Below are 288358 nucleotides of genomic sequence, written 5' to 3'. Positions count from 1 at the left end.
TCAAATAAAAGTAAAATTTTCTCATCTGTTGATGTTCCTATTACAACCTTCAGGTTATAGAATAAGAATATAGTTCCTTGTCAAATTATATTCCCAAAAAAGCTGTCCCCAAAATAAATAATAATAATAATAAATTTTAAGTCTCTCTCACGTAAGTAATTCACGGGGAGTCACTGAGACCCTGCGTACTACAGAAAACACCACACCAAGAGCTCTCACTGGGACTGACCCCCTCTGTGCAAAGTCATTTGGGCAAAATAGTTGCCTTCTCACAAGTTCAATGTCCAGATTCCAAAATGAGTGTGGGCTTTTAATGACTTTCAAATGCGCATACAAAAGATGCACTTTATGGAGGCAATCCTGGGAATTAGAAATGGAACAACTGTAATGACTGTCAAACTAAGCCCAAAGCTCATGAAATTATAATACCCTGTACTTAATATTTTTCTCTCTGAGGAGCTTAGAGCACTTAACAAGCATGAAAATGTTTCCCTTTTTAGTAAAAAAGTCTATTCCTGAATGTTGAGCAAGATAAATTACACTCATTTCAGCACGCAATTGTGTAATTCTCAATATACTATTCATTGGGCATAAAACTGTTGATCCAAGAGCTTTTTTGTTTTTTCAAATGAGATGATGTGAGAACATTTGCCTGTTTTTCTTTCCGGTTATCTTAATTCATCACTGGATTCCTATATTTAATTAAAATATCCTTTTTTTTAAGTTTTACATTTATTCAACAAGCCAGCTTAGGAAGTATACACTACAGCTGAATTTTAATATATGAGCAGAAATTATAAAGCTTTACATGCATATGGGTTTTCTGCCCTTATATATTTAAGAATCTGTATTTTCTTGAGAAAGATTACATTTGGGAGGTGGGTCAGTCTGTTCCTTAAACCATGTACTGTGTATGCATTGGGGGGTGGGGGGTGGGAAGGGAGTTTAAATCAAGTTTATTAAGGTATAATTTATGCACAAGAAAATACGCCCTTTAAAGGGTACAATTCAAGAAGTTTTTACAAATATATATCTACATATATATATATATCTACATATATATATAGTTCTAGTTATGTAACCACTACCGCAACCAAGCAATGCCACCTTTTGTGTCATCCCCAAAAGTTCCCTAGTCCCTTTGTAATTACCTCTCCTATCCCTTGTTGTTGTATGTTGCTGTGAAGTTGATTCTGACTCATGGTGACCCCATGTGTATCAGAGTAGAACTGCACCATAGGATTTTCAAGGCGTGACTTTTCAGAAGCAGATCCCCAAGCCTGGCCTCTGAGAGGCTTCTAGGTGGCTTCGACCACCAATCTTTCTGCTAAGTAGTCCAGTGCTTAACCGTTAGTGCCACCTAGGGACTCCCCCCCACCCATCCCTAGCCCCTGGCAACCATCGATCTGCTTTGCATCACTGTAGTTTTGCCTTTCCTAGAGTGTCACACGGAATCATACAGTATGTGGTAATTTGTATCTAGCTTCATTCACTTTAGCATGTTTTTGAGAGGCATCCATATTGTTACAAGTATCTGTAGTTCATTCCATTTTATGCCTGAGTGTTATTCCATTGTATGAATGTACCACAACTTGTTAATCAATTCACCAGTTGGTAAGTTGTTTTCAGTATGGGTGATTATAAATAAAACCATTGTAAACGTTTATATCCAGATCTTTGTGTGAACATATATATTTATTTATTTTGGTAAACGTCTAGGTGCAGCATTGCTGGGTCATGTGGTAAGTGTATGTTTAGCTGTATAAGAAACTTCCAAACTGTATTCCAGAGTGGTTATGCTATCTTACATCCCCACCAGCAATGTATGAAAATACCAGTTGCTCCACATCCTTGCGTGCACTTGGTATTATCGATCTTTTTCATTTTAGCCATTCTAGTGTGTATGAAGTGGTATCCCATTGTGGTTTTAACTTGCATTTTCCTAGTGAATAATAATGTTGAGCATCTTTTCATGTGCTCATTGGCTATTCATATACCTTCTTTGGTGAAGTATCTCTTCAAAATTTATTCCTTTTTTAAATTATATTCTTTGCCTTATTGATTTGGATGAGTTTTTAAACTGGACACAGGTCATTTATGAAATGTATGTGTGTAATATTTTCTCCCAGTCTGTAGCTTCTTTTTTTATTAATAGTTTCTTTTGAAGAACAGAAGTTTCTAATTTGATGAAATTCAATTTACCAGTATTTTCTCTTATGACTTGTACTTTCAGTGCTCATTTCTTTTTTTCACATGCTTTCAGTATTTAAAGACACTCTCCTGAATATTACCTAAAATATAACATCCCATTTTAATTATTTTCATGTTAGAAAAATTCTGTCAATGCATTATTTTCCTATTGCCGCTATAACAAACTACCATGAACTTGTTGGCTTAAAACAACTCAGATTTATTATCCTATAATTATCATCCTATCGTTCTGGAGGTCAAAGAGTCCTGGTGGTACACTGGTTAAGCACTCAGCTGCTAACTGAAAAGTCGGTGGTACGAACCCACCAGCAACTCTGGGAGAAAGATGTGGCAGTCAGCTTCTGTTAAGATTATAGCCTTACAAACCCTATGAGGCAGTTCTACCCTGTTCTACAGGGTCATTATGAGTAGGAAGGGACCTGATGACAACGGGTTTGGTTTTTGTTGAGTCTGGTTTAGTTCTGGAGGTCAGAAGTCCAAAATGGGTCTCACTGGGCTAACATTAAGGTGTTGGCAGGGCTGGTTCTTTCTGGAGGCTCTAGGGAAGAATCCATTTCCTTATATTTCCCAGCTTCTAGAGGCTGCCCACATCCCGTGGCTCAGGGTCCCGTTCCTCCATCTTCAAAGCCAGCAAATGCAGGTCAAATTCTTCTCACATCATACCACTTTGAACTTCTTTTCTGCCTCCCTTTTCCACTTTTAAGGACTTTTGTGATTACATTAGACCCACCAGAAAATCTTGAAGAATCTTCCTCTTTTACAGTCAGCCGATTAGCAACTTTAACTCCATCTGCATTCTAATTTCCTCTTGTCATGAAGCATAATATATTCGCAGACCCCAGGAATTAGATATGAACATCTTTGGGGCACCACTAGCCTGCCTACCGTATGCAACACGGTAAGAAATCAGACTGAAAGCCCATGTGCTATCATAACCCTAGTATCTATCTTTTTATAGTACTTAAGAAATGCACTGCAGTGTACTCATCCATTTCCTTGTCTGCCCCTACTCTTAAACCGTGAGCTTTTGGGCCTAGGTTTTTATCTCTACAGCCCCACACAGAGCCCACGGAGTCCTGCCACATAAAAAAGCACTCAATAAATATTTTGTCGTTGAATAAAGTGATGACTAGATGGATAAATGAAAATGAACACATAAAATTTCTTCAACTCGACCAACTTGTCTTGCTCTCATCTATTTTTTATCACAATACTTTATACTGAATGGGTTAAGTCCTAGATCTATTGTTACTGTCTCTGTATTAGTTTTCTATTGCTCTCGTTGTGTATTATAAAAAACCCAGCAGCTTAAAAGAACACTTATTTGTTATCTACAGCTCTGTAAAATAGAATTCTGGCATGGCTCAACAGGGTTCTCTGCTTAAAATAAAAAAAAATAATAAATAAAAAAACTGCTTAAGGTCTCACAAATCCAAGGCATTGGCTGGGTAGGGCTCTTATCGGAAGGGTCTAGGGACAAGAATAATTCATTTCCTTGTGGTTGTAAGACTGAGATCTTCATTTACTTGCTTGCCAGGGTCTCCTCTCTACTTTTAGAGGCCCATATGACTTCAAACCCACATGACTCCCTCCATCTTCAAAGCAGCAAGAGCCTGTCGTCTTCCCTATACTTCAGAACAATCTGACTTCCTCTTTTGCCTTTTAAAGGGCTCCTGTGATTAAAAAAAAAAAAACAAAAATTAGGCTTTTTTGGATAATCTCCATGTCTTAAGGTCAACTGACTTGGAATTCTAAATACAACTGTGAAATACCTTCAGAGCACTGCCTACATTAGTTTTTGATCGAATAACCAGGGGACTGGAATCTTGGGTAGGGGGGAAACTTTAGACTTCTGCCTACCACAGCTTCTAACTTTATTTAGCTGTATCTTATCTCCTGTTCATAGAAAATGGGGGTGGGAATGATCCCTACTCATTTACCACTATGAGAATTAAATGCCATTATCCACGTAACATGCCTAGCACAGATCTCAGGCCATAGTTGGAGTTTTTAATATATTAGTGTTCTTTCTTTTGACACAAAAGTCCATGTTATTTTCCTGTTATTCTAGGATACCGCTTACTGCAAACTGTGTCCAAGAATGAACTTGTCTCTTTTTAACAATCGAAGTTGAGTTTACTCCCTGAAAAACCCGTATTTTACATAAAAAAAGAAGAATTTTCCTATGCAAAAGGTGTCTTGAGGTAACATTTTTGACACATTTTCCAACTTAGGATTGTGTCCTAGGCATAATCTAAAAAATAAATAATAGTCTTATATGCTTTACCACCTGTAACAGATTTCTAGGAAGCTTTATTGCTCCAAATAATTTTAATATTTCCTATTTTCATTATAGGGAAACTACTGTTGAGGGATATATTTTCTTTCTACCAGGAACTAATTTAATCTCCTTAGTACCTCCCTGATTTACCAAGGAATATTCCTGGGTCCTTGATGTTGAAAGACTAATGACAAACAGCTGTTCTCAACAGGAAGCTCCCCACCACCCCCAACCTCTTACATGGGCTGAGTGAGTTAATTTATAAAATGGTTGACCTTCCATGGCCAGGTTGGGGGTTTTAATGGGTAAAACACTTACAAAAGAATGAATTGGGTATTTCTGTCTCCAGAAATTACCTCATTTTCTCATCAGGCCTATTGTTCACTAATTATTCTGTCTGCCTTATATGTATAATGAAAAGACAGACTTTTCTAACAAGGTAACTATGGTTTTCAGTAATTCCCAGTGCCTTTCTTATGTTCCATGTTATGAAAGGAGTTTTGCGAGTCATGAACAACTCAAATATTTATATCTCAACAGTCCCAAATTTGTTAATTCTATGTTCATGTAAAAGATATTCAAGTTGATTCAAAACAAAAATACAAATAATTCCCCTCGGGCCTTTTTTTTTTTTTTTTTAGGAAAGGATTGGGTATGTTTACATTTTTACAGTATTTCAAAGAATTTTCCATTATTTCATTTGGTCCTCACTACAACCCCTGTGAGAGGTTAGATGGCTATTACTAGCCCCTTTTTACCAGTGAAGTAATGGGTTTAGATGGTTTTAGAGAGGATAATTGGTTATTTTCATGTGCGCGGGTAAGAACAAGGCCCATGTCCACTGATTCCCATCCTATGCTCTTTCTCTCTAAATTGATAGACTTGCCTGTAAGTGTGATTTATTTAGCCACATGTTAAGATACATTAATTGTTTTAATTCACTCTGTTTTGGGAAAAAAAAAGGCAGGACTTGTACAACAGAAAATCTAAGGTTTTGTATATAAATACGAAATCTAAAAATTCTATTTGTGATGTATGTTATAATTTAAAATGCACTCATTGTTACTATCTTTTAATGGTAAATTGCAATTGCTATTCTTTAAACCTCCTACTATGTTTTAATACTAATTTCGACAGTTTAATTTTTCTCCCAAAGTCCACAAGGCTAAAGGTATATCTTAACTACAATAAGCAACATCATGTTATTTGTTGTTGTTGTTACTGTTAGGTGCCGTCGAGTCGGTTCTGACTCATAACAACCCTATGCACAACAGGACGAAACACTGCCCGGTCCTGAGCCATCCTCACAATCGTTATTATGCTTAAGCTCATTGTTGCAGCCACTGTGTCAATTCACCTCGTTAAGGGTCTTCCTCTTTTCCTCTGACCCTGTACTCTGCCAAGCATGATGTCCTTCTCCAGGGACTCATCTCTCCTGACAACATGTCCAAAGTATGTAAGAGGCAGTCTCGCCATCCTTGCCTCTAAGGAGCATTCTGGCCGCACTTCTTCCAAGACAGATTTGTTTGGTCTTTCGGCAGTCCATGGTATATTCAATATTCTTTGCCAACACCTCAATTCAAAGGCGTCAACTCTTCTTCGGTCTTCCTTATTCATTGTCCAGCTTTCACATGCATATGATGTGATTGAAAATACCATGGCTTGGGTCAGGCACACCTTAGTCTTCAGGGTGACATCTTTGCTCTTCAACACTTTGAAGAAGTCCTTTGCAGCAGATTTGCCCAATGCAATGCGTCTTTTGATTTCTTGACTGCTGCTTCCACGGCTGTTGATTGTGAATCCAAGTAAGATGAAATCCTTGACAACTTCAATCTTTTCTCCATTTATCATGATATTGCTCATTGGTCCACTTGTAAGGATTTTTGTTTTCTTTATGTTGAGGTGTAATCCATACTGAAGGCTGTGGTCTTTGATCTTCATTAGTAAGTGTTTCAAGTCCTCTTCACTTTCAGCAAGCAAGGTTGTGTCATCTGCATAATGCAGGTTGCTAATGAGTCTTCCTCCAATCCTAATGCCCCGTTCTTCTTCATATAGTCCAGCTTCTCGTATTATTTGTTCAGCATAGAGATTAAATAGGTATGGTGAAAGAATACAACCCTGACGCACACCTTTCCTCACTTTAAACCAATCAATATCCTCTTGTTCTGTCTGAACAACTGCCTCTTGAACTATGTAAAGGTTCCTCTTGAGCACAATTAAGTGTTCTGGAATTCCCATTCTTCGCAGTGTTATCCATAGTTTGTTATGCTATTTGTAGAGGTTAATAAAAACCAGAGTGACCATGTAATTTATCATCCAAACAAGAACATTTCTGAGAGGGAAAGAAATTCTATTAATAGTTATGCTGGAGCAGCAGGCATAACCCAGGGCTACCCCAAAGAAACCAGGATATATGATCACTTTAATCATAACCTACATAGCCCTCAAAGTTTTTAGATTCTTCAATGATCATCTTTATCTTCATACTCTACTCCTTAAGCTCCCTAAATTTAAGATTGTGCCTTGGACCTTGTCATCACCCAGAACTGCTTCATCTCTAAAATTTTGAGTTCCAAAACTTTTCTTTCCCCCCTTTCCTGCCTACTGCCTCACTCTTATGGATTCTACCCTTTGCCATCCAGTTCCTAGGTCTCTTCCATTCTCATAACACATCAGCCATACTGAAAAACATTTGTCTGCTACATAGGCTACTCCCAATGGTTAGCCATTTCAGTAAAGCTTTCACTAGGTGCCTTGGTCTTTTCTATACCTTGTCCTTCTAATAGACCCACATTTTCACCGTTAGTATTTCATATTATCTCTTTCCTTTCTATCATGAAGCTGTTGGGCATCATTAAATAAAGAAACAAAACCAAATTTGTTTGTTGTGTTTTTCTTTTTCAGATTCATTCTTTCTGTTAGCAACTGATCCCCTCCTCTGTTTAGTAGTCTTAATTCATCATTACCTAATGCCCTTTCTTCTGCGTTCCTCAATAACTCAGATATCTTCTCCACCTTCAAGGAGAATACAAATAGTCGTTCAGATAGGCTTCAGTACAAAAAGTGCAATTAAGAATTATAGAATTAAATATAGCAGCATGTTTTTGATATAGTGGGGACATAACTAAAAAAGGAGATGGTTTGCGAAGGATGGAAGTAGTTAGGAAAGGCTTCATAGAGAGTTCCGTTTGAACTAAGTCTTGAAAGATGAATAGGCATTTTCAAGTGGTAAGGGAGGGAGATGAAAGAATATTCCAGGCAGAAGTACCATCATGATCAAAAGCATAGAGTATGAAGTAGCCTGATGTATTTGGAGGACTGCAAGCAATTATGAATGACTGGATTGTGGGCTTCAGATGAGGCTACAGAAATTTCATGTCATGATAAGAGAGAAAATGGGGAGCCATTGACTAAGCAGCAGATTGATGTGGCTAATTTTCCATTCTAGCAATATTACTTTGGAGATAAAGTGGAGGATCGATAGGAACCATGCAACACATGAGCCTGGGGTAGCAATTAAGAGATGATTGTATATGTTTAGGTGCATCTGCATTGGCCCCCTAATAGCAGGGTGGGATAGGAAGGAAAGGATAGATGAAATTCTAAGGACAGAGGATGGAGAGACTTGGCTATTGGATTAGCTGTTGGTGAGGACTAAGTGAAGAGACTGAATGACCCCTATCTGCTATAGGTTACTAGATAGGAGAACAATTCAGCAAATGTAGAAATGTAAGAGAAGGAACATGTTTATGGGGTAAAAAATAGTGGATGCAGTTATAAACATGTTAGGTATGATATGTTAGGACTGAAAGACTAATTCTACCAGCTGTTGAGAGTGATCTGGCTGACAGCACTGTCCAGAATTGCCCTCTGTTTAAAAGAGCCTCCTCACCCAAGTCAAACCCCCTTCCAGTCTGCCTCCAATGCTCATCAGTGCAGGAACATAAAGATCCAACCCCTTTGCCCTAACTAAGGACAATACTGAGGACCCTCCTAGCTTTAGAGTTCCTCATGAAGCTAGCAAAGGCCTTGTAGCTGCACTGCTGCCTCTCCCTCCTCCAGAAATGCTTCCTTCTCTTCCCTTCCCTTCTACAGATGTTATTCCCAAGGGCACTTCCCGATAAATGTCTTCATGTGAATTAGCCTGCTTTTCAGAGAATGTGACCTACCACAGTGTTTTAGGTTGATTGAGATAAAAATTTCAAAAGAGCTTGAGCTCAGAATAAATGACTGGGTTTGGGTGAAGATGTTAACTGAGTCCATTGGACTGAATGCGATCACTCAGAAAGGACATTCGGAGAGAGTAACTAGGAGGTTCAGAGAATCTTGAGGCATATCAACATTTAAATAGCTTATCATAAGAGAAGCTAACAAAGAAGTTTGAGAAGGAATATTCAGAAGGGTAATATAATCAAGAGAAGGTGTTATTTCTGAAACCAAAGGAGGAAAGAAGTGGTCAACAGTGTCAGAAGTAAGCGAGACAGGTCAAATGAAATCAGGACTTGAAAAAAACCCAATGCTAGTAACAATAAGGGATCATTTGTTACTTGGATGGAGCCGTCCCTATACAGTGGTAAAGGTAAGCCAGTCAGTGTTGGTGGCAGGAAGTTCATGAGTAAACACAGCTTGGTTATGGGGGGGAGAGCATTAGGACAGTAAGAAAAAAATGAATGCAATGTTGTGATTTGTGTGCCTTTGTGTATGTGCGTTTGGTTTCTATTGTAGGAGAAAACTGGCCTTCGCCTTGATCAGAAAACTGTCCATAATCCCTGTTATGAATTGAATTGTCCCCAAACAAATTATTATCTTTTGTAGACAGGTAACATTGAGAGGCAGGCAGGCTTGAGAAGATAGCTTCTAAAGGAAACTCTTTTGTTCAGATACAACACATCTAACTAAAGATACCAATTGATTTCCTTAACGTACCAATGGATGCAAAGAGATGGCATATACTGAAGTATTTCATAGCTTGAGATCCAATAATATTCAGGGTTTTGAAGATGTTTGTTTGTATTAGTAAATTTATTTCTTACTGAAGTAACAGCTGGAAAACATCTGAGAACTAATCCAAATGGGTTCAACTTACTTCTTACACTTTTCCTAAACCATACCAATACTCTAGTATAGTTTTTTTTGACCAAAAAAAAAATAAAAATTGTAGAGTAGAACTCAGGAAATAATTACAACTTTAGCATTCAGCACAGCGTCTTACTTTTTTGTTTTAAAAGCAAGTTCCAAATGACTGCAGAAGGAAGTAGATGAAAGAGAAAACCTATACATTGTATTCAGTTTCTAAAATCTTTGAGTGTATGAAACTAGAGCAGGGTTGGATCAGCAGTACCTCTGTAGCTTTACTAAAGAGTCTTTTCAATTGCTTCATATCCAAAAACTACACTCTTCAGGGAAATAAAAATTTCTATAGGTAGATTTTCTTATTCATTTTCCTGATAATGAGGATAAACTCACGAGGATCTTGCAAAATTTGAAGTATTTCACACGGAGTTATTTTATTAGTCTTCAAGTTCCCTTCCAGGCTTGGTCATTTTGAGAGAAACCGCAACTGATGAACCTAATTAACTGTAAATATCTCCCAGCCAAAGTGGAAAAAAGGAAAAATCATTTTTTTTAATTTTGTGATTTTCTTATTTCTGTCTTTTCCTGGAGGGGGTTGTTGGCTTCAGAATCAAAACGTGCATTTCCGGTTGCTGAAACAAGAGTGATATTTGAAGTAATCAGTTGTGACAAGCCACAAGTGATAAATTAGGCACTTAGGATGTGAAAACAATCAGGTAGATAAAACAGAATAGTTGGAGATATAAAAGTGGATATGCAGTTTTCAGATAAAAAGAATTATTTTTCCAGATACTTTCAGAAAATTTGAAAAGTTCTTTGAATATAAACTCTAGTCCTTTAAAAAAAAAAAAAAAAAACTTAAAGCAAGATTTATAATCTTAATTTTGTTTGCGATATTTAGGGAACACTAATAAAATCAGAAATTAATAGTTATATTTTTGGTCTTGGAAAAACATCCTGAAATTTACTTTATTTAAATTAAAATATTTATGAAGAATATGAAGCTTGGAATACATAAAACTGGCTGTAAGATATAGCTGCATATCATAAAACATGAACTGTGTGAAAGCATTTAGTAAAATTTTAGAAAGAAAATACATTTTAGAGATTTTACTTTATTTATGAGAAGATTTTATTATCATAAACTAGAGGAGGTATAGTTATTACGAAGACATGTTATCAGCCTATCTATCAAGTCATCCATTTGTGTAGGTTGGGTTCAGATTTAGAAAGGAACCCATCACCCTTTATCTTCCCACTCTGTGGATGCCAAACACCTTAGACATGAACTACGTGGCCATCAGTGACCAGTGATGCTCATTAGCCAAAGAACCCTCTAAAGTTCAAGACAAAGCTGATTTGGGAACATGTGTGTGTCCTCAGTGTAGGAAAACACACAACCTGTTAACACGCCTTACAATGGTACTTCTGTGGTACTAGGAGTGGGCATGTTACCGGGGGTTGGTGGAGGAATATGGGTATGGAAGGGAACAAGGGATTCTTCCAAGAGAGGCAGTCTGGTGGTGGATGTCTTCTGAGCCTAAGAACTTCTATGTTACCATATAGAATGAAAATCAAGAAAGAGCTCCTGTTCCAAATAAGTTAGATACACAGCAGCTGGTCCCTGGAACCCCTCAGTGGGGTGTATCTCACTTCTACACAAGTAACTTCGTTCCCTCTGACTCCCACCACACAGTAGACATGTTTCTGCCACTTCTGAAAAATGAAATCTGTTATAGCCTTTTAAAGAGTAAAAGAGACAGAATAAATGAGAAGCAGAGATGTAGCTGATCATGAGAGATAAAAGAGTTCTAGATTGGTGTTCTCAGAGGGCCAAAGCCACTTGTCTATCCTGAAGAACAATGAGCAACAACTTAGATCTTCGTGAGGCCTTCTGAGACTATTCCCTTTTTTTCTTAACTATGTCTTATCTTTATTTTCTATCAGCTGAGATAACCCAAAACCTGGAGAAGTCTAACTAGCACAAGCATATTTAAATTAACAGGTTATAAAAAATTTTCCTTTCCGTATTGTCATTTATGCACCAACCGCTAAGGCCAAATATGAAGAAACTGAAGTTTTTACCAACTTCTGCAGTCTGTAGTTGATCGAACAACCAATCAGGATGCGTTGATAATTACTAGTGATTGGTATTTGGAAACAAAGAAGAAGGATTGGTATTTGGAAAATATGATTGTGGTGATAGAGATGATGCTGGAGGTCACAAGAGAGAATTTTGCAAGACCAATGACTTCTTCATTGCAAACACCTTTTTTCAACAACATAAGTGGCAACTATACATGTGGACCTCACTGAATGGAATACACAAGAATAAAATCGACTACATCCAGTCAGAACAAGGCTAGGGGCTGTCTGTGGAACAGGCCATCAATTGCTCATATGCAAGTTCAAGTTGAAGCTGAAGAAAATTAGAACAAATCCACAAGAGCCAAAATACCACCTTGAGCATACTGAAAAACCAAACCCAGTGCCGTTGAGTTGATTCCGACTTATAGAGACCGTATAGGACAGTGTAGAACTGCCCCATAGAGTTTCTAAGGAGCGCCTGGCAGATTTGAACTGCCCATCCTTTGGTTAGCAGCTGTAGCACTTAACCACTACGCCACCAGGGTTTCCACCTTGAGTATATCCCACCTGAATTTAGAGACCATCTCAAGAATAGATTTGACACAATGAATGCTAATGACTGAAGACCAGACAAGTTGTGGAATGACATCAAGGACATCATACATGAAGAAAGCAAGAGGCCGTTAAAAAAGATGGGAAAGAAAGAAAGGACCAAAATAGATGTCAGAGGAGACTCTGAAACTTGCTCTTGAACTTTGAGTAGCTAAAGCAAGCAGAAGAAATGATCAAGCCTTGAGTTGCAATATCAAAGGATTCTACTGGGAAAATGTTAAATAATGCAGGAAACATCAAAAGAAGATGGAAGAAATACACAGTCACTTTACCAGAAAGCCTTGGTCAACATTCAACCATTTTAGGAGGTAGCATAAGATCAAGAATAATGGTACTGAAAGAATAGCTTCAGGCTGCACTGAAGGCATTGGCAAAAAACAAGGCTCCGGGAATTGACAATATACCAACTGAGATGTTTCAATAAATGGCTGCAGTGCTGGAAGTGCTCAATTGTGTATGTCAAGAAATTTTAAAGACAGCTACCTGGCTAACCAACTGGAAGAGATCCATATTTAAGCCTATTTCAAAGAAAGGTGATCTAACAGAATCCAAAAATTATTGAAGAATATTATTAATATCACACGCAAGTAAAATTTTGCTGAAAATCATTCAAAAGCAGTTACAGTAGTACATCGACAGAGAACTGCCAGACATTGAAGCCAGATTCGGATGAGGATGTGGAAAGAGGGATATCGTTGCTGATGTCAGATGGATCATGGCTGAAAGCAGAGAATACCAGAAACATGTTTACCTGTGTTTTATTGACTATGCAAAGGCATTCAACTGTGTGGATCATAACAAATTATGGACAACATTGCGAAGAATGTGAACTCCAAACCAAAACCCGTTGCCATCCAGAATACTTAATTGTACTCATGAGGAACGTGTGCATAGATCAAGAGACAGTTGTTTGAACAGAACAAAGAGATACTGCATGGTTTAAAGTCAGGAAAGGTGTGTGTCAGGGTTGTATCCTTTCATCATACTTATTCAATCTCTATGCTGAGTAAATAATCCAAGAAGCTGGACTCTGTGAAGAAGAACAGGACATCAGGATTGGAGGAAGACTCTATTAACAACCTGAGATATACAGATGACAAAACCTTGCTTGCTGAAAGTGAAGAGAACTTGAAGCACTTACTGATGAAAATCAAAGACCACAGCCTTCAGTATGGATTACACCTCAACAGAAAGAAAACGAATATCCTCACAACTGGACTGATAAGTAACATCATGATAAACAGAGAAGAGATCGAAGTTGTCAAGGATTTCATTTTACTTAGATCCACAATCAAAAGCCATGGAAGCAGCAGTCAAGAAATGCTGCATCACACTGGGCAAACTGCTGCAAAAGAGCTCTTTAAAGTGTTGAAGAGCAAAGATGCCACCTTGAAGACTAAGGTGCACCTGACCCAATCTGTGGTGTTTTCAGTCGTCTCATATGCATGTGAAAGCTGGGCAATGAATAAGGAAGACGAAAGAAAAACTGACACCTTTGAATTGAGGTGTTGGCGAAGAATAGTGAATATACCACGGACCGCCAAAAGAACGAACAAATCTGTGTTGGAAAAAGTACAACCAGAATGCTCCCTAGAAGCAAGTATGTCATGTTATCAGGAGGGATCAGTTCCTGGAGAAGGACACCATGCTTGGTCGAGGGTCATCAGAAAAGAGGAAGACCCTCAACGAGATGGACTGATCCAGTGGCTGCAGCAATGGGCTCAAGCATAACAATGATTGTGAGGATAGTAGAGGATCAGAAGTGCTTCCATTCTGTTGTATATAGGGTCACTGTGAGTTGTAATCAGCTCAATGGCGCCAAACAACAACATTGTCATTTCAAAGTTTTCTTGGGTTTTCTTTTTTTTATTTGAGAATGTATTATTTTGAAATAACAGTCCTAGTCAAATTCAAATCAATGTTTTAATCCATTCATATTACTTCCTATCCTCATCTGTGAAATTTTTACAATGAGAACCAATAACATAGATTACATTTTATATTCTCCAAATCATATAATTTTCCAGTGTACTCTGGACTCTTTTTGAAACCTCACTTCCCACCCTGCATCCCTGTGTCTCCCTACCCCTGAAACATAAGCACTGACAACCCATTAATGTCCTTCCTTCCCTGCCTCCATGCTCCCACAACCATATGGAAGGATCTATATACCCACACTCTCATATATAGGGATTTTTTTCTTAAACCAACTTTTTTTTTTTTAATCAACTTTTGTCCTACAAAATGTAAGAATTTCTCTGCATCTTAATTTTCTCACTGAATAATGGGAATTTAGCTCAGTGAGTATAGTTTTAACCTTTTTCTCATGGTTACACAAAAATCCATGCTCAGATGTATCATTATGTATTCAATTATTTTGCTATTAATTATTTTCCTATTGGTAGGAAATCACTTTCTAACCAGCTTTTTTTTTGTTGTTATTTTTTTGTTTTGTTTTTTTGGTCTTCTACAAGCAGTCCTACAGGAAAACATTATTTGAGCATATGTTCTAATATACCAAATTTTTTGTTTCTATACAAAAATTCACAGGAATAGATTTGTGGGGTCAAAGGGTAATATCAGGTAATAGTACCAAATAGCTCCTTCTAAAAAATGGTGCTACAATTCACATTTCTGTAAGAACTTCATGAGACAACCAGTTTGCCCAAATCCTTTCATGAGAGGCTATTGCATCTATCAAAATTTTACTAATATAATGGATAAGAATTAGCATTTCATTGGTAAAATTGATCATATTTACACATGTATGGTCAGATCACTTGGATTTCTCTTCCTGTGAATTGTCCATTTATAACCTTTACTTTGCATTTTTTACATAATCTGATTACATGCCTTTTCTTATTAAAGAATTAATTTATTCATTTATAAGAAAAGACACATAAATTCTTACAAATGAATTATTGTAAATATTAACCCTTTATCAATAATGTACATTGTAAATATTATTTTCCCATAACTTTCGTATTTGTTTTTTAAAGATATAATTTGCCACACAACATTGGAAGAATTTTTTTGTGTAATCAAAATATTTTAATCCTATTCATCTCTCTCTCTCCCCCCCCCCCCGGGCTCCTGGCAACTACTGATCTTTTTATTCATTATCAACACCTAGAATAAAATCTTCTATCAATTATCATCCCCCACGTGTCTGTCAGTTTGTCATACTGTGGGGGCTTGTGTGTTGCTGTGATGCTGGAAGCTATGCCACCGGTATTCAGACACCAGCAGGATCACCCATGGAGGACAGGTTTCAGCTGAGCTTCCAGACTAAAACAGACTAGGAAGAAGGACCCAGCAGTCTACTTCTGAAAAGCATTAGTCAGTGAAAACCTTATGAATAGCAGCGGAGCATTGTCTGATATAGTGCTGGAAGATGAGCCCCCCAGGTTGGAAGGCACTCAAAAGATGACTGGGGAAGAGCTGCCTCCTCAAAGTAGAGTCGACCTTAATGATGTGGATGGAGTAAAGCTTTCGGGACCTTCATTTGCTGATGTGGCACGACTCAAAATGAGAAGAAGCAGCTTCAAACATCCATTAATAATCAGAACCTGGAATGTACGAAGTATGAATCTAGGAAAATTGGAAATCATCAAAAATGAACTGGAACACATAAACATCGATATCCTAGGCATTAGTGAGCTGAAATGGACTGGTATTGGCCATTTTGAATTGGACAATCGTATAGTCTACTATGCTGGGAATGACAACTCAAAGAGGAATGGTGTTGCATTCATCGTCAAAAAGAACATTTCAAGATCTATTCTGAAGTACAAAGCTGTCAGTGATAGGATAATGACCATACACCTACAAGGAAGACCAGTTAATGCGACCATTATTCAAATTTACGCACCAACCACTAGGGCCAAAGACGAAGAAATAGAAGATTTTTATCAGCTGCTACAGTCTGAAATTGATCGAACATGCAATCAAGATACTGGTGATTGGAATACGAAAGTTGGAAACAAAAAAGAAGGATCAGTAGTTGGAAAATATGGCCTTGGTGATAGAAACAATCCCTGGAGATCAAATGATAGAATTTTGCAAGACCAACGACTTCTTCACTGCAAATACCTTCTTTCACCAACATAAATGGTGACTATACACATGGACCTTGCCAGATGGAACACACAGAAATCAAATTGACTACATCTGTGGAAAGAGATGATGGAAAAGCTCAATATCATCAGTCAGAACAAGGCCAGGGGCCGACTGTGGAACAGACCATCAAATGCTCATATGCAAGTTCAAGCTGAAACTGAAGAAAATCAGAGCAAGTCCACGAGAGCCAAAATATGACCTTGAGTATATCCCACCTGAATTTAGAGACTATCTCAAGAACAGATTTGACCCATTGAGCACTAGTGACCGAAGACCAGACGAGTTGTGGAATGACGTCAAGGACATCATCCATGAAGAAAGCAAGAGGTCACTGAAAAGACAGAAAAGAAAGAAAAGACCAACGTGGATGTCAGAGGAGACTCTGAAACTTGCTCTTGAGCGTCGAGCAGCTAAAGCAAAAGGAAGAATTCATGAAGTAAAAGAATTGAACAGAAGATTTCAAAGGGCCTCTCGAGAAGACAAAATAAAGTATTATAATAACATGTGCAAAGAGCTGGAGATGGAAAACCAAAAGGGAAGAACACACTGGGTGTTTCTCAAGCTGAAAGAACTGAAGAAAAAATTCAAGCCTCAAGTTGCAACAGTGAAGGATTCCACGGGGAAAATATTAAATGATGCAGGAAGCATCAAAAGAAGATGGAAGAAATACACAGAGTCATTATACCAAAAAGAATTAGTCGATATTCAACCATTTCAAGAGGTGGCATATGATCAGGAACCGATGGTACTGAAAGAAGAAGTCCAAGCTGCTCTGAAGGCATTGGCAAAAAACAAGGCTCCAGGAATTGATGGAATATCAGTTGAGATGTTTCAACAAACAGATGCAGCGCTGGAGGTGCTCACTCGTCTATGCCAAGAAATATAGAAGACAGCTTCCTGGCCAACTGACTAGAAGAGATCCATATTTATGCCTATTCCCAAGAAAGGTGATCCAACCAAATGTGGAAATTATAGAAGAATATCATTAATATCACACGCAAGCAAAATTCTGCTGAAGATCATTCAAAAACGGCTGCAGCAGTATATCGACAGGGAACTGCCAGAAATTCAGGCTGGTTTCAGAAGAGGACGTGGAACCAGGGATATCATTGCTAATGTCAGATGGATCCTGGCTGAAAGCAGAGAATACCAGAAGGATGTTTACCTGTATTTTATTAATTATGCAAAGGCATTTGACTGTGTGGATCATAACAAACTATGGATAATGTTGGGAATAATGGGAATTCCAGAACACTTAACTGTGCTCATGAGGAACCTTTACATAGATCAAGAGGCAGTTGTTTGGACTGAACAAGGGGATACTGATTGGTTTAAAGTCAGGAAAGGTGTGTGTCAGGGTTGTATTCTTTCACCATACCTATTCAATCTGTATGCTGAAGAAACAATACGAGAAGCTGGACTACATGAAGAAGAACAGGGCATCAGGATTGGAAGAAAACTCATTAACAACCTGCGTTATTCAGATGACAAAACCTTGTTTGCTGAAAGTGAAGAGGACTTGAAGCACTTACTAATGAAGATCAAAGACCACAGCCTTCAGTATGGATTACACCTCAACATAAAGAAAACAAAAATCCTCACAAGTAGACCAGTGAGCAACATCATGATAAATGGAGAAAAGATTGAAGTTGTCAAGGATTTCGTTTTACTTGGATCCACAATCAACAGCCATGGAAGCAGCAGTCAAGAAATCAAAAGACGATTGCATTGCAATCTGCTGCAAAGGACCTCTTCAAAGTGTTGAAGAGCAAAGATGTCACCCTGAAGACTAAGGTGAGCCTGACCCAAGCCTTGATATTTTCAATCGCATCATATGCATGTGCAAGCTGGACAATGAATAAGGAAGACCGAAAAAGAGTTGACACCTTTGAATTGTGCTGCTGGTGAAGAATATTGAATATATACCATGGACTGCCAAAAGAATGAACAAATCTGTCTTAGAAGAAGTACAACCAGAATGCTCCTTAGAAGCAAAGGATGGCGAGACCGCGTCTTACATACTTTGGACATGTTGTCAGGAGGGATCAGTCCCTGGAGAAGGACATCATGCTTGGCAGAGTACAGGGTCAGTGGAAAAGAGGAAGACCCTCAGCGAGGTGGATTGACACAGTGGGTTCAACAATGAGCTCAAGCATAACAACAATTGTAAGGATGGCGCAGGACTGGGCAGTGTTTCGTTCTTTTGTGCATAGAGTTGCTATGAGTCGGAACCAACTTGATGGCACCTAACAACATCAACTATCATGTTTACCTTCTTTCTTTTCTACTTCTCTCTCCCCATATTTGAAATTGTAATATGTGATTCTAGACCAGTTTCTTCTTACAATTAGTTATTATATATTATTCATCTTCCACTTCAATAATTTTTTACTGTTTCATACTTCCATACTTCTTTTGCTTTGCTTAGGTGGGAACTTTTCATGGTAAATTGCTCCCAAGAAGAAAATCTACAGCCAATAACAAGGAAGCTGAAGCATGCTTCTGGAGTTTTAGAAATTCAGAGCAATATTAGAGAATGGAGCTTAGACTTGGTTGAAACACACCTACCCAGTTGCCCAGACAGTTTGTACCAGGGAATGGAAGGAGGAAGAGGCTGGAACACCTAGTAGTTGTGGCAAAGGAAGTTTAGGAATTGATCATACAAATGTCAACCAGCTTTACCTCTCCAAGTGAAGAAGTGTGAGCAAAGAGCTACTTCCTCAGTCACAAGTGTCGAAAGACTCATCAGTGGGGTGTTCACTCTGAGGGCATAAAAAATATGTGTAGAGATTCCAGTTAGGAATGTAGTCTACATTACATGCCAAGAATCAACATGTTGTTAACATGTCAAGGAAAGCTGCTCAACTCCTTCCTGTCTCAGGCTACACAAGGCTCAACAGAAAAGTATATACACTCAGATAAAGTTCCACCAATGCTGAGCCCCATGTAGAGGAGGACAGAAATAGTCCAAAAAGAATAACCAAATTTCTCTGTACCCAGGCTCACACTTCCTGCCCTGTAGGAAGTAGTTCTTTGTATGGGGGAAGATTCACTGTGCTGGGGAGCCTACCTGCATACAAAGACTTAGTTATCTGAGTTTAAGACTATGTCTCATCAACATACAGTGAGGGGAAATTTGGCAGCAAATTTTCTTTCCTGGATCACAAAGATTTCCTAGGGGCAGAATGGGGTAGGGTAATTTATAGATATATTAATTTATAAAGTTAATACACTTCATTTTTAACATTAGAAATGTTATGCTCACCTTATTAAATTTATGTTATGACCAGGCGATAATTTGTGATTAAACCTAAAGACCCTAGCCCAGACCCAGCACACAGAAAGCACTCAACAGATTTTGTTAACTAATTTTCTAGAATCTTTCTAAGGCTGCTTTTTAGAGAATTAATTAATAAAAGTTTGGCATCGATCTCACATTTTGTGAAACTGAATTATCTCAAGGATTCATAATCCAGCAAGACTGTAGTCTGACTCCATAGGGATATGATTAACTATCAGGCTCTATTAGAAGCTTGCACCAAATCAGACTATTAGATCCAAATGGAGGCCTGATAAGGCATTTCCATACCCTGTGCAACTCTTCACCTGACATCATGTCAATACAAGTCCTCCTTCATTCTTTCCTTAACTCAGTTAAGGGTTGACATTAGCATAATTGACCTAGAAATTATAGATAATAGTAGCAAGAAGAGGTTTTACCAGGCTGGACAGTATTGTTTAGTTTTTTTCTATAATGCCCTTTTTATTACTATTTCTTCACCTTATTCTATTTATTGCCCACTGTCGAAGCACTGAGGCATGTGAGATTGCTAAGCACCTTTTGCCCCAAAAGACAAGCCTCCTTAAAATGTAATTTGTCCTTACAATAGCCTTCAAAGTCAGTTACTTAATGATTTTTATGTTCTAAGGGGGAAATGGAAGACTCTGAGTAAGTGCCTTTCCAAGACAAATTGGGAGCATAGATGGGGTCAGAATTCCTGCACTTTTGGCTTCTAGTTCATTCATTTGGAAAACAGTGCACCCCTCTGGCTCTGAATGCTGCCAGGACACTTCAGAAAGTATAATGTAGTGTTCTGGTTGTGAGCCTGTATTATAAATAGGCATGTTTATCATTTTTGGATGAGCGATCATTGGGCTTTAGTCTTTTGACTTAGCCACACACTATGGCTTACATCAGGAAAGAGTCCAGGGCACTACATGGGGTTACTAATTAAGCATCTTTTTGTCTGGAAGCTTTCATTCAGTATTGATGTGGAAAACTCAAAAAACACACTTCTTGCCATATGTGGAGCAGAATAACCTGGTTAATGAACGTGGAACAAGTCCTACTGGTTTATAAGCACCTTTGGTCATAGCCTCAACAAATCTTAGCAACTATCCAAGGTCAGGTTTTGTCAACAATTGGATGGAAGTCATCCAGAGAAAACCCTAGGTGTGGCAAGAGCTATACTGATGATTTGGTAGTTGGAACTCTCCCTTCTGAGTCAATAATTTACCCCAGTATTCTATTATCAGCATTTTAGCATTCCAAAGACTTCTATAATTTGCATAGTATAAAAATAAGACTCAGTCTAAACTATTGGACATAAAGGTAGCCAATGAATCTGGTTGTGATCACAATTCCGAATAATTTAACTACATAATTTCTAACAAAGTCTTCAGAATTTTCTATAGAGAACTTTTTTTTTTTTTTTTTGCCTTAATTTCTCCATGAAATTATGGTTTCATCAGTGTGGACATCACAGCTGTGAAGCAGTGTATTAGCAGCGTTGTGGGTATAGTTTTTCATGCTGGAGAATTGCTTGAGTTCCCCCAAAAAAGAAGACCACATGGGAGTTGTTTGTAGTGGGGCAATGAGGCTCAAATACCTCAGTCTCTGAAGGGTTACAGAGACCACTATCTTCATGAAAAGTTACATTTCTGAAGAAACAGCAGCTACAAATAAGTGTGTATTCTTACTCTGACGTTTTCAGCTTTTATTATGTTGATGATTAAATTTCTTAATTATACCTTCCTTTTATTCAACCATAAATTCTTGCTGTTTAGGCCCACTGTTCTCACCACTCAGCCTGGTGAATTTGGTAGCCATATTAAGTAACTGTCCTATAGGATCACTATGAGTCGGAATTGACTTGAAGGCAATGGGTTTTTATTAAGTAACAGCTATAGCCTTGATTTTTTCATTGTTCATCATCCAAACAATACAGTCTGGGTTAACATGCTCATGGTGGTAAGATTTTCAGCAAGCTGAAGAAAATCATTTTTAGTAAAGATTTCTGCGAAAAAGAGGCCACTAGATTAATCTAAAGAAGATCTGAGGGAGCATAACTGATGCTACCACCCGTCCGTCAGCTTGCTGTACTATGGTGGCTTGTGTTTGGCTGTGATGCTGGAAGCTATGCCACCAGTATTTCAAATACCAGCAAGGTCACCTATGGTGTACAGATTTCAATGGAGCTTCCAGACTAAGACAGACTAGAAGAAAAGCCTGGCGATATACTTCCGAAAATTAGTCAATGAAAACCTTATGGATTACAGAATATTGTCTGAGATTCCAGCTCACTTACTTCGGATGTGTCATTGGGAAGGAGTGATCACCAGAGATTTTGGTAAAGTGGTGGACCAGTGAAGGCAAGGGACACCCTCTGTGGGATAGATTGATAGAATGGCCACAAAAATGGATTCAAACATTCCAAAGATCATGAAGACGGCACAGGACTGGGCAATGTTTTGTTCTTTTATACATGAGGTCGTCATGAGTCAGAGCCAGCTCAACAGAAACTACCAACAACGAGTACAGACAGATTGGCCCTACTAAGTGATATCTTTTGATGGAAGGTCACTGTAATTTGACAGATATGGGAAACTGCTAAATTAAGAGACCACTTAGAAGCCAAAATGGTAAATATATAAATATCTAAACAACTATTATAAACTTTATATTTAAAAAAAATTAATATCAGAGCTGGAAAGGGCCTTAAAGATTATCAAGCTCACACTTGAAAGAAAAGGTAAGAAAATCTGAGCTAATGTGATTGTCCTCTCTGCATAGACATTCCCTAGGAAACCATGAAGTGGAAGTGAGGACCGGGTATATCTCTAACTACTCTAAGCAAAATGGGGCGGTGAAGATTTGCTCTCAGGCCATAGCTAGGCACTTTGGAGTTAGGCTCTTCAGATTCTAAGCCTTGCTGTTAAGATTTTGCGCTGCGGTGTCTTTCCCAGATCATGTTCATCTGAGTATTTCATAATCCACCGTCCTTGAAATGTGCCTGTTCAACTCCCCTTTCCCTGGGTAGTACTGGGTAGTAGACTAGTTAAACTAATAAACTCCCTTTGAGAAAATGTTTTAGTGGTTAATAGTAACCTAATATGTTATCTCCTTTAACATTACATTTTAACTATTGCTATCAATGCTTCAACCCAATGATTTTTTAATTATTAAAAAAAAAAATATACACACACCAAAAAAACTTTACCAGACTCATCTCCTCTTTCCCTCAGTACTGGGAGCAGACAAGAAAAAGTTTTGGCAGAGAGCTATTACTTACATTAAAAATAAATCTAGGGAAAAATAAATCTGGCTTACTGGTTTTCTTTTTTAACTGGAGACTTTTTTGTAATTCTCTAAATAATATTAATCATTTTCCATGTTATGCATAGCACTCCGTTGCTGTTCTGATTTTTTTTTTAAGTACCTGTGGTTCAATTTTAGTTCTTATTCATAATGCTATTTCCCTGTGTTGGGTGTCCATTTTTTCTTGATTTGATTTACCATAAATCTTTCGAGTACCTATTTTAGCCTACGTGATCAAGTCTACAGTGTATCTAGTGCCTTTACCTTTATTAATTCTCTTTTCTGCTTTCCTTGAACTTTGTTTTTTTTAATTGATTTATTTTGTTGTAGATTGCTTTGTTTGATTGTGAGTCCTTTTACTCTTTAATTAAAATGGTTGGTTGATATATTTCCTCTTTTTTTTAAAGAGTAATAGCATTTAATGTTATAATTTTATCTCAGAATCCAGCAGCATCCTATACGTTTAAACGTAGATTTGACATGTTGGTCCATTGTTCTATACTGTACATTCCCCTTTTCAGACAGCGGGCCACATAGCCCCTACTGAACAGGGACATGGAACGCTACCTTCCTAGTCCTACCTGATTGGACAGTGATGAGCATCTGATTGGATAAGATTTTCTGAACCAATCAGGCTTTCTCTCCTAGAAGATCAGCATAGAAACACAGTGGCTCCAGTCTTTATCTCTGCACTCCAATTGCGATACAAGAGAAAGTCAGAATTGGAATGGCCATGTTTATCCCATGAGAAAATGGAACAAAAAAAAGCTAGGCTGCAGACAAGCCTGTGCACGAAGAGAGAAAGAACAGGGAGACTATGCACAGTGAGATAGAAAAGGCAGCTACTTTGATTCTTGCAAGATTTCCTGTTACTCCTGCAGTCTGGCTTCTCTTCTAGCTTCTAGTCTGCATTTTACTTAAGCTAGGCAGAGTTAGCCTCCTTGCAACCAAATGATTCCTAACACAGTAGTTTCTTCATTTTATTTTTAAATTCTCTTATCATATTTTTGACATTATTTAAAACTTAAATCTTTAAAAACTTGTAAGCGAATTTAGTTCATATGCTAGCCTGTGGGGAAACAAGCCATTTAGTTCACATACCTACAGTTTATCTGATAATAAACCCATTGCCGTCAAGTAGGACAGAGTAGAACTGATTCATAATCTTTATGGAAGCGGGCTGTCACATCTTTCTCCAACGGAATGGCTGGTAGGTTCAAACTGCTGACCTTTCACAGAGCACTTAACCACCAGGCCTCCTTATCTGATAATAGAGACCTGAATTTTAGTATAATGCCTGGGTGTCTCTGTTTCTTAAAGCAACACCTGTGATTCTATTAAGGAAAGGGAAGTGCTTAAATAAAAGGAACATATATTTGTTTCCTTTTGCTGCTGTATCAAATTATTATAAACTTGGCTGAAAACAACACAAATTTATTATCTTATAGTTCTAGAAGTTAAAAGGCTGAAATGGAACTTGCAGAGAAAATCAAGGTGTTGTCAGGGCTTCGATCCTTCTGGAGGCTCTAGGGAAGAATCTGCTTCCTTGCCTTTTCCAGCTTCTTGAGGCCACATACATTACTTGGCTCGTGGCCCCTTCCTTCATTTTTAAAGCAACTCCAATCTCTGCTTCAATTGTCACCAACTCCTTTCTGCTTCTGACTCAGCCGCCCGTTTTACAAGGACCGTTGTAATTCTATTGGGCCCACCTAAATTATTCAGGATACCCTCCCCATCTCAAGATACTTAATTTAATCATAACCCAACCCAGTGCCGTCGAGTTGATCCCGACTCATATCTGAAAAAAAGTTCCTTTTACCTTGTAAAGCACTGTACTCGCAGATTCTAGAGATTAGGATGTGGACATTTTTCAGCCTACCACTGAACATTAGGTTGTTGTTGTCGTTAGGTGCCATCGAGTCGGTTTCCACTCATAGCGACCCTATGTACAACAGAACAAAATGCTGCCGGGTCCTGTGCCAACCTCACAATCCTTGTTATGCTTGAGCCCATTGTTGCAGCCACCGTGTCAATCCACCTCGTTGGGAGTCTTCCTCTTTTTTCCTGACCCTCTGCTTTACCAAGGATGATGTGGTAAGGCTGCATCCTGTCAAAGGCAGAAAACTTTCGAGACCCAGAGTAAAAAGACAGTCCCGTCAAGTACTGGCTCTCACAGGTTTCACTGTTTTATTTTTCCCAGTTTATAGATGAGGTCAAGGGGTTAAAGAACTTGCCCAAAATCCTATAGCCAGTAAGTCTTGGAGCTGGATTTCAACTCCAAGCAAGATTACCCCAGAGCCTCCCTTTCTAAGTAATCACTTAATGTTAGAAGTTATTACTACTATTATTACTACTGTTGAACTGAGATTGGAAATCATTAGTTTTTATTGATAAAGCATTACTGGTCATGTGATATCTGTTCCCTATTAGTACTCAGTGTAAAGGAATAGAAGATAGACATTCGGATTGATCTGGGATTAGTCATTTCTTAGGCTGATATGTTGCTGTTAGGTGCCGTCAAGTTGGTTCCAACTCACAGCAACCCTATGTACAACAGAATGAAACACTGCCTGGCCTTGCATCATCCTCACATTGTTATGCTTGAGCCCATTGTTGCAGCCACTGTATCAATCCATCCCATTGAGGGGTGTCCTCTTTTTCTATGACCTTCTACTTTACCAAGCATGCTGTCCTTCGCCAGGAACTGGTCCCTCCTGATAATATGTCCAAAGTACGTGAGACAAAGTGTTGCCATCCTTGCTTCTAAGGAGCATTCTGCTTGTACTTCTTCCAAGACAGATGTGTTTGTTCTTCTGGCGGTCCGTAGTATATTCAATATTCATTGCCAACACCATAACTCAAAGGCATCAATTCTTCTTCGGTCTTCCTTATTAGCTGTCCAGCTTTTGTGTGCAAATGAGGAGATTGAAAACACCATGGCTTAGGTAAGGCGCACCTTAGTTCTTAAAGTGACACCTTTGCTTTTTAACATTTTAAAGAGGTCTTTTGCAGCAGATTTGCCTAATGCAATGTGTCATTTGATTTCTTGACTGCTGCTTCCATGGGTCTTGATTGCCGATCCAAGTAAAATGAAATCCTTGAAAACTTCAATATTTTCTCCATTTATCATGATGTTGCTTATTGGTCTAGTTGTGAGGATTTTTGTTTTCTTTATATTGAGGTGTAATCCATACCGAAGGCTGTGGTCTTTGGTCTTCATCAGTAAGTGCTTCAAGTCCTCTTCACTTTCAGCAAGCAGGGTCGTATCATTTGCACACCACAGACGGTTAAAGAGTCTTCGTCCAATCCTTCTTCATGTAGTCCAGCTTCTTGGATTATTTGCTCAGCATACAGATTGAATAAATATGTTGAAAGGATACAACCCTGACTGCACACCTTTTCTAACTTTAAACCATGCAATATTTCCTTGTTCTGTTGGAACAACTGCTTCTTGATCTATGTACAGGGTCCTCATGAGCACAATTAAGTGTTCTGGAATTCCCATTCTTCCTAATGTTATCCATAGTTTGTTAGATTCACACAGTTGAATGTCTTTGCATAGTCAATAAAACACAGATAAACATCTTTCTGGTAATCTCTGCTTTCAGCCAAGATCCATTTGACATGAGCAATGATGTCCCTCATAGCATGTCCTCTTCTCAATCTGGCTTGAATTTCTGGCAGTTCCCTGTCAACCTACTGCTGTAGCTGCTTTTGAATGATTTTCCACAAAATTTTGCTCGTGTGTGATGTTAATGATATTGTTCAATAATTTCTGCTTTCCGTTGGATCACCTTTCTTTGGAAGGGCCACAAATATGGATCTTTTCTAGTCGGTTGGCCAGAAATCTGTCTTCCAAATTTCTTGATACACACAAGTGAGCAATTGTAGCACTGCACTCCTTTGTTGAAACATCTCAGTTAGTAGTCTGTCAATTCCTGGAGCCTTGGGTTTGGGTTTTGATTTTTTGCCAATGCCTCCAGTGCAATTTGTACTTCTTCCTTCATTGGTTCTTGAACATATGCCACTCCTGAAATGGTTGCATATTGACCAATTCTTTCTGGTACAAGGACTCTCTGTACTCCTTCCATTTTCTTCTTTGTTTTTATTGTACTTTAGGTGGAGGTTTACAGAACAAACAAGTTTCTCGTTAAACAATTAATACACATGTTGTTTTGTGACATTGGTTGCCAACCCCATGACAGGTCAACATTCTCTCCTTCTCAACCTTGGATTCCCCATTACCAGTTTTCCTGCCCCCTCCTGCCTTGTCCCTGGGCTGGTGTGCCCCTTTAGTCTCATTTTGTTTTATAGGCCTGTCTAATCTTTGGTTGAAGGCTGAACCTCAGGAATGACTTCATTACTGAGCTATAAGGCTGTCTGGGGGCCATACTTTCCAGGTTTCTCCAGTCTCTGTCAGACCAGTAAGTCTGATCATTTTGTTGTTGTTGTTGAGTTAGAGTTTTGTTCTACATTTTTTTTCCAGCTCTGTTCGGGGCCCTCTATTGTAATCTCTGTCAGGGGAGTCAGTGGTGGTAACCAGGCACCATCTAGTTGTGCTAGACTTGATATGGTGGAGGCTGTAGTAGTTGTGGTCCATTAGTCCTTTGGACTAACCTTTCCTTTGTGTCTTTAGTTTTCTTCTTTATCCCTTGCTCCAGATGGGGTGAGACCAGTGTAGTAGCTTAGATGGCCGCTCACAAGGTTTTAAGACCGCAGACACTATTCACCAAAGTAGAGTATACAACATTTTCTTTAGAAACTGTTATGCCAATTGAGCTAAATATTCCCCAAGACTACCTTCTATCTTCTTTTGATGCTTCCTGCAGTGTTTAATATTTTCCTCGTAGAATCCTTCAATATTGCAACTCAAGCTTGAATTTTTTCTTCAGTTCTTTCATCTTGAGAAAGGCTGAGCATATTTTTCCTTTTTGGTTTTCTAACTCCAGTCACCTTTTTAAATCTCTTCAGCTCTTTTACTTCATCATTTCTTCATTTTGCTTTAGCTATTCTACATTCAAAAGCAAGTTTCAGAGTCTCCTCTGACATCTGTTTTGGACTTTTATTCCTGTCTTTTTAATGACTTCTTGCTTTCTTTATGCATGATGTCCTTGATGTCATCCCACAACTCATCTGGTCTTCAGTCATTAGTGTTCGGTGCATCAAATCTATTCTTGATATGGTCTTTAAATTTTGGTGGGATATACTCAAGATCATACTTTGGCTCTCATAAATTTGCTCTAATTTTCTTCAGCTTCAACTTGAACTTACATATGAGCAATTGATGGCCTGTTCTGCAGTCAGCCTCTAGCCTTGTTCTGACTGATGGTATTGAGCTTTTCCATCATCTCTTTCCACAGATGTAGTCGATTTGATTCCTGTGTATTCCATCTGGTGAGGTCACCACTTATGTTGTTGAAAAAAGGTATTTGCAATGAAGAAGTCATTGGTCTTGCAAAATTCTATCATGTGATCTCCAGTACCTTTTCTATAACCAAGGTGATATTATCTATTCTTTCTTCCTCTTTGTTTCCAACTTTAGCAGTCCAATCAACAGTAAATATCAATGTATTTTGATTGCATGTTTGATCAATTTCAGACTGCAGAAGTTAGTAAAAATCTTCAATTTCTTCATTTTTGGCCTTAGTGGTTGGTGTGTAAATTTGAATAATAGTAGAATTAACTGGTCATCCTTTTTCAGTGTTGTACTTCAGGATAGATCTTGAAATGTTCTTTGGACTAATATAACGGAAGGTTATAAAGATCGTGAACTGCCAAAAGATTGTTAAAATAAACACCATGTATGGGCTTAAGCTGGATATTGAAGGAAATTAGGCCAATGAAAAGGTGATGTATTTGGAGAAAATTAAGGGATGAAGGGAATAAAAGCTCAACTAGGACAGGGACACTCATGGTGGGAGTATGAAAATGAACAAACAGGAGAGACAGTAGGTTACAGTGCATAAGTGGATTACCTGAGTTAATGTGCCATGGGTGCAACCACACTGGCAGAGGACACAGTCTACTGTCTATGCCAACATAGTACTCATTTAATAAAAATGTGAGCTTGACAACTGGACTGGACCAAAAGCAAAGAAGTTTCTGGGATAAACTGAATGCTTCAAAGGTTTTTTTTTAGGTTTTGAAGGTCAGCAGAGCAAGGGTGGGGGTTTGGAGACTATGGCTTAAGGGGACTTCTAAGTCAATTGGCATAATAAACTCTATTATGAAAACATTCTGCATCCCACTTTGAAGTGTGGCGTCTGGGGTCTTAAATGCTAACAAGCGGCCATCTAAGATGCATCAATTGGTCTCAACCCATCTGGATCAAAGGAGAATGAAGAACACCAAGGTTACACGATAACTATGAGCCCGAGACAGAAGGGGCCACATGAACCAGAGACTTACATCATCCTGAGACCAGAAGAACTAGATGGTGCCTGGCCACAACTGATGACTGCCCTAACAGGGAACACAACAGAGAATTCCTGAGGGAGCAGGAGAACAGTGGGATGCAGACCCCAAATTCTCATAAAAAGACCAGACTTAATGGTCTGACTGAGACTAGAAGAATCCCTGCGGTCACGGTCCCCAAACCTTCTGTTGGCCCAGGACAGGAACCATTCCCAAAGACAACTCATCAGACATGGAAGGGACTGGACAATGGGCTGGAGAGAGATGCTGATGAAGAGTGAGCTACTTGTATCAGGTGGACACTTGAGATTGTATTGGCATCTCCTGTCTAGAGGGGAGATGGGAGGGTAGAGAGGGTTAGAAACTGGCAAAACGGTCATGAAAGGAGAGACTGGAAGAAGGGGGCGGGCTGACTCATCAGGGGGAGAGTAAATGGGAGTATGTAGTAAGGTGTAAAAAAAAAAGGTGTATATAAGCTTATATGTGACAGACTGACTTGATTTGTAAACTTTCACTTAAAGCACAATAAAAATTATTTAAAAAAATAATAATAACATACAAACTCCATACCATAAAAAAAAAAAAAAAATGTGAGCTTGAAATTGTGCCTTAGTGGAGCCTTGGTAAGGAAACTCTTTTGGTACCTGTACAAAGCCTATTTCTGTTTGGGTAGGATCAAACTTTTGTTAACTGAAGTAATGAAGGAATTTGGTGTTATTTATACAGGAACTTAGGATTTTACTTAGAACATAATGATATTAAGTCAGTATTTTCCTATTCTTGTCTTGAAAATTATAAAAAAAAGTGTGATAAGAAGTATGAGGGGAAGGTAAACAAAATACTTCAAATTGTATTTTTGGGGGGCTACTTTTTTTTTATGTTGTGAAGCTAGAAGACAGCTAAGACTCTAGACCCCATAGAGGTGGAAGGAACATCAAAAGCGGTAGATATCAGGGGAAGAAGCAGACATCGAATACTCAGTAGCAGTAGATCTCAGAAGCAGCAAGAGGAATAAATCTCCTGAAGGCGGGGGGAACACATGAGGTACACATGAGGTACAAAACTTAACCCTTTGTTGTAATGAGAAGGGGAGTGACCTGATAGCAGCATGAGGTTCCTGGAGAAGGTAGGATTAAATGAGGAATCATATATGACTAATCAACGAGATGGCAAAGTAACAGAAAGGGATAAGCAGTGCATTTCTTTGGCAGTGGCAGAGATGTAAAAGCCCCTATGGCTGATTATCTCTACAAGTTGAGGAGAAATTAGGACTCATTGCATTCACTCACAAGAAAAATTCAAGCTAGCCTGATATGCACTCTTGGCTCATCCCCAACATAACTGTAAATATAAATCCCCAACTTTCCTGCAAATAACTGACCTGAGAGAAATGTGTATAGTTCATTGATGAGAAATTAGAAAGGCACTAGTACAGGGTCTAGACAAAAATCTACAAAAGAAAAAAAAAAAAAATGAGAAAAGGACCAGAAAAACAAATGGAAGATGAAAAACCATCAGCAACAAGTTGTCCTGGAGCAGAAAAAACAACGTGACCAAATATTTTGCAATGAATTAAAGAGCAGGTAGGAAAGACCTCTAATGAAGCAATCACCGCTATGAAACGAGAGCATAAAACAGAAATATAATAACTTAGGAAAGAGATGGCAAGATAACAGGAAGTGATCAAATATGAGCTGGTAGCTTAGACATAAAGTAGAAGAAAAATATCTTATCATCACAGAAGTAAGTGTAAAATTGGGAGGGGCTCAAGGGAAGTAAAAACTATTGAAAATCCTGCAGTGGACACAGAAGAAAGAAAATTTAAAAGTAAACAAAGTGAAATAAAATAATTTTTCAAGAAATAACTATTTTTTGAAATAAAGGATTTTTTTATACATATTGAAAGTTTACCCTTTTCCAGTCTAGACTGACCCAGAATGATTCATACTGAGAAATACGCTAATAGAGTTAATAAACTCTGGCTAGTCAGGAAAAAATTTCACGTTGGCCTCAGACTTTTCCACAGCTTTCAACAACATAGCACAATGGAGGAACAGCTACAAAATTGTCTAGGAAAAATTGTACCATGGACTTTATACCAGTCAAACTGTTCTTCAGCTGCGAAAACAACAGAGGAGTTGCTTCGAACATTCAAGAATTCAGGGAGCACTATTTCCATAAACCCTTAAACTACATGAAAACCTTCAGCCAGCCATTGTCAGTGCACATTGCATCTAAATAAGACTCAGACTAAAATAAATATAAGAAATAGAGTGACAAACTGGAAACATTATAAGCTCTGACAAATTATAAATGACATATCAAAATATAATTTGGAAGAGGGAAGGGGAGAGATGTTAAAGGTAGAATAAGTAACTTAGACTAGCTTCTTTAGAAAGCTAGGCCTGAGACAAAGACTTGCTATCCAAGAAATTATATAGCTTTCCATTTATTTATCTTCTTTTGTGTTTTTTAGTAGCATTTTAAAAATAACATTATAAAAATTTTATGTAGATCTTGCCATCTCTTATACTATTCCTAAGTATTTTGTCTTTCTAGCTGAATTGTGAATATAGTTTGTTCTTGTCTTTTATTAGCCTCTGAGATGTATCATGGAATCTGACCTGTATCTATACTGAATCTTATTTTTGATAGATTTAATATGCCTTGAAGTCAAGAGCTACAATAATCCTTTGCATTTGATAAATGACGCTATTTGAACCGAGATCACATCTTTTATAAACTGATTATTCCATTGGAGTTTAGGAATATGAAATAATGTTATGGTTGCTATTGATGTGTTTGCTTTTCTTTGATATTAAAAACATTATTCAGCTGTTATTTTTTTTATGAAGTAGTCTTTGGGTTTCCTTGGGGAATATTTCTATGTCCAAAAAAAAAAAACCAAACTTGTTGCCATCGAGTTGATTCCAACTCATAGTGACCCGATAGGACAGAGTAGAACTGCCCCATAGGATTTCCAAGAAGTGGCTGGTGGATATGAACCACTGACTTTTTGGTTAGCAGCCAGCTCTTAACCACTGTACCACCAGAGCTCCACTACATCTTCTATGTAGGACTTTATTTAAAAAAAGGTAATATGTGGCTTCCGTCTTTGAAGAATTTCAATTATTCTGGGATATGTCTTCTCTCTTACCACAAAACATCTACTTAGTCAACTGCTTACTTGCCGTGTGCTTCACACTATAGCTTCTTGAGCAGCATAGGCCCATAAGTATCAGCTATTGGGAGCCAGCAGCCCTGAAGGCACTGGTGGTGATGAGCTTGGCTGTTAACCAAAGGAATATTTTCTATGTCCAAAAAAATCCAAACCAGTTGCCATCGAGTTGATTCCAACTCACAGCGGCCCTATAGGACAGAGTAGAACTGCTCCCCAGGGTTTCCAAGGAGTGGCTGGTGGATTCGAACTGCTGGCCTTTTGGTTAGCAATCGAGCTCTTAACCACTCTACCCACCAGGGCTCCTGAGACAATAATAAAATTATTTAATAGAGGATAGGAGACCTGGTTGTGCAGTGGTTAGCGCTCAGCTGCTACCCTTAAAAGGTGGGCAGTTCGAACCCACCAGCCACTCTGCAGGAGAAAGATGTGGCAGTCTGCTTCTGTAAAGATATACAGCTTTGGAAACCTTATGGAGCAGAGCAGTTCTATTCTGTCTCACAGGGTTGCTTTGGCTCAGAATCAACTCAATAGCAGTGGGTTTTAGGATTATTTAAAAAAGGATAAGAAAATTAGTAGCAGAAAGACTAGGCACAAACATTATAAATAACTCATGAAAGTATGGAAATGGTCAAATTGTGCAACAAAAAAGGAAAAAAATCTATTAGTAAATATGCTGGGTTATTATGTAGCTGTTAAAATGGCAACTCTGATAATTAGGTAGAAATATTGAAAAACATTGACTCCAACTGAATAAAATACATTACAATAACAACATATTCAGTATTATTATTTTTAATAAAATACCAACTTATATGTAGACAACATTTATAAGAGAATATGAAGAAATAAATATTATTAGCAGTGGGTTATATTAAGTTTTAAGAAAATAAACTTTGTGTTGACTTAATTTTTAAATTGTACTGTCAAGATATGAGCTTAAGAGAATGGGTAAAGTAATGGCAATAAAAAAATAAATAAATAAGATCATGTAAATAAGGTAGGTATTTGCTTCAATAAAAAAAGTTATATTACGTCTGTTATTATCATTAATAAGAACTCATATTTATTTATCATTTCCTGTATGCTGAGTCTTAAAGCAAAAATCCGTCAAAACTGTGGTTAGTCTCAGTTTTGCATAGATCTTTGCTTGCACTCCAGTCAGAAATGGATAAAATAAGAACACACGTTACAAACGTGAGACAGAGATATCAAAATGAAGGCAGTTTCTGCTCTTCGTTACGGGAAATGCAAAAAGGAATCTATGAGATGGCACCTGCCCTTAAGACACTTAGAATTTAGCTGGGGTGGGGATGAGGGATCATACCTGAAAAAATGGGCAGTTAAATACTCTGGTTTCTATTTCCTCAAAGTGCAATAAAAGATTTCTTAAAAAAAGAGGGGCGAGAAGAAGAAGAAATAGAGATGAAGGAAGGAAGGAGAGACAAAAGGAAGGAAGAAAAGGGAAAAAGGAAGAAAGAAAAGAAGGAGAAAAGGAAGAAAGGAAGAAAAAAGAAAAGCAGCTCCATTAGTGTTATTCTACAGGCACGTAACTGGAATTTGTGACAGGACAATTCAGTTGTGCAGGACGATCCCACATGTTGCAGGATGGCATGGTTTACATCCCTGACTCCTGTCCCTTAAATCCCACTTCTCCCAGTCATTGTGGCAAGCAGAAAAAATAAAATTTTTAATCAATCAAAATCGATTTTAAAACACCTCACCTGCCACACTTGCTGTTTTTCCAGTATGCCAGGTACCCTCTCTCCTCAGGGCTTTTGCACAACCTGTCCCATATCTGCAGAGCTCTTTCCCCACTTGCTCCATCTCTCATGCAGCTCTTGACACTAATGTCCCCAGCCACCTTATCTCAAGTGTCAACACCCTTCCTCAACACACACACACACACACACAACCACTTCCTATCTCCTCTCCTTAACTTGTTTTTCTTCTTATCAATTACCATTTTTTAAACATTTTTTAAAAATACATTTTAATTCTTTATCTTGTTTGTTTGTAGTCTGTCCCTCTCCCCCATCAGAATAAATGCCCCATGAAGACGGGCATTTCCTTTTCCATGTTGTTCACCGCTGTCTACTCAGTACCTAGACGAATCTTTCTCAATTTTTTTTTTCATTATTGCTCCCCTAGGAAGCCCTTTTCATATTTTTTTTTCTAACCACCCCCCCCAACCAATGAAATTTTTATACCACAGATATACTGTATATCTGTTTATGTTCTGTGACCCTTTGGAGGGACAAAAACCACTATAATATCTAAGGAGTTTTGTTTGCCCCCAAGAACCAGTATTTGCCCATTGGGGCAATATTACTTGACTGAGAATGAATGATCTAGAATAAGGCCCTGCCTGAAGTACATAATAACAATATGTCAAATAAATGAATGATTTAATTAATACGCACCAAATTTTATCACATTAAATACCATCAACATGTTAACTTATGCCATGTGAAAACGTTTTAAAGCAAACATCAAAAAGCGCTTTCTGTCATTTCTGTTCAGTATAAACATATCCTGAGATTACAAGGTGAGCTGCTAAAATTTTTTTCACGTTTAACTGTATAAACCAGATTTCTCTTACTATGAAACCAGATTTCTCTTACTATGTAATCAGAATAAAATGCAGGTATAAATTACACTTTGAGGCTATGTATAAAACCACATCACTCATCTATAAACTCTGATTTCAAATTTTGCGCTAGTTGAAACAGCCTCCTTAGCTTGAGATGCTATAAATTTGAAAATATAAAACCTATAAGATTTTGCATAAAAAGTTTACTTAAAACCTGAAAATCATTGCATTCAACTGCACGCTCCTAGACATAAGAGGGGCTGTGATTAATCTGCCTTTATAGCTCCCTTGTTGAGTACCTGGCACACAGTGTACACCTAATAAAGACTGTTTGAATGAATACAGTCTGGATCTATTTAAGAAGAGTTTATGGAGACCCTAGAACTTGGACAGAAACTGAAAGCTTAAATTGAATTTGGGTAAGGGAAACATTTCTCAGTTGATAGAACATCAAAAAATATATATATATATATAGTGACAACTATATGTTGGGGAACACAAGGAAATCATATGGAGAGTGTTAAAAGAGTCTGATTATGAAAAGCCTTGAAAACTAGCCTTGGGAGTTTGGACTAAAAGATGAAAGCAAAAAGAAACCATTAAAGGAATTTATGAAGTGGAGTGACATAATTAAAATAGTCTTTTAAGAAAAATCATCTGGCAACAGCGTCGCTATGAGTCCGAATCGAGTCAATGGCAACAGGTTTGGGGTTTTTTGTACAAGTGTAAGCAACCAGGAGCCCTGGTGATACAGTGGTTAAGAGCTTGGCTGCTAATCAAAAGGTTGGCAGTTTGAATCCACCTTGGAAACCCTATGGGGCAGGTCTACTCTGTCATATAGGGTTGCTATGAGTCAGAATTGACTCGACAGCAATAGTTTTTTTGGTAGGTGACTGAGACTCTTCAGACATTCAGAGGAACTGTGTAGAATACCTCAGAATTGCCCCATCAAAGAACAGGGAGGTTAAGCAATGGTCAAGGGTTGCTCTTTAGGTGTGAACACCTCCACAATCCCTCGCTGCTCCTGTACAGGTGTTTCAGAAAAAGCCTTAAGGCAGGAAAGCAAAAAGCCACCACATGTACATCTCATTGCCCACCCAGCTGCCCACCTCAGCTGTGCTGAAATCCGCAGCCTGAGGAGCTGTGACATGGGCACCACAAGCCGCTGCTACCCCAGGGTTCCTCACCCACAGCACTATTGACATTTTGACCAGATAACTCTTTGTTGTAGGGGCTCTCCTGTGCATTGTAGGGTGTTTATCAGCATCCCAGGCCTTTTTTCACTAGATTTTAGCTGCCCCTTGCCCAGTTGTAGCAATGAAAACTGTCTGCAGACATTGTCAAATGTCCCCAGGGAGGCAAAATACCCCCGCCGTGGTTGAGAACCACTGTGCAACACTGAACATGGACAAGTTGCTTCAGTTCTCTTAATCTCGGTTTCTTCATCTGTAAAATGAGGAAAATAATAGGTCTGACCTCATCGGTTTTGGGAGAGTTAAATGGGATGGTGAACATTAAGCATTTAGCAAAATACCTGGCACATGTATGTGTTTAATAATAATGGTAACAATAATGATAATAATGGCAGTGCCGTACAAGATCTCTAACTTTAGAGTGGTGCATTTTTACGGCTAGAATTCAAGGTTTAATTTCCTCTTTTGTGATTAAAAAATAATAAGGTGCTTATTCCTAATATCTAGTGCAGTAAATGGATCAGAGGCTGAATCTCAATGTGAATAAATCAAAGTGGAAAGGCCGACATCAATCACTTTCATCTCCTTCCATTACCAAACACCAATTAATGCTCTGGAGTTAAACAGGACCACGTGTCATTTTGTTGTCACTAAGTGAATGTGAGGTGTGAAGGAGATAAAAAGAACTCTGCTTTCAAAGTGAATAACAGATTAGAATGTTGTCTTTGAGAATAATCTTGAAGAATTTACACTTCAGTATTTTACAAAATGCAGATTTAAAATGTGCATTTTACTAAAACAATTTTTTTGAACGGAGTCTGCAATCTCAGGCTTAAAGGCATGAATATTTTAGGCTTATTAGCATAAACTGAATACCAGCGTGCAAACACTGAAATGAATTTAAAGAAAATTGTAAATGATGCATTACATAGAGTAATTAGATTTCTGTATGATCGGCGCAAATGCATTAGCAAAAACAATTATGCACTGATACAATGAAAAACCACTCTCAGGGAAAAAGTCATTAGTGTAATAAAAAGGACAGTTTGCAGGGGCTCCTCCTGGACTTTCTTAGACTCAATCACAAACAGCTGTTACCATCTGCCCGCGAGAGCCCTTGGCAGAGATACGTGATAAACCTCTGCCAAACCCCCCACTATTGCAAATGTCTACCCCAGAACTCTCAGAGACTAAATCTCTTTGAGAGACTTGAGCAAATGAATCTACAGTGAGACTGGTTTAAATCATTCTTAAGAGACTTTAGGGGAGTACTAAAACAAGATAAACAGGGAAATTGTATTCATGGGAAATCGCTTTTATGGCTTCTACTTCTTCTGTCTCTGAAACTTTTAGAGGGTGTGCACTTTTGCCAAGGAGCCCCAGTGGTACAGTGGTTAAGCGCTCAGCTGCTAATAGAAAGGTCGGTGATTTGAACCCACCAGCCGCTCCAAGGGAGAAAGATGTGGCAGTCTGCTTCTGTAATGATGTATAGCCTTGGAAACATCATGGGGCAGTTCTACCCTGTCTTATAGGATCACTATGAGTCGGAATCGACTCAAAGGAAGTGGGTTTAGTTTTGGTTTAGAACTTATGTTCACAGTGAAATCATTGCTTAAATTTATTGCATTGTACTGTAACTACTTTTTTTGTGGCAAATATATACCTAACAAAACATTCAACATTCTTCACATTTACAATTCAGTGACATGTTCACTGTGTTGTACATCACCATTATCTGTTCGCATGTTTTTCCATCATTCTGAACAGAAGCTCAGTGTCTCCTAAGCAAGGACTCCCCCTTCCCCCTGTAATTACTTTTTAATGTATCTTTTGGAACTCTTCAAGTGCTGGTGACAAGGCTTTGTCTTCTTCATACCCCCAGGACCTAGCACAATGCAGGCATTCAATAAATGATGAAAGAATGAACAAAAGAGGGTTGGCCCAGCTCACCATGACTGATGCACAAGGCCCCAAGAACAGTTAAGAACTTAAAATATCAATCTGAGTGTTCACAGGGATGTCTTAACAAGTACCGCACCTCAAAACCACTGAGCCTTCCTCTCTCGTCTTTGCCTTCCTAGAATAGATACAGTCTGAAGCAGCAGGAAGTGAGGCAATCATGTATAGATTCTGAATGTTCACAGAGCCATGTGACATGGGTCAGATCTACATCCCCAAAGAAAAGACGTTAGGCAATCTTCCAGATCATTGAAACAGAGAAGTGTTTGCCAGAAATTTCCAGTAACTTGGCAACGTGTTGTTGTTACTGTTTTTCTGCTTGGATTAATATTATAATTGCCTCAATTCTCCATTTGTCCATTCATGTTCAGACATAGCTTAAGATAAAATAATTTGAAGCAGAGTGTCCTAGGGGGATATAAAGGAAGGAGCCCAGAGACAAAGGAGGAGCCCTCAAAACTAGCTCAACTGTGTCTTCGAACAGCCTGAATGCATCCAGGTGGCAGCCTAAAAATTATGACGCAAAACTGGATGCCCTCAAACACGTAGGAAATGCTTATTTGTATTTTACAGATAAGGATGTTCACTATTTTCACCATGTGAGGCATTTGATTTTACCTTAATTTATCAAAATGTCAAAAGCAAAGCCACGTAGCTCAACTGTTTCTATTTAATTTCTATGGATGTTTCTACTAGGAGGCTTTTCTGTAAGGATTCAATCGGGAAAGTTTAAATGAAACAATGGTGAAGATCAAATGGTTTTAAAAACTGAACTTAAATAATAAAACCATCTCCCAGGAAATGACTTTGAATAATTAAAAAAAAAAAAAAATCACATGAAGTGCACTAGAGTCTCACATTGATGTTATTTCTGAAGTCCTGGCTCCACGACTGTGCTAAAGATGAAATAGTGTATAAACCAGTGCCTCCTGGGCCTTCCATTATCAGTCTCTGTTATATTTCATCCAAGACAACCCACCCTCTATTGCCCTAGTCCTGTTTATAGGCAGCCACGAGCTTCAATTTATGACTGATCACGGCAGATTTCTAAAATTTGACAGCAATATAAGCAAGCACCGTATAAACTAAAATGAAATCATCTGTGAGAAAGCTTTGTAAACTGCAACACACCATGCGAATCTGAGTTAATATGGCACAGAAAGCTCATTGGAGCCTTCTTTTTTTTTTTTAACAAAATAATCTGACTAATTGCAAGGATAAAATTTCATTAAAGCCTTTAACCTGATTTTCCTTTTTAATTATCCAAAGCTTATTTATTTTCTGAGAGTAGATTTGTTTTCTTAAACCACATCTCTTCCCCTGCTTGCTCTGGCTGAATTTCCTAGAGACCACTGTGATGTATCACCTCTGGACCCATTTGATTCAAGGCGAGATAGGATTATTCTACCTGCTTTGCAGGAACTCACCATGGAAACCACACAACAGAGAAAAATGAGTGAGAGAAAAGCGAATCAAAATCACTGTGGAGACTGGAAAACAGGTAGTTAAAATTAAAGCCAGAGTTCCCCCTGCTTACTAGAAATTTTATTCCTGGGCCTTAAACAGAATGCACAGACCTACTTTAAGTCAGATTGTTCTTGTTAGTTGCCTTGAAGTCGATTCAGACTCATGGAAACGACTTTGTTAAATGGCCTACAAAACAATCTCCTCACCCCCAACTTAATTTTTTTTTTTCCCCAGACCTAACCATTTAACTATTTGTAAGAATGATACAAATAAAAAATAAGATACAGTAATGATCCTGCATTTTAAAAAAAGGCTCCAGTTATGTCAATAAAAACATTGTGAATGACATTAAAAACCAAATTGTCCATGATGTGCTCTGCTCTGTTTCTTTTTTCATTCTTTAGGATTTTTTTTTTTTTCCTTCAAATTTTGCTGCTCTGAGGGAAGGAAAAGGTGTACTTTCAGATGCCTCATCATACTAAAAAGAAATCCAATGTTAATTTCTTTCTTACAAAGGGTCTCAAAATTTTTCTTAATGTCTTCAGGTTTACTGAAAATATTACAGCATTGCAGAAATACACAAATGGCTCCACGTGATGTTTTGAAATTCATCCCAACTGAAGACTGAGTTCCAACCTCTGTGTTGGACAGACTGCCAAAATCCAAAAGCTTCAGCATTATTTCCTTATTATGAGGATCGACTTCAATGGTCTCCTGACCCAGTACTGAAACCTCAGGAATATCGTTCTCTCTCTGTTTCCCTCCTCCTCCTGAAGTTTGAGAAGCCTCTCTGAGTCTGCTTAATCAGATGCATGGCTTAGCCCGCCCTCTTGCTGTGGAGCTTCTCGCTGGGGATGATGGAGATTTTCTCCCACGTGCGCTTGTCGATGTGGAAGTAGTTGGCCAGATGCACACAGTATTTCTCAGTGATGATCCTGACCGCCTTCTTCGCAGTTCTGGTGTGAGCTGGGCCCATGCTGGCCAGTTCCTGGAAAAAGAGCCAAGCTTTTTGTGTCCCCTCAGTTAAAAAAAAAAATGTTTGAGCATATCCCCAATAGATTTATTTTAAAACATATATAAAAATAGATATTTTTAAGATGTCTTAATAAAAATATTTCTCCCCAAGAAGAGATCATTGATTAAATACCTAAGATATTCTCATAATTACCTTGTCATGGAATTAAGACTAAGGTTTACTCTAGAGCCTTTACCTTCTTACTTTTGTTTTCTTTTCCTTTGCCGTGCCCTCGGGTTTCATTATATCTTAACCTGCTCCTAGGTGCCTGTGTTGCTACTCTGAATCCTATGTGGGACATTCTGACACTTTTACACATTGTGAAGCAGCTCGTGGCAATTTCATCTCAGTAGAGACTGGTTGTTCTGAGTAGGACCTAGTCAGATTCCATCTGAGTGGAATTCAGTGGGCTGCTCAAAGTCACTTGTGCTAAAATTTTATAGAGTTCAATATTTCATGAAATAAGTGGTCTGTTATCATAGACTTAAATTTGTTTATTCCTAAATGTGGGTCATCGTATTGTTCTAGCAAGGTATATTGGGTAATATCTATTTTCATTCTTACCAGTTTTTTTTTTTTTTTTTAACATTAGCAGGCTTAAAGGACTCACCATTGTATTGATACTAGTGTTACAGTTCCCAGAATATTCTTTAAGATGGGAATTAAGGAGGATCAGGATGAAAACCTATTATCATTTTGCTTAATTTTTTAAAACACTTTAAATCATACTTGATAAAATAAAATCATTCAAAAATACTCAAGAATATATATTATGTTACTACAATAGGAAATAGCATAGAAAAATTATATTTCAAAATAACTGTAAGTGATCACACATGCACGCACACACGCACACACACACACACACACACTGTCCATGACTTATTTCCCAGGGCCTAGCTAAGAGCCAGCAGTAAGCTAGTGGTTCTACAGTTAACAGTTATCTTCTTAAGGGCAAAGGACTGGAATGACATCTTCCAGTCGCATCTGATTTAACCACACACATGGTCAGACAATGTACTCTCTAGTCCTTCTGTGAATATTTATATAATGCATTTAAAAACCAAATAAAAATTACTTTTAGAGTTACGTAGGCACTATGATGTTATCCACATCTCACATCCCTTTCCTTCGTGTGGATAAGCAAAAGGGGGAGATGTATTACATTTATTTTTTTAATTAAGTTTATTTGGTCTCAAAAGAGGACAATTCAATTAATGTTTTTCCATACATAATCCGTTTTCTTTACTGAATTATTTTCCCTTTAAAGTTTTAGTACCAGCTGAATAGGGAGAGGGGCTTAGATGCTACTGTCCTGGTGAGGGTAAAAAAATGCATTCCTTCAAATGTTCATGTACTATTCTTAGCTTTCATTCTAACTAATTTAATAACCTATTCTTAGCTTTTATTCTAACTAATTTAGTAACATTAAAAATTAATCTTTGCTACTCTTTAGGAAAGGGAAAATTTTAGCCAAGAGAATGGAGAGAAGATTTGTGTACATACTTAATTATTTAAATATTTCTGTCTGTCCCTGCCACTGAAGGTGTAAATTGGGGGGAGGGGGAAGAGAGTTTGGTGCTTTTTGACAGTGACAGGGCATTTGTAAATGTGTAATGGGTTGCTGTAAAGCATAGGCATTGCCCAACATCTTTATAGTAAGCAATTTCCCAGGGCAAAGGGAAATCGTCTAAGGGTAGATGGTGTATTGCATAGGCCTTTTACTAAAGCCAGGTTTCCTAATTTATCATACTAGTTGTGTTCCTAGTATACCAAATATTTCCCTCCCTCATTGCTAACCAACCTCCATTGGCATAAGGAGAAATATCTCCCTTTTCCCATTCATCTGCCCCTCTTCTTCCTCCTACCTCAGCTCACCCCTTTTTTTGAAAACCCCGCTGACACTTCTGGCATCCTCAGCAGAACCTCAGAAAGCTGCAACGGCAAAGTCTAATGCATTTGATGTGTAGCTAAGAAACAGACCGGGATGTGACCTTCTCCTAACCCATTGCCGTTGAGTGGATTCCGATTCCTAGTGACCCTATAGGACAGAGTAGTACTGACCTATAGGGTTTCCAAGGCTGTAAATCTTTATGGAAGCAGACAGCCACATTTTTCTCCTGAGGAGAAGCTGATGGGTTCAAACAGCTGATCTTTCTGTTAGCAGTCCACCGCTTAACCACTGCACCACCAGGGCTCCTACCCAGGTTCAAAACACCCTTATACATACAGTGGTCACAGCTTTGATACCAAAATGATGATAACATGTTCCCCCAGGCAAAGCTTTCTAAGACTTAACGTAAATTTCTTAATGGCAAGCAAAGAAATCAAGATTGTAGTAAACAACCAGGGCTTAGAAGAAGAGGATCTGGATTAGGAAAACTGTAGCTGCTGACCACAGTGAAACTTTGAGTTCTCAATTGTTCTCAAGTAAGACAGTTCATAAAGGTCAAGTTGGTGCTGTCTTTATCAGCAGTCCAGACATTTATATAGTTCTTTCCTCCATACTCCTGTGCAAGAGTGAAAACATCAGAGGAAAAGAAGATAGCGCGGGAGGGGGCAGAGGATGACACTCAGTAAGAAAATGTTCTAGTTTCACATTCTCATATCTTCCCCGAAAGGCTTTGCAAATTTTACTGTAAGGCTGAATGAGCTGGAACATTCTCTGAGGGATTTTATCCATCGCACAGGATCTTTCTCTTAATAGCAAACTACTTCATCGTCATAAAAAATCATAACAAAATCTAAAGGTAAAATGATTACATTATACACTCTTAAACTTTATCAGTTTCAGAGGCTTTGTAACACCTCCTCCAGTTGCCTTCCCAGATTTCATCTGATACTTGTAGTAGTTGCTCATCAAAGCAGAGAAAAATCATTCTCCATATTCATTATCCAGAGAAAAAATAATTGGGCCGCCTATGAATAGCTCAGAATTGTCCCCCTGTAGGAGAATGGTGGGGATGGGGTGGGGTGGGTGTCATCTTCTGCCAAGGCCTTGTATGGAAGCAGGAGATGATGGCGTCCAGTTGCCAGTAATTCCAAGGACTACAAGATCGGCTGTATCATTCTATCTCTAATTATCCTGATTCATTGGCCGTTAATGCTGTCAGGAATTTGTGACAGAAAACCAGCACATTAAAAACAAAACTGAATGCATGAATTCTGGCCCTTTAAGCCTAAAATACTAACATAGCAACCAATCTGATGGAGGGGATGGGGTGGAGGGGGAGGGGATGATATCACAGCTGCACAATTGCACGTTGTAATCACTGCCGTTATCTTCTGCTTTTTATATTCAATAGTTCTCTGGTAGTTCTCTGTGCTGAGCACTGCATACTGATTTGGAGAAAAGTAAATGAGTTTCTGAACACATAAAGTCTTCCTGGTATACTTAGAACAATTCACTTCCCTTTTTTCCTTTTCGGATTTATTTTCTAACTTCGAAGGCCATGTGACAGCAGTCACTTATTTTTAACTTTTTTCTTTTAACTAATTTATTAGGCAGGGTGTGTACCTGATGGGGTGAGCATGCAAAAAAGAAATCATAAACAAATTTCTTCTTAATAAGAGCCAGATTGAAACACTCACATTTAGATGTTCTGACATGGTATAGGGGATATTTCTGTAGATTTTCCTGCTTAGAAATCTAGAAAGTACAAGGAGCCAGTGATTGTGTTCAAAAGGCAGCGCTCAGATTCAAAGACGAGGCTCTTCAGTTTCCAGAAACTTCAGCATTCTCTGACGAGACCTCAGGTTGTGGATACGCCTTGGGAAAATGAGTGTCACTGCTGACTGCTGCTCCTGTCCCCAGACGGACGTTTCTGCCCCAGTGCCAGATGTGAGGCTGGGTGGTGGGAAGTGCATGCTTTAAAGAAGGCGATGGGCACACTCACTCTCCATGAAGAGGGCTGGAGAGCAGGGAGCAGCTGTTGTGGGGACCCATATATTACAGCCCCCACCTGTGGCCAGCTAGCCCAGCTTGCATTCCATTCCCTCCTATCTGGGAGGATATAATGAGCTAATGGATATGTATGACCCAGCTTAAAAAGAACAACTGAAGGACTAGGTGCTCTCCTCTGAGACGACAGCTGGTTGTGAAGCCAATTCTGACTTCACGGCAACCCCATGTGTATCAGAGAAGATCTGTGCTCCAGAGATTTTTGGTGGATGATTTTTCAGAAGTAGCCGACCAGGCCTTTCTTCTGTGGGACCTCTGAGTGGCTTGAACCTCTAAACTTTCAGTCAGCAGCCAAGAGCATTAATTGTTTGCACCACCTGTGTATGATGCCGGATACTTTATGTAATAATTCATTTAATCCTTAAACCACCATGTGATGTAGGTTTTTTTTTTATTATTCCCATTTTATAGGTCAGGAGACTAGGGCTTAGAAAGGTAAAGTTCCTGGCCCAAGGTCACACTGCTTGAAAGTATTGCTGATATTCTGACTCGTGCAGTTAACCAGGTGTGGCTACCACTCCCCTTGTCTACTCACCAGACTGCCTCTCAATGTGCTGTCGTCATGCCTGAGAAGGCAGTGGCATCTCATGAGATGACCCCAGGATTTGTGGTCAGGAGACCCAGGTCACACCGCTGCTCTGCCTGTTTCTAATATGTGACCACTGTCAGCCTGTTTTGTCACCCCTTGCCAAAAAAATGGGGGAAAATCAGACTTACCTCAAAGGACCACTGTAGGAATTGCATCCACTTTCCAAGCAGAGTACTTGAGATATAATAGGCGCTCAATTAATGTTTGTTAAGTCTTTTTTTTTTAAGTCTGATTTCTGGGTGACTAAATTCTGTAATTAAAATATATATGTATATTTTCACATTTAATAGCAGTTTGATAACACCTCAGTTTGTCTTTGAGAACTTAATTCTTCACTTTACCCTCTTTCTGTACATAGATACCCATGCATTTGCTTCCACATTTAGAGCTCAAATTCTCAGCCAAACACGCATACGTACATTGAAGACGATGTGGGCACCTCGCAGCAGGAACTTGGTGACAGAGTGTTAAATTAGATCACATGCTTGGCAGTGAACTATACTCAAGCTTACATTTATTCACACAAACATTTCCTGATCCGAGCGCCTCACCCACTCAGGATTCCTACTCTTGGCTGTTTGGGGTGCCTCCCAGCTTACAGCCCACAGCGCTGTGCCCACCCCAAGAAGGAAAAGGCTGCTGGCCATGTAGCTGGGGTAGGAGGATCAGTTGCACAAATGACAGAAAAAGAGGAAGAGTTGAGAAATAAGAGTAAGTGCAGCAGGAACCAGGGACAGCTTGGGCTTCCCAGAGGTGGTGGTCTGCCTCTAGGCGAGGTAGTCCAGAAGCTTTTCTGGACACAACGGAGTGAGGTGGGAGAGAAGGACCATGAAACTATCCCCAGCCTCTGCGACACTAGCAAAAGATGCACAGAAACATCAGGTCTCAGGGCCTTTGCACGTGCTCTGCCCAAAATGCTCTTGCTCCCACCCTTTGCCCAGCTGGTATCTTCTCCTCAAGCTCCTTTCTTGACTTTTCCTTTTTAAAGCAGTCATCATCACCCCCATTTCCTCAAGCCATTGTGATATTGCATCATCTGCATAGTACCTATCATTATCTGAAATTAAATTGTTCATTAAGTTGCTTGTTTTCTGGTTTGTCTTCCCCTTCTACAAAGCAAGCTACTTACTACTGTAGCCTCAATGCCCAGAATAATGACTCAATGCATACTTATCAAATGACTATTGCCAGTGACATTTCACCCTTTCTATCTAGGCTGTTACTTTCCTCCGTATTCTAGATCTCCAATTGGATGTTCCATTTTTACTCAAAACCACGCCTCACAAACTAAGCTGCAGGTCCTCCTGCCAATCCCCAAAACAGGCAAGATCTTTCCCGTCTGAGGAATTTTGCGTGCTGTTCCCTCCACCTGGAAGGAACATGGACTACCTCAACTGGCTTCCCTCTCCCACCAAATTCTCTCCTCTTAGGACAGCTGGCCGCTTCTCATCTAAATTCGGTGTCATCTCATTATTTTCTATCAGAACAATCTGGGTTTCTTTTTTTTTTTTTTTTTCCATTTATTTACCTATTTCTTTGTTTCTTCTCTATCTCCTCCACTAGACCATAACCTTACTAGAGCAGAGACCATGTACATTTTATTTTCCAATGTATGCTTAGGATACAGCACAAGGCAGAGACCACAGTGGTACTAAATGAATTGCCGAATAAACGATAAATGAATGAGTGGTTTTAAGACAGTCTGTTCACAGTTGGACTAGGAGGCAAATCTTACTTGCAAATTTATTAATGGTTATAATTCCTTACCTCTTTTAATTTCTATATAAACTATCTCTTTGTTAAAAGACAAGTTAAAATTCTACATTGTCTGTAAGGCTTCACTAAACATTCCAGCCATAGTCACCTTATTCATTTAATTCACAAATGTGTCCTCAGCATTTACTGGTGCCAAGTGCTGTAAGGGATAGAAAGATGCATTAGGTATGGTCGCTGACCTCAATGAGCTTTGAATATTTATCACATGCATTTGGACTGGATTGAAATTTTTATGTGTCAAATGAATAAATGAATCTGCTTAATTATAGCTTTGTTGACATCTCAGCTCCTTTTCCTTATTCTTCAGCATATTAAACACAAACACGTAGCTTATTCCCATAATCTTCCTGGGACGGGTCAAGAAAAGCCTTTGTTCCAGAAGAATCAAGAGTTTGTCTATTCCGTACAGAGCTGATACTGGAAAATGGAGTAGCTTCGCAGCAACTCCTGTGTCTGTTTTACACCCTATTAATTTGTTATATTTCAATGAACTTCCTGAAAACCACACCCTCTGGTATCTAAATGGAAACATGGAAACATTTTCTAAACCAGAAGTAAAACCATTTGAATTCCTACCATTTGAAGGGGCTTTCTTTCACTATTTCAAATATCTCTTAGTCTCGTTTTCTTTTTCTCTCCAGGCTTCTCATGACCATTTTGTGATTTTGGCCTCTTAAGTTTAAAAAATCGACTTTGAAATTAAATTCAGTTGTTTTTCATTGCTGCATCCGTTATGTCCAATCCTTGAAAAACTTTTATGCATGTAACACAAAAACAAGTCGCTAAAATGTGGGAAATTCAGTCACTTGGCTGTTTCATTTATCTGATACTCCACAACAGGTTTAGGTGATATTTACTGCATTAGATAAACGGAGCAGCTGCTGGGGCAGCGTCTCAGCATAGTCAGTGTGCTACCAATTTTCTGTAACCTATCTGAGCTTTATTCTTTCTAGCCCTATTTTCTATCCCCCTCAACTGCAGGTTGCTAGAACTGCCTTCTCCTTCTAGATGCTTCACCTCCTTTCTGCCCTGCCTACCTCAGCCACAATGATGGAGTTCCAGTATCCTTTATATTTGTAAACTCCCTATCAGTCCACTGCACTAACTCACTGTACTGACCAAGTCCAACTTCACTGATTCAGACTTCAAAATAACAGACTTTAGGAGCCTCACCACCTGCCCTCATTGCCTGTAATGTTCTGGTTATATTTTCTACTCAGCCACAGCAAATCTGTTTGTCATTTTCCAACATTCATTCACTGAGTTGTTGAATCTCCTCAGCTCTCTCATTAAATCTGCTGTCATGGCATGTCAGTTCTACCTCCAAAATGTATCCTAACTCCAAGCACTTCTTGTCATCCCCACCGCTACAACCTTAGTCCAAGTTTTCCTAGACATTCCCTGAGAGACTCCACTGAGAGGTCTCCCTGACTCCCCTCCATAAATCATCTCCTGCACAGTAATTGGAAACAACCCTGCAAACATCCTTTCTAAAACGTAAATTGGGTCATGTCATTCCTCTGCTTCGAAAGTTCTAGTGGCTTCCCTTTAGAACCACAGTAAACTCCAAACTTCCTACCTTGCCCCTTAGGTCTTGTGTGATCTGACACCTCAAGCCCTTCACTGCCCACTCTGTTCATTCACTCTATAAGCATGGCCCTCTCTTTCTTGTAGAAAAACACCAAGCTCATTCCCTTCTCAGGCCCGTGACTTACTTTTTCTTCCACTTGAACCCTCTTCCCCTGCATCTTCGCCTGGCTTCCTTCTCATCATGTGGGCTTCAATTCAAATGTCATCTTCTCGAAAATGCCTTTCCTGACCTCTGTAGTTAAGCAACACCCCTTCTCAGTCTCTGTGACATATCCGCTTTTGTATGTTCTTAGCACACAGCAGTTATTGAGACTATCACATTAATTTGTTTACTTGTGTATTGTTCACCTCTCTCCCCTTAGAATGTAAGTTGCTTAAGGCCAGGCTCAGCGTAAGTGTTGTTCTCCATCATATATCCAGTAGCTAACACAGAATCTGTCACACAGTGGGCATTCCTTTCATTCATTCAACAAATACTTATTTAGTAACTACTGCGTGTCTGCCGTGGAGTCCTGGATGGCACAAACAGTTAAGTCCTCAACTACTAACCCAAAGGTTGGCAGTTTGAACTCACCCAGAGGCATCTCAGAAGAAAGGCCTGGCAATCTGCTTCTGAAAGTTCACAGCCTTGAAAACCCTATGGAGCAGCTCTGCTCTGTACATGTGGGGTTGCCATGAGTCAAAATTGACTCAACAGCAACTGGGGTGTGTCCACCACTGCCCTGGGCACTAGAATATGAGCTGTGAATAAAACTGAAAAGTTCTCGCCCTCAAAAAATTTATATTATTTCAAGCATGGAGGAGGCACACTATAAATAAACTTAATAAACAAGTAAATGTATACTCTATCAAGTGATAATAAGTATTTTTAAAAAACAATGCAGGAAAGGGGAATAGGAGATACCAGAGAGAACCTTTGCGCCCCCATTAAAAAAAAAAAAAAGTGTGAATTACTCCTGCCATTGCTTCCATAGCACTTTGGATACACTTTTTTCCCATACATAGCATATTTTATAATAGTTAGGTTTACATGACTTCGGTCTTTATTTCGCTTTGAGTTCTAGGTTAGTAATGATATTATGTATATCTTTATTTGCCTAGTGCCAGGCATGTAGCAAAAACAGGATAAATGCAATTGAATTAATGAATTGATGAATGATCATATTTCTGTTATTACCTCTGGGGTTTCTTATGTGTAAAACTTTATGAAACAGCTTTATTGTGCTATCTGGAAAACATTTTTATCATTTATTCCTTCAAATACAGACTCAGTGCAATGCTCCATGTGGTATCTCCAAGCATGAACATATGGAAGGAACAGACCGTAGCGGCTTTGTATTTTTAATCTGTTAAATCTTTTTCTGAATCTGGTCAGATTCAAGTCTGCCCTTATTTTTTTCAGGCTGCAGCTATAGGCATTATGTTCATTTACCCCTTATATGACAAACACATTTTGCGTACGCATAAAGAGATACGTATCACATATTATGCACTAACTTGTGTTCTTTTGTTAAAAAGAGAACAATTAGTGAGTAGAAATTGTGTGTTTTAAACTTGTAACCTGGATCCTTGGCACCCAGCCACATATCAGGGACAAATCCTATTTTCCTGCAGAAATACTGTGATACATTTGATGTCTTTCTCTGCAATGACACTACACTACCTCCCTAGATAGGCAAACCAAAAAAAAAAAAACCCATTGCCATTGAGTCAATTCTGACTCATTGTAACCCTATATGAGGGAGTAGAACTGACTCATAGGGTTTCCAAGGAGTGGCTGTTGGCTTTGAACTGCTGACCTTCTGGTTAGTGGCCAAGCTCTTAACCACTGTACCACCAGGTCTCCAGATAGACCAAAGCAAAGGCTTTTCTTTTTCAGTGTTTCTAGTGTATTTCAACATTAGAAGCAATTAAAGGCTTTAAGCCTTTTTTATTTTTAAAGAATTGGTTCCTGGGCTGCATCTATGCTACAGCTAAGGAAACTATAGAAGGAGAAAATAATGAAGTCTGACTCCATATCCACATGAGGGATATTAAGAGGGAAATGAAACTTTTCTCAAAGAATTGGAAAGGTGGGAAAGTACATCAGGAGACTAAATACTTTAATACTGGCTACGCAGAACACTTCCTTATAAAAGATATCTCATGTACCCCTACAAACAAGAGAAAAAACAAAGGGCCCATTTCTCTATTAAAAGAATATAATGGCTATTACTAAAAAAAACTAGAGGATAGAAAAGAAGAAGAGATGATTGTGCTGCCCATTACACCAGGTTTCAAAATGCGTGTGATTTCCTGCTTGAAACTTAATTTCTAGACTCTCCCTCAGAACGGTTTAGACTGGGCTGTCATAGACTTCCTGCATCCCTTTTTAATGGTCTGCATATAAAAATAGAAAGCATGAGAAAAACACTTCTTAGCCAAAATATATTACATTGTGTTTCAGTGTCAGGTAAGAGAAAAAAAGGCAACATCTTCCCTTACATCCCCACTACCCAGTCAGCTTTTATGTCCTTCGGGGTGTGTCCCCTGTAACAGCTATTGCTGTGAAGTGCCAAAGACTCTTTGGATTGGGCACCAATTTGGCAAGTGTGATCCAAGCACCTAGAAAGGATCTATGTCTTGCAAAACAGCCAGGGAAAAATCAACACAAGTATGAAATCTGCTTGGGAAGTGGTATAGAACAAGTTTTATTTCAGGCAATGAAGGACTACCATTTCATACGGCCTGGGAAGGTGGTCTTTCATGCCTGTCTGCCATGGGTATGGGAATCACAAAGGGATCCAACGAATCATGCTTTAGCTGGCTAATAGATGGAATCTTTTAGAATGCTCAGTGAATAAAGCTTCCATTATTTATCCAGCTTTGGCTAGCCATTGTACACAGTCCGTGTCTTGTTTACTACGCCTATGAAAAGGAGTTCTTAATGAGGAACACTACTGTCAAGAATTTTCCAAGTGTTGGGGGTGTTTAATTACTACAGGTGTTAGGAGAAAAAAACTTCTCATATGTAGTCAATTATTTCTGCTATTCTGTAGGTCAGATAGGGCTGCACACACGTAGAATACAAATGCACCAAAATGAATTGGAATGTTTTGACAGCAAGATATAGCAAAAGGTTATGCTGGAACCATAGAGCAGGAGAGCATAACAAGTGATTTATGAATGGCAGCAGAGGCACAACCTTGAATTACAATGAATAGAGCAAGCTGGCTATCAAAAATGTAGAGCGATTAATAAAATTGCATTTGATCAGATGAGGATTTGGGGGAATCATTTCTAATGTATATTAGATAATGTTTCTAATACAGTCAAGCAGATATTTTATTTTGATTTATAATAGCCACTCTTTGACAGACCCCCTCAGGCACAGGTATAGTAGTAGCCCAATGGAATTTAAATAGGTGAAATTATCAAGAGAGCCAGTGTCCATTTATAGCAGGAAAATCCTGACTTCACAGATGTGCTTTGTATAATGCCCTGAGGAGACAACAGCTTTAGATTTTTCTGAATCAAAAGAAAGCAAAATTGCAGATCCTTGCGTTTCTTTATAAAGCTCTCCTGCTCTCAGTCCTTAACTAAAAAACAATTTAGATAATTTTCAGTCTTGACTTTAGAGTAAAACAACCTTCCTTAACTCTAAAAGACAACTGAATTGCAATCTGAGAGAATGTGCTATTTTTATTTTTAAAATAATGATAAGTTCTTATAAGGCGGATAAGTGTGGGTGGATGTGAAATCGGGTGGAGCAGACCTGAGAGGATATCACTGATAAAACAAAAGTCATTATCAAAATATGGAATAATTTTTTTAAGAGTTTTTGTATCTTTTATGTTCAGGTAGCCTTTTAAAAGGAAATGAAATTTTATCCTCACTTTAGAAATTGGATACCTAGAAGTGAAAAGAAATTTCATAATAAGGGAATCTAAGTGAATACACAGGAATTAAATGGACTACATCTGTAGAAGGAGGCTATGGAAATGCTCACTATCATCAGTCAGAACAAGGCCAGAGGCCGACTGCAGAACAGACTATCAATTACGCATATGCAAGTTCAAGTCGAAACTGAAGAAAATTAGAACAAGGTCACAAAAGCCAAAGTACAAACTTGAGCATATCCCACCTGAATTTGGAGGCCATCTCAAGGATAGATTTAATACGTTGAACACTAACGACCGAAGACCAGAAAAGTTGTGGAATGACATCAAGGATGTCATACATGAAGAAAGCAAGAGGTCATTAAAAAGACAGGAAAGAAAGAAAAGACCAAAATGAATGTCAGAAGAGACTCTGAAACTTGCTCTTAAATGTCAAGCATCTAAAGCAAAAGGAAAAAATAATGACATAAAACAGCCGAAGAGAAGATTTCAAAGGGTGGCCTGAGAAGACAAAGTATTATGATGACGTGTACAAAGACCTGGAGATGGAAAACCAAAAGAGAAGAGTATGCTCGGCATTTCTCAAGCTGAAATAAGTGAAGAAAAAATTCAAGCCTCAAGTTCCAATGTTGAAGGATTCTATGGGGAAAATATTAAACAACGCAGGAAGCACCAAAAGAAGATGGAAGAAATACACAGAGTTGCTAGACCAAAAAGAATTGGTCAACATTCAACCATTTCAGGAGGTAACATATGATCAGGAACCAATAGTACTAAAGGAAGAAGTCCAAGCTGCACTGAAGGCATTGGCAATGAAGAAGGCTCCAAGAATTGATGGAATAACAATTGAGATGTTTCAACAAATAGAGGCAGCACTGTAAGTGCTCACTTGTCTATGTCAAGAAATTTGGAAGACAGCTACCTGGCCAACTGACTGGAAGAGATCCATATTTATGCCTATTCCCAAGAAAGGTGATCCAACCAAATGCGGAAATTATAGAACAATATCATTAATATCACATGCAAGCAAAATTCTGCTGAAGATCATTCAAAAGCGACTGTAGCACTACATTGACAGGGAACTACCAGAAATCAAGCTGAATTCAGAAAAGGATGTGGAACCAGTGATATCACTGCTGATGTTAGATGGCTCCTGGCTGAAAGCAGAGAATACCAGAAGGATGTTTACCTGTGGTTTATTAACTATGCTAGGGCATTCAACTGTGTGGATCATAACAAATTATGGATAATATTGTGGAGAATGGGAATTCTGGAACACTGAATTATGCTCATACGGAATCTGTACATGGATCAAGAGGCAGTCATTTAAAGAGAATAAGGGAATACTGCATGATTTAAAGTCAGAAAAGGTGTGAGTCAGGGTTGTGTTCTTTCACCATGCCTATTCAATCTGTATGCTGAGCAAATAATCCCAGAAGCTGGACTACATGAAGAAGAACGGAGCATCAGGATTGGAGGAAGACTTATTAACAGCCTGCGTTATGCAGATGATACAATCTTGCTTGCAGAACTTGAAGAGGACTTGAAGCACTTACTAAGATCAAAGGCCACAGCCTTCAGTATGGATTACACCTCAACATAATCAAAACAAAAATCCTCACAACTGGACCAATAAGCAACATCATGATAAATGGAGAAAAGATTGAGGTTGTCAAGGATTTCTCTTTACTTGGATTCACAATCAACACCTATGGAAGCAGCAACCAAGAAATCAAAAGATACATTGCATTGGGCAAATTGGCTGCAAGAGATCTCTTTAAAGTGTTAAAAGCAAGGATGTCACCTTGAAGACTAAGTTACCTGACCCAAGCCATGGTTTTAAATCACCTCATATGCATGTGAAAGCTAGACAATGAATAAGGAAGACAGAAGAATTGACACCCTTGAATTGTGGTGTTGGCGAAGAATGTTGAATATACCATGGACTGCCAAAAGATTGAAGAAGTCTGTCTTGGAAGATGTACAACCAGAGTGCTCCTTGGACTTACATTTCTCACATACTTTGGACATTACGTCAGGAGGGATCAGTCCCTGGAGAAGGACATCATGCTTCGTAAAGTAGAGGGTCAGCAAAAAAGAGGAAGACCCTCAATGAGACGGATTGACATAGTGGCTGCAACAATGGGGGCTCAAGCATAGCAACAATTATGAGGATGGCACAGGACCAGGTAGTGTTTCGTTCTCTTGTGCGTAGTGTCAGAACCGACTCCACGGGACCTAACAACAACAAGTGATCAAAGATTAGAAACAGTGATTTCTAGTCTTATAGAAAGAAAAGCTTCTGTTTTGAAACATCCGTTACTATTCAAAGGTTAACATTTCCATCCAATAACCTTGGTCCCAATGCCCCCTTCTCACTTTCCAGACCCCTACCTCTTACCACATTCGTCACATCCCATAGTGCATCTTATCTACAAATAGACAGAACACAGTACAGAATAAAGAATACACTATAGTGGTTAAGAGAAGAAGCATATCATGTTACATATTTAAGAAAGATTTATGTTGAGACCAATAAATATATGAAAATTTTTGATCTTTAATAATAAGTCAAAAAGTACAAAATAAATGAGATAACTTTTCCCTATTATCACAGTCACTAAAATTTAAAAAGTTCGTAACAACTATTTTTTGCAAAAATGTGAGTAAAGAAGAGCTCTCATAGCATATACTGGTAAAATTATAAACTGGTATCTCTTATTGACAGTATTATAATTTATGTGTGTAACTTCTAGAGCTCTTTCCTTCAGAAGAAAAAAAAGCACAAATATGAAACAATATTGCCTTCTCGAAAGATTGTTATAATACATATTTAATTTTAAAAGTTGCAAAATATGTACCTTAAACAAACATATACAGCTATAGATACAGACATAGATAGTTGGAGAACTATATAAACTAAACAGTTAACAATGGTTATCTTTAGGAATGGAGGTTGTCTGAAAGACTATGTGATATTATTTTTACATGGTAGAGTTTAATTTAATTTAAACTTCTGTATATGTGTTTTTCTATATTTTTAAATTAAATATATGAAAAACAAACTGTATTATAGCTTTGGGAAATACATACATCATGGATTTTGGAATCAGACAGGCATAGTCTGGGACCTGGCTCCACCACTTGAGTGTCTTAGATTTCCTAAGCCTTTGTTCCCTCAACTATAAAGTAAGGATACAAGTAGCTTTTATCTTATAAGACTGTAAGGATTAATGAAATAATGCAGGATAATTTGTGAAAATACTTAGTGTCGTAACTGGTACATAAAACCAAAAAACTAAACCAGTTGCCCCTGAGTAGATTCTGACTCATGGTAACCCCAAGTGTTGCAAAGTAAGCTTGCGTGTGTGTGTGTGTGTGTGGTGTGTGTGTGTGTGTGCTTTAGGTGAAAGTTTACAGAACAAATTAGTTCCTCCTTCAAAGCTTTATATACAAATTGTCTCATGACATTGGTTGCAATCTCCGCAACGTGTCAGCACTCTCCCCCTTTCCACCCCAGGTTCCCTGTTTCTAATCTTCCAAAAGTTTTCCTGTCCATACCTGCCTTCTTGGCTTTGTTTTGGGGTAAGTCTTGCCCATTTGGTCTCATATACTTGATTGAACTAACAAGCACATTCTTCACATGTGTTATTGTTTTTTTTCCAGGCCTGTCTAACCTTTGGCTAAAAGGTGGACTTGGGGAGTAGCTACCACTCTGAGTTAAAACGGTGTCCAGAGGCCATAGTCTTGGGAGCACCTCCATTCTCTGTCAGACCAGTTAAGTCGGGTCTTTTTTGTGAATTTCAATTTTGTCCTACATTTTTCTTCCATTCTGTCCAGGACACTCTATTCTGATCCCTGTCAGAGTGGCCAGTGACGATAGTTGGGCACCATCTAGATCTGCTGGGCTTAGGCTGGTGGAGGCTGTGTTTCATGTGGCCCATTAGTCCTTTGGACTAATATTTTCCTTGTGTCTTTGGTTTTCTTCATCCTTCTTTGCTCTGCACAGGATGGAACTCCATAGAGTTTTCAAGGCTGTGACCTTTTGAAATCCATCTCTAGGCCTTTCTTCTATGGTGCCTCTCAGTGGGTTTAGACCTCCAACCTTTGGGTAGTAGTCCAGTGCTTACCCATTTTAGCCACCCAGGAACTATACTGGGGCGTACAAAACTCAATAAATATTAGAGATGCTGCTGAGGATGATTAGGGTGAAGAAGATGACGTTCAAAGTTCAGGTTTATCTGGCCTATCAGATAGGTTTTAATTCCTCCCCATTTCTTAAACGGGCCAGATTCGCGGCCTCCCTTGTTCTCTTAGAAGTTTACATTTGCTGTTACATTCCATATATTTCTCTGTCCAAAAGCTGAGTTTTCCTGTGCCTTGCCTCTTCCCTGAAAACTCCTTTCTGAATTCCCATTTTTCTATACTTACTCAGATAGAGCTGCCCCCACACCACCTGACCACCTGCTTTAGCTCATTTCTTGGAAATTCCATCCAGGCCATAACTGAAAACCATTTCATTCTTCATTATCTCAATCCGTCCTTTGCCTCCTAAGTGGATGCTGGGTCTTGCTTTGCACAGCAGGTGGGCCCAGGAACCCCAGTAACTGCTAGAAGAACTTAGTTCTCCTTATGATGTCTAGAAGACATATGGGAAATGTGTTACTTTCAAAAAAAATCACAGAAAGCATCAATGTGATCCCAGACACATTATGCTCAGGTACCGGGACTGACAGAGGTGTTAATTGAGGACTGAGGGAGAGATGGACCATATCTGGGAAAATATCTTCGTATTTTGAGTATATTCCTTAAAACCCTGAATGGGGCAGTTTCACTGTAAATTGTTGTTATTGTTGTTTGTTAGGTGCTGTGGAGTCAGTTCTGACTCATAGTGACCGTACGTACAACAGAATGAAATGCTGCCCAGTCCTGCACCACCCTCATAATCATTGCTGTGTTTGAGCCCATTGTTGCAGCCACCGTGTCAATCCATCTCACTGAGGGTCTTCCTCTTTTTACTGACCCCCTACTTTACCAAATATGATGTCCTTCTCCAGGGACTGGACCCTCCTGATAACATGTTGAAAGTATGTAAGATGAAGTATCACTGTCCTTACTTCTAAGGGACATTCTAGTTGTACTTCTCCTAGGACAGATTTGTTTGTTCTTCTGGCAGTCCAGGGTATATTTAATATCCATTGCCAATACCATAATTCAAAGGCATCGATTCTTCTTTGGTCTTCCTTATTCATTGTCCAGCTTTTGCAATGCATATGAGCAATTAAAAATACCACTGCTTGGGTCAGGCACACCTTAGTCCTCAAAGTGACATCTTTGCCTTTCAACACTTTAAAGAGGTCTTTTGCAGCAGATTTGTCCAGTGCAATATGTCCTCTGATTTCTTGACTGCTGCTTCAATGGGCGTTGATCACTGTAACTTAGGACACAAAATTAAATTTCCAAATATCTACTCCCACCATTGCAGCTTACGTGCTCACGAAAATTGCTGCTTTCCTGACTCTGTGGAGACATTCTGTGCTAACGAGAGGACAGCCAATCAGAGATATAAGGAATAAGTGCTCTTTTAAATCTTTAGAACTTTAATTATTTGTTCTTCTGAACAAAGAATATGCTATACAACTGATTGTTTATCCAAGATCTCGGTCAGAAACAGATGGGTTTTGTTAATTTTCTTGGAGTCAGCAATGGGGCAATGTACAGACAGACATGTTTGTATCCTGACTGCACCAGAGAATAATTTTCAAATGCAGTGAAATAGTCCATCTCATTGCAATAAAAAGCAAGGAAACCAGGGAAGTGAGACTTGATGCTTTCAGTAGTTTGTTGCCTAAGACCTTTAAAGGTAATAATCATTCTCCCTTCCATTTCGGCAGCACTGGATGGTTTGCAAAGTACTTTCACATATATTATCTTATTCAAAGAAAAGAAATGCGTATTCTATAAGGGCCATTCCTAAGAGAAAACAAAATGTCAAGTAAATGAAAACTATTCCCAGATGAAATAATCCAGGTAGCTGCTCTATCAAAATAGTGAACCACTTCATGAGTAACAGAGGAACCAAAAAAATAAAATAAAATCACCATCACCGGTATAAATATGAAATACATGGGGCTTACTAAATTTTTTTCATTATGTTTATGACTCAGGAAATGTAATTTGTTACATATTTGTTCAAATTGGAAATTAGATGACAAATAGATACTCTAGCTCTCAGGTGCCCTGTGTAATTTCACTGCTTTGCCACCTGAGGCAAAATGCATATATAGTATTTAGCAGTATAATGAGTTTCATTTGCTCTCAGATTCCAGCCAAGCTCTACTGTCTGACCTGATTCCTGTCCCACTTTTACCTACCTGTACCTTCTTTGGTAGTCCCCATGTGGGTTAACGGTTTACATGCTCGGCTGCTGACTGGAAAAACTGGCAGTTTAAATCCACCCAGAGGAGCCTGGGAAGAAATCAAATATAACCACATAACGTGTTGTTGGAGTCAATTTCAACTCATAGCGACCCTATAAGACAGCATAGAGCTGCCCCACAGAGTTTCCAAGGCTGTAAATCTTTACTCAAGCAGACTAGACTGCCACATCTTTTTCCCATGGAGCAGCTGGGAGGTTCAAACCACTAACCTTTTAGCAGCCAAGCACTTAACCACTGCACTGCACCACGAGGGCTCCCTTGGAAGAAAGGCCTGGTGATTTATTTCTGAAAAATTAGCCATTGAAAACTCTATGGAGCACAGGTCTACTCTGAAAAACATAGGACTGCAAATGTTTTTATTGTTTTGTTTTGTTTTTTACCTTCTACTCCAGGCAGGCCGGTGTCCTCTCTGATAGAAATGAGCCTCTAAGCCTTTGCTCTCCAAGCCATTCTTTACAACTAATCTTTATTCCTCCAAGAATTTTCTCCAACTACTCTAAACTACAGTCTCCTTTCTTTATCTCCCAATATCTTGTATTTTCTGTTTATTCATTAACAACCATATAACGAGAACCAACTATGTATCAGGCAACATGGCAGCCACTGAGAATAAACCAAAAAACCAAACCTATTGCAGCTGAGTTGATTCTGACTCATAATAACCCTATAGCACATAGTGTTTCCAAGGCTGTAAATCTTTACATAAGCAGACTGCCACATCTTTCTCCTGCAGAACGGTTGGTGATCAACCTTTTGGTTAGCAGTTGAGTGTTTTAACCACTGAGCCACCAGGGCTCCTGGCACTGGGAATAGAGCAGAGAAAAAGACAAACAAGTGGTCTCTTCTCGAGGCACTCACATTCTAGGAAGGAAGGACAGACAGTAAAAGTCTATGAATGTGTATGTGGAAGTGTCTTGAGGTTCCTTGGATGATACCCAATAAAGTTTATTTTCGGTGCTGACAAGCGCTATAAAGATCTATAGCAGCTGCCATTGAGTTTACCCCATGGCAGAGTAGAACTGTGTCAGAATAGAACTATGCTCCATAGAATTTTCAATGCCTGATTTTTCAGAAGTATATTGCCAGGCCTTTCTTCTATGGCACCTCTAGGTGAACTCCATCCTCTAACCTTTCAATTATCAGCCCAGCACATTAATCAGCTGCACCACTCAGGGACTCCTATGAAAATCTATAACACAGTGATAAGAGAAAGTGGCTGGAGGGGGGATTGAGAACTTAGATTCGGGGACCAGGGGAGGTTTCACTGAGGAGATGACAACTGAGCAGAGACCTGAATGAAAAGAAAAAGCCAGCCCTGCAAAGATGGAGCTATGTTCCAGGCAAAAAGAGCAACATCAACAAGTGGTGTGCAACAAAGGGGGGCTAAATCTGACATTTTCCAGGAACAAAAAGAAGGAAGGATGGCCAGAAGGTAGTGAGAAAAGGGAAGCATGGTAGAGATGGAGCTGAGTGGTCAGCAAGTGCTAGGTCATGGAAGAACTTTGGCTTTTACTCCGAATGCACCTGGAAATCATCGGAGGGTTTGAGGCAAGAGAGTGATTTGTATTTTTTTTTTAAAAAAGATCTGTCTGGCTATTGGGCAAAGAATAAATCATGTGGGTACAAAATTACAATGCAGGAGACCAGCAGATCCTGGGTAGAGACAAGCAAGAATTGGACTAAGTGGGATGGATAAAAGTCCACAGATTTAGGATGTATTTTGAGATTATGCCATCAGGACCCATGAGTAAATTAAATGCAGAAGGTGAAAGAATGTCAAATTCATATCTTACCATGTCATAATTAACTATTTAATGTATATTTGTACATGTATTCCCAACTAGATTATAATTATTTTGCACATGGAACTCAGTTCTTTTTTTTTTTTTTTTTTTGGTCTTAACTACAAAAGTGACAGTAGCTCTTTGTAAAAATAAGCACATGATGAAGACTTGCTAACTTTAATCCAATTGATATTTCTACTCCTATTGTGGGCCCCCAAATAGCCCAATCCAACTGACCACTGCCAAAGTAAAATGTCTCACCTTTGCTTTCTTTTCTGCATACTGCCACCTGTCCCTTCACCTCCTGCCACTTTTTCTTTTTTTTTGGTTTCTGTAGTTCTCTCTGTGATTTCTTGTTAACCACCCTTCTGCTGATAGGATCTCTACCTTTGTAAGAGTGCCCATTTCCTCACTCACTGCAAACCGCACTTGACTCTGTGCAGCTCAGCTCAGACATTTTCTGTACATCCACTGTCTGCCAGGCCCTCTACTGGGTGATAGGACCAAAGATACACATAAGCCAGAGTGAAAACCTCAGTCTAATCTTTTTTATTATTGTTCTTGTAAATATATATATAAAACAACATTCTACAAGTCAACATTTTTCAGGTGTGCAATTTAGTGATATCAATTTCACAGTCTATTCTTCACATAAGAACTAGGTGGGAGAGTGTTGGCCTACATGGCTACATATAAGAAAAAAGGGAACGACTACACAGGAAAACACAGATTTCATTCTCTCCTTTAGGGCTGGAAACACTGGTGGTACAGTGATTAAGAGCTACCGCTGCTAACCAAAAAGGCTGGCAGTTTGAATCTACCAGGCTGTCCTTGGAAACCCCATGAGACCATTCTACTCTGTACTATAGGGTCACTGTGAGTCAAAATCGACTTGACAGCAATGGGTTTGGTTTTTTGGGGTTTTTTTTAGAGCTGAGAAAATGCTACATGCTCCCTAGTGGCTTCATGAAAAGGAAGAGTCACCTGTTTTCTTGCCTCTAATTGCTCAACTTTTCTGGCCACTATGATTTCCAAGTTCCAGGAAGCAGAATCTTTAGTCTCTTGGAGAAACAATGAGGATTAAGTTAATAAGTATGCAGAAATGTCTTTGAGGTTCTTTATATGACTCCATCTTTATTCCTCTGCCCCCTGTCTACATAAGCGAATGTCCTTTCCTGCATCCGGATTAATTTATTTTCCATAAAATTTATCAAATGACCACACACAAGATCCTGGAAGGGTCCTAGAATTAGAGATCCCGCTGTTTAGAAATTTGAAACATGCTGGGATAAAAAGGCAGAAAACAAAATGAAATCCATGACAAGTAGGCATTGCACAATCTGGAGTTTGAGCACAAAGACACGTTTAGTAGATAGCTCAAGAAAGATATCTCAAAGAAGGGAGTCTACCTGGATATGGCAAAGCAAATAGTATTTTGAGAGGTTCAAAAGGGGAATATAAATGTACAGGAACAGCTTGAGTGAAAGCTTAGAGGCATCACACTGCTTTGGAGCTCCAGGGAATGGTGCAAAGTTGTCCGTGGCTAGAGGACAGGAATCAAGGAGAGATATCCTAAAAGTTGTTGTTGTGTGCCATTGAATCAACTCTGGTTCATAGCAACCCTATATGACAGAGTAGAATTGCCCTCATAGGGTTTCCTAGGCTGTAATCTTTATGGGATCAGATCACCAAGTCTTTTCTCCCACAGAGCCTCTGGTGGGTTTGAACCACTGAGTTTTTGGTTAGCAGTCAAGTGCTTAAAAATTGCTCCACCAGGACTCTTTATTCTAAAAGTAGACAGTGTAAATTAAGCCTAGGTCAAGGTTTTAGAAGGCTTCAATGCATATTGGAATTTATTCTGTAGCCAATAGGGAGTTATCGATGGGTGCAGATAGGGAACAGACATGATCTGATCCAGAATAAAGAAGATAATGCTGGTGTAGTGGCCACGGAAATGTCCCCTCAGAACTTCCTTCAAGAGAATCTGCTGTAAGAGGAAAGTAAGGTGAACTGAAAAAAAATTTCAGCACCACAAAAAAAAGCGCAATAAACTCATACCTATCAATAATCACACTAAGTGTAAAAAGCTTAAATGCGCCTCTAAAGAGACAGAGAGTGGCAGAATGGATTTAAAAAATGGCCCGTCAATATGCTGTCTACAAGAGACACACCTTAGACACAAAGGCATAAATACATTAAAATCCAAAGGACAGAAAAAAATTATATCAAGCAAACGGTAACCAAAAAAGGGCAGGGGTAGCAATACTAATCTCAGATAAAATAGACTTTAAGGCAAAATCAACCATGAAAGACAAGGAAGGATATTATATAATGTTTAAAGGGGTTATCCACCAAGAAGACATAGCCTTAATGTATATCTACACACCCAATGGCAGGGCCCCAATATAAGAAACACTAACAGCACTGAAAAGAGAAATAGAATAGAGAGTTTCACAATAATAGTAGAAAACTTTAACAGACCACTCTCGGTAATGGACAGAATATCTAGAAAGAAACAACAAAAATACAGATGATCTAAAGGCCAAAATCAACCAACTTGACCTCATAGATATGTATAGAATACTCCACTCAACAGCACCAAAGTGTACTTTCTTTTCCAATGCACATGGAACATTTTCCAGAATAGACCACATTCTAGGCCACAAGAACCCTGAATAAAATCCAAAACATTGCATCTTCTCTGATCACAATTCCATAAAAGTAGAAACCAACAACATGAAGAACGAGGGAAAGAAATCAAATACATGGAAACTGAATAATACTTTGCTTAAAAACAACTGGGTAATAAAAAACAAAACCTGTTGCTGTCGAGTTAATTCTGACTCATGGTGACCCTATGGGACAGAGCAGAACTGCCTCATAGAGTTTCCAAGGAGCGCCTAGTGGATTTGAACTGCCAACTTTTTGGTTAGCAGACATAGCACTTAACCACTATGTCACTCCAGTTTCCAACTGGGTAATAAAAGAAATCAAAGAAGAAATTTAAAAAATTCTTAGAATCAAATAAGAATAAAAATACATCATACCAAAACCTTTGGGACACAGCAAAGGCAGTGCTCAGAGGTCAATGTATAGCAAGGGATGCACGCATCACAAAAAAAGAATGGGGCAAAATCAAAAGATTAGCTCTACAACTCAAAGGAATTGAAAGAGAACAGCAAAGGAATCCCACTGCCACCAGAAGAAAGGAAATAATAATGATTTGAGCAGAAATAAATGAAATAGAGAACAGAAAAACAATATTAAGAATCTATAAGACCAGAACTTGGTTCTTTGAAAAGATCAGCAAAACCAACAAACTATTAGCCAAACTGACAAAAGAAAACCAGGAGAGGAAGAAAATAACCCAAATAAGAAATGAGATGGGGACATTACAACAGACTCAACTGTAATAAAAAGGACGATAACAGAATACTATAAAAAATTATACTCCAGTGTTGTATGAAAGGAGAGAAGGTTAGCACACCCCTTGACAAGGATGGAAGAGGCCCTCGGGCCTTACAACACGCATACGGTTAAGGCATTGCCACCTACTTAGTGGCATCTAACCACTGTTTTTTGTGTGAGAGACTGACTTGATTCGTAAACTTTCACTTAAAGCAAAAAAAAAATTATTAAAAAAAAAAATTATACTCCAAAAAAAATTGGAAAACCTAGAGGAAATGGACAAATTTCTAGAAAAACACCACCTACCTAAACTAACACAAACTGAGATAGAAAATCTGAACAGATTCAAAACAAGAGAAGAGACTGAAGAGGTAATAAAAAATAATAATAATAAAATTAAAACTCCCAACAACAACAAAAAAAGCCCTAGCCCAGATGGCTTTACTGGAGAATTCTAACAAACATTCAGAGAAAAGCTCATGCCAGTACTACTTAAACTTTTTCAGAGCATAGAAAAGGAAAGAATACTCGTTAATTCATCCTATGAAGCCAGCATAACTCTGATACCAAAGCCAGGCAAAGACACCACTAAAAAAGAAAATTACAGACCAATATCTCTCATGAATACAGGTGCAAAAATTCTCAACAAAATTCTAGCCAATAGAATTCAGCATCATATATAAAAAAATATATACCATAACCAAGTGGGAATCAAACCAGGTATGCAAAGATGGTTCAACATTAGAAAATCAGTCAATGTAATCTACCACATAAAGAAACCAATCATACAATCATCTCAGTCGACACAGAAGGATTTGATAAAGTCCAACAGCCATTTCTGATAAAAGCTTTCAATAAAATAGGAATAGAAGGGAAATTCCTCTGCATAATAAAGGGCATCTATACAAAGCCAACAGCCAACACCATTTTCAGTGGCAAGACTGAAAGCATTAGAATGGGAACAAGACAAGGATGCCCTTTATCACCACTCCTATTTAACACTGTGCTGGAAGTCCTAGCTAGAGCAATAAGGCAAGAAAGGGAAATAAAGGCTATCCAAATTGGAAAGGAAGAAGTAAAACTATCCCTATTCTCAGATAATATGATCCTATACAGCTGCTAACCAAGAGGTCAGCAGTTCAAATCCACCAGGCGCTCCTTGGAAACTCTATGGGGCACTTCTACTATGTCCTATAGGGTCGCTATGAGTCGGAATCGACTCTACGGCAGTGGGGTTTTTTTTTATACATAAAAAACAAAGATTCCATAAGAAAACTGCTAGAAGTAATAGAAAGTTTCAGCCAATGCCAGGATATAAGATCAACATACAAAAATCAGTTAGATTCCTATACACTAACATAGAGAACTTCAAAAAGGAAATCAGGAAAACAGTATCATTTATAAAAGCCCCTAAAAACCAAACTAAACCTGTTGCCGTTAAGTTGATTCCAACTTACAGTGACCCTACAGGACAGAGTAGAACTTCCCCATAGGGTTTCCAAGGAGCAGCTGGTGGATTCAAACGGCTGAATTTTTGGTTAGCAGCCAAGCTCTTAACCACTACAGCACCCAGGGCTCCCTAAAAAGATAAAATACTTAAGAATAAATTTAACCAGTGATGTAAAAGACCTATACAAAGAAAACTACAAAACACTATTGCAGGAAACCAAAAGAAACCTACATAAGTGGAGAAACATACCATCTTCATGGATAGGAAGACTCAACATTGTGAAAATGTCAATCCTACCCAAAGCAATCTACAGATATAACACAATCCCGATCCAAATATCAACAGTATTCTTTATCAAGATGGAAAAACTAATAACCATTTTACAGAAAGAAAAGAGGACCCAGATAAGCGAAGAATTATTAAAGAAAAAGAACAAAGTAGGAGGCTTCACACTACCTGATCTCAGAACCTCCTATACAGCCACAGTAGTCAAAACATCCTGGTACTAGTACAACAACAGACACATAGACCAATGGCAGAGAATTGAGAACCCAGATGTAAATCCATCCACCTATGGTCAGCAGATCTTTGACAAATGACCAATGTCCACTAAATAGGGAAAAGATAGTCTTTTTAACAAATGGTGATTGCAAAAACTGAAACAGGATTCATACCTCATACTGTACACAAAAACTAACTTAAAATGGATCAAAGACTTAAATATAAAACTTAAAATGATAAAAAGATCATGGAAGAAAAATTAGGGTCAAGTCTGTGGGCCCTAATTCATGGCATAAATTCAGTACAAACCATAACTAACAATGCACAAACACCAGAAGATAAACTAAAAACTGGGAGCTCTTGAAAATTAATCACTTATGCTCATCACAAGAATTTACCAAAAGAGTAAAAAGAGAACCTACAGACTGGGAAAAAATCTTTGGCTGTGACATATCTGACAAGGATTTAAGCTCTAAAATCTATACAATATTTCAACACCTCAATAACAAAAATACAAAAAATCCAACTAAAAAATGGGCAAAGGATATGAACAGACACTTCACCAAGGAAGACATTCAGGCAGCTAACAGACACATGAGGAAATGCTTGTGACCATTAGCCACTGGAGAAATACAAATCGAAACTACCATGAGATATCATCTCACCCCAACATTATTGGTGCAAATCAACAACAAAAACAAACAACAGAAAATAACAAGTGTTGGACAGATTGCAGGTAGATTGGAACTCTTATGCACTTTTTGTGGGAATGTAAAATGATACAGCTGCTATGGAAAATAACATGGCGCCTCCGTAAAAAGCTAGAAGTAGAAATACCATACTATCCAGCAATCCCACTCCTAGAAACGTGTCCTAGAGAAATAAGAGCCATCACACGAATAGACATATGCACACCCATGTTCATTGCAGCATTATTCACAATTTAAAAAAAGATGGAAACAACCTAAGTTCCAATCAACAGATAAATGAATAAACAAATTATGGTACACACACACAGTGTAATACTATGAAACAATAAAGAACAATGAGGAATTCACAAAACATCTCACAACATGGATGAGTCTCAAGGGCATTATGCAGAGTGAAATAAGTCAATCACAAAAGAACAAATATTGTATGAGACCATTATTTCAAAAACTCAAAAGGTTTACATGCAGAAAAAAATAATCTTTGATAGTTACAAGGGAGGGGAGGGCTGAGGAGGGGAAATCACTAACTAGATAGTGGACAAATGTTAACTTTGGTGAAAAGAAAGACAACACAGAAGATAGGGAAAGTCAGCACAACCTGACCAAGGCAAAGCCATAGACGCTTCCTAGACGCTTCCTACATATATCTAAATACCTTGAGGGACTGAGTTCCTGGGGCTGGAGTCAGGGGACCAAGGTCTCGGGGGACATCTAGGTCAATTGGCATAACATAGTTGACAAAGGAAACGTTCTTCATCCTAGAACATTTGGGTGAGTAGCATCTGGGGTCTTAAAAGCTTGTGAGCAGCCATCTAAAATACAACTATTGGTCCCATCAACATTTGGACTCCCAAGACTATGGCCCCCAGACACCCTGCTAACACAAAACAGAAGCCACTCCCGAAGCCCACCTTTTAGCCAAATATTAGACAGGCCTATAAAACAAACAGCAGCATATGAGGAATGTGCTTCTTAGTTCAATCAAATATAGGAGACCTAATAGGTAACACCTGCCCAAAAGCAAAGATGAGAAGACAGGAAGGGACAGGTAACTGGACAAATGGACACAGGGAACCTGGGGTGTAAAGGGAAAGGGGGAGAGTGCTGACACATTGCAGGGATTGCAACCAACGTCACCAAACAATTTGTGCATAAATTTTTGAATGAGAAACTAATTTGTGCTATAAACTTTCACCTAAAACACAATTGAAAAAAAGAGAGAGAACCTGCTGTAGGAGGCAGAGCTGATTTACAGTCTCCTGCTGTCACTCCCTTGGGCCCACTATGGCATTCACTCCAAGGGCACTCTTCCTGACCAATGGGATTCCTTTAACAGGTAACTTTTTCGTAGGGTCTTCCCATAGGCCTGGCTGAGATTTTCTCAAAACTATGCTGCGGTCTGTGTCTGTGTTGTCCTGATCCTTCTTTTCTTCCTCCTTTCACAGATGTCAGGTCAACACGGCAATCTGAAGGCTCTCTTGTCTATTCCTGGAGTGAGACGTCCGGTGAAAGCAGGAAGAAAGAGCAGTCCTGATCCACCTTATGAGTAACCTGAGGGTAGCCCAGACTGCAACACAGACTGGTCAGTAGCAACAAGGAGGAAGGGGGGAGTATAAGGGAAGGGAAAAGGAAAGGAACACTTTTTATAACTAAAAAAGGTTTATTTTATCATCTTCCTTATTCCTGTGGGAGAGAGAATTGTGCTTAAGACTTTAAAATCATTCAGTCTTTAACATAAGTTTCATGCATGGTGGGGAGGGGTTGTAGGTCAATATTGGTGCTTTTGTCACTGCTGGGTCTTTAACTGTGTTTTGCTCTTCTAGTGTCTTTATAATTGTGTTTACAGTAATTTAATGTGGGATTGACCTAGTAACTCATGCCAAGTATATGTTTGTTATTCAAGTTTAGAAGGTCCCTAGGTGTCGCAAACAGTTTGTGCTTAACTGCTAACCTAAAAATTACTGATTTGAACCCACCTAGTTTGGCACCCTGGAAGAAAGGCTTGGTGATCTGTTTCCATAAATATTATAGCCAAGAAAACCCTACGGAGCAGTTCTACTTTATAACACATGGGCTCGCCGTGAGTTGGAATCAACTTGACGGCAACTAATAACTTTTAAAGTTTGAAACATGGATACCTGTCTTGGTTATCTATCACTGCTACAAGAGAAATACCACAAGTGGATGGCTTTAACAAAGAGAAATTTGTTTTCTCACAGTCTAGTAGGCTACAAGTCCAAATTCAAGGTGTCAGCTCCAGGGGAAGGCTTTCTCTCTCTTTTGGCTCTTGAGGAATGTCCTTGTCATCAATCTTCCCCTGGTCGAGGAGCTTCTCAGAGCAGGAACCCTGGGTCCAAAGGACACGCTGTTCTCCTCGCTCTTGTTTCTTGAGAGTGTGAGGTCCCCCTGTCTCTCTGCTCGCTTATCTCTTTTATATGTCAAAAGCGATTGCCTTAAGAGACAATCTAATCTTGTAGATCTCATTAGCAAAACTGCTGCTGATCCATCTCATTAACACCGTAGTGATAGGATTTACAACACATAGGAAAATCACATCAGATCACAAAATGGTGGACAACCACACAATACTGGGAATCATGGCTTAGTCAAATTGATACATGTATTTGGGGGGAAACACAATTGAATCCATGACAATACCCTTTTATTGCTATCAGTAACAACAACAATATTTCTTATAAACAAAATTTTTTAATTAAAAAAACATACTAAAGCCACTTGTTCATATGCAATGGGATATAACCCTAAAGAGTGTCTATGGAGAATAGAGTTAGACTTGAAATCTTCCTACTGATATTTCCATATAAGAAACAATAGCTTTATCAAGTGGTTAAGAAATTAATCATCCTCTCTTGTTTCAAAATACTTTTTAATGTTTAACAGGAGAATAGTAATTGTAATACATAAGGCCAATTCATAATTTCCAAGTGTTCTTTTAAAGTTTTTAACAGGTTACTTATAACATTTATTAATGCAGGATTCATATTGGAGCTTCTATTCTTAGTTTCTATGTTCTTACTTGTTTCTCTTCTAAACATAAACACATCAACGTATCAGAATAAAACAACATGAGTTTATAGATCTTCTAAATATGGAATGTTTACTAGGAGTTCTCATGCTATTCTGACTGATGAGAACAAAAATTATTTTATATGTAAGAAAAACTACGTGTAACCATAAAAACTCTGGCACAGTTGAGCTAACATATGACCACCTAAGTTAAGATATTTCAAAGTCCATAGTAACGTGGTAGGAATCACACACTTCCGTATAAATACGGATTTTTAAAAAAACAAAAAAAGGTTTGTTCATTCCTTATGATTATTTATAAATGGTGGCATGTAAACTGGTTTTATAACTTGTTTTCATCTCCACATCCTGTGAAATGCTTTTGTTTAGAGTATTCTTTTTGAAGTCAAGGACAGCTTTGCAGATGAAAGAGATAGCATAATCTTGTCCTTTCATATTATGAAGTAAATAAGGAAAGTTGTCCATTTGATCAATAGTAGTCCCTTTGAAATAATTCTCCACTAAGTCCAGAACCTTGAAATTATTTGGGAAAGAACAATCTCCACTAGTAACTTTTAGAAACGCTATGGCAAGTTGAGGGTTACCTTTGGCACACCAAGAAGGAATTCATACTTCTTAGCATAGTGTACAACCCAAAAAAAATGTACAAGGCCCTTCAAAATCTAAGCCATAAGGAGGTAGCTTTAGTTATCTCGTAATACCTATATCTCTCTCTTCGTCCTGGCTATAAGAGACTTAATTAATTCCCAGCAATGACCATAGTTGGACTAAGCCAATTATGACATTCTGTGAAGTCTCTAGTTGGTACAAACAGTCATGTGCTCAGCTACTAACCAAAAGGTTAGGAGTTTGAACCCATCCAGAGATGCCTTGGAAGAAAGACCTGGCAATCTGCTTCTTTAGAGGTTACAGCCAAGAAAACCTTGTGGAGTACAGTTTTACTCTGTAACACATGAGGTCACCATGAATTGGAATTGACTTGATGGCAAGTGTTTTTTTTGGTTCTCCACACTTTAAGCTTCCCTCTCACCTAGCGGTGGCCAGTAAGAGACTAACAGAAATCTGCGGTAGAGGCTTCTGAAAACGCTCTTCCTTTCCTGGGGCAGTTGTGGTGGCACCACCTCTTCCTTCTTCCTCTTGGTTTGAGTGTAGATGTGATACCAGAAACTGAGGCAGCCATCTTGTCACCCATGAGAGAAAAAAAAATGAGAGAAAGTCCAAGAAAATTACAGAGATACTAACCCTGAAACAGTTTACCCACTGAGCCAGCTCCCTCAGCCTCTTACTTTTAGAATTCTAATTTAAAAAAATTAACTCTTACTTGTCCAAGCCACTGCTTTTCCCTTCTCTCTCACTTGCAGGAGAAATCACTCTTAATTGAACCAGACGTAGATCACATGCTTTCCCAGCCTTGTTCCCTGTATCCTATTTCTCCAGCCACAAAAATCTACTGGCCATCCTGCAACCCCCCTGGGCTCTTCAATGATGAATACAACCCAGTCACCCTTTTCCCCTAAAATCCTATTTATCCTATTGAAAAAGACTTAAATGAGAAATATTCCCCATCTCCAGACAGAGCTAATATCTTCTCCCTTGTGCTTCCTTAACATTTTGCGCCAGCCTACTGTTGGCTGAGAAGTCCCTGGTTGGTGCAACGGGTTAATGCATTCAGCTGCTAACTGCAAGGTTGGAGGTTTGAGTCCACCCAGAGGTGCCTAGGAAGAAAGGCCTGGCAATCTACTTCCCAAAAATCAGCCACTGAAAACCCTACGGAACATACTTCTACTCTGACACACACGGGTCAGTGTTGACTCAACTGGAACTGGAACTAGCTTTGTGGACTGACTGGGCTCAGGGATCCTTGAGTTCCTACTCTTTGAATCACCTCAACATCATCACAGTATTCCCAGTACCTCGCACAGCACCAGCAGTACAGTATTGACAAATGTGTTATCTTTGTTAAATCTTACTTTTTCTAGAAAAAGAGATAACACTTGGCCTTAGCTTTTTCACTGAGAGGGTTTCCTTTTGTTCTAAGTGAAACCATGCTCTCCCCACACTCCCGCCCCCGCACTCCTGGATTAAGTGAAAGAAACACACTGCAACAGTGTTTTTGAAGGACAATTTAGTAATAACACATAAAATGTTAATGGGTCTAATTTTTGACCCAGCAATTCCAATTCTAGGTTGTTATCCCTGAGATATATCACACAAGCTGGCAGAGATGTCTACACCTAGATGCGGATTCCAGCCTTGTTTATAGTAGCAAAACTTGAAAGCAGGCTATGTGTCCATTAATAAGGGACAGGTTAAATAATTTATGGCACATCTATTTAATAGAATAGTGTGCCACAGTTAAAAAGAACCAGATAAATCTATATGTGGTGACATGGGAGAATTGCCAAGATACATCACTGAGGAAAATAAACCATTATATTGTTAGCCCTTTTCTGAAAAAGTTATTTACATATATTGAAAAAATCCAGATGAATAAACTCTAAGTTATAAACAGTGGTTAGTTCTGAGGTGGAAAATTTTATTCTCTTGGATTTAGACATCTATAATGTATGGATTCTTATAATCCATACATGCATAATATGTATAATTATAAACAAACTAATAAACGGATTTGCGGTGGTTTCCAATAATGGTAGGAGGCCAGTGGCTTCTGCAGGGGTACTGCCTTCTTGCAGAAATGAAGGGATGCATAGATAGAAAGAAATACAGGTTGAAAGCAGACGTGGTGCAGTAAAATCAAAAGATCAGAGAAGAAGAATAAATGATGAGAACCACCCCAAAATGGAAATGTTGAACTGTGAGATAAAGAGCTCCCCATTCATCCAGCTGTGTAAGACAGAGCCGTGGAGTCTTCCTTTACACCTTTCTCTCCCTCATTCGCCAAGATTCCTCTAATGCATTCAGTTTTTTCCATTTCAACCAACACCATTCTAGTCCAGGTAACCAAGCTGTCCTGCTTGTACTATTAGAATAACTTTCTAACTGGTATCCCTATGTCAACTGTGGCAGTCAGAATAACGGCCCCCATAACCTTTCCCCCTGGTGTCACACCCATGAATAAACTATATTACATGGCAAAAGGGACCTTTCAGATGTAACTAAGGTTACTAATGTTTGATGTTAAAATAGGGAGAGGAGCCTGGGTTATCCAGGTGAGCCCAATGTAACCACATGAACTCACAGAAGCAGAACTTTCTCCCCATGGAAGAAAAGGAAGTAAGAGAAATATGCCAGAAGGGGAAGTCGAAGAGATTTGAAGCGTGGGAAAGATCTGACCTGCCTTCACAGGCTTGAAAGTGGAAGGGGCTGCATGGACAGCAGGAGAAGGAAATGATTTCTGCCAACAACCAATGGGTTGGTAGAGGAGCAGAGCACTGAATGAGAACTGCAGCCCCAGCTGGTTTCTTGATTTCTATCTTGTGACAGCCCGAGCAGAAAACCCAGTTGAGCCATATTGTACCCAGACTTCTGATCCACAGAAACTACACTGTTTTAAGCCGCTAAGTTTGGGGTAGTTTAGTACAGCAGCAACAGAAAATTAATACATCAAACTCTGCCCATCTCTGGTCTATTTTACCAACCATGACAAGAGTGATATATTTGTTTCCAAAATACAAATCTGGTCACGACACGCCTGTTTACAATTCTCTGTAGCTTCCTGATGTTCTTTGGAAACACTCCAAACTCCTTAACAAAGCCTTCAAGGCCTTACCTGGTCTTCAGGATCCACCAACCTCTCTAACTTCATCTTCCTCTATAACCCCTCATCCTGTGACTCAGCTACTCTGGCCGTCTTTCATTTACTCATACTGCCCTGCTTCATCTTGCCTCAGGACCTGTCATGGATTGAACTGTGTTTCCCAAAAATGTGTGTCAACTTGGCTAGGCCATGATTCCCAGTATTGTGTGGCTGTCCACTATTTTGTGATTTGATGTGATTTTCCTCTGTGTTATAAATCCTACCTCCAGGATGTTAATGAGGCTTGATTAGAGACAGGTATGTTAATGAGGCAGGACTCAATCTACAAGATTAGGTTGTGTTTTAAGTCAATCTCTTTAGAGATATAAAAGAGAGAAGTGAGCAGAAAGACATGGGGACTTCAGACCACCAAGAAAGCAGTGCCAGGAGCAGAGCATGTCCTTTGGAGCTGGGGTCCCTGTACCTGAGAAGCTCCTAGAGCAGGGGAAGATTGATGACAAGGACCTTTCTCTAGAGCCAACACACAGAGAAAGCCTTCCTCTGGAGCTGGTACCCTGAATTCAGACTTCTAGCCTCCTAGACTGTGAAAGAATTAATTTATTTTTGCTAAAGCCATCCATTGGTGCTATTTCTGTTATACCAGCCCTAGATGACTAAGACAAAATTTGGTACCGAGAGTCGGGGTCAAGAGGACAAGGAACCAGGAAGCAGAAGCTGAAGAGACAAGAAACACAGGAAGCAAAGCTGCCTCAGTCTCAAAGGGTGGAGTTGCCACTCAGAAGACTAGGAGAATGGGGCCACCCAAATGCGAGGGAAGGGTGTTGCCATTCAGCGGACCTGGAAGGTAGAGCTGAAGGCCAGGGCCTCCACCCAGAATCAGGTGAGTGTGGCCAACACCCAAAGTCTGGAGGGCAGGGCTATTGCCTAAATTGTCTCAGAGAACAGGATTATTTTCAAGCCTTGAGAGCTAATGTAATGTGTTCTGCTGATTTGCTTGGTGCTATTGTCCCTTCTTTCCCTTTAATTTCTCCCATTTGTAATGGAAATGTCTCTTCTTTCCTTCTAATTTCTCCCATTTGTAATGGAAATGTCTACCTTGTACCTGTCCCACCGTTGTACTTTGGAAGCAGATAATTTGTATTCTAGATTTCACAGATGAAGAGGAATTTTGCAGAAGATTTTGGGCTTGGAGTTGATTTAAGACTTTTGCTATGGTATGATGGAGTGAATGTGTTTTCCATATGACAAAGATATAAATTATTGGGGGCCAAAAGGTGGAATGTCATGGATTGAATTGTGTCCTCCAAAAATGTGTGTCACCTTGGCTAGGCCACGATTCCCAGTATTGTGTGGTTGTCTACCATTTTGTGATCGGATGTGATTTTCCTGTGTGTTGTAAATCCTACCTCTATGCTGTTAACGAGGCAGTTATGTTAATGAAGCAGGACTCTACAAGATACAGTATGTCTTAAGTCAATCTCTTTTGAGATGTAAAAGAGAGAAGCAAGCCTAGAGATATGGGGCCTTCATACCACCAAGAAACAGTATCAGGAGCAGAGCATGTCCTTTGGACCCAGGGTCCTCGTGCCTGAGAAACTCCTAGACCAGGAGAAGATTGTTGACAAGGACCTTCCTCCAGAGCCGACAGAAAGAGAGTCTTCCCCTGGAGCTGACACCCTGAATTCAGACTTCTAGCCTCCTAGACTATGAGAATAAATTTCTGTTTGTTGACTAAAGGGGTGTACCAGCCCTGGGGCGGGAACTGGAAAGTAGGAGGAAACAGGAAAGCTGGTAATAGGGAAGCCAGGGTAGAGAAGGGAGAGTGCTGACATGCCGTGGGGTTGTTAACCAATGCCATACAACAATGTGTGTACTAACAGTTTGATTAGAAACTAGTTTGTTCTGTAAACTTTCATCTAAAGTTCAATTAAAAAAATATATTAAGAAAATTTTAAGCCATTCACTGGCTGCATTTCTTTTATACCAGTCCTAGATGACTAAGACAGAACCTTTACACAAGTTGCTCGCCTTCATGGAATATTCTTCTTTCCCCTCCTCACCTTCTTCCCACTACAGCTCGTCTTTCAGATTAAAATTCATGTGTCTTACTCTTTGAGAAGTCTTCCCTCACTTCTCTGACAATATCAAACATGGAAATCATCAGCTTCTGTGGCATTATGTACCTCTCTTTCCAACCAGTTGTTATGGTTTGTGTGATTACATGAAAACTATCTGTCTCCTACTCTATGCTATACTTTCCTCAAGGACAGGGGCTATGTATGTTTTTCCTCACTATTATATCAACATCTTTTAGTAATGACTGAAATATAGTCAGTTTTCATTGGCTAGATTTAGTGGCTGAATAATTGAATCAATCAGCCACTGCACGTAGTCTAGGAAAAAGTGGATGAGAAAATGCCAACCACTAGTGAAAGGCTGGTGCAAGTGACCACACATTACCCTACCAATCCTAAGACTGCCCAATGCTAAGTTTTCTGTGCCTGTTCAAAATTTAATAATTCTTTTAATTTTACAGTACCCAGGAAACTTTGATTTTTCTAATGAAAATAGCTGTCAGAACATCACTTTACTACCAATATATGCCTCGTTTCTCAAATCAAATAAATCTTTGATTAGTAGAGACCAAGCAGAAGTCACGGTAGTATGTGCCCGTCATGGATTGAATTGTGTCCCCCCAAAACGTGTGTCAACTCGGTTAGGCCATGATTCCTAGTATTGTGTGGTTGTCCTCCATTTTGTGATTGTAATTTTATACTAAAGGGGATTAGGGTGGCATTGTAATACCACCTTTACTCAGGTCACCTCCCTGATCCAATGTAAAGGGAATTTCCCTGGGGCTTGGCCTGCACCACCTTTTATTTCTCAAGAGACAAAAAGGAAAGGGAAACAAGCAGAGACTTGGGGACCTCATACCAACAAGAAAGCAGTGCAGGGAGCAGAGTGCATCCATTGGACCTGAGGTTCCTACACTGAGATGCTCCCAGACCAAGAGAAGACTGATGACAAGGACCTTCCTCCGGAGCCAAAAGAGAAAGAAAGCCTTCCCCTGGAGCTGACGACCTGAATTTGGACTTGTAGCCTAGTACCCAATAAGAATAATTTTCTCTTTGTTAAAGCCATCCACTTAACTAATACAGTGCCCAAGGAATATTAACATAGCCAATTAATCTATTGGACTTTATACTTTATAAATATATATTTGTATATATTATCTCTTTTGATCCTCACAGTAACTTTGTAAAGTACTTTTACTAACCAAAGGTTGGCAGTTCAAATCCAACAGGCGCTCCTTGGAAACCCTATGGGGCAGTTCTATTCTGACCTTTACAGTTGCTATGAGTCAAAATCGACTTGATGGCAATGGGTTATGGTTTATGGGTTTATTTACATATTTTTGTAAGTTTTTTCAGCCCAGCACAGGTTAAATCAAAGATTCACTGCTCAGAGGGTAACAGATTTGGTCAAATTCAAAACACTTCAAAGTGACAGAACTCCACTTCAGGCCTTCTTACTCCAAGTCCAGAGTGTTTTAGCTGTGTAGGTTTTCCGGGTAGGAACTAAAGCCTCAGACTTCTCTGTGTGCTTTATTTCATTTTCTCTCTACTGCATGATGTCTAGCCCCAGTGCCTTGGCAATTGTCTGGGTAACTGTCAACCACACCTAGTATAATTTCTATTTATGAACGGCACTGCATTTTCCAAAGATGAGATGATGACGAGATGGCAGGCAATCAATAAGTGTTTGTCACACTGATTGTCTATGCTCACATTTCATATATACACACAGTTATTCAAACTTTAAGTTCCTCAAGTTTGAGAATATAAATTTCTACGTAAGAAGTGTTCTATTTATTATTTGTGGATTTGCTTGAGCATATTACCTCTTTTTAAATAGTTCCTAGCTTGAAGAGAAAGCCTTGTGGAATTCCTGCCAGATGTGCATTTTTCTACCAATTCGCATCATGATATCACAGATTGATGTGGAGAGGGCCTTACCCAGAATGCCTGGAACATGCTTAGCATGTAGAAGTCAGCTCAAAGGTCAACTTCTGCTCAAAGGTCAACTTCTGCTTTATTAGAGTGGATATAATAGTCCAAAGATTTTTCTGAATATGCTTTAAAAATTCCAAAGAATTTTCAAAACTGTTTTAAATAATCTTTACTGGAAGAAGAGCATAGTCTCTCCCTATGATTACTTTAAAAGAACTTACTCTTGTTTGGAATTCTTTTATGTTTTATTTCAAAAAAAGAAGCTTAGGAGTGGAATTATTAAATCAATGGGCACAAACTTCTTCCTCATAAATATTGTTTTTTCCCTGATTTTCATATTAATGGATGCCCATATGGAAAAATGAAGCCCTGATGGCAAAGCGGTTAAAGCACTTGGCTGCTAGCTGAAAGATCGATGGTTCAAACCCATCAGCTACCCCACGGGAGAAAGATGTGGCAGTGTACTTCCATAAAGATTTATAGCCTTGGAAATCCTACGGGGCAATTGTACTTTGTCCTGTAGGATCGCCATGAGTAGGAATCAACTTGACAGCAACAGTCATATAGAACATACAAAAAGTACATAAAAGTGTCCAGAAGGAGAGAAAAATTTACTCATTCATAATTATACTATCTTGAGGCAAATATTGTTAATGTCTTAACACTTTCACTTCCAGCATTTTTCCTGTTTATTTTTCTTAGTTGAGATGTAGTCTATTTTTTTCCACTTAACATTATGTATTTTTTTTCACCAGTAGAACATTTGTTTCAATCTTTTTAACTAAAAAATGTTTCATCCTCTCTATCCTTCAACCTGGCCCTGTTGATGCCCTATTGATGTAATTGCCCGTAATCATTTGGTATGCACCTTCCTTATTTGTTCTTTGCTAAGCCAACATATACAGTATACATACAAATAGGATTGCTACTATTGTTGTTTTTACCAAAAACAAATCATACCCATAACTTCTTTCTTCTTAACAATGCATCATTACCTTTTTCTAAGACCCTACATATATATTTATTTCAGTCTATTAATGGAAACCCTGGTGGCATAGTGGTTAAGTGCTATGGCTGCTAACCAAAGGGTCGGCAGTTCGAATCCGCCAGGCACTCCTTGGAAACTCTATGGGGCAATTCCACTCCGTCCTATAGGGTCGCTATGAGTTGGAATCGACTCCACGGCACTGGGTTTATTAAGTAACTGCATAAAATCCCATAGCGTGAAAGTACGATAATTTATGAAACCATTTCCTATTTATGAACATTCAGGGATTTATTTTCTTCTAATTTTTCCCACTCTAAGAAACATAGCAATAAAAATCATAGTACACATACTTAAATAATAACACTTTTATTTCTAGAAATATTTCTTCACTAACAAGTATGAACTTAACTAACGAACGGGGTTCTTTCCCGTGGAGATACGGTCTGTATTTGTTGGGTTCATCGCTCTTTCGCCAGAACAGAACATAGAACATGACATGTAGAAGGGTTGGGTCAAATAAATATTGCAGAATTCATCTGAACGGACAACACTATTATGGGAGCCCTGTATTAAAGATCGTAAACGTGTAAGTTATGCAGCATGATATTTAGGTAAGATACCAAGTCAGGTGCTAACCTAGGGCATTCACAAATCCATCATCTGCCTCCAATGCAGCCAGTAATGGGCAATTTCATCTCCTTCTACTTTATTTTTTCTTCATTTATAAATCAGTTAAATGGCATGCTTCACATGTGCCATAGACGCGACCTATTTTAATACGCATTTTGTTCTATCAGGCATCTGGTAGTAATTAACATATAAAGTGATACACGTAGTGATAAACAAGCAGTCCCCAGGTTACAAATGTCCAACTTATGGACAAATCGTGCTTGCCCCTTCATGTTATTTAAATTTACCCTGACTTTGAAATAATTGAACTAACCCCTAAAACGAAAAACACCAAACCCGTTGCGGTCAAGTTGATTCCGACTCCTAGCGACCCATAACTAACCTCTACTCACAACAAATTCTTCATCATAATTACCTTCACTTGCTGCACGTACAGCTTTCACATCACGGAAAAGGCTTTGAGCCTTTTCTTGCACTAAAAGTAAGGCTAAATAAGAACCTTATGCACCTGCTCTGACTTAGCTACAAATTCAACTTAAAGACACAGTTAGGAACGGATCTCGTTCATAACCTGAGGACTGCCTGTATTAAAATTATATGTTTGTAATCACGAGAGTATTCATTGCCATCTCTTTATAGCATATTTCACATGTAGAGAATGAAATTATTATTAAATTAAATTCTTCTCACTCACTGACTCAGGCTTATTCAAGGTCTGTGTGGGAATAAGTTTCATTCGTCCACAGTCACCCCGAAAAAGACATGGCACCATCACAGATGTGATGAAAGAAGACAATCAGATGAATCAGTATAAAACCATCTGTTCAAACCAGAAAACCAGAGGCCCCCTGGGCTGGAGTCAACAGCTTCTTCTCCAATGTCGGAGATTTAGGGTACTCAGTAATTAACACCTTCTTATCCTTATTTTTTTTTTTTATCCTTACTTTTATTCCATAAATTTAAGGCATAAGATAGTAGAGTAAGGTAGATAGAGGCCATGGCATAGCATTAATTACCAATAAAGCTGTTATTGGAGGACGTGACTTACTATCTCCATGACCAAGCTGGCATCCTAGCACGGCACTGCAGGATTAGACAGGCTTTCCTCTCTCTGTGGCAGCTGGTACTGGAGTGAGGCACGTCTACCCCTTCAAGAGCCACCTCTGTAATACAAACCACAATGAAGTTCAGAGCAGAGCACTCATTTCCTGCTGGCAGCTAGCAAAGCACCCAAGAGGAAGAGAAGGGGGCTTGCAGAACTTGCCCTGTTTGTCCTTTCAGCCTTACTACTCAGATTAAGTTGCTGTCCTTCCCTTGGTGGAAATCTGCAAGGGAGAGAAGAAAGTCCAGACATTTTATGCTAGTGGAACCACTTTTGCATGGAAAGAAAAATCAGGTATGAGAAAGAGAGCTTCTCCCCGCCACCCACTGTTCTCGAGTGAAAAACACATTTATTTGCTTGTACACGTGTCGCTGCCTTTTACAGGGATTTGGGTTTTGAGATAGCAGACAGTCTGTTCATCCCCTGGCCACCTCCACAAAACACATCGCACGCACATATGGTGAAGGCATTCTGGAGATTGTGAGCTAGGAGAGGATCTAATTGTAAAATTTTGTTTGGGGTCTAGGCTTGAAAATCTTAACCAGTGCACTTTGGAATATAACCAAGTTTAAGTTATGTTGAAAATGAAGCAAGGAAATTAATGTAGTCCATGATTCCACATACACATTTAATTCTCCCAGTATTAGTACAGTGAAAAGTAGGTAAGTAATTCCAGGCATTTTCACCCAGGACATGTGGCTCCAGAGTCTGTCCTCTTGGCCATTCTTTTCTGCCGCTTCTCTGATAAGTAAATGTGAGCTATTATTATTATTGTTTGAAAGCTGTGAGAGCCAGAATTCAACAGGACTGCCTTGTTTTACTGGGAATTGCAAGTTTTCCACCTTTGACAGGGTATGGTCTTATCATTTCTTTATTGCTCTTTTTAGTGGAAAATATTTGAGTTTTCCATCTCTGACAGGTTTCTGCCTTGTACAGGTTCCGAATTTTGCAGGTTTTACTGTATACATTTTTTTCTGCTGACATCCCTATAGTCTTCTTTTTTAATAATGCATCAATTCAAAGCGTCTGTTGAATACTTTTAATAACATTTATGAGTGCCAGCAATGATCCAGATCTTATGAGGACAGTATTACCAAGTCCATTTTACAAAAGAGAAAACTAAAGTTCAGACAGATAGAATCATTTATTTAAAGTGACACACAGTTAGGAAACAGAAAACTGTATTTGAACCCAGGTCTGACCAACTCACACAAGTCGCTGTATTTTGGTTACTTGTAGCTGTCTGTCCATTATCTCAGATAGAAACTCCTTGTAATTGGAATCATGGCTTCTATTTATTCATTTTCCTATCCTCCACAGTATAGAATGCAACGCTCTATGCTTAGTAAACAAAAACCCAATCAGTTGCTGTCTAGTCAATTCTGACTCATATGACAACCCCATCATGTGTGTCCATAGGGTTTTCATGGCTGCGATCTTTGGGGAAGCAGACTGTCCAGCCTTTCTTCCGAGGCACCTCTGGATAAGTTTAAACCACCGACCTTTCAGTAGCCAAGCGCTTAATTATTTGTGCCACCCTGTACCTCTGCAGTTAGTAGGCATTCAATAACTGTGTGTAAAGTTTAAATAGACAATCTATTGTGAAGTTCTATATATATGGGATAAGCCTTGAGATAGCCTAGCCTGAGTCTGCTATTTTATAATTTAGGAAATGAAAGCCCAGAGAAGATCTTCAAATTTATATAGCTAAACAGTGTCAAAATCTAAACAAAAATATGACTCATCATACGTGGCATCTCAGTCCCTCCTGCTACCATTTCCCCTTCACCATGGGAACCATGCAAGGGGCTTGGCATGGATTAAAGTGATTTGGCAATAGGAGGAATCAGCTGCTGCTTCTCCTGGGACACAAGACATGGGGGAGCAGAGGTCACGGCTGTGTCATGGACTTGGAAACACTTACAGGAAAGAAAACAACAATAATAGATTAACTTACCCACCATTGCTATTGAGTCTTTTCCAACTCATAGTGATACTATAGGACAAAGTACAAGTGCCCCCCATAGAGTTTTCAGGGCTGTAAGCTTTATGAAAGCAGACTGCCACATCTTTCTTCCATGGAGCAGCTAGCCAGTGGGTTTTGAAGCACCAAACTTTAGGTTAGCAGCTGAGTGCTTAACCACTGCGCCACCATGGCTCCTAATAATACATTACATTTATTTGTTAGAGAAGCAGCAGAAAAGAGTGGCCAAGAACACAGGCTCTGGAGCCACATGTCCTAGGTGAAAATGCCTGGAATTACTTACTTCTCACTAGCCCAGGTGGCATAATGGTTAAGAGCTATGGCTACTAACCAAATGGTTGACAGTTCAAGTCCACCAGCTGCTCCTTGGAAACTCTATGGGGCAGTTCTACTCTGTTCTATAGGGTTGCTATGAGTCGGAATTGACTCGACGGCACTGGGTTTGTTTTTTTTTGTTTTTTATTAGCTATGTGATTTCAGGCAAGTTACTTAACCTGTGTGTGCCTTTGTTTCCTCATCTGTAAAATGGGAATATAATAGCTCATACTGGTTTTGTGGTGACTAAATGAGTTATATATATGAGACACCCAGGACAGCACTTGCCACAGAGTAAGCACTATATGGGTGGGGGGGTTATTCTTTGAGCAATTTCTAGATTTGGAAGACTGTGCCACATGTTTCAAAAACCACTAGGTTATTTATCATATTTTAAATAAGATGTCATACCATTATTTACTGTATTTTACAAACAAGGAATCTTCAGACATAGAGAGGATAAACAATTGAACTAAGATTCTAATACCTGTCAGAGGAGCCATGTAAACCAATGTTATCTTCCCCTAGAGCCTAAGCTGTTAAGCCACTGTGCTGGCAACTGTATCTCATCATTGGCTCTCCTATAAAAAGAGAAATTGCTTTGGGGGTCCCTATTGAAGCAGATATAGAACTTTCAAGCCAAAACCACTTGTTTTCTAACAAAAGCTCCTTCAATTCTGATGTGGCCCCAGGAGCGGGGGAGGGTGCTGCAGTAGGGCCGTATCACCCCAAAGCCAATCCAGTTTAGCTCAGAAATTACTCTGAAGTTTCAGATTACCACAGATGAATTCCAAAGGAGAACTGACCTGAACTCCCCTGGAATTAAACACTCTTGAAATAGCCAAGATTAGGCCAATCTCTGAAAAGTCAAATCTACCCATGTGTCTCCCAACCGAGAGCACACACATAGGAGAGCCTGTATGGAAAAGACTTCCAGGAGTCAGCAGCATCTACCGTTTATCCAGGCACCTTCTGGGAATAAGATCTCATTCAGAAGAAGGGACGAACCATGAACTTTACCCCTAACTTTAAAATGGCCACTAAAACACCTGCTTTCTCTCAGAGAAAGTGCCGCAAGTAGTGTCTAAACTTAAGACTCCAGGAAGCAGCCGTTTCTGCCAGTATTTGTCAGTTAGCTAAAGTCCTAAGGGAATGTGTTGGAGAATCAGTCTATCAACACATGTTTATTACCAAGCTTGTTATGTACTCAAAACTGGGTTAAACAAACTTTGATGTTTCCTACCACATGGTAGAGAGAGAATTTAAAGCTCTTAATGGACATGATTGTATGTTGTGAAATAGAATGTTACGGCGATGACAGTCCCTTAACTCCAGTTGCTGTCATTTTCAGAAATTCTGGTAGTCATAAAGTAAAAGTTTTGTGTGTCAGAAAATCAAGTAATTATCTCTAAAGAGTAACATGAAATCAAATAAAATAAAATGAGATTTCTCTCTGTTCTCCAATCTGAAATAAAGCATTGGCTGGTATCCCCCATCAGAAAAAAAACACTGCCAATCCCGCAGAGTCATTAAAAACTCCTCTGGCCGCAAAATTACTGTTTCGATTCTTATTTATAACATGAAGAAGACTCAGAGATAGTCCAGCTACAACTCAATAAGGATAATTAAATTTTAACCTGCCAGATAAGCAATACAGCTATTTTTATACTCTTGAGATTTTTTTTTCTTTAGAGTTCTTGTTTATGTTTTTGTCAATGCTTGAAGTCTATTTCTTTTTAAAAGTGTGTCCTAAATTAAGTTAGATTCCTGACGTTTCCTATCAGTATAAGTAATGATTCACTGACTTAATTTGGCAAGAAGACACTGAGTTTATCTACTAGCATAAACATGAGGCTTCCCTATCCTTTCTGTTCCTGTAGCTGATCACCTTTCCCCTAGCTATAGTCTCAATCCCTCTCCAGGCTTGGGACTTAATTTTGTCCATTGTCAATGGGGGAAAAGGGAGAGAGTGGACGGGCACTGAAATATCCTTAACACAGAACTCAGCATCAAGTACATCTTGTTAGTCTGGCTCAGTTAGGCTTCAGTTTTTGTTCTTTTGAAAAGTCCTCACCGTATACGTGGATGCAATGACCATATGATTAGAGAAACCTTAATAACCTGCTCAGTTCTTCAATCTGAGTAATATTAGATATCGAATTGCTCTTGGCATTATTTCTCTATTTTCCTCACAAACCTGCACCTTCCCTTCACCAAATATGTTCACCATGACCACCAATAGCATCTTGTGACTGCATAAAATAAACTAGATAGTTAAGGGGTGGGAGGAAGAGAGGAAATACAAAGAAGTATGAAACATAGCTGCCTCAGGAGCTTACTGTTTTACTGAGCATTTAAGATACGTACACCAATGTCTATAACACAAGGCACTTTAGGAGAAGTACCATGTGGATGACACAGACAGTAGGTGGTAGAGCAGCTCACAGGAAGGGATACTTCTCTAGCAAGGGAGCTAGAATGATCAAGGTCAACTTCATGAATGTGGTGAGGTATGAGTTAGGCATTAGAATATAGCTAAGAGTCCCTGAGAGGTGCAAATGGTTAATGTGCTTGGCCGTTAACTGAAAGGCTGGAGGTTCAAGTCTGCCCATAGGCATCTCAGAAGGAAGGCCTGGGAATCTAATTCCAAAAAATCAGTCATTGAAAACCCTACGGAGCACAGTTCTACTAGGACACACTTTGGATCTCCATGAGTTGGAGTCACCTGGACAGCAACTAGAATAGTATTTGAAGATCAGGGATGGGAGAGAAAAGCTTGAGTGGAAAAACCAAACAAACAAAAAAACGCAAAAGCAAGGAAGTTCAAAGGTTAGTGAAGCAATGAAGAACCAAGCAGTTTGACAAAAGTAGAATTTCAGGGTGGGGTATAATGAGAGAGAAAGTAGACTGTCACTGCCTCTGGGTATCCAAAATCTCTTTTATCAAGAAGTCCATATATTTTCAGGAAAAAAAACTAATTGTTAATATGGACAAAGCAAACTACTATGAAATTGCCTATAATTGGTTTCCAAATAGAATATTTACTTATGGAAAAAAAAAAACTTTAGAATGAGACAGTACTTGTCTGGTTAATGAACATTGCTTAAATGTGATTTGGACAACATGTGTCAGAGGAATATCAATGATATTTTAAATTGCTGTTTCTGGCTCTACAAACCAAAATAATGTCTCTTGGGCTCAGCTGTCCCCTTGTACATGTAAACAAAACAGATCCTACATTTTGTTTCTTTTCTAGCCAAGAGAAATTACGCTCCCATGGCTTCAGACAGCTGTCATGCATTTTTCCCTGACTGCTGCCACATGGGTATCAGGTTCTGCAGATCATTACCAACACCAACATCTGGCTCTGCTTGCTTTTTTTCAAACAGAGCTTAATTTCCCTCTAAGTTTCCAGAAACAGGAAATACCGTGGAGTTCGGGGATTAACTATTTCTAAAAGCAACTGCTGTTTTTACAGGACATCTTGGAGTGATGGTTTATTTTATGGCTTTTGCCTCTGGGAATTCTCTCTGTCTGAACTGCTGTGAAATCTCCAAGGATCCTTGCCTTTCCGTCATGCTGTTTGGTTGTGCTTTTATTCATCTCTTAAAGAACACTTCTTAGTGAATCCTCTGAGGGTAAGGCCACCAACCACGCAAGTAGCATCTCGAATACCAGAAGTTTTTGTTACCTATTCAGGACTATGGGTTTGACCACTGCCAGCGTGTTGAAACTTTGTGACTCCTGACTCTCATTAGCCCTCACTAGTATTGAACATCATCTCTTTCTGGAAGTTCCTTCTCTAGAAGGCAGCCTTTTCTTTGAAAGTAGGGAAGGAAAAGGGGGAGTTCAAAAGAAATTTAATTTTCCTTCTTAATAGGGAAGTTGTTGTTAGTAACCACATAGTTGGGTCTGACTCATGGCAACCTTATGTATAACACAACAAAAGGTTACCTGATCCTGCACCATTTTCATGATCATTTGTATGTTTTGATTCCATCGTTATTGTTGTTAGGTGCCCTCGAGTCAATTCTGGCTCATAGCAACCCTATTAACAGAGTAAAAAAACTACCCCATAGGGTTTCCAAGGAGTGACTGGTGGATTTGAACTGCCGACCTTTTGGTTTGCAGCCGAGCTCTTAACCACTATGCCACCAGGGCTCCTCCATTGTTGTGGGAGTGGGTAAGTGCCTGACTTTCTCAGAGAATAATAGTTATAACTCTTATCCCCACTTTTCAGATGAGGAACTGACTTCATACAGACTGGTGAAGAAAGCCACATAAACAGTGCATATTCCTCCACTTGTAAATGAGATTATGGCTCAAAGAGAGAGCCACAGTAAGCCTCACTTCCTCTCCGGTAATTGTCTGTCTTTCTATAATGAGAGACAGCCACCGTTCCGATGAGGTACAGGACTGAGAACAGAAAAGTCTATTTGCAAGGAAAGTGTTGAGAAGGTGGGAATGGGAAGAAGGTATATAATAGGGAAAGAAATGATAGAAATGCATTTGCCATCATGAGTCTTTCATACGTTTCTAACCTTAGAGACTACTCTTGGAGTTTAATCTCCTTTTTTTTTTAACTATATAAATCTCCCTTTCTTAATCCTGATATATTGTTTGTCTGCTAGTGAGGCCCCCAAATGGTTTATGACTAATGAAACACATCATTTTTCTCTGATGCCTATTTAAAATATAAGTTTATAAAATTGTATTATATTGAAGTAATAAAGACGAAGAAATAAAAGTGAATCTGCCAACATTTGGAATACCCACATCAGTTTTACAACCACAAATCTTGAGCGATGATGTCCAGGTACAAATTTACGGAATGTGTAAGGTCAGGATGTCAAAGAACATTGGGAACGTCCAGTCTTTAATCTGTAATGTAAAGACATTTTCTTAAGGCACTTTTTGTTTTCACTTTTATAAGTCCTGTTTTCTTGCTATCATAATTTCTTTCTCCCAGTAGAAAGATCTGGAAGTGTCAAGTCCTTAAGCCCTGCCTTTTCCTCTGCAGTACAGTGTGTGGCCACAGAGGAACATTAGTAGGCTTTGCCTTGATCTCCCCTGAAAGCTTTTTCTAGGTACTACCCCACCGCCCATTCTCAGAGGAGCCCTAATGTCACTTTGAAGTCCTCTGTCAGAAAAGGAAAGAATTTCCTTAAAAACTACAGTCAATCATGGCTACATTAAAATGATGAAATGTACATTAGAAGGCATCTAGCCACAAAATTTTAACTCTAGAAAAGGAAAAAAGCCCACTCACTAATAGCTGGTATTTATAGAAGCCTACTGTGTGTCCAAAGCTGTTGTCATTAAGGCTTTACACACGTCGCGTTTGGTAATCAAAGGCAGCAGCTATCTATTTACAGCTGATAAATGGAGATGCTGGGAGTCAGAGTCAGACAAGTCTGTGGTTCCTATTTTGCTGAAAGGCCTCCCCAAAGGTCACTTACTTCCCCTCTTAAGGGGCAACTTAGTTGTGGGGACAGGGAAGGTAATTGTTAAGGGGTTGAAGTTAAATGAATGTTTCTGTAGTATTCTTCTTTTAAAATTGTGCTTTAGGTGAAAGTTTACAGAGCAAATTAGTTTCTCATTAAACAAGTGATACACATATTGTTTTCTGACGTTGGTTGCCAACCCCGTGATATGTCAACACTCTCCCCTTCTTGACCTTGGGTTCCCCATTTTCATTCATCCAGCTTTCCTGTCCCCTCCTGCCTTCTCGTCCTCACCCCTAGGCTGGTGTGTCCGTTTAGTCTTGTATTCGTGGTAGAACTACACGTGTTATTGTTTGTTTTATAGACCTGTCTAATCTTTGGCTGAAGGGTGAACCTTAGGAGTGACTTCAGTACTGAGTTTAAATGGTATCCAGAGGCCATAGTCTTGAAGTTTCTCCAGTCTCTGTCAGACTAGTAAGTCTGGTCTTTTTTTGTGTGAGTTAGAATTTTATTCTACGTTTTTCTTCAGTTGTGTCCAGGACCCACTAGTGTAATCCCTGCCAGAGCAGTAGGTGGTGGTAGCTGGGCACCATCTAGTTGTGCTGGACTCAGTCTGGTGGAGGCAATGCTAGTTGTGCTCCATTAGTCCTTTGGACTAATCTTTCCCTTTTGTCTTTCGTTTTCTTCATTCTCCCTTGCTGGAGACATGGTAGGACCAGTAGACATAACTTAGATGGCCACTCACAAGCTTTTAAGACTCCTTCTCTAGGATTCTCTAGTGTTCATAAACTATCATGTATCTTAAAACTAGTTTTAAGAGACTTGCGATTTATTTATTAATCTCCAATCATACTATTCTATTAAAAAAAAAGTTATTGTCAAATCAGTTATGAATCATGGCGGCCCCAAATGTGTCAGCGTAGACCTGTGCTCCATATAATTTTCAGTGGCTGACTTTTTGGAAGTAGATCATCAGACCTTTCTTTAAGGTACCTCTGGGTGGACTCAAACCTCCAAGCTTTCAGTAGTTTAGCAGTCTAGTACGTTAACTGTTGGTACCACCCAGGGACTCCTTTTTTCTATGGACTAAGTTAAATGTGGAACCCTTCGCACTTTAAATACAGGGGAGTCGTCCTAAATTACAAGTACAAGCCCCAACTATTATTTCACCTCTTGTGACTAAGTCACAGGCCCATCTCCCATCCTTATCTTAGAAGCTGCTGATATCTAGTCTTTGCAAACTTCTGCTCCTCAGCAAGGAGGAGGAGACTTTGTCTCATGTATTTAGGGCCAGATTAAGACAAGTGAGGGTCCTAAGCATTGATAATCTCTGGTGCCTCCTCCTCTGCTTACTCACACATTCAAATGGGATATGTGCATTATATATATATGTGGTACGATTGATTACTTTTGTATGGTCTTTCTAGCCATGGTCTTGTAACTCCCACCCAGGTGATTGGGCAGGAATGTGTGATTAGGCAATTGTGACCCACCAAGGGGATTGGTCAGTTTTGCCTTAAAAGAGAGCCAATTCCAGAGCAGAGAGGAGAATCCCAGCACCACCAAGGAAGAACAGTTAGGAGCCAGCATGTCCTTTGCACCTGGGATCCCTGTGCTGAGAAGCCCCTAGAACTAAGAGACAGAGAGCGAGCTGTAACTTTGAAGATGGTGAGAAGCAGTGGCAGGAGAGACCTGAAAGCAGAGCCCCAGCAGCAGGAGATGGTGCCTTTGTGGTGGGCTTCCCTGCCCATGGAGAGAAAAAGCTGAGTCCCTTTGAGAAAAGGCCTAGGGCCAGAGAGAGGCATGACTGTGAGCTTGACTGGGAACAGGCTATCCTGATGGAAAAACTGTATCGTTGAGTGTTCCTGAGTCAGAACTGCAACCTGTTACTTCCCTAAATTGTGAGTATGGTCTGTGACTTCTGTGAATTATTGAACCCAGCAGAGAAGTAGAGAGTGCTGTGGGAAGGAGAGTTGGTGTCAGAATTGGTAAAGATGGCAGAGAGAGGAGGCTTGTCTGGCCTCCATCTCATGGAAGTCAGCCTTGCCCTGTTGACCTAGGTTTTCCTTCCTCCTTGTGGGGCTGGAGGGGGTCAGACACCTTCTCCATGCCGTTCTTATGTACACACACACAGAGCCATATATGTGTGTGTCTGTGTCTTGGCTATCCTTAATGTAACTTCTTTATAAATGTAACTATAATATTAGCAATTGAAAGAAAAAGTGGTATATGCCATTTTAGCAGAATGAGATGAACTGGATTATAAAATTTTTGGTAGATGTGAGGTGCTAAGGTTTTTACTATATACCATATTTTTCTAGAAAAAAAAAATGCCAATATTCTACGACAAAGAAAATGAGTCAGTCAATTTAGTTTTTCAACAATGTAAAATTCTGCTAATCTCCCACAAAGAAAAATTGACTTTCATCAATTTTTCTTTAAGTGACTCATACTTCAGTTTTGCTTGTTTTGTAAAAAACGCTGTAATTATAAATGAACAAATGAAAAGATGGCGTAAAAGAAAGTTTAATGATCAGAAAAAATATTAAAACAAATTACTGTATTTCATTTTTAGATAGATCTTTCATCTCTAACACACGTTATAATTAAAAATAGTTCTTTCTATTTTTTGCTCTTACAAATTCTTCAGTGATTTCATCACAATTAAGCTGCTGAACAGTATCTACTTCCATACATAATAAGGATAATGAATCAAGTCTTTCTCGAATAATTGTTGTAGCTGAGGGTTTTTGGGTCTCTTTAGGGACGAAAATGAGTGCTCTGTTGTGACGTTTATGATCATTGAATTTAGGAACATGCATAAAGCAATTTCAGCATTGGGGACTACGCATTGTATTTTGTCTTCTAGCATGGAACCATACATGCTGACATGAGTAAAATTTGTCTTTCCTGAATCTGTATACTTAGTTCTCGTATAAGAATGAAATTGTCTCATTTTCCAGAAAGATTTGTATTTAAGTCATTGGAATTAGCCTGCACTAGTTTCTTGGGTGCCTTCATGAATTCTTCATCAGGTATGTCCACATAGTTTAAGAAGGAAAATCCATTTGAAACAACTTCATACGCTTTCACCCTTCTTTTCATGCAAGATTCTAGTGTGTCAATGCTGGTGTGGTATGTGGTTACATAAAATTGATTTCTCGCACTCAACGATACTTCTGGAACATTTCCATCATGTACTTGTTTCTTTCTAATGCTTCTGTGATGGTGAACTGCTTGATAATCAGTATTTGGCAGTATTTGTTTTGTCATGTTGTAAAAATTTTCAAAATCTTCTCTTAAATTATATAAATACCCTGTTAATGACTGGTAGAGCTCTGTGCATGTCTTTAACCTTACCTCTGAATCTTGGAAAGCTTGACTCATTTGATGAAAATACTGCAATATATTATTCCACCTAAGCAACATAAATACATACTCTAGTGTTTGCCTTTTGTTGGGGATGTTTTTAGCTTCTCTTTCAGTATCTCCTTTTTGTGCCTGGTCTTCAACAATATTCTCTAAGGCATCTAGAATCTGAGTGTAAACTTCCAGGATTGTATTCATTGCCACAGCGTGTGGTGCCCAACATGTATTAAAAAAGACACTTTAATACTCAGTCATTGCCTTTAATAGTTAATAACTGCCCATTGGTGAGTAGAGGTGGCAAAAATGTGTAGAATAACTGAACAGTAGAAAAGAAAAATCAGCTGCTTCTGGACAATAATCTTCTGTACTAAAGCCTGCAGGATTAAGTGAATGTACAGCACGTGGTATGCAAATGACGTATTCATTATGTTCTAAAATTTTCTGTTGTGTGCCTTTATAGCACCCTGACACATTGGCAGCATTGTCATAGGACTGGTCTCTACACTTAGAAAAATCAATTTGGCGAACTTTACATAAATAATGAAGTATTTCGTTTGCAATTTCTCCACTGGTATGACTTTTGAAGCTAGTAAATGTGATAAATTATGTTGATTGAATTCATCGCAATGATCAACTTATTTGAGCTCCCTTGCTTTTGCATGTCATCTGGATTGTTCACCATTGGTTGTTTACAAGGACCTGTGCAAGAGCATACTTTGTGTTTATATCATGACAAAAAGCATTGCTGGCACTCCTGGCTGGAGCTCTGGATCAGTAGATGTGGATGTACAAGACGGTTCTCTCAAAATGGATCAGAGAACTGTTATCTATTAATATAATCCATTCTTGCCCAGTAACTGCTCATGTTGGATTCAGTTGCATGTTGGGTGAATGTAGCAAGAATTAGACTTGACAGCCCACCACCAGTTCTTATTTATTAGAAAGAAGTAGTATACTCCCAAAAGATCTGCTGAGATAGAGTTTAGATTATACGGGAGGGGACTATAGAAGGCAGATGTCAATGAAGGTGTCAAAGTGGTAGGGGCCTCATAGTTTAAACAACCTTATACGTGGTCACCGTTGTAACCCTGCATGAACGTTGTTTCCCGCCGGCACGTTCTTACTCACTAGAACTGGTATCAGTTTCATTCAGTGCCCTTCCACTTCCCTTCTACTGTGGTGCTCTCTTTTCCTTGTGTCCTGTGGGCTTGGTATCTATGGATTTTTGCTTTGAACAACTGATGCTCCTGTTTTGTTGATGCCCTAAGTATGTGTTTACCTTGCTTATTGGGTAATCTGTTCCTGCATGTACTTTGGAAATGTTATCAGGAGGGACCGGTCCCTGGAGAAGGACATCATGCTTCGTCAAGTAGAGGGTCAGTGAAAAAGAGACCCTCAACAAGATGCACTGACACAGTGGCTGCAACAACGGGCTCAACATGGCAACGATTGTGAGGATGGCACAGGTTGGGCAATGTTTCATTCTGTTGTACATGGGGTTGCTGTGAGTTGGAGCCGACTTGACAGCACCTAACAACAACAGCAAGCTCCTCAGCCACTGCTAGAGTCTTCCTCTTTGGTTCCTAAATTTTATACTCCACAGCCTCTAACCCTACTCCTATCATCGAGCCAGAATCCTTACCCACCACCTGTTTTATTTCAGGCTTGGAGTTACAATTCATACTATATTAAATTATTTATGGATTCAAAAATTTTTTGAAACTAGTCTGGAGTCCAGATTATTGATAATATTGATTGCTGTAATTTCTAAGCAACTAATTTAGAAGTGAACATTTGAAATGCAGGTAATTCATAAGTATTCTGTGTTAGGACAAGAATAATTGAGATTTTCTCTAATTTTTAAATATTTCCCGGGGGGGAAAAAAAAAAAAACACACAGAATGCTAATCTCCAGATCTAGGAATTCAGCTATGGTTTCCAGTGAAGTTACTAGCAGCTGCGTACACTCAAACAAGGCAAACTTTGTAATAAACCGTGTCCAAAAATCAAGCACAACTTGCATTAACTTTTATGGTAAACTGACTTTTCACCCAGTGAAAAATTCCCTAATGCTCTACTCTCATTCTGTGCTCCCTCAGCCTGCAGTCACCTTGGAATCCTCACAGTTCACTAACCTGGACTGTGTCTGTGAAATAAGTCGAGGGCGGAGATTTCCATGCCAAAGAATCCCTCTGAGTAAAACAGGAAGAAATGTAATAAACAAATCTGGAGAATTTTGGGACCAAAACTTCTCAGCTCATTGATAAGCCTGTGATTCTTAGCAGGAAGAGTTTAATAAAAAACCTATTCTAGGTACAGCTTTTGACCTAGGGAGAATGGGTTCAACGGAGTCTCTAGCATCTATATAATTGAAAAGCTCACTATTCGTACTTTTAAAGGCATTGAATAAAGAATTCTCCGCCAAAGAGTGAACTTTGCTGACCCACAAGCAACACAGGCCTCAGAGAATGAAAAAATGTAACAGCTATTCCTGCCAGACAACAATGACAGCTATTGAGAAACAAATTCTAGATGCATCCTTTCTCAGACACAATCAATATTAAGCCAATATTATACATTTCATGTATTTAATGCCAATAATAATGGCTGAAAATGGTATGGCAATGTGACATACTAATTAACTTTTTATATAATTAAATCCTGAATCTTTTGAAGTCAATATGCAAACGATTCAAATACCATATAGACAAATATTTTTTATTGGAATTTCTAGCTTCAAAGAAAATGGGGTGACCACATTGGATTCTCTTCTAAAAGTCTCAACTTGACTCTTCTGCTACTTTTGTATTTTTTTTTTCACTTAAGACATTTACTTATTAAAAAATAAACTAACAAAATTCAGCAACCAATGATGTACCAGCTCCCTCACAGATAATTCTTTTTTTCTTAGGCATTCGCTTATTTTCATTGCATAATTGCGTGGAAGAATAACTCCAATGGTGAGTTACCTGAGAAGTAGAGATAAAGATGAATAGGACATCATTGGCGATACAGCATTTCGAGACCAGCCTCTGGGCTGGGAGATTGTATGTAAATACCACAGACTATCTAAACTTTACTGCCCATAGCATTTACCACCAGCACCAGCATTGTTTCTGACACTTGTTTCTAGATGGAGGAATCAATCTGAAATACATTTGGGTTCTCATTTACTGATGGCAAATCTTGATATGAGAACCTTGAAAATGAAAAACAATCTTCCGCATGTCATTTGGTAAAAGGAGAGTAGAGAAAAAGGACAGAGGCTTGAGACTGGCTCCTGCTTGGATTAGTGGTTTTGTCTAAATCACTTAGCTTCTCTGGGCCTGGGTAAAATGAGGATGGTGATTAGACTTGTCACCAGAAAATGTGAATGTTGCTCTTTGAGCTGCAATGTCCTAGGATGAGTGTGTTTTCAGTAGCACATCTGGCAATCCCAGTTTGTAGAGCTGCAAAACTGGGGTGAATTTCCTCCCTACACAAATGAAAGCCTAATTCAAAATGTAGGCTCACCTTTTAAAGGATGTGAATAGTAAGCACAGAAACCATTTCCTCTGTAAGACCTGAATCGTTGTTCTCGTCGGTGTTATAGAAGCCACATCCAGCGCTCAGAAGTTCTGTGTGTTTACTGGTCCCACCATTTGTGCACATCACTTAACATCCAGAGTTTCCTTTTTTTAATCTGTAAAATGAGTGTAGTATACTTTTTATCCAGTTTAAGAGGCCACTGTGAGATTTCAGTGAGATAATGCATGTGAGGGTGGGCGAAACTAAGCCAAACCCATTGCCATCCAGTTAGCTCCAACTTATGGCGACCCTATGGGACAAAGTAGAACTGCCCCATAGGGTTTCTTAGGAAAGGCTGGTGGATTTGAACTGCTGACCTTTGTTTAGCAGCCAAGCTCTTAACCACTGCGCGCCACCAGGGCTGCGCCACCAGGGCTGCGCCACCAGGGCTGCGCCACCAGGGCTGCGCCACCAGGGCTCCAATGTATGCGAAGTGTCATCCATTTACAAGTTCTTGAACAACTGAGTTCATGCCCTGCACTGAGTTAGGGGACCAATCCTGGTCTCTGTTTTCTTCCCCAACGTGCCTTGCCATGTTCTAGGTTGAGCATGAGGTTTGCTTCCTCCTACATACCTTTTCTTCTGCCATGCACTGGTTGCTGACCATCTAAAATCCTTTATTCCATCACTCAGCTCCCTATACCCACTCTTCTCCTCAGAATGAACCCCTCTTTCCAACTTCATTGTTGTTAGATGCCATTAAGTTCCCCCCCTCCCCAAACACACACACTCGTGGCAACCCCATGCATAATGGGATCAGACCATTGTGACCCATAGAGTTTTCACTGGCTGATTTTTAGAAGTAGATCACCAGGCCTCTCTTCTTGTCTGTCAGTATGGAAACCCCACTGAAACCTGTTTAGCATCACAGCAACACTCAAGCCTCCTCTGACAGACGTGCACCATGGCTGTACATAGGTGCATTGGCCAGGAACACAACCAAGTTCCCACATGGAAGGTAAGAATTGTACCACTGAACTACCATTGCCCTCTCCTCCCAACTTTAAACCCTCTTTAACAGTAATGTGTAAAGGGTCCTCAGTACAGGGTCTGCATGGGTTTAACAGGAGTGCTGGTGGTCCAGTGGTTAAGCACTTGGCTGCTCGGCAGTTTGAACCCACCAGCTGCTCCTCAGTAGAAAAATGTGGGAGTCTGCTTCCTAAAGATTTATGGCCTTGGAAACCCTATGGGGGCAGTTCTACTCTGTCTTTACGGAGCTGCTATGAATTGGAATGGACTGAATGGCAATAGGTGTGCGTTGTGTGTGGGGTTTTAATGCCACATATATTGTTTCTGCTAAGTAATGCATAGTAATTATAGAATGATTGGACTTGTCAGATAAAGCACCAATTGATTTTGGAATTAACACTACAGCAAGGGGGTTGGTTAGATTTTGTGCTTAAGAGTCAGATATCCTGAGTTCTAGACCTGGCTTGACTGTCATCTCAAGTCTCTTCCCAAATCCCGGTTGCCAGTCTAAGTCTTCAAGACTGGTCTAAACATTATTCATATCAGACTCATAGGGAGTGCTTGTTACAAATGGAATTCCAGAGCCCCACCTTTCGCCCAGCGGCTGAACAGGAACTACTATGGGTCCATACCCGTTCCCCTGGAGAGGATTCGTAGATTCCAACTCACAGCGACCTTGTATGGTAAAACCTAAAAAAACCCAAACCTGTTGCGGTAAAGTCGATTTCAACTCATAGTGACCCAATACGGGTAGGGCCTGGGAATTTGCTCTGCAATTTTAAAAAGCTCGTCCTGTGATTCTCACGCAGACCCGAGTTTCAGAAGCTCCCTCCAGGGTCTAGACCATACTTAAGTGGCAAGGATGGGGTAGTCTGGACCTGCAGCTTTGGCATTGTCTGAGAACCTAATGCAAATGGCGAAACTCAGCACTCCCTAGCCCCCTGCATTTTATATATGTTAGCCACTAAGACATGCTATTATACAGTAAATGTTTGAGAAACACTGCTGTACCTTGGAATCATCTGGGAAGCTTTACAACCTACTGATATCTGGGCCCCACCCCAGGAATTCTCATGTACTTATTCTGCGGTACGGTTTAAAATCTCGAGTGATTTTAATGCACAGCCAAGGTTGAGGACCACTGTTCCCCAAATCGGAGCTCTTTACAGCTAAGGTGTGGGCTCGCCCGGGACCCTAAGGATCACTTAGAATAAATAGCGCTCTTTAAGGTACAATGCACTCTGGGGACAAACAAGTTAAACTCTACAGCTTTGGGTTCTGAAAATCCCAGGTGGGAGACTTCCTGTGCCTTCCGGCGGGCTAGCAGGGGCAGCGTCGGTCGTCGCCCGGGCGCCCCATCCCGGCCCCGCCCATCTCGCCCCCTCCCCGCCCCTCCCTCCCCCGTGACGTGCCGCAGCGGGCGGGGATCATGCGCACTCGCGCCCCGCGCCCGGCACGGTGCTCCGCCTCAGCGCCTGTCATTCTCCGCGGCGCGGCGGGGAGTGCGGATTGCGGTGCTCGCAGGTTCGGTCGCCCGCCTGCGCGCCCGCGAGGTGACGGACCGACCGGGGGCGGGCTGGCCACTCTCCTGGCAGCAGCGCCTTGGGTCTTCGGTCGCTGTGTTTCTCGTTAAGCTGCGATTCTCCAAGAGCCAGAGACACGCACCAGGAGCTGTGAGCGCCGCATTCCGGGGCCAGTGGCAGCTGCGGTGCTGGGGTCCGCGCAGCCGGTGCTGCCTCGGTCGCTCTACCCCCGCCGCCGCCGGGCAGTGCGCCCTAGCGAGTGCCTGGCGCAAGGCACTGCTGAGCCAAGAAGGCTGGTGCAGAGCGGTAGCGCCTCGCCCTGCACCGTCCCCTGCCGCCACCCGGGCAGCACCCGACCAGTGGCGCTGCGCGGAGCCGGAGTTTGCGGGTCTTGCCTCGGAGCGTGATCCCCAAGAAGACTCCCTGCTCCCTGTGTCCCAGTAAGTTGATTGTAGTTTCTAAAGTTGGAGGGAGCAGTGGGAAGGAGGGGTCCGTTTTTACCATCTTCATGTTGTGGAAGCCAGGAGTGGGTGCTGGGTGCCTAAGCGAAGAGCACTCCTCTTCTCTCTTGTTAGCTGGGCTCCAGCAGGGTGTGAAGAAGCGGGGCACGGCACGCGAGGAGGGAGTCCAAGGCGAATTGCCTTCAGCGCCTGGACGAATGTGTCAGTTGGAAATATGCTGGGAGAGGACAGGTGCTCTGAGGGCATTTCGCCTGCTACTAATTGCAGATTACGAGCTCCTTGACTAGTGTGTGTGTGTCTGTGTGTCTGTGTGTCTGTGTGTGTGGCGCGCCAGGGTCTTGTCATCTCTCTTCCAAGCCCTGGGGGAGTGACTCCGGTGATACGCTGAATGACCAGGACTGAGATGCGTCTTAGCAGGTGGGAGCTAAACCATTCCATCTCAGGCCTCCAGGCTTTCCAGGCGTCCTGGTTTACTCTCTCCTAGGCAGTTTTTTTTTTTTTTTTTTTTTTAAGGCAGTGGTTGCCACTGTTTCCATAATTGGAGACCAGTCCTTTAGGGAAAAACAACAACAACAAAAAAAACCCAGAACTTATATGTCAACCCAGCGTTTTGTGCTGTAAGGCAAATAAAAGCAAAAAACTGCTCTGTGCTTGTGGTTTCATCAACTTTAAGAATGTGGACAAGTCTTAAAGGAAGAGGATTCAGATGATGACATTTGTATTTCACCCGATTGTCCTGCGCCTCTTACGTAAGAAACCTCCAGGCTGGATAACTTTGTCTCTCTGCAGTGGCTGCAGCTGTGGCTCTCCATTCCATTTGTTTAAAGTCCAGCTTGAACGGTATTTAATGAAAATGCTGACTATGATATAAGCAGCTTGTAGCTTGAAACAGAGTGCGCTCTTCAAATTGGAGTGTCTTCTCCTAATAGGGAGCATGCAAGGCAGAACCCAGTATATTTTTCAAGGCAGCTCCAGGAATTAGACACATAAATCATGTTTTAAAATAGCATGCATTGTGCAGAGAGCTTGCAGAGGACCCTTTTTGAACACATCGCCTTTGTTTTAGAAAAAGTAGAAATGGTTTGTGCCAGATAATTGTTGAGTCTGAAAGTTAAGTGTACTGGTAGACTTAATTATCTTAATAAACAAAGAGCATGATTTATAGGTAGCTGGACTGTCCTGCTTTGAAGGACAGACTTCTTTAACCTTTCTTTCTCATCTGTTCCCTAGAGATTCTTTTTAAGCAAAGCAATAGATTATCATCATTGATGTTTAATACTTGAGTTGATTAAATTTGCAAAAGGAGCACTTTGAAATACCACACAGTACTGCTGTGTGACTCTCTTAGGCAGTGGTTAGTAAACATAAGGGGAATATTTGGAATATTTGATGTAGGAGTTATTAGCTAAATAAAACAGATCATATTAAAACTGAGCTACTATTTTTCTTGATTTGGACTTGAAATTGCTGTTTGATCCAAAACTTCGGGGCGTAATGTTTTAAAGTAAAATTTATTTAGGTAATCTTTGGAGAGAGAACTGCGTTTGTTTATAGTATCTCAGCATATAGTTACAATAACTTGTTTAAAAATGTGTCATCATTGTTTTAAAAAAAATTCTAAAACAAAAGCAAAATGTTATTTCAGAAGTGACTCTTGGCTTGTTTAGTCAAATCTACATATTGTAGTTTGTGAGTGCATCCAGTGCTCATGTCTAGGAAATATTACATCTAAACATGGAATCTCCTTTTTGTGAGAAAAAACAAATGAAACAAAAGATCCAGATTAACCAGAAAGCTGTATTACATCATGTTTAGGAAGATAGACTCTGGAGCTGGCTGCCATCACTGTCACTTATCATCTGTTTGAATATGGGCAAGTTATCTAAACTCTCTGTGCCTCAATGCTTCAGTGTGGCCATCTATAAAATAGGGGTAACAGTAGTACCTGCCTCGCAGGGTTGTTGTGAAGACTGAATGAGTTCATGGACAGAAAGCTGGTGAATCAGTGTCTGGCATATTACTAAGCTCACTCTGGCGAAAATGATCATTGCTATTAAGGGAAATGTGTCTTTGGATATTATGGACATTGAATGGCTATGGCAGAGGTTAAGAGAGCAGCTCACATGTATGATAGGAAAGGAGCATAAACATTTACTGGGCATCTCCTAGCCAGGCAGATACCAGCTTAATTCTCACTGCAGCCCTTTGAGATACATGGTTGCATCTCCTCTTCAGAGATGAGGAACTGAACCTTAGGAGATCAATTAGTAGAAATAGGAGCTGATATTTTAACACGTCTTTCTGTTTCACAGCCCTGCTCTTTTTGAGTCTGCGGTCTCAACTTGCAAGGTGTTTTTTTTTTTTCCCCCATATATTCTCCTTTCATCCTCATAATAACTCAGTGAAATAGGTGGTATTATTATCTTCAATTGACAGATGAAGAAATTTAAGTTAAACACTAAGGTATGCAAAATGCTTACCAGCCCCCACACCATAGGCCTCTCTGAGTAGGAGCTACTAATATTGTTATAATAACATGGGATCACCATGAGACGGGGGCAACTCAACAGCAGCTAACAGCAACAACAATGTTGTTAAATAACTTACTTATGGTTACACAGAGCCCTGATGGCACAGTGGTTAAGAGCTCAGCCACTAACCAAAAGGTCAGCAGTTGGAATCTACTCCTTGGAAACCCTATGGGGCAGTTCTACTCTGTCCTGTAGAGTCTCTGTGAGTCGGAATTGATTCAGTGGGTATGGTCACATACTTCCTAGGTCATGGTAGAGGTGCCTACAGATGAAGTGAATTTTCTCCAAGTCTTAAGTGGATTCTGTTGCTCAGCTATCATGTATTCAGAGACTCAAGAAGGAAAAAGTGATACTGTGTTACAATTCACACTGGAGGACAGCCCTCCCCATTTTATTTCCTGCTTGCTGATGTCGCTGCAGCCATCCACACACAGCCAAGTAAACCACCACCTACTGCCACAAGCAGCCGCAGCAGCAGCAGCAATCAACGGCAAACAGCCTTATCCCTGCCTGTGAATTCTGTCCTAGCCAGGGAACTCCCCTCGGGCAGAGAGAGAGCCTTTGTACTTTGCGTTATCTTATATTCTGTATACTCATCTTTCTGTTTATTTAGCAACGGGAATAACTTGTACTTCACATCAAATACGCATGCTTTCTTTAGGCCTTAGTCCTAGTGTGATGGAAGTTGCCAAAGCCACCTAAACTTCTCATCAGACTTCCAGAGGTTGGGTATGATTAAGTGGCCACTATTTGTGTGTGTGTGTGTGTGTGTGTGTGTGTGTGTGTGTGGCTTTTTTAGGTTATCATCCAGATACTACATGGTGTTCTGGCCCTTGGTAAATATTTATTTTCCTTGATATTAAAATCTAGTTGCTATATAAGGAACATTGGAAACCCTGATGGTGTAGTGGTTAAGTGCTACAGCTACAAACCAACTGGTCGGCAATTGAAATCCGCCAGGCGCTCCTTGGAAACTCTATAGGGCAGTTCTACTCTGTCCTGTAGGGTCGCTATGAGTCGGAATTGACTCGACGGCACTGGGTTTGGTTTTTTTTTTTTTTAATATATATAATGAGCATAGGCAACAGGCTGTGCACAGACTGATTTAATGTTTAGCCTCTTAGCTAATGTATCTTATCACTGAAAGATACTTTCAGACAAGTGTCCTATGTTGACTTTACTTTTTTTAAGTCCAAACTCTGAGTAAAGAGCTTCCAGGAGGTGTCTCAGTGTGCCTGGGGAAACGTACCAGAGTTGCAGTGTGCCAAAGGGAGTGCTTGTCATCCCCTGAGTCTTCGCTCCTCTCTGAAACTTCTGCTTCAATTTCAGCCATCCTCTTCAGAGAACAGATATTCCCTTTTACTCCGTCAAAAGTTACATTTCAAACATTCCTCTATTCTGGGTTATTCTATAGTAAAAGTCTCTCCTGCTCTTTTTTTGTGACTTGAGCTAGGTCTACAAGTTACTTTTAACTAATTCTTCAGAATTTACATATAGTTCTGTTTTATTTCCTGTCCATGTTATTTTTTTTAGTGGCTTCAAATTGATTTTCCTCTGACATCCAGCATTCTCTTGTTGTCAGAAGATGCGTGTGCAAGAATTTTAACATGGATATAAGGGAATGAAGATCATTTACTTTCCCCAGCCATATCGACTATTTTGAATTTTTTTTTTTTTCCACTTTGGGCTTGGGGAGTTGGGAGCTGATTATATTTCTAGAGCTCGTGCCTCATGTATCTGTGAGTTGCTATTGAGGGGATGGAGGACACCAGTCTCTGGCTATATAAGCAAGTAGGTAATATGCAACATCGCAGAGGCATCCCCACAAGGTTAGGAGATTGCTGACTGCAGGGGGCATGGGGTGGGTATGGAGGCAGACAGCTCTGAGTATGATTTATCTGGCCACATTTCTAATCGTTGTTGTTAGTTGCCATCAAGTTGATTCCAACTCATGACAACCCCATGTGTGCGAAGTAGAACTGCTCCATAGTATCCCCCCCACCACGTTTACTTTTTTGTTATTTTACTGTGCTTTTTTTAGGTGAAAGTTCACGGCGCAAATTAGTTTCTCATTCAAAAATTTATCCACCAGATTGTTTTGTGACATTGATTGTAATCCCCACAATGTGACAGCAGCCTCCTCATTTCTATCCTGGGTTCCCTTTGTCTGTTCATTCAGTTTTCCTATTTATAGGCTTTTCAAGGCTGTGACCATTCAGAAACAGATCACCAGGCCTGTATTCTGAGGTGTCTCTGTGTGGATTCCAACCACCAATTTATTACCTAGTAGTCGTGTGCCACACAGGGCCTCCTAGTCCTTACTGGTCATCTTTTTAGGTAACAATTGGAATAGCTATCATGAGCACTTATCGTGTGCTGCCTGCCATGCTAAGAACTCTACATAAAGTATTTGTTTTAATCCTCAAAATGTCTTGACTACTTGTCCAAGGTCACATTTGAGTTTCGGGGCAAGGTGGAAAGCCCAGGGCTGTCTGACTCAGCCTGTGCTCCTAACAACACTCTGCTGCCTCCAGCTTTGGAGCCTTCATGATAGTTAAGCCATATTGCATCGGTGCACTATATTGTGTTTTTCAAAGTAGTCTAATCCTGCCTTATCCCACAGCAGTCCTGGGATAGAACTGGAAGGGATGGTGGGAAGGCACATGCTCACCTTCTTGCCCATGGCCAGCAACTGGCATTGACTGCATAGGAAGTGGTATCTCCATATCTTCAAGGAAGAAGAACTTAAGTTTAGTTCCTTCAGCCAGCCCAGAAAAGAAAACCACTTGTTGACTTTGTGAAATAGGAAGCATAAAGCCTTCAGCTGATAATAGAGCACGGTGGAGAGGCATGCCAGCTGCATTTGGGGTCATCTGCTTGCATCATTTTCATAAAAGAAAGAAGTGTGGAGACCTCAGATTTTTTTTTTTTTTTGAGTGATTTTTTTTAAAAAGAGAAGTTTATTTAAATCTAAAAAGATATCAGTGATGACTTGTCATGGAAGTACCACATTATGACAGTGTCATCTGACATTTACAATGACACCACAGTTTTTAAAGGAAACAAATGCGTATGTCTGAAAAGTAAGGTTCAAGTGTGTTGTTTCAGTTAGGAATATTGCGTTGAATCCTCCATATTTGACTTGTAACCCATCTAACACCAGTCTAGGTGTAGAGTAAAAAGGTGGGATTTAAACCATCGTGTAATATTTTCAAAACCCTAGTCTTCCTCTAAGCAACACCACTATTTTTTCTTGATTTCACACTGGAGTCAACATTTGTTCAATAACTTCTTCATATTCCCTGGAGGTTTCAATTATAAAAAAAGTGTATTATTAAAATATTTTGGCATATCTTGTTGACATCACTACTTTGTTCTTAATTTTTTATAGGACTGTGTAATTTTCAAACCTGTGAGTGATTAAAAAGTAATAAAAAAAATCAATTTTCTAAACATAGACTACTGCAGAGGTTAGGGAAATTTGGCCCTAACAGGGGCCTTTGGTGATACCATGTCACCATGAGTTGGAATGGACTCGATGACAAGTGGTTTTTTAGAGGACTTTACTTAAAATCGAAACCCTGGTGGCGTAGTGGTTAAGTGCCACAGCTACTAACCAAAGGGTCGGCAGTTCAAATCCGCCAGGCGCTCCTTGGAAACTCTGTGGGGCAATTCTCTGTCCTATAGGGTCGCTATGAGTTGGAATTGACGCAACGGCAGTGGTTTTGGGTTTGGTTTTTACTTAAAATACAGAGCTCCTGAAACCCTGTGAACCTTATGGAGTGGGCAAGTTAAAAAAAAAAAAAAAGTTTTTAATTGGTCACCAGCATCTTTGCAGCTCCCTCTCCAATTTTATAGTTAGTCCCCGTTCCCACCCTCACCCCCCGACCCCCGCCAAGCTGGCCCAGTCTCTGTATACCTTATCATGTATTCATCTGCAAGTGGTCACCTTCATGTGATTTTCTAAAATTCCCAAAGGTGTGACTAAATCCACATTGCTGCCATCTGCCATTTTAGTCTTTAGAGAGTCCTGAGTCACATATGAAAGCTTCTGTGTGGGTTTATTCTCTTGGGAATGAAGGGTGATCCGATGAAGGGCATCCGATCTCCCAGTAGTTCTGTCCTAACTGTTAATGGTGCTTCTGCTCACTGACCCTACCCATTCCTCCATCACCCCTATTGTGGATAAACATGCTGAAGCTGTTGGGAAGCTTTAATATTGAGACAGTTCGTGTTACAAGTCAGAGGCAATAAAACCACAAAGCACAATGATTTTTCTTTTTTTATTTGTTAAAAAAAAAGCCCATCTTTCACATAGCTATACACAGCTGTAACATACCCTCTGCATTCAGCAGTTGGGAATCGCAACCAGAATGGCCTTATTATTTTCTCCCTGATACCTTAGAAGGAGAGCTGTGAACTTCTCCGTCACATATAATCTGTCACTAGCAGCTTGGTAGCGTTTGAGTCAAATTTAGTTGGAGTGATATTTATTCGTGTATACATTCCCCATATACATATCGATATAGGAGGCACGTTGTGAAGTGATGAATCCTCAAGACATAAGAAAATTGCTGTCGCTGCCCTCAACGATCTCAGTCTCATAAGAGAAAAAGATACTGACAAGCATATGTAAACAGTGGGTTAGAGAAGCTATACTGAAGGGGTACCTGACACCAAGGGATGACTTTCTCTTAGGAAGCAGGGCTCGATCTGAGTCTGGAAGAGTGAGTAGGGGAATACCAGGCAACCAAGAATGGGAGTGAGCTGGGAGAAATAATTCTGAACAAAGGGAACAGGGAGTACAGTTGGAATAGCTCATCTTTTTTTTTTTGGCAACCATCACAAATTTTTTTTTTCAAAACTCTTTTATCACCCCAAACAGAAACTCTGTACCCATAATAAGCAGTAACCCCTTTTCCCCACCCTCCCCCCACCCCGCCCCTGGTAACCACTAGTCTATTTTCTGTCTCTATGCATTAAGCACTTGGCTGCTAACTGAAAGATTGGCGTGTTAAGCCTACTCAGCAGCTATGTGGGATAAAGACCTGGCAATCATCTCTCATGAAGATTGCGGCCTAGAAAACCCTATGAGGGCAGTTCTGCGCTGTCACATGGGGTTGCTATGAGTTGAGGGTACCTAACAACACAATGCATTTGTCTATTCTATATATAAGCAAGATCATACAATAATTGTCCTTTTGTGTCTGTATTATTTCACTCAACAAAATATTTTTGAGCTTCACCTGTGTCATAGCATGTATCAGAACTTCATTTCTTTATGGCTGAATAATACTTCATTGTATGGATATGTTATGTTTTGTTTATCCATTCATCTGTTAATGGATCTTTGGGTTGTTTCTACCTTTTGGGTATTGTGAACAATGCTGCAGTTAGCATTGGTATACAAGTATCTCTTTGAGTCTCTGCTTTTAATTCTTTTGAGTATATACCTAGGAGTGAAATTTCTGGGTTATACGGTAATTCTGTGTGGAACAGCTAGTCTTTTGATGTGGCTGGGGCACAGGAGAGGACTATCCATGAGTCTGGAGAGAGAGAGGCTGGAACCACTTTAGGAAGGGCCTTGTGAGCCATATTTGGTCTTGTTGAATTTGAGCATTTGTCTACTAATCTAAAGGCTGGCAGTTTGAACCCACCCAGCAATAAGAAAAAGACCTGGTGGTCTGTTTCCATAAAGATTGTGGCCAAGAAAACCCCACGAACCAGTTCTGTTCAGTAACACATGGGGTGGCTATGAGTCAGAATCAATTTGATGGCAGCAGGTAGGTTGTCCTTTTAGAATAGTCACTCTGGGTGTATGGTAGTGAATGGATGGGGGGTGTGGGAAATGGAGAATGGAAGCCATGTAAAAGTGCAATTAAATCCTAGTGCCGATTTAAGGTCTGACCTAAGACTGATAAGAGTGGGAATAGCAGAGGGAGGGGGAAAAGCAGGGAGGAATGGGTGAATTTCAGGTTGATTCCCAGGTTCTGGCTTGGGAAGAAGAATGGACAGAGGTGCCATTGATGATGTAATGAATATAGAGGCTGGAACAGCTTTGCAGGGGAAGATGATGAGTTCAGTTGTGGGTTTATCTAATGTGACTATCAGAGGGACATGCAGGGCTTGATGTTCAGTTGGTGGTTGTACGAGCCTGGGGTTCTGGAATTCAATACAGGCTGGGCTGGAAATCAAGGTTTGCGAGTTGTCTGTGGATCTGAAATCAGTACGGTTGCAAACTGTCTGGGAGAATGTGTAGAATAATAATAATAATAAAAAGATGAAGGCCAAGGTGGCAGATGGAAGAAAAGAAGATGGGATAGTAGATTAAGTGAGAGAAGTTTCTGACAAGTGTGTGGACACAAAGTGGCAGAAGCCAGAGGCAAAGCAGAATGAGGTACTTGATCGAATGGGAGTAGAGTGAAGAAAGAAACAGAATAGAAAGAAAGGCAGACAGCAAAGGGACAGGTCTGCCTTGTCACTTACTTGTACCTACCTAGATGATAGTGGCTGTTTGCCATAGAGCTGTCAGTTCCTGTCAAACGTGTGGAAGGTGGGTGGGGTTGGGAGGGAAGGAGGAAGGAATAAAATCTCAGATAAAGCATGATCCTTGCCCATAAGCTGTTTACAGGATGGAATTGTCATTTCTTGTTTTTCTTCTCCATTCATTTTTCTCCTTCACTGACAGCAGAGCTCAGGCACTTGGGAAAGTGGGAAAAAAATGATGGAATCACTTTCCTGGTGCATAAATTGCTTGGTCTCCATAGAGAGCGTATCTGATTGTATCCGTCAATGAGCACACTAAAATGATGCAGGATAAATTTAAACGGGTTTATTTTAGTTTTACAACTTACACTTTGGCTCCTAATATTCTGAAATTATGATTTTACCTAATTTTGCTACTTTTAAAGGAGATATTAGCTCTTCATGTACAGTAATGTCAAAACTATGAAATGGACATAGAATTTTATTACTGTTTGAAAACAAAGTTTATAATGTTACTTTTTTTAATCTCACAGAAAATATCTAAGAGCCTTGCTAAATGGCCATTTCCAGATGAAAGCAATTTCTAGCAAGTAGCGAAACACCAGCGCCAATACTTATCCCCGAGTCTCAATTTCAGGCTTCATGGTGCAAAGTTTACGTTTTAGCTCGGTAGGAAGAGTTGAATCCAAAGGGGCGTATACATTTGTGACATTTGGTGGGTTGTTCTTTTGTTGCCGTTGCTGATTTTATTTTTAATAATATATTTATACATTTTTAAAAGTTTCATAAAAATGTTAGGCAACTGTCTTAGTTCTGGTAATTATCACTACACATGGAGTATTATAGTACTTCAGTCCAATCTAGCTAAAAAATTAGAATACAGGCACATGAGAATTTAAATAGCAATATAAAGTAATAGAATATTTTATATATAATTTTATTGCATTTAGGAGCCCTGGTGGCGCAGTGGTTAAAGCACTCTGCTGCTAACTGAAAGGTTGGTGGTTCGAACCCACCAGGTGCTCCTTGGGAGAAAGATGTGGCCGTCTGCTTCTGTAAAGATTTACAGCCTTGGAAACCCTGTGGAGCAATTCTGCTCTGTGTTATAGGGCTGCTAGGAGTCCAAATCCACTCGTTGATGGGATTTGTGGGCTTTTTTTAGTTTATTGTATTTACGATATGTGAGAAAAGTCAGATAAAGTAAAATGAAGATTAATTTGGCCATTTCATGCCTCATGTGTCCCAGTTTCATCCAAATGCAAATATGATAATCCAGAGCATAGAGACCGTATTCTCGTGAGGTGAGGTGAGTTGACACTACTGTATTTATTACTCACTACCAAGATGAATAATTAAGCCACATTTCCTACTAATCCTTCCCTGAGTATACATTTTAATATTATGTACTGGTTTTCATATTCTCAAGAGAGTAATTAAATTTTCTTTACCTCTTTTTTTATTCCCCCTGAATTTTATTCAGACACTTTTATGTTAGTGTACTTGATAGAACAAGTCTAAATTAGTAATCTAATTTGAATACCATAATTATGTGTACCTTTAGAACTTGATTGAATAGAGTACTTTTGCATATTGTGTCTGTTCTTTCTCCTAGTGGATTTAAGAATTACATGCTTAATATTTCAGAGTCCTAAACATGCTTATATTTACCAATAGGCACACGGAGAAAAATATAAATATTTTCATGAACAGAACTTACGGAGATATACTTCCTTTTCAGGTGTTAGGAACTAATACTTAACTGTCTACTGTAAATTTTTCTTATATGTAACATATTGATAAGAAATACAGAAACCAAACCAAATTGAGTCTATTCCGACTCATAGCAACCCCATAGGGTTTCTGAGGCTGTAAATCTCTAGGAAAGCTGACTGCCACATCTTTCTCCTGTGGAGGGTGGTTTTGAACTGCTGACCTTTTGGTAAGCAGTTGATTGCTTTAACCACTTAACCACCAGAGCTGGAGATTGAGGTGGGCAAGCTCCTGGACATAGAGAGTGACGATACCCGGGCTGCCAGGGTCAAGGAGCTGCTGGTTGACTGTTACAAACCCACTGAGGCCTTCATCCCTGGCCTGCTGGACAAGATCCAGGGCACGCAGAAGCTGAGCACACCCTAGAAGAAGTGAAGGTCTCCAACTCAGATGAGTGGTGGCTCCTACAGGACAATCGCTGTCCCCTGACCTTGTAGCAACAGCAATACCTGGGGGGCCCTGCGGCCAGGCCTGGTACCATGAGCAGGGCTCTCCATGCCACTGGCCCAAGGGCCTCTTCCCCTCCTCCCTCAATTTTCCATTTTTGAGGTTTTTTGTTGTTATTAAACTGATGGGACTTTTTGTGTTTTTATATTGACTCTGCTGCGTGGGCCCTTAATTAAAGCTAGGATAGGCCTTTAATGCAAAAAAAAAAAAAAAAAAATGCGGAGGCCAGCCAAGATACCTGTCATGGTGGAACGCATCATGAAGCTGCTCTGCTCTAAGAAGTATAGAAATGGTTGAAAATTAGAACAGTGTCATTTGGAGAACCCAGCATTGAGGTTGGTGATGTTGAGGTTTTCATTAATAAAAAAAAAAAAAAACATAATTGAAGAAAAGGCCTATCATGAATCTTGATAAGTAGCTATATATTATCAGATAATGTTAGGATATTTTTCCTTTGCTTTATTTTAATGGCCACCTTGCTCAAAATGTACGTTTTAGACTTTAACATCAACCTAAAATGCTCAACATCTTCAAAGTAAAATTGAAATAAAGTTTGGAGCCTCATGAAAAGGGTACAATACGGATAACAGCTTTTCAGGCATTGTACTGGGATGCTTGGAACACGATTGTTAAATCCTACGGTTGCTGAGAAAAATAAAACACTGAGCTATTAAACTTAACACTTAATTTAATGGTTTCTGCCAGCACAGTTCTTAACCTTTCCAACTGGCTGAGTTATTTGCTAATAGTAGCATGTCAGGGCCTGAGTTATTGTAGAACTTTTCTTTTAATAAATATTCAACAGCATTTTCAAAATTGTTCTCCTTGTTACAATTCATAATAAACAGCCCACCGCTGACAGTGAACATACTTCTTTCATACCGTTTTATAACCACAGGCCGTTTGGCATTTGGACCCTTATGTATCTTCACAGCCCCACATATCCTGAAAACGGCCAAGCTTGGATTAGCCTCAGTCGTTTGCATCTCCACAGTTGTGAGAAGAATACAAAGAATTTTTCTCCTTCTGCCCATAACATGGCAAGGCCTGTGGTCAGAGAATCATCATACGCTAGTCATATGCTTTTTCTTTCTTGACGGTCTTGTTAGCTCCAGCAAGTAATAGGGTGAAAGCCATTTTTGAAATGTTCCCACATCAATTTGGCTTATTCTGCTTTGCACTGTTTCTATCTAGAGCAGCAGTTTTCAACTGGGGGGACTTTTGCCCCTCTCTCAGGAAACATTTGGCAATGTCTGGAGACATTTTTGGCTGTCACAACTGGGAGAGTGGCGTGTGTCCTGGCATGTAGTGGGGAGAAGCCAGGGATGCTGCTAAACATTCCGTGGTGCACAGAACAGCCTCCCACAGCAAGGAATTATTTGGCCCAAAGTGTTAATAGTGATGAGGTTAAGAAAGTTTGGGAGTGTCTGTTTTAATTTGCTTTATATTCTTCACACAAGCAGAGATGTGATAGGCGAGTCTGGTGAATAAATCGTTATATTAGGTATAATCATTTATTGAACACCTACTCGGTCCTGAGAATACAGTGAAGAATATGACATAGTCCCTGCCCTTAAGGAGTTTGCACTCTTTTTGCAAGGATGACTGGCAAATAAAATACTACTCTTTGATGGGAGAGCTGGTGGTGCGGTGGTTAAGAGCTTGGCTGCTAACCAAAAGGTCAGCAGTTTAAATCCACTAACTAGCCACTCCTTGGAAACTCCATGGGACAGTTCTACCCTGTCCTGTAGGGTCCCTATGAGTCATAATCGACTCGATGGCAACAGGTTTGGGTATTTTTTTTGTTTTTTATTTTGATGTGCTGTATGCTGTAATTAGAGGCATGCATGGCATGTTAAAATAAAAATAATTTAGATCTCATATGCAAAATATAGGAGAATATGTGGAAGGGACCATGTTCTCTGTCTAGGTATAGAATTAGTCATTTGTCGGTGAAATTTCTCATTTTCACCTGATAGTTGGTTTTGGAATGAGCAATAAGTCTCATTCATTGCCCTCCTTTCCCACATTTCAACTGGTGTACTAGGATCTGCATTGCTGTTATTTATTGTTTTGTTTTTTAAGTTTTTTAATTGCTTTACGTGTGCCAGGAAAAAATTCCATTTGAAGGTAAACCAGCAATATGAAAAGATGGAGAATCGTTGCCTTGTGGTAGTGGAAGTACCTACCCACCCCTTCCACCAGCTGACTTCATTCCTGGCTGCCACCCATCTCCTACTCCTCAGCAGGCAGTTTCCTCACATGTCTTCCACCTCTTTGCAAATCTCTTTTCCTCTCCCACCTCCAAACTTTAAAAAGCTAAACAAGCCCTGCCTTGGTATCGCACCTGTCTTCTCTTGCCAAGAACCATTTGTGAGTTTGCAAACGTTTCTTGTTGTTACCACATTTCCTGTTGTTAAAAGCTGGCAGCCCACAGGAGCCTCACCTTGTCTCTGCCGCACTCCCTTCCTTATTTAGAGAACACACACCCACACCATACATGCTCTGGTGAGCCTTTCCCCCATCTGCTGGGGCAGACTCTGGCTCCTCCCAGATTCGTATCTTCACCTCTTTTCCTCCAGTCACCTTTAGTGCATCGATCTTCCACCCTGACTGCACAGTACAATCACCTGGGGCGGTTTAGCACCCAGCCCTGCCCTCAGCAATTCTGTTTAAAGTGGCCTGGGGTGGGGCCTTGACATTGGTGGGTTCTAAAGCTCCCCCGTGATGCAGCCAAAGCTGAGCACCAGAGATTTAGAGGACGAAATACCTATCCGTTGTAGGTAATAAGAGCTACTGCCAGGGGTAGCCTGAAAGCTTGAAAAAAGGATTGGAGAAGATTTAAAAAACAACAAAATCTCAGTTTAGGAGAACGGGTTCCGTTCTATAAGTGGCGCCTACACTTGGTGTGTATTGGAGTGACTTTTCCTCCCTCGGAGTTGTGTTCTTATCAGTAAATCCTGGGCATGTGTATGCCCAGAAAGCCAGAAACCATTTTGGAGGAAGAATGTATTTCTGTCTTCAGGAGGCCAGCCACCAGGGGCCTGATTTTCCTTACATAACTTAGGCCTCCTACCCGGCAGCCTAGAATTTGGATTTTTCATTTTTGTAATGCTCTGTAAGCCAAAGCTTTGTGCCCTCCTAAAAAAAAAATACCTCCCCTAAACTCACTAGCCACGATGACAAAGGAGAAGCCAAGCTCCGAAGTGGAGGTTTTCTCTTTTCACTTGAGAGAAAGATGGAAGGCAGAGCCTTTGCTGGGAAGCTGTTGTGTAGAATCTATCTAGATCATAGGAAGAGGGGGCCACTACCAAAACTGCTATGTTATAGTTTTCTTTTATTTTTAACACATCTACGGATCTCTGAAATCTTTCCTTACACATTAAAGAATCTAGGAGTTGGGCAGAGATTCATTCCGATGTTGTTTCTGTTATATGTGGACAAGTCAATTCTGACTCAGCAACCCTATATGATAGGGCAGAGCTGCCCCATAGGGTTTCCTAGGTAAGGAGACCTGGTAGCACAGTGGTTGAACACTTGGCTGCTAAACGAAAGGTCAGTAGTTTGAACCTACAAGCGTGCTTCATAGGAGGAAGATGAGGCAGTCTGCTTCCTTAAAGATCACAGCCTTGGAAACCCTATGGGACAGTTCTACTCTCTCCTATAGGGTGGCTATGAGTCAGAACCAACTCGAAGGCAACAGGTTTGGCCTTTTTTTTTTTTTTTAACTTTAATTGAGCTTCAAGTGAACGTTTACAAATCAAGTCAAACTGTCACATATAAGTTTATATACACCTTACTCCATACTCCCACTTGCTCTCCCCCTAATGAGTCAGCCCTCCCAGTCTCTCCTTTCGTGACAATTTTTGGCATGGTTTTTAATCTTTACAGGAGGAGATCGCCAGGTCTTTTCTCCCACAGAGAGGCTGGCGGGTCCGAACTGCATACCTTTTGGTTAGCAGCTGAGCGCTTAAATGTTGTGACACCAGTGCTGCACAATAGAATGCTCATTTTCATCCCTAAAGAGACTCAGAAACCCTCAACATATGAGAACGATTCAAGAAAGACTTGATTTATCATCCTTATTACGGACGGAAGTAGATACTGTTTGGCACCTTAATTGTGATGAAATTATTGAAGAATTTATAAGAGCGAAGAATAGAAAAATGTTTTTAGTTATAACATGTTAGAAATGAAAGATCTAAAAATAAAATATAATTATTTTCTGATCATGAAATTTTCTTTTATGACATCTTTTCATTTGTTCATCTATAATTATAGCATTTACTGTAAAATGAGCATAAAAACTGAAGTATGAGCTGTTTAAAGCAAAATTGGTGAAAGTGAATTTTTTGTTGTGGGAGACCAACAGAATTTTACACTGATTGTTGAAACAAGTAAATTGACTCATTTTCTTTGTTGTAGAATATGTGGGATATTCTTTTTGTAGAAAATGTGGTATATGGGCATCCACTAAAAATTTTGTAATCCAGTTCACCCCTTTTCACTAAAATGGCATACACTGCTTTTGCGTTCAGTCATTAATATTAGAGTCACACTTACAAGAAGTTACATCATAGATCACTAAGACACACACACACACACACACGTGTATATATATAACTCACATATCTAGTTTGAATGCGTGAGTAAGCAGAAGAGCGGGTACCACAGGTTATCAAGTATTAGGGCCCTCACATACCTTAATCTGGCCTTGCTTGACAGCCCTATTGGGTAGTTCTACTGTGTCCTATAGGGTCGCTGTTAGTTGGAATTGACTTGATGGCAGCGGGTTAGTGTGAGAACTTTGTCGAGGCTTCCAATGGTATAGACCAATAACTAATGGTCATCCATTCAGCATGCATTTATTGAGTGCCTACTATGTGCCAGGCACTGTGAAAGGCAGAGAAAGAACAATAAGCAAGCTGTCTACCTTTAGTTTCTAACGGGAGGAGACAAACACACAAATAAGGGAACATCGGCAGCTGTGAAGTTTTAGACAGAAAAGTAAAATAGGTTTGTCATTAGGGGTGACTGGGTAGTTAGGAAGGGCCTCTTTGAGGAGGTGACATTGAAGCTGAAATCTGAATGAAACAACCAGACTGGCTGGAATCTAGAGACCCCATCTGATGAGAGCAGACCCAGGCAGACAGAGGAGGCCAGAAGGGCAGACACCTGAGGTCGGAAGCTTGTGCCCTTGATCAGGGAGCAGCATTGCCAGGTTTGGCCAGGTCTGTATTTTAGGAAGATCACTCTGGTAGCAGCCCTAAAGGAGAATTACAACCAGAGACAGGAATGAATGCTGGGGCCTCAGACGGAAGCCCAGCTCCCGGAAGCAGGGCACTTGGCGAGAGCAGAACAGGCAGTGTGGCTGCTGTGATGCTAAAATGCTGGCCTTGGGTTCTTCCTCTGTCCTCTGCTCAGACCCTATTTGGGCCACACAGCCTGGTGAAGGCACCAGCCTTAATACACTTGTCAAAGTACTTGTTAAAAATGCCAGTTTCCTATACCTAAGGACTGCTCTGTTCCTTTAATATCCCATTTAATTTTCACAGCAGTACTGCAAGGGAAGCATATTTTCTTAGTTTACAGATTACCAAACAGTCTCAGAGTGACTGCCCTCCATTGCACTGCGCCACCTGCCGTGGCTAACAAAGTAGTCAGCCCCTTTTTATAGATGTTGTGTTGTTGTTAGGTACCCTCAAGTTGGTTCCAACTCATAGTGACCCTATAGGACAGAGTAGAACTGCCCCATAGGGTTTCCAAGGAGCAGCTGGTGAATTTGAACTGCCAACCTTTTGGGAGGCAGCTGAGCTTTTAACCACTACACCACTGGTGCTCCTTTTTGTAGATAAGCCTGCCTGTGAGAAAATGGTAAGAATAAAAAAACTAAATCTGTTGCCATCGAGTTGGTTGTGACTCATGGTGATGCCATGTGTTACAAAGTAGAAATGAAGTCCCTAGGGTTTTCTTGGCTGTAATCTTTATGGAAGCAGATGACCAGGCCTTTCTCCCATGGCACCTCACAGTGGGGTTGAACCACAAACCCTTCAGTTAGTGGTGTTGTTGTTAGTTACCATTGAGTCAGTTCTGACTCATGGCAACCTCATGTGTGCAGAGTAGAATGCTCCTTAGGGTTTTCAAGGCTGGGACCTTTTGGAAACAGATCACCAAGCCTTTCCTCTGAGGCGCCTCTGGGTGGGTTTGAACTCCTAACCTTGCAGTTAGTAGTCTGGCACTTAACCATTTGCACTACCTGGGAACATCAAGGTAAGAATACAAAAAAAAAAAAAACCAAGCCTTTTTCTGTCGAGTCAATTCTGACTCATAGCGACTCTGTAGGACAGAGTAGAATTGCCCCATAGGGTTTCCAAGGCTGTAATCTTTAAGGAAGCAGACTGCCACATCTTTCTCCCTCAGTGTGGTTGGTGGGTTTGAACCACATACCTTACAGTTAGCAGCCGAGCGCTTAACCACCGCACCACCAGGACTCCTAGGGTAAGAATAAACCAAAACCAAATCAGACCTGTTGCCATAGAGTCAGTTCTGACTGAGTAACCCTATAGGACAGGGTAGAGCTTTCCCATAGGGTTTCCAACGAGTGATTGGTGAATTCAAACTGCCAACCTTTTGGTTCGTGGCCAAGCTTTTAACCACTGCACCACCAGGCTAAGGATACACCCAAACCAAACCCAGTGCCGTCAAGTCATAGCGAACCTACAGGAAGAGTAGAACTGCCCCATAGAGTTTCTGAGGAGCGCCTGGCAGATTCGAACTGCTGACCCTTTGGTTAGCAGCCGTAGCACTTAGCCACTACGCCACCAGGGTTTCCCAGGGTAAGGATAAAAAAAAAAAAAAAAAAAAAAAAGGATAGCCCTGCAAAATTCAGAAAACCTTTGAGGATTAATGTATCTTATGATTGAACATCACCTTCTTGTTCATTTTTGCTAGCTTTTTGTTTCTGAAGGACAAGTTTAATTGTGTTTCTCAAAGCTAGAATTTTAAGTCCTGGGGGAAATATTTATTGCTAAAGAAAGATTTGATCTTTATAGGCTTTTCTGGGTCTCTTTTTTGCCTTTTTTTTTTTTTTTCATAGAAGCAGTTGAGAGGGTTAAGGGGTAGCGTATTTTTTATCACCCGTAGACCTAGAAACTGAAGCATTGTGCCTCACAGAAAATTCCGCTTTCAGCTGCCGTGAAGCATTTATTTCTGAAGTGGCTCTTGAGCCAAGAGTTGTAAAATGATGTTGAGGAGGTAGAGGAGGGTTGCTGAGTGAAAAGCATACTGATAATTAGAAATCTTGTTTAAAAGCAGGCTTTTAAACTCATTTGTTTAAATTACCTACCTGCCCCCATCTGAATGTAATTGCAAGGAAGCTTCCATCTTTATTTTCTTCTATTCATGGAGTGTTAAACATGTTTATCTGGAAGATTTAATTTCGTGAGAAGGTTTAGGTTGGCCTGAGTTTTACGAAGGCAGCCTTTCCTGGTCCCTAAAGGGAAATATATAGAGAAAAACAGCAGGGAAAGAAGGCAAGAAAATTCTCCCAGAGCGACCCCAGCCCTGCCCTGCACCGCCATGCCCCTCAGTCAGGCCCCCTGCCTCTGGGACAGTGGCAGAGAGCTGTCTTGGATATCAGCCACCACTCTGCACTAGACTTCAGGTTGTGAAACGTGTATCTCTTCTTGGGCAGGGAAGTCCCTGGAGGTTGCAAAGGGTTAAAGCACCCACAACTAACCTTAAGATTGGAGGCTGGAGTCTACCCAGAGGCGCCTCAGAAGAAAGGTTTGGTGATCTACTTCTGAAAAATCAGCCATTGAAAAAACCCTGTGGAGCACAGTTCTGCTCTGACACACATGAGGCTGTAATAAGTCAGAGTCGACTTACGGTTTTGGTTTCTTGGGCAGGAACCCAGTATAAATGTGCTTCTTGGAAGTGATGAAGGGGCTGCTGCTCCCTCTGAAGCTCGGGCATTATCTCGTGCAGAATTAGAAGGGAAGAGGCAGGCCTTTTTGTTCACAGACCACACAATGACTGTCAGGGTATAGATTGCTGCTTTGATTATTTCATAACATTAGAGGAACACTCCTTCCTGAGGTTATTTTCATCAGGAGCTCTCAAATTCGATTGCGACTGTGTCGGGCTGATTGTCCGGAGAGGCTGATTTCTGTGTACTGGTTTTCCCAGTGGAACATTTTGTTGCTGGTGGCGAGCCTATTTTTTCGTAATTGACGGTGTAATGTGGGCTCAGGGCTACCTTTGGGGGTGTAGTATAGCAAGACAAGGCAGATCACATTGTGAAAAAAATGTTCCCCCATCTATGCCTGCATTCGTGTAGAAGTGAAAGAGGAACTTCAGTGACAATCTTAAAGGGAAAAGAAAACAGAAAACATTTAGCTGTAGTTTTTTTTAATGATAAAAGATAGCATTTATTATGATAACTAAAATTTACTGAATTTTAGTTGAATGTGCCAGGCAGCATTCTGGCACTTTATGCCTTAATTCATTTAATCTTCACAATAACCATGTAAGGTAGGTACCAATATTATCCCTATTTTGTAAATGAAAATTCCTATCAACTATGAGAAAAGTGTAACTATGCATAAAGAAACTGTAGGCGTTTAGAAGACTGTCTGCTCCTGAAGATAAGGGAAATAAAAAAAATCACTCATATAAACACAGTACCAGACATTTTTACTGTGAGGCAAGTTGACTTCCTGGTAGTTACAAGTACTGACCCTTCTCCAAAACTGCTCTACAGCAATTAAAAAAAAAGAAAACTCTGCTTATTGAACCAAAAACCAAAAGTCAACCCCATTCCCGTCAAGTCGATTCCAACTCATAGCGACCCTATAGGGTAGGGTAGAACTGCCCCATAGAGTTTCCGAGGAGCACCTGGTGGATTTGAACTGCTGACTTTTTGGTCAGCCGCGGTAGAACTTAACCACTACACCACCAGGGTTTACTTATTGAAAGAATGGAAAAATCATTCAGACAGAGATCCACGTCAAAGTAACAAGTTTTTAAGAACAGTGAATTTGTAAAGGGGAGAGAGGCTTCAGCTTCTTGATTGTGGTAGAAGCATTTATGGGTTAAATTTACAGATTGTCCGTAAAGTTCAGAAACAGATATATCATTTGCCCTAGAACATACTGTGTTTTGTAAAGTAATATCAGTACACATATGTAATGTGTATTCACCTGTTTCTGGACTCTGACTGCCCTCAGGCCTTTTTTTAAGGTTAATTGTGCCAGGATCTCTTCTCAACTTGCATCCTTGATTTCTGATTTACCCACCTCAAGGTAGGATGGCTTACCTGGGGCAGCTTCAGTTCTGGCTTACAGTCAGTTCTCTTTTCATGCAGCTGATTTCGATGGTGCCAAAATGGCTATGCACTGTTAGCATATTATTTTCCCTGTTTTTTATTTTGTTTTGTTCGGCATAAGTCTTTGAGGCCTCTTTCATTAAGTATTTATTGAGAACCAAGTAGCTTCCAGATGCGTTAACGTGTAACATTAAAACCCATTGCCATCAAGTCGATCCTGACTAATGGTGACCCTGTGTGTTACAGAGTAGAATTGAGCTCCTTAGGGTTTTCTTGGTAGTAATCTTTATGGAAGTAAATTGCCAGGCCTTTCTTCCATGGCGTCGTTGGGTAATTCAGACTACCAACCTTTTGATGAGTAGTCAAGTACAAAGTGTTTGCTCTACCTGGAGACCTTTTACGTGTATCATTAAGACCTCACAATTCACATTTTATAAGGGAAGAAATCTAGTTGGAGACACAGTATGGCTTGCCTGAGTCATGTAACTAGGGAACCATTGAGTTGGGATGTAAAGAAAGAGCTGATGACAGTCTGTGCTCTTTCCATTGTGCTTCACTCCTTGGACCTTTTTGTTATTTCTCCCATTGAAGCTCGGCACCACAATAAATCAGCAGTAGTTTTGCAGATCATTTAGAGGTTCAAGAGCTCAATAAGTGAATTATCAAATTAGATCACAGGTCCATCTAATAGGTAAAATGGTATAATTGTACCTTTTAAAGTATTAACTTGATAAACAATTTTCTTCATTGTGTTCTCCTTGTGATGTTGGAGAAATCATGCTGCTAAATGAGGAACTTAACTTACAAAGATCTAATACTGTTTTATCTGTCAAATCAGTTTTATGACAAAGCATAAATTTGGGACCAAGCTAATATTTCTGAGTCTGTAGAGGGACATTGACACTGGATTGAGAGGTTCAATATAGCAAAGATGCGGTTCGTCCCCAAATTAATCCGTAACTGCAAAGCAGTTTCAATCAAAGTGTTCACAGGTTTTTAAATTTTTTATGGAACTAGACAATCCTGAATTTAAAATTTACATGGAAAATCAAGGGCTAAGAGTAGGCTAGATAATTTTGAGGAAGAAGGAGGTCAGGGGACATGCTCAACCAGGTATAAAACCTTACTATAAAGCTATAGTAAATAAGATAATGTGCTGTTTGAACAGATACATACAGAGAGATGAATGGAAAAGATGGAAGGACCTAGAAACATACCTAGCAAAGTAGTATTACAAATCCGTAAGGAAAGAGACTGTTCAATAAATGGGGCGGGAGCAAATAGCTCTCTACAACTGGGGCAAAAAGAAATTCAGGAGATTGAAGAATTAATTTTATACTTTAGAACATTTAGAAAAAAAAGGAGACATAAAACAAGACATAAACAACACAATTCATAATGAAAAGATTGATAAATGAGTATATTAAAATAAAAAAAATCTTACCTCCTTCTTGACACTTGTTCCTCCATCCCACGTGTCTGCCATGTTCATGCTGGTAGTCTTTTTTATAAAATTAAATAAATACTTAGGTGTTGTCATAACTAAAAATGAAATCATAGTATATGTATATATGTGTATATATTAAAATGTATATGAAGTTGTTGTTAGTTACCATTGAGTCATTTCCAACTCATGGTGACCTCATGTGTGCAGAGTAGAACAATCTTCCGAGGTCACTCTGAGTAGATTGGGACTGCCAACCTTTTGGCTAATACCCATTGCCGTTGAGTAGTGACCCTGTAGAATGGAGTAGACCTGCCCCATAGGATTTCCAAGGAGTGGCTGTGGGTTTGAACTGCCGACCCTTTGCTCAGCAGCCAAGCTAATAGTTGAGTGCTTAATCATTTGTGCCACTCAGGGACTCCTATGTGTCTGATATGCCTGTGTTGTTTTATCTATAAGAAATCTACATTAAACAGTCAGTTGTAGCTTTTGTTTTTATTATTATTTTTAGTTTTCTTTAATTACACAGATAAGCTGAAAAAAAGAAGCTAGAGAGAAAAAAAAACATAGACACTCCTTGAGGTACTTGTATTACTTGTAAATTATTTGACAGATTGTATGTCAAGTATAGTGGAATTATATGATTTGGTTCAAGGGTTACTCTCACTCTTATGTTTTCTCTTCACTTTACTGTTTCTTTTTCATCATCTTTGATAACTAAAACATTAATTCATTTGTTCTTTTTTCTTATAGATGATCATAAACTGATGTTAAGCTGAACTGTGATATAATTTCATCTCTATTTTCGTATTCTAGCTCTGTAATTGTATGTTTCATTTAAATTATGACCAAGCTAGGTGCTATTTTCTTTATGATTCATTACTTATAAAAATATATGACTTATAAGGATTTAAATAAGAAATCAAATTGTAAAAAGATTAAGCTTAAGTAGTAAATTAAATAATATTTTAAGTTGTACCTAAAGATTCTAGAAAATATGATATATGGGCATCGTATTAGGATTACCCAAAACAGTTCTTTAATTAAATTGAGATAAATTTACAAATGATGTGTATTTTAGACGGAATGTCATTATTACTATTATTCAGACTTAAAGTAGCACATCTTAAATGAAAAAAGGGATTATATTTACTAATATCGATAAAATATGTACTTTACAAATGCTTGTTTTTAAATGAGAGTGTTGAGAGACCATTCTCCATGGGTCTTTCGCATTTTGTATGTCTTGTAAGCGAAACTCTACTGTTCTTGTTTAAAATTGTCTTTTCAAAAATGTTTCCAGTGTGAACAGTGTTAGAAGATAGAGGTAGTGTCTTCCTCCAGGGCAAAGGTCAGCCTTCATGATGAATAAGTTCCGTAGTGAACATTGTGAACAATCAGGTTCCCTAAGCCCAGGGATCTTCAGCTGTGACACAAACCCACTGCATGTACCGCCTTCACCTGAGCACCTCCACATAGCCCCTGGCACTTGGCTAGCAAGGGGAAGTGACTAAACAGGAAACTCTTGCTGTTTGCTATTCTGTGAGTAATAAAGTCCTTTGTCTTTGACCCAGAAGTCTTGTGTCTTCTTTCAGCATTCATGAAAATATGGCAAGCTAACTTGTTAGCTTACGAATTGGATAAAATCTCAGACCTTTCATAGTTCTTGGCACAGAGTTGTGATAAATTTTCACTTTAAAAATCATTTAGCATATTGAATTACAAGAATGAACCATAAGAATCTGGTACAATACTTTCTTAAGCAAAAAATAAATAGACCAGTTATTGCCGCCAAGAAAGAGACTGTTCTTTGCTGATTTGACACTTTTTTCTCAAAGGATGACAAATGAACCTCTTTAATTTGTCTAGAGTCTTTCGTTTGGACGTTTTTGGTAAGAACTTTACCTTGCTCTTCTTAGAGCACAGCATCTCTGATTTTTCTACTGTCGTGTTAAACTAGGTTCTTTTTTTTTTTTTTTCCTGAATGCGTGTGTGGTTGATTTTTTTTTTTTTTAATATTTGTATTAAATAGGCAAGGCAGATTAATGTATTTGGACTCTTTTTTTAGGCTTAGCACTTTACAACTATTTTTCCAGGTCTCCTCACCCAACTCTCTCTGATTACACCTGAAGAAATCATACTCATTTTGCTATTTGCCCATTAATAAAAACAAACACATTATAAGTTATACACATTAGAGGAAAAATAGAGATATGAAAAAATCCCCAATTAATAATGATTATGTAATGTTTATTTTCATGCAAGGAGCTACTCTTTTGGAGAGTAACCAACTCTGGGGGGTTTAGATGATAAGAATAGCAATGATAAAAACCAAACCAAACCAGTTGCCATCAAGTCAATTCTGACTCATAGCGACCCTATAGGGCAAAGTAGAACTGCCCCATATGGTTTCCAAGGAGTGCCTGGTGGGTTTGAACTGCCAACCTTTTGGTTAACAGCCATAGCTCTTAACCACTACGCTGCCAGGATTTCCGTAACAATGATACCCGCTTGTAATTTTAGTAAACTACTGTTGCAACACAATACTGCATTTGTATCTAGTACATTTTTCATAAATTTATTAATTACTCAGCTGCTTCAAATCCTTTTAGAAGGAGTTGGTATGTAAATAATACACAACCAAAGAAGGACATCCAGACCTGAGACTCTCTTAAAATAATAGATGTTGAAGAGTTATTTTTGATAAATGATGAGGTAATTAGACAACATAAAGAACCAGTTGCCATAGAATTGATTGACTCATGGTGACCCCGTGTGTGTTGGAGTAGAACTGTGCTCCACGAAATTTTCAATGGCTGATTTTTCAGAAGTAGGCCTTTTCTTCCAAGGTGCCTCTGGGTAGACTCAACCTTCAGCCTCTTGGTTAGCAGACGAGCATGTTAACCATTTATGAGCACGTTAACCATTTGCATTATCAAACCTTTAGATCAGAGTAAATGTTTGGTACGAAAGAACTCTAAGCTTTCATTGAGTGTTTTTTCACTGGTTCTTGATATATTTTGAGGAGAGCCTAGTGGCTCCTAAAATGTCCCCTGTTTCCTATAATGGTCAACATTCTTAAAATCATGGTGGACAACACAGAGTCACATCTTCAGCACTAGTGCTGGCTGCCCTGGCCAGCTCAGCTGGCTGACTGCAGTGTGGCTCTCCAGGCTGCGGGTTGGCTCCTATCTCCACAGAACCACAGTGCTGGTCCTACAAAGGACTAATCGTTTCACTATCTGTGTACACATCCCCAAAACAGTAGTTGGGCTTGTTTTTTAACCTTATGTATGTAGCTTATGACTGGCTTCTTTTACTTAGTTTTTTTAGAGTAAAATACGTTGCATTTAGTTGTAGTTTATTTTCACTGCTGAATAGTATTGTTGTATGAATAGTCCCCAATTGATTTACCCCATTTCACGTTGACGGACATTTGTGTTTTTCTCAGTCCGTTCTATTATAACCACAGTGCTAAGTATGTGTAAGAATTTTCTCTGAAACAGGTCAGCAGACATTTTCTTTAAATAGCCAGGTAATATTCTTTGTTTTCTTTCTTTCTTTTTTTTTTTTTTTTACAACTCTTTAGATATGTAAAAACCATTCCTGTCTGGTAGGATTTGGATTGAGGGCGGTGGTTTGCTGACCCCTGCCTTAAGATATATATCTAGGAGTGAGATTGCTTATCATCAGTTATAGTCATGCTCATTTTAACAGGCAGTGGGAAACTTTTTTTTAACATGGAGGTATCAATTGCCCCTCCCACAAGTAGTATATGAGAGTTCATGATGTTCTTCATTCACATCAATGCCTGACTTTATCATGTTTTTTGAATTTGCTCATCTCATGAGTATAAAATCGTACCTTCTTATGGATCTTAATTTGCGTTTTCCTTGATTACCAGTGAAGTAGAGCATCTTTGCCTACATTCATCAGCAATTTGTGTTTCATTTTCTGTGAAATGCGTGTTTGTATCTTTTGCCCATTTTTTTTTTCTTGTTGCTATGTTGAAGTTTTTTTTAATATCCAGGTACTATTCCATTGTTTCAAATATTTTCACCTCCTTTTATGGCTTGTTTTTGCATATTTTCATAGAGTGTCTTTTTTTTTTAATAACGGCTTTGTTGCAATGTAATTCACACACCATCAAGTTCACCCTTTTAAAGTGTGCAATTCAGTGGTATTTAGTATATTCACAAAGATCATTTTTACTTTAATGTGGTTGAATTTAGCAGTCTCTGCAGGAAACCCTGGTGGTGTAATGGTTAAGTGCTACAGCTGCTAACCGAAAGGTTGGCAGTTCAAATCCACCAGATGCTCCTTGGAAACTCTACGGGGCAGTTCTGTTCTGTCCTATAGGGTCGCTAGAAGTTGGAATTGGTTTGACAGCAGTGGGTTTGGTTTTTGGGTTTGGGTTTTTAAACAATATATTCTTTTGTGTCTTAAGAAATTGCTTCTTACTGTGAGGTCATAAGTCTTCTATATTGTCTTCTTAAAGTTTTATGGTTTTGCATTTTACATTTAAGTGTTTAATCCACGTGAAATTTTTGTTTGTGTATGGTGTGAGATGGATGTCATGGATTGAATTGTGTCGTCCCCCTCCCCCCCAAATCTGTGTCAGTTTTGCTGAGCCATGATTCCCCATATTGTGTGGTTATCCTTTGTTTTGTGACCCGGCATAATTACCCTATACGTTGTAATTCCTAATCTCTGCCTGTGGTTAATAAAGCAAGATTAGATTACATTTAAAGAGGGTTAGGGTGGGCGCAACGCCCTTACTCAGGCCACATCCCTGATCCAATGAAAGGAGAGTTTCCCTGGAGTGTGTGGCCTGCAACACCTTTTATCTTACAAAAGATAAAAGGAGAAAGAAGCAAGCAGATAGAGCCATACCTCAGTTCTGTAGGGATGTTTGAGTTTACTAATCACATAAACGGAGCCCTGGTTGCACAGTGGTTAAGTGATTCGGCTGCTAACCAAAAGATTGGCAGCTCAAATCCACCAGCTGCTCCTTGGAAACCCTATGGGGCAGTTCTACTCTGTCCTATAGGGTCACTATGGGTCAGAATTGACTTGATGGCAACGGGTTTGGTTTTTTTGAGTCACCTAAAGGAAAAATAAATCTTCACACCATTCTAGGTCTTTTTCTGTGTTAGTAAATTCTGTTCTATGGGAATAAATAGAGTGGTTTACTATTTTTCCTAAGCAGATTTCAGAGTGAGCCAGTGGGGCTGTTTTGGACTTGTATAGTGAGTACAGAATGGACTGTTGTTATTCTAGTAATGGGCTTGGTTGATTACAGAACACAATGCACCTTTTCATGATTTTAATGGTTCTGTGAGTTATTTAATTTTCTGTGGCACTTGTCTTCACTTTCAGTTTTCTTTCTAGGATGTTTCTTGCTGCATTAGCAGTGAGTCAAGCTGGTTGATGAAGCTTAATTTTGCTAAATTTCCAGAATGGCTTGTTAGTCCTTATTTTACATTTCACTGAGTACTGTACCATGCAGTTTCCTTCTCTTCACCCGAGGAAGAGAAAATGGCTACATGAAACAATTTGATGAGTTTTGAGTCTAGCCTGAGGAATCACCATTTGCTTCTTATTGGCAAGTAATGCATACAGTCAGAACCCTGATTTTCCCAGCACTATTCTAAGTAAATGCCAATGATCTTAACTTAGAGCTACGCTCAGAATGAGAGTTATTCTCATTTGAGAGTTATTCTAATTTATACATTTTTTGCTACTCACTGTGTACATTTGACTTGGACAGTTACATTCTCTTAACTAAATTTGTTCTTGAAAGTAAACATCTACATTGAACTATGAAAAGGAATTTCAGTTGAAAACACGCTACATCTCAATGTTTTTTAGATAGATTTTTTTTTTTTTTAATTTTTAGCTTTGGTTTTGCCACTCTATCCATTTCATTTAAATTAGAGAGGTAATTAAAGGAAAATAAATGTACTTTTAAGACCCTGTCTGCTCTTGAGTAATGACTGACATCTTTTAACGTGCAAGTCTTTAAAATCCTATAAGGAGATCATTTGAGAAAAGAACCTTCTGATGATGTAAATATTTTCATACACAAGACCTGTGCTACTTTTTACAGACAGTTTAGGAAAGAAATATGCCTGTAAATACTACCAAAGTAAGAAAACAAAACGAAACAAAACAAAAAACCCTCTGTATGAGAGAGAATTGCAAAATATCACCCACAAAGAAAAAAGTCTCTTATTTTCTTTTTCTTGAAATGTCTTGAAACAGAATATTAACTAATATTTGGATTTTTGGGGGAACATTTAAAGTGTATTTTTTGTAACTTGGTTTTCTCATGGGTTAAATGCCATGGTATTATTTTTAAAGTTATTCTTAAGGCTCTTTGATAAGTATTTGAAATTGATTTCCTGTAAACTTTTGCTACTCCCTTAATGTAGCTATTCAGCGTAGTAAATGCAATATTCTTGCCTGATGAGCTTTGAAATTTTAACAGGAAAATGAAAGGAAGAACTACTTCTGCTTCCAGAGAGATGGAGTAGAAATACTTTTCCCTTTTCACTCCACCAAGTACAACTAAAAACCCTGGACACTATACGGAAAACAAATGTAAGAAAACTCTGAAAGATGAAGAGAAGGCTGCATAGTGGCTAGGGAACTCAAGACCCAAAGACCCAGTGGTGGATTCCCTGGGTCTTCTTTTTGTCTAACATATCTCAGATTTGAAGTTGAAGAATTCGGCAACCAGAACCACCAATGGGTGTGGACCAAAAAACAAAAGCCACCAACAAAAGCCTATTCTCTCTAGCCAAAGGACTAGTCGGGATATTGATTCTCCCCAAGTTAATATACTTGCTTAATGTTGGCAAAATCTCAGCAAAATTTTCTTGTAGGCATAGGCAAGATTATCCTAAAATTTATGTAGAAAAGCAAAGGAGCTAGAATAGCTAAAATGATTTTGAAAAAGAATAAAGTGGGAGGAATTAGTGTACCAAATTTCAAGACTTATTGTATAACTACAGTAATCGAGACAGTGTAGTCTGATGGAAGACTAAAAACAGATCAATGGAACAGAATGAAGAACCCATAAATAGATCCACATGAATTCGCCCAACTGATTTTTTTTTAAATAAATATTGAGTTTTTGGTGAAAGTTTACAGAGAAAACTAGGTTTCCATTTAAGAATTTCTATACATATTGTTCAGTGACATTGGTTACATTTTCCATATTTTGTCAACTCTCTCCATATTTCTGTTTTGGTTGTTCCATTAATCTAGCTTCCCTGCCCCACCGCATCCCTACCTTCTCATGCTTTAGGTAAATGTTGACTATTTGGTCTTGTATAGATTTTTTTTTTAAGGACCACAGAATTCTCAGGTGATAGTGTTTATAGGGTCGCTATGAGTCGGAATCAAATCGATGACACTGGGCACTGGGTTTAGTGTTTATTTTATGAGCCAATTTGTTATTTAGCTGAAAGGTAACCTCTGGGTAGTTTCAGTTTAAAGGGTACCTCAGGGTGATAGTCTTGGGGGTTCCTCTAGTAGAGGCTGGTTCAGTAAGTCTGACCTTTTTTTAAAAAAACAAGAATTAGAGTTTCGTTCTACAATTTTCTCCCATTCTGTCTGGGACCATCTGTTGTGTCCCTGGTTAGAACTGTTGCTAGCGGCAGCCTGTACCATCTAGTTCTTCTGGTCTCTGAATAGTTGGGTCTGTGGTTTGTATAGGCAGTTAGTCCTGTAGACCATACTCTTCTTTGAGTCTTTGGTTTCCTTCTTTCTCTTTTGCTCCAGATGAGTAGGACCAATAGTTGTATCACAGATGGCTGCTTGCAAGCTTTTAAGACCCCAGACGCTACTTACCATACTAGGATATAGAACATAAACTCTATAGATTATGTTGTGCCAGTTGACTGAGTTGTCCCATGAGACTATGATCCTAAGCCTTCAAACCCAGTAAACCAATCCTTAGAGGTGTTTGGTTATGTCTTGGAGGTAATCATGACTGTGCCCCTTTTGTGTTCTATTATATATATGAATATATATGCAACACACACAAACATGTATATATCTATGCCTACAGATACACCTATATACACACATATACCTTATACATATATATGCATATGTGTCTACTCATGTATTTTTTGGTCATTACTGCTGTTGTTGCCAAATTATATATGTTACAGCATTCATTAATAAGGTCCCTTAATCTCGTATATTTCTTATTGTCATCATTTACCTTTGTTAAGTTGTGTACACTTCACCCACATTCAGTATTGCCTTTCATGTCACCAAAAATACCAACTGTCTGCTATCTAGAGAGTGATTCCCCCTCCCTCCTGTCCTCATCCCTGGTAACCACCAAAGACCATTGATTTCTGTATGCATACCTATTTTTGTCTTTTTATAGAAGTGGTCTCATACAATATGTGTCCCTTTCTGCTTATTTCACTCAGCATAATGTCCTCCAGATTCATCCATGTTATAAGATGTTTTGTGGACTCATCATCTTTCTTTATAGTTGTGTAGCATTCCATTATATGTATGTACCACAACTTGTTTATCCATTCATCCTTTGATGGGCTCATAGGTTGTTTCTAACTCTTTGCTGTTGTGAATAACACTGTGATGAACGTAAGTGTGCCTATGCCCAACTGATTTTTGACAAAGGTGCAAAAGCAATTCAGTGGAGGAAAGATAGCTTTTTCAACAAATGGTGCTGAAACAATCGGACATCCATAGGTTAAAAAACAAAACCTTGACCTAAGTCTCTCATTTTACACAAAAATTAACTCAAAATGGACTTAATGTAAAATGTTAAACTAAAAAACTTTTGGAAAAAAATATAGTAGCAAACCTTTGAGATCTATGGCCAGGCAAAGACTTCTTAGACTTGGCATCAAAAGCATGTCTAAAAAGGGAAAATTTGATGAATTTGACTTCATTAAAACATTTGTTCTGCAAAAGACTCTTTTAAGAGGATGAAAAACAAACTACAGAGTGGGAGAAAATATTTGCAAACCACATGTCCAATAAAGGACTAGTATCTAGAATGTAAAAAGGAGTCCTAGTGGCACAGTGGTTACATGCTCAGCTGCTAACCGAAAGATTGGTGGTTTGAACCCACCAGCCACTCTGTGGGAGAAAGATGTAGCAGTCTGCTTCCATAAAGCTTTACAGCTTGGGAAACCCTGTGAAGCAGTTTTACTCTGTCCTATAATGTCACTACGAGTCGGGTGGTACATAAGCTCAAGAAAAAAGATATTCAACATCATTAGCTATTGTTGTTCTTAGGTGCTGTCAAGTCAGTTCTGACTCATAGTGACCCCAAGTGACAGAGTAGAACTTCCCCCTAGGATTTTCTAAGCTGTAAACTTTACAGGAGCAGATCACCAGGTCTTTCCCCCGCAGAGTTAGAGTCGCTGGGTAGGTTCAAACCAACAACCTTTTGGTTAGCAGTCAAGCACTTAGCCATTTGCCCCACCCAGGCTCCTTATTAACCATTAGGGAAATGTGAATTAAAACCACAATGAGATACCACTATAGACCTATCAGAATGACAAAAATAAAATTAAAAAAATAGTGACACCACCAAATGCTGGCAAAGATGAAGAGAAGGTAGATCACTTATACCTTGCTGGTGGAAATGTAAAATGGTACAGTCACCCTGGAAAACTCTTTGGCAGTTTCTTAAAAGCTATACATGCAACTCCCATATAACCCAGCTGTTGTACTCTTAGACATTTACCTCAGAGAAGTGAAGACTTTGCTCCCCCAGAGATCCAAACATAAATGCTTATAGCAGCTTTATGTGTAATAACCAAAACTGGAAACAACCCAGATGACCTTCACTGAATTAATGGTCAAACAAGCTGCCACCATACCATAAAATACTAATCAGCAATAAAAAGGAACAAATTACTGATACATGAAATGACTTGGATGAGTCTTAAGGAAATTATGCTGAGTCAATAAAGCCAATCCCAATTACATACTGTATGATTCTACTTACATAATATTCTTGAAATGACAAAATTATACAACCAGAGACCAAATTAGTGATTAGCAGACATTAAGGATGGAGTGACGGTTTCTGCTTGACTACTAACCTAAAGTTTGGCGGTTGAAACCCACCCAGTGACACTGAGGAAGGAACGCTTAATGACCTGCTTCCATAAAGATGACGGCCAAGAAAACTCTTATGAAATAGTTCTATGCTATAACACATGAGGTCGCTAAGATTTGAAATCAACTTCACTGCAACTTTTTTGTTGTTTTTTTAAGGTGGGGTGGGGGGACGGAAGGGAAGTGGTTTGGCTATAAAATGACAATCCTTAGGATGATGGAAATATCCTGCATTTGACTGCATGGGCGTTAGTATCCTAATTGTGATACTCTACTGCAGTGTTGCAGGATGTTACCATTGGGGAAATTAGGCAATGAGTATTTGGGAGCTGTCTGTATTATTTCTTAAAACTGCATGTGAATCTACAATTATCTAAAATAAATGTTTAATTTTAAAAAAGAAAAGAACTTTCTATTTCTTGTGTCCAGTTCTCTTTGAAAACATGATTTCAAAGTCACACCATATAGAACTTCCCATACCCAAATTCAGAAGCATGTTAGTATGAAATTGTCTTTTTGTAGTGTAATTTAAGGAACCCTGGTGGAGTAGTGCATAAAGAGCTTGACTGCTAACCAAAAGGTCGGCGGTTCGAACCCACCGGCGGCTCAGTGGGAAAAAGATGTGGCAGTCTACTTCCACAAAGATTACAGCCTTGGAAACCCTATGGGACAGTTCTGCCCTGTCCTACAGGGTTGCTGTGCGTCAGAATTAACTCACCAGCAGTGGGTTTATATTAGTTTAAAAAAAAAAAAAATCTTATTAGTTTAGTCTCCAGGTATTTTTCTGGAGCAAGGTACTGACCTCAGGAAGTTTCAGAAATTTTTGTAGGGCACAGAGTAGTAAATCTGAGATTTAAATTTTGATCTCTTCCTATCCAAATCCCATCCTGTTTCCACCCCAGCGAAGGCGTATACCAAATGGTCTTCAAGCCTGATCCTCAAGCATATTTTGTTGGCCTCCTTGGTGCTGGGCTATAAGATATTGTTTTTTTAGTTTATGTTACCTACCAGTTGTCACTGAGTTGATTCCAACTCGTGGCAACGCTGTGTCTGTCAAAGTAGAACTGTGCTTCCGAGGGTTTCAATGGCTGCTTTAAGAAGTAGATCGTCAGGCCTCTCTTCCTGTGTGCTTTTGGCTGGACTCGAACCTCTAGCCTTTTGGTTAGCAGCTGAGTGCATTAATCGTTTGCATACCCCCAAAATTCCTAGTTTACAGTAGTTGCCAGTATTTAAAAATTGGGTGATTGCATGTAAAAATCCAGGTTTCTAGCTTCTCTAAGGAAAAAAACAGAAAATCTGCCAACAATGTGTTCACATCCTCAAGTTACCTCAAAGCAGTTGAATACAGATGTTTAACGGCTGCCCCTTTTAAATACTGAATGTTTGCCACAGTCCACACCACTCCCTTTTGTCTCCCACATACCACAACCAAGCATACCTAAAGCCAAACCCGTAGCCATTGAGTGGATTCCAACTCACAGTGACCCTATAGAACAGAGTAGAACTGCTCCATAGGAATGGCTGGTGGATTCAAACTGTGGTTCTTCTGGTTAGCATCTGAGCTCTTGACCACTGCGCTATCAGGGCATAACCCACCCACTGCCATCGAGTCGACTCCGACTCATAGCGACCCCATAGAACAGAGTAGAACTGCCCCATGGAGTTCCCAAGGCCTTATATTACTGCATAGCTTTGTAGTTTTTCTTAAAGCAGAGTTAGAGGAAAGATGTCTATCAAATCAGAGATCTCCTGGGAGGGCTTTGTGTTCCTCTGGCACACTTCCCTAATTTATGGTACTCACCTGACCCTGGTGGACATTGGAATTTGTGACTTTTCCCTTGGTTAATACTGCCAAAGCTGTTACCTCTGTTGGTACCATATTCTCCATCCCATCCCCGTCTGTCCAAACTGGACTCATTCTTCAGAGCTTATGCAGCCTTAATGATCTTTTAGTCAGAATCTATTGCTTAACCTTTTTTTTTTTTTTTTCACATCCAAGCCATACTTCTTTCTCCTGGCTTCTGTGTTCTACAGGTTGTCATAGCAATTTGTATAGTTGTGTCCTCTCTAATTATAAACTGCTTATATTCCTGAAAACCTCCATGATTAAGGAATTTGCAGTTGTTGAACTTAAGCTCCCCCATTTAATTGAAGGAGCTAAAATCACTAGTCAATGAAAGCTCATTACTAAAATGAGATAGGCAATACATGAAATACCTGCATCTCTTTAATTAGTAATAATGAGTATTGCACGGCTACTTTATTGTTACAGTTACTTTAACATTCCTTGCTAAAGACTTTTTGGTAACTCTATCTGGAGTTTCAATGAGGTGCCTATAAATTGATTTTGTTTCGTGGCACATAATATACATACTGAGAGAAAATATTTCTTCTGTGTCTGGTTTTCTAATCAAGTGTTCAAGGTGTTTTCAATTTTACAACCCAAAGTGTGCCCTAGCCCCTCACCTAAGGGGCCAGTGTCTCTTCTGATTCTTGTGTATTCTAAGTGTCTCTCCTGATTCTCATATACTCAATCTGAAATAGTTGGCCTTATAGGAAATGGAAGAATTTCATAGAAGAGGAATTTACCATGAGGTAAGGGTTACTACCCATTATTCATATTGATAGACTTTGTAGTACTTAGCACATTTTCTTCACAGAGTAGACATTCAAGAGTGAACTGATTGTGTTCGCTGTTGAACTCCTAAGTAATTCAGTGTCGTTCTGAGGATAATGGGATTGCAAACTGTATTACAATTAGCAGTTTTTCGCTTTTGTTTTTCTGATCAAGAAGTAGATGGCTGAAGGCTGCCTTGCTTGCAGGAGATGTGTTGAGGTGAAGGGATGACTGAAAATTCTATGACTGGGATGACCATCCAGGCTGGGCCTGTGACTAGTGAAGTGGTTATTTGATTGGCTTCCATCTTAATGGCAGAAATTAACATTTGAGCTGATAGAAGATGATGGGGGAAAAAAAAATCAAGGAATGGAAAGACTGCTTGGAATCTAATCTGTAGACTTTTCCTGCTCTACCTCCCACTGCTAATCCATGTTATCTTTATTAAAAGGGAAGGCTGAGACCTAGCTAGGATCTTGGCAGTTCAAGGATCAGCGGCCTCTCAGTTGATAGTGCTGCTCTTCTGGGCACGACTCCAGCATTTGCAGAAGAGAAAGAAGATAATGGAGAAGTGAGTGAAAGGGTGTAAAACAGAGTAAAGGTTGAGAGGGTAAGAGTTTGTACTCTAGAGCCAGACTATTTGTATTCAATTTTTGTCCCTTCTCCTTACAATCTGGGTGGCCTTGGGCAAATAAGTCACCTCCCTATTCTTCAGTTTCCTCCTATATAAAATGAGGATTTAATAGCGTTTACCTCATAAGGTTGTTATAATATGAAAAGTGCAAAGAAGAATGCCTGGTATGTTGTAAGCCTGAAATCAGTGCTTGTTGCTATAGGAAGGAAAAGCTCAAAGGGCAAGGACAGAAGACAGGCTTGCTCTCTCCTGCCCCAAACAGTCAACGTTGCCTTTCGTAAGTAACAACATCTCTGTACGGTATATTTTTTTTTCTTCTTTTGTCAATTGCTCTTTTTATTTTGTATCTACAAGGTCATCTGAAATAGCCTGCCTTTTACTGTAAGGAGTCAGGAGCTTGGAAAGTAATTTAGATAAAATAAGGAAGGATAAAGAATGGCCGTCAGACTATACATACGCTTGTAGTTAGTTCCTTGTCACTGCGGGAGTGTTTTCAGATGTCTCTTTGGAGAACATATTTCTAAACTTAGATGCATTTTCAGGTACAGTCTGTGCAGTAAACTCAAATGTTTGCTTACTTCCAGAATGTATCCATTCGTGACTTACAAGGTGTTAGGAAGAGCTCTGGCTTCTGTGGAAAAGGCCTTAGCTCTTATCTCCACTTGTCTAAGGGTTGTTTGTGGTTGTTATCTGCTGTCTACTCTGCTTCCGACTCTTGGTGACCCCACATATTTCTGAGTAACTGCTCCATAGGGTTTTCTTAGCTGTAATCTTTATGGAAGCAGATCACCAGGGCTTTTCTTCCGTGGTACCACTGGTTGGCTTCTAATTGACAACCTTTAGGTTAATAGATGATCGCAAACTGCTTGTGCCACCCAGGCTCCTTTTTCTAAGGGCCAGAGGAGAAAAAAGTCTTAAAGTTGTATTGAAATTCATTGACCTCAATTTTTTTTCCAGATATTTGTTTTTGAAGTATCATTAGTAATAGATTTAAATATTTTTGAAGTTGATTTTATTAAACAGATTAAAAGTTTAAGCCACCATGGCTCCATACAGAAGTATGTGAGAAATAACATGAAGCTGAGTAATTTGAACCCAGAAACTCAGGCTCTGAAACAAACTAGCAGGTATCTTCTGTATTTTTCCAACTTCTGAATGTCTAGAGGTTCTTTTTTTTTTTTTTTTTAACTATATTTATAATGATGATCCTGCAAGGAAAATATTTTTGAGTTCAGCATTGGCTTCCAAGGGATTTCTTTGATCCATTCACTTGGCTTGATCCTGTGGACCAGGCAACGTGGTAGGCATGCAATACAAAAATTCAACAAGATGGGAGATCCGTCTTTCAAGGAGTTGCTCTTCCAGCCCTCAGAGAGGCTCCTTTGAATGGATTTAGGGAGAGAGGAGAAGGAGCAGAATGAATTATGGGAAGAGGGATTGATGTGGCCAAGGGGAGGTTTGGGACTGAGAACAGGCCATAAGAGTGAGAGATTAAAAGCTTTTGAGATGGTGGCGAAGGGTGCTGTGAGGAGGTTTTCCAGCCCCTTCTCCTTCATGGAGTCCCTGGGTGGTACAAAAGGTTAAGCACTAACTACTAGGCAAAAGGTTGGCGGTTTGAGGCACTTCAGGAGACAGGCCTGGTGATCTGCTTCTGAAAGGTCACAGCCTTGAAAACCCCAGGGAACATTTCTACTCTGCACACATGGGGATGCCTTGAGTTGAAATTGACTCAATGGCAACTAACAACAACAACATTCTCCTTTATCTTCTCTCTTTCCCATTCTGTCAGCAACTGCAGACTATCTCTAAAGTGCGGGATTATGCAAAGCTGAGTTAGGAGGTTCTGAGGAGCAAGGATGAGCTGTTTCTCTCTTCTGTCTCTTGCCGCCTCCTCACACCTGCTGTTACCCTGTCATCATAGACCTGAGTTCCCCACTAGATAGCAGAGGGGAAGCTGTGGAGGGGAGTTCCCGAAGTCCTTGAAAAACATGAGACAACGTTTTTTTCCTTTATCTTTTCTGATTTTTCTTACTCACTCCGTTTCTTTGTACTAGATCTTGTGGGATGGGGGATCTAAGTGAGAAAGACATAGGTACTCTGCTTTCATCCTTTCCACGCTCCCTTCTCCATTTCCACCATAGCATCCCCCACTGCCGACCTCACTTCAAGTCCATGCTGAGGGGTGTGTGTTGGGGGAGGGTAGTAATTAGGGCTGCAATAGAAAGGAAGTTGAGAAGCTGTAGCTGGATGTTGTGAGTAATAGAAGGCCTAAAATTATGAGGAGAAAGACCAAAAGATTCAACCATTGGCTTACAATGGCCACTAGTCTAGAGAACTAGTTCTTTAAAATTTTAGGACATCTGATGATAAACCAGTAAATTCTGACTGAAGAGGTCAGAAAGGCTGCCATAAGCCTTGAAGAATGAATTCTTATTGGGCAATTGGGAAAAGGAAGGAGAACAGGATCCCAGCAGAGGTAACAGCTTTGGTAGCGTTATTTAAGGCAAGAGTCCCAAACTCAAATGTCTACCAGGGTCAGGCCAATACCATAAATGAGTGAAGCGAGCCAGAGAAACTCAAAGCCCTCTCTGGAGGTCTATAATTTGATGATAGAGTGATAGGTAAAAACGTATCATTCATCTCTAAGTCCAAGAAGAACTGCGCCATCCAATTATAAGAGACAGCTGAGGCTTGGCTGTAGTATCTGGGGAACAACAGGGAGCGGTAAGGACTGTGGCAAACAGAGAGCACATGCCTCATCTAAACGGGCAGCAGTTAAACAGCTGCATTCAGTTGCGGCTTTTGGGGAATTTGGGAAAGTAAGCCCAGTGCTCACAGATTTTATATTCTACTGCAGTGAAAGTAAGAGCTCTAACTCAATGGGACTACCTTGATTTTCCAGGTCTTACACGTATTTCACCTTTGACAGAGTGCAAGCTTACCACTTTTTGTCTTTATTAATGGAAAATATTTGTGTTTACCTCCTCTGGCAGGTTCCTGCCTTATACAGGTTCTGGCTTTCACAGGTTTTACTGTACTATATATTTGGCTGTGTTCTAAGTGCTTAATATACTGATTTAATGCAACCCCAATGACCCACTGAAAGTTTCCTAAAACCTGATACTTCAACCAATTCCTGATGGGCTCCTTGGAATATGTATGCAGTCCAACAGTATCTTCACATTTGGCCCCAAAGAAGGAATGATGTCTCTTATAAAGGATGTTGCCTTGTGGAAGAGGAGAATGTTTTTAAAGCAGGCCTGTCTCCTTTTGGCCCTCTATGCATGGTAGTCCTTCTCAAGGTTTACTTATGAAGTCGTACCCATGACATAGGTCAGTCCGTCCTGGTCTCCAACTCATCTAAATCTTTCCTTTCAGCAGAATTTTCACCTTCTTTCCAAACCTTTTCTCCAAACCTGAAATTACTGAGTCAATTAACTTTTTGTGTTTTTAAAACATGCCTTTTCAATGCAATGTTTTTGTTTCTTTATATTCAACAAGTTCATTCCTACTTTCTAAAATGTGTAGAAAAAACTTAGAATTATGGACAGAAGTACAACCAGTCTTTTTATACCTGGAGAAATTAAGATTTTTTTCCAGAAAAGTCACCATATGTTGAGAAGGTACCAAACCCGTTGCTGTTGAGTCAATTCTAACTCAGCGACCCTATAGGACAGAGTAGAACTGCCCCATGGAGTTTCCAAGGGGCACCTGGTAGATTTGAACTGCTGACCTCTTGGTTAGCAGCTGTAGCACTTAACCACTATGCCACCAGGGTTTCCTAGAATGTACCTGTTGGTATTAAAATATGAGTGAAGAAGATGTCTGCCATATGCAGATTCTGATCAAAGTACATGCCAATCCTTTTCATCTTTTTTAAAAATATTAGTGGCGCAACAGTGATGGAGTTTGAATATTATTGAATATTCTTTATTAGTTGCTTTTCATGACTGAAGTTTAAGAGAAAATTCATAATAAAATTTCCCTAATGGGAAGTTAATAGCTCCTAATCTGTTATAGGAAACCCTAGTGGCATAGTGGTTAAGTGCTACGGCTGCTAACCAAGAGATCAGCAGTTCGAATCTACCAGGTGCTCCTTGAAAACTCCATGGGGCAATTTTACTCTGTTCTGTAGGGTCCCTGTGAGTGAGAATCGACTGGACAGCAATGGATTTGGTTTTTTTTCACTCTGTTATAAGGAAACCCTGGTGGGGTAGTGGTGAAGAGCTGTGGCTGCTAACCAAAAAGTTGGCAGTTCGAATCCACCAGCTGCTCCTTGGAAACCCTATGGGACAGTTCTACTCTGTTGTATAGGGTCACTTGATAGAATTGACTTGATGGCAATGGGTTTGGATTTTTTTTTTTAACTTTTTTTTTGTTATAGGAAAGGGGCCCTGGTTGCACAGTGGTTTAAGCTCTCAGCTGCTAACCAAAAAGTTGGCGGTTTGAAGCCACCAGCTGCTCCATGGGAGAAAAGATTTGGCAGTCTGCTTCCATAAAGGTTTACGGCCTTGGAAAACCTATGGAGCAGTTCTACACTGTCCTATAGAGTTGCTGTGAGTCAGAATCAACTCGACGGCAACGGGTTTGGTAATGCTGTTATAAAAAAAAAAATAGGAAGTATTTAATGTGGCTGGATGGGGGAAGATGTAGAAGAAACTCTTTAAAATGATGCAGCAAAAAACCAGTGTATCAATAGGAACTCAAAGACGTTTTTAAGGGTTTTCTAATGATTCCCGGTGTGTGTGTTTTTTTATGGAATACATCCTTGGACATTGGAATAATATTTATTTCAATGGACTCTAGAATGCCAAAGTAGATTCAGGTGTGAGCGAAGACTTAAGAGTGTTTAGGGAAGGAGGGAAATAGAGATCAGAGGTGAAAGCAGACTGGGCTGCATCACTGGACCTGAAACATGCAAACATGTGGGGAGTCAAGTTCTCAACCAAAAAGTGTGGTGTCCAGCTCCACACACCATCACAACGTGGCCTCTCATCCCTGGCACCATGTAGTAGGTGAGCCCGCTGCTGTTAAATGGTTTTCTAAATTTTTTTGTTTCCAGCATCTTCTAGGTGTATTTAAAACGTTAAAACAATATAAAGACTTTGACTACAAACAAAAACAACTAGTTGTCTCTGCAGGCTGTATGTAGATTGTTGTTTAAATATTACTGTAGACTCATAATCATTTAAGGAGGAGCGCTTCTGAAGGAGCAAAGTGCCGTAGTGCACCGGAGTCAGGAGGTACAAGTCCCAGTTCAGGATCTGTAACCCGTAACAAGTCACTCAGTCTTCGCGGGTGTTACATTTCCTCATCTGTACAATGAAGCATTTCAGCTAGGTGGTCTCTAATCTGTGCTTTTCACGCCTCAGTGTGCAAACAGATTACCTGGACATCCTGTTAACGTGTAGATTTTGATTCAGTAGGTTTGGGGTGGGACCTGAAGTTTGTCTTTCTAACAAGCTCCCAGGTAATGCTGACGCTTCTGGTCCCCAGACCGCCCATCGCCCATCATTTAGCAAGCTCTGCATGGTCTCTAAGTGCAAGCTTCCATTAACTCTACAGCTCTATGGAAGTGTGATCATCTGACATTTCAGAAAAGATAGGGAGGTTTTATGAAACATGCCTGCCATGGTATTAACTGTTTTCATTCTTCATAATCATTTTCATCAAAAACCCTTTAAATGCCTAATTACACATAACAGTTTCACATGCTTTACAAAAAGAACTAAACAGATTTGGTCCCTGCCTTTTAGGACTTGACAATCTAAGACAAAGAACCATGCATATATTCAGTAATAAATATTGAAATAATAATAAATATTAAGTGATAAATGTTCATCGAAATATAGAGTACATTAAAATAAAATAGGGTATTACTTGGTATGGCTTTGGGATACTTTCTGACAGCTTTTGTTCCTTTTAAGATTTGGGAAATGGAAAAGGTTGTCTTTAATTTCACTTAAAAAAAAAAAGAGGCTTCTGTTTCTGTTTTACAGATGGGGTTTGAGGAGTGGGTAGGTCAGCTTCTGAGGCTTCTTTTTGTTATTTCCTGGTTTATTTTGGCCTCACCCACTTCAGAAGAAATATCTTATCAGTTGCACACACCTAACCCTGATTACCATGTCCAGGTGCCCCAGCCTGATTCTGTGTTGCTCAGCAGTCAGCACTGAGTGTGCGTCACAGGTTAGCCTCAGCACTTCCCACTCACGGGCCTTAGGTTTATCAAGTCATCATCGCGCCATCCTTGGGAAGCGGAAGAGGTAAGGCTGGCCATTGTTATCTCTGAATCGTGGGCGGTTAAGTGATGCATGGAAGGAAACTGATGTGTCCGAAGTCTCATGGTTATTAACTCACACAGGACGGGTTGGCACGTGCATTTGCTGAACTAACCCAAGGATTGGGCTGCCTTGGTGGAAGAAGGGGTCAATGAGTGGGCATTACCAGCAATTTCTTCTAACAATGGAACAGGCTCTGTTCCTAGAGGCCAGGTGATCCTCCCTCTAGAGATTGCGTTCAGCGACTCATGGCGATCAGCTCGTTTGCTGTAACCGTATCATGGTTTAGCAGAGCTTGCCAGGTTGGCTCGGTTCACTGATTTATTGTAGCTTAGAAACAGCTCAAAGAATTATCATCACAGATTTGCAAAATGGTCACATGTAACCAAGGAAATCTGTTTCAAATATTTGCCAGTAACGGGGTTAGAGACACTGGTTTGCACCTTCTTGATATAAGTAGGCACATACAGTATTTAACAGTGACTGTGTATGTGGCTCCAGGGGAGAAAGATGTGGCAATCTGCTTCCTTAGAGATTTATAGCCTTGTAAACCCTATAAAAATTCAAACTGCCCACCTTTTGGTTAGCAGATGTAGCTCTTAACCACTATGCCACCAGGGTAGAAACCCTATAGGATAGCTAAAAGTCGGAACCGACTCGAAGACAGTGGGTTTGGTTTGGTGTATGCTTAGAGATGCAAAGATGCAAAGAAAATGAGATATGATCACATTCTCAGGCTACAGCTCTGTGTTGCCTAAAATGATGTGTGAGAATGAGGTACCGTCTTGGAATCAGATACACTTGGCTTTGAAACTAGGCTACCAACTTGGCTGTGTTGTTTAACCTCCCTAAGCCTCAGTTTCCCCATCTGTAGAATCAACATAATGATAGTACAGAGCCTATGCAATTATTGTAAGAAGTACATGAGATGTGGATATAAGGCATGTGTAACACCATGTCTGCAAATAGTAAGGACTCATAGCTGATAATTATAATAAGGCTATTACAAGTGTTAACATCTAAAATAATTTGGGTCTTGAAAGAGAAGAGGGGGAGAATCTAAATTTGGTGTTTTTATATTATTTCATGAGTATGTGTATGGGAGTTTGTGTCTGGGATAATAAAAATGTCACACTGTTTATTAAAAATAAAGCTGTTACTGAGGCAAAGTCTGCACTAATTAGGCTCAACTTCATCTTTCCTTCTGTAATGTGGCATACAGCTATTTTTGTTTTATAAAATTAACTGTAAAGAGTGAAGAAGCCTACTCTTAAAGAAGATACAAAACTGAGTAATTATTATAGTAGAAAGTTAAACTTTTAAACTCATAAATGGCAATACTATGTATTTTGCGTTAGTGCCTTGTACTCGATCTATGTGAACATATGGAATTACGCAGGATTGAGGGAACTCTGAGTATCTGGTTGCTCCCTCCTAGGCAAAGGAGAGTGGAGTTGCTGGCCCCTGCCAGGTGTGGGGTGTCTGGAATTTGGTCCCAGGAGAGGAAAGGAAGGCGGTATTTTCCTGCAGACAGTGTGGGAAAGTGAGCCAGGAATGTGGAGGGCAGTGTTCTTTGGTAAATGGAATCTAAAGCCTGCCAACTATATCATAAGGCTGCAAGCCAAGACAGAGCAAGGGTATGAGGCAGCTGGATAGAAACCCAAGAAACCGAAATGACCCATTTAAGGTGGAGGATGGTAAGTAGACCCCAGGGAAGTCCCTAACCTCAGGAACCTATACAAGGATCTTTTTATAGTGTCTGTGGCTTCTGGTCGAGTGGAGATTGAGCCAGCCTGGCTCAGACGTAATAGTGGTTGAAGCCATTTCTTCCCCAAATTTGGTGTGCTCATAAACCACCTGGGGATCTTGTCAAAAATGCAAATTCTGATTCAGAAGGTTTGGAGTGGGCACAAGATTCTGCAGTTCTAACAAGCTCACAGGTGTTGGTGATGCTGGTGGTCTGAGTACCAAGGGTCTAACCCACTATTCATTATTTTCTGATCACCACCTCCTGTCTTTTTATTCACCTCACGTGGTACCTTAATTCCAACTATTCTTGCTCTACACCAATAAAAAAAAAAATTTTTTTTTTTTTAATAGATCCTACTAATTTTCACTGTTTTTCACCTCTTCCCTTGTTAACCAGCTTAGAGTCCATGATCTATCTTTATTATCACTCCTTTGCATACACACTCAATTTCTTTGCCTTTTTCTCTCTTTCCTCATTATACTCATCTGGCGAAACCCTAAGCTTGCTCAACCCAGCTCTGCCTTCGCCTGTGCTGGTGAATGTGGTTGAAGGAACATACCACTACACCAGTCGGTCACACTGCAATCTCATGGGCCCTTGAGGCCACTGGTTCCTCTGCGCCTTCACTCTCTCTGTCTCTCCCAGAGGACTTGTTCATACTGTATGGTCTGTCCTCAAACCTCCAATTCCTCTTTCTCCATCCTCATTTTCAACTGAAAACTTTGGTCCTATTTTCTTATGTGATATCATGATCTACAAAGGAACTTCCTGTTCCCTCTACTGTGTCTGCCCACCTGTCTGCATCTGTACCCACAGCCTGGGGCTTCCCTGCAGCTGCGATGGAAGCACAGAACATCCTTCTCTGAGTGGGGCCATCTTGATGCTCACCTAGAGGAGCCCGCCTGGTGGGCCCCTGCCTGACCTAGGCTCTCACCGCTCTCCATTGTTTGCCAACTCCCAGACTTTAAAACTTCCCCTTACTGCCACATAGCTCCCTCTCCACCACCTTCAAATCTCTGATCAACTAATATTTTCTCAGTCTTTTCCTGACTCTGCCACTTAAAATGGTGCCTATCACCAAAAAAAGAAAAACAAGGCACTCCCTAAACTGGCTTCAGTTTTTTTTTTTTTTTAGCAATTGTCACAACTACCTATTTTGCTTGTTACCACCCTCCCACCTCCACTAGAAAACTTCTGGAGGGCAGAGTTTTGTCTGTTTTGGTCAGTATTGAAACCCCACCTAAAATAATGGCCAACACAAGGAGACTCCTTAGAAAAAGTACTTGAATACTGTAGTTATTAGAGTGAAATATGTGAATATGTTGGAACAGAATCATAAAAAGCCAATTAGGGAAAAATAGATATCAACATATGTATTTAAAAAGCCATTCAACTTCAAAAAGTTGAATAGACAGGGCTAATATAGATCCTGCTTGGACCTAAATGTGCTATATTTAAAATAAATCCTTGAGCCCACCGTGCCCTTCAGAGATCAGGAGGGAAAATTGTTAACATCAAATTCTGTCTGAGAATTTCTGTCCGCTCTTTCCTTAAACACTCAGGGAGATCTGTAGCTTAAATCAGGATTTACAAACCCACAGTGCACTGGGCCACCACAAAGCTTTGTTGTTTTCACTTAAAAACGTTGGAAAAGCCTGTAACCAGTTAACATCTAACGACAATTCTGCAGACTAAACATGGCTAATTCACTGGGATTTTAGGAAAGGGGTTATTTTTACCATGCGTCTGACTTCATTTGACCTTATGTTAGAAAAATGACCACGTGCCTTTCAATGAGTGGAGGAATTCTAAGAAGTCCCAAAATGAAAGTGTTCGCCATGAGAATGTATAGAGCAGCTCATTTTCAAGGCTGAGAGGTTAGGCTTTTAATCCACTGAAGGTGAAGGAAAGACACATCAATGTCTATGTAAAATTACAGCAATCTTTATCTGTCCTGATTTTTTTCTGAAGACTTTCGGTTTTTAAACATTGTCAGTACGCTCTGAATCACTGCCTCCCCAGGTGTTGAGCAAGCTGTGATTTAGGGAGGAAAGCAGATTGTTCGTGAGTATTAAATAGGATAATGTACTACTGACTTCACACAGAGCTGAGGACACAGCAGGTGCTTAATACTTGCCCTTGCTTCCTCTCTCCTCCCCAATCTAAGCACTTTCTGATGATCTCATCCACCCTGCTGTCTTTCTACATAATAAAGAAGTTAGATAAATATTATCATGTTTGAATAAGTTGTCATTCATTTTAGAAGAGTAGTTCTCAATTGGGGGGGGGGCGGGGGACAGTTTTGCCCCTTAACGATATTTGGCAAAGGCTGGAGACATTTTTGGTGGTCAAAACTTTAACCAGCCCAAAATGCCAACAGTGCCAAGAGTGAGAAACTCTGTTGTAGAGCATATACTTGATGCTGGTGTATACAGTTTGTTTCTTCACTGGACTCTGTCTTAGTTATCTAGAGCTGCTATAACAGAAATACCACAAGTTGGTGGTTTTAGCAAAGAGAAATCTGTTTCTTCACAGTAAAGCAGGCTAAAAGTCCAAATTCAAGGTGTCAGCACCAAGGCGAAGTCTTTCTCTCTCTGTCAGCCTTCTCATCAATCTTCCCCCAGACTAGGAACTTCTTTGCACAGGAACACGGGTCCAAATGACACGCTCTGCTCCTGATGCTGCTTTCTGGATGGTATGAGGTCCTCCTGTCTCTCTGCTCACTTCTGTCTTTTATATCTCAAGAGATTGCCTCAAGACACAATCCAATTTTGCAGTTTGAGTCCTGCCTCACTAATACAACTGCCGCCCATCCTCCCTCATTAACATCATAGAGGCAGGATTGCAGTGGGTTTTGTTCAGGAGAATCACACAATAGTGGGAATCCTGGCCCAGCCCAATTGATACACACATTTTTGGGGGAACATAATTCAATCCGTGATGGACTCTAAATAAAAGAAGATGATTGAGGAGGATGTGACAAACCAGTAGGTGTACAAGAGGTTGTCACAAGTTAGAAGACCCATCTACCAGGTACCAGGACCAATAAAATCTTGGAAACCTAAAAACAAGTGGTTAACCCAGATTTTTGTTTCTACATGGGTTGTTTGGACCCTAAAGAAAGCAATGTAGTAGAAGCAGGGAGAGCCCAGGATGGGGGGAGGGGAGAGAATGATGAGAGGTGATGTTGGACTAACAGGCAGGGGATGTGTCAGGAAGAGTGTCAGATCAGGCCCTGTGCTATGGTGAACTGTAAGTACCAGACCCTCCACGAGTGATTACCATGTTTTCAGTACTGTGTCACTGCTTGTCTGTACTTCTGTCATCACTTGTGTCTCTCTGTGTTGTATTTATTGGTAATCTTGGTTTCCTGAACTGGACCTTGCTGCTTCACCTTTGTGTCCCCCACCAATAGCACAGTGGTTTATCGACAAATATTTATCAAACATAATTAACAGTGTTTTTAACACCATTGGAGGCAACTCAAAAAATAGTTATTTCTCCACTTCTGAGCAGATGCTATTCGCAATACTTGTTTTTGATTCAGTTGTTTAGTGCTTGAAATACATCTTCCCGGTTTTATAAATGACAGGTTTTCAGACTGGTGTGGAAACAGCCATCAGACTGAACCCACAGAGTTTCTGAGCTGTAATGCTTGGTGGGGGTGTGGGTGCGGGGAGGGGGTTCCTAAAAAGGCAGACCAGAGGCATAGAGGGGAGAATTTCCATTGCCTTTCTTTGTTGAAAGTGGACTTTTGCCAAATGTGATCTTTGCTGTCTTCCAACCTGACGTATAACTCTCTCTCACCTTCTACAGCACTTATCTCTCAGAGCTCATATCCAGGAGGCTCTTAGTTCAACTTGGGCAGGGGCTCCATGGAGGTGGGATGGCGGGTGGGGGTGTCTGACACTGCCAGGTCATGACGTGACCATCACCTTTCTTGTTGTTGACTTTACTATTTGCCTTTGGTCTTTTTAGCATTGCTTTGCTTTTCATTTCTTTCTAAGAAGTAGTTCTCTCTTTTATCTTTTAAACATAAAATAAAAAAAAAAACTAAAAAGCATTGGTTAACATCCCTGGATATTTTTCTTAAGAAAATTCCATCTAGTCTATTGGGTCATTCTTTCATTACCACTGTTTTTTACTTCCATTTAGCATATTAGAAAATGCCTTCTTAGATCCATCATTCTACAAAAACAGAATTTGAGATTTGAGATTACGTTTCTCAAACTTCAGTTACACTTCCTCTTGGAGAAAGTGATCTTTATAGGAGATGTAGCTTTATTATAAGCTAAGTCAGTAAACCATGTGTAATAGTTGTCTATGGCTTGCGTAACAAAGTACCACAAAGTGGGTGGCTTACAAAAACGGAAATGTATTGTCTTACGGTTCTGGAGGCTGGGAGCCTGAAGTCAGGATGTTGCCATATTAATTCTTTCTGAGAGAGAATCTGTTGGACACCTGTCTTCTGGTTTCTGGTGACAGCCAGTGATCCTTGGCATTCCTTGTCACTTCAGTCTCTGCCTGCATAGTTACATGGCCATCTTCTTTCTGTGTCCCTTTTCCTTTTTTATGGGGGCATCACTCATATTGGACTAGGATCCAGCCTACTACAGTTATGACTTAGTGTTAACTTATAACACTTTCAAAAACTCTGTTTCCAAACAGGGTCACGTTCACAGGTACCAGACATTAGGTCTTCTCCATATCTTTTTTTGGAGGACAGAATTCAATCCATAATAGCATGTTAACAAAAGTATAGCCTATTTCAAGATGAAGACATAGTTCAGCTAAGTCTATTATAATTATCACATGGTTCTATACAATTTTGTTTCAGCCATTTTTTTTTTTTTGGCAAGACTGTCATCTTCTTGAGGCATGCAACTGGTTTTGTCTTAATCCATGGTACCTTGTACAGCTTGAAGGGCGCCGTTCCTATCTGAGTGTGTGGTTGCAGTGCCGGTGCTAACCGTAGTTGTACCCGTAAGTGTCAGTGAGAAAGAGATGGGTTGAGGCAACAAGGAAAAACAGAGCATGGGTGTAATGAAGTATTAATCACTGGGAGCAAATGTGACCAAAGCATCATGTTTATTTTCCTACACATGTAAAATTTGGTCTGTGAATATTTTAAGAGCAAGTTTTAATTTTTGCTTTTTAATGTTCTTCTTTTTTATAGTAGTGAAGTACTAAATGTCAATTAAACAATTTTCAGTGGCTTTCTTTATTGACCAAAGCATTAGTAAGTAAATGAATAAGTAATAATTTTACCCTCAGTGATTGTCATTATAATCCAATACATAAGTCCGGAATTTTGAAATTGCTTCCTCTTGTGCTTTCTTTCCAGAAAACGCCAGGTCATTCTCTTATTTCACCAGTTGACTCAACTTCAGAGCTGGGAAAGAGTGATTTCAAGGTATTCATTTATCTGGTTTATTCTACAGTATGGCTTATTCAACCTTGCTTTTAACTTAGCTTTGTGAACAAGCATCAACAGTTCATTTGGGGAGTCTGTTTGAGTCATAGGACTGCAGATACACAGCTTCCAAGCTGACAACTCTGAAGGAAATTAGCTGGTGTGACTTTGAATGTAGCTCTGTGAATGTTTTGCCTTAAAGACTGAGATACCAACACCCATGCTTCCTGCAACATGGTGTTTCCCTCTGGTCTGTGATGGCCACAACCCAGTCCTTGCCTGGTAGTGCCTATGTGAAACTGGGCAAATGGCTGCCCTTTGTAATCTCTTTCCTCATCTTTGAGATGGGGATAATAATTGGATAGCCTCAAAGGGGAGATGGAAAGACTAGTAGGACAGTGCATGTAAAGGCCTTGGACAGTGCTCACCACTCAATAACAACAACAATATATATGAGGCTGCCTTTACTGTTATCATGATTAGTGTTATTAGTAATCCCATTAGTGCTGATAGTAATGTTATTGTCTCTGATGCTGGAAGCTATGCCACTGGTTTTTCAAATACCAGCAGGGTCACCCGTGGTGGACAGTTTTCAGCAGAGCTTCTAGACTAGGACAGACTAGGAAGAAAGGTCTGGTGATCTACTTTCAAAAATTAGCCAATGAAAACTCTATAGATCACAGCAGGATACTGTCCAATATAGTGCTACAGTCATGACGATGGTGCAAGACCACTCTGTCACGCATGAGGTTGCCATGAGTCGGAACCAATTTGGCAGCAACTAACACAACAACAACAAAGTAATATAAAAAATTGGTTAATGACCTTGGGTCATCTGTGAACGGAGCCAAATCCACAAAAATCTCCAGCCTAAGCAAAAGACAATTTGACTCAAAGATATTCTGTTTGACTTCAACAGTTTACTGCATCGTTATCAATTTTTATAATGAATTCTTGGACTTTGAAGCACTATGGCCACCCATTTGAAAGATTTACAAACCTCAAGTGGTGTGACCCGAATGACCCATTTCCATTATACGTCATTATCTAATTCCTCCACGACCGGAAAGGAAGGAGTCCATCTGGCCTGAATTTTCACAATGTCTTCACAGAAGGAATCTTGTAAAATAGGGCACTGTCTTTTAATTACATCTTTCCTTCAGCTTGTTGAGAAATTCTTCCTAACCCTTTCCTCTTAGGAGAGCAGGGAGCGATTTCAGGGTCATTTTAATTCCCCTCTGAGGACACGGTCTTTCTAAATATAACTGCAGATCCTGGAAAACAGCCCGCCTTTTGTAGTTAACTTAGGCTGAAGGATCAGTGCATTAAGAGCTTTGCTTGTCTACACTAAACGTTTCTCCTTCTGATCGCCTAACATTTGACTGGAATCTTGACTCAGGGATTAAATATTGTTTTCTCTTATGCATTTCCAGTTTAGCAGAGCTGCTTGCCTTAGACATTCTATTTGTGGACCTGAAATGTAGTACATTTTCTAGTTAAATGGGGCAATTAAGATTTAATTCCAGAATTGTTTTAGAATAAGTATCAGATGTTTCTGAAGTGGAATCACAGTCCTCCCAAGTTTCTGGAAGGCTCTGTATGGTGCGGCTACTTTTTTGTACATGGCTGATTGCTTAAGTTTTACTAGATGAAGATTTTTTTTTCTGTCATTTTTTATTTAACCTGGAATTTCCAGCCTATCCTCTGTCACACTCTTGCTCCCAACATCTTGGTTATCTTCATTTGTATGTCCCAAGGACCTCTCAAAATTCTACCCTCCTGCCCCTCACTCGTTCTCTACTTACAGTGGATTTCTTCTCCTATAATCAATATTTCAGTCAACGGCATCATTTTCCTCCCCATAACGCAAGCCAGAAATCTTCATCTTGGCATTGCCTCACCCTCCGTATCCAGTCCACACCAGATTCTGGATTTAAGAAAATATATGAAAGTTCTAAGAACAGTGTCTGGAGGTTGCTGAGGTCTTCAATATTAACTGACAGCTGTCACAAATCTGTCTCCCACGGCCACTGCTTTAGTCCAGCCCTCATCAACCCTTCACTGGTCTGTTGCTTGAGCTAACAGAGGTCTCATTTGAGAGATGTTCCCACTCTCGGTACTCTGCTCCCCAGTGTACGACGTGATTTCCCACTTCACGATTTCTGTGGGCCCCTGTAACTTTGAGAATAAATCCAGACCACCCCAGTGTGGACCTCCACGATCTGACCTGCCTTCCTTGGCTTTGCCATCTGTGCTTCATTTGGATTCAGTCTCTCTGGGCGTTCCCAACATAGCATGCCCTTCCAGGCACAGATGTGCTTGCACACGCTGTTCCCGTTTCTGAGAAAGCCCCTGCCTCTTTTGTCTTAATAAAGTCCAGTGCATCCTTCAAGATCCACCTCAATTTCCATCTTCTCTGAGAAGCCCTCTGTGATTCCCCCAGACACAGCCAGGCTCCCACAGTTCCCCAATTGTGTCACTCATCACATTGTAATATAACTATCCACTTTTATGTCTGACCCTCTTGTAGGTACTACACTTGAGGACAAGGATCAGATCTTACTATTTTTGTATCTAAAACATCTAATAGATGCCCGGCACATAGTAAAACACAGTAGATGTTCTGATTTTCCATAAATCTATCTCTGAACCTGTAATAATGGAAAAGATAGTATTCATGGAAAGTAATTAATCTCAAGCTGTGCTTTTTAAATGACTACAGGTAGAACATTTTTCTCCGCAATGATGTTTAGCTTTTGCTGTTGCTCTAAGCATCCACACGTTAAAGAAGAGCTGCCAAAACTGACTCACAGCCCCTTTCCCTGTTCTGCTGATAATCAGCATTCTCGTGGCTAGATATTCTCGGAATTTGTGATTATGTAGCATTTCCACCTTGGAAGTAGAGTCAGCCAGAATCCTCACCAGCTTTGGTGATGATAGTAGTTACTTTTGTTATGTTTTAATTTGGGATTCAAAATTTTAATTACCCCAGCCCATTTTCTTGCTTCTAATATGGCTATCTTGGAAATGTGTTTCAAATTTCCAGAGTTGGGCTTTCCAGTTATCAGAAAGACAAGCAATAAGAACTCAGGCAGAATCAGTAATTGTCCAGGGAGACAGTCTGTCATTGTTACAGCATGTGAGCTCCTAATCCAAGTCAACAAATGAGCGTGTTTCTGGAGAGGCGGCTGTTAACACAATTAGTGTTAAACTACATCTTTGAGGAGCTAGGGAAAAATAATGGGATTCATTTTTAATTCAAACTAATTCTGAGTAAGAAAGCAAGAGCCTTAGCTTTCTGGAGTGGGTTTGTAATCAAAGGTTACAGCAGGGCATGTCAGAACTTTAACAACTGTCTTCACTGTGAAAATAGGCTTAGGTTGTAAGGTGATTGCAAAGCTGAGAAAAATGATTGCTTTAGCCAGCTTTTGTCTTGTATTTGATCTTTGACTTTCCAAGATGAGGATAATTTCAGCGTAAGCTACTCATTTTATTTTTGAAATCAGTCAATTTTAATAATAACTGGCTTTCGTGCCCTGGAAAACATCCAAGAGTCATAAGAAAGAATTGGCTTTGAATACAAATAAGTGCCGTTATATGAATTTAGCTATCTCTAGGCTAGTAGTCAGCAAAATACTTTGCAATCAGTTTAATTCATCTTTGTTATTTATTATTTTCCTATCCTTCCCTACATTTCTTATATATGTCTTTCGTGTGTGTGTGTGTGTGCACGTGTGTGTATTCACTATACAAACTTGGAAAATACGACAATCCCAAGTAAGAAAAGAACTTCACTGTGAGCCCATTGGAGCCCCTAGATGGTGCAGATAGTTCAAGTCCACCCACAGGTGCCTCAAAAGAAAGGCCTGGCAATCTATGTCAGAAAACCCAGCCATTAAAAATCCTATAGAACAGTTTACTCTGACACACATGGGGTCGCCATGGATCAGAGTCAATTCTCTGACAACCGTTTTTTTTTTTCTTTTTTTAAATTATGAGCCCATCACTCAAAGAGAACCATTGTCAATGTCTTGGTTGATATTAGCCGTATAGAGTTTTCTCAAAGCCAACATTCACTTTTCAAATTTTTTTAATAAAAATTTTACACGTTCAAGAGAGTTGTACAGTGAATCCTCATATACTCACCATCCAGATTCAAAAATTATCAAGATTTTGTCACTATTGCTTTGTCTATCCTTTTTTCTCTTTCTCTTCTTTTTGAAGTGCTGGCCACCTACTTTTAAAACGAAAAGGGGAATTTTTTTTTTTTTTTATTAGGAAACCCTGGTGGTGTAGTGGTTAAGAGCTACGGCTGCTAACCAAGAGGGTCAGCGGTTGGAATCCACCAGACGCTCCCTGGAAACTCTATGGGGCAGTTCTACTCTGTCCTATAGGGTCACTATGAGTCAGAATTGACTCGATGGCAAAGGGTTTGGTTTTCATTTTTTTGGGTATGGAAGGTAAGTATTATGCCTGCCAATTTCACATACCTGCACTTAAACCTGTGTTTAGGAAGAAGAAATTATGGTTTTACAGTTAATAATCTCTTGTACTTTGGGAATAAGTAGCCTTAAAGCTTGAGTCGACCACATGCTAGATGTGTATTGATTTTTCCTCTTAAATCAATGTTTCCCTAGAGCATCGGTTTATTTATTCATAAAGCAAAGATGATGTCTGACAGGAGTTACAGCAGCGTAGTTTTGTGGTGCAGGCACAATAAGGAGAGCTTTTGTTAAGACTCAAAAATCAATGTTCCGATGCTAGAGGGTAACCTCATAAGCCTGAAAATGCGTTTGCCACGGTTCCTGGTGTAAAAAGGAAATTTAAGTATGTGGTTAAGTTTCATTCCTCTGCCTTCTATGCTACTTTTCAAATGGACCTAAATGCAGCATGATTCAGGCTGGGGCTGTGAATGGGTCAGAGACACCACAGAACACTAGGCTGGATAGCCTTGTTGATACCCAGTCTGTCATCTCGTTCCCAAAGGAAGTGCTGGCCCTGTTGATGTGTTCTCTGTGATTCTGCCTCTTAGTGCAGGGATCCCAAAGGGTGGGCTTTTTCTACCTAAGGAGTGGTTACGTGAGCATGTTCACTTTGGTTTGAATGATAGCTACTACTATCTCCGTAGCTAGGACATATAAATCATGTATCATTCTGAAAGTGTTCACTTTTTTTTGATACACGCATGCATATTTTATGTAGTCTATTGTTGTGTACATTATACTATCTTTTCTTTTGGAGTTCCTAGCTGGTGCAGTTAATGTGTTCAGCTGCTGACCAAAAGGTTAGCAGTTCAACTTCCACTTAGAGGCACCTCAGAAGAAAGGCTTGGCATTCTACTTCCAAAAAATCAGCCATTGAAAACCTTATAGAGCACGGTTCTTCTCTGACACACATGGGGTCACCATGAGTCAGAATTAATTTGACAGCAAACGTATATATATAAAAAAAATTCTCTTTTAGAAGGTTTTAAGCACATAGAAATTACTAGTTTTTTATAACTTAATGAAAATATGTCCCAGATTTTTCCTCCAACCTTAACTGATTTTTCTTGTGATTAAAACATGTATCTAGTGGCTAAAATTATCATCACGTGAAGCTTTACATATCTTATTTTTCTATCTGATCTTAGCATAGAAGAACTGGTCATAGTCAGGCAACCCAGATGCCAGGTTCATTATTGCCTTCTGGCTGCTGTGTGGCTTAAAGTGAGCTACTGATTTTTTGGGGGGCTAAGGTTTTTGCTTATGTTGTTGTTTTGTTTGTTCATTAAAATAAAGGTAAGTAGGGGTATGTGAAATTGTCAGGCATATGCTTGTCTTCCATATGCTCGATATATCAAGACTCCCATTTTCCTTTTAAAACTAGCTAGTTCATGTTTCAAAAAAGAGGGAGAAAAAGGGGATTAATAAAGTGAGGATTATATTTTTATGAAGGATAAAATTTCTCCCAGTTTTAAAAGTCCATGATTTTCTGTGAAAAGAGGAGATTTTATATGATTAGACTTAGCTACCAGTAGCTACAATTTTCTCAGAAACTTCGGAGCCAGTGAGGTTGTACAACTTGCGTTTAGAGGCCGGGATCTTCAGCACTTGCTTGAGAGCTTCAGCTTGGCCTTGGCTCCTACAGGACTTGAGCCCTCACCATTTATCCCTCTGGGTCTCAGCTGTTTCCATTCTATCAATAGTAACAATGTGAGCCTGTTCAGAAGAGGGTCCTAGGTAGTAGTTAGAAGATGAAAGTATCTAAAAGCCCTTCACAACAATAACTGTTCATTGCCAGTAACATTTGTTGTGTTGTTTTGAAATTTTTTCTTGTAAATATATGTATAATGAATCATTTGCCATTTCAGCATTCTTCACAGGTATAATTCAATGACATTCATTGTGCTTAACCTGTTGTTGTTCAGCCGTCACCATTGTCCGATTCCACATTTTCCCATCATCCTTAACAGAAGCTCAGTGTGTGTTGTTTTAACCTGGTAGCATGTTTATGCTTTAAAGTTTTCCCCATGAAGCTCTAAGAACATTGCTGTTCATTTCATGAGTGAGTGTCTTACTTGGCAAAAATGAGAAAATTCCAAGAGGCACCCGTTGGAGTACCAAGGCTGAAGTTACCCATCATAGATTCCTGCTTCAGCAGAAACCTGAATTGGCTGAGGTAGAAATGACACTGGAGGACTGGTTTGAAGAAGAAGGAGTTACCTGTTTGGAATCTAACCATTATGTTAAGGGTTATTTGTTATATTTTCTAAACAGCTTTCGCAAATCCTCCAAAGTCTTTTTAACATTCCTTCAATATACAAAACAACAAACATAGTAAGCTTTATATTCTGTAACACTACCCTTTTGCTCTTTTTTAAAAAAATCAATTAATTATGTGCTCCCTGAGGCAGCTAGTTAGGAAGGTCACTGTCCTTGACCCTATGTTCATTTCCTTTAGTGGCCCCCTTAACTCACCAAATCAACCCTCGTAATCAATGGAGTGATGGTTCTCGTAACAGGGCAGCCCTCACATCCAGATTATTAACATGTGATGATTTTGAACAGTGGACTTCTCGGATCAGCCATAGTTTCTAGTACTTTTGCTGTGTGACCTAGTTGTGCTAAATCCTTCCTTTTCAGGATGTGCCTATCTCATATCTGCAGGCATCAGGGAAGCTGTTTGGATGGCCTCTCACCTCCAGGGTTCTTCTGTCAGTGCACAGGAGATGACCAGTGCCCACCCAACTCTGTGTGCCCTAGAGTCTCACAGAATGATGGTTTGGGATGTCTTCTGATGTTCCAGCCTCCATCAGATAAAACCTGTAGCAAGTTTTACTCATCATTTGTCAGATCTCAGGATGATAGCAAGGTGTCTAGACAGACAGAGCTTAGATCTAGGACTTTGTCAGGAAGGGGCCCAGCGGCCCCTCCAGTATTCCACATGTGGATGCTCCCTGCTCCCTGTGCTTGCTTCCCCTCCCTAGCCCCATCCCCTTTTTGTGACCAAGTGTCTCCTTTTTGTGTTCCTTGGATTGATGCTCCCACTTCATCTTTTGGAAACCACTGTCCCCACCCATGGAGAAAGAATTTCCCTCCATCACACAGAGCTCTTGGTCAGGCTAACAGCAAGGGCAAAATGGAGATGCTCTGATTATAGCTTCTTTTCCCATCAGAAACAGCTGTGACTGCTGCCTATAGTCCTTTTCATGACAAGGAAAAGGATATTTTTCTTATGAGCATGCCACTTTGGGAATACAAGACTGTCCATCTCCTCGTCAGTATTGTGCCAAGCACCTAAGAAGCACTAAAGGCCCTGTCTGAGTCTGCCTGAATAGAAGAGACATCACACAGACTGTAAATGGCTCTTCCAGGCTCACCAGGAGAAATGGCCCAGCTCCAAGTAGGGTTTTTGTTCTTAATTTTAAAATACTAAGTCGCTCGATTGTTATTCATGAGTGGGAGGAAGGGGGGAGTGCTCAGTTATTCCACCACCTAAATATTTCCTTCCTTTCACTTTCTTCTTCCTCTTCCCCTTCTCCCTTTATTTAGTAGATTTTAAAGTAAATAACTAAACTTTCTGTATGGTATTGCACTTTGCCTACCAGGAAGCTCTCTTAATGTCTTAATGTTTTCTAAAATAGATTTTCAATATAGCCGTGAGACCACCAGTAAAAGTACCAAGTTAACCATGTCTCTGGTGCTTTTAAATATGAAGAATTAACTAAGAGAAAAAAAGAAAAACTTTTCAATACCTCATATAGAGGAAAAAACAAGAAGTTGAGAATTCTGTGAGAAATTAGAAATGCTTCATAATGGGGTAGCCAGAAAACTTAGAAACTGTTGGAGTGGCACACCAGGGTCTGCCATTTCACTAACATGATTTTTCACCATTGCCCGCTCAATGCTCCATAGCACAAAGGTGTGCTGCCAAATACAAATGTTTAAAATGTATTTTTTCCACAGCTGAATATATAGTCAAAAAAACCAGACTCATTGCCCTTGAAACAGGCTGCTCAGCCATATTGAAAACCCCAGTCAACACCCCTTCTCCGCCTCTTTGTCTTGCTAACCACAAGCTTGTTTTGAGGAACATTTTTAAGGAAGTCTCAGCAGGTAGTGGCTCTGTCCACTGAACTAGCCCGAGTTACACCTTGAAGCATGCACAGATTGAAGAAATCACATCCTTCAACTGACACCCCCCACCCCGTGCTCCCAAATATGGGCATGAGAGGGGCTAAGGGCAGAGAGTTCCCGGTACCAAACCCAACCTCCGACACCATTGGAAACAAAAAGCTCCCCAGCCCCCTTAGTCAGGGAGCACGTGGCCTTACGGTCACTAGACCCCACGCGCTCCTTGTATGCGCAGACAATAAACTTGCCAATTTCTGTCCCTTGCAATCAGTCTTATTTCAATCGGCTAATAAGACAAGAACCCGAGTGGCATTTGTTACACCGTCGAGTCAATTCAGACTCATAGTGACCCTATAGCACAGAGTAGAACTGCCCCATAGGGTTTCCAAAGTTGTAACATTTAAGGAGGTTGACTGCCACATCTTTCTCCTGTGGAGTGGCCTGTGGGTTCAGACTGGTGAGTTCTGTTATCAGCCAAGTGCTTAAGCACTGCACCTCCAGGGCTTCTTTGAATACATATAATGCGTATGAAATACATATACAAGCACACATACATATATATACAGTTAAAGGTATTGTTAGACAGATATTAAGCCAGACAGATTATTTGGTATGATACAGACTGAAGAGCAAGTATAGGCAAAGGAATGTAGTGTGTTCTTGAACCTCTGTTAAAGAAAGAGCTCCTGTTTAAGTAAGACATTTGCCTCCAGAGTGTATGAGAGTGTGGAATATGCTGCAAATAGAAACTCAGAATTGAAGGCAAACTGGTGACTCCTGGGGTGAGTGTGGGTGCTTTCACAGACTGAGACATTGTTAGCTGAATTGTCATTAGTGACTGAATTGTGATTATTGTTGATTGATTTTGAATTGCTTTGTATAATCTGAAAAATGTTTTAACAGCTGAAAATGTGCCTCAAGCACACAGAGAATGGTGAAAACTACTGAATTACTACACTGAATCATTTGCCTCCAATTTGCCATCTGTTACCCTTTTCCCACCAAAAACCGTTGTTATAGGTTAGAAGCCTAGAGGGTGCCTCCTTCTTGTAATTTTAGACCTCAGCATAAAGGTTACTTCCTGAGCGAGAACTGCCCTAAGCACCTGGGCTTAGGAAACCCCCAAGACTTTTTTTCCTGTTTTACCTTTTAAACTTATTTTCCCAATCTGATACGTTGGAGTCCTTGGGTGGTGCAAATGGTTAACATACTCTGCAACTAACTGAAAGATTAGAGGTTCAGGCCCACCCAGAGATACGTCAGAAGAAAAGCCTGGAGATCTGCTTCTGAAAAATCAGCCACTGAAAACCCTACGGAGCATGGTTTACTCTGACACATGTGGGGTCACCATGAGTCGGAACTGAGCTAATGGCAGCTGGCTTGGTTTATCTGATACTTCAGTGTCTATCGTCAGTCTTCACCTGTGAGGAAGTAGCGGAGACCTTGGCTGTTTTGTTCACCCCGTGTTCCCTGTGCCTAACACAGTACCTGACATCTGATAGGCATTCATTAAATGTTTGCTCTGTTAATCTGCTTCTTTCTGGATTTTCCCTTATTGCTCACCCTTGATCATCATCAGTGCCCAGAGCCAGGATTTGTCCTTGCCTCCCAGTGCCTTGGAATCCTGTGGTACTTAGTGTCCTGCCTTTGCGTCATCAACCAGCAGTTACTTCTTCATTGTGGTATCTGATTGGTAGGATGATGATAACACATCTAATATGTTAGCATGACAGGCATTTGTGGCAAATGAATCCTATCCAATTTTTTAACCACAGAAAGCTTAAGAAAAATATATACACAGTTAAGAATTACCTACACCGGTGTTAACGCTAAGGGTTAATCAGATAGAATTTTCTGCTTTTGACGATAGACTCAAGGAATGGCCAGTTGTAACTTCCATTTTTGGTCCTATTATTTAATACACCCCTGTGAATACCTCTTAAAGGATAAAGGCTTCCTTCTTACAGGAACACTCCACCTCTCATCTCCCAACTCATGCCCTGTAGCCTGACAGTCTATCTTGTTGTGTCTGGGAAAAGAGTTACTAGATTTTTCTGCTAATGGCTGTATTTTACATGATAATGAATCAGATCTTTCCTACGAAGTCTGCTTCATTTATGCAAAACAGATATAAATTGGAATATGCATGAATGAAGCTATTCTTTCAGGGTGAGAAGAAGCTGCTGAAGAGCCTGAATATGATTTTATGGGCCCTCATCTCAGGTTAACATAAGGAAATGTTAGTTCTGTGGTCATCAGAGACAATGTTCATTGGACAGTTTCAGGTAAAACAGAAAATACCTTTTGAATCCCATTCTCCCAGAGCCATTGCTACTTAATTCCTAATTTCAGAAGGTCAGCTCATTTTCAACCATCTTTTACACTTCAAAGTAGTAACCTCTTGTACTTTAATGGCCTCACAGCATTAATGCAGCTCTGTGCACTGATTTTCAATAATATGGAAAAAGTATTCCAATTGGTCCTGGCTATTAACAGAGAAAAGGCAGGAAATTAAATTAGCAGGGGGATATATCAAAAGCCTTTTGTAAGTGCCATAAAGTTTCTAAAAATCCAGTCCCTGAGAGAAATTTATTTTGTTCTAAGGAAAGAATAGGGCTCTCTCCCAAGAGATGCTAAGAAGCTTTTCATTTAAAAAAGAATAGATTTTTGCCCATGAATTGAAGAGTAGGAATTCTCAATTCTTACCTTAATTTTGCCATCAACTTGCTGTAATTCACCTCAAAAAAATCTTAAAAACCAAAGTATTCTTATAGAATATTCTATGTTCTTTGATCTATTAAATTAGAATTAATTCTACAGATTAATTTACAAGTAAGGTATAGTAATTAGTAGTTAAGCATTGCAGAAATGCTCAACTCTTGGGGTATTTATTGACTGTTTGAGTTCTATAAAAAGATACCTCAGATCCCTGAACACTGAATTATTTAAAAATTCTAGGTTAAAAGGGTATGTTTCCCTGAGTAAACGGTGGGAAAGTAACTTGGCTTCTCACTAATGGACAGAATTTTGAGTTTCGATCTAATGCCAGTGGGTGGAGCAGACACAAATATTCACTTGCCTAATTTGGATTAATAACCTAGTTCTCTATTCTTTTTAAAATTAAACCAGCAAAAAAACAAAACCGGTTGCTGTCCAGTCAATTCCAACTCACAGCGAGCCTATAGGACAGAGTAGAACTGCCCCATAGGGTTCCTAAGGAGCGTCTAGTGGATTCAAACTGCTGACCTTGGTTAGCAGCCAAGTTCTTAACCACTGTGCCACTAAAAAAATAAAAACCAAACCCATTGCCATCAAGTCAATTCCGACTCATAGCGACCCTATAGGACAGAATAGAACTGCCCATAAAGTTTCCAAGGAGCACCTGGTGGATTCAAACTGCTGACCTTTTGGTTAACAGCAGTAGCACTTAACCACTATGCCACCAGGGTTTCCAGCTGTGCCACTAGGGCAGATTGAAAATGTGCTTTAGAGAGGCCATTTTGTAGAGCTTGACCTAGCTTTTGAGGAGGTAATAGACTCCTTTAAGGATCTAAAGATAATTCTAGGCTGTGTCACTGAAGGGCCCATGCAGAGAAAAGTATTGCATATAATTGCAGGTAGTTTACCCGCCTTCCCAAAGTTGACCGAGGACCCCTTGGTGTCTATCTATAGGGTCCCATCTGTCTTCTGAGTAGGGACTATGCTTAATGTTTTATGCTGTAAATACTGGTCTTTTTAGTACCCTGGCATTAACATAGCCCCCAAGGCATATTTGAATTTTGTGCTGTGCTGGCAAACATTGACATTTATTTAGTCCTTATGCAATAAAGTATGTATTTAAGATGCTGATAGTTATTAAAGGAATAGGTATGTAGTTATACAGAATACTTACAGAAATAAGCAGATACCTTTTTTAATGCTATGAATGCAGTTTGCCCTTACATAATCTAACCTTTATATTTTCTCTTATTTATGCCTTCCATGCCTCTTCTTTCAGATCTGAATATTTTACCCATTTTATTGGTAGGCATTGCAGGGTCCTTCTTCTTATAGAAAATTTAAGAACTGGTTTTAACTTCATTTGGGTTAATGACCTTCTTTTGTACTTCTTAATACCACATATGTTAATCCCTGTGCTAGCCAATGTTTCACATATCAAGAAAAGTAAAAAGTCCAATCCCATCAGTCAAGGGACTCTTTATTCAGGAACAACATAAACTGTTAACAGGAAATACTGCCCTAAGAAATATCAAAAATGTGCCAAGAGAAGAGGATCAGGGAAGGAATCATAGAACTCTTTGCAATGAAGGGAGATTTGAGCTGGACTTTAGTGGATGCTGGCCAGAAATGTCTTTGTTGAAGCTCCCCCTACCCAACCCTTTTTTATTAATTTTTTTCCAAAACTCTAATCCCAGTTCTTGCCAAGACTAAATGCTTGTGAAAACATATCTGCCATGGTCCTAAAAGAGGAACCTGTGTATTTGTACATCAGGTTTGAACACCAGCAACACATAGAAACCATCCTTCTGGAAGTTTCTATGTATGCACACAAATAAAAATAAACCAAACCTTATAAGAAATGATTGGTAAAAACAAACAAATGCCAGGCAGATAGTAATGAAAGCTGATACTATTTCCTTCCCTAATGCCCCCCTCACCCCACTCCGCCCCACTCCCCCCACTCCCCTTTTAAAGCTGATGTTTGAAATTCAGTGAATTTAAGTGTCCTACTCATCATTTTTTTTTTTACTCATCATTGTATCCTTAGCCTGTTAACCTCGTTCAGGGTTAATAATAATAATAATGGCCACTACTTATTGGGTTCTTTCTACACACAAAGCACTATAATAAAAGGCTTCACTTTCTCTTATCTACTCCTCATTGTGACATTTTGAGGTGCAGGTATGATTAAGAGCAAGGGGTCTAGGGTAGACTGCCTGGGCTGGAACCAGACCTCCACCACTTACAGGCTGTATCACTTGGGCGTGTTCTTTTGTTCTTCTGTGCCAGGGTGTCCTCATTTATAAAAAGAGGAGATAACAGTACCTAAGGAGTCCCAAGGTGGCGCGAATGGTTAAGTGTTTGATTACTAGTTGAAAGACAGGCAGTTTGAACCCACCCAGAGGTGCCTTGGGAGACAGGCCTGGCAATCTGTTTCCAAAAGGTCTCAGCCTTGAAAACCCTATGGAACAGTTCTCTGCCCACATGAAGTTGCCATGATGAGTCAGAATTGACTCAACAGCAGCTAACAACAACAACAATAATGCCTTGTTCTGAGAATTGGTAGGAATAGTTCGTATCCTTTAGCACTGTGCCTAGGGTTAACTGTTGGCATCCCTATCCTCATTTCGTAGTCAAGGTAACTGAGGCTCAGAGGTTAAAAAACTCACCCAGTTTCACACACAGTATAAATCAGATTCAGGATTTTTGAACTGCCTCTCTGATTACACTCGATGGCAATGGGTTTTTTTTTTTGGGTGGGGTCTGATTACAAGTCAATACCTTGTATATATAGTACATATCCTTACTGAACTGAATAGAAATTCATAATTATATGTAGATGTTTTCAAGTTTCATATCATATTAATTTGTCTTCCATACATTCTTCTTCAGTGATCTTATCCATTTCCCAGGGCTTCATTTATCATCTAATTCAGGGGTTGGCAAAGTACAACTCTTGGACCAAATCTGGCCTACCCCGTTTTTGTAAATAAAGTTTTATTGGAACACGGCGATGCTCATTGTGTAGCTATTTTCTGTGACTGCTTTTGTGCTGCAACAGCACAGTTGAGTAGTTGCAACAGGCTTGTGTGACCTGCAAAGCCTGAAATATTTACTCTCCTGTCCTCTACTAAAAACATTTGCATACCCCAGATATTGCTCACTACTTTCAACCTTTCTCCCGAGATCTTGATTCATAAATTTAGCTACTCACCAAATTTCTCTACCTTCATGTCCCACCAAAACAAAAAAGAACAAACCCAGTGCCATTGAGTCGATTCTGACTCATAGCTACCCTATAGGACAGAGTAGAACTGTCCCATAGAGTTTCCAAGGAGCACCTGGCGGATTTGAACTGCCGACCCTTTGGTTAGTAGCTATAACACTTAACCACTACGCCACCAGGGTTTCCAACATTCAGCTTAAAAGCAACATTTACCAAACTCCAATTTTCATGTGTATTTTCCACTGTGGAATCAGTTTCTCCTCCTGAATTTCCTATTCCAGTTAACAGCACCACCTTTTACCCAAGATGCTTTTCTCCCTTTTATTGCTCATGCCTAATCTGTCTCCAAGTCCTGTCTATTGATCCCCTTGAGGACAGTAACCTAAGCTTTTAAGTAACCAACATTAATGTTTCTTGTATTCTCTACCCCACCTGCAATTAGACCAGCGGTTTCCTTTACAGTCTTTTAGGAGTTGCCATAAAGTGTATTCAATGAGAGATAAATATTTATAGGCCTCTATTTTTTTATCAAGTAAGCCATGTAGATGGATTCATTTCTCAATATTAGAGAATGTTTCATGAGTCAATTTAGGAATGCTGTAAAGTCAGAATATTGGACAATTTTGTACTTTCATTATTTGAATATAATGAAGAGAGCATGGCTACTTGATTTATTGAGTTGTCCCTTTAAAGTGGCATCATTAATTATTTATCATTAATGCTTAAAAATTAAATCTCAGTTCTTTATGCAGGGCCGCATTGGCCAGGGGCTGGGTGGAGTTAAAATGCTAACATTAGGTTATCATTTTTCTGGTTCATCTGAAGGACATATTCAGAAACCTTTTCATGGATAAATTCATTTTTTTTCTTTTTTTATTTTTCGGTGATGCCATGTTTATTCACAGATGGAATGCCTGCTGAATCATTGTTTGTTGGTAGTTTTTTATTATTTGAAGAAATGAGGTGCCTATTGCAAGCAGTCCTTATCAGTACCATGTTCAAAGAAGTACATCACAAACGTGGTATGTATTAGTACTGTGGTCCAGGAAGTGTATCACACTTCCTGGTTACACTTAAACCATAAAGTACCTTACTCAACTTTATAGTGAGCACTTTATAAAAGATATCATCAGGGAGGTGACTAATACAAGCAGTCCATATTGGTCCCATGTTCCATGAAGCACATAATACATGTGGTCCATATCAGTCCCATGCTCCATAAATCTCATCACATACATAGTACCTATCAGTACCGTGGCCCAGGAAGTACATCATAAACTGTTTTCACACCAAAAATAATTCATTTACTTGAATATTTCTAAGTGCCAGAAACCATACCTTCCCACTAACACGAAGGGAATAGTAAACATACTTGGAAGCCTTATCTGGATGTACGGAAGCCAAAAGCACAAGAGTTCCACACAGTCACTCCTCCGGGAAGCATCCCCTCATGCCAATGGCCCTCAACGCTCAAATGTGGTGCAGACCAACTTCCTTGTTTTTTAGACAGTTGCACCAGCATGCACCACAATGCCAGAACTTAACTAACGTGGCTCAAATGCCTGCCAGTAAACCTCCAGGGCTGGAAAATTTAGCTGCAACATATATGTGCCAGCGACCATGAAAGATAACAAATGCTTTTTAATCCTCATCTGCGTTACTTGAATATTACTTCAAAGCTCTTGACACTGTTAACTCTGCATTCTCTTTTTATGAATTTAAATTTATGCTAGAATAACTATTGAAGAGCATAGTAAAAATAAATAAGCTTTGAAATATAAAAGGATTAGTTTGGATAATAAATATCCATTCGGTGTCTTAGCGTCTTTGATCTGGGCATTTGTCTCCTCCAGCAAATATTTTCTTAGTACTTCAATTTCAATTTCCCTACCTAAAAATCATGCGGGAGCAGTCTTTGTTTTTCAGGAACAACAGAGATGTTTATAGCATTAAGTCAAAAGCAGAGGTCATAAATTAATTCTAATCCATTGAGCAAAGACATTAGCCTCTGTGTAACATAAGGTTTTGGGCTAGTTCACAAAATAATCCTAATGATAATAGCTCCCCATGCTCAACAGTGATCTTAAAGATTAGTATTTTTCTTGGTTAATGGTTGTGTAATGCATTAATAAGCTTCTCCAAATACTTCCTGAAATTTAAATTATCTGTAGACTTTCTAGAGCTATATTTTGATCAGACATGTAAAGAAGCAATGTAGCAGCTCAGTTACTGTCAAACTAAAGATGATTTTACATTCTGATTTAGAGAAAAACGTCACCCACATATCAGACTACAAAATAGCTGAAATACTTAAAGAAAAAAGTAAGTAGTTAAGGACATTAAGCTAAAATATGGCCTCATCGCCCTGCTTGTCAGCTGGCCTCTTGCAATGGTGGTGGTCGCTGCTGCTGTTACGGTTTTACTGTTCCTTCTGCTGGTGGTAGTGGTGCCCATGGCAGGCCTCCCACTGAAGCCAGAGGGTGGCATGGAAAAATCTTGCTACAAGGTCTCACCTCAAAATCACTTTCAGGGCTTCAGTGAATAGGATTTCGCAAACATAGTCCCAGCCAGGGATCTGTTTCTCATTACTAGGCAGTTCATGGCAATGCAAAGAGAGAGAGGATTCTCTTAGAAGTGGGACTTAATGAAGGTTGTATACCTTTAGGTGAGTCACTTAACCCCTCGGAAACACTTAACCCTCCTTCATTCATGAATGGGTGTCTTACTTCGCAAGAACAAGAAGATTCTAAGGGCCACTGTTCAGAGTACCAAGGTTGAAGTTAACTGTCAGTAACTACAAAAGTCATTGTAAGGAGTAGCAATAAGGTTTGCAAAGCATTCGGAGCATGGTGGGCGCTCAGGAAATTGTGGTGGTAGTAGTCCTTGATGTTATCATTATCATTGCCACCACCATGTTATGCTTGTTAATTATGTATGATAAGCACCTCTGATCTCTGTTGGATTATCTGATGTCCTTGTCACTCACAAGTGCTCCAGTTAGCTAAGTGGTAGAAGAGTAATGTCAACATTGATAAACAAGTGGCTGTTCTCTAGGAGGAAACCCTGGTGGCATAGTGGTTAAGTGCTACGGCTGCTAACCAAAAGGTCGGCAGTTCGAATCCATCAGGCGCTCTTTGGAAGCTCTATGGGGCATTTCTGCTCTGTCCTGTAGGGTCGCTATGAGTCGGAATTGACTCAACAGCAGTGGGTTTGGTTTTTTTTTTTTTTTTTGGTTCTCTAGGATGCTGTGTTTTCTATCATAATGTTATTGAGACTAGAGTACAAATATTCATAACAACACATTTTTGTAAAAATGAAAATTTGGAAACTACTTGCCTCAACAGTGAGGAAACAACTAAGGATATAAAATATAATTTTTAAATGACATATGCAAACTATTTTTGATACATGGAAATACATATTTGATGCAGTAACTGAAAATGGTATATAACAGTATTCACAGATGACAACTTTGTAGATGTTTCTATAAATTAAAGATCAAAGGAAATTTTACAGTACAATAAATAGAGTTTAATGTTCACTGGTTTTTCTGTTTTCTACAAAGTTGTGTAACTTTCTAAAAATTGTTGTGACTTATTTGTCTTAAGAACTTCATAACCTTCATTTTCTCATTGTTCTATGTTGGACAATACATTCACTACTCCTAATGACAGGCTTGAAGATGGACTTTCAGATTAAAATCCTTTTGTTTATTAGGCCTCTTCTGCTGTTTTTTCTGCATGGCCAAAATCTAATGTGTGTATGATACACCACAGAACATGGTGAAATTTGAACAGAAGATTGAGATTTTTAACTAACCCTACCCAAATAGAGACATGCACAAGGACACGTATCATTCTCTAGTGATTTACGTGACAGTTTGGTGCCTCATGGTTTCAAAAAGCATTAAATAGTTTTTTAAGTGCACCTGACAGTGATTTATATAAACAAAGACTTCTCTGCGTTCTCACTTTTCTATTTCCTCTTATCAAGTCTAACAGGGACTCTGATACCACGGTGCTTGTTTTACATAAGAGACCAATGCCTTCAGGCACCAGGATGATACTTGACTGGGGCATGTGATAAAGTTGGCATCACAGCCCTTTCTCCCAGCATTCTAAGAGATTTCAGGGACAGATTACAGATTGTACAGAAATATACTCTACATCAGAAATAAGGCTGCATTCATTAAGAGATTTTTAAAAATATATACTTTATCTCAAGAAAAGTGTACCGTTAAGACAAATATAATATTTCAATTCTATAGAGAAAGAAAGAGTGGTGGAAGGATAGGAACAACTAAAATTCAGTTTGACACACCTCTGTATTTGTTCAATTTTAGAAGATTGATAAATTTTGGAGGTGCGCAGTGGTGGGTAGCTGTGTCATTCATAACAAGCACATGTTCTACTGTGTTCCACCAGCTTATCAAGTCACTGGCTGATTGACTCAAGTACCTGCTTTTCTCCAATCATTGCCTCTGCTGGGTTTCTCTATGACATGTTTGCTTGTCTGTTTGTCTATGTATTTGTTTTCCTACTTGGAAGGAAACCTGCCTTAAATCTAATGTGTTTACTACCCATGAATTAACTTATGGCCAAAGATAGATAAATGTGGGTGCCATCCTTTTCACTTCAGGACTAAGCATTGGTCTTTTCTCTCTCACACTTTATAACTTAACAGCCTGTACAATGAAAGGGCAACCTCACATTAAAATTGTGACTTGAGCAACTCTCCACACAAGGATTGGACTGGACTATAAGACAGAAAATGATACCGGTGAGGAGTGAGCTTCTTGTCTCAAGTATACACATGAGACTATGCGGGCAGCTTTTGTCTGGAGGGGAGATGAGAAGCCAGAGGGGGACAGGAGCTGGTTGAGTGGACAGGGGGTATACATGGTGGAAAGGAGGAGTGTGCTGTCTTATTAGGGGGAGAACAGCTGGGAGAATGTAGCATGGTGTGTATAAGTTTTTGTATGAGAGACTGACTTGATTTGTAAACTTTCACTTAAAGCACAATTAAAAAAAAAAAGAGGTTAAAAAAATTGTGGCTCGAGAACTGCAGAGTGGTATTGGGACTTACAGATCCCTATTCTTTTAGATAAGTAAAACAAAAAATCGAATTTCGGAGAGGGTCTTGTCTTCTCCAGCAACCTTCTCATCACTATTCCTGTGAATGCTTATATCTACGTTTGTTTCATTAGATACATTCTGACATTTTGGTATATGAATGAGATCGGCTAATTTATGTGATTAAATTCTCATTCATTTGATATAAGATTAAATGATTCATTGAAAAATGTCAAAGGATATTTTTAATTTGAAGTATCAATTTTAATTCAAACGCTATCATTCTAGCTTGAGCACTGGGGAGTAACAATCACACATGTTCTTAATTATTAAAATAAATGATTAAGCTGTATGAATTTTAAGGCAGTCTTTGCTTATATAGGAAGAATATTTGTAAACTTATTTTTGGTTTTTATCCATAGTAAAGTAAAAATAGTATGCTGAATGTGCCATAAGCTTATTGATGACTGGTCTTATGTCCAAATAGACCAACCTGGGGGGAGACCAGGGAAGCAGGGATCTTCTCTGTCCTCAGTCCCAACAGTGGCTATGTTGTATATTAGGTGCTCAATAATTATTTATCAAATCTCCAAATGGATGATTAACTACTGGGAGTACCAGCCCCGCCAGTACTCGGGAACATTAGTGAACCTCTCTGAGCCTCAATTTCCCCATTTATAGAGTAAGTCTGCTGATGTTTGCTCTGTCAGTATGATGAGTGACTGTGATAGTCAAAGTAAAAATGTGTGACTTGTCTTTGAAAACTGGAATGGCTTTTTATAAGGAAGCATTATTACTAACTTTATTTGTGTTGTTATATAATGTTAATACCTGCATTCAATAATGCATATTTAAGTAAAAAAAAACAAGTGTGTTATAAATTGAAGAAAAATCAGTAATCACAAATTTTTTGACCTATAAAGTTTTTTGGAACATTGCATTTGTTTTGACATAATTGTAATTTCTTTGGGTATTTAATTTACTTTTGTTTTTCCATGGAGAGTGGCACTCAGAAGCATATACTTAGACAGCTAAATACTCTATTATTTCTTAGAAAGAATGTACATTAATAACTTCTATGCATATGTGAATAGGAATCAGCAAAGGATAATAGAGCATATAATACAAAGGTTTAAAACGTAGGCAAAGGAAAACTTTGATGGATTTCCATCATGCTTTGAAAATTAGATTAGGGTATATATCATATAAAATTCACTCTTAGATATGCTGCAGATTTAATGACAGGGTTCAGTTGAAATGAGATCTTACGGGTTTTGATGAAGAAAATTGCTCAGTATATGCCTTATCTTTCTTTCTTCTTGCTCAATGTACGATTAAATTTACTCTGCAGGATCACTGCGTGTAGCGTGTATTAACTTTATACTAATCCTGCCTATATTAACTTTATGCTAATCCTGCTGATAAGTGATACCAAAAATACATTAATAAAACCATAACCATTAGCTGGAATCACAGTATTATAGTTCTTAGTTTTGAATCCTCTCCATGTATTCTGAATTAGATGATGTATCCATGATGAAAGGTATTTGAATTTATTTTTACTGTATGTTGGGCATTGTGATAAAAGCACTGGGCTGCAAAGGCTTATGAGATATGACCCTGCCATCCCAAAACTTTGTGCAGTCAGGGATATAGGACACAATTGCACATCAATTTTTAACCCTTGTTGTGCAGTGGTTAAGAGCTTGGCTACTAACCAAAAGGTCAGTAGCTCGAACCCACCAGTGACTCCTTGGACACCCTATGGGGCAGTCCTACTCTGTCCTTTAGGGTCACTATGAGTCAGAATTGTCTCGACGACAGCGGGTTTGGTTTTTGGTTTAATCAGTATTAGTATATTTACATTTATGAGTGATGCTAGGGTCTTTGATGAAATCCCCAATAATGACACCCCTCTGCCACTCCTAAGTTCTGAAAAAGTTAAGAGATAGGATACAATAATTGGCAGATACAGCTAAAATGCCACCTTTATTACTTGTAAAAGCCAGGTTAGAGGACAGAATTTATTTGTTCTGCTAACACAAAATGCTAAACCAGTCCCATTGCTGTCGAGTCAATTCTGACTCACAGCAACCCTACAGGACAGAGTAGAATTGCCCCATAGAGTTTCCAAGGAGCACTTGGTGGATTCAAACTGCTGACCTTTTGGTTAGCAGCCATAGCACTTAACCACTACGCCAGCCACCAGGGTTTCTGGAACCCCAGAATTAAGCACAGGCCACCGTGGCCGGGGCAGGCCTTTTGTGGCCCAGAGGATCAGCTCATGTTTATGGTATCAAGGATCAGAGGAGAGCTCGTATTCCCAGAGACCAGCTTCACTCCCAAGAGGAAGAAGGGCAGAGCTGAGCCCAGGAGTTTATGTCTCTGAGTTACGCATCAGATAGATTGCTGGTTTGGATGGGATAAATAAAGAGATGGGAAGAGCCAGAAGTGTTACAGTTTGAAACATGGGAAAAAAGAGGATTCACTCCAATAACCAAAACCAGTTGCCGTGAAGTCGATTCCAGCTCGTGGTGACCCCGTGTGTATTAGAGTAGAACTGTATACCATCACGTTTTCAGTGGCTGATTTTTCAGAAGTAGCTTGCCAGGCCTTTCTCCTAAAGTGCCTCTGGGCAGGCTGAAACCATCAAACTTCCGGTAGCAACCAAGCATTGAACTGTTTGCACCTTTCAAAGACTCCTCACCCCATGTAGGCCAGGTAATATAATATTTGATGTTAAATGAACTGGGCAGAATTTAAGGACAGAAAGAAATGAGCAAGACTTACTGAGATGGGTGGGCAGGACTGAGCTAAGTGGTCTGGAGGACGGGGGGAGGAACATTCCAGGCATAAATGATACCAGCAAAGGCACATGCAGGGGGCGACTGTGAGTTTGTGATGTATAGAGCCCTGGCTGGTTGATGAGGTTACAGAGGGGCTGGGAAGCCCCTTCCGCAGAAACTGGGGAAGCTACCGCCCTACCCAAGGAGCTTTCCGCAAGTGGGCATATCTGAGGATTTCTCTGTGGATGTGTATAGCAGAGAGCTTTTTTTTTTTTTTTCTCCCATTCCTTTATTGTGTCCTAGCGTAACTGAACTCTGAGAATGTTTTTCATGTATTTATGTTATTCTCACTATAATTTGTCTTGGCTAATTAATTTGTCTTGCCTAATTACATTTAAGGAAACCCTGGTGGCGTAGTGGTTAAGTGCTACAGCTGCTAACCAAAGGGTCGGCAGTTTGAATCTGCTAGGTGCTCCTTGGAAACTCTATGGGGCGGTTCTACTCTGTCCTGTAGGGTTGCTATGAGTCGGAATCGACTCGACGGCACTGGGTTTGGTTTTTATTTTGCTTTTTAATTACATTTAGCTATAGTCTTTCCAAGTATATATTGAACTCTGGGACCGATCATCAGATTTCAATAGTAAATAGTAATTTCTGGAGCCTATGCAAGGATAAGTTGCAGAGAGAAATTATTCCCTTCCTTTCCATGATAAAATCTTGTTTGTGGCTACATTAAAAGCTACCCGTAAAGGAGATTTAGTTCCGAGATAGTTTTCAAAATGGAAGTTTGGAGTATGTGTCAATATCGTGGGTCCTGTGGAATCAAGCTCCTTGAGCCATGCTCAGATACATTAATGATCCCAGAGCCAATTGATTTCGAAGGCTTCTTCTGTCATTTAAGTGATTATAGTATGTGTATCTCCAAAATAAAATCCTTAGAAATGGGGCTTCAAAGAGCAGTAACGATCTACTATGGAATGGTTTATTATATGGATTTTGTTATTTCATACAGTAAATTATGCTTGCCCAAAAACAAGGTTACTAAAAAAGAGCCACTTAATACAAAGATCTCTAAGTCGGGTGTATCCTATACCCCATAAGGCAATTTTTAACTCTTTGCTGAATGCTTTGGGTATGGAATGGTGGTGGGAGACAGGAAGGGTGTGGGGAGAGAGAGAAAGAGATCGGCTACCTTACGTGTCATCAGTGAGGTGGAAATTTTATTGGGAAGATACAGCATTTGAATGATAGATAGCAAATATAAAACAGTATATGAACACGTAACAGGCTGTCTGTTTTTAGTTGTTTACTACCCTGATTATTCAGAAGACTTATTGAACAGCTTGGCAAGTATTAGAGATTTCGTGTTCCTTTGTCTGACAAATGCAACTGTTTTAACACAGAGGTCATCTCACCACTGATATCTCCTCCTCTGCCTAAAACTTGGCAGATTTTAAGAGGTCTGTCCTTCACCATCCTTTTTTCACTGGTAAAATGAAGGTTTTGGAACCCAGTGACTATCTTAGCCCCCTCCCAGCTCTAATATTCATTGAACTAAGCGCAGCTCTAATGACACAGAGAGAAAGAAGAGAGAATCAGAATAGTGTAAGACAAAAGGAAAGTTCTGAGACCTAGTGCTACAGGTGGGCAATAGGATGGCCCGATCAATGGCCCTGACATGAAATGCCCCACTGTCTGTCAGCTGCTACGTGTACTTTATGATGCTACAAACATCACAGGCCATGTTCTTGGAGTTTTCCTTTTCTTTTTTTCATTTGCATTAGTGTAGAAGACTTATTTCATCAGCATGAACGTTTTAGTACTTGTTCTAACAGCAATTTTTGTAGATTAGGGTGAATTTAATGAGCCACTCTTTTTTTTCTAAACAGCTTTATTGAGATATAATACACATTTACAGTCCAATGCCTTTCAGAATATTCACAAAGTTTTGCAATCATTGCCACAGTCAATTTTAAAATATTCTCGTAACCCCCGAAGAAAACCCCTCATCTCTTAGCCATCGCCTCCAAATCTCTCCATCTCCCATCCTGCCCCAGCCCTTGACAACCATTAATCTTCTTTCTGTCTCTAATATACCACTCTTAAATGACGGAAGCAGACAGTGGACATCAGGGTCCAAGTCTCATGGTGCAGCTTTATCTAAACACTTATCTTTGACATTGCAGCTGTTAAAGTTTGCAGTATCTGATGGAAAAATCTAGTTTCTGAGTATGACTGATTAGAAGAACAAATGGCATCAAAAAGAATAACAAGCTGAAACTAGCCACTACTTCAGTATATGGAAAAGTACCCTTTAGCTATTACCTATGGTGTGTGTCAGCCACCTGCAGTCAGCCCTGACCTTCTCTCCTCTGCCTCTGTGTGTGAGAGACATTTAACAGGATCAAGTCTACAACACATTGCTCACAGTTTTTATTTTCTAATGGCACCGGTGTATCATTCACTCAACAGAGTCCCATTCTGGAGATTCTGTGTGCCAGGGACTTTGCTGGGACACATCTGAGTGCAGTGGCTCTGCCCTTCAGGAGCTCACAGCATAGAAGAGGGGGATGGATATGCATAAAAGTAAGTGCAAAATAATGTCAAAATACTCTAGGTACAAGACAGAGGTGGCTTAGGAGGATAGACAGTTATTACCTGGGGAGGCTCAAGGGGAAGGCAGATGTCAGAACAGCTCATACAGGAGGTGACCCAGGAGATGAGCTCTAGCACATCAGTAATGCTTGGGGAGTGAGGGAAGGGAACTTACATGGAAGGATCAGCATCTTCCAAAGCACAGAGACAGGATGCACCCTGGTGTCTTCGGACATGAGCAGATAAGGCAATAGGATGTTCATAGGAAAGGTAGTGAGGAGGCTACGGAGGGCAGCAAGCCAGTGGATGGAAGGTGCTATGTGTGATGTCTCAGAGTTTAGACTTTACTCTCTAAGCACTGGGTGTTATTGAAGGATTTTTAAGCAGGGAAGTTGTGTGATGATATTTTTATTTTAGAAAGTCATTTGGACAACTGTATGGAGGACAGATACGAAGGCATCAAGAGTAGTCAGAGACCTCCTGGGCCTATGCAGCCAAGAGGTAATGTGGGTCTTCCATGACGGACCAGAAATATGGGCTTGCTCTTAATCCTTCACTCGCCAAATTCATCTAATTGAACACAAAGAAAGAACAAATCCACAGCAGCACTGGAAAATCAGGAAGAAGTACCATCGGCAGTCCAGGGTATTTAAGAATTCCTGGAAGGTAGTAAGAGAAATGAATCTGATTGGTGGCGAAACCCAACAAAACTGAGAAGTATACTTCTTTTACAGTTGCAGGGAGTCTATATTATTAGAGCGTTGTTTTCAGGTCGGCACACAGAGAGAGAATGAAATGAAAAGAGCATGTGCCTTTTGACCCAACAATTCATTCATCTCTAGGAATCTATTCATGTACTGAGATATATATACAAGAGGAAAACCAAAAAACAATCTGAATGTCCATCAGCATGCATATGGCTAAACATATTATGGTATTGCCATACCATTGAATGCTCTCTAGTTTATTAAAAAGCATGAGATGACATTGTATGTCTGACTTAGGTGGTTCTCTAAGAAACTGTTGAACGATGCCTAGTTCAAAGTGCTGTATATGTAACAAAGAAGAAGATACCTGTAGATTTTTCTATCTTTCCAGACCTTTCTTACCTGTGGGGAAGGGAATGGGATGGAGACAGTATGGTGAAAAGGAACTTTCATTTTTTTGGTAATATATCCTTCTGTATTGTGCGAACTTTTTCAATAAGCATGTATTATAACAAAACTAGAACTTTATTATGATTAACATTTAAGGAGGTAAACAAAAAAACAGAAACCCAGGTAGAACCCAGGAAACTTGGCCAGCAGCGACTGTGGTAAATGCAGACTGGTAAGGAGAGGGGAAAGGGGGAGAAGAGAGTTGGGGGCGGGGAGGGTTGGAATGTAGGGATGCAGAGTCAAAACACTTAGAAGCAGAAGGGCAACATTTTAAAAAGGAAGCTGTTTTTAAAAATATTACAACAATAACAACAACACAGAAGGTGTGCATCTTACTATAAATGAGATCGTTTGAGAAACAGAAGGACTTATGCACCTTCAACTACAATTGGCAGGGGCCATCGGCGTGAGAATGGAGAGACACAAAGCACATGAGACGAGTCAGTTACAGAAATGTGTCATCCCCAGAACTGTTTCTGCTAAAGAGTATATAAGACCACCGTTGAGCTATCCCTAATGATCTGCAGATTGCAAATAAAACAGTAAGCAGAATCAGGGATAGGTACCTATCTGTGAAATTGGAAGGGAACCCTCTTTACCCTTCTCTTTGGCCGTTAACTCTGTCAGCAGTTCCTCTTTGGTTTCCCTTCCTTGTTTGACCTTCCTTTATCTCCTCCTCGCACTCACCTCTCTTCCTCTTTTATACACGCACATGCACACACACACTCATGCCTCTCTGATACAGATCTGCCACCCTGAAAACAAAAAATCAAAAGAAAGGGAACTAATAGAAGAAAATGGCATCTAAATTAGATAAGTATCTCCAAGTAATACTGCAGAAAAAGATTTCCTGCCGAAAACATCATGTGAAAATTTTCGTGGTCTATTTATTATTATTATTTTTATCATCAAAAAATGTGCATCTGGTAATATCGACATAGCAGAAAGCTTGAAAAACAAGCGACAATAGTATTTCCAATACCACTTGCACAGTGTTTTATAGTTGATGAGCAAAATGCTTTCACATACATTATCTTGTTTGAGCCTCACGTCAACCCTTCCAAGGAGGAAATGTTTCCATCTCTTTATGGATAGGGACACTGAGTTCCAGAAATGGACGAGATAGCCAGGTCTCAGAGCTGTGTCTACTGATACCTCAACCATACATTTTTCTAAGACACTCTGATGCCTGCCTAACCTTAATGTAACATGATTGAAACCACACGATTGTCCTCTCAGGCTAAACCTTTCCAACTCCATCCTTCAAAAACTTGTGTCTGCTTCCCTAATTTTGAAGAATCACGGATTTTACAAAAGTATATTAACCCATGTTATTTCTTTCTAAAGTGTAGTGGTCATTTGAACAACAACAAAAAAGCTTGGTAAATGAAGGGGATAAATTGTGCCCTTTTGGGGGACCACCAGCAATAGCTTACAAAATAAAAATGCAGAATTTATTTTCAGAAATGAAAATAATAATATACAATTTGTGATTTTATAAATAATAATATATAATCCCTGATGTTATATTAATAACATATAACATTAATATACCAATGAATAAATAATAATAACATGATTCACGGTGTTAAATCTATGGGATAGCATTATAGGTCAGGACACTAGAGGAAGAACCAAAGAAACAAGGTTTCGATTCTAGCCAGGCGTTAAGGTATAGCCTGGTACTTAGCTAGAAATACTTGTTCATAAGAAAAAATCACTATTAATGAACTGCTTTACCAATTCACAGCATGCAAACCCTGGCTTATCCTTCTAAAGGAAGAAGGCAGAGAAATTGTCACTAAATATGCTGCCTATGAGAGGTAGAAGTACACTGGAGAAGTCATTCATTGATATGTTCACCATCTGGAACCTCCAGACACACTGTGATAACACTACTGTAAACCCAAAAAACCAAACCCATCGCTGTCAAGTCGATTCCAACTCATAGCAACCCTATAGGAAGAGTAGACCTGCCCCATAAGATTTCCAAGGAGCAGCTAGTGGATTCGAACTGCCAACCTGAGCTCTTAACCACTGTGCCACCAGAGCTCCAACCCTACTGTAGCCCTCCCTCAAAGTCATCAAATGCTAAAATATACACATGGGAGTGGGGATATAAATTAGCACCTAAGATAAACTGAGGGCTCCTTGATGGTTCCCTGGCCGTGGCTCCTCCAAGGACCATGCTCCTGGCTCAGACCCCCTTTCTTGCAGTGTCACCTTCAGACAACAGGAAGATCTGATAAATTGCACATCAGGGCTCTGGTTGCTCATTCTGTTAGGTCTGAAGTTAGTTTTGCCACAGCATGTCTGTCTTATTTTCTTTCCTCTCTAGTGGTTTTGTATACATTTTCTTACCTCTACTACTATTTCTTAACTACAGGATAGTTACCATGGCAACACCTGTTGATGGCAGACCAAAAAAAAAAAAAAAAAAACATGATCCTGTAGCAAGAACACTGCTCCTGTGTTTCTTGCTCCTCGCTCTTACAGTTAGATTCAGGGGGTGCTTTTGTTTCTTCTTCTTTTTAGTCTTGGGGGTGAAACCAGTTTTCCCTCTTTGGGCAGGTTGATATCAAAATTGCTCTCTGCTATTTTGATTTTATGTGCTAAGATGCTATCATGTGACCCCACGGAGCATTTGTTATCTGGCGACTTTTACCAGCTATAATAGAAATTGTCTTTTGTCCAAGGTGTTCAAAATCTTTAAAGCTTGCTTTTTTCTTTCTTCTTTGCTCTCTTATTTTCTTCTTCCTTTTTCTTTTCCTGCCTTACTCTGTCAATTATGTGGGTTCACACTTCCTCTTTGACCAGACAGCTCGGCAAAGGGGCATAGGAATAGAATACAGATTTCACGTTTCACTTAAAATACCATTAGTTTGGATGAATGCTAGTCAAGAGGGTGTGGCTAGATCAGAAAAAAATGTATTACCTGCCCAGGAAAACAACACAGAGCATAATTAACTTTACTAATAGAGACGTAAAAAGATCATCTTTATATTGAAAAAAAAAAAAAAAAACTGCATTCTTTTCACTTTATCCATTTAGCTACATCACCTGGCTTTTGAAAGTTAATATTTTGATGTTGCCAGCAGATGCCAACTTTTTCACAAAAAAATAAAATTATATTATTAAGAATAAATTAATTTTTTTAAGTATCTTAACATCCAAGTGCTGTCCTTTGGAATTCTTTAAGTAAATTTTGCTTCACTCCAAAGTATTTATTTTAGGATTCACAACCAGTGTTCTGAGTAAGTTTGTCTCTTCACACAATGCATAGCCCTGTAAAGAAGACCTAGATGAACATCTGAATACTGAGTAACAATCCTTCCTTCTCATTACCAGTTGTCAAAATATTTTGATTAATTGAAGAATCATAAAATGTTATCTGATTACCTAATTAATATAGAGGTATTTTGTTTCAATATGAAAATAAAGCCTGGGTTATTCAGAATGCCAATTATTTTTACAAACAGGTTAAAGGAAATATATTCTAAATGTTAAATAAATTGAAGAGACTTTTTAAAATAATATATTAAGGAAGTCATATACTATCAGTTGCTAATATCTGCTTTTAAAAATAGCAGTATCATAAACAATCACATTTAAGCATCTCCTCTGGAGATGGCATTGTAGGAGAATCTTTGAATGAAGTTTAAAAAAAAAGAGAGGGGACACTACCCCCAAGTTCTCCTCTAATGAGGGAGAACAAACACGAGTAGCTTACAGGAATCGACTAAACCACTGCCATAGAACAGAAGGTAATGAAAAGTGACCTAGGTTATGTTTCTGGCTCAGACCCTAAACAGCTGTGTGATCATGGCTGGGCCAAGGTTTCCTCATCTGTAAAGTAAGGAGTTGAGCTTAAATATTATGATGCTCACTTTAAACTCTATGAAGTTAGGTTAATCTAACTCTGAAATATACGCAAGTGGTAAACAATAGGGTAGAAACATATACACTAAGGAGTGAGAAAGTGTGGAAGAGAAACCAGCACAGACTCTTAAGTACAGATATCAAGTTACTTTCCAGAGAAAAGGAAGAGCATAAATTAACCAAGAGAAGGATCCAAGAAAATAAAGTGCTTGGTTTTTAACATAACACAATAAAGTAAAAAAAAAAAAAAAAGCTAGTAATTGTGATAAAGCCAAATTCTTATGGAATTCTCTCAAAACCTGCCTCACAATTAAAAGAATATTGGAAGTTTTCTCTTTAATTCGGCTGCATGTTGTTTTGGTAATTAGTTCCTTAAGCTATTACTGAAAATAATGTTTAAAAATACAAATTCCCTCTCTGCAATTGTATAATGAATCAAGTGAACTGCTGTTGTTTCAAAGTTCAATTCAGTTAATACAATAAGAAGTAACTCCAGCATAGCAGCTAGATTGATGTATAAACCTTATTTATTTACGAGGATAAATAAATGCATGAGTGTTTCTCCTCCTCATCTCTGTGCCTTTAGATCAGGACTGTATCTCACTGGAACATTGAGAAACTTGACCAATTTTTCTTGCACTGGCTCAAAAAGGTGGCACACAGGCATACATACACACACAAACTGCAGTATTCCAAGTGTGGCCACCCTGTAGAGATGTGGCTTAGTAAACTAAAGTCGATGATGATACCTTTAGCTTTACTGAACACACCGTGTTTTACACATAAGAATGCAGCTGACATTTACGGAGCACTTACTGCTACAGAGCTCGTGCTGGGGTGCTTAAGTAGACATTAGTTTGTAGTATTTCTCTTCAAATGAATCTCCTTGACAGCCTCTGTGATACTAAGCATTACATCTCATTAAGTTTCTCAGAATTTTTCTAAAGTTCAATTTCTATCATCTGGCAGTTATTTATCATCAGAGAAATGATTGAAATGCCATACATATGGCAGTATCTCATAAAATTAGCCCCAAGTAATGAGGGAATGGCCACATAAGCATGATATCAATGGCACAGTTTTGCTGTGGCATCTGTAGACATCTTTGAAAGTCTGAGAATGAAGCCCTGAATTCATTCATTCATCAAGAGACATGCTCTGTAAAGTTATGGTTCATCTATAAGATGCCAACCAATCCTTCCCCCCCCACACACACACTCCTACACATTCCTCTGAAACTCATTTTACAGACAGTTATCTTTCAATAATGTGGAAACCTAAGCAAGTCACCAGACCTTAAAGGCACCTCCTTCTCTGACTGCATAGGTAGGGCTGTCACCTCAGGTCAACAACACAACTCAGCCAGTTCTGAGGAAGGAGAAGGGGAAGTTTTCCTTGCATGTCCCTCCCTTTCCCCCGCCTGTACATCCATTGTCATGGATTGAATTGTGTCCCTAAAAAATATGTGTCACCTTGGTTAGGCCATGATTCCCAGTATTGTGTGATTGTCTTCCATTTTGTGATTTTCCTATATAAATCATAATCTCTGCCTGTAGTTAAAGAGGATTAGGGTGGGATTGTAACACCCTTACCCAGGTCACGTCTCTGATCCAACGTAAAGGGAGTTTCCCTGGGGTATGACCTGCACCACCCTTTATCTCTCAAGAAATAAAAAGGAAAGGGAAGTGAGCAGATGGGGCGGGGGGGGGGGGACTTCATACCACCAAGAAAGCAGTGCCAGGATCAGAGCACATTCCTTTGCACCTGGGGTTCCTGTGTGGAGAAGCTCCTAGTCCTGCAGAAGATTGATGACAAAGACCTTCCTCCAGAGCCGACAGAGAGAAAGCCTTCCTCTGGAGCTGATGCCCTGAATTTGGACTTGTAGCCTACTAGACTGTGAGAGTATAAAGCTGCCCACTTGTATTTCTGTTATAGTGGCACTAGATAACTAAGACATCCATTCATACAACTTCTGCTGGGAAAGACCCAAGATCAGCACCCCTCCAGAATGCCCAAGACTGGTGAAAACAGAAGTCATTCCTCATCAAGAAATGTCTGAAGTCTGACCTCTGATAGACAAAGCAACGTGCCACTTGGCTAGCCAGTTAGATAACTATCATGGGGCAAGGGCAGGGTGGGCATATGCATTAGGCAAAGACAGGCCAAAGCTATAGGACATATAAATGGCAGGTAACATCCCAATCCAAAAGACAGCTTCCCAGATGTGCAGAGTGGAAGGTGCTGGAGGACATGAATATCCTCTTTCTTTGACTAGGTACCTTTTAAAAAGTGGATGCTCTGGTTATCTCATGTTTGTTGGTACTTCCTAAAGGGCAATATTTTAAAGTTTTTTTGTTTTTACTACCAATTTATAAATTAGTAATTGGGAGAATCAGCTTACATGTTTCCCTTTCACTAAAGCAATGTTTAAGTACCGAAGCTAATTTTTTTAATGTTAATATTTATGCTGTCTTATTTATATTTGATGTCTGAGAAGCATGCTACAGAAGTTTCCATAAATACATCTAATTTGTATATTATAAACTATTCTTTACCAATAAGAAAGACTTTCTTTTTTCCTGTTGAGCACTTTGATGCTTTTGATTACTTCTCTGCTAATATTGAAGCTGTAAGAAATTCATTTCCAAACCATGCTTGGGATACATGCCTGCAGATAAGGCTTTTATAGTAAATAGTGTCATCTTAAGCCTCTTTCATGGTAGCATATTCTCAAATAGAAGGTTATTGCTAATAGAATGCTGTTTGTTAATATATACGTAACTGGATCCTGTATATTGTAGATAGTAAAACCTGCAAAAGCCAGAACCTGTGTAAGGCAGAAACCTCTCAGAGAAGGAAACACTCAAATATTTTCCACTAAACAAGAAAGAGAAAAATGGTAAGCCTGTACCCTGTCAGAGCCAGAAAACTTTCGAGACCCAGAAAAACAAGGCAGTCCTGTCGAGTTCCGACTCTCAAGGGTTTCATTCCATAAGGATACGTGCAGGAGGATTTTTGTCTCTAAAATTCAAGAAAAATAAATTTCTCATGGAAAGGGAATTATTTCCATTAAATGGCACCGTTGGAGAGGATTTTCAGAAGGAATTATTTTCCCAGTGTCATAATCTCTCTGATGTTTACACAAAAAGAAAAAATGGGATTTCTCTTTTATTGTTTGTTTGCCTACATCATATCTTCACAGTGACTTCTTTTGGGTACCTCTCTGAGCTAGCCTTTCTTGCCTCTCCAATTTCTCTGTTCTCAGTGAGGAAAATAACAGCCCCAGAAAACACTCTTCTCTTAATGGACGGTTGCTTTGGCATACATCAGGGATTTCAGCTGCTAGAGTATGTGTAAAATGAAGCGGGAGACATCAGATGGCGGCAAGGCTAGAGCTGTTAACACAGTAAATGCCAGGAAGGCTGAAGTGTGAGCTGAAGCAGCTGGGGGTGGAAAACATGAGAAGCTTGGCTGGGAGAAACAGGAAAAAAAAAAAAAAAAAAAAAAGGCCAGAAAGCAAGAGGGAGCTGAGCAAGGGGAGAAAGTACAGCCATGGGAAAACAAGGATTCTAGGTAGAAGGAGAAGGAGGTATTGCAAGTTATGTTTATCCAATATGGCAGCATTCATCATAGCCCATACGCATTGCCTTTATTGTTGTTGTTAGCTGCCATTCAGTTGGCTGCCAACTCATGACAGCCCCATGCACAACAGAATAAAACGTTGCTCAGTCCTGTGCAATCCCTGTGATATGTTGTGGATCAGACTGTTGTGGTCCAGAGGGTTATTAGGCCAGTAATCATTAATGATTATTGATCAACAATCATTTGTAGTGAATAACTGCTGTCTACGCTTAGAAATAGTCACAGGGATGAAGGAGCACCTGAAAGAGCATCTGGTCCGTACTCTCAGCTCTGGGTAAAATTCTACTCCGGTTGTCTCAGTCAGAACAGAATAGTTGCACCGGAACCAGATCATCCTGCTTCAGTGCGACAACTCTGGTAATTCCATCTACCATTACACTTGGGTTTCCCATATTTGTTTAAGACTGATCTGGAAAATGAATGGGCTTCTAATGTTCTTTGCATTATAGCAGCCTCCACTAGCAGATGGGTAGTGGCTATGCAGGAAGTGCATTGGCCGAGAATTGAACCTAGGTCTCCAGCATAGAAGCAGGAATTCTACCACTGAACCACCAATGCCCCCATATGTTGTCTTTAGTACCTCTTTAATTAAACATATGTAATATCACTTCCTTGCATGATTACTGTGAAAGACTGAATATTGAAATGATAATTGAAAGAAATTTCTATGCTTTGATAATGTATTGAACTCATCACAAATTCAGATGGAGTAATAAATAATGTGCTAGCTTATGAATATGTTTGATTTTTTAGTAAAAATATATCAAGTTGCTAACATTCATCATTTGGACAATTGGTGGGTGTGTATAATTAGCTGAAATAGTAACTGGTTTGGTAGATATATCCAGAGGGAGCTGATTAATAAATTGCTCTATTCCTGGAGGCTGGTTTCTTATATTTTAACTTAATCCTGTCCTAGTCAACATCAGGCCAGACTTGGGTAAAACTATAAATGCACGGTCCAGAGCTGGGGAAAGAGAGCTTAAGTAATAAATGGCAGAGACAGAATTCAGGAACACCTTGACAGTTGAGGCAATGACCCAAATCTAAGAAGCAGAAATTGCACAGGGATCAATGTAAGCAAACCCTTCCACCCAAGTTAAATTACAGAAGGACAATCAGGAAGAAATGCAGCTTAACAGTATCATATTTGAAAGAGATTTAGATTTAATTTTTGTCAAGTACAAGGTCCATGTATGTAAATGGTATAATGTAGCTGGTAAAAGCTTCTGTTATTGTAGGTTGTCTGAATAAAAGTGTTGTATCCAGACTAGGAGAAGAGTCCTGCTCTACTGTGTACTGATCAAGTACTATCTGGTGAATTGCCTTTGAGGTCAATCATTTAGAAGAAAATAGCCAATAAATGAAAGTGCCAGCTCCCAACTTCTCCCCTTCTGCCTTCTTCATTTCTTCACCACGTAATCCTCTTGCATATGCATCATCTTTTCCTCTCCAAATCTGAATTTATTCTCTCTAAAGCAAGAAATACTTAATTTGTTTAAACCTACCCTATAACCCAGTGGAGCTTATCACTCGTCATAGTTTATGTCTGATGGCTCATGGTAGATTTGGGTAAATGCTAACTGAAGTTCTTTTTTGAATTTTCATCTCCAGTGCTGAGAATTGTATTGCCCTAGTACTTACCACTACTGGTGGATGACAACCATTGCATCCCAAGTGGCCTTTATTTTCCTTCAGATACAGGATCCTATGTCTCAGGAGTAATGACCAGGCACACATGATACTCACCGCTTGAACTTTCAAGTTTCAGCTCTTTCTTTTCCTGTGTATCCAAGTGTCTGGGACTAGGTATCTGCTTTGAATACCATAGTCTGTCTTGGTCTTACCAAGCAGTCTTCTTGAGAATTGTGGCTCTTACCCTAAGTCACTGCCCAGTGACCAGATTTTGTTGCTGTGATTTGACCTTCAGGAAGGTAACAGACCACCTTCCTGACTCCTGAGTACCACCAGACTCTTACTCGCCCGTGATAGCTTTGCCTTCCTGCCATAATATGGCACCAAGAGTTCCACTCCAAACCGAGGTAAAAACTATTTCCTAAATCAGGTTGAGTTTACCATTCTGTTGGATGTTGTGCTTGGCTTGCTAGCCTGCTCTCCTAAATTGAACTTTGTAACTGGAGCAGCCTCTCAGTCTGCTCTGTCCTTGTGAGCAAGCCTATTCAGGGTCCAGCTTCCTTCTTCTTATAGGCTTTCTGCCCCTTTGATGGCAGATGGCACTCAAAACTATATTTTGGAAGTGGAGAAGAGGAGGCTCAAGATCAAGGCAAGAGGGACTTGTTTAAATAGGGGTCTTCAAGTATTTGAAGGGTTGCCATGTGGAGGAAACCTTTGGTCTTGCTCTGCAGATTCTTACAGGTTAGAATCAAGACTCAAACCAGATTGAAGCTACTGGGGTAGAGAACATTCCCTATTCCTGGCTGAAATCTAACAGAGCTTCCCAGAGACAGAAAGGGATTTCTTAGGCTAGAGAAAGCCCTTCGTTACAGAAGGAAACCTACCATAGGCTGGATTAGCAGATCTAAGTTTTATTTATTGGTTTGCTTCTATTGCAACCTGGGTAAAGGATAGTATTTACTTGGATGACATTTGCATGTGTGAAATATTGCTGTGACAGCAAGTATGCCGATCATAAGCTACTTATAATCCTACTCCTTTCTCTCTTCAGGGACTGTGGGTAGAGCAGCTTGTTATAGCAACATCCTCATGTCTACTCTGGTTTTATTTAAATTAATTCACCTGATCAGTGAATATATATTGAGTGACTATTATTTGTTAGGCACTGTGACTCATGCAGTGCTCAGTACTTTTAACTGTTAGATTTAACCCAGCCCTTTTGACATTGTACTGGATGTGAGGGACATTGAGAAAGTGTTCAAACATCAAGTGGGATTGATTTATAGGTGATCTTTAAGTTTCTGTTAAATTTGAGATTTGATGATTGACCTTCTTGATTCTAGCTTCATGTTGAGTATATATCTTGCCTCCAAGTATAGTTTTTATAAATAAAAAATAATTTGGAGTAGGATTGCTCAAATATGTGCTATTAAATCCCTGTATTTATCTGCCCAGACAGCAGGGAGGTACCGTCTCAATATCATCACCGCTTCCCTAAAAGGGACTATAAGGACATGACTTGAGGAAAACACAATTCTCCTTAATCCTTTCCTCAGTGACGCCAGCTGGGGCTTGGACCAAGCCATCTGTCGGGTACATATCCCATCCCTCAGGGTCCCAGTGGCCCAGAAATTGAGCTCAATTTCAGTTCCTCTAAATGACTTGAGCCAGAACAAGCTTCCAGGTTAGTTATGTAAAATGCACCATGAAGTCCTAGAGTTCACTTGTTTGGGCCTTCATGTGAACATTGTCATCAGTGTTGAGAACCTTCTAACAATCCTCATAAAAGTTGTCAATGAAATAGGTGCAGAAGAAACAGTACTGAGCTTGGTATTCTACTGACTTAGTGTATGTGGGGTGGTTGTTATTAGCTGTCGTCAAATCAGCCCCTGACTTGTGGCGACCCCATGCACGACGAGATCAGACCATTGTGATCCATAGGGTTTTCACTGGCTGATTTTCAGAAGGAGATCATCAGGCCTTTCTTCCTAGTCAGTCTTAGTCTGGAAACTTCGCTGAAAGCTGTTCAGCGCCACAGCAACATGCGAGCCCCCACTGACAGGCAGGTGATGACTGCCCTTGAGTGCATTGGCCGGGAATCAAACCCAGGTCTCCCAAGTGGAAGGTAAGAATTCGACCACTGAACCACCACTGCCCCACCACTGCCCCATATGTGGGAGTAGAGTGGTCATATTTGAGTAGATAGCTGTTTTCAGAAGTCCTAAAATTCCATTCAGTAAATAAAGAAATCAACATTGAAAGCATACGATTTCAATTATATTGGATCAACAATCCTTTGTAGTGAACAACTGCTGTCCACACTTAGAAAGGAGCTCTGGTGGCGCAGTGGTTAAAGCACTTGGCTGCTAATCAGAAGGTCACCTGTTGGCAACCAGCAGCTGCTCTGCGGGAGAAAGATGTGGCAGTCTGCTTCCATAAAGATTTATAGCCTTGGAAACCCGATGGGGTAGTTCCACTCTATAGGGTATGAATCAGGATCAACTTGATGGCAGTAGGTTTGATTTTTCGGTTTTGGCACTTAGAGATAGTCAGGAGAATAAAACAGCACCTGAAGGAACATCTGGCCCATACTCTCAGTTCTGAGTGAAAGTCTACTGTGATTGTCTTAGTCGGGACATAATAGTTTGCGCTGGAGCCAGGCCATCCTGCTTCAGTGCAACAACTCTGGTAATTCCAGCTACCGTTACACTTGGGTTTCCCATATCGTTTAAGACTGATCTAGAAAAGGAATGGCACTGTAAAGTCCACATTTCTTGGAATACTTTTTGGTAACAGCTTTATTGAAATACAGTTCATATACCATATAATTCATCCATTTTAAATGTACATTCATAGTTTTTAGTGTATTAACAGTTGTACAACCAATTTTAGAAAATTTTCATTACCTTAAAAAGAAACCCGGCACCACTTAGCTATCACTCCCAATTCCCTATCCCCACCTGAGCCCTAAGCAACCACTAAACCTACTTTCTGTCTCTATATATTTGCCTGTTCTGGACATTTCATATTAATGGAATCATGTAATATGTGAGTTTTTTGTGACTGCCTTCTTTCACTTAGCATGATGTTTTCAAGGTTCATATTTTTAAGTCACATGTTCAATTTTCAAATTAGACTCAACTCATATTGGTGATAGAGAGAGGGAATCTAGATACACTATTTCTAATACACATTGGGAGCCCTGATGGCACAGTGGTTAAGAGCTATGGCTACTATCCAAAAGGTTGGCAGTTCAAACCCACCAGTGGCTCCTTAGAAATCCTATGGGGCAGTTCTACGCTGTCCTGTAAGGTTGCTAGGAGTCGGAATCGACTTGACGGCATCTAACAACAACAACAACAGTACACATTGGTCATATTTAGCACTTTAAGAAAAATGTTTATTTTTCTTTTTAGTGAACCAGTTTAATTTGCTCATCAAATCTTGCACATATTTCCAACTAATTAAGGAGAGTTATCTGGGATTGACCATGACAACGTGGGGAAGTGGAGAACTTTACAGTTTGAATCCACATCTAAGTATTTTTGTATTCCCAGGGTTCAGAAGAAGATTTGATTTGAAATCCAATGAAAGAGTAGAAAGGTGGCTCGGGAAAGGCACTTTTCCGTCACGCCCTTCACCCACCGAAGCCCTGTCCTCTTAGTTTACATGATTGACAGTTGAATGATCTCGAGTAGGGCTGGAGGAAGACAGCCCATGATTGTGTGTCTTGTTCTGATCTTTTTAGACTTATTAAAAAATGAAGATAATAATGCACCTGAATGCAGCAGCAAACAAAAGGCAGCTGTTCCTCACTTGATAACTGTCAAGGGAACAATAGATACACCTCAAGGTAATATAAATAATCTGCTGACTCTGCCACGGGAGAAAGCAACACTCAGCCGAAGAAGATAATATGGTCCTAATAAAAGAACACCCATAGATGCAACTCTCAAAACAAAAGAACAAATGAAACTAGTTGCTGTAGAGTCAATTCTGACCCATGTGTTTTGGAGTAGAACTGCTCGCCACAGGGTTTTTAATTGCTGCAATCTTTCAGAAGTAGATCACCAGCCTTTCTTTTGAGGCACCTCCGGGTGGGTTCAAACTGCCAACTTTTCGGTTAGTAGCCGAGTGCTTAATAGTTTAAACCACCTATGGACTCCATGATGCAACTCCAGAAGGGTCATATCCTACTCAGTGTTTGATATTGAAGATGAGGAATTGTACCTCGATCTGTTTAAACGATTGAGAAGCTCCGAATCTTAGTCAAAAACCAGTATATTCTCCTTAGAGTATAAACACGTATTCATTCATTCATTCGTTCATTCATTCCATTCCCTCTCTCCTCCCTGTCACACAGTACCTATCATGGTGTCTTACATAAAGTAGATGTTCAATACAGGAGGTATTTTTTAGAGGACAGGAAGAAAACTAGAGAGGAAAGGGAGATGGAGAAAGGACAGGGCACCAAAAATAGAGCAGAGCCCAGATAGGGTCAGGGCTAAGGAGCAGTGATGAATTGGGAGAACAAGAGAATCCGTCCCGGTAGTCTACTCCATTTCTGCCCATCTTCCCCATTTCTACATGGAATAGATGAAGGAATGACTTGGAATTAGATCTCCCTGACATTCAGGTTGCACTATCCACATGACCAACACCAGTTTCTTTTAATAAGAAATTTTCAGAATTGAATCACAGCTTTACCTTACCAAAGTGTATAAATGTTCTTTTCAGATAAATCACTTGTTTTATCTCAAGTTCAAGATATGTCATATGAATTTTAATAGTAGGATCGCTATGAGCTGGAATCAACTTAATGCAACAGGTTTGTTTGTTTTTTTTGGGTGGTACGTTAGAGTAATACATGGATTTGTCATTAAGCTAATAAAGAAATGGAAAATCAAGTAAATTGAATTGCATTTGATTGGACATTAACTGGACGGTCATTTTAGAGCAAAGCTTTAATTTATTTAATACTATGTGTAGTTTTGCCTTTTCTTTGCAGTTTGCTTTGTTCAGGAATATAGAAGGAATATAAAGTTCGATGTTTAGCATGAATTTGCTAACATGTTTACAGTGAACTGGACAAAGTAACTTTCACAGTCTATCTCCATCTGCCTTCTTTTCTAACTTTCTTTCTCTTTGGTTATAGGCCAAGAAAGAAGAGAGAACTCTTACAACAGTAACATTTCAAAGGGGGAAGACATTGCTAGAACTTTGAATACTTTTTCGGACATTTCTCCAAGGTAAATATTACCATAGTGATAATAAGGGAACACATCGTTAGAATTTGGAAGCTGCAGTGGTACTACACAAAAGTTTAGCTGTGTTCCGTCCAATACAAACCTAGAGTAATCTGAGAGAAGGAGGGAGAAGAGAGAAGAAAACAGAGCTGTTTGGGTATCCAGCAGCCTCTTCTAAATGCGTTACCAGGAGAATACCAGCCACATCTGGGAGCTCTTTGAACTGTACTATACTAAAAATATATAAGAAGAAGGGAGGAAAGGGGAGGCTACGTTTCTTTCTTTATGTTGATCTCTCTCAGATACTCATGAAAACAAAAACAAAAGTCAGTGTGGCTTGATTATAAAAATAGCATTTCTCTTATGAGGAATGATTTGTGTAATTGATTTTAGAGGTTAAAATAAAATATGTGCTGTTCTGATGTCACAAGAAAAGAGAAACCCCAATCATAATACTTCACACCAATTAAGACTTACATATATGGATGAGTTTAAAGAAATCCACATACCACTTCTCTGAAAATACCTACTAAGGAAGTCTTCTATTGGTTCGGGACAAATGCTTCATGAAGTTCTTGTTTTGGAAGATCATGTCTTTGATGCCTCTTTTGTGGGGAGGGGAGGTGTGTGTGGGGGACAGAAAGAGAAAGGGAGGGAGAGACTCCGAAGAGAAATCTGTCAGCCTCATACTGTACGTTTCGGAGGAGTAACCGCAGGCGCTTTCTTTATGAATCATGAGCTTAGCGGGAATAAAGGCTCAAAAGAAGAAGCTGGATACAGAGTCAGCATCAGCATTCATGAATTAGCTGCCAGTGTTTTAAACATGAACTGCTGTGTCATTTCTATGAAGTTCCCCTTTTGCCACTCGGTCTGTAGCTAGAAGCTCTTTTGCTAAGCCCTGAAATTGTATCGGATGAAACTCCTCCTCCTTCCTTCCTGATAAAGATGTTTGTGTACACATACACACTGAAATGCAAAAATGTAGGACCCCATTTAAAAGAAAATAAGCTTGTCAACTTTCTACGTTTAGAAGTTAATATACAGTTGACATTCCTTAGTCCATATTGTTCTAGAATGTGATTTCAGTTTGGCAGAAGGAGAGTGGGGCTTTCCCTCTCAGTCCTCATCCTGGTTATTCTCTTCTGAGGGGGTGGGGATGGAGGAAACGTAGGCTGTACATTAGAGGAGGATTTCGTGATACTATTCATTCTCTGTTCTGACAGAGAAGACATTGTTTGTTCTCTGTAATAGCCTTGGCAGGAATCTGTGCTGTGCATACAGAATGGGGAAATAGCAGAGCGGTGATGAATCTCAAAATTCTAAGCAATAGATCAGCTTAGAGGGTTTTTTAAAATATATATACTTTAATTGGATCTCATTACTGTAGATGCAAGTCATAACTTCAAGAAATAGTTTCCTTTTAAATGATATTTTCTTTAGTATGGCATTATTCATGTGTTACATGAAAAAAAGTCTTTAAGAGAACAGTATACCTATTTAAAGGCTGTAGTAGCACCAATTAAAATCATGAAAATTTAGAAAGCTACTTTGTGAGAACACCAGACCGGCTTTGTTATCGGCTCCCTATTGTTTTCCACATCTGTCTGTCTTACATTAGCATTCATGTGTTGGTGTTAAAGAAAAATAACCTCTGCAAGTCACCTGGTAATTCACTGACGCAAGGGTGTGCTGCCTAAGATAAGGAGAAATGAAGTCGCCTTCAAAGATGTGCCCTGAGGAAAGGGGTGCACTGCTAGGGACAATGTGAGAGGCTGTCTCCCAAGCATTCGGAACTTAAAATGCAACAACAGTAAAAATAAATGTTCAAAGCAACATTCAAACCCTATGTTGGAAACTGAACTGGTGTAAATATAAACCTAAGCCTGAGACTGGGTTTTTCTGCTTCTTGAAACTCTGCCTTCATCTGTCTCCCACCTCTCCCCAGGCACAGGGACCACACACTGGAATGGTCCCTATTAGTCCCAGGGTCATGGGGGCTTCGTGTGGTGTGTGTATGTGTGTGTGTGTGTGTGTATGCTTCTCGTTGTTAGCTACCATCGAGTCACCCCAACTCTTGGTAACCCTGTAACTGAATGAGAGCTCTTGTCCTGTCCTATTAGCCGATCAAAATAAGACAAACACCACACCACCAGTTGCAAGGGAAACAGAAAGTGGAAATTTATTGTCTGCGCAGACAAGGAACAACGTGGGGTCTAGTGACCATAAGGCCACGTGCTCACCATCCAAGGGACTGGGGAGCTTTTTGTTTCCAGGGGCGTCTGGGGTTGGGTTTGGTACCCGGAACTCTCTGCCCTTAGTCCTCCCATGCCCATACTTGGAGGTCTGGATATTAAATCATCTTCCGTCGCATGTGCGTGTAGTGGGACCTCTCGCTTCTGAAACGGAATAGGGTGAAATCACGGGCTGGGAAATATCGTTCTTTCCGGTGACAGTCGGGTCCGGGGTGGGTTGAAGGACGTGATCTCTTCAATCTGTGCATGCTTCAAGGTGTAGCTTGGGCTAGTTCAGTGGATGGAGCCACTAGCTGCAACTTCCTGAAAAATGTTGCTCAAAACAAGCTTGTGGTTAGCAAGACAAAGAAGGGGGGCAGGGAGGGAAGGGGTGTTGCCTGGGGTTTTCAACCCCGTGTACAATGGAACGAAATACTGCCTGGTCCTGTGCCATCCCCATGATCAGTTGCAGATCGGACCACTGTGATCCATAGGGTATTCACTGGCTCGTTTTCAGAAGTAGATCACCAGGCCTTTCTCCGAGTCCATCTTAGTACGATAACCTGTTCAGCATCATAGAAACACACAAGCCTCCAACGGCAGACGGGTGGTGGCTGCATATGAGGTGGCATTGGCCAGGAATCGAACCTGGGTTTCCCACATGCAAGGCAAGAATTGTGTCACTGGACCAACCATGCCTCATATTTCTCTAGCTAGAGCTGAAAAAGAGCTATACAATATAAATTATGAGATTTCAAAAATTATAATGGTAATAGTATCCATATACAATAGATTATTGTTCATCCTTCTTAGCTTCTCAGGTAACCTAAGAATTAGCCTTATACAACTAAACAGATCTTTTACTCTACTGCTTGAGGCATTACTCAGATTCATTTACTGCATTGTTGTTTTTTAATTTCTCAGTCTTTTAAAATGTGTTTGCTTTACAGTCTTTTAAAATGGGTTTATATGATGGTATTTTCAAGCAAATAACAAGCTAGAAAAATTAACCAAGGCTTTACCAAACTCTTTCCCTTACTGTTTCATTTGGCGCGTTTTAATTTGTCTATTTTTAAAGTCATTTGTATTTCATTCTTCTTAACACCTGAGTTAAGGCTTCTGGAAGGAGACAAGGCAAGGAGGAGCCAGCTCCGACTCTCCCCTCAGAAGCCCCTTTGAGGCACTGTCTGTGGAAGTGGGACAAGGAGCCCTGGGAAGATGCCGTTGGCAGGGTAATTACAGGGCCATCTGTGACTGGCAGCCGTGCCTTCAGTCCTGTCTCCTTGTTCTTGTTCTGTTTGAATCCCTGGCAACCACTGTACACAAGGCCTGATCATTAGCATGCACTAATGGCAACCCTGGTGGTGTAGTGGTTAAACTCTGCGGCTGCTAACCAAAAGGTCAGCGGTTCCAGTCCACAGGTGCTCCTTGGAAACTCTATAGGGCAATTCTACTCTGTTCTATGGGGTGGCTATGAGTCGGTCAGAATCCACTCAATGGCAATGGGTTTTTTTGTTTTTGTTTTTTAATGACAACTCAGCTCTACAGATCATGTCAGCCACAGCCCTCCAGAAAGCAGTGGGAACTTGCAGGCAGCTATGTCAGCCGCGTGCACCCCTGAAAGGCAGGGTGGCCCAGCTGGACTCATGGGTAGCCTTAGAACAGAACTGGGCAGGATAGTCTTTCTTTAAAATGAAGGGTGATGAGGGAACTTGTTTTCACCAATGTTATATGTTGTCTTTGTCTATTATGAAAAGAAATGTATACCAACAGCAGAAAATTGGTGTTAAGTGCTTAATGACAAATTTTTATTTAATGAATATTTATATTTTCCTCACTGTGAAGTAAGCACTGTTTTAAGCACTTTGAAAATATTAACCCATTTAATCCATCTAACTATCCTACAAGGTACAGTTACTATTATTGTCCCATTTTACAGAAGAGGTAACTAAAGCTCACAGAAGTTAAGCGTTGTGGATCGAAGTGTGTCCCCCAAAAGTGTGTGTTGGAATCTTAACCTCTATACCTGTGGATGTAATCCCATTTGGAATAGGGTTTTCTTTGTTATGTTGCTGAGATCATATCAGTGTGTCTTAAACCTAATCACCTTTGAGATATAAAAAGTAAAAAAGGAAGATTAGACACAGAGACAAGGAAGCAAAAATGGAGGAAAGACAGTGCCACATGGAGATCTCCAAGGAACACTGAGAAGCACAGACAAGGATTTTCCCCCAGAGCGGACAGCCTTCCGCTAGAGCCAGCACCCTGAATTCAGACTTCTAGCTTCCTAAACTGTGAGAAAATAAATTTTTGGTCATTAAAGCTGCCCACTTGTGGTATTTCTATTATAGCAGCACTAGAAAACTAAGACAGTAACTTACTCAAGGTCCCACAGCTAGTGAGGGTAGAGACAATGTTAGTGCCCAGGCCGTCTGCTCCAGAGTCCCGTGGTTAGGGCTTCCTGCAGCCAATCAGAGCTGGCTTCACTATCAGGTCCCTTTGGGGTCTATAAATATACAAGCCTCCCCGACAGAGGTATACACACCATGTTAAATTGTTATTTTTGGAACTCTACACCTTTTGTCTGATGACATTTACTAGAATTCGAAGTAGGTACCGAATGGATGCTGTGAGGCAAACAGAATGGCAGGCACCTCACTCCATGGCTGTCAGGGTGCTCCCTGGCTCCATGCTTACACAGGCTCACACCGAGCGCCCCTGGAAGAAAGCCAAGTGTGGTTGCTGTGCCTCTTTCTCACACCTCTTTGGTTTGGATTGGTCCTTACCTTTTGGTGTATGAGGGCCCTGAGGCCAGCAGTTGCCAATGCTGAAAGCAGCCACTATCCAGGCTGAAGTGACTGTGTAATGGGCATCTGGCCATTCTCTCCCACCCACCACAGAGATTTAAACAGTTGCCTTCTGGTGGACTTGCTGTAACCTGGTACTTCCTAAAGTGTGGTACCTCCCCTCCCCTACTCCCTGCCCCGCCACTCCTGACATTCCTCTGAAAGAGAAAAGAAAAAAAGTTTTGCTTATGACCAGCCATGTTTGGGAGGCATGGGTTAAACAAAGTTAAATCAATTTACTTGATGAAGGATTTGTTGGAATTTTAAAATGCTGATGTATCTCATGACTCTCCAAGGTAAGATGTAGAGTATGACCTTTACCAAATTTATGGGACAAGAAGCACCCCCTCCCCACCCCCAGGGGTAAACATCTGTCAACATCCCTTGGGCAATGCTACCTTAAGAACAAGGGGGGCAAGAGAATCTAAAGTCATAGGAGGGCCCCATATTGGGGAAAAATCAGAAAACTGCATTCAAGCTCCCTAAATACCCCCCCCATCTATAAACCAATAGTCATTGAAACCTTGGAGCATGATTTCTCATCTGTAAAATACAGAGGATAGGACTGGATTACCCCTAAGCTCTTTTCATCTTTATAAGCCGATGACTGTTTGTATTCCACCTTATTCCAGAAGGACTTTAAAAACCAGAAACAATATACAATGCATCATTATAGAGTAAGTTAAAAAAAAAAAAAAAAAAAACAGTTGCCATCAAGCTGTTTCCAACTCATGGCAACCCCATGTGTGTCAGAGTAGAACTGTACTCCATAGTGTTGTCAATGGCTGATTTTTGGGAATCAGATTGCCAGGCCTTTCCTTCCTTATGGACTCAAACCTCCAACCATTGGTTAGCAACTGAGCTTATTGTTTGCACCTCCCAGGGACTCCAAGTTAAAAATAAACAAACAGAAATAAATAAACCTGTTGCCATTGTCGATTCGATTCCAACTCATGGTGACCCTAAGGACAAGGTAGAACTGCTCCATAGGGTTTCCAAGGCTATAATCTTAACGGAAGCAAGCTGCTGCATCTTTTTACTGCAGAGTGGCAGGTGGGCTCAAAACACCCCCTTTCAGTTAGCAGCCGAGTGCTTTAACCACTGTACAACCAGGGCTCCTTAGATTGAATAAAATGAGGCACAGGGAATACAAGGTAGGAAAGATGAAAGGAGGAGGGAGCTTAATATACCAAATGAATCCATGAGGTCCTCCTCAGAGTATTCTCCAATACAGAGAAGCCAAAAGTTTTGTTCTCTGCTTTCTAATGAATGGTTTCAAAAGAGAACTATAATCACAACTTCATGAGTCACAGTTGTAAGCTAAAAACAATCAGGTTTTCCTAGGAGAAACAACTATTCCCAGTTATGAGACCAAATTTTTCCCACAGTTTTAATTCTGTGGCCCTTTGGTGGTTTAGGTGGAAATTCTGGCTCTGTGGCAAGATGGTACTGAAGAGATTTGGAACCTCGATAGCTGTACTTCATAGATAGCTGTGGCTGCATCAGGCTCATTTATTGAACCGTTATATGTTCGCTGCATGCTTTAGTATATGCAGAGATGACTGGATCTTGACTCTCTGGACTCCAGGGTATTCTCCACAACGTGGAGGGCTAAAGTCTGAGTTGCTCTCCAGGTGTAGCGGGTACATCTTTACACCTGTTCTCTGTTTCCAGGATCCCTATTCCTTTTCTTCCACTCGTCTCTAATGTCTTGTCATTCGTCAGGGATCCGAGTTTACGCAGCTATTTCACAAATCGTTGGGATTCAGAGGTGTTCCAGGAGTGTAACGTTATTCAGGTGGTAAAGGCTTCAAATCCAAGTTCTATTTTTAAAATATTAATAAATTAAATGATTATTTAAATATTTTTAAGGAAAATAATACTGCTTGAGAACCTCTTAGAGTATGTGAAGACAATCAAATGAGTAAGCATGCTTATGACTTACACAGTGAAAGCTGCCATGATGGTTTTAATTTGTTTTTATAATTTGCCATGTATTGTTACTTTATACTTATAACTGATAATTGGTTAAAGACAGTAAGCATAAGAAACATTGATGTTTTGAGTTTGACAGATATCTCAGAAATGATCTTCATTAGATTTATAAGCTATAGTCATCTGGTCAAAATTCTTCTATAGTGTCCATAGTATTGGTAATGTTTTATTTCCTAAAACGTTAGTTGGGTGGTGGTTACATGGGTGTTTGTTGTATTATTATTTTTGTAAATAACAAATATGCAAATATATTTTTAAAGTTTTATATTAGCCTATTAAACCAAAAAACCTGTTGCTGTCGAGTTGATTCTGACTCACAGGGAACCCAATAGCCTATTTGGGTATTTTTATGGCATTATATTCAATATTAAAAAAGAGAAACTAGTGACAACCATAGAGAACCTTTAAAAACTTATCAGAAACGATTATCCTCCATACACTCAATATATTAATTACAGAGAGATGCAAACAGCAGTCCAAAACTTTTTGTCTTATCTCATTATTTTATAATTAAACACAAAAATAGTTTCAGGTAGATTATTTTTGTCCAAAATGCATGATACCCAAACATTAGTTAATGAAAATAACTTATGTCTGTTTTTTATAGTATGATGTATGTAGTTTGAAATTTACATATTTGGTCCCCCTAATCAAGCATATGAGTAACCCTTGTGGGGCAGTGCTTAAAGTGGTGGGCTGCTAACCAAAAAGTTGGCAGTTCGAACCCACGAGCCACTCCTCAGGAGACAGATGCGGCAGTTTGCTTCCATAAAAAATTACAACTTTGGAAACCCTATGAGTCAGTTCTACTCTGTCCTATAGGGTCGCTAAGTGACAGAATTGACTCAAAGGCATTGGGTTTGGTTTTTTTAGTTTTTAACCAAGCATATACCAATGTACCATTTAAAAAAATTTTTTTGTAAGTCATGCATTTTATTATGTAATGAATTTAAAGTAAATGAAATAGCGTATCACTTATAAAATAGGAAAAAGTTAACAGAATTATTAAATTTCTATTTAAATGAACTTGATAATACAGTCTTTCATAATAACAATCCAAAATCAAATCATTTTATGTAACACACTTCTTTCTTATGTACTATAAAAATTTAAAAATAATTAGAGTATCTCCATTGGGAGTTTGCAAGAATATAACTACGCAAGTCGAAAGAGGATGAAGCCAGGAAAAGATGTTGCAATAATTATTTACTCAGTTTAAAGGGAAGCTTGCTATTCTTGAATAGATGATTGATAATTGGGTAATACAAGGTATGGTGTGTTCCAGAAGGAAGACTAAAGGCCAGCGGTATAGTCAGTTGATTAAAAGAAAATACTGTAAAGTCACTCTTGCCCTGCCTTGCTCTATACAGGTCATTTAAGCATCTTCTGCCATTTCCCGTCCTAGCTGTCAGTGAATATCAGGGATCACCTCTTCAAATGAATGCCAACCTTAAATGTGTTTTACAAATCCCTACACTATTTATGTTCTCTTATTGCAAAGTATACATAGATATTTGAGCTCTTCTGAAATATCCATCATAAATCAGAGGCATTTCCCCTACTTATTGTTGTTTATAAAACAAAAGTCATAGTTTAAATTTCTTATAGTTTAATTTCCATATATTTTTGAACATTGGGACATTATTTGTACCACTGTGTTTTGTGGGTTTATTCATTTTCAAGTTCTGACTTCACTATTGATTTATTTTTATTACAGTAAATAATTTTTACATCCAGTATAACATCCAAATGTAGGTAACCAATTTCCAGATGATTTAAATCAGCATCATTGTTTTCCAGTAATATTAGTGTTGTTTGGCTGTTGCAATTACTAACTTAAAAACCCGCCTGTCATCAAAGTAACTACTATTTACTAAAACTTTAGTAAATGTCCAAAGAAGCATTTCAGTAGAGATAGTCTAAGGAAAAAAATACATGAATGAAATATCTTTTACATTTCAAAAGTTAATGTAAGCTACCACATTTCTCAATAAATTGTAAATAGCTTTCATTTTCAAACTTCGGAAGAGCCAGTCATTTGTTACTAGAAGTTGAAGTTAAAGAACTATGTTGGGCAACTTGGAGAACATTTTTAGCATTTAAATTTCTCTATTTATAGTACAGCATCAGGCAGAGTAAAATGTTTGGCATTCCTATAGGGATGCAAATGCTTCAACATTCTCTGTTGTGATCTAACAATTCATTTCAGAATGAGATGAATCAGTCTTGTTTGGAAATTGTTTTATACAAATATTGGCAAGGAAACTGTCCCTGCATTTTGGTAGATTTTAAATGTAAAGTAAATGAGGACAAATTGTGTAGTGTGACCTTTTGTTTTCTGTATTACTATGGCTCTGAGTGAACTGCCTTTTATGACTCTAAATTCTCCCTCCACTCTGCTCCATATCTTGCTTTTTAGATTTTGTTAATCCATGTTTCCAGGTCTCTCCAAAAGTCAGATTCTTCTCAACCTAACCTCCCTCATATCCAGTGTTTTTCTCATAATTAAAACAGGATTATTTCATTAGCATATGCCCTTTTCTTTTACATTAAGGAATATGAGAAAAGTAGTTTGTAGGATTTTGCCCTTAATTGGCTGAATACTAGAAAAGAGGTATTCATGTATTTCCTCTCTTTTTCTATCTCTTGTACACACACACACACGCACACATACATGCACATACAGTTGAAGTAATTCAGAATTCAGAAGACAAAGCATAAGAGGAAAAATCATGGTTTGAAACTATAGCAAACTAAATATAATGCAGTATCCTGGATGGTAAAGTATTATAATGACATGTGCAAAGACTTAGAGATAGAAAACCAAAAGGGGAGGACATGCTCGGTATTTCTCAAGCTGAAAGAACTGAAGAAAAAATTCAAGCCTCGAGTTGCAATATTGAAGGATTCTACAGGGAAAATATTAAACGACGCAGGAGGCATCAAAAGAAGATGGAAGAAATACAGAGTCACTATACAAAAAAAATTGGTCAATGTTCAGCCATTTCAGGAAGTAGCAAATGATCAGGAACTGATGGTACTGAAGGAAAAAGTCCAAGCTGCACTGAAGACATTGGCAAAAAACAAGGCCTCAGGAATTGACGGAATACCGACTGAGTTGTTTCAGCAAACGGATGCAGTGCTGGAGGTGCTCACTCTTCTATGCCAAGAAATTTGGAAGACAGCTGCCCGGCCAAGCGACTAGAAGAAATCCATATTTATGCCCATTCCCAAGAAAGGTGGTCCAGCAGAACGTGGAAATTATCGAACAGTATCATTAATATCACACAGAAGTAAAATTTTGCTGAAGATCATTCAAAAGCAGCTGCAGCAGTATATAGACAGGAAACTGCCAGAAATTCAAGCTGGATTCGGAAGAGAACCTGGAACCAGGGATATCGTTGCTGATGTCAGATAGATCCTGGTGGAAAGCAGAGAATACCAGAAAGATGCTTACCTGTGTTTTATTGACTATGCAAAGGCATTTGACTGTGGACCGTAATAAATTATGGATAATATTATGAAGAGTGGAAATTCCAGAATGCTTAATTGTGCTCATGAGGAACCTGTACATAGATCAAGAGGGAGTCATTCGAATGGAACAAGGAGATACTGCGTGGTTCACAGTCAGGAAAAGTATGTGTCAGGGTTGTATCTTTTCACTATACCTATTCAATCTGTATGCTGAGCAAATAATCTGAGAAGCTGGACTATATGAAGAGGAATGGGGCATCAGGATTGGAAGAAGACTCATTAACAACCTGCATTATGCAGATAACACCCTTGCTTGCTGAGAGTGAAGAGGACTTGGAGCACTTACTGATGAAGATCAAAGACCACAGCCTTCAGTATGGATTACAACCCAACATAAAACAAAAATCCTCACAACTGGACCAATAAGCAACATTATGATAAACGGAGAAAATATTGGTGAGGAGCATAGGAAGGCAACTTCATGGAATCCCCAAGAGGAGACAGAGATACTATGTAGACAAACCCAGAGTGAAGCAAAGTGAGCAGAACATGAATTGGCTCTAAGGAGAGAAATTGCAGGAAGGCAGGTGAGAGCCTTATGAATCCAGGCAACCATAGAGCAGGGAGGGAGCCAGAAAATAGGAAGAAAACTACTCACCAGTGCAGATCCTGATCATTTGGGTAGATGGCACTGGTAGAGTGGAGGATCCTTGAAGTGGCAGCTATTTATCTCCCACCCAGCTGGCATCTGGACAGTGCTCCCTCCTTGTATTTGGTTGGGGTCAGGCCCTGATTGCTGGCTACACTCTGCAAAGAGTGGCCTGGTGCCCATACCAAAGACTTGGGGAACACGCTCCCCTCCACCTCAACACCCACCCTCCCAGTGACCAGCAATGTGCCCTCCTCACCCCCACCAGTTGATTCGCTGCACACCCTCATGTGCTATCAGTCCTGCCACTGGAGGCCTGTGCCTGTTCCACCCACCCCTGCACTGCCCCACCTGCTTGATGGTTATCAGCATGTACTCCTGCTGCCAGACTGGTGACCAGAGGGTTGCGGACTCCCCCGCCCAGCCTCCCCCTCCCCCCCACCTATCCAGCAACCAGTGGTGCAAATACCTGTGACAGCCACCCGATGTCCAGTGAGTCATGTACCCTCTCCCCAACCCACCAGGAAATTGGTAATGTGTACACACAGTGCCACATCCACCAACTAGCAAGAATGCTCCCTACATCCATGCCCTGGTGACTGTCCAGACACATCACCTTGACAGCAACACAAGTCACATCCTGCCAGGCTCTATCTGTACCTCTGCTAAACAATGAGCAGGAGATCCCAGTGCCCTCATCCAGCATCCTCCCATATCCCAAACCGAAACAGTTACTACAGGCCGTCTTCACTTGCACTGAAATGCCTGATACCCCACCACCTACCGAGATGCCAGTTTGTGCATGCACAGCAGGCCTACCCTGTCCATTTGGGGAGCACACCCTCAGTGGATACAGAGACATCCTGCCCTGACCTCCAGAGAGCACACTTAACTGCTAGCACCAATCCAGAAGGACTCCATGTTCCCACAAGGGCTGTGGAGGGACCATGACCACTCAACACTATCACTCAATATCAGGGAAAGAATCTACTCTCCCATCTCCATTCAGTCCACAGACAACTCACACATGGGTGTGACCCACCGTACTCACTAGTGAGAGGAAATCATGCCCAGGCAACAGATACCAAATTCACACAGAGACCATAACCACAAAACAGCAATTAAAATAACAGGAAGAGATTCTAAGAAAAGAAGAAACGAAGCTCCTATACATCAAAGCAAAACAAACAAACAAATCAGCACTAAACAGTCAATAAGAAATATATAAATAAATTAATTAAATCTTAATGCCTGGGAAACAGCAGACAATAACAAATCACATGAAGAAATAGGATAAGGTGGTTCAAACAAGTAAGCAAAATAAGAGGACAGAAAACCTTCCTGAAGAAAAGTGGTAATAGAACTACTTGATAAATAATTGAAAATACTTATATGTAGGATCCTCAAAGAGATCAAGGAAAACACAGATAAAACTGTAGAAGAATTCAGGAAAACAGTGTAATGACAAAATAGACAATTAGAAACCATACAAAAACAACTAGAAATCCAAAAGATTAACAGTAAAATATCAGAAATAGATAAAGGAAGTAGAGCTGAATCAATGGACAAAAGAGTCAGTGAAATAGAGGACAAATTCCTTGATACTACTTTGTTTGAGGAACAATCAGAAAAAAAGAATGAAGAAAGTCTTAAAAGTTATGTGGGACACTATCAGATAATTTATTCATAAGAGAAATTCCAGAAGAGGAGGAGAAAAAATTACAGAGAATTTTTGAAGATTTATTGGCAGAAAAATCCTTAATATGAAAGACGAGAAGGATTCCATCCAAGAAGCTCAATGAACCCCATACAGGATAGAACACAAAAGGCACCAAAAGAGTACCTTGTGAAAACAAAATATCATCTACAAAGGGGTACCAATAAGAGTAAGCTCTGATTTCCCAGCAGAAACCATACAGGCAAGAAGGCAATGGAATGACATATATAACACTCTGGAAGAAAAAAAATTGCTAACCAAGAATCGTATATCTAGCAAAATTGTCTTTCCGATATGATGGCAAAACTAGGACATTCCCAGGTAAACAGAAATTAAGAGAATTTGTAAAAACCAGACCAACTTTACAAGAAATATTAAAGAGACTCCTTTGGACAGAGAACTAATGACATCAGATAACAACTTGAAATTGAGACACATGACAGCATCACCCAGATACTAACCCAGATAAAGAATTCTCAGAAGTAAAATAAAGCTGCAAAACTGAAAACAGGGAACCAGAGATGTCAGTCTGTAAACAATGTCCACATCAAACAAAAAGGGGGAATAAATGGTGTAGTTATATAAGTTCTATATGGAGGGGAAGTCAAGATATTATCAAGATAGACTGTTTTAAACTTAGGAAGATAAAGGTAAATTTCAGAGTAACCACAAGGAAAATTACTAAATCTACTCACCAAGTTTGTAAATAGATCAAGAGGCAGTAGTTCAAACAGAACAAGGGGATACTGCGTCATTTAAAGTCAAGAAGGGTGTTTGTCAGGGTTGTATCCTTTCACCATACCTATCCAGTCTGTACGCTGAGCAGGTAATCTGAGAAGCTGGACTATATGAAGAAGAAGAGGGCATCAGGACTGGAGGAAGACTCATTAACAATTTGCATTATGCAGATGACACAATCTTGGTTGCTGAAAGTGAATAGGACTTGAGGCACTTATTGACAAAGATCAAAGACCACAGCCTACAGTATGGATTCCACCTCAACATAAAGAAAACAAAAATCTTCACAACTGGACCAATAAGCAACATCATGATAAATGGAGAAGACTGAAGCTGTCAAGGATTTCATTCTACTTGGATCCATGATCAACACTTATGGAAGCAACAGTCAAGAAATCAGAAGATGCATCACATTGGGAAAATCTGGTGCAAAAGACCTCTTTAAAGTGTTGATGAGCAAAGATGTCACCTTGAAGACTAAGGTACGCCTGACCTAAGCCATGGTGTTTTCAGTCACCTCCTATGCATGTGAAGGCTGGATGATGAGTAAGGAAGACCAAAGAAGAGCTGATGCCTTTGAATTGTGGTGTTGGAGAAGAATATTGAATATACCATGGACTGCCAAAAGAACGAACAAATCTGTCTTGGAAGAGGTACAACCAGAATGTTCCTTAGAAATTATGTCTTACATACTTTGGACATGTTGTCAGGAGGGTTCAGTCCCTGGACAAGGACATCATGCTTGGTAGAGGGTCAGCAAAAAAGAGAAAGAAACTAATAAGATGGATTGACACAGTGGCTGCAACAGTGTGCTTAAGCATAGCAACAATTGTGAGGATGGCACAGTACCAGGCAGTGTTTTCGTTCTGTTGTACATAGGGTCACTATGAGTCGGAACCGACTTGATGGCACCTAACAACAACAATAACAACTCACCAAAATAAAGAAGAAGAAAATTAAAAAGACTCAGTAAACGCAAAACAACAAAAGATATGAAAGGAAAATTTATAAAAAGAACTCAGCACAGAAAATTAAGTGAAACAAAGAAACCATTAACACTACATACAAAGAAGAAGGCATTACAAAATGGTAGCTGTAAGTTCATACCTATCCATAATCATACTGAATGTAAAGCATTTAAATGCACCAGTGAAGAGCCAGAGTGGCAGAATGGATTAAAAAAAAATATATATGACCCATCAATATGTTGCCCACAAGAGACACAAAAACATAGATAGGTTAAAAATCAAAGGAAGGAAAAACATATCAAGCAAACAGTAACCAAAAAAGAGCAGGAGTGGCAATAATAACCTGATAAAATAGACTTTTAAGTCAAAATCCATTATAAGAGACAAAGAAGGGCACTATATACTGATTAAAGAGTCAATCCACCAGGAGGACATGAACATAATAAATAATTACACACCCAATGACAGAGCTCCAAATACATAAAACAAATTCTAACAGAGTTGAAAAGAGAAACAGTTCTACAGTAATAGTAAGAGACTTTAACACAACACTTTCAATGATGGACAGAACAACTAGAAAGAAACTCAGCAAAGATACAGAAGGTATAAATAATACAATCGACCAACTCAACTTCATGAATATATACAGAACACATCACCCAACAGCAGCACAGTGCAGATTCCTTTCTAACACACATGGATTGTTCTCCAGAATAGACCATATTTTAGGCCACAAAGCAAACCTCAATAAATCCCAAAACATCAAAATAATACAGAGCATTTCCTTTGATCATAATGCTGTCAAACTAGAAATCAGTAACAAAGAACAAGGAAGGAAAATTAAATACGTGGAAGCTGATTAACACCTTATTTAAAGACTATTGGGTAACAGAAGAAATTAAAAATGAAAGTAAAAAAAATTCTTAGAGTCAAATGAGAATGTAAATACATACCCAAATCTTTAAACACAGCAAAAACAGTGCTCAGAAGATAATTTATGGCAACAAGTGCACACATTAAAAAAGAAGAAAGAGACAAAATCAATAGCTTAACCCAGCAACTCAAACAAATAGGAAAGGAGCAGCAAAATAAGTTCACAGTCATAAGAAGAAAGACAATAATAAAGATCAGAGCAGAAATAAATGAAAAAGAAAACAGAAAAACAGTAGAATCAATAAGAGTAGAAGTTGGTTCTTTGAGAGGATCAATAAAATTGACAAACCACTGGCCAAATTGACAAAGGAAAAAAAAAAGATGGAAATAACCAAAATAAGAAAATGACATGGATGATGTTACAACAAAACCAACTGAGATGAAAAGGTCATAAGAGAATATTACGAAAAATTGTATTCCAACATATTTGAAAACCTAGAAGAAATGGACAAATTTTTGAAACACTACCTGCCGAAACTTAACACAATTAGAGGTAGAAAATTTGAAGACCCATAACAAAAGGAGAAATTGAAGGTGTCATTAAAAAAAAAAAAAATTCCAACAACAACAAAAACCCAGCCCAAACAGCTTCACCAAACATTCAGAGAAGAGTTGACCCAATTCTATTCAAACTATTCCAGAACATAGAAAAGGAAGGAATAGTCTCTAACTCATTTTTTTTCCTTTCTTCCTTCCATTTTTTTTTTAATCTTTATTGTGCTTTAAGTGAAAGTTTACAAGTCAACTCAGTCTCTCACACAAAAACTTACGTACACCTTGCTACATACTTCCAATTGCTCTCCCTCTAAGGAGACAGCACGCTCCCTCCCTCCACTCTCTCTTTTCGTGTCCATTTCGTCAGCTTCTAACCCCCTCTACCTTCTCATCTCCCCTCCAGGCAGGAGATGCCTACGTAGTCTCAAGTGTCCACCTGATCCAAGGAGCTCACTCCTCACCAGCCTCCCTCTCCAACTCATTGTCCAGTCCAATCCCTGCCTGAAGAGTTGGCTCTGGGAATGGTTCCTGTCCTGGGCCAACAGAAGGTCTGGGGGCCATGACCACTGGGGTCCTTCTAGTCTCAGTCAGACCATCAAGTCTGGTCTTTTTATGAAAATTTGGGGTCTGCATCCCACTGCTCTCCTGCTCCCTTAGGGGTTCTCTGTTGTGATCCCTGTCGGGGCAGTCATCGGTTGTAGCTGGGCACCATCTAGTTCTTCAGGTCTCAGGCTGATGTAGTCTCTGGTTTATGTGGCCATTTCTGTCTCTTGGGCTCGTAATTACCTTGTGTCCTTGGTGTTCTTCATTCTCCTTCGATCCAGGTGGGTTGAGACTGATTGATGCATCTTATTTGGCCACTTGCTAGGGTCTAACTTATTTTTGAGGCCACATAACCATGATACCAAAGCCAGGAAAAGACGCCATTAAAAAAGAAAATTACAGACCAATATCCCTCATGAATATAGACACAAAAATTCTCATTAAAATTCTAGCGAACGTAATTCAACAGCATATCAAAAAAAAATGTAATATATCGTGATCAAGTGGGATTCATACAAGGGATGCAAGGATAGTTTGACATTAGAAAATCAATCAACGTAATTCAGCACGTAAATAAAACAAAAGAAAAGAATCATGTGATCATCTTAAATGATGCAGAAATGGCATTTGATAAATTCCAAAACCCTTTCCTGATAAAAAAAAGTCTCAGCAAAATAGGAATAGAAGGGAAATTCCTCAACATAATTAACCAACAGCCAACATTATTCTCAACAGAGAAGGATTGAGAGCATTCCCCTTAAGAACAGAAAATAGACAAGGATGCCCTTTATCACAACTCTTATTCAATATTGTACTGGAAGTCATAGAGCAATAAGGCAAGAAAGGGAAATAAAGGGGAAACAAGTTGGAAAGGAAGGAGTACAACTATTCTTATTCACAGATAGCATGATCCTATATATAGAGACTCCGCAAGAAAGTTAGTGGTACTAATAGAAGGATTCGTCAAAGAGGCAGGTACAAACTCAGCACACAAAAATCAGTTGGGTTCTTCTACACTAAAAAAGAGGACTCTGAAAAGGAAATCGAGAAATCAATTTACGGTAGCCCCCAAAAGGATAAAATACCTAGGAATAAACCTAACCAGGTATATAAAGGACTTATATAAGGAAATTATAAAGTACTACTGTAAGAAACTAAAAGAGATCCACATATAGAAAAACATTCCATGCTCGTGGATTGGAAGACTTGTAACATTATAAAATGTTGATACCATCAAAAGCAATCTATAGATATAATACAATCCCAACAACATTCATTAATGAAATGGAAAAACTAACCTCCAACTTTATATGGAAAGGAAGAAGGCCCCTAATGATTAAAGCAATATTGAAGAAGAACAACTAAGTAGAAGGCCTCACACTTCCCAATCTCAAAACTTACTATACAGCCACAGTAATCAAAATAGCCTGGTACTGGTTCAATGGCAGACACTTAGACCAACGGAATAGAATTGAGAACCCAGAAGTAAATCCATCCATCCACTTTGACCCAAAGTCCATTTAATGGGGAAAAACAATCTCTTTAACAAAACTGGATATTCATATGCAGGAAAATGAAACAGGACATATACCTCACACCATGCACAAAAACTAACTCAAAATGGATGAAAGGCCTAAATGTTAAAGCTAAAACTATAAAGTTCCCGGAAGAAAACGTAGAGTTGAAACTAGAGGACCTAATTGTCGGCATAAAATAGCCTATGAAAACTAAAAATACACAAGTGCCACAGATGATAAATTAGACAACTGCGACCTCCTAAAAATTAAATATTTATGTTCCTCAAAAGACTTTACCAAGGTGGACACTTGAGACTGTTGGGATCTACTGTCTGGAGGGGAGATGGGAGGGTAAAAAAAATGAAAACTAAAAATACACAAGTGCCAGATGATAAATTAGACAACTGCGACCTCCTAAAAATTAAATATTTATGTTCCTCAAAAGACTTTACCAAGGTGGACACTTGAGACTGTTGGGATCTCCTGTCTGGAGGGGAGATGGGAGGGTAGAGGGGGTTAAAAGCTGGCAAAATGGTCACAAAAAGAGAGACTGGAAGGAGGGAGCAGGCTGTCTCATTAGGGGGAGAGTAATTGGGAGTATGTAGTAAGGTGTATATAAGTTTATATGTGAGAGACTGACTTGATTTGTAAACTTTCATTTAAGCACAATAAAAATTATTAAAAAAAAAAAAAAGTACCCTCCTAATACCTAGAATTAGCAAATAAATGTATAGGGAACAGAGTTTAGTAACGGTTACCAGGGTCCAGAGGGAGGGGAGAAAAGGAGAATCATTCTTTAGGAAGCATCAAGTATCTGTTTATGGTGATGAAAAATTTGGCAACGAATACTGGTGATGGTTGCACATAGTTGATGTAATTGATCTCACTGAATTGTACATGTGAAACATGCTGAAACGGCAAACATGTTGTTGATGAATTGACTCAATAGCAACTGGTTTGTTTTGTGTTTGTGTGCTAGCTATATTTTTATAACAATAAAAAATTACCCTCCAAAAAAAAGAAAATACCAAGGGAATAAAAAGAGAACCTACAGACTGAGAATGCTGGCAAGGCTGTAGAAGGTTGGAAGTCTTATACATTGCTGGTGGGATTGTAAAATGGTGCAACCACTGTGGAAAACAGTATGGCACTTCCTCAAAAATGTAGAAATAGAAATACCTTATGATCTAGCAGTCCCACTCCGAGGTGTATATCCTAGAGATATAAGAGCAGTGACACCAATAGACATATTCACACCTATGTTCTTTTCAGCATTATTCGTAATACCAAAAAGATGGAAACAACCTAAGTGCATATGAATGGAAAGACAAATTGTGATACAAACATACAGTGGAATGCTACACAACTGTAAAGAATAATGAAGTCTGCAAAACATGGCATAGATTAATCTGGAGGACATTATGCTGAGTGAAATCAGTCAGTCACAAAAAAGACAAACATTGTATGATCCTGTTACTGTAAAAAGTAAAGGATAGATATGCACACACAAAGTGCAGTTCTTTTATGGGAGGGAGAGGGAGAGGGAATCACTTTCTAGATAGTAGACATTTGTTACTTTTGGTGATGGGAAAGGCAATCCCAAGTATGGGTGAAGTCAGCACAACTTGACCAGGGTAAATAAAGACACTAACAAGTACATGAGAAAAAGGGACAATTTCAGTAAATGTTATAACATATAAATTTTGTAACAACAGTAAAAAAAAGTGTGGTTGTGTAGGTAGATATGGGTGCATATATGTGTATGGGAAGTCATATGACAGTAGATGCATGTGTGTGTATACATGTATCTGTAGGCATATGTATGTACATGCCTGTGTGTGCTGCATGTATGTCCACACAAAGAACAAACCACATAAGGGGCACAGGTTTGGAGGCTTCCTAGACATATCTAAACAACTCATAGGATTGGTTTACTGGGTCAGGAGGCTTTGGACTATAGCCTCAGGGGACAACTTAGCCAATTGGCATAACATATTTCAGAAAAATAATGTTCTCCATCCTAGTTTGGTGAGTAGCACCTGAAGTCTTACAGGCTCGCAAGCTTGCGAGCTTGCGAACAGCCATCTAAGATACAACTATTGGTCTCTGTTCATGTGGAGCAAAAGAGAATGAAGGAAATCAAAGGCTCAAAGAAGAAAGTAATTCACAGACTAATAGCCCACACAAACCACAACCTCTTCAAACCTGAGACCAGAAGAACTAGATGGTGCCTGGCTATCACTACCAACCATTGTGACCAGGGATGTAATAGAGGGTCCTGGATAGAATGGGAGAAAATTGTAGAACAAAACTCAAATTAAAAAAAAAAAGGCCAGACCTACTGGACTGATAGAGACTAGAGGAACCCTTGAGACTGTTACCCTAAGATACCCTTGGAACTTGGAGTTGAAGTTATTTCTCCAGGCCACCTTTTAGCCAGATAATAGATGTGCTCCCTTAAACACTTGATTATATGAGGCCAAATGGTCAACATTTACCCAAAAGGAAAGACGAGAAGGCAAGGAGGGGAAGGGAAGCAAGATCAGTGGAAACAGAACAAATAGAAGGGAAATAATGAGAATGCTGACACATTGTAAAAATTGTAACCAATGACACAGAACAATGTGTATAAAAATCATTAAAGGGAAACATAATTTGCTGAGTAAACTTTCATCTAAAACACAATTAAATATTTTTTTAAAAAGTGTTATTATGGTAAGTAGGATTTTAAGCTAATGTACCTTTTAAATTGTACACTTAAGTATACTTTAGCTTAAATTTATTGTCTAATGTATAGTGTTATGTGGTATTTTAATTCAGGCCAGTAAAATTACGAATTCCTAATTATGCTTAAGGCCTTTAAGACATTTAAGACCCTGCCAAGTATTCATATTATGCTTGTTGAGTAAATCATCATGAAGTTACGCATCTGATAACTGTTTAATTCTATTTGAACCAGTCATTGTCCATTATAAGAAATTATTTTCCAGCTATATTACTTCAGTGTTGGGTTCTGATTATAGGCATATAAAAAACAAAGTGTATTTAGGCCTTTTTTAAAACTAAATCTAATAATAACCATTTTACTGGTGGAAGCACTCTGGGGACCGGTGGAGACGAGTAATGGTTCTTGATTTTAGTCAGTAAAATCACTCAAGGGGCTTTTAAAAATCCCCATGTATATATAGGTTGTACTCCAAACGAATTAAATCAGTCCCTGGAGGTATGTCTTTAAAGCTTCCCAGGGGATCCAATATGCAGCCAATGTTGAGGAGGACTGGCCTGGAGGAAGGGCAGAACACCTCCCGTGGTGGTCTACCCAAGGTGGAACTGTCCCACTCGTTGCAACCTGGGGGCCGGAGGAGCTGTGAACTCTTTTCAAGTGTGTGTACTTTCAAAGAGAAAGAAGCTTGCCCATATCTAAAAACACACAAAAAAATAGCATATCTCTTGCCTTAAATCTCCACCCCACAAATACCAGGAGAGTTTGCCCTGATTTGGAAAGGATTTAGGAAACATTTCTTATGTGTCTAAATGTGTTTTGCTTTGGCTAGTGTTTTGTCTGGCATCTTATTTCAAATATAGGATCGATGAAAGCTAACATCTGTTGAGCACCCCTGCTAAGTATCAGGCTCTGTGCTCAACCTGGCTCTACCTCAGCCAAGAAAGATTCACTTAAAAAAAAAAAAATTAAAAGAGTTCTGTTTTGTTGGAGAAATCTTATCTCAGTATAATTTATTATTTAGACATTTATTCATTCCTTTAGTAAACTTTTTTTTTGAAATATATGTGCTATTCTAAAAACAAGTTTTAAAATGCCAGAAGAATACGAGGGAACTGTACCCTTTATCTATTGCTCCATAACAAACTTAGTGGTTTAAAATCACAATTTTTTTAGCTTGTGATTCTGTGATTGGTAATTCAGGCTGGGCTCAGTTGGGCAATTACTTGAATCTCAGCTGTACTCCCTCATGCAACAGTGGTCAGCTGTGGTTTGACTTTGCTGCTCTTGACTGTGATCTCTCACGTGTCTGGGGCTTTGGCTGGGCCAACCTGGCGGACTGAGCTCTGGTCTGTGTGGTCATCCTCCAGCAGAGCTGGCTCAGACTTGTTTACAAGGTGAAGTTCAGGCTCCCTAGAAGGTAAATGGAAGTATGCAAGGCACCTTAAGCCTGTCATAGAACTGGCTAACCATCATTTTTTTTTTTTTAATTGTGCTTTAAGTGAAAGTTTACAAATCAAGTCAGCCTGTCATATAAAAAGTTATACACACCTTGCTATGTACTCCTAGCTGCTCTCCTCCTAATGAGACAGCACACTTCTCCTCTCTACCCTGTATCCCCCATATCCATTCAACCAGCTCCTGTCCCCCTCTTCCTTCTCATCTCGCCTCCAGACAGGAGTTACTCACATAGTCTCATGTGTCTACTTGAGCCAAGAACCTCACTCCTCACCAGTATCATTATCTATCTTATACTTCATTCCAGGCAGGGCTCTAGAGAGTTGGCTTCAGGAATGGTTCCCATCTTGGGCTAACAAAGGGCCCAGGAACCAGGGTCCCTCTAGTCTCAGTCAGACCATTAAGCCTGGTCATTTTACGAGAATTTGAAATCTGCATCCCACTGTTCTCCTGTTCCATCAGGGACTCTCTGCTGAGTTCCCTGTCAGGGCAGTGAGTGGTGGTAGCTGGGCACCATCTAGTTCTTCTGGTCTCAGGCTGATGGAATCTTTGGTTTATGTGGCCCTTTCTGTCTCCTGGGCTCATCTTTACTATATGTCTTAGGTGTTCTTCATTCTCCTTTGCTCCAGGTAGGTTGAGACCAATTGATGCATCTTAGATGGCCATTTGCTAGCATTTAAGACCCCAGACGCCTCTCACCAAAGGCTCACCATCATTTTTGCTACATCTTTGGCCAAAGCAAGTAATAAAGCCAGTCCATATTCCAGGGGTAGAGAAGTAGATTCCTTCTCTTGGTGGAAGGTGCTGAAAAGTCACATTGCAAAACAAACTAATTGCTATAAAGTTGATTCTGATTCATGACAACCTCATGTGTGTCAGAGTAGCACTGTGCTCCACTGGGTTTTCAGTGGCTGTGAGCTTTTGGAGGTAGATTGCCAGGGTTGTCTTCTGAGGCATCTCTGGATGGATTTGAACCTCCAGCCTTGCTGTTAGTAGCCAAGCACTTAACCATTTTCACTGACCAGGGACTCCCACATTGAAAAAGGCAAAGGTAAAAGAAGGAGTGAGCAACTGTGCTTATTTTTGCAATCAGCCACAGGTGGGAAACTAATTCTGTCATGGGACGTTAAGGGAGGTTTCTTAGAGGTGGTTACATTTGAACAGGTCTCAAAGGTGGAAAATAAGTAGAAAATGCATTTCAGGTGGAGGCAATAGCAAGAGCAAAACTTACCAAATTGCAATTTCTTTAGTGAAAAACAACCTGGAGATTGTAAGCTCCCTGAATGTAAGAAATATGTCTAGTCCAGCACCGAGCCAGTAGAAGACACTCAGCATGTACTTTTTGATTTACACAAAAGGAGGCAATAGAGCAGAGTGGCTAAGAGTATGGGCCTTGAGGCCTGACAGCTTCACTACTTCCCAGCTGTAAGACCTTGGACAAGTTATTAATCTTTCTGTGCCTTTTTCTAGTACAGTGAGAATAGTAAAGCCTTCTGTATCAGCTTTTGCTGCATAACAAACAGTCCTACAACTTAATGGCTTAAAAAACCAGCTCTGACGAGCTCCTGATTCTGTGAGTTTCCAGTTTGGGGTGGCTCAGCTTTCTACAGCCAGCTAGATGTCTTTGCTTCTGGAGGTTGGCTGGCTTTTGGGAAACAGTGGGGACAGTGAGGGCCATGTGTCTGTCATCCAGCCAGCTGTAAACTCATTGCCATTGAGTCGATTCTGACTCATAGTGTCTGGGTTTATTCACATAGAGGCTCAGCAGGATTCCAAGAGTGGGAGAGAAACAGTGTAAATTCTTGAAGCAGAGGTTCAGAATTGGCACATCATTGCACCTACTGCCTTCTGTTTGCCAAAGTGAGTTGCAAGGCCAGCCCAGATTTAAACCAAAAACCAAATCAAACCAGTTGCTGTTGAGTCAATTGCAAGTCAACATGACCCTGTGTGTTGTAGAGTAGAGCTGTGTTCCATAGGGTTTTCATGGATGTGAACTTTTGAAAGCAGATTGCCAACGCACCTCTGGGTGGGTTCAAACCACCAACCTTTAGGTTAGCAGCTGCACATTTAACCATTTGCACCACCCAGGGAATCCTCCCCAGATTTAAGAGGAGGGAAAATAGACATTTCTTGCTGGGAGGACCTACAAGTCATATTGCTGGAGGTGAGGATACAGGGAAAAGGCGAAATGTGATCATTTCTGTAATCTTCTATGTCTCGTCTGCAGCTCAGAACAACCCTATGAAGAATAAGTTAAATGCAACGCGATTTCTTTAGGTGAGACACCAAGTTAAAAAGTGTCTAGCGTATAATGAATGTCGAATAAATGGAAGCTATTAACTTTTTCTTGCACTTGTTAGAAATCAGGTTTTCAGCCAAATTTTTTAATTGCCTACTTTTTGGAAGTATCAGATGAACTTCCAAATGCTGTTCATGAAGAACGTTATTCATTCTTTCTCTGTTCAAAAGGTAACACAGGTAGGGAAAAGCTTATTTCCTGTGAGTTCCTTTGTAGCTTGGCCCAGAATCCAAGTGTCGTCATTGGTGAAGCTGCCAAAGCCTGGCATCAGCATCCAAGCATCTTCCACAGCTGTCCAGGAGAAAAGATTGACTTCCTCAATGTAAAGCAACCAGAGGCAGTTGTTAGTTGCTGTCAAGTTGGCTCCAGACTCATGGCAACCCCATGCCCAGGAGAACAAAATGCTGCCTTGCACCAATCCCATGATTATTTCAGATCAGTCCATTGTGTTCCATAGGGTTTTCATTGACTGATTTTTGGAAGTAGATTTCAAGGTGTTTCTTCCTGGTCCATCTTAGTCTGGAAGCTAAGCTGAAACCTGTTCAGCATCATAGCAACATGCAAGCCTCCACTGACAGACAGGTGGTAGCCATGCATGACGTGCATTGGCCGGGAATCCAACCTTGGTCTCTCGCATGGAAGGGGAGAAGTCTATCACTGAATAACATGTGATATTTCAATTCCAAAAATATTGAAAGCCTTTTTAATAGGTAATAAACCATTTTTAAACCTATACAAAGAATGAAAACCTTAATAAATCTTTATTGCTTTGTTTCACTGTTATGCTGTATTTCCACAAAACCAGCTAAGTCCCATATAGTATCCAGATTGATCCATAAATTGTTGTTGGTACTATAAATTGCATTCAATAGAGATTTATTTATCTTGGAAAAATATGGCATCTATAATATTTCTAATCAGTGAACTGGGTCAAAAATAAAAACTTTAAAAAAATAGAGCATCAAAGCTTATTCAAGAATATATAATGTAGAAATATGGTATGTGCTTTTTTTTATGATTAAGAGATCTCAGGTGGTTATTGCGCTATGCGTCATGCTCTTTGCCCAACACAGCACCTCAAGAAGCCCCAAGGCCAGAAAAAGGGCTGAGTCTACCTGATTGCACATAGTTTTCAAGTACTGAGTTTCCATTGTAAGGCCATCCCTTTTACCACTTTAGAAAATCTTACGATGTAGTGATTAAAAGCTGTGGGTTTTGATCTCATCTCTATCAAGTTCTTTCTGACTGAGTACCTGGTGGAAGTCTACTGAAACTCTAACCCCAAATTCCTCATTCTTTCAATAATGATCATACAAAGACATTTATTTTAACATGGCGGTTCTATCATATTTATAGTCATTAAAAACAAGCTAAATATTGACTTACAGAGATTTCACTTGCCAGAAAGAAAAAGGGGATTATAAATTCAAATATTTGAGACAGCCCAATGCTAACAGGTGCATCGGTAGTCTTGCTTCTCCTTTTAAAGCCTGCAGGTCATGCCTGCATCTGTAATCACTGCCCTATCTCACTCTAAAGCACTGGAGTTGACCACTCTTTTCAGAAAGCCTTCAATGCCTTTCCTGTAAAAAGCAAAAAGTTCATTTTGGATAGTCAGTGTTTGTTTTTAAAGTAATGTTTTATGGACCATATAATGAAGTACTTAACATGGTGCTGAGCACATAGTAATAAGTATTTGTAGACTTGATTCGTCTGTCTTTGCATCCTTGAGAATGATTTCTTATTGGTGAAATTTGTGTTGGCAAGTAAAGTAGTTTTTGATACTGATAGACCATCTGGAAACCCTGGTGGCATAGTAGTTAAGTACTACAGCTGTTAACCAAGAGGTTGGCAGTTCAAATCTGCCAGGTGCTCCTTGGAAACTCTTTGGGGCAGTTCTACTCTGGCCTACAGGGTCGCAATGAGTCGGAATTGACTTGACGGCAGTGGGTTTGGTTTGTTGTTGTTGTTTTGGTAGACCATCTAGGGCTCAATATTCTAAATTTGATGACTCCACTTGAACATAGCATCCTTCAGGGGAATTCCTCACTTTTTGACATTTGGTTGCCAAACTAGAAGTCGTATACAGGTTTCTGAACTTAAGATGTAAGAATTTTAACTTTGCAAGCCCTGCAGATATTTTAAATTACTGCAATACTTTTTATATAAATACAAAGTAAATGCAAATATGGGCTAGAATGCTAAGATCCTTGAAAAGTATCAGGTTTTTAAAATTGATAACAAAGAATTTACAGTATATTAAACATTTTGTGTTAAGCACGTCTTGAAAGCTGTTGGAAATGCTATTCCAATGAAAGCCACCCACAAATTTAGTAAGCATAATCTGTTTTATCCTTAAGATTTTAAATATAAATACTAGTTCCACTGTGTACATCTGTAGTGTGTACACAAGTTCTCATGGACCAACACCAGGAATGGACTCTCATTTTCCCACTTTTTAAAACTATTTAACTTTGATGCTTTTAGAGCTTACCATGTCTTTTAAAAAAAATGGCAACCAACATCCAACTTGGGTGGTGTGAATAAGTTTTCGCTATGTTCTGTGACTCCATAACAGCCAAGTTGAGTGTTAATCACCATTGATCATTATTTTTGTGTTGTGGTTTTCTTAATGTGGAAGAAGAAAGTAAAATAGGAGAAACAGAATAAAGATTGAGTGGGTCATATGTTTCAAGAAAACTAGGAAAGCTCGTGTTTCTTTGTGAAGGGGAAAATATTTCTACATTTAATGTCCATCTCATTGTTTGTGTTACCCTGTAGCATTGGGGTTTGTGACTATGGCTGGGTTTGTGGTCTCTGTCTCCCTGCTTGCTGATAAGAACCTCACTTTGTTTGGAACCACATTTTTTTCTAACAAAAATATGTAATAAGGATAACTTGTAAGATTTAGAGCAGAAAAGAGAGAGGGCTCCGCCATTTTCTAGGTTAGCTGGCAGATCTCAGGCAATCTCTTAATTTCTCCAATAGTGATTTTTCAAAAACTACTCTGAATTCCTCACAAGATTGTTGAGCTACTCAAAGAGTTAAGCCTGAAAATGTTTGATAAACTCTGAAGTATTACACATAAATATAATAATAACAATAGCTATTTATGAATCAATAGGGTAGGGGAAGATGAGAAGGCTTTTATGTCATACCATGTACACAACATAAAAATTTCCAAAAACATAAAAACCAAACCCATTGCCATCGAGTCCATTCCAACTCATAGCAACCCTATAGGACAGAGTAACACTGCCCCCATAGGGTTTCCAGGGAGCAGATGATGGATTTGAACTGCCGACCTTTTCATTAGCAGCCATAGCTTTTAACCTCTGTGCCACCAGGGCTCCATAAAAGGCTCAGTGGTTAGGAAACTCACCCTGGGTCATGTAGCTTCTTACTGGTAGAGCAGGATTTAATCTTTGTCAATGAGACTCCTAAGCCATGGACTTTCATTATACCGTATCATCATCCTTTTAGTGTTGACAATGTTATTATTATTTCTTACTCTCATAAAAAGTGCTAAGTTGGTCTGATATAATATGCTTTTTGTAAATCCATATTAGTTTTAGGAAGTACTTTGTGCTCTATAGTTCTGTAAAACTGAGAACTTGAAAGTTCATAAAATTGTTAAAGGATATATTGCTGGGTAGTGCAAACAGTTAACGTGCTTGACTGCTAACTGAATGGAGTTAACATATAAACATGGACACATGTTTGGAAGCCAAGCAAAGTATGGCGTCAGTTTGGCTTAAAGCTCTCATCGAGACCAAATGGAAGCACTTCAGGGCAGTGGTAGTGTCCAACTGACTATTCCATGTATTAGTAGGATTTGTCCTGAAGATATTACAGCTGGTACCATTAGTATCATGTAGTAATAATGGAAGGGTAAGATTACTGACGAAAGATTCCAGGCGGTAACTAGTCTACCAACATTAAATGGATGCATTTTGCAATGCACCTCACTCCTAAGCTGGACATGTATGGAGATGAACAAAAGCAAGAGATCCAAAAGCTTTACCATGGCACACTGAGGCCTCTATGCCAGATAAACGTGGTGTTACCCCCATAAAGTGGTCTAAAGAAACCTCAGCAGAAGATGAGAGTGCATCTTCAAACAATAAAGCCTGGCTGCTTTCTGCTGGGAATTGAAAGGAAAGGCCAAAATTGCAAATGTGCAAATGAAGAAGCTCTTTCTGGCAGAAGCTTAGAGTCAGCCAGAGGTCAAAGAGGCACAGGGTACAAATCGCTTTCTCTGTAGTAGTATAAAATCTCAGCATATGCATATTTCACAGGGAACTATAGGTTAAAATTACAACTGCACACGCTCATCTATTACCTATTAACCATCAGTCGTTTCAGTCTTGGAGTCCCTGGCTGGTGTAAATGGTTAAGCAGGCGACTACTAGCTGAAACGTTGGCAGTTTGAACTCACCCAGAGGTGCCTTGGAAGACAGGCCTGGTGATCTGCTTTTGAAAGGGTCACAGCCTTGAAAACCTATGGAGCAGTTAGTTCTACTCTGCACACATGGGTTGCCATGAGTCAGCATCGACTCAACAGCAACTAACAACAACAACAGTTTCAGTCTTAAAGAAAACAGGACTACAGGTTTCTCCCTCTATCCGATAGTAGGCCATTCCTTTGAAACTTTTCGTAAGCTGAAATGGCATAAATGGAAGAAGCAGTTCCATTAATTTATATGGAAAAAAATTTTTTTAGTGTTCCCATACCCAAAAAATAACCTACTAGATCATACCAAATAACACATGTAAAACTCTTACAAGCTGTTTTAGGCTTTTCTGATACCTAAGGACACATCTTGCTAACTGCTGATGCACAAAATAAATTGAGATAAAAATGCAGATACTCGCAGATACAGTTCAAAGCTATGAAGACTTGATGCAGAGATGCTGAGTGTAATTCCCAGGGAAGGAGCTTGGCGACACCAGTCTGGCTACTTGGTTTGCATGCTGCCTTTTTAATGGCTTGCTACAAAACAAACATTGAAGACTATTTCCACTTTTCACCTTTTTTTGGTAAAAGCAAAAATCCTCTTCAGATTCCTTTTGGCTAGTGAAAACAGGTACTGTAATATAGGTCTTTCACAAAAGCAAAGTGGTGTAAAGCCAGCTTGCAGAAAGCAGGGGATATCTGTATTCAGTACTGTTCATGGTAGGACTGCAGTCTTTACTGAGCACCTGCTATGTGCCAGACAGTCGTAAATGCGGGAGTTTAGTTGCAAAGACAAATAAGGTGCCTCCGTTCATGGAGGTTGTGTCTAGAGGGCACAGCATTCAACAGTGAACACAAAGGCCAATAAATAAGATGCTTTCACACAGGAATAACAGGAAAAGAAAACAAAGTAATGGGATAAAAACTGAGTTAGGCTTGGACAGGAGGGCTTTAGAATGGATGGTCAGAGAAGACTTCTCTGAGAAGATGACATTTGAGCAGGACCTAAAGACTTAGAAGGAACCAGCTATGTGATGATCAGAAAGATGATTATTCTAGGTAAACAGCTAATATAAATGTTCCATTATCTTGATATGTCCAAGGACTAGAAAGAAAAAGCCTGTGCATTTGGAAGATCATAGCTAAGGAGACTAAGGAACTAGGTGAAGTTGAAAGGATTGATCGAACCTTGCTCATGGCAGTCCTTCAATAAATGTTTGTTGAACTGAGCTGAAGGTTATTGTTCTCATTTAAGCAATGAAGATCAACAGAAAAGCTAACATAGCCTAAAGCATAAAGAAAAGTTATTTGTCATAATGCATTGATTTCTAGTACACTCTTAAATAATTTAGAAGGATCAGCACAAAGCTGGTTCCTATGAGAAAGAGGGTAAAGATGTCCCAGATGTCCAACTTTTCCAAGCTGCTGTACCACTCCATCATCTCTGACATCAACTACTCCCTCCCCTCTCAGTACTCTCCCTCCTGTCTTTGGGTTCCCTAAATCAGAACTCACAAACCATATAAAGGAAATGGCTCATGTGGTTGTGGAAGCTGGCAAGTCCCAAATTCATGGGTCAGGTGTAGGCTTCTCCCTAGCCCTCAATCTCTGCCCAGAGGCACTCAGCTTTCTCTCTCCATTGGCCAGGAAGCCCAGTGTGCCATCTCCTGCTGCAGAGTCTCTACTGCCAGGTCTCTCCTGCCACCGCTTCTCACATCTTCAGGGTTACAGCTTGCTCTCTCTCTCTCTGTCTGTCTTCTGCTTCTGGAATTTTCTCAGCACAGGGATCCTGGGTCCAAAGGACACACTGTCCGCTCCCAGCTGTTCTACCTTAGAAGGATCCTCCTCTCTGCTCTGGAATTGGTTCTCTTTTAAGGCAAAACTGACCAATCCCCTTGTAGGCCACAATTACCCTATCACATAGTCCCACCCAATCACCTCTGTGGGAGTTAAAGACCAAGGCTAGAAAGGCCACACAAAAGTAATCAATCACACTGCAACTCTTTATCTCTAAGAACTGTAGATCAGTTTGCAAGTGGGTAGGTAACAAATGTACTTTAGATCAGCTTGGACATGCAACCTAAAAATAGTGAGTATGTTTGCCTTAAACCAATAACAAGTCAGGAAATTTTATGTATTATTGAAATTTTTATATTTGAAGAAGTTTTAAAATAATGCTTTCTTAATTTCTCTAATGGATCATTATAGTCATACAATTTTATATTAGTATTTTGAGGAATGCAGAGAAAATTATGTAGGAATAATACGGGAGACAATCAAAAAACATGGCTCAAAGTTCCTATCTCCTTATCTCAGTCTTTATGTTGGGAGCTTAGACAGCCAGCTTCTAGAATAGACTGCGTACATGCTCTCTTTTGGACTGGGCTCCAAGGATATCCAGATACCAAAACACTTGGCTTACGTGGCTCCCAGCATAGAGAAACCATGAGCTGTATCCATTTTTTATTATCACATCCTGACTGGCTTTTTTTACAGTGCTACAGAAAAAAATAAGTTGATGAAATAACATTTTTCAGGTAAGAGTTTAAAAATATGAACAAATAGTCTAGCTCGGTATTTCTCAGCTAGCTACAGATTCAGATCCCCTGGGAAATATTTACAAATATCAACCCCCAGGCCCTATCCTTGATAAATTAAATCAATTTCTGAAGTTAGGCCTGATCATTCTTACATTTTTTTAAGTGTCCCGAATGATTCTAACATACAGTCAGGGTTGAGAAACACTAGTGTAGTTCAAAGGAATCTAATTGTTCCCCAGAGCCTTTAGGATAAAATTAGTTTGATTTTAATCATCCCAATCTTTGTATCTTATATCATCTGGATATTTTCTTCAATTATGTTCTTGCAGTAGAGATCAGAGCCTATCGTTACAAAGGTTAATTTGGTAGGGCGGTCTTTTTTTTTTTCTCCCCCCCCACTTTTTTTTTTTTTTTTTGCCTCTTTGTTTTTGTGGATTCCTTCTAAAACCTAATCTTGAAATTAAGAACTTTAAAAATAAAGGATAGCCCATGGTAATTAAAATTCAAAACCTCATATATGCAATATTTAGAAATTAAAATCTGCTTCTAAAAAATGTTGAGGTGGTTATAATAAAGACATCTACTTAAGACTCTTCAAAACAAAATCAAAAATTTGTAATTGGGACTGGTGTAGAGAAAGGAAAAAAAAAGCTAGACGAAGGTAATTGCTATAATTGAAGGATAATTACAGCTTTGAGCTTACAGACAGCAGTGTGAGGGGAAAAATGAAATATAATTTTTATACTGTACTTTAATTTTGATAAAAAGAGGCCAACTAACTCATCAGGATAGAAGATCTTCTTCCAAGCACTGAAATCTCTGGGGGAGCTCATCACACAGATGCTTAAATAAGGCTTTATATACCACACAATAGAATAATGTCATTAATAGTTAAAAAAAAAAAAATGCAGAGAAGAAACATATCATAGCAGTTTCTTATATTAATATTTTATAAGAGCCGCTTCAGGATGATATTAATTAGTTACTAGGTTCAACTGCTACCTAAGATAGCCATAGGCTCATGACAATAAGACTATGTCAGCTACAATGTGGGAGGGTATTAGTATTCCAGTTAGAACTAGCAGGAGAATATTCTTCAGTTCATCTGAAAACCATATCAACTAATAAACTAGGGGGAAGGGGACCAGATCATTGCTCTGTTAGGGACTATGAAAGATTGAAATTTGATCTGTCAGCCTATTCCTACCCTTTTTAATTCTTAAAGCATGGTATTATGATACAGTCTTTGGGAGAATGTTAATAGTTTGGAAACTATACTGAAATCATACACCTTGATATCTTAGATGGATCTTGGCTCTGGAATCAATGACTTATGATAGATTAGTGAATGTGGCCAAAAGTCTAACATTTTTCTTAATCATTTTCTCAGCAAAGTGGAGTGTGTATCAGTGACGAGTAGGGGACCAATTATCTCTAAAATCTGCTTGTTGCTGATGTGTTATAATATTCTGACATATTAAGAAGTAAAATGACATAATTTTAAGAAGTTTGCAGAAAGGCCTAAGGAAAGTAATATTAAAAAAGACTGGATCACTGTCATTTAAAGTATAATAATTTGTTTTACAATTAGTGTCGAGTATTCACATAATCATCATAAGTAATTGCTTACGAAAAACTGGAATGAAGGCTCTTGGCCAAGATTATTTAATCTGGTGAATTGAAACGACTAATACGATCTTTCTTTTCCCTGTGGCAATTACTAGTTTTCGATGACTACCTTGATCTTTCTAGACGAATTTTCTTTTTGTCCTGAAAACACTTCTTCTTGTCCCATTTTGCAAGTGTTTTTTCCTGGAAATTTTCCTGTAATAGAGGTATAAAAAAAATAGAGGTATAAAAAGTAATTAAACTTTGACTCCCTCCCCTCCAGGATCAAACCCCACTGTATGCGTTGACAATGGTCGTTTAGTGGTAAAATTCACACCTTCTTTATCCAGGAGCCAGTGCACCTCATGTGCAGCCATCACCCACCTGTAAGTGAAGGCCTGCGTGTTGCTATGATGCTTAACAGGTTTTAGACTAGGAAGAAAAGTCTGGCAGTCTACTTCCAAATTCAACCAGTGAGAACTCTATGGATCACAATGGTCTGATATGCAACTGATAATGGGGATGGCGCAGGGTTGGGCAGCATTTCATTCCATTGTGCACGGGGTCGCCATGAGTCAGGATGATGGCAGCTAACAACAGCATACACTGACAAAACCATCATTATGGCCACGCAGTGCATACCATACCCATCTAAGAGGTACAACTCACCATCACAGTCCATGGTCTCAGCACACCCGGAGCTTCTCTCTCTATATGTGTGTATGTCTGGATGGACATGGGTATATGAATATGAATATATATATATATATCTGTGTATGTGTCTGTGTGTGTATAATTTCCATTTTTTTAATTGTGGTAAAATGTATGTAATATAAAATTTGGCATTTAAGTTGTTAATAGATTTACTTATACTCCATAAATACCCATGTTTCCTTTATTATTAAAGTAACAAAGTTAAAATTGAGTAATTTTGTGGCATTCCAGGAAGATGTGGCTGACACCTTTTTCCTGAGTTTACCACAGTACATCCCTAAAATATGCCTCTTCCAGTCAGCGAAGCTTGCCACTTCACCACATGCCACCCCCTACCTCTCAATTTAATGCCTAGAGAATGAATACTTTGTGCACCTTCTGGAAAAGAGGTGAAACATAGCATAAAGAAGTGTGTGTAGGTGGGGAGGGAGGTCATATCCTGGTAATATGCTAGTATTAGTTCTCATTGTCCAAATTTGAGATTTTTCCTGCTCCCAACTTTCTGAAGAAAATGGAAATTGGGGCAGAGTGACTATATAAGTCAATATAGTCTTACATACAAAGTGCTTTGAACTTCACAGTAGGAAATGCTACCTTTAAATGTTGGCTTTATGAATCTGTATTCTAAGGTCTCTCCAAAGAAGTTCTTAATGCTGTGGTATGTAATGTAAGTTCCAAAGATGAGCCTTCCACTTGGAAACCCCTGTGACATACAAAATAGAAAACTCTGCAAATTATACTCTAAGATTTTTCATAAACACAGCCTTAACTCGTCACCTCTGTTTTCTTCATGATTTACAAACAGAGAATATGGAGAATCTTGAGGGAGAAGGTCTGATTTTCATTAGCTATGAAGATCTTCAAAATTGCATTAGTTTCAGTTCATTAGGTCTGATAATCAGATTAGCTACGTGGCATTGTCAGGAGAAGAAATGGCCTGCCCAGCTTTCCCAGCAGACTTTCCTGGAGTTTCACCACCTCCACCCACCCGGACTTGAATATGGGGTTAGATTTTTCCCTTCACAGGATGAACCAATGAAAACAATGCTGTGTACAGAAACCATGTTTGCACAAACATTTCCTCTCACACCTTTCTAATTCCCTCCAGAACAATTCCCCTGACCAAATGCTATGACAGTTTTGAGGAATACTGAACCTTTGAAGGCTTGATAAGATGAGCAATGCCCACTTCATTGGGATTCCCATTGAGCTTGTATCTGAGCATATTTATCAGTTAGTATTATCCAGAAGTCCCTGAGGTGGTGTACATGGCGTGCGCATGGTTACTAATTGAAAGGTTGAAGGTTTGAACCCACCCAGCAGCACTGCAGAAGAAGATTTGCTCTGTGAAGATTACAGCCAAAAAACAAAACCCTATGGAGCACAGTTCTACTCTGTAACACATGGGGTCACCATGAGTCAGAATCCACTCAACAGCAACAGGTTTGGTTTTTTCATTTGTTATTCAGAATAGGAGACAGACCCTTTCGTAATCAGCCTAAGGTTGTGTGGTTCAAAGTAAGATTCTCCTTCCTTTCTTCCTGCTACCTCTTGGCCAAATCGCTGTGGATTGGAAACCATCCTGTCAGCTTGCTCAGGAGGAATTGAAACGGGCCACTCAGGTCCACAGACACAGGAGATCTCGTCTATAGAACCAGTGAGATAGAAAGGGAAAAGAGACATAATGGCATGTCATGCATGGATGGAGGGGCTGGAGAGCAGATTCAGGATTGGGTAATACTTGCAGGCTCTTAGACTTGTGTTTCTCAAAGGGTTCTCAGTGAACCACCTACTTTAGATTCACTTAGAATGTGTGTTAAAAATGCAGGTTCTTGGAATATCTTAGTGTCAGGCCTGGGCATCCTCAGTTTAACAAGTGCCCAGGAGTTACAAAAGCAGGATAGGGAGAATGATAGTGAGTGGGGAATTCTAGGAGGCATCTTTGCAATGGCTGATGCTGGTGTACAGCCTAGGAAGGAAGGCACGTGAAACCAGAAGAGGCTAATGGATGGAGGAGCCAGTGGCGCTGGAGGGCCTGTAGCCATGAACTCTGATGCAAATCAAGGACCACAGTCAAAACACTCATCCATTAATGTTGACAAAATGTTCCCTATCTTCCTGTCATGTCTCTACCCAAAACCCTGCAGTTACTCCGTTACTCCATATAGTCTTTTGCATCTAGTCCTAAATCCTTTTGACTCTCCAAAATATTAATGGACTTTACGATGAACATAAGAAGCTCTGATAGCACAGTGGTTAAGTGCTCAGCTGCTGACTAAAAGGTTGGCAGTTCAAACCCAACAGTCGCTCTGTGGGAGAAAGATATGGCAATCTGCTTCCATAAAGGTTTACAGCCTTGGAAACCCTATGGAGCAGTTCTGCTCTGTCTCATAGGCTCACTATGAGTCAGAATCGGCTCAGTGGCAATGGGTTTTTGGTTTTATAATCAACATGGACCTCTTCCAAAGAACATGACCGACTCTGATACCTGAGTTGGAACAGAATCTTCATAGGTGTTGCTATTCTGTTATACCTACTTCCCCTACCTCCCTCGACATTGCTTTATCTTTTCTAAGTTGGGCAAAGGAAAACAAAAAACAGTTGCCATCAAGTCAATTCCAACTCATGGTGACTCCATGTATTGCAGAGTAGAACTGCTCTGTAGCATTTTCATGGCTGTGGCCTTTTGGAAGCAGATCACGAGGCATTTCTTCCAAGAATGGTCGGAGTGGGTTTAAACCACCAACTTTCTGGTTAACAGCCAAATGCTTAACCATTCGTGCCACCCAGTGACGGCGAAGAAGAAAATGAAGGTATATAGATACCTACATACCTACATATAAAAAACCCACCCAGTGCTGTCGAGTCAATTCCGACTCATAGCGACCCTATAGGACAGAGTAGAACTGCCCCATAGAGTTTCCAAGGAGTGCCTGGTGGATTTGAACTGCTGACCCTTTGGTTAGCAGCCGTAGCACTATGTCATTCTTAAATTCACAGAGTACCCCATGGATTAAGGCCAGCTGAAGGCGAAGTGGTAAACAATAACACAACATAGGCAAAGTGGTAAAACTGAAAAATATTACCTGAAAGGCACCCCAAGTCTGTTCCCCTGCCTCAGACATGCAGTGCCCCTAGGTCTGGCCTAGGCCATCTCATCACAACCCCACCCCCTGACCCCTTCCTCACCAAGTAGATAGGCCTCTTGCCCATCATTTATGCCTTGTTTTTGTTAGGTGCCAATGAGTCAATTCCGACTCATAGCGACCCCACATAGAACAGAAGGAAACACTACCTGGTCCTTCACCCTCCTCACAGTTGTTGTTATGCTGGAGCTTATGGCTGTAGCACTGTGTCAGTCCATCGCATTGAGGGTCTTTCTCTTTTTTGTTGACCTTCTGCTCTACCAAGCATGACATCCCCTCCTGATAACATGTCCAAAGTATGTGAGATGAAGTCTCACCATCCTTGCTTCCAGTGAACGTTCTGATTGTACTCTTTCGAGACAGATTTGTTCATTCTCCTGGCAGTCCATGTTATACTCAATATTCTTTGCAGAAGTGGCTATCGGCTCCCATAAAGATTATAGCCTAGAAAACTGTAGGGCAGTTCTACTCTGTCCTCGACGGCGGTAGGAAGCAATCGAAAAAATCATGCCTTCGTATGATTTTAAATGCATGTGCCACCTCCTCCATGCATATTTTCTCTTTAAAGCTGTATTTTTAACTGTAAAGTGCAAGTAGTTTTCTCCAATTCAGAAGGCAGGCGGTGGCTCTATACAGGTACCTTTCTGATTCTTGAAATCACATCACACCCATCCTCAGAGGCTGGCTGACCCTGGCGGTGATGTGCATGCATGGGAGGGAGCCCTTCCACCCTGTGAACATGTAAAGCCTGTCTTTGGAATCCACCAGACACATTGAGGGCAGTTCTCAGCTTGAAACAACATCAGTCCAAGGACACTGCAGCTGCACTGGTTCCATGTCGCCTCTGCTGCCAGGCTAAACAAAATTGTGCTGCAATTACTGTGACTAAACGTTGTTCTAATGCAATTTTCTAGACGTGAAGGGACTTACGGATTATTTCTGATTTCATATGCTTGGGATTCAACAGTAAATCATTTTTCATTTTGAATCAAAATATATCTCTGTATTACTAACTGAATTCTAAATATTTTTCATGAGCCTTTTTGCAAAATTCGGTTGCAGGGGATCAGTTTAAGTGGGTCATATTCAAGGTGTGATTAGATGAAACTTGTAACTGGCACCTAGTAGGTATTTAGTAGCTGTTTGTCTAATTAATAAGAGAGTGTCAAAGAGAAAGACCCTGTGTCTTAGTGTCAAAGAGTAAAAAGTGTCAACGGAGGATGAGTCAAACGAAACCAACCCAGGGAACGGACTGCCTTCATTAATAGACTCAGAGAAGGTCTCTGGAATGCTTTACCAGGTTCGGAACCTCCTCAGGCTTATCAAATACTGAGATTAGAAATTGGATGGGTCCCTTTCAAACTCACTGTCTCTGTAAGATTTTTCTAAATTTGGAGAGATACCTGTCAGGAGCCTCAGAAGCCTCCCAGCAGAATTTTCTCCTTCAGGTATCTGTATGTACACACACCATCTGCAGATGTACGCCGGGCCCTTGCGTTGTATTGTGAGGGTGTTATAAATCTGAACTGTTTATGAAAAATAAAAGAGCTCTTAAGTCAGCCCTGCAGCAAGTGTGCAACTGTGGCATTGCCAGGAGTGCAGTCAGTGTTTTGGAAAGACCTTAGGTTGACGACTGGCCCTGCACACTGACGGAAAGCCACCCCTGTCTTCTTTTCCTGACATCCATTTCACTGGTGTGGCCACATCAGGCTTCTCTTAAATTATTAAGACTATGCCTTCTGGGGAGCTGAAACTATTGATCACACTGAGAATTTAAGGTTCTTGCTGAATCAACATTTACCTTTGTGTGGGAAGTGATGCAGTCTTGTTTTAGACCTTGGCAATTCACTGGCTAGTTTTATCAAAGGATAGAATCTCAAAGCTGGAAAGAAGCCTTAGAGATAACTCATGTTGCAGAAACGGAAACTGAGGCTCAGGGAGGTTTTGGACTTGCTCCAGCTCAGAAGAAATTTAGTGGAGGAGAGTAGATTCTGGGTTTGTGGTGCCACATACCAGTGATGTTTCTACTCTGCCATTTCACTAGACTCTGGGTTGGTAAAGAGCTGCGTTAAATTTCAGTACTTCACCCTGGTGGTATAGTGATTAAGAGCTATGGCTGCTAACCAAAAAGGTCTGCAGTTCGAATCCACCAGCTGCTCCTTGGAAACCCTATGGGGCAGCTCTACTCTGTCCTATAGGGTCGCTATGAATCAGAATCGACTCAATGGCAACAGGTTTGGCTCCTAGGACACAGAACCTCTGACCTCATCTTCAAATCACTTTGAATAGGGTGGAGGCCAGGTTTCAGTACCAGAGATCTGGCTGCAGAACCGTGAAACCCTAGTTGGAAGGAAGACAAAACCTCTCCACCAGTAACTATTTGGTAGGCATTTGTATTTACCAGCAGCCTCAACATCACCTGGGAGCTTGTTAGAAATGCAGAACCTTGGTTCCCACTCCAGGCCAAAATCAGAATCTGACCCCTCAACCAGATCCCCAGGTGATTTGTGTACGCAGTAAAGCTTGAGGAGCACTATTCTAGAACAGTCTTCTCAAACTTCAGCCTGCATCACAGTCACTTGGAGGGCTTGTTCAAACACTGATTGCCGGGCCCCACCCCCTAGAATTTCTGATTCTGTAACCAAGAGTAGGGCCCAGAATTCTGCATTTTCAACAAGTTCCCAGCTAGTGCTGAGGCTGCTGGTCCAAGCCCACGCTTTGAGAAGCGCTGCTCTAGAAGAGACACGACCCTATCCTTTCCCTCCAGAGGTACTTGGGCGTTGTGTCCCACGAGTCATCTCCTTGTCCTCTCCTGGCATAATGCCTTGAGAATAAGCCCTGAGAACTTACATGTTTAAATAAAAGCTTGGATGTGTACTAATCGAGCTGCTTTCTCTTTGAGACAGTTGCTCAGCCCTAAACAATTGAAGGCAAGGAGCCCTGGTAGCACAGTGGTTAAGCACTTGACTGCTACTCAAAATGTCAGCGGTTCAAACCCATCAGTGGCTCTGCAGAAGTAGCTGTCTGCTCCCATAAAGATTATACAGCCTAAGAAACCCTATAGGGCAGTTCTACTCTGTCCTCGACAGCAGTGGGAAGCAATTGAAAAAGAAAAAAATTCACCAAGTAGCTTGCAGGAATGCTTTTTTGAAGATTTTGATTCAATATTTTACAAGTAAATAGAAAATTATTTTTTCTTAATAATATAAAGAATTCTTAATATGCAAAGTTATGGTAAGTAGGAGAATCCAAGATGCCCGTGCTGTATTGAGTGCTGGATAAGAAATTAAGCCACGTTCTTGCCAGTGCCTGGGTAGAATATTAACTCGGTTAGGTCACCAGGCCTTACAGTGACAGTACATTTAAAGGTGTGGTAGAGAAAGCAAATAGCTTTGTCTAACTCTGCTCAAGTGCAAATGAAACCGGTATTACAAACTAGAATACTTCTGTTGACATTCCTCTGTTCCATGACTTAAATGGTCGTCTGTTCTTAAATTCTACATCTCTGATGCTGAGGGTTGACTTTTCCCAGAATAACCGTCTTTTGATTTGCAGCCTTAGTAAGATACTTAGGGTGAGGGCTTTGTAAAAAGCTAATTGATGTGTGACAGAGAAAGGAACATTTGTAATTAGCCCATAGTCCAGACGAGTGTTACCGTGAATCTGATCTTTTAAGTACTGTGAGCCATGAGTGGGAGATTTGAGAGGTCAGACAGTAAATTTCTGAACCTTTCAGCAAAGAAACTGAACTTTGTTTTTGGTTAAGTCTTTTACTATTGTGGGGGAAAAAAAAAAGTGGCTGAATCACTGTGCCTCAGAAGCGAAATAAAAGCAGTGCAAAGTAATGCTTAGCAAAGCGTGACCATAAATTGTCCTGGTCTCAATAAGCCAGCCTGCATGTAAACACCACATTCATCACAGAGGATCAGCGTAGATGATAGGTAGATGTCTGCCAAGCCCACCACATCCCTTGGAAGGAAGGACCATGATTAATCCATTGTTAGGGATGAGTAGTGGAAGAGCTGGCGGAGAGTGAACATTCTTCCCTCTGGTGCAGAAAACATGTCATGATAGAGTACAGGTGAGACCACCCGGAAAGAGGCCCCATGTCTCATTTGTCTTACATTGTCACAGGTAGACCAGACACCTGGGGGTAGTGAACATGGGGAAAGCCATACTTCCCTCCATGACAACAAACTGCTGAGGCTGTATATTAGAATAGAAAGAGCTGGGGATCCTGAGTCAGGAAAACTGTGCCCCTGTAGACAAGGTGCTTGACTTTGAGCCCCAGTTTCCTCATCTGTAAAAGAGATAAAGTAACCCCTCCATTTAGGGGTTGTAAGGAATAAAATAACTTACAGAAAAGTAGCTGGTACATAAAACTCATTTAGGTTTTTCAGTGTTTTTGATATCAAGCCTTATGAGTCCAGATAAATACGTAACAGATCTCCTTAGGACCCAGATGGAACCGGGGTAAAGGCAGGTGATTATTTATAGGAAAGGAGGTAGCTCCATAGAGACCTACCTGGAGCCAGGTAGTCAAGCAAGCTGACTTTTGTAACCCTTCATCTCCCCTTGGAATCTCAGCATGGTTCGAGAAGACTGGGAAGAAGTTTCTTTTTCAAATTCTTACCATCTTTGAAGGCCTGGTCATATCTACCTCCTCTTAAATGCTTTTCGTTTTCTGCATTTATTCAGCAAATAGTAATTAAGTGCCTACTCTGTGCCACACACTAGGGCTGCAGCTGTAACTAGACTTGTCAATAGCTCCTCTTCTCTTAGGACTTAGACCAGCTGAGGAGATACACGCGACTTCATAATTTCAATTATGAGTGATGTATGAAGGAAAAATCATGTAAAAGAGGGGCCTAAACTAAACTTGGGGGGTTTCTTGCAGTCAGGAAAACCTCTCCAAGGAAGAGACATCTAAACTGAGATCTAAATTACGGTTTTCAACAGGTAAAAAATATAGGAAGAAAGGCCAAGAATACTTAAGGCTTCCCTTTCCTTGAGAGAGAGGGAAGAGGACCATGTTTGTCAGGTTCCTAAGAGAGTGGTGAAGGTATGAAATAGTCATTGCCAAGAATGGGCAGAGGAACTATGGCTCCGTGCACCAGCCACCTTTCTCGAAGTTATGTTCGTTCTACAGTTAAGGGGTTTGCCTTAAGACACTTAGCTTATTTTTTAATTGTTTGCCTAATATGCTCATCTCTTTTGCCCTTCTTGTCTCACTTGCCATGTCATGGATTGAATTGTGTCCCCCCAAAATATGTGTATCAATTTGGCTAGGCTATGATTCCTAGTATCATGTGATTGTCCACCATTTTGTCATCTGATGTAATTTTCCTGTGTTGTAAATCCCATCTCTATGAAGTTGATGAGATGGGATTAGTGGCAGTTTTAATGAGGCAGGACTCAATCTGTAAAATTGGATTGTGTCTTGAGCCAATCTCTTTTGAGATATAAAAGAGAAGCAAGCAGAGAGACATGGGGAACTCACACCACCAAGAAACAAGATCCAGGAGAATAGTGTTTCCTTTGGACCCAGGATGGCTGTACTGAGAAGCTCCTCAACCAGGGGAAGATTGATGACAAGGACCTTCCTCCAGAGCTGACAGAGAGAGAAAGCCTTCCTCTGGAGCTGAAGCCCTGAATTAGAACTTGTAACCTACTAGACTGTGAGAGAATAAATTTCTCTTTGTTAAAACCATCCACTTGTGGTATTTCTCTTACACCAGCACTAGATAACTAAAAAAAAGACACCACATAAGTTATGAATTAAACTTTATTTTGAGAATCAGGTTGGGAAACTACTCTCCATTCTTTCTTAGAGACACATCTATTCAAATGATGTTTTTTGCCTGGTTCCTGTATCCCAGCATGTGTAGATGCTGGGGATATGGTAGGAAATGCAGGGAACACATGCCTGCCCTCAAGGAACTTCTAAATGAGACCAGATGAGCAAGCAGGCAGGCAGGAAGAAATAGAACCTACAGTCCAAACTGCATACTTTTCTGAAACATCCTATTGAGAAGTGATTGAGCAAAATGAAAACTCTACCTGTGCTTCTAAGCCCAGCCTGTGTAGAACATATTCTATTAATCTAATTAAAAACGAATGTCTCAGGGTTCTGTCCTGAATGTATGTAATACACAATTCCAAAAGGGCTGTGCTGTGTTCTCTTTCTCTCTCTCAAAAATAAAAAATGAACCTTGGGAATTTGGCTTTTGGGTCTGGAAAATGAGGAAAAACAACCTTGGAAGTCATTGCTAACTCATCAGAGTTTCTTGCCTTTTGGCTTTTCTGAGGGCAATAACAAAATGGTGGGGCTTTTCTAAACAATAAGCTATATTCTGTAATGTCAGTTTAACATATTTTTGAAGACAAGTGGTAGTCACACACACCTCTCCCCCCAGAAGCCTTGGCTTCCCCGTTTCCTGTGTGGATCAATAAGTTTGGTATGTAGGAAAGGTAATCAGGTTAGGCTGACAGACGGCCTCAGGATTTATGGTTTGCTCTTATAGGGAATGCCTGGCTCATTCACCCTTTAGCAGCAAGTCTTGATCACAGTGTAGATTTGGTCTGGTAATGTTTGGACCTTCCAGTATTGTTTTATGTTCACAGGTGGTATACTTCTTTTATACTGCTGCAGAAAGAAATGTCAAGGTATTGCTCTGTAGTGACATTATAAAATGAATCAGGAAATGATAAGAAAATGTAACTTTGGAGTCCTTTACCTTCTTCTGCTCTTTGGGTGTATTTTCTCCCCAACTCAGAGAGAAGTAGACCTTAGGTAGGCCAAGAACCTTCGTACCTTAGTGAGATGAACAACAAACATTTGTTTAGGTGATTCCCTGTATTTAAACAGACCTGATACAAAGTTCAGTGTATCAAGCTGGTTTATATTAACCCAACAACCAGTATTGGGGTCCCTTTAATCTGAAATTACCTGCATTTAAACCAGTAAATCAGGTGCCATAAAGTCGACTGCAACTCATGACAACTCTATGTGTCTGTAGAACTACACTCAATGAGATTTTCAATAGCTGATTTTTCAGGAGACGGCCAGGCCTCTTAAGGTACCTCTGGGTGAACTCAAACCTCCAACTTTTTGGTTAGCAGCTGAGCAAGTTAACCATTTACACCAAGGGCTTCCAAGCTGGTCCCTCAGGTTTGAACCCCTGCTGAGAATTTGCGTTTCTAACAAGTTCTCTGCTGATAATTTGCATTTTCACCCGGATACACTGAATAAGCATCTACAGTTTAATACAATCCCCAGGTGATTCATATGTATAACTTCCTGGGCACTTGTTAAAAATGCAGATTCTCAGCAGGGATTCGAACCCCGTTCAAGGCTCTGATTTACACCACCTTAAGCGCTTAAATGGAAACCCTGGTGGCGCAGTTGGCTGCTAATCAAGAGGTCAGCAGTCCAAATCCACCAGCCACTCCTTGGAAACTATGGGGCAGTTCTACTCTGTCCTATAGGGTCGCTATGAGTCAGAATCGACTCGACGGCACTGGGTTTGGTTTGGTTTTTTTTCTCACAAGACAAGGAAGGACCCAGCAGAGAATCTGGCTCTTCAACCATTGTTAAATGTGTTTGGTTTATTTGTAGTACATAAAGTGTCGTTTTACTGCATAGCTCCTGTACCTGGTAATGGCCACGACAGAGGCATTTCTTTGGGGATTGGGTCCGTGACCTCCTTATCTCGTCCATGGAGGAAGTGATGATGAGTGGAGGTGGTTTCTATCGTGCTTAGTTAGGAGTCCACTAAGACAGCTGTAAAATGGTGATGACTATCGTTACTAACCTAAAGCTGCTTCAGAGAACCAAAGTATCTGTTTCTCTAGCTAATCTCACTGGCCATTCCAACTTGGCCAAATTCTTATTTACAGAATTTTCCTTTATCAGAGCACTTACCTGTTAAAGATGCTTGGCTGAAGAAATAGCTGCCATTTTGTCTGAACCTTTCACTAATTTTGTCTGGTCTTTGTTTTCTTTCCTGTTGAAATTTGTTTTGGCAGCTGATAGTCTAATGAAGACAATTAAAATACCAAGCATAAGACAAACGGCAAGATTAATTGAGCACCTGTCTTTGATGAGCCTGCTGATCAGGGCTTAGAATTGAATTTTACTGCCACCTTGTGTTAAAATTGGCACATGCTTTTAAAGGCCAGCAGTTTTTCTAATGATTGTATCACTTATTGATTAAAATCATGAAATGAAGGGCTATAAAAGGATGATATGAGATTATAGAGTCTGCAAAATAATTTTCCCTACTGATTTTTGAAAGGATCCTCAACAGAAATCCTGTAACTTGAGGCACTGACCTTTTCAGAGTCAAATGAGAAATTCCCAAGGTAGTGCAAAATTATATAGAATTTGGAAAAGGGAAGTACGACTAACTGTTTTATAGAAATATCATAAATTTGTACTAAGTTGTAGTCTCAGTTCAAGATTTACATCAGTGTAGGCAATTATGAAACCTCTTCTAAAATAAAAAGAACTGATGGAACTTTTAAAAACCTGTTACGTTAATATCTTCTGCAACTCATCTTTGTAGAGCCTTTGGGTGCCATAATAAATGCCAGTTGAATTGCAATAAAAATTTATGGTCCTACTTAGCCTTATGTTGAATAACTCAAAGAATATTTATACATTTGGTCTGTCAACAGAGTATTTTTTAAGCTTTTGAAGAAATGATATTATAGACTTGAACACACAGTCATTGAGTAAGGCAAGAACAGGACTCAGATAAATAGACTGAAATGTTTCCGTGAAAAAAATCATGAGATACCTCCCCCCCGCGCCAGGATAGTTCATACATTTCTGCTGTTATAGATTAATTCTGGATACTCAGAAAATATCTTACTTGATATAGGAGTAAGTAGAAGGTAAGATGGTCTCTATGGACCAGTAACGGTATTGCATGGACGCTCAGCTTTGAGTTATTTTTTCCATATGGTGCCTTGTTGGTAAGAGAAGGCACGGTGTATGGTCTGGGAAACAGCACAATTGCAGGAGGGCCCAGCCTTTTTCGGGGAACTTTTTACCTCCCAGACACTGCTTCACTGACTCTCATTCTCAAAAGCTTTCCACCCATGAAGAAGGACATCAATGTACCCATTGCTCAAAGTAAACTAAATGAGTACCCCTGAAAACTATATTAAGTGCAGCAAAATTACTGCGTGAGAGTCCGGTTCTGCTGGAGTCATTCAACTTCTTGGAAGGCCCTGGACCATCCACACGAGGACTCCACCCTCATTCTAGCCAAGAAGCTATGACTGGTCCATAAGGACCATCTTCTTTTCTGCTTATTCTTATGTCAAGTATGATATTTTCTGAGTATCCAGAATTAATATGTAATGGCAAAAATACATGAACAACTTGGTGGGGTGGAGTGTTTCTCACGGTTTTTTTTTTTTTTTTCTCCCATGGAGACATTTAATTCCACTTCTCTCAGTTCTGCTGTCTACTCAATAAATGAGCATTCAAGTCTAGAAGACCCATTTCCTGAAAAGTTCCAAAAAATATCCTATTGTCAGACCAGATGTGTAAATCTTGTTTGAGTTATTCAACATACAGCAAAGCAAAACCCACTGCTGTCGAGTCAGCAAAGCAGAACTGTGTATTTTTATACATATATACAAACACACAGAGGGGGAAGGGGCTCATCTTGGCTCAACAGTAGATGAGCTGCCAAAATGTAAAGAGATGGCCGGAGAAGAAATGGGTAGGAGAGTTCCTGAAAGAGAAACCCAGAAGAAGAAAAAGATCAGAAGGGAAGGGGTAATGCGGGCACAGCCCGTCTCCAGAATGGGAATACTGCTACCCTAGAGGCCTGCTCTCAGGGTCAGAGATCATGTGTGTGTAGACCTCTGCACACTGCCAGGCCCCTAAGGTCAGGGTCAGAGATCATGTGTGTGTAGACCTCTGCACACTGCCAGGCCCCTAAGGTCAGGGTCAGAGATCGTGTGTGTGTAGACCTCTGCACACTGCCAGGCCCCTAAGGTCAGGGTCAGAGATCGTGTGTGTAGACCTCTGCACACTGCCAGGCCCCTAAGGTCAGGGTCAGAGATCGTGTGTGTGTAGACCTCTGCACACTGCCAGGCCCCTAAGGTCAGGGTCAGAGATCGTGTGTGTGTAGACCTCTGCACACTGCCAGGCCCCTAAGGTCAGGGTCAGAGATCGTGTGTGTGTAGACCTCTGCACACTGCCAGGCCCCTAAGGTCAGGGTCAGAGATCGTGTGTGTGTAGACCTCTGCACACTGCCAGGCCCCTAAGGTCAGGGTCAGAGATCGTGTGTGTGTAGACCTCTGCACACTGCCAGGCCCCTAAGGTCAGGGTCAGAGATCGTGTGTGTAGACCTCTGCACACTGCCAGGCCCCTAAGGTCAGGGTCAGAGATCGTGTGTGTGTAGACCTCTGCACACTGCCAGGCCCCTAAGGTCAGGGTCAGAGATCGTGTGTGTGTAGACCTCTGCACACTGCCAGGCCCCTAAGGACCATTCAGTAAGTCGTTTAGCAAGTGGTTGCTACTGCCATGACTTAGGCTGCCACTAGCCCTCCTGTAGAATTGAGCTTCAAGGTTTCTGAGAGATGGGAGCTGCCCCAACAATTGGAGCACTTGCCCTTAGGGATTACAGTGTATCTGACTCAGGAAAATGTACCAGGTGATGATCTTTTTTCCATTGTGATGATTTTGTTCACGGTGAGAACTTCTGGAAAAAGTACCTTTTTTTTTTTTTTTTCCAGTAGCTTTTCTGAAAATTCTAGTTGAAGGGGAGTGAGTCAGGAGTTTTGACACATTTTTGCTGAATTATATCCTTTATTCAGTAGCTCATAATAAGCCCCTTTCATTCTATTTCTCTCTGCACTGTCCTAGTAAGCCTGGCACCCCACATATTCCATTATATTGTCTCAGGCTCCCCTTGTTGAGAGAGAAAGAGGAGAGAGAAAAAAACAGACTATATACAGAAATAGAGGTGATAAAGGTTCCATGCTAGGCTTGCTGGGTGGCTCTGTGGCCTTTGACTAATTCAGACAGTAAACTCTGTTCTAAGAACCTGGCACTTAGAAACAGGCATTGATTGAATCTGTTGTATGAATGGATGAACAAACAAACGTGTGCACAAGAGAGAACTTTTGTCTGTGCTTCCTAACATGTCTTATGCTTGGCGCCTTGACTTAAATTTTTGTTTCATATACTTTCATAGGACACTGAATTAAGTGCTTGCTTAACTGTTTTCTAATAACTCTTGTGGTGCCAATTTGCCGTCTCAATTTAAAGTGAAGGATTTTTTGCATCAGCAAATTATAAGAAAAGCGGTGGTTATTTTCATTCAGTTACAGCTGTCCAGGGGCAAATGTGAAAGAGTAATTTGACCCTCTATTACTGTAAAGTTACCCAAAAGAAAAAAATAAGATATTTACAGGCATTAATATGCAAACAGAGAAAAAAATTCTATATTACACAGGAAGTTGTGCATTTATATAATTTTATAAATTCTAATTAGATTAGAAGGAAGTGTTCATGTTGACTCAAAGATGACAGAAACAATCTGCTTCATCTCCCAAAATTCTGTCTGGATACACTGTAGATAAATGTTTCATTTTCTTTAGCTTTTTATTATTCTTTAACCTTGAGCATTCAGATAAATGTCACAGTGTTTCACCTGGAGAAAACCTGGTCTGTTTGACTGCCTTTGCCAGAAAGGCTTTTGTTTCCCCCCTTTCACATGCGCTCTGCTTTGCCAGTAAACCAGCATAGTGCTGGCATAATGCTAACACTTGGTGATGGCTAAATATCATCATAGCTCTGTCAATAAACCAAATAAAAATATAAACATGGACAGTCTTTTCAAGGAAATATATTGTTTTGAGTTTTGACTCATCGGCATATGAAAAAAATGCATATTTGCTCATTTTATTTGTAAAACTTGAGATTAAGTTAAAGCCTGTTCCTTTTAATTTAGAATGTTCAAGAATTGAACAGAACAAATGCTCTTAAACAAGGCCTCTTGGATGACAAATAATTGTTAAGTACTTTGGTATATTACTCTAGTTCCAAAATACCTGCAACTCTTAAAATATTTAGCAAAAACAATCTGACCGTTTTTATTTAGAACCATTGTTACGGATTGAATTGTGTCCCCCCAAGAAATGTGTGTCAACTTGGCTAGTCCGTGATTCCCAGTATTGTGTGATTGTCCACCATTTTGTCATATGATGTGATTTTCCTATGTGTTGTAAATCCTACCTCTATGTTAATGAGGTGGGATTAGCAGCAATTGTGTTAATAAGGCAGTACTCAATCTACAAGATTAGGTTGTGTTTTAAGTCAATCTCTCTTGAGATATAAAAGAGGAGCAAGCAGACAGACACGGGGACCTCATATTACCAAGAAAGTAGAGCCAGGAGTGTTGATCCTTTGGACCTGGGATCCCTGTGCTGAGAAGCTCCTAGTCCAGGGGAAGACTAATGACAAAGACCTTCCCCCAGAGCCAACAGAGAGAGAAAGCCTTCCCCTGGAGTTGGCACCCTGAATTCGGATTTCTAGCCTCCTAAACTGTGAGAGAATAAATTTCTCTTTGTTAAAGCCACCCACTTGTGGTATTTGTTATAGCAGCACTAGTTAACTAAGACAAGCATTATAGTTAAAATAGAGCAGTAGAAGAACCCAATGAGTAAGCGCTTCATCTGGAGGCTAAGAGCTTTGGAGTCAGAAACTGCTGCCTCCCTGCCACTCACCAACTATGACATCTCGGGAAAGTTATTCAACTTCTTAAAAGAAAAAAACTTATTTGTCATCAAGTTGATTTCTACTCATGGCTCCCCATGTGTTAAAGAGTAGAACTGTTCCATAGGGTTTTCTTGGGTCTCATCTTTACAGAAGCAGATCACCAGGCCTTTCTTTCGCTGTGGTGCTGGGTAGGTTCAAACCACCAACCTTTTTTTGGTTAGTAGTGGAGTGTAAATTGTTTGTACCACCTAAAAATAAAAACCAAACCCAGTGCCATCGAGTCGATTCCGAGTCATAGCGACCCTATAGGACAGAGTAGAACTGCTCCAGAAGTTTCCAAGGAACGCCTGGAGGATTCAAATTGCCAACCCTTTGGTTAGCAGCCATAGCACTTAACCACTCCATGGACCTTTAATTCAACTTCTACTTCTCCACTGTTGGCTTCTTTGTAAAATGAGAGTAGCAGCACCTGCTTCACAGGAAGGAGCCCTGGTGGTGCACTGGTTAAGCACGTGGCTGCTAACTGAAAGGTCAATGGGAAAGGTCGACAGTTTGAACCCACCAGTTGCTCTATGGGAGAAAGATGTGCAGCCTGCTTCCGTAAAGATTATAGCCTTGGAGACCCTACGGGGAAGTTCTACTCTGTCCTATACAGTCATCATGAGTCGGAATCAACTCAACAGCTATGGGTTACTTCACAGGATAGTGGCAGCAAGGAAATGAGGAAAGCATTTAGTAGAGTCCCTGGCACGTAGTAGATACTAAGTAAAAGGTAACTTATAATTAGTTTTTACTTGTTTATAAATAGGTTTTATTTACTGCTAAACGATATACTCAAAGTACATTCATCCATTCCCTTGCATGGATATTTATTGGGTGTTCATAGAAGCTTAGTGGAAATTGGCCTTGGAAATAAACAGTCACATACTCAGAATAGATAAATGCTGTTAGCTGACTTCAAGTCAACTTCGCCTCATAGCGACCCCATGTGACAGAGTTGAACTGCCCCATAGTGTTTTCTTGGCTGTAATCTTTAGGGAAGCAGATTGCCAGGTCTTCTTCGGAGGAGCTGTTGGGCGGGGTCAAACCCCCCAGCCGTTTCATTAGCAGCCAGCATTTAACCATTGTGCTACTAGCGCTCCTTGATAAATGTTTATGCAGGTGAATACAAAGACATTGTATTTCCTTAGTTGAATTGACCTTAAACTGTCTTGGAGAAAAGTCAGTTTGGGGAGTTGGGGCACAAGGTGGGAGACAAAGAAAGTGGACAATGAATTGCATATTTGTGAAAGCTATAAGAGACGCTTTATGTTGCTCTGGTTAAAAAAAAAAAAATTGAATCCAAATAAGCATCTTACTTTATTTGAAAATCTCATCAAGAGTCCATCCCTAAAACATATTAAAATAGTAATACACCATCCATTGCTTCAGGCACTGTGCTGGGCATGTACACGTTCCCACGTGATGTTTTGTAGGCCCTGGGAATGGAGGCCCTTGCCCAGGGTGGGGTTTCAGGTCCACTCTGATGCTCCCTTCTGTTTACTGCAGCCACACCTTCCTGGCTTTGTCCAAAGCCCTTTCTCCTGACATGACTCTAATGACAAGTTCTGGGATATTGACGTTTAAAGTTGTTTCAAAACACGTTGTTCTCTCTACAGGAAGATGAGCACTTCTGCACCAATGTGACACCTTTGAAGGCCTGACTTACTCCCCCCAGCTGTGCCGTCATGGTTGTCACCATGGGGCCCGTGGGGAGCATGCTGAGCATCAGTGGGCAGGTGCAGATCGTTCTGTGGGAAACTTTGGCAGCTGTGGCCATTTTCTTCCTCATTGCCTTCCTCATCTTTCTCTGTTCCAGCTGTGACAGGTAAGAGTCCGAGAGTTTCTACTGTAGCCATAAAAGAACATGTTCGCTGTACCCTGAAGACTTTCTTTTTTAAAAACCCTTGTCTTGTTTCTCATCAAAGTGGGAAAACCTTTCAGCCATTCACCCATATGTATGATATTAGATGTAGGTTGTGTATTATTATTATTATTAATTTTTATCCTTAAAACAACCTGATGAGGTAGGGGCCAGTATTATCCACATTCTACGGACTTTAAACACTGAGACCCAGTGTGTAGTATGCACCACATCTAGTGCGTGTTAGAGGCAGGCTTGAGGCCCAAGCAGCCTGGCCCAGGGGTTTTGCTCTCTTCACGACTCCACAATACTCCTTCTCAGCTTAGTATGTCCTGAGCTTCGCTCTTCATCCCTGCCTTTGGAGCTATGGTCCAGAACATTCATCACGGAAGTGGCGCTTTTGGCAGAGCTTGTTTCAAAAGAGAAAATGTTTACACGTTGTCGTTTAAGAGGCTATGCAATAAGACTTACCCGTTAACCTCCTCGAAAAACAGAAAGCATTGCCGTTGCAGCAACGTGGTGGGCCTCCCGCTGGGGTATATTTTTTAGTGATTGGACTTTCCTTTATAGCTTAGTGATGCTGGGGCCATTTAGTTTGCCCAAGGTCAGACAGTAATGTCATGAAGTGGTGATGTCCACTTGTCCAACAGTTTGAGGTGTGTTGTGGGAAAGAAGATAGCCAATTTCTCTGTGTTTGTCCCTTGGCTCTCTGGGGAAAGCCCGGAGGACGCTTTATGTAAAAAGCCTGTTATAAATGAAATCCCACTGAGTAAACTTTAACAGAAACTCTGCATGAGGTTTCACAGAAATTACCTTGCCTCTCTCTACTGCAAAAGATCCCAGGACCTTTTTTATTATTATTATTATTATATTGTTAATAAAATGAAAATTCATATTTTATTTCAGTCCCCTTATATGGGAAACTCCCTGCAGTAAAATGATTGCCATTCTTTTAAGCATACCCTTGTCAGAATGTATATTCTCTTTTTCCCATGTGTGGACGTTTCACAATCTCAGTTTATGTGCGTTGAAAATACTTTGTTCGCTGCCAGTTGGAAGTTACTGAGAACTCTTGTTTAAGGATTTGTCATCTAGAACTGTAGTTTTTAACAGATTCGTTATTTTAAAAAGAGAGAGTCATGTTGTATGGGAAAGTAACATCATCTGTGTCTTTTTAAAGAATTCTCTTTTCTTCCATAAAATGTCAGTACCCCTAGAGAGGAGTCAACAGGACAGCAGCTGATTACTGGCTACTCCTAGAAAGAGATCTTTCGCTCAGAGAGAAGTAAAAGGCTTTCTAACCAGGAGTGATGTTTTCCAGACATTTAGCAAGTGTTGCAGTGTGTGCACAAGTGTGCACAAGTGTGCACAGAGCCCTGTGGTGGAAAGGAAGCAGCTGGAAGGTAGCTAGCCCTGTTCCAGACTTTCTCCACAGTAACCTCAGAAAAAATTCCGTAAGCATCATTTAAAAGTCTGGATATGGCTTCCGACCCTCAGTGTCTCTGTGGAGAGGGAAGATATCAGACTCTCTGAGCCCAAGCAGCCTCCTAACCCCTACCCAATTAGGACCCAGTGCTCCATTACTAGGCCACATCGCTTGGCCTGGAAAGTGGAGAAATAGTGACCAGCTGAGTGCTGGCTGCCTGTGCCTGGTAGGGGCGCTTCTGTAATTATTCACTCTCCCGTTAGGTGTCACTGTTGCCTTATAAATATGGGAAATGGATTCCCTAGTACTGAAGGCTTTCTTTAGACTGCCCTGAGTAAAAACAAACTATTTTTACTCTACTGACTTTTCCATGGACTGGAAGCACAGATGACTCATCCTGAAAGCATGTACCCTTCCCAACTTGCCAAAACTTGCGTTTGCTTTGTGATTATTTTCTCAATTCCATTGCAATGTCTGACTGTGCAAACAGCAGAGTTAAGTAAAGTGAAGAGTTAATTGTCTGGATTTTCTCAAGGAAAAAAATGGTAGACTTACCCCAGTATTCTAGATATAAACAGTTTCTACACAGGACCTGCCTTGGTCCTTTCCTTGTGAATTTCTGTTTTCTAGTCATGGAAGAAGGGTTACTTGGCAGAGGTGGAACACTCTGGCCCTCTGACTTGACCGTTCAGATTCCTAACACCTTCAAATAAGCGGTGGGATTTATAGTATCTGTAACTGTCCATTTCTTTCTCTCTTGGCAAAATGAACTTTGTTTTTCTAAGTTTTATTTATTTTGTTGTTGAGAATATACACAGCAAAACATATACCAATTGAACAGTTTCTGCATGTCCAATTTAGTGACATTGCTTACATCCCCGGAGTCGTGCAACCATTCTCACCCTCCTGTTCTGAGTTGTTCCTCCGTCCTTAGCATTAACTCACTGCACTCTAAGGTTCCTATCTAATCTTTTGAAGTACTTTCGTCAAGTTGATCCATATAGATGGTTCTTAAATGTAATATAATGTATAATGCTCAAGGCAGCTCTTTTTTCTGGTTAAGCTAAACTACTGTTTGGTTTTTAGATGACTTCAGAGGATATTTTTGGTTTAAGGTTTAAAGATTATCTCAGAGCAGGAGTTGCAGGGGTTCATCTACCCTCCATGGCTCCAAAAAGCTCCATAAGAATTTGAAATTCTATTCTGCATTTTCCCCTTTTTGACCAGAATTCTTCTTTAGAATCTTTGATCAAAATGTTCAGTAATGGTAACTGGGCGCCATCCAGTTCTTCTGGTCTCATAGCAATGGAAGCAGTTGTTCATGGAGGCAGTGAGCCACACATTCCATATCAGCCTTCTATTCCCGACTGTCCTTCTTCCTCTATTGCTCCAGGTGAATAGAGACCAATTGCTGTGCCTTGGATGACCACTGATAAGCTTTTAAGGTCCCAGGCACTACACGATGAACTAGGAGGTAGAACAGAAGCACTAAACACATTATTAGGCCAATTAACTGGAATGTCCCATGAAACCATGACCCTAAACCTCCTAACCAAGAAATCAAATCCCATGAGGTTTTTGGTTGTACATAAGCAGCCCTAGCAGCTGCTCTTTTTTTTTTTTTTTTTTTGGTCGCTAAAAATATATCTATCACACATTTGCCAATTCAACTTTTTACAGGTGTACAACTTATTGACAGCAATTACAGTAATCAGCCATGCAACCCTACCCTTAATCAATGTGATTTTTCTGTCACCATTAACCCCTCTTTGTCTGTGGTACTAATAAACTTTGGTCCCTATACATTTACCTTTTCTTGTCTTTTTATATAAGTGAGATCCTACAATATTTATCCTTTTGGGATTTGCTTATTTCACTCAGCATGATGTCTTCAAGCTCCATCCATACTGTGACATGTATCAAGACTTCATTTCTCCTACTGGCTGCATAGTATTCCATTATATGTAGGTACCACATTTTGTTTGTCCATTCATCTGTTGATGAGCATTTAGGTTGTTTCCACCTTTTGGTTGTTGTGAATAGTGCTGCAGTGAACACTGGTGTACAAGTCTCTTTTTGAGTCTTTGCTTTCAAGTCTTTTGGGTATATACCTAGGAGTGGAATTGCTGAGTCATATGGTAGTTCCATTTTCAGTTTTTTGAGGACCCCCTAAACTGTTTTCCACAATGGCTGTACCATTTTGCATTCCCACCAGCAATGGATAAGGGTTCCAATTTCCTTACATCCTTGCCACCATTTGTTGTTTTCTTTTTTTATCTTAGCCATCCAAGTGGGAGTGTAATGGTATCTCATTGTGGTTTTGATTTGCATGTCTCCAATGGCTAATGATGCTGAGAATCTTTTCATGTGTTTGGTGGCCATTTGAATGTCCTGTTTGGTGAAATGTCTATTCAAGTCTTTGCCCATTTTATGATTGGGTTATTTGTTGTTAAATTGTTGAAGTTTTATATGTTTTTAATTTTATGAGGTGTCCCATTTATTTAGTCTTTTGTTTTTTGTGCTTTTGTTATTATATCAGATAATCCATTGTTGAAAGCTAGGCCTGCTTGTTCTTATAAGAATTTTATGGTTTTAGTTTGCACATTTAGGTCCTTAATCCATTTTGTATTTGTTTTTGTGTATGGTGTGAGGCATGGATCCCATTTCATTTTTCTGCATGTGAAAATTGAATTTTCCCAGCACCATTCACTGAAGCAGCTCTTATTTCCCCATCAAATGGGCTTAGCACCCTTGTCAAAAAAAAAAAAAGATGTCTGTGTTGATTTCTGTGGCATAGTGGTTAAGTGCTATGGCTGGTAACCAAAGGGCCGGCAGTTCGAATCCACCAGGCGCTCCTTGGAAACTCAATGGGGTAGTTCTACTCTGTCCTATAGGGTTGCTATGAGTCGGAATAGACTTGATGGCGCTGGGTTTACTGGGTTTATTCTACTCTAATTCTATTCCATTGGTCTGTGTGTCTATAGTTATACCAGTATCAGGCTGTTTTGATTACTGTAGCTATATAGTATGTTTTAAAATCAGGAAGTGTGAGTCTTCCTACTTTGTTCTTCTTTTTCAACATTGTTTTTATTTAGCTATTTTGGTCCTCTTTCCCTTCCATATAAAGTTGAGGATTGATTTTTTTTATATCTGTAAAGACGACTGTTGAAATTTTGATCAGGATTGCATTGAATCTATAGATCGCTTGGGGGTAGTATTTATGTCTTAACAATATTAAGTCTTCCAATCTGTGAACATACAACATATTTCCATTTATTTAAGTCTTCTTTAATCTTTATCAGCAGTGTTTTATAGCTTTCATTGTATGAGTCCTTCGCGTTGAACTTTGTTTTTAAAATGAGACAGGTGGGAGCTGCACATGAGATACATCGACTGGAGATCACACCCAGGTCTCCCACATAGAAGGCAAGAATCCTACCACTGATTTACCAATGCCCTTTCAGTCATTATAGCCACATTTTATTTTCCATTTCAGAGAGAAGAAGCCGAGGCCTCAAAGTGGGGATGATGAGAACCTGATGAACGTGGTGAGCCCCTGTGGGGTGTATGTGTATGTGTGTGTGTGCGTGTGTGCACGTGCGTGTACCACTGTCTAGGATGTTCCCATGTGCTTCCCACCTCAATGAAACCAAGGGGAAGAGTGAGGCCAGAGTTAGCTGTGACGGCCCGGGCTATGTTCTCTTTATGTAGGCTTTTAGTCACCGTGATTCCAGGCCTGTGCAATTAGCTAGGTTTTTGGGGAGAGTTCCTGAAATTCGTGAAGCCCTGGACGTTTGTGCTGCTACCAGAAAGATTCTTAAAGGGAAGTTTGTCTTTTGCCCCGTCCATCTCCAGTGCTAGCTAGTCATTAAACCAACCAGAGGCTGGACCGCAAAACACCCAAGGATTGGCCTGGCCTTGCTGGATTATCCTCGGCCCTCAGAGCCTTATGGGTCTCGAGAATCCACGCCGGTGAAGAGCAGCCTGAGGGAGCCCTCTCCTGCCTGGTTCTCTCAGATTCAGGGCCATCCCTGAAATGGCTGAGCAAGTCCAGAAGCGTGGGTTGCGTCCATCCTCATGTTCACAGGCCTGGGTTCATCAGAGTCCTGCCTGAGCCCTGTCCAGTGCTGTAAGAGAGAAAGTACTTCCTGTTCCCATACCACTTCTCAAGATTAGGCAAAAACTGGTTGAGGGAAGTGGGTGCAAAAAGGAAGTATGGATAAGTCAAATAGATAAAATGTGGTCTGCTGTAAAATATGCAGCCAGCAGAAATGTTCAGAGCTCACCAGGGAGGTGGCTCCATCTAGGCTGCCCTGACCCAAGAATGCACAGGACTGTTCTAGCCCAAGCAGGAAGGAAGTGGTCAGGGCTCCCCTTTCCTCCCAGAAGCCCCTGGGGTTTTCCTTCCCTTCCTTTCTGCACACGTGCATGCATGCACACACACCCACATGCATGCATGTGCACACACACAGCTTGCCCACCCACACCTATCCTGGGTTATCATACCCTCCACTTCAATCTCTGATTGTCCAAGTCCCCACTTCTCACCTGTTCACACTGCCTCTGCTTTGCCCCAGTGGTGGCATTAAGAGGAAAAGTGAGATAGGGAGGGTGAAGAGAGTACATGAGATGTGGTGTATGGGAATCCTCCACCACCACTTCTCCAGTGGTGGTTCTTCCCGGTTCAGTCATGGCTGAGGAAGTGGCATTGGAACAGACCTGAATTTTCTATATTTAGGTGAACCAAGACCGTAACTAGAATGGGAAAAAATATGGGTTAAAGCCCTGCTAGAAACTTCATCTCCCTCTTAGAAAACAAGGGCAGCGTACACGTTGCATAGCAACCAGATCTCTTGCCCCTCAGATTTGTGCAGAATCAGAAACGGTGGTGGTGTGCCCAAAGATGGCAACTGACCCCACTGCTTTGAATCTGTATCATTCTCCTCAGTCCTGGCAATAATCCAGTCTCACATATCAGGCCCCTGCAAGGGCTCACTACACCTCCAATGAGTCTCCCATTCCAGAGTGTGGACCCACAATTTTCCTCGTTCCAGTTATAGTTCCAGATCATCCAAATTTTAAAATTTGGGCCTGTTCCAGTTTTGCTTCATTGGCCATGATGGAACTGGTTCAAACCAGTTCGAAGCCCTGCTTCAGTGTGATGGATTAGTATGCTGTTATGGGCCCACCTGGGAGCCTTCTTTCCCCTCCCTCACATCCCCCTCCCTCCCACTTATAACATTATCTCTGTGAGATTAGCACACACATCTCAAGTTCCTGGCAACCTAGCACAGTGACTCACGTCATAGGTGCTCATCGAATATGGGCTTCCATGAATTGAAACAGCTGACTTCCAATAAACTTTCAGATCATGACACAGGATGAGCTGTTTGCTATCTATTATTATTTAGAATTTGATTCCCAATCATGAATCAGTTTGCGAGGGCAGCTAGCCAAGATTCCCATGCCGTTTACATCAGAACTTTCCGTATGGAGTCTGGTGCATGGTCCCACACGCATGCCCCCTCCTGGGCCACACAGGTCATGCATTCCATGAGAAAGGATGGAGGAGCAGATTATATCAGCAGCAGTGAAACAAGCTGCTGCCCTTTATGACCCTTCGTAATGGCACCTTTGGAGCAGAAGGCACACAGCATGATTTTATAAGGAACCAAATTCGACATTCAGTGCTGACAGCCTAGTTTTGATTTATCAATTGTCAGACTTTAGTATGAAAGAAATTTACAGAAATACTTGAACTGCCAACTTGTTTTTGACTTCTCATGTAGATTATAGCTATAGCTCAGTTTGGTATGTTATTATACACAGTATGTATGTGTTCTCAGCCAGCAGAAAATAAACCTTCAAGACCATTCTCCCCTCCAAATGTCCTGAATTTGTTTTTAAGAATAGAAATGTTTGGTAAGCTACTTTGTAGCATATGATTGTTTTTGAGAACCTTGAAGCCAGAAACTTGCCTGGTTATAAAATAGACTCAGACATTAGTGGAATATCTGTCTTTGACCAGACTAAGCCCATTCCTGATGAAGGGTGATGCTTTTCAGTGTTCTTCATATCATAGTGCACCTTTTGAAATAATAGCATTTTATAGTACCTGTGTTACAAGGGTAAGGCTGCTCTCTGCTGGAGACAATTTGACGTGCCTTTGGGGTTCTGGTTCTCTCCTTGAGCTAAGGGGATTGATATCTCATGACCTACCTGTAGCCATTTGTAGATCACCAGGTGATATGCAGATGGCCCTGGAAGATTCCCAGTAATGCTTAGATTCTAGGGCAGGAATGTCCTGTAATACTTTCTACACTGCTGGGCATGTGCTGTGTCTTCCCTTCTTCTCTGTCCAGTACAGTAACCATTTACCCCACGTGGCCACTCAGTACTTGAAATATGACTGGTACAGCTGAAGAACTCAATTTTTAACTTAATTTCAATTTAAATAGCCACATGTGTCTAGTTGCTCGTGTACTGTCAGATAGCACAGTTCGAGACTTTCCTGATGAATCTAACCAGATTTCTAGTGTTCTACATACAAGTCTTATGGGTTGAGTGGATTTTTGTTGGCGGTGGTAGTGATTTAATTTTTAGAAAAAGCCACATATATTCTTCTCTTCCACGTAGCCTAGATTCTTAGCAATGGTATGTGTTTGTGTTTGCAGACATCAGACAAGGAGATGTTCAGCCATTCTGTTACTAGCCTGGCAACCGATGCACTTGCCAGCAGTGATCACAATGGAGCACTCACCAATGGCGACAGTAAGTTCTACAAAAATGTCAGCTTTCCACATAAGCCTCATCTCCTAAGAAAGTTATTGGGTTTCAAAAAATGTAGCTCAAAATCTGGGAAGTGGGGCCTTGCTCACTTTTAGTATTACTACCACTTATAGCAAAAATAATTTCATCTGGATGAATAATATAACATATTCACAGGTTTCAGGGATTAGGATCTGGACATATTTAGGGCTGATCGTTATTCTGCCTACCACAGAGACTAATTACGTTGCCTAAGATCATACAGCTAGTGAGTTGAAGATCTATAATTTGAACCAGAAAATCTTGAGTCCTGAGCTCCTGCTCTGAACAACTCTGCCCATTTAATACATGATAGGCTCTTGCTCACAGATGTCACGACTATATTGCTTGACACTTTATGGAGTACAAAGCAATTTCACCAGAGGTGGGAGGTCATATTGTTACCAGATGGTTATAAGGAAACTGTGGATCAGCCAGTATTGACCCCCAAGTCTTTAGACTCCAGTGCCCATCCCGTCCACCATAACACAGCTGACTAGAGCCAGGGGCAAAAGTTCACCTGCCTCCATGATGATTCAGTACTTAGAATACAGTGGTGTTATTGTTAAATTCAGAAGGGTTGAGTGATCCATTATCATTTTTCTAAATACCCCTTAGGGGCCCTATTTCTAATCCCCCCGAAGTAAGACACAGTAATTTAGTAACTTGCCGTCCACTGTGTAAGCACCATAAAGGCATGACTCTTTGTTTGTTTAACGATGTATCTTCAGCACCTTGAACAGTCCCTGGCACATAGTAGGCATTCAAATGTATTTGATAAAGGGATAACAGAATGGCTTCACACAATAACATTTCTGTACCAATCCATGGATTTCACATTTGGATTTTCTAATTTGAGATAGGAATGTTGAGGTGGAGAAGGATGTGGTGAGATGGAAAAAAGCCTTTAAAGGGGAACGTGGGGTGTTAGGTCCCTTTGTAATACTGGTTTATGGGTACATGTTTACCCAGTTGTTCCCAATACGTCTGCCAAGTGAAAGTGACCTTTGAAAGGGGCTGTCTACCAGCTATTCCCCCCAAACAAGTGTAGGCCGGTAGAGTCTGGGAGAATGACCACCACATATGTTCCCTTTTCTGGTGCCCAGCCTCATACCTTTCAGCCCCATCAAATATCACTTTCATCCTCTGCCCGTAGTGGACACTCTGCCCACAAGAGGTCTCCTCAGGTATAACAATAAGTAATGAAATAACTGTGGGCTAAACTTATTAAAAAAAAAAAAACTTATAGCCAAGGTAATTTATTAAATGTTGTGTTGGAAATATGTAATAGACAGCTTTGGTCTAAAACTGTGATTGAAATAAGACTATCAACTGACAGTCATGCATCTGTAATTTGCAGCCTGTGAGTCTAATCTAAAGTAAGCCTCTTTATGTAACCTAGCTTTATTTACATGATCTGATTCACTGCAATGATTATTTAAGGAGTTGTCTTCTCCAATTTTAATACTTCTACTGCTTTAGTTCTTTCAGAAGACAGTACTATGACCTGCATGCAACATTATGAGGAAGTAGAGACCTCAGCTTCTGATCTGTTGGACTCCCAGGACAGTGCAGGGAGGCCTTCAAAATGTCATCAGAGTCGGGAGTTGCCCAGAATTCCTCCTAACAGCACAGTAGACACAACGGTCAATGCTAGCAGTGTGGATGGGGACCAGAGTGGCGGAATGGAAGGCCCATATGAAGTGCTCAAGGATAGTTCCTCCCAAGAAAATATGGTAGAAGATTGCTTGTATGAAACGGTGAAAGAAATTAAGGAGGTGGGAGCAACTACACATCCGGATAAAGGCCACAATGGCAAGTCCAAGTCTATTACCACTTTGAAGGAACTTCCAGAGCCCCAGACCCAGGGCAAAATGGAGTTTGCTGAATATGCCTCAGTGGACAAAAACAAAAAATGCCGACAAAGTGCTAACTCAGAGATTGTTCTTGGAAGTTCACATGATCCAGAAGAGGAGACCCCACCACCTGTCCCTGTTAAACTTCTAGATGAGAAAGAAAACCTTCAGGAGAAAGAAGAGAGACCAGCAGATGAAGAAGGAGCCACTGAGGGAACCACTGAAATCAACAAGGTGGGCCCTGGCGTTTTTATTTTATGTGCTTCTATCATGACTAGGAATCTAACTAATCTTGAGGCTTTCCTTGCACATTGTTCTGGGAAATATATTCAAACACTTTTAAGTTTGTTGAACGATGACAGATGTTTTAATGTAAGCTGTGTTTGACTTTTTTCCCCCTCCAAGTAACAAAATAGTGAAAACATGTTTCTAAAATATTTCTCTCTCAGCTCCTTACTTGAATATTTTCTAATTTTTACATCAAGCTTAAATAGGGGCAAGTATTATCATCTTCGTTCCGAAGACCAAAAATTAAGTGGAGAGACTATCTCTTTGCCACACATTTAGCCTCTTCTGCATCTTGCTACCTCAAGCATGGTGACCTTCACCCTTCCACCATCCTAGAAATCAAAGCTTGAGGCATGTCAACAGTAAACCACTCACAGGTACCACTAACCAGTGGCCTTTGAGTTGATGCCAACTCATGGCAACCCCATGTGTGTCAGAGTAGAACTGTGCTCCACAGTATTTTCAATGGCTGACTTTTCAGAAGTATATTATCAGGTATTTCTTTCAAGACACCTCTGGGTGGACTCACACCTCCAACCTTTCAGCTAGCAGCCGAGCGCATTAACCATTTACTCTACCCAGGGACTCCCAGATTATATATGCTTTTTTTTTTTAATAATATTTTATTGTGTTTTAGGGGAAAGTTTACACAGAAAATTAGGTTCCCTTTTAACAAGTTTTGGAGTCCTGGTGGCACAGTGCTTAAGAGCTATGCTGTTAACCAAAAGGTTGGCAGTTTGAATCCACTGGCCCTTCCTTGGAAACCCTATAGGGCAATTCTACTCTGACCTGTAGGGTCACCATGAGTCAGAATTGACTCAACGGCAACGGATATTACGGGTTAACAATTTTTATACAAAATTGTTCCATGCCATCGATTACAATTTTTTTATAGTGTGTCAGCATTCTTATTATTTCCATTCTGTTCTGTTTCCCTTGATCTAGCTTCCCTTCCCCTCATTGCTGTCTCATCTTTGCTTTTGGGTAGATGTTGACAATTTGGTCTCATATAGTTAATTGTTTAAAGGAGCACATTACTCATAGGTGATAGCGTTTATTTTAATAGCTTCAATTCCAAGTTCAAAGGGTATCTTAGGGTGATAGTCTCTGGGGTTCCTCTAGTCTTTATCGGTCCAACAGGTCTGGCCTTTTTTAGGAATGTGAGTTTTGTTCTACATTTTTCTTTCTTTCTATCTGGGACCTTCTATTGTGTCGCTGGTCAGAACTGTCAGTAGTGACAGCCAGGCACCATCTAGTTCTTCTGGTCTCAGGTTTAAAGAGGTTGTGGTTTGTGTGAGCTATTAGTCCTATGAGCCTTTGATTTCCTTCATTCTCTTTTGCTCCATATGACTAGAGACCAATAGTTGTATCTTAAATGGATGCTCACAAGCTTTTAAGACCCCAGATGCTACTCACCAAACTAGAATGTAGAGCATTATCTTTGTGAACTATGTTAGGCCAATTGACTAAGTTGTCCCCCAAGACTATGGTCCCATGCCTTTTGACCTAAGAAACCAATCCCACAGGTTATTTGGATATGTCTAAGAAGCCTCTGTACCTGTGCGCCCATGTGGTTTGTTATGTATGTAGGTATATATGCAGCACATACAAACGTATGTACACATACGCCTACGGATACACCTCTGCATGCGCACGTATTTACTCACATATGCCTTCCTATACACACATATGCATCTATATCTACCTATGTGACCACACACATGTTTTTTGGTTGTTATTACTGTTGTTGCAAAATTGTGTATATGTTATAGCATTTACTGAAATTTTCCCTTTTTCTCACATACTTCTTAGTGTCTTTACTTACCTTGGTCAGGTTATGCTAACTTCACCTATGATGGTATATACTTTTAAGTAATATCAAGTAAACAGTTTCTAAACAATAACATATAACTCTTAAATTTAGATTATTAATTTAACAAGGCTCAAACATGTATTAACCATCCGCAAGCCTTCTCTCTGTGTGTATGACAACTTGATATATGAGCTACATTAACTTGAACTTCACATCTCCAGTTGTCAAAGTCTTCTTGGGGTTTAACCAAGCTCAGTCTTCTTCAGGCCACTAATATCTAATTTCTCTCCTCTGCACAGAAAATATGAAGGTTCTCTTCTTCTGCTCTACTCTTGGTAGGAAGGGCAAGTAGTGGTTATCAGTAGAGGCATTAGAAAACTTTTGGAGTTCACAATCAAAAAGTAGACCCCAGCTATGGTTCCATATGTCAAACCATGAAAGTCACTTTTTGTAATTTTCAGTCTTCGTAGTGTTCTGAGAATGGAGTTCAACTGTTCATATTATCCATGAAATCCACTTTTGAGAGCACCAACCTTTTACGATAAATGTAAACTAATTTCAGATAAAAGTATTTATGAGCACATTCATAAAATGCAAAACTACAGTCTAGTTTTCTACCCTTCTTTTAACAAAAGGTAATAAAACCAATTTAGAGTTTATGCTGCGTAAGGCAGTTAAAGCTATTTTACTTACAATCATTTGAAAGATCAAAGGGTTAATTGCCCAATCACTTCTAGTAAGTAGTTCTCCAGATTTTTCATTAGAACCTGGAAACACCAACATAGGAACAAGATTACCTTTCTACAGTATAGTAAAATGAGTAATCCATCATCTCCATATAAACAGTCCTAATTTTAAGGCATTTAGAATATTGGAAATATTTAATATTCATTCTTTCAGTAAGAACATTTTAATGAGCAGCTACTATGTGCCACGCATTCTTCTAGGTGCTTGGATTATACCAGTGAACAAACCATATAAGTGAATTAAAATCCCTGCCCTCATGGAGCTCACACTTTAGTAAGGAAAAATTAACATAAACATGATACCCAAGTAAATTATATGATATTTTAGAATATTTCAAAGTTTATAGGAAAAAATAGAACAGAATAAAAGGAATTGGAAAAGTGTGGTGGGATTACAAGCTTGACTAGGGTAGTCAGGGTATGCCTGGCTGTGAAGGTGACATTTGAGCCAAGAGTGAAAGGAGGCAAGGGAATGAGTTGTGCACGTTCTTGGGGAAGAGTAAAGGAAGCATAGGGAATGGCCAGTGTGAAGAACCTGAAGCTAAAACATGCCTGGCCTATCGGTGGAAGAGGAAAGGGACCGGTGTGGCTGGAGAGGAAAAGGAAAGGATAAGAGTAGTAGGGAAACAGGTAACCAGGGGCTTGATCCTATATAGGTTTGTCTTATAATCCGAGTAAAATTGGATCATTAGAGAATCTTAGGCAGAAGAATGGCCTAATCCAGCCTATGTGTTTAAAGGGTCACTCTGACTACAGTGTTGACATTAGACTGTAGTACTGTAGTGGGACGAGGGTAGAGGCAAGCAGACCAATTGGGGGTGGCAGTTCCAGTAAACCAGACAAGAGATGATGGTGGGTTGAATCAGGGCAGAGCAATGAAAGTAATGAGAGATGTGCTGAAAGATCAAGTATGAAAGAAGACATGAATCCTAGGTTTTGGTGTAAGCTACTGAAAGGATAGAATCACCATGAACTGAAGACTAGGGGCAGCAGATTTGGGGGAGATTGGGCATCAAGTGTTGGACTCGTTTCATTTAGGAAAAATATTGACATCCAGCTAGAGATATCAGATAGCAGCTGGGTAGATGAGCAGGGTTAAGAGGAAGGCCTCTGCTGGATTTGTACCTTTAAAAGTTGTCAGCAAAAATGTGGTTATTAAAGCTATGAGATCATTGAATGAGAGATTGTAAATAGGAACTAGAAAAGTCCCAAGGATAGAGGTCCGGGGAAGGAAAAGGACCCAGCAGAGCACACTAAAGTAGGAAAGAAAAGCAAGGAAGTGATGTGTCCTGGAAGCCAAAGTGAAGAGAGTGTCCAGAGAGGAAGGAATAGTCTATTGTGTCACATGCAGCTGACAGGTCAGGAAAGATGACAACTGAGAATTGATTGTCACACTAGTGATGTGATGGTGACTGGTGACCTTGACAAGAGCAGCTCATTGGCATGCTGGAGGCAGAATCTTGACTGAAATGGGTTGGAGAAAGAAAAAAAAAAAAAAAAAAAGGAGAAAAATTATTTGAGTGACTCACTTAGACAACTCTTTTTAGGAGGTTTTGCTATAAAAGAATAAAAGGTGAAGCTAGAAGAAAGGTTGATTTTGTTTCTTTTTTTTAAGATGGGAGAAATAATAGGATAGGAATGATCCCACATGAAGGGAAAAGCGGATGATGTAGACAAAATGGGAGACTTTCTGGAGTTGTTTCATGAGTAGATGCAGAGGAGGAAGGAGTCACCTAAAAGAGGAGCATAGAATGTGTATTTGTGGTAACTGAGGAAGGAGAAACACATGACCGCAGAGGCTGGTGGGGAATGGGTGTGGGGTAGGTGTTCAAAGAAATTTCTCTTCTGATTCCTTCAGTTTTCTCAGTGAACTAAGAAGCAAAGTCATTAGCTAAGAGTAAGGATGGGTGAGAAGGTATTGAGGTTGGGGAGAGAGAAGATGTGACGTAGACAGCTAGGAGAGTGGAGGATGGATATATGAGGGAAACATAGTACCACAGGGAGCAGCATTAAGGACTCCCTTGAGGACTGTGCTCACCAGTGAGCAGGGAGTTGAACATTTAAAGTGGCGATTATGATGGTTGACTATGGAGTTGAAGCTAAATAAAACAAAGAACATCAAGAAGGTGATACATTGAATGGATACATTGACAAGGTGGTTGGATCCCAGTAGTGTGGAAGGATTGTTGAGTTGGCTTATAGAAGGAATAAACTGGAACCATGGCAGCTGGTCCAAAAGGAGGTTGTAGTTGATCATAAGTGAAAGTCTAGGATGTAACTATTGAGAGTGAGTGGTGAGGTCAGGTGGAGGACAAGGTTAGTGGGGGAGAAGTCAAGGAACTGACAGACAGGGTTTGGAAGGATACATGTTTGTTCAAATCACCAAGAATTAAAACAGGAAATGAGCTAGAGAATCAATGAGGGGCCAAAGTCCTTGAGAAATGGTGGGAGGGATAACCAGCCTGGGGTAAAGCGTAGTGGGTGATACAGGTCGGTAGCACACTGGGAGTTGTAGGGGAGAAAGGAAGAAGGATGGCCTGGGAATGACTGAGGCCATGTCCTGGCTACATGGTACAAGGATGCCAGGAGGAACACCAACCACTTGCAAAGGACGGCTGGAAAAGCAGTGTATTCAGCAGGGAGAGCCAGGCTTTCGTTAGTCAAGAAAGTGATGCCAAAATTCAGATAAGAGAATGCAGATATTGTGCAGTAAAAAAAATTTTAAATATGGCCTACTATATAATGAACTTCATCCTTTTTTTTCTTTGTAGATGTATTAAAATTTTTTAAATACCCAAAATTAATTATATGGCATTTGCCAAGTTTACACATCTCAGATTTTTCACAAATTGCATAATTTTAGCTTTTTCTTGGAATTTTTTTACTTTTCCTCAGAATGTGTTAATAGCGCCTTAAGACATGTTTAATTAAAAAAAAAAAAAAATCCAGAGGCTTGATAAGCTTATTTGTTTGTATTGAAACTGACATAAAGCATACGACATTTCTTAAGCACTCAAGAACATTATCTAATTGCACCTCGCAGTAAAAGTTGTTTTTAAAAAAATCTTTCCTAGATATTGTTACAAAGAAGTGTATTCCCATAGACTTAACTTGTCACTCAAACCACTCTTAAGAGAACTTTATTTGTGGGGACAGGAACTTGACTGATGTGGTTAACATTTTGAAGAATTAATTAAATAATGATACCCCCAGGGCCACATTTAACTTAAGTCTATTCAGAGGGAAAGTGGTCCCCAGCTAAAGCAGCAGCAGATCTTGCTGGGGGTTACCTGCACAGACCTGTCTAACGCATGTCCAGGGCTGGCCTCAAAAGATAGAACTGCAGTGTCCTTTTAAAAAGTGGTAAGTGAATGAATAAGAGATATGTTTAATGATTTGGGCTGTGTCAGTTGTATTTAGTAAGTATTTTTCTGGATTGAACTGTACAATCAAAAGAAAACCACTTAAGGATTTTTATGCTAAATTTCACTGCCAATATGCCATCTGTTCCATTTGTGACACCACCAAAAAATAGTGTTGCCTTCGTCTTTGCCCATCTAGGTATTTGTCTAATTGATGAATTATATCACACATTTGATTTTTATTTGGTAAGGAAAAAACAAACTTCTCATGATACTCAAGGGTCTGTCATTCAGTGTTAATGTTCCACCTTTATCTCAAATCACTGTGTTTGCCTTAAGTACAATTCTGTTCACATTTGAGTAGTCTTCATGAGCTTCAACTTCATATTCAGTCAGCTGGGTCACACCAAAATATGGAGCTCAGAACACGGTATGTGTTAGGCCCATTCACAGACGTAGACGTTCCTTTGGCGTGAGGACACTGCTTGTGACAAATCCAGAATTTTCTCAGGCTTGACCTTTCAAATCCATAGGCTTCCTAAAAATCATCAAGAGCCATCCGCTTATCATTTAATTCAAGGTGTGTGTGTCCACCGTTTGTGTTTGCCAGCCATCCACACTCAGGCTGTGTTGTTTCATATCCTGTGCGTGACTTGACTTTGGAAATGACACTCTGACTTGCCTGGGGACACCCTTCTCCAGCCTGTCAAGAGGAAATTGTCTAGTATCCAGTTTGTCCAACCACATGTACATAACATGTTTATCAAATAAGTTGAGCAGATTTGCACATTAAATTTATTTTACTGAGGGAGAACCCTGCATGATTTTACTTGTTAGAGCAAATTCAACAAATTCTTCTGTGTCTCAATTTTTTCAATTCTTTTAATCAGTAATCAGTTAGATTTTTGATCAACGCTAAGTAAGAATAAGAATGATAGGACTTGAAAATCCCTTGGCCTGGATAGAGCTGGGTGTTGGAGGGGTAGTTAAGTATATAAGGATGGTTTGCCAAAGGAAGAACCTTTGGGGAAAGTCTTAAACTGTTTATTTGGGGGTTTTGTTTACATCTGGGAAGGTTTAAATAAATCCTTATTTTAACAGGACAAATTTATTTGCGGGAGGAGGGGGGTGCTACTAGACATCCTCTCAAGGTCTTTTAATCCTGACATAAAGTGTGACTCTTATTCTCTTCCGTGACAATTTCAGAGTCCGATTTCCTTTACAAAGCAAATTAGGCATATTTCCTGATTACTGCATCACCTATCTCCCCCTCTCCAACAGTTCAGAGACTGGTTCTTCCCAGCAAATTGAATAATTATCTTGCAGAATATTCTTACCCTGTTCATATTATAAGAAACACTGAACAATCAACCTGTTCCCCTTTGCACTAATCATATTTCACAAAATGTGAATTGATTTCGATATTAGCTTTGAAAAGTTTCCAGATAACTCAAGGATCTTTCTGATAACTAATACAAACTGTGGAAATATAAAATTCAGGCATTTGATTTTTAAAAAAAAAAAAAAAGTATTTTTTTTTTTTTTTAGTAGCCTAAATAATTATTTGGCTCATTTGTACCTACAGATTCAAATATAAAATTACAAGAAATTTCTGTAAGTGTAATACTACTAGGCATCAAAAAGATCACACAATAGATTTTGTGTTTATTTCTCAAATGCTTCACATAATTTCTTTGTGTTTACATCCCAAATACATAAAAAATAATTTGAAAACATTTTTACAGACATATCAAAAAATATGCAAAAAAAAAAAAGTTGAATTAATAGCTTAAAACTACTTTCTTTTGTTCTGTGTTTGTTCTCAGAGATTTAGTTCACTGTCATACAAGTCTCGAGAAGAAGATCCAACTCTTACAGATGAAGAGGTAAGTTTTGTTTCCTTTTAAATGACCAGAAAGCTCCTGTAATAAAGAATAGGGCCTCTGTCCTTGAATAAATGCACTGTAATTTTACCCTTTGTCTAAAAAAGCTAAAATACTCCCTTAAACTTATGTTTGAGATCAAGGTTTGGAGATGTTGGCTTTATAATGACTCGGAGGGAGATAGAGTGACTGGCGTCAGATAAGACAAGAAGGAAGATAGAATGACCAGATCAGCTAAGTAAAAGAAACTGAGTAGGAAGGAAAGATCAGAAAAAAAAAAAAAAATACAGAAAGGGGGGTGAAAATGGGGATGAGAAATTTAAGTATGGGAGCCTTAGCAGCCAGGGAGCCCACATTAGAAGGAAATGAATGTTGAGTTAGAAGATACAGGAAATTGTGACAGGTGAGCATAGGGAACTTGATCTAACCTGAGAGAGAGAGAAGGAGACAGGCTTAGTGAGGAATTTGGATTCAGAGAGCAGGTAATTTCAGGAAGTTGATTCCAGGCTAGAGCTGGGGTCAGACATACAGCCGGCAAGAAAGGATTGCATATTTCTTGGCACCAGGGGTGAAAATTCACTGGTTGAACTCTCAGTGAATAATGAAAATTGCAACAGCCAATAGATATGTTATTATGTCAAGCTAGGCACAGACAGACATGAACACCTTAATTTATCTAGCTTCATACTGCTTGTATCTGGGATTCCTATCATAGGAAATTCTGTACATGTAAAAAATGATGTGTATATGCAGGTACATCGCTTCTATGACTCTGAGTAAAGTATTGAAATGGGACAATAGACTACAGTCGCACACTGAAAGTTCAAGTAGCAGCGTGCTTTCCTTAGGTGATATTTGCCACCTCTGCCCATGTTCCCTGCCGCAGGGAATGGATCTGCCACCCATCTACCTTTTTACATAAGCCAAAACCCTGTAAATCATCCTTGACACTCATTTTCCTCACTGCCCTCACACCTAGTCGGTAACTAAGCTTTTTCAGTTCTACTCCAAACTTTTTCTTTCACACACCCACCTCTCTCCATCTCCACTGTGGCCAGCCCCCACTAGACCACAGAAGTACCCTCCTACCAGGTCTCTTAGCAGCTTCTTTTGTCTCTTTCCAGTCCATCCTCCACACTATAGCCAGAATTACATTTTTAAAAAAAGCATGAATTAGGACCAATTAAGCCAACTGGACATATTATCAGGAGGGCTTAGTCCCTGGAGAAGGACATCATGCTTGGTAAAGTAGAGGGTCAGTGAAAAAGAGGAAGACCCTCAATGAGATGGATTGACACAGTGGCTGCAGCAATGGGCTCAAGCCCAACAACTATTGTGAGAATGGCACAGTACCAGACAGTGTTTTGTTCTGTGGTACATAGGGTCACTATGGGTCAGAACTGACTCAATGGCACATAACAAAAACGACGTGCCAACTGGGGAGCCCTGGTGGTACAGTGGGTAAGTGTTCAGCTGCTAACTAAAAGGTTAGGAGTTCCAATCCACCAGCTGCTCCTTGGAAACCCTGTGGGCCAGTTCTACTCTGTCATATAGGGTTGCTATGAGTCAGAATTGACTCAACAGCAACAGGTTTGGTTTTGTGCTTTTTTAAGCCAGCTGGGTGGCACAGTTTGTGCTTGACTAAGCCTAAAGGTTGGTGGTTCAAGCCCACTCAGCAGCACCAAGGAAAAAAGGTCCAGCGATCTGCTTCCTTAAAGGTTATACCCAAGAAAACCCTATTGGGTCACCATGAGTCAAAATTGATTCGAGGACAATGGGTTTGGTTAAGCCAACTAAGGAAACTTGATCCCATCTGAAACCAAAAAACAAAATATATAGGAGAGCTGTAAACTAATTATTTAAAATAAATTGAGGCTGTGTAAAATTTTAAATTATTTTTCTTCTTACCTAACATTTGTTAGTTGTTTTTGACAATAGGACCTATTTACATTGATGAATTTTTAATATAAAATAAAGAACTGTGATTCACATACATTAACTTTAAGAAGAAGATTTAGGAAAGTAAATATGGAAATCATTTATTTTTATATTCACATAATAAAATATTATACAATCCAAACTGGGAATTGAGTTTTAAGCACAATTACCCTAATTTAACAGAGTGATGGAGAAAGGGTTGTTTATAAAAAGAAAAGAAATAGGAAAAAGGAAAAGGGTAATTTATGAGAACATAATAACAATTCACAGAGCAAGTAATAAAGATGAAAAATTTTAAAAAGAGAAAAATTGAAAGTTAAATAGCAAGGGAACTTGAAGAGAAACCTGTATACAAATTAGAAATAATAGCCGTAGAAGATAAATATTCAAAAGGAATATCGGAAGACTTGAAAAGCTTTTATAAAAGCAGAAATATATTATTATTCCCTCTACACACTAGGTTTATGCTTATTACAGGTTAATGAAAGAGCCTGTAAAAAGAGTATAAAGGCCAAGAAGACCCAAGATTCTTAGGAAGAGTGGGTAGCATAAATGGCAGGGATTGTGAGGAAGGAAGGAGAGAAACAGAAATGGTCATGAGGGGCCATTTTCACAATACAGGTGAAAGTATTTTTGTCCTCTCTGATGTACCCTCAAAGGTGAAGAATAAATACCTAACATACTGGTTCCCCTCATCACTGTCATCCATGATTTCACTCTTTATAATCTGTCCACATTTTTGGCTCGGACTACTTGGAATAATGAGTTCCACGTGTTTGCTACTAACTAGTTTTTTTTTTTTTTTTAATTCCTCAATTTGAAGAAATTATAGTTCTAATTTGAGAGCCATTTCTCCATTAAAACCACTAAGGTGAGAGAGAATGTTAACTTAATATTCATCAGAATGATCAGGTCAACATGGCAAGTTTTCCAAAGATTATTTCTATGATTCCAAATGCTTGGATTGTCAAGGACTAGAAAAATCCAGCTACCAGCACAGAATTTCCATTAATGGTGGTGGAGTAATTTGGAAACAGGTAGTAGTGATGGTTGTACACCATGATGAATAATAACCACTTTCACTGAATAGTACATGTAAAAAAAAGTCGAATCAGCAAATGTTGTATATATTTTTACCACAATAAAAATTAATGCATTAATTAATTAAACAACTGAGCCACCAGTGGGCAGTGACAAGGTCTCATACAAATGACCATTAACATGAAGCAGCCTTATCTTAAGTTTCTGAGGCCAGCTGAAAACTTCTTCCGTAGTCTGTGAGATATGTGAAAGCAGGAAGACATCTCTGGGCAATTGGGAGGCCACACATCTGTCAGGAAGCATGTCCATTTATTTCCTGGGTATTTGAATGACTCATTCACTATTGCAAAAATAAGCATAGGCAATGAAGGAGATTTTTACTTATTTCTAGTCATGATTTCTAACAATAAACATAAAAAAAAAAATCAGTCCTAGGACTTGATCTATTGTTAACAAAGAAAATTAAATCCATTTTGATATTAAAGGTAGTATAGGATGTATTAGTGAGACAGAGTAGGTGCCCTTGGGAAATTACCTCCTCTTATAATTTTTTTTTTTTTTTTTACCATAGGAAAGACCATCTCAGAAGGTGATGGTCTCTAAATTTCATTTCTTGGTTGCTTGCAGATAAAAATGAATTCTCCCACTAAAGAAAATAAACCCAGTCTATAAATATATATTTAACCAATAACATGCAACTAAGTAAAAAAATAATAATACTGTTACACATACATATGTACTGCCAATTGGAATACCAGGAAGTAGTCTTCAGGCCACTTTGATGCAGGAAGAGTTGAACAGTTAAATCCAGTGTTTTTCACACTTTAGTGGACACCAGAATCAGCTGGTGGATTTGTGAAACACAGATTGCCACCCTACACACACACACACACACACATACACATGATTTCTGAATCAGTGGATCTGGAGTGCTGCCCTAGAATTTGTGGTTCTAACAATTTTCCAAATCCTGCTGCTTCTGATCCAAGACCCACACTTTGAGATTGACTGCCCTTTTTCAGGTGAAATATTATTCTGATATGAAATAAAATAAAACAAGATGTTCTGGTCAGGCTCTGGGGCTTCTGAAAGTTCCCACTCTGCCTGCCCTCTTCAAGTTCATCAGCAAACCTCAAGAGCACTCATTTTTTATGTAATTATGCAAATATGACTGGTCTAATTAATAAAAAAAATTTTTTTTTAATTAATAAAGTCATATAAATGTAAATATAGCTAAGTAATAAAAAGACAACCCAATTAAAAAATGAGCAAAGGGTCTGAACAGACATTTCTCCAAAGAAGTTATACCAAAAATAATGGCCAATAAGCACATAAAAGGTGCTCAACATCGTTAGCGATCCAAAAAACCCATTACTATCTAGTTAAATCTGACTCCTAGTGACCCTACAGGACAGAGTAGAACTGCCACATAGGATTTCCAAGGAGCACCTGGTGGATTTGAGCTGCTGACCTTTGGGTTACCAGCTGAACTTCATTAGCCTTCAGGGAAATGTAAATCAAAACCACAATGAGATACCACTTTACACCCACTAGGATGGCTATAGTAAAAAAGACAGATGACAGATAATAAGAAGTGTTGACAAGGATGTGGGGAACTTGGAACTCTCATTCACTGCCAGTGGAAATGTAAAATAAAGTAGCCACTTTGGAAGACTGTTTGGCAGTTCCTTAAAAGACAAGGCATATTGCCCAAGAGAAATGAAAATTTATGTCCAGAGGCAGTGCCAAGACAGCAAAGTAGTCAGACACTTTTGGCAAACCTTCTTACAACAAAGACTGGAAAAGACAAGTGAAACGATTATTCTTATGACAAGCTAGGAGCCCTGAACATCAAAGGCACACTTAGAAAACAGACTTAGTGGCAGGGGGAGGGAGAGATGGTTCAGAAGTGGAGAGGAGTTGGCAGACCTGAATCACTGGGAAACCTCAGGCACCATTCCTGGGAGCGACAGCAGGGGGCTGGTGGTAGCGTTCAGCCACAGTTTCCTCAGGGAGAAACAGCCAGCCGCACAGCCTACTCACACCACCAAAACCAGAAAAGAATGGGGCTGCCAGCAAAAGCTAAGTACTTGCATATATTTTACTATGCCCCTCCACTCCCAAGCCAGCTTCAGTGGCTGTCCACATCCCCGGGCCTGAGATAGGTCCTGCTGTGCACTCTGAGCCATTCTCCTGGCCACAGAGAAGGAATAAATTCACAACTGGGAGAAAAGATAATCTGTCAGCTCCACTGACACTGGGAGCTCAGGACAGAAGCAGCTTCTGTCCAGGCATAAATGGTCCATGGGCTTTGAATACCTTTCCCCTCTGCATGGACCTGTGTGGGTGTATTTCAGGAGAATAGACCCACATTGGCAGACTGCAGCTGTTTCACCTGTGCGGTGAAGAAGCGGGTGTTTGATGTTTGACACCTCTTTGCCTATTAAACAGGGTCCTCACCTACCCACATCAGGGGCCTAAGGACTGGTAGCTACACTCAGGTCACCCAGCCACCCACAACAGGGGTCCAAGGATAACTGGTATTTTACCAGTCCTTACAATCAAAAGTATTAGGTGCCAGTGGTCCATGTGCAGAACCCACCCGCCTGTGCGCTGTAGGGAACAGGGATGTACTTTCCTCACAGACACTTGGGGACAGTTGTCAGCCCCCTGCCTTGTTCAGAGCATGACCCCCTGCTGCAACCAGATACAGGTACCTACACCAATCATCCCTGCCCCTCTAAGACTGTAGGACACAGCCTGTACCACACACTTGATGACCAACTACCTGGACATCTGAGCTGAATCCATACAGACAAGTGAATAGACTCCTAGGCTCATATACCTGATAACAGTTCTAGCCATATGGTGACAGGACATTAGAGTGTCAAAGGCGAAAATAATCAAGCTAGCTCATTCAAACAACCTATTTGGGCATATCAAAAGAAAACAAAGCAGGAAGCTAGGATACAGTAAGCAAACATAAAATAAACATACAATAACTTATAGATGACTCGGAGACAACAGTCAGTATCAAATTACATAAAGAAGCAGGCCATGATCACTTCAACAAATTCTCAAAACAGAGAATCAAGGGATCTTCTGGATGAAGGTGCTTTTCTGGAATTACTGGATGCAGAATACAAAAGATTAATATACAGAACTCTTCAAGACATCAGGAAGGAGATCAGGCAATACACAGAACAAGCCAAGGAACACACAGATAAAGCAGTTGAAGAAATTAAAAAGGTTATTCAGGTACATAATGAAAAATATAATAAGCTGCAAAAATCCATAGAGAGACAGCAATCAGAAATTCAGAAAATGAACAATAAAATTACAGAGTTAGACAACTCAATAGAAAGTCAGAGAAGCAGAATTGAGCCAGTGGAAGGCAGTATTGGTGAGCTTGAAGATAAAGCACTTGTAACCAATATATTTGAAGAAAAATCAGATAAAAGAAACCCAGCCACCCTAAGAAACATGTGGGACTCTCTCAAGAGAAATAACCTATGAGTGACTGGTGTACCAGAACAGGGAGGGATAACAGAAAATATGGAGAGAATTGTTGAAGATTTGTTGGCAGAAAACTTCCCTGATATCATGAACGAGGTGACGATATCTGTCCAAGATGCTCATCGAACTCCATGTAAGGTAGATCTTAAAAGAAAGTCACCAAGACATATTTTGATCAAACTTGCCAAAACCAAAGATAAAAAGAGAATTTTAAGAGCCGCTAGGGATAAACGAAAAGTCACCTATGAAGGAGAGTCAATAAGAATAAGCTCGGACTACTCAGCAGAAACCATGCAGGCAAGAAGGCAATGGGATGACTTATATAAAGCATTGAAGGAAAAAAAACTGCTAACCAAGAATCATATATCCAGCAAAAATGAAGGCAAAACTAGGACATTCCCAGATACAGAGAAGTTTAGGGAATTCTTAAAAACCAAACCAAAACTACAAGAAATACTAGAAGGAGTTCTCTGGTTAGATAATCAATAACATGAGATATCAACCGAAGACTAAAATACTAGACAGAGCAATCAGATGTCAACTCAGATAGGGAAATCACAAAAATTAATCAAGATTTTAAAAAAATGCTCAAAACAGGGAAATGGCAATATCATTATGTAAAAGAAGACAACATTAAAACAATAAAGAAGGACTAAGAAATGTAGTCATAGATCTTTCATATGGAGAGGAAGACAAGGTGATGTAAAGAAATAAAAGTTAGGTTTAAACTTAGGAAAATAGGAGTAAATATTAAGGTAACCACAAATGAGACTAACAATCCTACTAATTAAAATAAAATACAAGAAAAAAATAGAGACTCAGCAGAAACAAAATCAACAACAACGAATAAGAGGAAAAGAAAACGTATAAATTTTTCAGCACAAAAACATTAAGTGAGAGAAACTGTCAACAACACACAAAAAAAGACATCAAAGTGACAGTACTAAACTCATACCTATCCATAATTACACTGAATGTAAATGGACTAAATGCACCAATAAAGAGACAGAGAGTGATAGAATGAATTAAAAAACACTATCCATATATATGTTGCCTACAAGAAATATACCTCAGACTTAGGGACACAAACAAACTAAAACTCAAAGGATAAAAAAAATATATCAAGCAAACAACACTCAAAAAAGAGCAGGAGTGGCAATATTCATTTCTGACAAAATACACTTTAAAGTTAAATCCACCATGAAGGATAAGGAAGGACACTATGTGATGATTACAGGGACAATATACCAGGAGTATATAACCATATTAAATATTTATGTACCCAACAACAGGGCTGCAAGATACATAAAACAAACTCTAACAGGTTTGAAAAGTGAGATAGTTCCACAATTATATTAGAAGACTTCAACACACCACTTTCGGTGAAGGACAGAACATCCAGAAAGAAGCTCAATAAAGACACGGAAGACCTAAATGCCACAATCAACCAACTTGACCTCACAGACATATACAGAACACTCCACCCCAAAGCAGCCAAGTATACTTTCTTTTCTGGTACACATGGAACGTTCTCTAGAATAGACCACATATTACATCATAAAGCACACCTTAGCAGAATCCAAAACATTGAAATATTACAAAGCATCTTCTCTGACCATAAGGCCATAAAAGTAGAAATCAATAACAGAAAAAGCAGGGAAAAGAAATCAAACACTTGGAAACTAAATAATACCCTGCTCAAAAACAACTGGGTTACAGAAGACGTTAAGGCTGGAATAAAGAAATTCATAGAATCCAATGAGAATAAAAACACTTCCTGTCAGAACCTTTGGGACACAGCGAAAGCAGTGCTCAGAGGTTAATTGATATCAATAAATGCACACATCCAAAAAGAAGAAAGGGCTCAAATCAGGGAATTATCCCTACTACTAGAATAGAGAGCAACTAAAGAAACCCTCAGGCAAGAGAAGAAAGCAAATAAAAATTAGAGCAGAATTACATGAAATAGGGAACAGGAAAACAATTGAAAGAGTTAACAAGACCAAGAGCTGGTTCTTTGAAAAAATTAACAAAATTGATAAACCATTGGCCAAACTGACAAAAGAAAAACAGGAGAGGGAGCAAATAACCTGAGTAAGAAATGAGTTGGGTGATATTAAAACAGACCCAAGTGAAATTAAAAGAATCATATCAGATTATGACGAAAAATTTTACTCTAACAGATTTGAAAACATAGAAGGAAGAGAAGAATTTCTAGAAACACAGTCTACCTAAACTAACACAAACAGAGGTAGAACAACTAAATAAACCCATAAGAAAAGAAGAGACTGAAAAGGTAATTTAAAAACCCCCAACAAAAAAAAAAGCCCTGGCCCCAATGGCTTCACTGCAGAGTTCTACCAAACTTTCAGAGAAGAGTTAACACCACTACTACTAAAGGTATTTCAGAGCATAGAAAATGACGGAATACTCCCAAACTCATTCTATGAAGCCAGCGTATCCCCGATACCAAAACCAGGTAAAAACACCACAAAAAAAGAAAATTACAGACCTATATCCCTCGTGAACTTAAATGCAAAAATCCTCAACAAAATTCTAGCCAATAGAATTCAACAACGTATCACAAAAATAGTTCACCATGACCTAGTGAGATTCATACCAGGTATACAGGGATGGTTCAACATTACAAAGACAATTAATGTAATCCATCATATAAATAAAACAAAAGATAACAACTACATGATCTTATCAATTGATGCAGAAAAGGCCTTTGACAAAGTTCAACACCCATTCATGATAAAAACTCTCAGCAAAATAGGAATAGAAGGAAAATTCCTCAATATAATAAAGGGTATTTCTACAAAGCCAACAGCCAACATCATCCTAAAAGGAGCCTGAAAGCATTCCCCTTGAGATTGGGAACCAGACAAGGATGCCTTTATCACCACTCTTATTCAACATTGTGCTGGAGGTCCTAGCCAGAGCAATTAGGCTAGATAAAGAAATAAAAGGCATCCAGATTGGTAAGCAAGAAGTAAAAGTATCTCTATTTGCAGATGACATGATCTTATACACAGAAAACCCTAAGGAATCCTCAAGAAAACTACTGAAAGTAATAATTCAACAGAGTATCACGATACAAGATAAACATACAAAAATCAGTTGGCAGGGGACATCTAAGTCAATTGGCATAATAAAATTTATTAAGAAAACATTCTGCATCCCACCTTGGAGAGAGGCGGCTGTGGTCTTAAACGCTAGCAAGTGGCCATCTAAGATGCATCAATTCGTCTCAACCCACCGGGATCAAAAGAGAATGAAGAACAAGGACACGAGGTAAATTAGGACCCCAAGAGACAGAAAAGGCCTTATAAACCAGACTACATCAGCCTGAGACCAGAAGAACTAGATGGTGCCTGGCTACACCTGATGACTGCCCTCACAGGGAACACAGCAGGGAACCCGTGAGGGAGCAGGAGAACACTGGGATGCAGACCCCAAATTCTCATATAACCAGACTTAATGGTCTGACTGAGACTAGAAGGACCCCAGTGGCCATGACCCCTAGACCTTCTGTTGGCCCCGGACAGGAACCATTCCTGAAGCCAACTCTTCAGACATGGATTGGACTGGACAATGGGTTGGAGAGGGATACTAGTGAGGAGTGAGCTTCTTGGATCAGATGGACACTCGAGACTATGTTGGCATCTCCTGCCTGGAGGGGAGATGAGAGGGTGGAGGGGGTTAGAAGCTGGGGAAATGGACAGGAAAAGAGAGAGTGGAGGGAGAGAGCGGGCTGTCTCATTAGGGGGAGAGTAATTGGGAGTGTGTATCAAGGTGTATATGGGTTTTTATGTGAGAAACTGACTTGATTTGTAAACTTTCACTTAAAGCACAATAAAAATTATAAAAAATAAAAAAGAAAACATTCTGCATCCCACTTTGGAGAGTGACATCTGGGGTCTTAAATGCTAGCAAGTGGCCATCTAAGATGCATCAATTGGTCTCAACCCACCTGGAGCAAAGGAGAATGAAGAACACCAAAGACACAAGGTAATTATGAGCCTAAGAGACAGAAACGGCCACATAAACCAGAGACTACATCAGCCTGAGACCAGAAGAACTAGATGCTGCCCTGCTACAACCGATGACTGCCCCGACAGGGAACACAACAGAGAACCCCTGAGGGAGCAGGAGAGCAGTGGGATGCAGACCTCAAATTCTCATAAAAAGGCCAGACTTAATGGTCTGAGACTAGGGCCCTGGAGGTCATGGTCCCCAGGCCTTCTGTTAGCCCAAGACTGGAACTATTCCAAAGCCAACTCTTCAGACAGGGATCGGACTGGACTATGGAATAGAAAATGATACTGGTGAGGAGTGAGCTTCTTGGAACAAGTAGGCACATGAGACTGTGTGGGCAGCTCCTGTCTGGAGGGGAGATGAGAGGGCAGAGGGGGTCAGAAGCTGGTCGAATGGACGCAAAAATAGAGAGTGGAGGGAAGGAGCAGGCTGTCTCGTTACGGGGGAGAGCAATTAGGAGTATATAGCAAGGTGTATATAAATTTTTGTATGAGAGACTGACTTGATTTGTAAACTTTCACTTAAAGCACAGTGAAAATTAAAAAACAAAATTATGTCCATACAAAAATTTGTACATTAATGTTCATAGCAGCATTATTCATTATAGGGTAAAATGGAAACAACCCAAATGTCCTTTAACTGACAAACTGATAAACGCAACGTGGTGTATCCGAACAATGGACTATTATTTATCCGTAAAAAGGAATAAAGTACTGACACCTGCTACAACTTGGATGAACCTTGAAAACATTATGTTAAATAAAAAAAGCCAGTCACAAAGGGCCACACGTTGTATGATTCTATGTGTATGAAATATCTGGAACAGGCAAGTATATAAGAAACAGAAAGTAGATTAGAGGTTGCTACAACTTGGGGCTTTCAGGGGGTTGGGAAGAGATGGCTTGGGAGTATGAGGTTTCTTTTTGAGGTAATGAAAACGTTCAAAAATTGTGGTGATGGTCGCACAACTTTGCGAATACACTAAAAGCCATTGAATCGTGCACTTTAAGTGGGTAAATTGTGTGACATGTGAATTATATCTCGGTAAAACTTATAAAAAAGTAAAATACAGTTACAAAGTCGAAGAGAATATATGTGATTAATCTGTACAGGTAACTAAAAATAAATCTTAACAGAGGACACATACAGAGATGCTCATAAATGCTGAGTAACTAGCTGCAAGGGGAGGGAGAAAGTCACAGCTCAGAGCTTGCTTATTCATTTAGCCCTCTGTTTTCTAGATTTCAGCCATGTACTCATCAGTGAATAAACCTGGACAGTCAGTGAATAAACCTGGACAGTCAGTGAATAAATCAGCACAGTTGCTTCAAGTGCCAGAATCTTCCTACACTTGTATTCAAGATGGAGCCCCTCAGAGTTCCCCATCTTCCTGTAATGATCTCTATGCTACTGTAAAAGAATTTGAGAAAGCTCCAAACAGCGTCAGCACACCTCCCCCAGCCGAGAGACCCAGTGTGGAGCCAGAGCCAGACTATGAAGCGATACAGACTCTAAATAGAGAGGAGGAAAAGGCCACCCAGGAGACCAATGGTCTCCATGTCCTTTTCCCAAAGGAGAACGACTATGAGAGCATTGGGGACTTAGAGCAGTGTAGAAGTATCACCAGACTCTAGCAACCCAAAAGACAGAACTCCAAACACCATGTTATCCGTCGTTTGGAAACATTTCTTCTCTGGAAAACCGGAAGTGATATAAACCTATACTTTATATGTTGCTTTAGTAAACCGAAAACAATTGCCATGACTGTTTTCCCAGTTTTTGAAGCAGTGAGGTACGTTTCTGGCTGCACCCAAATGTGCATCTGTCTGCCAGGGGGACACCCATACCCGTGCACATCACACACCCTCCTTCCCCTCTGCAAAAGATCCAGACTGACAGTGGTTTCATCCTGTTGGTGAGGAACACCAAGATATAAGGAAGAGCTGCACTTAGCAAGAACTGCAATACCACCTGCCTAAACACTGCCATTCAGAAGATCCAGGTTTTTCTTTCTTTCTTCCTTTTTTGTTATCTGCTACTAACTTTAAAATGTGTGGCTTTATCCCCCCTCGAAATCTTCCAACTCATACGGTTCATTCCAAGGAAATTCTCCCACATTTGACTTTTGCCTTCAACCTAAACATCTTAGGATGGTGCAAAATTGTGGTTAGTGGTTACCATCCAGCTTGCCAATCCTCTTCAAAGAGCTGCCCCATTGGTGCCTGGGAACCTGAACCCTGCAGATGAATAGGAATGGGGATGTCCCCTTTATTTCTCTTTTGGCACTCTACGTCTGCAGCCTGTCTCCAAAGTACTTGAAGTCAGTTTTAGATGTTTTATTTTATTTTTCTAGGCAAAAGTTTTTTTCCTCGGTATTTTAAAACTCTTCAGAGCATCTTCAGTATTTTCAGTGAGTATTGTGGTACTTCTATACTTGTTTTAGCCCAGAGTTCGCTCCTTCAAAACAGCCTTAATCTTTATGTTGGAACATAGACCATGTATTTGGACAGCAGTCATGTTGTCCTTCTTTGAAGAGCTGTGGACATGGATGTGTGTTTCAGATAATCTCTGACGCCAACACCAACAGTGTGGAATTTCTTAAAGTTAACTGCTACCCTAAGGTAATCTCTATAAGATTAAAATGTAAACGTTTATTTTTGTTATATAAATTTGTAAGATGTTTTATGTTTTACTGCCTAATTTCTAGAAAAGTGCTAGAAAAAAATAACTTTTGATTTTATTTAGTATGATTTATACTCTCATTTTGAAAAGACACCATGAAGCACATAAACTAGATAATTACAAGGAGTTGTTACCTTTTTTCTAACCAAGAGTTTAAAACATTGAGGATTTTTAACAACTCAACTTTTCCAGTGGTACTTGGAGCTCCCAGTCAAAATCATCTGAATCAATGGATAAATAAATGGAATATACAGAAAATAATTATTTTCAGTGGTTTGTGGTGAGCAGTATTGAAATTTTTTGAAATGATAAAAATGGACAGAAGAACAAAATATGACTAGGAATCACTTTGTGAATTATGAACCTCTGAGAGTTACCATAATGTTATTAAAGTCCAGTTATATTTGTAAGAAAATGATGACTTCTACAGTTCAGTGTTTGCAAACACAAATTGCCTATTGGGGTTTTATTTATTTTACAAAAATCAGAGATTGAAGTAGCTCCTATTAAGAGCTCCACCTGGTTTGAACTTAATCATCTCTTTATATCTTATGAGGCCAATATTGTGAAATTTATACAAAGATCTTATGTAGCCAACACTAGAAAACTTGTTCGCTTTTCGTTTTAAAAGGAACCTAGTTCAAGTCCTATCATGAAGTGTGGTTTACAGAAATGGGGTTTTTTCCAGACAGATAAAGGAGAAAAAAATAGCAATTATTCTCTATTGCTTTGACATCTGTGACTTTTCAGGTTGAATAATCTTGCCATTTTCACTCATCATGATAAAGAATGTGGTGCAGAGGATGAAACATGTTGAAAACTGCAAAGACCTGCTTATTAGCGTGTTTCGAAATCCTTTGCATTCATGGCTAGGTTTTGCGACTGCTCTGTGATTATGTTTCAGAAATGGTAAAGTGAGCCACATTGGGGTAAACTGGTTGATTGCTGGTATTTTTCAGCCAGCCTGGTCTCTCCTATGAAGAGGTCATATTCGTGAGCATAATCATCATTGATCAGAAGATAATAGCAAAATACCCTTGGATTAGAGAAAAGTTTATCAAGAAAGTGCAAGGCCCTTGTTCTTCATAAGTGCCGCTTTCTTCATGAGATTCTTCATAAGTGCCACTTTACCCAGTGATTGTCATTGCTTAGTATTGAGGACTTTGCCGCCATAATCTCTCATGTCATGGGGCTCCTTTAGTACATGGTAATAGTCACTTCCCATTGTGTACCTAGCATTGTGCATGATTATAGTAACACTCTTTATGGTACCGTAGAGCTCGAAGTTTTATTATATTTCATAATGTCTTATCATCAGAAAAGTAGGTGTAATCTCTGAAGTATAAATTCATCTCTTGAGACAGAAGCTCATTGTAAATACCATGTCATCTCGAAATCCCATTGTCGGAATCCCACCCAGAAATGTTCAAAATATTGCTTATGCAGTATATCCAGAAACTATGCACTTGAAATATTGCTCTTGATTTGACAGCCAAGAGCATAGTAAGCACCAGTTGTGATCTAAAGTGTTGTAAGTATACTTTAAAAGGAGCTATAAGGCCCCCAGTACAAACCCTAAAAGAGTAAATGATAGGGGCAGGAGAAACGAAGTAAACTCTAGGAAGACAGCCCTGCTCTTCAGGCCCTTGGGTACTTTATGGAAGTACATTTACTGATGTATTGCCATTGTTTTAACCTTATGGTACAGTTTTTTGTTAGTTTCATCACTTTTACTTTATCACTTGAAAACCTGTGCTTGAATCTTTGAGTTGGACAAAAGCCTGTGGCTTCTTTTAAAAAGCATTGTCTTGAGACAAATGCTGAAGTTTAAATGTGTGAAAAGTAATTCCAAAAAAAAAAAGAATTTACTATACCTTCAAAACCCAATTTTGACATCCATTTTATATGTTTAGTGATAATAATCTGTGAAATTACATAAAAAGGTAAAAATAATTTTTAGGTAAATTTTTGTCTTATAAACCAAATTTGGTAAAAGTTGGATCTTTGTTTTTATTCAGATATTTTCAAAGTTTAGAAGCATTTTGCATACTGCTTTTAATATTTTCAAATACAGTCAGCAGGAAAGTATAACCTGTCTTACATGAAATACTTAAGGAAATTTTTAATTCTAGCAGAAAATAATTATTGCAAATATATCATATACAAATTTTTTTTTTTTTTTTTTTTGCCTGTTCTCGACTGATTACATCATTAGGTCTGTTAGAGCTTTTAAAGGTACTGCCGTTTTATGTGAGACAAAGCTAACCACTGATTTATCTGCCATCAAAATCAAAGAGTTAATTTTAATTGAGGGCTAAATTAACCATAGTTTTTTAGTCAACACAGAGAACTAAATTTAACTTCAGGATGTCACTTTATTTCTCTTATTTGATTTTCATTTTTCTAGCTAGAGCATTTACTTACTTTAACCAGTATCTTTTACATACATGCACATATGTATGGTTGCCTCTGACACAGCTCTTATACTTAATTAAGATACTCCTAATATATAATTTGAAAGTTCATCCCACTAGTGTGACGAACTATTGTAAAAGCAGAATTAGAAGTAGTAGTTCTTTGGTAGTTTTCATTTGGTAATGACAGAAAAACCTTCTTGAGTCATCCTCACTCATTAAATTTTTCTGATTAGTATACTCAGATTTTAAATTGCATACATAATTCTCTCAGCTGGAAAATGGGTTTTTTGTTTGTTTGTTTACAAGCATTGTTGTTGTTTTTGCCCAATGTGTTACAGCATACAGCTGCTCCATAGGATTTTCTTGGCTGAAATCTTTATGGAGACAGTTTGCCGGGCCTTGCTTCCACAGAGTCTCTGGGTGAATTCAAACTGCCAACCTTTAGGTTAGCAGCCGATTGCAAACCACTTGCACTACCCTACATAGTCAACCTGAGACCAACTGCATGTAGATATGTGTACTTGGTTAGAGAAAAAAAAAATGGCCTAAAGGTACAAGGAAATAACTGTGAGCTGGGGTAGAGCAAAGACAGCAGAGGCAGGTATCACAGGGTGGCATTTTATTTCATTCCCTGTAGAAATCACTAGGTTTTACACAGAGAATCAATAGGCAGTGATGCAGTGTAGTATTCAAAAAATAGCTCTGAGATTATGACATGGCTATACTTTCAGAGCTTCAGTGCAAGACTGAACTAGGATTTTGTTATTGAGTAAATGACATGTGTTTCAATGCACCTTGTAATAGTTGCTAAAAGTTGGTGTAATCTAGTGATGCCATTCTCCTTAAAGGGTTGATTTCTGGTACTCAGCCAGCTCAGGATTGGCTGCTGCAAGCACAGCAGATGCTGATGGCTATTTCCTGAAAAATCTTGACAGTCCCATTGTACTGGGTCATTGGGAAAAGTTAAGGTATAATGTCTGGTGTTAAGTGACTTATGTGAAAATAGGAACATATGCCTCTAATGTCAAATATTTATTTGCAGTGAAATCTAAATTCCTTTTTTTGTAGTCGTATTTCCTTGCTCTGTATTGTGCTTTTTCTTAAATTCGTTATTCTTGTCATTGAGGTTAGACAAGTTGAACACACTTAGACTCAACATGTTTGACTTAGAGATCAGTCCAGAACCATGATGAATTCGACTCTGGAATTACCAAAATAAATCAATAAAGAAAATCATCGTCCAGAAGAGAACAAACATTTATACGTGTTCATTTTTTCAATAAAGAAAATCATCGTCCAGAAGAGAACAAACATTTATACGTGTTCAAGTCTGCCTTTATACCCAGTCTCTGATATTTGTGAAATATTGCATTTTTTTCCAGGTTCTGCCTTTATTTAACTGAGAAATAGTAATTCAGATTCCTTTCAACATCAGATGAAATGAGAAATAAAAATTCTTTTTAAAAAAAGGTAATTTTTTAAAAAGCAGTCAATTTAGTAACGATTTAGCTTAGTGCAGTTAGATTAGCTTTTCATTAGCTTACCACTCATATACTGTGGGTATTTTTCAAAAATGTACCATGTACCAGTTGCCTCAGACCATCTTGTATAATGTGTTTTAAAGGCTGGTAATTGTCGTTCCTCAGACCTCTGTTACATTGGCAAAAGTAAAATGTTTTTATGTTATCTTTTAAATAACTTTGTTATATTAACATGCCTCATGTGTTCAGGGGAAGTCTGAAATATAATTAAACAAACATAAGTCTGTTATGGAAAAACAAGTAGGAGTTTGCATTTCATTGTTTATGCTTTTTTTTTTTCCTCATAAAACAGTTCCCTGCCCCCCGCAAAGTAAAATATTGTCTCTTAGGTAGCCCCGATCAGTTTTAAAGTACTCCCCTTACTAAAAAAATACTCAAAAATAATTCAAGACACTTTGAAGCATTTTTACTGAGTGTCTCAAAAAACATTTGTAATGGTCAAATTTCCAATTCACAAAATAGTGGAAAAGTTGTTTTCAATATTGGGAATTTTTAAATCTTAGTTTTTAATCTGAAAAGTGGCTTCAACACCTTATGCTTTTTCTCCTACCTAACTCTACTCCTTTTGAGGATAAGTCTAAAGAATAGGTGTATGAAGGGGCCTTTTGTCACTTTGTACAGCACCACCCTTGGGTCTCTCCCGCACCCCAGCTCTCTGTGTCTGCTATTTATCCCAAGTCCCCATTCCCCTTTTCCAATACTGATGACAATGGCCCAGTGTTCTGTACCCTGCCAGCCAGGGTAGAGCCAGGCCTCCTTGCAGCCTGGTGACCAGACAGCTGTGTCCAACCCACATTTCACTGCTTCACTCCCGAGATAATGCCAGATGCTAGAAGTTATTTTTCAGTGGTTTTAGTGAACCATGTATACCCTTGCCCATCTCTTCTATGAGACTGGTTGGCCCTAAGGGGCCATGGAAAACAATTTTTTTTTTTTAATTCTGTTGAGGAATCAAACTCACAAATACAGAAAAATTAGCACCCTGCTCTAAGCCATAAGCTCCCTCCCCCAACAATATATTGAGACTGCCCTGTGCCCCTAAGTTCCAATGGAGGAACAGCCTCATGGACCAGCGTTTGGAAGGGAGGTCTTTGTAACAGAGCAGCAAACCAAGAGTTACCAGTAAAGTAGGAGGAAGCTGATTAATTTGAGAGAAAAGCCTCTTTTCCTGTGAGAATTAATAATTTTCAGAGTAAATTGAGTGTACATTTTCTTAGCCATGTAGCTATTGTACCACCTCACTCCCTCCCCTGCCCTGTGAAATAGCACTTATCTGAATTTTGTTACTTATAATTAGTTTGCTTTACTATCCCAGGTCTCAAGAAAACTGAGAATGTTCAAGTACCTAACCATGGAGTTACCATATACTGAGAATAACTTGACCATTTTAGGCAAACTCTCTGATTTGGGGGTGAGAAACCAGGTACTTTTTACCGTTTGTCATGGAGTCAGCTCCAACTCATGGTGACCCACGTCTGTCAGAGTAGAACTGTGCTCCATAGGGTTTCAATGACTGATCTTTCAGAAGTGTATTGTCAGGTCATTCTCTAGGAGGACTCAAACTGCCAACCTTTCAGTTAATACTCGAGCACATTAACCAGTTCTACCATCCTGAGACTTTTAGATACTAGCATGAGTGTATGAATGACTTATCAGCTGAGCTTCCCTCTGTACACTTACCAGTCCACCATGTGTTCAGTTTTGATTTTTTTAAACCTCCCCAAGTCATCATAGTTAATTATTTGAGGGAATAGTATAGAGTGTGATCTTTTTTCAAATGAACAGAGTGCATATCTGCTCATTGTCTTTATACATTTAATTTTAAAATGTCCAACTAGTATACCAACTAGACACCCCAAATAGAACAAAAAAAACATTGCTGTGGAGTTGATTTTGACTGTATATGACAGAGTAGAACTGCCCCATAGGGTTTCCAAAGAGCACCTGGTGGATTCCAACTGCTGACCTTTTTGTTAGCAGCCATAGCTCTCAACCACTATACCACCAGGGCTTCCACCTTACCACCAGGGCTCCCTAAATAGGACAGTTAAAGCTAAAAGAGAGCCAGAACTCTCTTGTTATAATGTCCTGGTTTGGTTTTGTTTATTTTGTTTTATGACTGAACAAGTTGGGAATCATGAGTTTAAAACAAGCTATTTCCTTTTCCTTTCTAAAGTTTAAGGGGCATTTTATTTTTACCTTTAGCGCTCCTTTTAGGTTGTGAAAGCTTCTCTGAAAAACTGCCATGCCCTCGCCTAGGTGAAGAGACGTAAACCACAACTTGAGGCTATCTGTAAAAGGATTATGAACATTGCTTTGACATGGTTTTATATAATTTTCATATAAAACACATAAATGAACCTGACATGATGTTCACAACCCAGCCCTTTAGCTTGCTTGCTATTATTTATTTATTTTTGAATATAGACTTGTTTTTCCCGGAACCATGCTAGATGCTTAACTCCTATGGGCTACTTTGTGACTGCCGACTCCTGTCCTGAAAAAAATGGCAGGGTCTTTACCAGGGCTTGTCTCTTAGGGAGAAGCAACTCTGTATGTCTGAGGGGAGATTTGAAGCAAAATTTTCTCTGAATGGTGGGGGTAAGACTTCCTTCTCCTACATGTCTCGGTTTAGGTATGTCTCTGGAAAAACCTATTATTCCAGCTCCCTACCTACCACTCTGAGTCTCTTAAGGAGTAAACGGTAAAAGTGTATACACGAGAAAATTACCTCAAAGATTTAAATTATTCAGATATTGTCAGCTTTTTAGACTCAGGAATAAGCTGATTGGTGGATAGTCTAAGATAGATATTAAAGTTATAATTTGTAGGTGACTAAAAATATCCTCTTAAATATGTTTCTTCTAAAATTGCCTAACTTTACCTGGGAAAAGAAGTTTTTTAGATTAAAAACAGAACAGAATAGCGTTCCTAAACTCTTTCTAGGAGACCGTAGAACTCTACCCCAGAGTATTTATTTTGGGCGTATGGTATTTCAACAATTTTTATGGGAGGAAAAAATGTACATTTTTTATTTCTTGAAAAAGTGAATTGAACTATTAAATTCTCAGAGAAGACAATTTAGTCTAAAGAAAAGCACTGGACTAAGAGACAGGAGTCTAAGGCTGTGGTCCCTGTTCCAACATTGACTTTACTTTGTGACTTGAGCAAATTATTTAACTTTGTGTGCCTCAGTTTCTCCATATTCAAAATGGGGATAATGATACCAACCATTGCCTACCTCATAGGGATGTTATGGGGACAAATGAGATAACATAAGATAAATGCAAATACTTTGAACTCTTTGGAAGAAAAGTGCTATATAATTGAAGGTGTGTTGTTTTTAATGATACAGTTATTAAGTTTAAGGCTTGAATAATAGGAATACAGTTAGTCATGTTAACAATAAGTTTCAATTTGATGCATATTTGCAATTCTCTTCTGTGACAAGATCTTGATCATTCATCTGGTAATGATACCTAAAAAAAAATGATACCTGAGGAGCTGAAATAGGTGTTTGTTTTCCATGTGTTTCTGCTGGTAGTATTTCAATTCTGAATATTCAGAAAAGGCTGGAGTTTAACTTGTAATATCTTATAGTTTATCTGTAATGAACCTTATTCAACCTGTACATAAAAGTATAATGACATGTAAATGGCAGGTACATTATAATTACAGACACTTATCAAATTGTCTTTGTTCTTTTTTAATTGCAATAAAGGTCAGTTTTATATAAACGCTTGTTAAAATTCGTTTGGTGTTTGGGAAGGTCAAGAACGGCTAATTTATGTACATGCAGTACAGCGCGGAACTAGAATTTTGAGATTCCAGTTGTCTGCTCATCACCCTGAAAGAGGAGATGCCTGATGATCCAGCTCATGAGTATGGTGGGTAGGGTCACAGAGTCTGCAGAAAAGGACCTGGGTTTGAATCCCAGCTCCACAGTGACTCTGAGGAAGCTCTTTAACCTCTCTGTGCCCCTGTTTTCTCATTAGGAAATGAGGGATATTAGAACCTACTACCAGAGTTGTCTTAGGGATTAAAGGAGGCACTGAGCAGGGTGCTTGGCAAATGCTAAGTGCTCCGTAACTGTTAGCACATTGTCTTCACAACGAGCCTGGGAAAATGCCGAGGACATCCACCTGAGTGTCTGTCCCGCCAGTGAAGCTGTGCAGCCTGAGTGTCATCACTGCCTGGTCCATGGCCATGAGGAAAACCCACCTGCTCGGAGTCCCTGCAGGGGTATAACCCTCACAGGAAATCTCAGAGCAAATGGTTTCTATCAGCATCTGTCCCTGGCTGCCTCCTTTCTAGTCACTCAAGTCTGGCCTGTGCCAAAAGGTAAAGCCAGTGGGGTTTTCCATGCACCTGTCTCCCTGTTGTCTGTGACCTTTGATGCCTAGACACTCCAAAACCCACAGATGGCCCCCTTTTGAGACCACCCTTCCTTCCCTTCCCCTACCTTCCTCATTGGGCCTTTTCGATGCTCCCTCCTTCTGCCCCTCCCCACCTACACATTTATAAGTATTCACTCTGTTTCCAATTTCCCCAAGGTATGACCTGTTTATTTATAATGTACCCTGGTGATTCAATAGTTAAAGTACTCGGCTGCAAATTGATAGGTCAGTGGTTCAAATCCACCAGCCACTCTGCTGGAGAAAGACGTACCAGTCTGCTTCCATAAAGATGTACAGCCTTAGAAACCCTATGGAGCGGTTCTACTCTGTTCTACAGGGTCGCTGTGAGTCCCAATGGACTCCAAGGCAACAAGTTTAGGTTTTTTTTTTTTTGGTTAACTGACTTGTATGCAGCAGATCGATAGCCCCACTACTCCTAGAAGTGTTTTCAATATAAGGAACTTGCTGTCTGTCACAGTCTTGAGCCAAAACTATCCTTAATTCTCATGGTGGGCATTGCAAACCTGTGAGAGGCTGCTGGGAGTATTTTGGGGTATAGAGGGCAGGAGAAGGGAACACAGGCATCAGACCACACCACATCAGAAAATGCCTGCTGAGCTTCATGGACCTAGTTCACTCTATGGCTCCTTAGCCTGTGAGGCAAGGCAGTGATGGCAGCCCTGAGAAAAATGAGGGGAAGCACCTGGCCACCGCGGCTAAAACCCCTGCCTCAGGTCACGGTAGCTCCATAGGCACATCCAAACTCCCTGAGGAACCGAATTGCTGGGCTGAGGACTGTGGGGACCATGATCTCGGGGAACATCTGGCACAATTGGCATAACATAGTTTATAAAGAATATGTTCTACATTCCAGTTTGGTGAGTAGTGTCTGGGGTCTTAAAAGCCTGTGAGCAGCCATCTAGGATACTTCATTGGTCTCACCCCTTTGGGAGCAAGGAAGAATGAAGAAAACTAAAGATACAAGGGAAAGGTTAGTCCAAAGGACTGATGGACCACATCTTCCACATCCTCCACCAGACTGAGTCCAGTACAACTAGATGGTGCCCAGCTACCACCACTGACAGCTCTGACAGGGATCACAATAGAGGATCCTGGACAGAGCTGGAGAAAAAGTAGAACAAAATTCTAACTCAAAAAGAAAGACCAGACTTGCTGGCCTGACAGATACTGGTGAAACCCTGAGAACAGTATGGCCCCTGGACACTCAGCTCAGTAATGAGGTCACTCCTGAGGTTCACTCTTCAGTCAAAGATTGAACAGGCCCATGGAACGAAACAAGACTAAAGGGACGCACCAGGCCTGGGGCAGGGACTGGAAGGCAGGAGGGAACAGGAAAGCCAATAATAGAGAACTGGAGGTTGAGAAGGGAGAGTGTTGACGTGTTGTACGGTTATTAACCAAGGTCATAGAACAATGTGTTTAGTAACTTTTTGATGAGAAACTAGTTCTGTAAACCATCTAAGGTACAATGACAAATTTAAAAACCCTGCCTCATTTCTTACCCTGGGAACGTCATTTCCTTTCCTTTCAACTCCTTCTGTGTGCAAAGACTTGGAGTGAGGAAAAGCTTGTCCTGAGTCTTTGGATCATAAAACCAGGTTTCCCACCTGCACTACCTTTAAGTTCCCAAGCTCAGCAATTTGGTACTTTTTCTGTCACCTGTGCAATGGAGCAGTCTTTGAAATTCTGTCAGAGGTACACTGCCAATTCTAGGACATGGTAGATATTTAATAAATGTTCCTTCAATAAGGGGAGTGGAGAATCCAGATACCCTAGTTAAGTGATCCAGACATAACCAGTTGCCCTCAGGTGGATTCCAACTCATGGCGACCCCATGTGTGTCAGAGTAGAACTATGCTCTATGGGGATTTCAATGGCTGATGTTTTGGAAGTAAATCCCTAGGCCTTTCTTCTGAGGTATCTCTGGGTGGACTTGAACCTCTAACCTTTTGGTTAGCATCCAAGAGCATTAACCATTTGCACTGAGACATGCCGAGCCAGACTTCATCCTTTTTTGTCATTGTTAAAAAAAAAAAACGTGTTCATTGTCCCCCATTCTGCCTCTGGGAAATACAATCTGCATGGTGATTTTTTTTTTTTTTTTTTTAATGAATCAAAACCTTACTGTACCTTTAAGGTCAGTATTCCAAATATTTGTTCTCATTCTAGATAATTCTTAAATCAACATCTCCAGGCCAGAACTCACGTGCTCCATAGCCAACGGTCTACCAGGCATCACATCTGTTTCCAAGATTCTCCATCTGCATGTCCTGATGTCATCTCAAAATGTGATCATTCTGGAGAGGAACTCCTCCTTCCCAGCTGTCCCATCTGCCCTTTGGGGCACATTTTATGTCGTCCATAACAAATAGCACAGCTAGCAGGCACCAAATAAATGTTTTATCTGATTTGAACTCTGGTTTGAATTTTCACTCGCCTTTATCATCCCAAGTCCTGTCTTAGACCAGCACTTTATAAAGTCTTAGATTCTATACTCAAGCTCTTCCCCTGGCAAAAGCCTCTGACTGGGTTTCTGAAAGCTGTCAGGGTAACAAGGGAGGGAATGTCCTCCAAGTTAAACCAGCCCAAAAAGCGGTAAGGGAGGAAGTAGGGGAAGCATCTGACATGTGGATAAACAGTATCACAACCTGGCAGAGTAGTCTTCTAAAACAGACACATTGTGCAAAGCAAACAGCTTTAAACACTTAGGGCCAAAAGAAAAAAATAAATAATTGCAACGTCGAAGTAGAAAAACAAGAGGAAAGTGAAAGAAACCACAGAGAAACTACTAATTTATTCACTCAGTAAATGTTTACTGAGCACTACTTTTACTGTGTACCAGATGCTGGAAAACTGTGAGAGAAAAGAGACAAAATACCTGCCTCGTGGGAGCTGACTTTCTAATGGTTTTAGTGGTTACCTTTAAAGGTTTCAACCGGCACATTTAAATTCTCAGGGAGTTCAGTATCTCAATATCTCAACTGGTTTTACCAAGTTTGGAGCTCAATCTTAGATACTAGGGTGTGAAAGGCCTCTATGAGGAGGACACAGTTGAGACTGAAAGGATAAACCAGAGAAAGAGAATTCCAGGCTTGGAACGTAGCCAACACCAAGGCCCTGGAAAACCTGAAGTGTCTCCCAGAATACATGTAAATCAATTTGAGGACAGCGTGCCAGGCACCCAGGGCCTCTCCTCCCTCATTCTTGCTTTCATCCAGCCATTCTCCATCCACAGTATCTGCAGTACCTCAAAACACCCTCCCATAACGTCACCAGAATTATCATTCTAAAAGGCAAGCCTGTTTTGGTCAGGCTACCCAATAAAGCAATTATTCAGTACCTACTGTTTTCTAGACACTGGTCTAGATCCTGAGCATACAGCAGTAGATAAAACAGGCAAGGTGTCTGTTCCCATGAAGCCTACATTCTAGTTGGGGAAGGATAGAAATGATTCATTAAACCCATTTCAGATCATAAGTGTGAGTGCGATGAAGTAAATAAAATGGTGATGAAATAGAGAGTAACTTCATGCGGCTGAGCGGGGGAGGTTGATACCTTTTATATCAGGCGGTCAGGGAAGGCCTGAATGACCCAGAGCTGCTGGGTAAAAATTGGGAAGTGAAACATTTCAAGTAGAAAAAATAGCAAGTGCGAAAGCCCTAAGGAGGGAAAGAGGCTGAGATGTTACAAGACCACAAAAGGGGCCTGTGTGGCTGCACTCCAGCAGTGGAGAGTGGTCAAAAGGTGGGGTCTGACAGGCAGGCAGGGGCCACACCCCACACAGCAGAGTAGATCAGAATGAGGAATTTTTCTGCGATTTTAGGTACAAAGGGAAATCATTGGAAGATTTTGAACGGGTTTAGTGGCAGTTTTCCATATGAAAAAATAAAATTGGATTCCCAACTTATGTCCTATATGGAGATAAATTTCAGATGGATTAGAGAGGTAATCATAAAGAGCAAATAGAATAATAGCTGTAATAATAATATAATAATATACTATATATTAAAAAAAATTTATAGCATATATATTATCTTGGGTTATTATAATATGTAATGTATACTATAATTAATATAAGCTATTTGTCAGGCACAATTCTACATGCATTTGATCATATTAGCTCACTTCATCCTCAAACAATCCTATGAGTTGGATATTGTTACTGTATTCATTGTATACATGATGACACAGAAACACAGGATGGTTAACTAACTTGCCCAACTTTTACTGGCAAAAATGGGATTTCAACTCAGGTAGTTTGGCTCCAGGCCCAAGTTCTTAATCATAATTGTGCTATAAAAACCCCCCAAGATCTAGGGGGCCAAGATGGCGGACTAGGTGGACGCTACCGCGGATCCCTCTTGCAACAAAGACTCGGAAAAACAAGTGAATCGATCACATACATAACAATCTACGAACTCTGAACAACAAGCACAGACTTAGAGACGGAAAACGAACAAATACGGGCAGACAGCGACCGTTTTCAGAACTAGGAGCCAGCGTACCAGGCAGGTGACCTTCGGAACCCGATCTGGGGCAGAGCCCAGGGGGGCAGACGGCACAGACAAGGGGCCCAGCCCTACCCCCCTGAACCCATCCCAGGAGAGAGTCTAGCTGGTTGGCGCGGGCGGCGTAGCGGCGCAGCCGGAGGGAGAAGCACCCGGGAGGCAGTGACTGATCTTGGAGCGGGGAGAGCAGCGTCCCAGCCAGGGAGCCGTCCCACCGGGAGTTTGGCGGGAAGCGGGCGGGGCGTGAGCGGGGGCGGGGGTCAGCTATATTTCCCTAAAGCGACCCCGGGGCAGGGCCCACACGTTCGTGCGGGGGGACTCCCACCCAGTCCGCGCGTGTGCTGCGGCGCACCAGAGGTAGAAGTCCCGGGGAGGAAGTGACTGGTCTTGGAGCGGGGAGAGCAGCGTCCCAGCCGGGGAGCCATCCCGCTGGGATTTTGGCAAAAGCTGGCGGGGCGTGAGCGCAGGGTCGAATTGTATTCCCCTGAATTGACCCAGGGGGCGGGCCCACCTGGTCATGCGGATGATGCCCACCCAGTTCGCGCGAGCGGCACGGCGCACTGGAGGGAGAAGTCCCCGGGAGGAAGTGACTGGTCTCGGAGCGGGGAAAGCAGCGTCCCAGCTGGGGAGCCGTCCCGCCCGGATTTTGGCAGATGGGGGCGGAGCGTGAACGCGGTGATCAGCTCTATATTCTGTGGTGCTACACTCCTAGCTCTCTGATCCCTCCCCCACCCTCCCCAGGTGGCTCCATTAACATCCGAATACCCGGAGCCAGAGGGAGAATTCAGATAGGGATCTGACTGCATCTTTTTTTAGCTGATTACCTGGAAAATCTAGTTTCCCAGTGACGGCTCGGAGACAGCAGTCCGTATCAAACCACATAAAGAAACAGACCATGACAGCTTCACCAACCCCCGAAACAAAAGAATCAAAATCTTTCCCAAATGAAGATACAATCCTGGAATTATCAGATACAGAATATAAAAAACTAATTTACAGAATGCTTAAAGATATCACAAATGAAATTAGGATAAATGCAGAAAAAGCCAAGGAACACACTGATAAAACTGTTGAAGAACTCAAAAAGATTATTCAAGAACATAGTGGAAAGATTAATAAGTTGCAAGAATCCATAGAGAAACAGCATGTAGAAATCCAAAAGATTAACAATAAAATTACAGAATTTGACAAGGCAATAGAAAGTCAGAGGAGCAGACTCGAGCAATTAGAATGTAGACTGGGACTTCTGGAGGACCAGGGAATCAACACCAACATAGCTGAAAAAAAATCAGATAAAAGAATTTAAAAAATGAAGAAACCCTAAGAATCATGTGGGACTCTATCAAGAAGGATAACTTGCGAGTGATTGGAGTCCCAGAACAGGGAGGGGGGACAGAAAACACAGAGAAAATAGTTGAAGAACTCCTGACACAAAACTTCCCTGACATCATGAAAGACGAAAGGGTATCTATCCAAGATGCTCATCGAACCCCATTTAAGATCGATCCAAAAAGAAAAACACCAGGACATATTATCATCAAACTTGCCAAAACCAAAGACAAACAGAAAATTTTAAAAGCAGCCAGGGAGAAAAGAAAGGTTTCCTTCAAGGGAGAATCAACAAGAATAAGTTCAGACTACTCAGCAGAAACCATGCAGGCAAGAAGGGAATGGGACGACGTATACAGAGCACTGAATGAGAAAAACTGCCAACCAAGGATCATATATCCAGCAAAACTCTCTCTGAAATATGAAGGAGAAATTAAGATATTTACAGATAAACACAAGTTTAGAGAATTTGCAAAAACTAAACCAAGACTGCAAGAAATGCTAAAGGAGATTGTTTGGCCTGATGACCAATAATATCAGGTACCAGCACAATACAAGGTCACAAAACAGAACGTCCTGATATCAACGCAGCTCAAATAGGGTAAGCACAAAACAAACAAATTAAGACTAATTCTAAAACATAAATAAGTAAACAAAATAATACACATAACAGGAAATCATGGAAATCAATAGATAAACGATCACAATAATCAAAAAGAGGGACTAAATATAGGAGGCATTGAACTGCCAGATGGAGAGTGATACAAGGCGATATAGAAGGATACAAGTTAGGTTTTTACTTAGAAAAATAGGGGTAAATAATAAGGTAACCACAAAAAGGAATATCAATTCCATAACTCAATAAAAAAGCCAAGAAAAACATAACGACTCAACAAACACAAAGTTAAACATTATGAAAATGAGGATCTCACAAGCTACTAAGAAAAACGTCTCAGCACAAAAAAGCATGTGGAAAAATGAAATGGCCAACAACACACATGAAAAGGCATCAAAATGACAGCACTAAAAACTTATTTATCTATAATTATGCTGAATGTAAATGGACTAAATGCACCAATAAAGAGACATAGAGTCACGGACTGGATAAAGAAACACGATCCATCTATATGCTGCCTATAAGAGACACACCTTAGACTTAGAGACACAAACAAACTAAAACTCAAAGGATGGAAAAAAATATATCAAGCAAACAATAAGCAAAAAAGAAGAGGACTAGCAATATTAATTTCTGACAAAATAGACTTTAGACTTAAATCTGCCACAAAGGATAAAGAAGGACACTATATAATGATAAAAGGGACAATTGATCAGGAAGATATAACCATATTAAATATTTACGCACCCAATGACAGGGCTGCAAGATACATAAATCAAATTTTAACAGAATTGAAAAGTGAGATAGACACCTCCACATTTATAGTAGGAGACTTCAACACACCACTTTCAGAGGAAAGGACATCCAGTAAGAAGCTCAATAGAGACACGGAAGACCTACTTACAACAATCAACCAACTTGACCTCATTGACTTATACAGAACTCTCCACCCAACTGCTGCAAAATATACTTTTTTTTCTAGTGCACATGGAACATTCTCTAGAATAGACCACATATTAGGTCATAAAACAAATCTTTGCAGAATCCAAAACATTGAAATATTACAAAGCATCTTCTCAGACTACAAGGCAATGAAGCTAGAATTCAATAACAGAAAAACTAGGGAAAAGAAATCAAATACTTGGAAAATGAACAATACCCTCCTGGAAAAAGACTGGGTTATAGAAGACATCAAGGAGGGAATAAGGAAATTCTTAGAAAGCAACGAGAATGAAAATACTTCCTATCAAAACCTCTGGGACACAGCAAAAGCAGTGCTCAGAGGCCAATTTATATCGATAAATGCACACATACAAAAAGAAGAAAGAGCCAAAATCAGAGAACTGTCCCGACAACTTGAACAAATAGAAAGGGAGCAACAAAAGAACCCATCAGGCACCAGAAGAAAACAAATAATAAAAATTAGAGCTGAACTAAATGAATTAGAGAACAGAAAAACAATTGAAAGAATTAACAAAGCCAAAAGCTGGTTCTTTGAAAAAAATCACAAAATTGATAAACCTTTGGCTAGACTGACTAAAGAAATACAGGAAAGGAAACAAATAACCTGAATAAGAAACGAGAAAGACCACATCACAACAGAGCCAAATGAAATTAAAAGAATCATTTCAGATTACTACGTAAAATTGTACTCTAACAAATTTGAAAACCTAGAAGAAATGGATAAATTCTTGGAACAATACTACCTACCTAAACTAACACATTCAGAAGTAGAACAACTAAATAGACCCATAACAAAAAAAGAGATTGAAACGGTAATCAAAAAACTTCCAACAAAAAAAAGTCCTGGCCCAGACGGCTTCACTGCAGAGTTCTACCAAACCTTCAGAGAAGACTTAACACCATTACTATTGAAGGTATTTCAAAGCATAGAAAAAGACGGAATACTACCCAACTCATTCTATGAAGCTACCATCTCCCTGATACCAAAACCAGGTAAAGACATTACAAAAAAAGAAAATTTTAGACCTGTATCCCTCATGAACATAGATGCAAAAATCCTCAACAAAATTCTAGCCAATAGAATCCAACAACACATCAAAAAAATAATTCACCATGATCAAGTGGGATTTATACCAGGTATGCAAAGCTGGTTTAATATCAGAAAAACCATTAATGTAATCCATCACATAAATAAAACAAAAGATAAAAACCACATGATCTTATCAATAGATGCAGAAAAGGCATTTGACAAAGTTCAACACCCATTTATGATAAAAACTCTTACCAAAATAGGAATTGAAGGAAAATTCCTCAACATAATAAAGGGCATCTATGCAAAGCCAACAGCCAATATCACTCTAAATGGAGAGAACCTGAAAGCATTTCCCTTGAGAACGGGAACCAGACAAGGATGCCCTTTATCACTGCTCTTATTCAACATCATACTTGAAGTCCTAGCCAGGGCAATTAGGCTAGACAAAGAAATAAAGTGTATCCAGATTGGTAAGGAGGAAGTAAAGCTATCACTATTTGCAGATGACATGATCGTATACATGGAAAACCCTAAGGAATCCTCCAGAAAACTACTGAAACTAATAGAAGAGTTTGGCAGAGTCTCAGGTTATAAAATAAACATACAAAAATCACTTGGATTCCTCTACATCAACAAAAAGAACACCGAAGAGGAAATCACCAAATCAATACTATTCACAGTAGCCCCCAAGAAGATAAAATACTTAGGAATAAATCTTACCAAGGATGTAAAAGACCTATACAAAGAAAACTATAAAACTCTGCTACAAGAAATTCAAAAGGACATACTTAAGTGGAAAAACATACCCTGCTCATGGATAGGAAGACTTAACATAGTAAAAATGTCTATTCTACCAAAAGCCATCTATACATATAACGCACTTCCAATCCAAATACCAATGTCATATTTTAAGGGGATAGAGAAACAAATCACTAATTTCATATGGAAGGGAAAGAACCCCTGGATAAGCAAAGCATTACTGAAAAAGAAGAAGAAAGTGGGAGGCCTCACTCTACCTGATTTCAGAACC

General features: G+C 39.8%; 1 protein-coding gene, 1 non-coding gene and 1 pseudogene across 9 annotated transcripts; 2 read left to right on the top strand and 1 right to left on the bottom strand.

Annotated features, from left to right (window-relative positions):
* Nucleotides 1-40170: 40170 nt before the first annotated feature.
* On the bottom strand, nucleotides 40171-49248 carry LOC111750064 (small ribosomal subunit protein eS17-like; annotated as a pseudogene).
* Nucleotides 49249-64274: 15026 nt separating this feature from the next.
* LOC111750130 (U6atac minor spliceosomal RNA) lies at nucleotides 64275-64400 on the top strand. The gene has a single exon (XR_002785284.1). It is a non-coding gene; the product is annotated as a U6atac minor spliceosomal RNA (small nuclear RNA).
* A 10003-nt stretch (nucleotides 64401-74403) lies between these two features.
* On the top strand, nucleotides 74404-278198 carry PAG1 (phosphoprotein membrane anchor with glycosphingolipid microdomains 1). Of its 8 annotated transcripts, none has more exons than XM_064267868.1 (10): nucleotides 74404-74534; nucleotides 146765-146833; nucleotides 154491-154717; nucleotides 187317-187410; nucleotides 238860-239068; nucleotides 244027-244078; nucleotides 247205-247301; nucleotides 248820-249427; nucleotides 257229-257288; nucleotides 269063-278198. In XM_064267868.1, the coding sequence occupies exons 5-10, from the start codon at nucleotides 238929-238931 to the stop codon at nucleotides 269453-269455; spliced, it is 1350 nt and encodes a 449-aa protein (XP_064123938.1). In that variant the 5' UTR covers nucleotides 74404-74534; nucleotides 146765-146833; nucleotides 154491-154717; nucleotides 187317-187410; nucleotides 238860-238928; the 3' UTR covers nucleotides 269456-278198. The 8 variants fall into 8 exon arrangements, with proteins under 8 accessions (XP_064123938.1, XP_023401586.1, XP_023401589.1 ...); XM_023545821.2 differs by lacking the exon at nucleotides 74404-74534 and adding an exon at nucleotides 97880-97995; XM_023545818.2 differs by lacking the exon at nucleotides 154491-154717.
* The last annotated feature ends 10160 nt before the right edge of the window (nucleotides 278199-288358 follow it).

This window comes from Loxodonta africana, chromosome 14 (assembly GCF_030014295.1).
Source record: "Loxodonta africana isolate mLoxAfr1 chromosome 14, mLoxAfr1.hap2, whole genome shotgun sequence".
Classification (NCBI taxonomy): domain Eukaryota; kingdom Metazoa; phylum Chordata; class Mammalia; order Proboscidea; family Elephantidae; genus Loxodonta; species Loxodonta africana.
Note: the sequence above shows the minus strand (reverse complement) of the source record. Positions and strands in the feature narration are given on the sequence as shown.

What these genes read in the sequence shown, in the direction of transcription:
- PAG1 (XM_023545818.2), top strand. Translation starts at nt 238,929, where the DNA reads ATGGTTGTCACCATGGGGCCCGTGGGGAGCATGCTGAGCATCAGTGGG. An exon ending in GAACCACTGAAATCAACAAG is followed by an intron (nt 249,428 to 257,228) that starts GTGGGCCCTGGC and finishes GTTTGTTCTCAG; the next exon opens with AGATTTAGTTCACTGTCATA. An exon ending in CAACTCTTACAGATGAAGAG is followed by an intron (nt 257,289 to 269,062) that starts GTAAGTTTTGTT and finishes TCTGTTTTCTAG; the next exon opens with ATTTCAGCCATGTACTCATC.